We start from the raw sequence: 227,268 nt of genomic DNA on the forward strand, positions 1-227,268 counted from the left end.
GGTGGGTTATAGTGATGTATCGACCGACGTTGGGGTCATTTGAGGTCACCAAAGTTCATCGTGTAAATGTGGTTAAAATAACAAACTGGAAGATCATTGTTTGATGTAAAATAATATTTAAATTATCATTATATTCATGATAATATAAAACTACAAGTAGAGTAATGTTTAATGTAAATAATTTAAAGCGAAGCTATATAAAATACCTTTGAAAAATTCACTTCACAAAAACCAAAGAATTTCCGTGAATATTGAACTTATCTGCATGAAATTTTGAAGATCTATATAAAATTGCATGGCCGAGGGCATGATTCTCTCAAAAATTGTTATTAACAAAAAAAATTATTAATAAATTACAGTTTTCTGCAAAATCTACAAAAAAAAGAAATCCAACGATTTTCATTCAAAAATAAATTCTTTTACTCAAAAATTTGCAGAAGTACTCAGAGTAACATAGCCGAGGGCGTGATTCTCTCGAAAATTGAAAATTATAAAAAAAAATTTATTGTTTTTTTTTAATAATTATGACCTTTTTATCATCAATCACCACGTCATTCTTCAAAATTTGTAAAAACTAGATGGCACTAAGAACGTTTTTGCAATTTGGGGGCATTTGGGGGATGAAACTTAGGTTGGAGGGCTGGGGGCCCATGAGCCATTATGGCATTACATGGCATTATGTGAGTTGTGAGTGCTTGACGCTTGTAGAGATTATAATTATAAAAATCAATTACAGTAAAGAATCGATTATTATTAAGAAAAAAGTTTTAAAAAACGATTTTAAGAGTCTATGTTGTGCCAAATAGTAAAAAATCGGATTTTGGTTTTGCTTCGTATGTAAGTAGTTTGAAGAAAATACTAGTTTGTTTACATCCTGTAACATCAAGTTGTCAAAAAAAAAAATTACAACAATTACATATATGTTATGAATTTTGCATAGTGTTTTATATTCAGCATGGTTTTTTATATTCTAGTAGTTCTTAATAGATTTGCATGCAAGTATTCTTAAGCACTGCTGTAATTATAATAATGACAAAATTATAATAATACCAGCAGTGCCAGAAATGTATTATCAAAAACAGATATGTTATGAATTTTGATTTTTGCATGGTGTTTGCGTTTGGTATTAGTTTTATATCCAGTAGGTCCTAATAGATTTACTTGTTGAGATTATATAATCAAAAATATATAATAATAAATTGAAGTAGTGCTAAACCCGTATTATCAAAAAACAGATATGTATGAATTTTGCATGGTTTGTTATATTTAGCATGAACGTCAAATTGACGAAATGATTATAAATAATGTAAAATGAAAGTATTGCATGAGTCAGCTAATTTATATATGATTTATATATATAAATGAAGTATTTGTATTGAATTATTATTATATATTATAATAATGACACATAATAAGTCATAATATTATTCAAGTTTTAAACGTCACTAGAATTCATTATTGTATGCGCGTGTAATTTATTTTGTTTGTTAAATAGAACTACGCTTTATTGCATGATTAAAAAAATAATGTTTTGTTTGGATTCAAAATAAATATGTAAAATACATTTCATAATTTTGAGATCATTATTTTTTTTTTTGCATGCAGTCTGGCAAATAATAATTATATTATTGTATCTATGTATTAAGAAAATTATCAAGACTTATTTCAATATACATGAAAGATAAATATAATATATTAATAATTATTTTAGCACAAGGTTTCAATATTATATTGTTTATAACAAATTAAAGTATATGAAACCTTATTTGTTGTAAAGCATGGTTATATAGCTTTAGGGTAAAAAGTATCCCGGCTATGCCGAAGTATGGGCCCAATGTACTTTGGGACTCATAGATGGGGCGGAAATTCGCCCTATCGCACCCTATCGATAAATATAGGTTAGGGTTCACTTGAAACCAAGGGTATTGCTTCGCCCATGAAGACTAGAGGTCTCTAGTCTTCATTGCTTCGCCTAAAAAAATCACCCCCCTAAAAAAATCACATGAATCAAAAGAGAAAAAACTTGGCTTCATTAATTTATCCATTGATTGATTTTAGATGATAATATTTCAACTTGAACTTTTACTTTATTCAATTGAAAAATATGTAGTACATAATGGTATTTCGTTTTTTTTTTTGATAAATATATATTAATGATGATTATTATTTATAATTTATTTAAATTTTTTAAGGATGATTGGAGCAATGCCAGCAGTGGCTGTACGCCATGAACGTCGTAGACAAGAAAAACGTACAAAAAGACCATCACAACTTTATTTGGGTGGACAATGGATGCCACCACCTTCTGGTTCACCACCAAGTACAAGTCCCCATGGACATACAAGTCATTTTGAACAACTTCCTGAATTGTATCTCTGTGGAAAGGTGATTTTTTTTTCAAACAATTATTTAATTAGTTGGATAAATTTACTCATTTACTCACAAAATAAAAATATAAAATTTAACGTTTTTCTGATGTCTATATTTTATCGACATGTCAATTGAATATTTGCCTCAAATTATGAAATTTAATACCCGAAAAATGTTACAAATTAAACACTAAAAAAAGTGTAAAATTGACATTTAAAAAAAATGATTTTTAACATTTTAAAAAAATAATATTAAATTGTTTTTTTTACATGTGTTAATTTTTTTACTAACAAATTTTTTATTAGTCATTTTTATGTTAAGATTTGTGTTTTACTTTTAAACAAAAAGAAAAAAAAAAAAAGTAAACGAAACATTTAAATTTTAAATTTATAAAAACTATCCAGCGCATTTCGTATATGCAATAAAGTTTTTTAATAAAAAGCTTGACTGAATTGTCTTTTAAAATTGAATGGTTTAAAAAATAAAATTAAATTAACATTTTTTTTATTTCAACAATGTTTTTAGTGTATATAGAAAATAAATTATTGAAATCTCAATTTTTTATTTAGAGAAATTTTTAATTAAATATTTAACGATTTAAATTTTTTATTTTTAACTGTGTACAGTTTATTTTATAATTTCAATAAATTTTATATTTTTTAAATAAACAGATATCTGGACTACATGCAGTTGTTGTTTGTTTGCTACTTGGTGCAGTGATACTAGTAGTTGGATTAGTCCAATTAGCACCAGGAGCAACAACAACTGACCACAGACTACTATTACTCATTGGTGGATCAACTCTTCTTCTCTTTGGTACAAAATTACAATTAAATTACCAAAATTCTATTTTTCTGTTGATAAAATTAACTAATTTCTCTAAAATATTTGATGAAAAAATTATAGGAATGATTCTTGCTGGTATTAGATGTTATGTATTACATTGTATGCCTTTACCAACTGATTCACCACTTCGAACACCCTTACCACCACCAACAACATCAACAACAACGAATCAATCATCAGCATCACGTGGTACACTTGATTTACTTGTTGGGCATTCAAATCCAGTTGATAATAAACGTCAAATGATTCATCAACATCAACAACCACAACAACAACAACAACATCATCATCATCATCGTCATCATGATAATAATCACAGAAAAAAGCGTAGCTCACAATGCTCGGAAAGCGGAGAAGCCTAAATAATTAATATTCCATTTTTAAACTTTGGTTAATTATCAAAGTATAAATATTAATTAAAATATACTTTTGAATTCATTCATTTATATATGCAAGAAAGAAATTAAATTAATTAATAATATTGATAATATGCTTGCATCACTGTGAAGTGAAATTACCAAAATAAAAAATGTCCAACAGAATTTTTAAATTATGCAAAAAAAATAACTAAGTAATCACAATTGATACGTGTATTTAATAATTAATTATTAACAATGAAAATCAATTGAAAAATAATATTATTCTTTGAATAAATTTTCCAATATTATGGTAAAAATGAAAATAATACTTTTATCTTTTATAAACTTTCTATACATCTGTATATTATAAATAAATATTGATAAAAATAATAAAATTTTAATTTAAATTTCTTGCAATTTGATTTTAAATTACTTGCAATTTTATTAAAATAAAAAAAATAATTTTAATTTGTTAATTAATTTCTAATTAATACGACAGTAATGTTGTAACATATTTGTGATTTTGTGTTGACTTAATTATTGACTAAATCATCACAATTATATTGCCAAATTTTTTAAATAATATTTTCAGATATAAATAATTTTAAAATATAAAAAAACTAATATTTATAATATTTTAATGAATCTAACCAGCGTACCATTTTGTGAAATCTATGTGTCTTTCAAATAACTTTTAATCTATTTACACCTGATAATGTTTAACAATAAATAAATGGAAATAAATTATAGTCTTGAGCTAAGTTACAGAGGTCTTGGCTCTTTATTGTTTTTACATAAAATTAGTATCAACGTATCGAAATGAAATAATAAAATATTTAATTAAGAAAACAGCCAGTCAACAGCAAGAAAAGTAAATTATTTTTCAATAAATATATTACTGATAATAAAAATAATAATAATAAAAACTGAGTTGGTCTGTTTGAACAAAAAAAACAAACAAACATAAATAAAATTTTTCGATACGCAGTAACAAGCGATCGACTACGATTGGGGTCCACTTAAACTAACATTAATATCTATTTATTTATAAATAATTAAGATTATAAATAACTACACAAAGCAACTATGTAAAAAATAAATATTATTATATTCAAAAGTGATCTAAAAATAGAATTCAATTTTTTTTTTCTTTGATTATTTCGTGCAGTGATATAAAAATATATTTAAAAAATAAAAAAAATTAAAAAAATATATTGTAATTTATGAATACATATATAGTGTATTTATAAAATTATGATATACACAAAAAATTATATCTAACTAAAGTTTAAAAATGTTTAATCGAAAGAAAAATAAAAAAAAAAAAAAAAAAAGGTAATTGACGTAATTATTGTTATTGCTTGTCACGCCAATAAAAAAAATTTCTAAAAATTATAAAAATCCATTATTTTGTTAATAAATAAAATAATATTAAAAAAAAAAAAAAAAAAACAATAATAATAATAATAATAATAATGATGATAAATATTTTTTAACTTTTCGAAAAGAATAAAAGAAAGAAAAATTTTTTAAAAATAATCCAGACCAACTCAATTTGTTAATTAAACATTAAGTATAAAATTTTTTTTTTAGTATTTCCTGTCTTAAAAAAATTATTAAGATGATGTTGTTTAAAAAAAAAAAAGTAAATAATTATTAGTAACTTTTTAGAGAAAAAAAGATTTTTTTTTTTGCTTGAAAAAAAAAACTTTTCTAATTATTTTTCCTAATTAAGCCTTGTTTATTCTAAGTGTTTTCCAAGTCCTATTTAATTCTTCCATTAATATCCATTAACACTAGGTAATTTTACAAATAAATAAGTATAAATTTGTGTGATTTTTAAATATTTATTATATAAGTAACATTCGTCGTCATAATGTGATTAAGAAAAATAAAAAATTGATATTTTAATGTGAAAGTAGTCAGCCATAAAATTAAAAAAAAAAATTGATAAATAATAATTTAATTTATTAACTGTTGGATGTTGTAAATGTTAGATTTTTAACAAATCTTCTCTATTTTGTGGCTTTAATGGAAAAAAAAAAACATTATTGTATAATTTACAATTTTTTTATTATTGTATATTTATATTTTTTAATAATGTCTCATGATAACAACGATATTATAAAAATATTTTAACTATTAAGACTGGACTGCACAACAATTGAAATTTAATTTTTTTTTTTTCTAAAGGCTAATTTGTGTTTGTTCAAAATGAACACAATTATTGTCAATTGTTTATGATCATTTACATGACTTGATAATTTTTGCAAAGTAAATATATTTTTTAGTATAATTTTTATCTTAAAATCAGTCATAACTTGTCAAGGAATTTTGAAGTATAAAACAGTTGCTTTTGATTGTTATAAATAATTACTAAACAATGTAAACAAATTTAAAAAAAAAAAAACAAAAAAAAAAAACATGCTATAAATGTTTGAAAAATCTTAAAACAAAAAAAATTTATAATAATCTTTCAATTGAAAATGAATTGCAAAGAAATCGAAAAGAATTGAGAATTTTAATTGAAACTGAAAGTCAAATTTTTTTATATGTATACACGAACATAAGTTTTAAAATTAAAAAATAATAAATTGTATTCACTTATTCTTCTGACCAGCAAAAAAATAAATAAATTATAATAAAAATCAACTCAGTTATGATTATTTTAATAATTTTTATCTTTTGATATCGTGTGTCTTATATGCTAAAAATGAAAAATAACAAAAAAATAAATAAAAAAAAAAGGGATGAATATATCACAGCTGAAATTTTTACATAATCTTTATGTATCGTCCAAATATTTTTTATACCACGTTAACAAATGCGATAATAATGTTTGCACACATGCACAGCTAATATTTAAAATAAAAAAAAAAAAAAAAAAAAAAAAAAATGAAACCTGTTATGTGGAAATAATTTATTAAGAGTAAGTCAACTCTTTTCTAAAACAAATGACCTGTTTAGCCTATGAATTAGCCGAAATAAATAAATGAAATATATATCTCATTATATATACAACAATTGTTGTTATAAATATATAAAAATATGTTGTACTTTGTGTATGTAAATCTATAAATAATTTTAAAAAAAATATTAATGAAAATGAAATGACTTTCAAAGTTTAATAAAATGTTTTAATTAACATTAAGCTAAGTGTTATCATTTTATTATTGAATCTTGGATTAATTATTTTTCTCCCATGAAAAAGTTGGAAATATTATTCAAGTGCTTCAATGGATGACAACACTTTTTGGTTCATCTTCAAGTACATGCGTTATTTTTAACAGCTTTGTAATGATTTTATTAGTATTTAATAAATTAATTATTCATCATTTATTCACCTTATTTTAATTGTTGATTAACAAATTTTAAATGACAATTTTTTGTTGTTTTTTAAACAGAAAATAAATGTTAAATTCTTAGTTAATTAAAAATGAACATTGACAAATTTTAAATGAAAATTTTTCGTTGTTATTTAAATACAAAATAAATGTTAAAATCTTAGTTAAAAAAAATTTATCATCAACAGTTTTCTACACTATAAATTTTTTAAAATAAAAAACATTTAAATTTTAAATTTTTATCAACTATCCAGCGCCTCTCTTCTAAAGCTTTCTACTAAAAAGCTCTACTAAATTGTCGATAAAGCAGTTTTTCAATTTTTAAAAAATAAAAAAAATATAATTTAAAAAAAAATCTAAAAAACGTTAAGCAATTAATTGTCTAATAATATTTATTAAAAATTAATTAAAATAAATATCGTCTATTTTTCAAATAACATTTTGAAATTGATTATACAGCTAAATTTAAGTTAAGGGATAAAAAAATAGAGGTCGTTTGTTGAAAAAGCATCAGCTTTCGATAAACGTTATATATATTTTTAGTTATTTATTTTTTTTTTTTTTAAAGGATGATCACATACCGGGTATGATGATTGTATAGCAACCCTCAAGTGGGGAAATTGTATATAGCAACGAAGTAGAGGGTGGTTTATCGAGCGACAAAACCAGTCAGCAAGGCTCAGTATTCGCGGGACCACCACCCCGTTAAAATATCTCTCAATAACGGGATTAAAATTCACTCCTTGATACTGCGCGATAAAATAAAAAAAAAAATAATAATTTTCATTAAGATATTTTAATTTAGAAAGAAAAAAAAAATTTAATTGATCTAATAAACGTGATTTATTGCGAAACTATTAGTTAAAAAATTAAAGGATCTCTTTGACCAAAGTAAGTCCAAAAAATATGAAATTAAAATTATATATATTTTTCTTTTCAATTACCATTAAAACTTATTATTGTTATTTTTTTTTTTAACCCAAATTTATGTTGAAAAAAGATCTATGTATTTATTTTTTTGGACAAGGTTATTTTTTTATATTGTTGTTGTTGTTGTTGTTGTATAAATTTATTTTTTTTTCAATCACACTAATGGAAGATAAAGTTTTTAAAATAATTATTTGTTCTTCTATATCCATGAGATTAGATATGTATATTATTTATTTAATTGAAAAGGAAAAATTCTTCAAGGCCGCACCTGTCTAAAACGAAAAACTTCCACTCTTCAATATTCTAAATATATGTTAACCCACCGATGAAAGTATTCAAGTGAAATTTTTTTTCAAGGACCCTTGCTCATTCACACGTTATATATACTACGTGTTTAAAATTAAATATACAAAAATCATTTATTTTTTTTTTATATAAAAGTACTAAAATTAAAACCTAACAAAAAAAAAAAAAGACATAAACACAAAATAAAAATAACATACTACATGCATTAGCACTGCGCAGTTTAAGATTAATGTTTTTTTTTTTTTTTATAATAAAAATAGTAGGAAAGAAAAAAAAATTATATAATAACACATTTGATGATTACTAAGCTCACAATAATCATCACCTAATGTAATTTTTAAACTCAAAAATAATTCATGTTTATTTTGGTTTATAAAATGTTTGTATATTTTTTGGCAATGTTTAAATAATAATCATTTTTAAAATACATTTTTTAAAATTCAATATGATTACTTTTAGATAAACATTTCAATATTTTTAAATAATTTATATACTTAATTGTAAATGATGATTTTTAAACAAGTAGAAAAGTTTTAATTTAGTCAGACATTTGAGTATATTAAATTTTCATTTTTAAATTTCTTTTCAAATTATAGTTAAAAATTTATTTATTGATGTGTTGTAACAATGTCAAAGAAACGTTAACCCCCTTGTAATATATTTATATAATTATTATTATTATTTTTATTTTGGATTATAGCCAGTGTTGAACAGGTCGACAACATTTGGCACGAAATTCATTTGCAGTCATTGTACCGTAAATGCATTTACATTTTCAAAAATAAAAAAACCTTTTACACATTATTTTTATTCTTTCCTTTATTTATTTGAAATTTGAAATTGGTTAGCTAAAATTGTGTAGATTTACTTTGTCACATAAGAATTATTGTTAACAGTCATTTGAATTATTCAAATATCGACAAAACGATCATAATTTTCATGTATATTAAAAAGTTTTTTATTTTATATTAATGTATTATGCAATTGAACTACTTTTTCTTGACTTTAACGAGTTAACCTACCGAATAATCGTAATGTTTTTTAAACAATTATATTAATCGTTGCGTTGGCTTTGTTTGAAATGAAAAATAAAAAATAAAAATTGGGTCATTAGAAATATATATACACAGTTGAAATGATATTTGGCAAATAAAAATATTTCGTAGTCAGCAATTTTGTATTTTTTTTTTTTACTACTTATATTCATACTCTTGACTTATCACTCAATGGGAATGAGATGTCAAGAGTGAGGACAATTGAAAAACAATTTGTCGACGATTCAAAGTGAAAATGAGGAACAATGTATATCCACTTCAGGACTTTTGATATATCTGTTATTTTCTTTATTTTTTTTCGGCAAAAAAAATTGGCGGGTCGCCAAAAAAATCACTGGAGAGTAGTGTAACTCAGATATAAAAAAATAGTAGAAAAAAAAAATAATAAAAGATTTGTGGAAAAAGTGAATTTTCATGTTATAATATTTTTTACTTTTTTTTTTTTAACATAAATAACTGTGACATCATCGAGGCCACGACTTCATTTCCTTCCGTGGTAATCATATATATTTTTGCAATGTTTTTTTTTTTTTTTAATATAATTGACGAGGATGTATAAAAATAAAAATTTTATATATTTAAATGTTTAAAAATAAATGTTTATTTATTGTTTATTTTTGAATAAATGTATTGAAGATATATGAATGAATTTAAATTTAGAATTTTATAATTTCATTTTAGAGTAAATAAACTTTTTTGTATTACAAAAATTAAAATCATTAATATTTGGATTTATATGAATTTACTTTTAGAAATTATAAAAAAAAATTGTGCTTTTTTTAAATTTAGTAATATTTGGGTGTATTTAATCGGGGTATATTAAAAAAAAGCTAAAAGCACATTCATATATTGCACTGCGGTTGTCAGTTAAAATTTGTTTCATATATTTTTATGGTAGCTTTATCAAATATTTTAAAACATGTAATTTTCAAAAAATATCTTTCATTTTTAGAAATTAAAAATTAATTTATTTTCCATTGAAAATTAAATTAAATTTTAATATTTTTGGAATACTGTAATAATTAGTATTTTTTGAAATTCATTTTTGATTCTTCGAAACTTTAATTGAAATAATTAATGAATTTTTAATGGGGAAAAAAATCCTAGAATTTGTTCATGATTTAATTTACATCAATCAATTGTTCAAATTAATAGTAGAAATGAAAAATTAATTTATTTTCCATTGAAAATAAAATTAAATATCTATATTTTTAATGGGAAAAAATCCTAGAATTTGTCATTCAATAAATTCAAATATTTTTCCAAGTAAAATTTAATTTACATCAATAAATTGTTTAAATTATAATTAAATATTAATTCTTGTTTTTTTGATAACATTTTTTTGTTTTTTCACAAAATTACAAAACCCATAAATTTCTTTAATTATTTAATTTTAATTAAGTCATTTTAAAAATACTTTTCTTTGTCAAACGAAACACTGCCATGAAGCCTTTCAAGTCAGTTCAATAAATGCATTCGCTAGAAATTTAACAAAAAAAAAAAAAACAACAACATAATACTGCAAATTGACGTATTTTAAACAATCGTATATTGCAATAATTTTTTGAACAAAAAATAAATAAAAATAATAAATTATATATAACAATTGATTAATAAAATTATTTAAAAAACTAAAATTTTTAAAATTCATATATTTCTGCAACTCGTTATACTACCAATATTTGTTTATGTGTTAAAATACAATGTACTATTTACATCGTCATGTATACATTTCATTGTGATAAATATTGATTCAATTTATGCAATATAATTCAAACATCCATTGTATTCAATGATAATAACACAGTCAAAAGTAATATATATATTTTAGACACGTGGATTCGTATGATGACAAGTGTTGTCTCGTTGTTTATGCTCGTAAGAGGATTTTTTTTATATTTTTATTCTGTTTGCTCATGCCATCTAGAAGGAGTTAATATATAAAAGTTAAAAAGAGGGGTTGTGGCCTAGATAATACTGATGGGGCTGATGGCCGTATTGCACCACCATTTATCGAACAGTCAGGTGTTCTCAATTGTCTTTATGTATACAAAAACACAATAAAACCATGTGAAAGCACTTTAAAAATATAATATATACATATACGCAGTTAAAAAATGAAATATAAATCTTAAAAATTCTAATTGAATGTTAAATTAACAACTGCCCAAAGTGCTGAGCTAAAAATTTAATATTTATATGATTTTTTTTTTATTTCAGTTTAAAAATTAAGACAAAAAAAAAAAGGTTGTTTAAACTTTTTAACTTTAGCAGAAAATTATTAACATTAAAAATTTGTCAATTCAAAATGTAGCAAAAAAATCGTGTTAATTTTTTGATTTTCAATTCAATTTTTACATCTCAAAAAAATCATAAACCTATTTTTATTTTAGCATTCAAAAAATATTGAATTTTCCATTTTTTTTTTTTTTTTCCAATTGAATATAATTATACATGAAAAGTAAATAGTAATAAAAAATATATTTTTTTATATTTCACAAAGCGTTAATAATAAAAATAAAAAAAAAAAATAAAAAAAGTTAATTAAAACGCAATCAGAAAAATAAATTTCATTTCAACCTTGAATGAATTTATTTAATTTTCAAGAACAGAAAAACTCATTAGAGATAGGATCATCTTTTTTTTTATTTTTATATTTTTTTTTACACTGATATATTCAATCAAAAAATAAATTCTCAAGGTCTGTGACGTTTATTTTTTTATGATTTTACAAATGTGAAAATTCATTCATATCATTTTGACCTTTGATATTATCCAAATATCATGATTTTTATTTAAACAATATTTTTTCTTTCTCTATATTTAGCGTGGGTATTTTAACACATGTAGTAAAATTTATTCGAACAATATATATTTTTGATATCAAATGACACAGATCTTAAATCAATCAAATATGTAATAGACGCATTTATAGATGGATTTATAGTTAGACATTTTGTGACTATACATTTAAATAATCTACTAAAATTCGCCAGCTCGTTTGTTCCACTTTTTTTTCATATAAAATTCATACAAGTATATATCGAGATTCCTTGTTCGCCTTGTTCTTTACATAGACAAGACACTCCCTCAAGTTTTTTTGTTTAAATTTAAAAAATAAAAATTTTATCACGTTCCATAAGATAACACACAATAAGGGTTCTTTTGACAAATTTATACATTATTTTTTTTGCTTTGTTTTGCTCCTTATTCTAGATAAAAAATGATGCTTGTTATTTTATAAAATTTATGGTAAATTATGTATGAAAATACTGAATGATTAATTATATTCAGTTATCTGATCAAAATATAAGTTCTAGGATTTCTTTCCCATTAAAAATTCATTGATTGTTTTAGTTAAAGTTTCAAAGAATCGAAAATGAATTTAAAAAAATACTAATTATTACAGTATTCCAAAAATATAAATATTTGATTTCATTTTCAATGAAAAATAAACAAATTTTAATTTCCAAGATTGAATAATTATTATAAATCTGAAAATTTCTCCAAGTATATCATATTAAATTATAATTCAAATGATTGATTGACATAAACCAAATATTCCACAGAAAAACATCCAAATTATTCGATTTTTTTTCCATTTAAATTCCAATCATAAAGTTAACTATTTCAACCTAACACTAAACTTTTGATAATCTCAAATTTTCATAAAAAAAAAACTTGGATATATTGTTGGCGTTACCCAGGATGCACCACGAGGAGGTCATATATCTCGCATCCCACACATTCACACATATGCATTCATACATGCATTTATACATATATCACATATATTCATTTAGTCCACACATTCACACATATTCACACACATGCATTCATACATATATACATACATTCATTCATACATATAATTATAAGCCCTTTTCGTTAGCCCTTGTAAGCGAGACTTGTTTTTACACAAGCCTTGCCGCCAGACTACGTTCTTTCGAACAAATACAAAACTTTACCGCTCACCTCATCGGTTGTCTCCGAGGATCATTGCGGAACTATTTGTATTTTTAATTTTTTTTTCAAAAAAAAAAAGATAAACTTTTTTTTTTTTTCATATACATCCAGTTTTATATTCCAGACCCACAGAATAATTCTATTCTGTGGCGGTCCAACCACTGGATGTATATGTTTTTTTAATTTTGTAATTTTTTTTTGTTTTTTTTTGTTTTTTTTTTTTTGTGTAAAAATCGAGACGTCATTATGATTTTATATGTAAATTTGATGCTATAATGTGAACAAGCGCGGACCATAACGAGAGCACCAATTCTTTTTTTTTCAATTTTTTTTGACATTTAATGTTAAATTGTTTTATTTATATATTAATAACATTGAAATTATTAATATTTTAATAATAACAATTGCAAATTATTTTTTTTTTCATTTATAATAAAAATCTATAGTTTGGTTGCTTTAATCCCTAGAAAAAAAAATTTCTCCGATATTTCTCCGTCATTTTTTTGCTTTTCTCCGTATATTTTTCGTTTCTCTCCGATATTTCTTTGTTATTCTCCGATATTTGTACGTTTATAACTAATTTTCATGGTTAGTAGTTTGTATTTTATAATTGCAGAATGATAACAGCGTTACCTGTGCCTTCGGTGAAGGTTTTTCATAAAACATATTATCATGAAAAATCACAGAGAGCAGGTAATAGCCAACCTGGAAGTCCACTTAGTGATGCCGCTCTTGGAATCGCAGATAAAAATCAACTAGAATATTATTTTTGTGGCAAAGTAAGTTGTTTTTTTTTTTTTCTTTATAAATGACTTGTCTGTTTATTGGAAAATTTATTTTTACTATTTTTACTTTGATTTTTTTTCAATTTTTAAACAACAAATAAAAAACGTTGTGGCGATGAAAATTTATTGAACAGACTTTTTCTAACACTTGTGCCACTTTACCTCCAATGAAAAATTTATATATTTTTTTAAATATTATTTTTATTTAAACAATTTTTTTATAAATTCAATTTAATAAATATTTTTTACAAAGGCGAGCTTTACATCACCATTAAATACCAACAAAAATCAATTAGTTTTTCTTTTTTTTTGTCTATTAAATTTACTGCTGAATAATAATATTATTATTAATAATTTTTAAGTAGAATTTTATAAATTCAATTATTTCAAAAAATTATAATTCAATTTATATATTGTAATATTTTACTTACACACTGCCCGATTAAATTATTTCCAAAAAGTTATCAAAAAAATTGTGGAGAAAATAAAATTTATAGACATAATTTTTTGCGTTGATGTTATTTTTTTTACTCGATTATTGGACTTGTGATTGAATTGTTATTTATATGGCATAAAAAAATATAATGGTAGAAGTTTTTTTCCAATATTTATCAAACACCTTCGTCATCTAAAAGATAATACTTTTCAAAATATTTATTTATCAAATATAAATAATCCAACAAGTGCTTAGTTTATTTACTAATAAAATGAAATTCCCAGAAATTATTAACTATCAAAATATGCAATAGATAAATCATGAAAATTTTTTCAAGTTCAAAGTGGGCGTTGTTTACGCTTTGGAAAAGGTCGACTGATATTTTCACACGAATATATTTCGTAACGCTATGTCAACAATGAATATACATCAACAAGGCCAGACATAAATGCAAAAAAAAATTAAACTATGCAATTTTAAAAATATCAATAAACAAATTTAATGCAAATTTAAATCAATATATATATTTTTATCATGCTATAAAAATAATAATTTAAAATCGATATTAAAGTTTAGAAAAATCATGCTAATAATTATAGGAAATTTAAGCTATTTATAAAAGTGGAAAAAATTAAAAAACATATCAAATTATAAATAAATTATGGAGCTTTTAAATTGTCAAATAATTTTAAAGAAAATACATATTTCGAAACTTTAAATATTGCTAAATAAATATAAAAAAACTTTAATAATAAAAAAATAAATAAAAAGTTGAATGGATTTATTATTGGAAAAAAAAAAATTGTCGTTGACCATCAGACAACCTGCTGGGATATCGAATCAAGAGTGGTTTAGTGACGTCATTCGAATATACGTAGGCGAGCAATTTAATGCTCCCGCTACCACCTCTATTCTAGACCTTATCACTGTATCCATGTTACAAGTCATGATGAGAATAAAAAAATAAAAAAAATAAAATGACAAGCTCAAGAAAAACTTTTGATAAAATCAAAAAAACTACGTCACAACTTGTAAAATAGCTTAAATTTATTTGTCAAATATTTGAATTATAATTTATTGACTTGATGTTTATTTTAATGTGAATACTACAGAGTATATATACACTTGTTATACTGACAGACTGCCAAATATAGTAGACGAATTATTACGATATTCCGGAAGAACTACCCACGCGAAAATTCCTCATTGATGTACAAAATACCTTTCATCGTGTTTTGTGTCACATAAATTTTCCACAATGTTTAATACTATTAAGCAAAATAATATTATTAATTTTTATTCATGATAATTTTGGTTAATGACAATGACAATTTAATATTGTATTTTTAGCTAAATAAAACATTGAAATTAATTAAAAATAAATTAGTATTTATACTTGAAAAAATAACAAAAAAAGTTTACATGTTGCTGTTGTAAAAAATAATTGAAATTTAATTGAATTTTTAATTTAAAAATATATTGTTTTATTTATTATTTGTATGATAGTAATATATATTAATATTTGTTTTTTTTTTTTGTGACAGATAAATGCTCTTCATGTGGTCGTGTCATCCCCTATGTTGGGTGCAATTTTGCTTGTTGTTGGATTAGTACAATTATCACCACGTGCTGAAGCTGAACAATATGCAACAATATTAATTTGTACTGGTTGTGGACTTATTTTGCTTGGTGCTGTTTTAGCATACTTGAGAGCACTTTGGATAAAACGTAGAAAAGCTAGTGAAAAAGAAAGTGCACATCAACGAAGTGTCTCGAGTATTGACATGTTACTTGCCCAACACAGGTATATTAAAGTTTTTTAATTAACTTAATTATTGTTATTTTTCTTCAAATGAATTTAAAAGTTTTTTTTTTTTTTTTTTATAAAAATTTTAGATTATTAAAAGTTTAGTTGAAATAGTTAACTTTTTTATTGAAATAATCAATGAAATTTAAATGGAAAAAAATCGAAGAATTTGGATGTTTTTCTGTGAAATATTTGGTTTATGTCAATCAATCATTTGAAATATAATTTAATATGATATGTTTGGAGAAATTTTCAGTTTTATAATAATTGTTTAATCTTGGAAATTAAAATTTATTTATTTTCCATTGAAAATGAAATTAAATATTTATATTTAGTGGAATATTGCAATAATTAGTATTTTTTAAAATCCATTTTCGATTCTTCAAACCTTTTAATAGGAAAAAAATCCTAGAATTTATCATTTAATAAATTCATATGTTTTTCCATGTTTTAATTTACATCAATCAATTGTTCAAATAAGTAGTAAAAATTAATTTATTTTCCATTGAAAATAAAATTAAATATTTATATTTTTGATGGAAAGAAAATCCTAGAATTTATCATTCAATAAATTCAAATACTTTTCCACGTAAAATTTAATTTACATCAATAAATTGTTTAAATTATAATTAAATATTAATTCTTGTTTTTTTGATAACATTTTTTTTGTTTTCACAAAATTACAAAACCCATAAATTCTTTTAATTATTTAATTTTAATTAAGTCATTTTAAAAATACTTTTCTTTGTCAAACGAAACACTGCCATGAAGCCTTTCAAGTCAGTTCAATAAATGCATTTGCTAGAAATTTAACAAAAAAAAAAACAACATAATACTGCAAATTGACGTATTTTAAACAATCGTATATTGTAATAAATTTTTGAATAAAATTAAATAAAATTATAATATTACAATTGATAAAATTTTCAAAGCTCAGCTGTTAGAGATAAAACTTTATAATTTAAACAATTAATCAAGCAAAAACAATGAATAAATTTAAACAATAAATAAGAAAAAATGTATCCATAAGAGAAAAAAAAAGTTAATTAATTTTTTTCTGTATTTATCATTTAGAGATTTCACCGTACTCACTCCAGATGAACTTGAAGATTTAGTTGGAAGACAAACACCAGCTAATGACAACAAAATACGTAAACAAGGACATAATACCTAGGTTTTGCCTGCCTCGAAGAGGGTGGCAACATCATCACCATGTCCAACAACACCCTCATCATTGTCCTCATCATCTGCATCACCTGGGACAAGTTCATCAATCTTATACACACATAGAATCAATTCAAAAGAACACAGTCTTGTCTGATATCGTAAATACATTATTATATTATTGTTATTTTGATAATTTTAAATTTTTATCATTTCAAGTTATTTTAATTACATCAAACAATGTCGATTATTATATATTAACTTTTTCACATAAAAAAATGTCTATTTATAAATAGCTTAGAGGTGTCAAAGATATCTAATAGGATTTTTTTTTTTTTTTATCTTTCATCCTCGAGTTTTATTTATATTTTTTTATTATTTATTTATTTTTTATTTTGTAAATTATATTATCATCAAACTCGAGGAATAATATCATTTTTTTATAGCCAAAAAAACGTATCAGTTAATTAAAGTTTTCGAAAGTAATTAAATACTTAAATGTGAAATAATTTTTATGAAAAATGAAAAGATAAAAAAAATAAATAAAATAAGAAATAAAATTATAATAATTACTTTTAAATTATTCTGAGGGGTTGAATATATTATTTATTCAAAAAATTTGGAGGTCTTGTCAGATTAAAAAACATCTTGTCTTGTTTATTGACTTTTTTAATTTGTTTTTTAGCTAATTAACATATAATTAGTTTATTTTTTTTTGGTGTTTCTTTAAATAATTCTTCCAACAAAGTACAACAAACATTCTACCAACACAAACTTTCTATTTATTAATTTTTTAATTTAATTTTTTAAAACCTTAAATTTATTTTAAAAATGCATTTGAATTTGTCATAAATGTGTTCGAAATATATACTTATTGTGACATAATTTATTCATGAAATAAATAAGCCAAGCTGTAATAAGTCTGACTATAAATGATTATATAAAAAAATTGTATAAAATTTTAATCTAAAAAATTAAACAAACAAAAAAAGATTAACGTCATTTATTTAAATAAAAATAAATAAAATAATTATTCTGAAAAAAAGATGTCAAAGACCCAAAAAAACTGTAGATAAATTTCATCTGAATTAATAAATTTTATAAAATTTAGATTCATTTTTTTCCTCCAAATTTTGTAGCTTTAGCAAAATGCCAGATGCAATAAATGCACTTGCACAATGCTATCGATGTTGTGTTTTTGTACAAATAATATATTATAAGATAATATATATATTTTATTGTTAATTGCAGCTAAAACAGCACCGAAATAAAATGAATGAAAAATTATAATTAGCCAAATAATACGTTAGCCAAAAGAGAGAAAAAAAAAATAAAAAATTATAATTAGATTTTAAAAATAATTTAAACAGTCTGATTGAATTATTGTTATATTGTCATTCATTGCAGCTTTAAAATTAATCATTTTTATTATTTAATTGTAGTCAATGAATATATGATTGTATATTTCAATAATAATTCTATTAATTTGCTTGGAATTTTTTTATATAATTGAAATTGAAAATGATAATAAAAATATGATTAATTTTGAAAATTAAATTAATTAAAATTTATATAATCATTGTAATTATGAAAGAGAAAAAAATACTTCAAAACATATCCATTAAATACTAAAATAACTCATATATAAAATTAAAAATTATTTTATTAAAATTTCAATTTTTAGAATTGTTGGATACTCTAAATGGCTGGTTGATAAATTTATAATTAATTAAAATTCATCAATACATTAACTGATTAAAAATTAAAATTGAGAAAATTGTTTGAAGCCACAATAACGTCAATTTATTGAAATATCTGCCTCAAATTTAATTTGTAATTATTTTATAATTTACATGTTATATTTTATTGTAAAAAATATTATTTGACAAGAGTATATAACTGATGAAAAAGAGTTTTATAAAAAATATAATATATTAAAATTGTATGGAAATAGAACAGTGTCATTTTTCCACTCTAATAATCAACAGCCTTATGAAAAATATAAAAATTAGATCAACCAGTCAAAGTTTAATCATTATTATTGTTATTTGCATAATGAATATTTAAAATTAATGAATTTTGAATGTTTGAGTCCGAAAATTTGGGGAGCCAAATTTGAAAAAATCAGTGATAATAATTAATTATGAAAGAATCAAAGAAATTTAAAAAAAATTAAAAACCCTTAAGATAGAATATCAGAGGGAAACATATCTAAGATGTCAAAAAGACAAAAAATATTTTTTCATTGCTAAAATATAAAAGTCCGATCAATTCCAAGTAGCTACGAAAAAAAAACAAATTTAAAAAAAAATTGAAATATCGATTGAAGCTCAGTGATGTAATTTTCAGATAAAAAATTGATAAAAAAAAAAAAGAAAATTTCAGAATAATATAATGCATAATATTCATAATTAAAAAAAAAAAAATTATAAAATACAAACAAATTAATAACGGTTACAATATAATTAAAAAAAAAAAATTATTATTTTCTAAGTTGATTTAATAACAACAAATTGGTATAAATTAAAAATTGATAATAAATTTCTGTGTAAATTAAAGAAAGCAAATGAATTTATGTAATTAAATTATTGCTTTTAATATTTGCAAATTAATTTAACGCATTAATTAATTATAAATCATCAACGCACACTAGAATTAAAAATTTTATAATGGTGCTCTATTTGAAAGTCAGGTAATGCAAGAAAAAAAATGATAGAAAAAAAAAAAAAAAAACATACTATTTAGTTTACATTATAAACTGTTAAATAATTATCAAAATAAAAAAAAAATCATTATTATTTACAAAAAACAAGCACATGTTGAATTATTTTTTTATTTGGAATTGAAATCATAAATCACGAACAAATTATTATAATAATAATTAATTAATACTTGAAACTATCATTTAATTTGTTAAGATCATTGAAAATAATAAGCATAATTTGTTAATGTAAAATTGAAAAAAAAAAAAAACAAGAAAGTCTAAAGCATAGACTAAGCTATTAAATAAACATACCTTAATATTTACTCGTTAAAATTTAAATGATATTTCTATTGATAATCATTAGTATTTATCAAAAAAAAAATTTTGTCAAAAATAAAAAATATTCCTTTTTATTGCTTAAGAATTATTCCTTGTATATTTTGTAAGCAAAAATAAAAAAAAAAATTATTGATTAATATAAATAAATAATTAATTCAATAATTAAACAAAAAAAAAAAAATTTTATTTTTCATTTACACAAAAAACATATGATAATCACAATTTCGTGTCATCAAAAAATGTCAAAATCCATAGTTAATTTATAAAAATAAAATGATTAAAAATTTTTTAAAAAATTAAAACACTTTAAATAATTAAAATTAATAAAATAAATAATCAATGCTTAATATTCAAATTTGTGCTTCACCTGAAGAAGCTGTTTTATTGCTTGTATCATTGTCATCTTGGTTATGTGTTTGTCGATGGATTTTTCAATACAACATGCAAAATTACGAGGTACTAATTTTTAAAATACAACCTTAATTATTATTAATTACAAAATAATAGTAAATATTTTTTTTTAGGTTCGAAACTCATTGGTTATTTATTACGTTATCATAACATTTTTGAATATGATTTTTCTGGGACATTTTAAAATTGGAAATCCTTGTTCAATTGAATAAAAAAAAAAAAAAAACAATTAAAAATAATTTTAATTATTTAAAAAATTACTCAATTTTCCCACTGATTTTATTATTATTTTATAATACAACTGTAAGATGTCTCGTGTGTCGATGATAAAAAAGAGAGAAAAAAAAAAAAAATAATAATAATCGCAGCCATCGTGTGTTGTAGAAAAATTTCGCTCCGGCTTGTTGATTTGTAATAATTAAATAAATTATTAAAATTAAAATAACAACATGATGAACACACTGAGAATGGTTTCCCAGAGGAGGATGCACCAGTTGAGACAATTTCATAATTGGTAAATTAATCTAAAACTTGATTATTAATTCAAAATATTAACAAACTTTGTGTCTTACATAACCTAAAATACAAATTGAAGTTTAATAATTATTAATTTTTATTTTTGTAAATTTTTTAAATATATAAATGTTTTGTTTTAAATTTTAGTATGACATATTGTGAGGCAGCAGTTGCACCAGCAGCTGTAGAAAAATTAAGCATTCCTTTACCGGAAAGTGTTGACAAACCAATTAGTCCAAAAATCGAAAAATTAGCACAAGAAATAACAACTTTAAATCTCATTGAGGTTTCTGAATTGAGTGATCTTTTGAAAAAAAGACTCAATCTTCCTGATGCACCTGTCATGCCAATGGGTGGAATGGTCATGGCTAAAACTGATGTATGTTTATTTAATTTTTATAAATTAATTTGTTTATAAATTAACTTTGATCTCTAGATTGCTAGAATAATAATTTTCGATTATGTCACAACAGGAGGAAGCTGTTCCTGAACGTGTTAAAACATCATTCACAGTTAAATTGACAAAATTCGATGATAAACAAAAAGTTGCACTAATCAAAGAAATTAAAACTCTTATACCAGGAATGAATCTTGTCCAGGTAATTAATCATTAAACATTTTTAAAATAATTCATCATTTAGCAATTTAAATAACATTTTTCATCTTTTGTTTTTCAGGCAAAGAAATTTGTCGAGAGTGCACCAACAGATGTAAAATCAGATGTATCAAAAGAAGAAGCTGAACAACTTAAAGCAGCAATTGTCAAAGTTGGAGGTGAAGTTGAAATTGTATAAATAACTATTAAGAAAAATTAACGACAAAAAAAAAAAGGATTAAACTAAAATCCACTGTTGCTTTCTACATTTTAATAATTCTTTGTTATTTTAAAAAAAATAAACAAGTCAAAAATAATAAATAATCTATATTGTTATTTTATTTTTATTTTGTTACCCAATATTTTCAAATAGAGCTAATAAAAATAACAAATCTTAATGAAGAAAAAAAAGTAGCAAGAAAAAATTCATGTCATTTTTATTTTGTAAAAAAAAAAGAATTGTATTTATTGTATTTAATGATTGATAAAAATTATCAAGTGGTTTATCAATGCACTGGTATGCAATTGAAAAAGAAAAATAATAATTTATTAATCTTACATAAACACCGGTAAATTAAAAGGTTCATGACAACGACAAACATTATTACTACAGACGTCAGCCATTTTGAAATTGTCAGGGCCGTAATGAAAATCGAAAAATAAAATAATCATTAATCCCCTCCAATTTGACAGTATTCTAAAATTAATACTTCTTTTATTATTGTAATGAAATTTCGATTCCGCATATAAAGAGTAATTATGATGAATAAAAATATGTTTTAATAATAAATAGAATTATTTAAGTGATTCAAGTGTTACACTCCTGCGCCACGACTACGAACTACGAAGACGACGACGACGACGACTGTCTGCCACGATGGCCGAGGAGGCTGCTGCTGCTGAATCAAAGGATCCACCAGCAATGGAAAAAAATATACTAGAGGTTTGTTTAAAATAAAAATATATATTAAACATAAAACTCTACATAATTATTTATTCCAGTTAAAAAATTATAATATAGTTTGTTAAAATAAAAAAAAATAAAAATTTGATGTACATTGTTTTTGTGTTTTGACAGATCTGTCAAGACATCCAAGTGTCAAACATAAATGACGTGGATGCCATTGAATTTCAGGCATCAGAAGTTATATCAAGGCTTGAAGAAGCTGTTGAAAAAAATAGTGATAATAATGGTTCTGGTTCAACATGGAATAATCCATCTGGTTTTTTATCAAGTCCAAAAAGTCCAGAAACAATATTGTCATTAATTCAGGTAAATATTATTAAAATTAAATTTTTAAATAACATAAATACATGTGTATTAATTATTGTTGTTTTTCAGGATCTTATAATTCACGAAGATGTATCACAATCATCTGATGAACAAAATCAAGATCATCAAATTCAAATAATAAATTTACCAACATTAACTGAAGCAACAAAATTATCATTAATAACACATTCAGTATCTGCTTATGCATTAGCATTACCACGTAGTCATGCACAACGTCTTGCTGGACGTTTATCTGCTGATACAACAAGATGGTTAAGTCATATATTTCGTTTTGTTGATTGTGCATCATCATTTCATGATGATCCACTTGATGGTCTTGTACGTGTAACACGTTTAGCATTACATCGTAAATATCCACAATATATGGAAGATGGTTTTACAGCATTATCAACAAAACCACCATTAATATATAGTTCATCATCAGCACCATTACGTGTTGTACAATATTTATGTCGTCAATTATCATTACCATTAAAATGTATACGTCCAATACCACAAAATACAATGTTTGGATCAAAACAAACAATGGATGTATCAGCATTAGAACGTAAATTATCTGAAGATACTAAATTAAATAATTCAATACCATTACTTGTTATTGCTGAAGTTGGATCAGTTATAACTGGTCATTGTGATAATGTATTAAGATTACATGAAATATGTGATAAATATAATGTATGGTTACATATACGTGGACATTCATTAGCTGCATTATCATTAACAAATACAACAAAAGATTTATCATCTAAAATTGCTGATAGTATTACATTACCAATTGGTATTTGGCTTGGTATACCAGCACTTCCACATGTTACATTATACAGATTAACTGATACTAAAGGTGGTAGACCAACACAACGTGATACAACATTATCACTTGCATCTGGTTTAATGACTGAATCATTATCAAGACGTTTACCAACATTACCACTTTGGGCTGCATTACAAGTTCTAGGACGTGATGGTATACAAGAAAAATTTAATAGATGTTTTCAAGCAATTGAAGAATTATATTTACAAATTAAAAAATATCAAACCATCAGATTTCTTGTAAGTTAATTTAAATATAACAAAAAAAAGTTGTGATTACTATAATTAAATATTGTTTTGCTTTTTTTTTTTAGAGTCAAATACCAAGTGGTGAACTTGGTACATATACAACAAATGATTTACCATCATCAATAAGTTTAACAAGTCCACAAATATTTGATGCTGTATCAAGTTCAATTGTATTTCAATATGTACCATCAAAATTTTCAAATACAAATGATAATAATAATATTCAAACGACAAATGAACAAATACCAGCATATTTTGATAAATTAAATTCATGGCTTGGTCAAATATTACAACGTGATATTGATAATGTACCAATTGAACTTGTTGATATTGATGATTATGGTATTGCAATACGTATATGTTTTCTTGAAAATATGCCATTATCACCAACTAAAAATGATATTGATAATGTTGTATCATGTCTTGATCAACAAATTGAAATATTAAATGCAACAGTTGAACATAAAGAAACATTTATACGTCTTGTTACAGAAAATGAATCATTACAATTAGTTGATATGCCTGGTTGGGCTGGTTTAGGTGGTGTTAGATATACACCACCAGCATGGATACAATTAATGACAGAACAAACAAAAGATGAATTAAATAAATTAAATATACAACTTGTTGATGTATTAAGAAGTACTGATGCTGCATTTTCATTAGGTGAAGGTAATGATAATTTAGCATGTGTACGTTTTGGTATGGTTACACAAGATACAGATGTTGCTGAATTATTAACACTTGTATTACAAGTTGGACAAGAAGTTGAAGCTAATTCAAAATTACTTGATACAATGTCAGAAGTTGTTAAACGTGGTATTGAAGCAGCACAAACTGATTTAGAACGTGAAAATGCTGAAAAATTATGGAATGATGGTATATTAAGACATGTACCAGTTGTTGGTAGTTTTGTTAATTGGTGGAATCCAGTTGCTAAAGAAACTGGTGTTAGGGGTAGAAGTTTAAATTTACAAGCTGGTGTTGTTGAATCAACTGAAAATATATATAAATATCATATGCAATTACAACCAAATACAACAAATTCAACAAGTTCTGGAGCTAGAACACCACCACAACCACTTGTACAAACACTTGTTGGTGCTGGTAGTCAAAGTCACAGTCGTTCATCAAGTCATTCCAGTTTACAAAGTGGAAAAGGTGTTACACCAAATGCCATTACAAATATTTTAAATACTGTTGCACAAGTTAATGAAGAAACTTCAACAACGTAGTTGGTAAAAATTTTATTTTACCACTTTGTATAATTGTATTATTTTTTTTTTTTTAATCATTTAGCTTTTTTTTGTTGATCTGTTCTTTTTTTTTTCTTTTCTTTTGTTATGGATCTTGATTGTTATTTTATTTATCAAATTATAAATTTAATAACAAGAAATTATGTATATGAAATTATGTTTTTTTTAAAAAAAAAACAATTCGTAAATATTTTTAGTTTAATAATATATTTTTGCCTTTAGATATTGCTCTTAGTAATGTACTTATTCAATAAATATATTGAATTAAATTTAAAAAGAAATAATATTTTTAAACTTTATACTATTCATTGATAATAATTATTGATTTTTTTTTTTCTTCTTTATATCTAATCAGCAATAATAAAATTCTCAATTATAGATTTTAAAAATTCTTAATATTTTTGCAAATACAATGAAAATTCCACCGGCTATTTTTTCAATCCTTATGTTAATTTATTTATTAATTATAAATAAATAAATGGTAAATTAATTTTTAAATTCTTTTTCACAAGCACAAAATTTAAATATTATTTTTTTATAATTATAATTTAATATTTTTACCAAAGACTTTCTGGCTGGTTTGTTCCATAACCAAGCTTGATAAAATAACGATCATTCGAAGGGTATGAAAAAATATAAATTAAACGAATTAAAAAAAAAAAAATAATAACAAATTAATAATCTTGAATTAATAAATTAATAAAAATGAAAAAACCTATTAAAAACGTAAACTTGTACTAGAAAAAAAAAAAAAAAAACAGTTTTTTAAGTACAGTAACATTTAATTGTCAATACACCAATAAACAATATTAAGTTCGATTATATATAGTTATGTACCAAAACGTTGTAATAAAGTATTCCAATTATGAAAAAAAAAATTTGATTTTATCTAATATTGAAAAAAGTTTATATATTGTTTAAAAAATTATTAAAATATTAAAAAATTAATTTTTCAGTTTCGATGCTAGTGTTATGATATTTTGATACATCATTTTCACTTGAGAAACCACTTCTTGGTCATATTTTCTATCACAACAAAGTGTCATTGTAGTATTGAATGCAGAAAAGATGTTCCAGCACGAAAGATCGATTACACTATAGTACTGGAAATTGATGGTATTGAAAAAGTATATATTTTTTAAATTGAAATAAATTATTTAAATTATTACAATCATTATCCATTATGAATACTTTAAAATTTAATTTATTAAACCCTTAATTAAATATTTAATTTTTATTGTTATTTTTTTTTTAGTTAAACAAAGGCAGAAATAAAATTATAAACAGCATAATATAAATTTTAAGAGCTGAATAAATTTATTTTTTAACGCAAAATTATTGTGTCAATAATTTGATATATTTTTAAATATTTTTAATTTTAATATGAGAATGATTATGGATCCATATACACAGTTAAATTTAATGGATAAATTTTTAATGAAATATATCCACCAGATGTACCATCAACTCGTCCTTTGTGAAATAATTCAATTCCAGAAAGTGGTACACTTGGATCAGTAGCAACATCTTGAAGATCAAAAAATGGAATAGTTGTTTGTGATGCATCTTTAACCATATCTGTTCCTTGAATAGAAATAAATTTATTTTCCTCAGAATCATAAGGGTGTCTTTTAAATTTAAGTGGATTATCTGCACTATTTAAAATCAATTCAGTTCTAAAATAAAAAAATTAATTATTAATCTATTATTAATTTTAAGCTTTTAATAAATAGTTTTAAATTTTTTATTACGGTTTTGGTAATTGTTTTGTATAATTTGTGCTTGCAGTAATGTTTCCATATTGATATTCAAAACTGCCATATTTTACATCAAGTGCAATACAAAGTCTTGGTGAGTGATTTTCCAAATAATCAAGATTGAATCTAACCCCTAAAATTTAAATTATCTCAGTATCATTAAAAGTATTTTTATTTGTTTTTAGATAATTTATAATTTTCACACACCACTCAATAACTGGCCTTCATTAAGAATCAATTTTTGTAAACATATTTCATTCATGTAAACTGCTTGTATTGTAGCAAAATCTCTTGATTGTTCCAACGAATATCGCGTTCCATTTGAGTAAATTGCAGTGGCAGGAAAATTATCAACATACTCAAATTTTGGAAGTGGTATCCATCTCTCAGTATTTCTATCAATTTTTCCATAAGGCAAAAGTTTTCCCTCTCGAAGCTGAATGTGAAACATTCGATCTCGTGCAACAAGTCGTGCACCAGTTGCTACCCTATTTTTTTTTTTTTTTTACAAATAATTATGCAACAAGTTATTTTATATTTAAAATAAATTTATAAATTATTTAATATATACTTTAGATTTAAATACTCAACATGTTATAACTCGTTTCAGACCATAGCAAACTGAAAGCACGAATTGTATTGGTTTCAGTGTGAATACGATTATCCAGGCAACCACACATACAAATTTTACAAACATTTGACCAAGGATTAAACCAATGAACTCTATTTGTTTCAATAATTTCATTTGAACTGCACTCACTAGACGTGTTACCATATTCCCAACCTTTGTCGATAATTTTAAACCCACTATGAAGCCTCGAACTTGGTCGATCATTTGGTTTCTGTATTAATTTTATGCTGATTAAACTGATTCAAAATTCAAAGCTTTTTTTTTTTTCTTTGTTTAACATGTTAATATTAACATGCAAGCTTAATATATAAAACTTATTAATCTTTACTTACTTTCCGACAAACTTCGACAGTCTTGGATGGGACATCTAAACAACCATTTGTCCAACCAGGACAAGTATCATCATAATCATGATTATCTACAGAACAATCAGTACCTTGTGATTGACAAAGTCGTATTCTTTGTGGAATATTATTACAGCTAATTTCACATTTCGCATTATTTTTAGGTTCAAAACTTTGCTGATTAACCGAAAAAACGTAGATTAAATCTTCAATTTCTTCATATGTTTCACCTTGAATAAAAACAGTTTTTATTATAAATGTCTGTAGAAATATGAATTTACAAAAATTCCAAGAGCTAAACAATTTAGATTTGTATAAAAAAAAATAAAAAATTTCGATTGTTTTATTACATGAAATTGGTGTATAAATATTACAAAAAAATTGATTTGTACTGATTTATTTTGTCCAATTTATTTCGTGGTGTGATCTTCACTAAGCAAATTATTTGATAAAATTAGAAAATAAAAATAAAGAAAATTCCGTCATTAAAAAATCAATCAAAGAAGACCAGGAACAAATAAAAAAAAATAATTCAATTCAATCAAACAACTTGAGGGACATTAATTAATTAGTATATAAATTTTTAAACCTTTTTCTTGTTTTCCAAGTGGATCACATCGACGAATAAAATTTGTAGCAACTATCATTTTATTTTTAAATAATTTTGTATACTCTATAATTCTTTTTTTTGTTTCATCCATTTCAACTATCATTTCATCAGTATAATCAAAAGAAACATGCATGGATCTCCACGTATATGAAAATGCTAATATTGCAAAAACTTGAATCTCCCGAAAAATAATATCATTGTAAAGTGAATATAAATCATGTTGTTGGGTAATATTCATGTCACACTGAAATACCGTTTCTTCCTGAAATTAAAAATTATAATTACGTCCTCTGCAATTAAATATTTATAACAAAAAAAAAAAATAAATTCAAATATATAAAAAATTATCTTACCTGAAGTGATTGATAATTTTTCTTTAAAAACACTTGATTTATTCTCACAAAAAATATATTGTGCAGCTCTGATGACAATGATCTTGGATACTCAACGTTGTCAGATATTATTTCAATTGTTTGAAGATCGATGTCTAATGATTGATTACGCTTCACTAATCCAGACCATTGTATAGTTATGTCATATAAAAATTGAATTCTAGAGAAAATATTTTCAATTTTTTTTTCGTAAAATATACTTGCGTATTGTTTTTTTGATAAAATATTTTCCAAACGTTTTTTTACTTCATAAGTATTCGATTCAAATTTATCAATTGTATTCCATATTGAATAAAATTTTTGGTATCTCAATGTATCATTTTTATTAGCAATTGTCTTTGATGATATATTGGAAATAATGTTAATCACGTTGATTGCTTCAGTAGCTATTGATGATGAAATTACTATTTTCATCATTGGTAGTAATATTAATACACAAAAAAAATATTTACCAAGCATTTTTATCAATTATATTTACAAAATTTCAATCATTAATGCAAAAAAAATTAATAGCTTATACATGTAACTCAGTATATGCTTGTGAAATAATTTTATTTTGAATATTCTATTGAGACAGTTAATAATTAGAAAAAAAAAAGACGACTGTATTTTTTTTGACACTGTTGGAGTACTTATAGACTAGAAATACGTGTCATTTTATTTAAAAAAAAAAACAGGAACAAATATTTATTTTAGTTGGCATTAATAAAATTTATTACTTTAAGCAATATGTAACTTCTTTTTGTCGTAAATTTGGAAATAATACGAAAACTGACTGTTTATTTAAAACCTCAATAAAATTTATCATCGTTGTTGATAATACCAACGTGTGTTAGCATATTAAAATTGTCTATGTACATAATGCCTAGCGTATATTTTTATCTAATGACTTTATTTGTTTTTTAATCATCAAATTTTTTTTATCATTTTTTAAATTTTCTATATTTATCTTGGTTTTGCGACAGAGGATACAGATTATGTGTACCAATTGTATTCGTCTTTATATAAAAATTATTTAATGATAAATGATAAAGAACAAATTATAATAATAATAATAATTATTAAATTCCTGAAATAAATGGATTTTTTTTTGTTTCAGTTTCTTGCAATTGGTTCACAATTTTATTATTGTAAAAAATAATTATTTATTTTTATAATTTATAATCTGTACATGTGTCAAGATTACATAAGTGATTTTAAAAAATAAATTTGAAAAAACTAATTTTTTAAATGCTGATATTATCTGATGGATAAATATCAGTGATGATATAAAAAAAACCAAATTTATCAACAAGATAACAACTCTCAATGAGATCAACTGTGAGTTTAGCAAATAAAGAACAATTACCATCTAAATTATGTTAACACGTTTGATCAGCTCCAGATGATGATTTTTTTTTTAAAATATTAACTGATGATGCTGTGACATGTGTTTGTATTGTTAGACTTTGGTCACGATGATGATTAATATAATAAGCAAGACCACGAGTTGTAACTCTGGTGCATAAGTCACATATTCAATGGTATGATTTGGTGATTCCAATCCCAGAACAAGTTTATAATCATCAAGAACCTAGAAAAAGTTTTAAAAATATTTAATTGATGCTGTTATAATTATAATTGTGATAAAGATTAATTAATATAAATCAATTGTTACTTGTTGATTGTGACTTAAATTTTTCTAAAGTCAATGCTTCTATAACAAGTGAATTGACATTTGTATTATTTATACAGAGTATCTTGTTACTTCATTTTCAACAGTACACCTTGGTAGAGTTTGACATCTAAAAAAGAGCAAATTAAAAATTAACATTAAAACAGATGTTCAATCATATTTGTCAGGATGATAGAAGGGTTATATACTTACTTGAGTCATTGCACTTCCTGTTGGAAGCATCAGGAAGCTAGTTTTGTATAAATAAATAGCCATGCTGCATCAGACCCAAAAGCAGCACGTTGGTGTTGAAAGTAGATACTTGATCCAGTGCCAGTCAAAGTAACTGAAATAATAATAAAAATTAATAATATTATTTATGCATTATACTGGTTAAAAAATAAAATTGTTTGTTGATATTTTTGGTAGAATAAATATAATATTAACAGGATTACAAGTTGGAAGGTTAACCATTGATGACTCATTAAAACTTACTGAATGGTCTTCAATTATTGTTGATAGTTTGTACTCCAAAATTTTTACTCCAAAAATACAAATGAGTATAAATTTCAATTATTCATACAGCAGCTTGATTTGTTGACTAAGCAGAAGGTACATTTTGTTAAACAGTTTAAGCTTCAGCTAAATTTTTCATTTCACTCTAGCCACTATGCCACGATCATATTTATCACAGGCACATGTTTTTTTTTATTTTTTTTATAACTATTTGATTAACGTCTATTAAATGATGATGACTCATCATTGATGAATTATGAATTATTGTTTTCACATTATTTTTTAGTTGCACTTGCCAAAATCAAAACTGGTACATCCTGACACTTATTTTTATTAAACACTTTTTTCAAGCTTACTACTTAGTTACTAGTATTACCATGCTTCTCGTTGCACAAAACTATTTGACTAAACAACCGTCATAGACTAGACAATCTTCATTGCTTCTTTTATTTATTTTTTTTTTTTTTAACTTTATTGTCATCGAAGGTAACTATTTTTTTATATATGATCCCATCACAAATTTAAGTAACACAAAATTGAGAAATTGAGTAAGTTGATCGTAGTTATAAAAATTTGATGGCCCTGAAAAGGGCCGATTGGTTTATGTTTTGTCGGTTGACCGGTTGTTTACTTGGAGCTAGTGTACTTGGTGACTGCCTTAGTGCCTTCACTGACGGCATGCTTGGCAAGTTCACCAGGAAGAAGAAGACGAACAGCTGTCTGGATTTCCCGGGAGGTGATGGTTGATCTCTTGTTGTAGTGAGCAAGACGGGAAGCTTCAGCAGCAATACGTTCAAAGATATCGTTGACGAAACTGTTCATGATGCTCATGGCCTTGGATGAGACACCAGTGTCTGGATGAACTTGTTTCAAAACCTTGTAGATGTAGATTGCGTAAGATTCCTTCCTCTTCTTTCTCCTCTTGGACTTGTCAGTCTTGGTGATGTTCTTTTGAGCCTTGCCGGCTTTTTTAACAGCTTTACCACTTGCTTTTGGAGGCATGTTGATAGTTTAAAGATCAACTTGGAAATTGTGAGGGTCGGACTTTTTCGGCCGCTTTTAACTATTTTTCGTTGTGAACAGCGCACCAATAGTGTTAGAGAACGAGCAATTGTGAGCAAAGGAGAGTTGTGATTGTTGCGCTGTTTACAATTTTGTTGCTATTCTTTACTAAAAGAGTGACTAAAAGGGTGAAAACGCCACGCGATTGGTGCGCAGTTGCGGCAAAAAAGTCTATAAAAGCCGTTTTTCGAGGCCCAACAGTATCAGTTTTCTCTTATACGCCTTACGAGTCGTGTATTCATTAACTATCAAGTTTACTCCAAAAACTCCAAGTCATCATGTCTGGCCGTGGCAAAGGTGGTAAAGCAAAGGGAAAGTCAAAGACACGTTCAAACCGTGCTGGACTTCAATTCCCAGTTGGACGTATCCATCGTTTACTCCGTAAAGGTAACTACGCTGAACGTGTTGGTGCTGGTGCACCTGTCTACTTGGCTGCCGTTATGGAATATTTGGCTGCTGAAGTTCTCGAATTGGCAGGTAATGCTGCTCGTGACAACAAGAAAACCAGAATCATTCCACGTCATCTTCAATTGGCCATCCGTAACGACGAAGAGTTAAACAAACTTCTCTCTGGTGTAACCATTGCCCAAGGTGGTGTCTTGCCAAACATCCAAGCTGTTCTTTTACCAAAAAAGACTGAAAAAAGCAGTGCTTAAATTCAACAAGCCAATCGGCCCTTTTCAGGGCCATCAATTAATTCATAACGATATGTTATATTCTTTGAATTTTCATTCAATATGATTGAAGAATTTTCTATTTTAGGAAAAAAAAAAAATCTAATTTCCATTCAAATAATTTACTCCAAAATTTTAAATTTATTTTTCTTTGGTCTATAGAACAATAGAAAAAAAGGTACTCATTATCAAATTTTATTTAGAAAAACAAATAAATTCTTACTCGGTAAATTTTGGAGTAATTTATTTGTTTATAGTTTCCTGCACACTAAACACTAAACTATGCACTCGCATGCCTATGTACTTATATTAGTCGTCTGCGCAACGCTCAAGTATTGATTTTCAAGACTCACACAGCGTTGAACACCTGTCGATCTCTATGTGTATGTGTTGGACATACCAACTCCTAAGAATTTATAAAAAAAAAAAAAAAACAAATTCTGGTTTACTCTAAAATTTTAAAATAATTTTTCTGTGGCTTTTAGAACAATAAAAAATATAAATAATTGTTAATAAATATCAATCTTAGAGAAAAAAAAAAGTTCAGTGTTGCTCTGTAAATTTTGGAGTAGTTTTGATTGTTTACATTTCGATGCACACATGTTTAAAATCCCACTCCGAAATTTTGGAGCAAAGTCAAGCTCGCATGCATGTCTGACCCATATAGGTAGTCTGCGCAACGCTAAACCATTGATTATCTTTCTTTCAGACTCACACACAACGTTGAACATCTGTTGGCCTTATGTCTATGTGTGCGTCCATGGTAGAAATATACAGGTATGTCCATGCCTCGGATGAAAATAAAAATCTACTGCGCAGACCATTGGCGGCCATCTTGTTTGCATGTGTGTAAATCTGTGTGTCCGTCATATTATTATTATTGTACTATTAATTATTTATGTATGACATGCTTAAAAGTTACATTAATCATAAATAAAAACTTTAAAAATATTATTTGATAATTCTACGTATTTATAGATGTTGCAAAACAATTAGAAATTGAACTTTTACTTTTTCACAAAAAAACAATTTGAAAAAATAAAAGAAATTTGTACATATTTAGTTAACAAACTAGAAGTTTGGATAAAAAGAACAATATAAATATTGCACTGGATGCAATACAATGTTTGATACATACTTGTACGTACATTTGACTCAAAGTTTTTAATGAGCAAATTATAGAAGATAAAATAAAAAAAAAAAAAGAAAAATTAGTTAAAAAAAATATGTAACAAAGCATGTATTTTATTTTTTATTTTTTATATAATTGATCATGTGTTTATGTATTTTTATTATTTTAATTTTCTATTAAGATCATCTTTAATATGTATTTTAATTTATAATAATAAAGTCGCGCCACTTTAGCCAATATGGCAACCGGTGGTCAGCACTTCTTATTGGCTTAAAAAAACGTATGCGCATGGACCTACCTGTATATTTCTACCATGTGTGCGTCTAAAAAGATATTATTATTATGTAGCGAGATTATTCAACAATTTAATAAATAAATTTACTTTATTTATAACAATGAATCAAAACACTGATACAGAGTAATTTAAACAAAAAGCGTTTCGACACAAATCGGAGCAGAAAGAAATAGAAAAATTATGTTATACTATTTCATCTATAAGATTGGTCAAAATGATGGTATATCAATTGAAATTGAATGAATATTTTCTAGCTTGATTAATTTTATGGCCCTGAAAAGGGCCGATTGTTTTGGTTGGTGATGTGATGCTTTAAGCACGTTCTCCTCGGATACGACGTGCCAATTGAATGTCCTTTGGCATGATGGTGACACGCTTGGCGTGAATTGCACACAAGTTGGTGTCTTCAAAGAGACCAACAAGGTAGGCTTCACTGGCTTCCTGGAGTGCCATAACAGCTGATGACTGGAATCTCAAGTCGGTCTTAAAGTCTTGAGCAATTTCACGAACAAGTCGCTGGAATGGCAACTTGCGGATCAAAAGCTCAGTACTTTTTTGATAACGACGGATTTCACGAAGAGCTACTGTTCCTGGACGATAACGATGTGGCTTCTTGACACCACCGGTCGCTGGTGCACTCTTACGAGCAGCTTTGGTGGCAAGTTGTTTACGTGGAGCCTTGCCTCCAGTTGATTTACGGGCAGTTTGCTTAGTACGTGCCATAGCGATTAGAGAATAACGTGTTACTCGGTAAAAGAGAAGACGTAAAATGTGTTCCGAAAGGTAACACGCGTGTTTTTAAGCATTTTTGAGCAGTGGTTTACTCTATGCTGATTGGCCGATGGCCTATAAAGAGTTAATACACCTTGTTCATTGGCTTTCAGCCAAAATATGGGGATACAACATGCTCTGTGGAGCCTATATAAACAGCGTCTTTAACTCCGAAAATCACATTCAACTGTTAGTTCTCAGTTAAGCAACACTAAATCTATACTCATTCAAAATGACTGGCCGTGGTAAAGGAGGCAAAGGATTGGGAAAAGGAGGAGCAAAACGTCATCGTAAAGTATTGCGTGATAATATCCAAGGTATCACTAAACCAGCCATTCGTCGTTTGGCTCGTCGTGGTGGTGTAAAACGTATCTCTGGATTGATCTACGAAGAGACCCGTGGTGTACTCAAGGTTTTCCTAGAAAACGTCATTCGTGATGCAGTCACATACACCGAACACGCCAAGAGAAAGACAGTCACTGCCATGGATGTTGTCTATGCATTGAAACGTCAAGGACGTACTCTCTACGGTTTCGGAGGTTAAGCTCTACATCAGCAATAAAAAAATCGGCCCTTTTCAGGGCCATCAAATTTATTCAACGTTTACTTATGATTCAATTTTTAACATTATAATAACAGTTCTATAAATATAATATTTTACAGAATTTTATAACCTTCCATGACGTTGATAATAGGTTTAATTCATTTAATTATAGTCGTTGTAAAAACGAGAGACTGTTACTTTTTGTATTATTAATTTTGTTTTTTTGATGATATATTTTTCAAGTGTGTATATGAAATGGAATTCAGATTCATTACTATTATTATTTTTTGAATAATAATGAATTTATTAATTTTTTGCCGACTCCGACCTTAAATCCGACTCTACGTTTTTTTTTTTACATATATTTATTATTATATATGGATTCTAGAATTGACCTGAATATGTGTGAATAAAACATTTTATTTCAATAATAACATAACTAAATGAGCGAACACTAACATTTTGATATCCACAGTATCTACTTGGACCAACTCTATCTCCGTCCTTAAGTCCGACTTCAACCTAGACCTTAAGTCTGACTTCACCTCCGACCTTGAATCTGACATTATTTTTTTTTTTTGGAATATGAATTTTAAGATTGACCTTAATATGTGTAAATAAATACTTTAGATTCGATAAAAACACAACTAAATAAGCAAACACTCATATTTTGATATCTCCAGTATCTATTTGCACCAATTCTGACTCCGACCTTAAGTCTGAACATAAGTCTGACTTCGAGTCTGCTCTTATGCCCGACTTTGACTTTAAGTCCGACTTTGTCTCTGACCTTAACTCCGTCTTCGACCCTGACCTTCAGTCCGACTTCGACCTAACCTTAAGTCTGACTTCGACCCTGTCTTTAAGTCTGACTTTAACCTTAAGTCTATCTTCGAGTCTGATCTTAGGTCCGACTTCTACTTTGACCTTAAGTCCGACTTGGACCCTGTCTTTAAGTCTGACTTCGACTCTGACCTCGAGTCTGACTTCAACCATGACCTTAACTCCGACTTCGACACTGTCCTTAAGTCTGACTTTAACTCTGATCTTAAGTCCGACTTTGACTGTGCCCTCAACTCCGACTTCGACTCTGACCTTAAGTCAAACTTCGACATTGACCTTAAGTCCGACTTTGACTCTGACCTTAAGTCTGACTTCGACTCCGACCTTTAATCCGACTTTTTATTGAAATATGGATTCAAAAATTGACCTAAAATGTGTAAACAAATCCTTTTAACTAAATAATCACCTAACTAAATAAGCAAACACTCACATTTTGATATCTACAGTATCTACTTGCACAAACTCTAACTCTTACTTTGAGTCTGACTTTGACTCTGACTTTTTGTCCGGCTTTACTCTTACCTTAAGTCTCACTTCGAATCTGACCTTAGGTCTGACTTCGACTTTGACCTTAAGTCCGACTCCGACTTTGACCTTAAATCTGACTTTAACCCTGACCTTAAGTCCGTCTTCGACCTTTACCTTAAATCTGACTTCGACCCTGTCTTTAAGACTGGCTTTGACTCTGACCTTAAGTCCGACTTTGACTTTAACCTTGAATCCGACTTTACGTTTTTTTTGAAATATGGATTCGGAAATTGACCTAAATATCTGTACATAAATCCTTTTAATTTAATGATAATCTAACTAAATAAGCAAACACTTACATTTTGATATCAACAGTATCTATTTGCACCAACTCTAACTCTTACTTTAAGTCTGACTTTGACTCTGACTTTTTGTTAGGGCTTCATGCGGTACCGAGACCGAGACCGAGAGTATCGACTGAAAGTCTCGCCGGTATCGCGAGACTTTGAAAGTTTCAGATCGAATTTTTTTTTTTTTTTTTCTCGTAACGAATCGTATTGAAAAGAAAAACTGTTATGCAGTACAATACTGCACAGTAAGACACTGCACAGTAAGACATTGACGCTACAGTCACAACGAGATATCTACAAGCCTTATGTATACCTATGAATATTGTAAAGTTACGCCAATTATATTTTCTTAAACTGATATTTTTCGTATCTCATATTTTAAAAGCAGTATTTCACTTTGTGAAAAGGGAAAAATACATATCAATAAAGAGAAAAAAAGAAAAAAATCTATTATTTGGTTATGAAATTTCTAAAGACTTTTGTCTAACTACTTCATTGATTTTTAAAATTTAAAGTTTCAACTTAAGTTCGAACATTCGAACATTTTTTCTTTTTATATTTTTTCGGAAAAATTATTAAATTATGTTATTATTTTGTATGATTTAATTTATCAATTTTATTGATATAAAATAATATAAATTAAAATAATTCAATATTTATTTTGAAATATTAAATAATATAATATTATAATTGTTTTTATTTTATATAAATTTTTAATAAAATATTTATATATTATTCAATCATTTAAATGATTGAATAATATATAAATAAACCAAGAAATACGGATTCTAATATTGACCTAAATATTTGTAAATAAATCTTTTTAATTTAATAATAGCCTTTTTAAATAAGCAAACTTTCAAATTTCGATATCCACAGTATGTACTTGCACCAACTCTAACTCCGACCTTGAGTCCGACTTTGACTTAGACCTCAAGTTCGATTTTAACTCTGACTTTAAGTCCGACTTCGACCCTAACCTTAAGTCCGACTTCGAGCCTTACCTTAGGTCTGACTGCGACTTTAACCTTCAGTCCAACTTTGACTCTGACCTTAACTCCGTCTTTGACCCTGACCATAAATCTGACTCTGATACCTTACCTTAAATCTGATTTCGACCCTGTCTTTAAGTTTGACTTCGACTCTACCCTTAAATCTGACTTTACTTTTTCTTTTGGAATATGGATCCTGGAATTGACCTAAATATGTGAAAATAAATCATTTTAATTCAATGATAACCTTATACTAAATAAGCGAACACTCACATTTTGATATCTACAGTATCTACTTGCACAAACTCTAACTCTTACCTTAAGTCTGACTCTGACTTTAAGTCCGACTTTGACTTTGATCTTAAGTCAATCTTCGAGTCTGACCTCAGGTCCGACTTCTACTTCGACCAAAAGTCCGACTTCGACCCTGACCTTAAGTCTGACTTAAAGTCTACCCTCAAATCCGACTTTACGTCTTTTTTTGTTGAAATATGGATTCTGAAATTGACTTAGATATGTGTAAATAAATTCTTTTAATTCAAAGATAACCTAACTAAATATAATAACTGAATACTCACTCACATTTTGATATCCACAGTATCTACTTGCACCAACTATAACTCCGACCTTAAGTCTGACTTCGACTCCGACTTTAAGTCCGACTTTGACTGTGACCTTAACTCCGACTCGCACCGCATTCTTAAGTCAGACTTTGACTTTAACCTTAATTCCGACTTTGACTCTCACTTTAAGTCCGACTTTGACTTTAACCTTTAATCCGACTTTACGTTTTTTTTGAAATATGGATTCGGAAATTGACCTTAAAATGTGTAAATAAATCCTTTTAATTTAAGGATAATCTAACTAAATAAGCAAACACTTACATTTTGATATCAACAGTATCTATTTGCACGGACTCTAACTCTTACTTTAAGTCTTACTTCGAGTCCGACCTTAGGTCTGACTTTGACTTTGACCTTAAGTCCGACTTTGACTTTGATCTTAAGTTCGACTTTGACTATGTTAACTCCGTCTTCGACCCTTACCTTAAGTCTGACCTCGACCCTGTCTTCAAGTCTGACTTTGACTCTGACCTTAAGTCCGACTTCAAGTCTGATTTTAAGTCCGATTTCAAGTTTGAACTGAGGTCCGACTTTGACCCTGACCTTAGGTCTGACTTCGACTACGACCTCAAAACTGACTTTACGTTTTTTTGAAATACGGATTTTAATGTTGACCTAAATATTTGTAAATAAATCTTTTCAATTTAATAATAGCCTATTTAAATAAGCAAACTTTCACATTTCGATATCCACAGTATGTACTTGCACCAACTCTAACTCCGACGCTGAGTCCGACTTTGACTTAGACCTCAAGTTCGATTTTAAGTCCGACTTCGACCCTGACCTTATGTCTGACTTCGACTTTGACTTTAAGTCCGATTTGGACTTTGTCCCTATGTCCGACTTCAACTCTGACCTTAAGTCCGACTTCGAGTCTTACCTTAGGTCTGACTGCGACTTTAACCTTCAGTCCAACTTTGACTCTGACCTTAACTCCGTCTCGACCCTGACCTTAAGTCCGACTTCGACCCTTACCTTAAGTATGACTTTGACCTTGTCTTTAAGTCTGACTTCGACTCAGACCTCAAGTCTGACTTCAACTGTGACCTTAACTCCAACTCCGACCCTGTCCTTAAGTCTGACTTTGACTGTGACCTTAACTCCGACTTCAACCCTGTTCTTAAGTCAAACTTTGACCTTAAGTATGTCTTTAACCCTGACCTTAAATCCGACTTCGACACTTACCTTAAGTTTGACTTCGACCCTGTCTTTAAGTTTGACTTCGACTCTACCCTTAAATCCGACTTTACTTTTTCTGTTGGAATATGGATTCCGAAATTGACCTAAATACGTGAAAATAAATCCTTTTAATTCAATGATAACCTCACTAAATAAGCAAACACTCACATTTAGATATCTACAGTATCTACTTGCACCAACTCTAACTCTGACCTTAAGTCTGACATCAACCCTGACCTTAAGTCCGACTTCGACTTTGACGTTAAGTCCGACTTTGACTCTGTCCTTAACTCTGTCTCGACCCTGACCTTAAGTCCGACTTCGACCCTGTCTTTAAGTCTGACTTTGACTCCGACCATTAATCCGACTTTACGTTTTCTTTTGAAATATCGATTTTGAAATAGACCTAAATATGTGTAAATATATCCTTTTAATTCAATGATAACCTTACTAAATAAGCAAACACTCACATTTTAATATCTGCAGTATCTACATGCACAAACTCTAACATTTACCTTAAGTCTGACTCTGACTTTAAGCCCGAGTTCAACCCTGACATTAAGTCTGACTTAGAGTCTCCTCTCAAATCCGACTTTACGTTTTTTTTTTGAAATATGGACTCTGAAATTGACCTTAGACCTAGATATGTGTAAATAAATTCTATTAATTCAATGATAACCTAACTAAATAAGCACTTACTCACATTTTGATATCCACAGTATCTACTTGCACCAACTATAACTCCGACCTTAAGTCTGACTTTGACCCGACTTGAAGTCCGACTTCGACCCTTACTTTAAGTACGACTTCGACCTTGTCTTTAAGTCTGACTTCGACTCAGACCTCAAGTCTGACTTCAACTGTGACCTTAACTCCGACTCCGACCCTGTCCTTAAGTCTGACTTTGACTGTGACCTTAACTCCGACTTCAACCCTGTTCTTAAGTCAAACTTCGACTTTGACCTTAAGTCCGACTTTGAGTCTGACCTTAGGTCTGTTTTCGACTTTGACTTTAAGTCCGACTTCGACTTTGACCTTAAAGAATAAGGCTATCCGCACCATTTTCCGCATAAATAACGCCAACTTAAAGTATAAATAAGGCATAAATAAGGCATTTAGGAAACTGAATATCCCTAGAAAAAAATAAATTCGCACCATATCTAAAATCGTTGGAGCACCACGATTTAATATTTTAACGCAGATATACCGTTCAAATACAGTAGTTTTAACGTTTGAATACCGTACATGTAAATTTCATTTAACACAAAAATAACGTACATATAAGATATATCTAACGCAACAATAACGCACGCATAAAATATATCTAACGCAACAATAACGTACTTATAAGATATATCTAACGCAACAATAACGTACACATAAAGTATATTTAAAGCAACAATAACGTACACACAAAGTATATTTCAAGCAACAATAACATACACATAAAGTATATTTAAAGCAACAATAACGTTTTTGCAGCATAAATAACGCAATGATAAATTACTTGTCATGCTGTCTTCTAGGATAAATAATAAATATAGTCTTGGTTGATGTACCAAGTGGTACAAAAACATTATTTGAAGTTAAAAAATAAATAACAGTAACAAATTCATCTTGTTATATCAGCATAATTTTTATTAACACACAAAACATTTTAATAAACTTTAATTTTTTAATTATTTTACCAGAAAAAAATTATCAATCCATTTATATTTTATTAATGATGATATACTATCCTATATTTTCATTTAATAAACAGATAAAAGATCATCATATGATGCTCATGCTTGTTTCTTTAACTAATGTTTGGCTTCATGATTGCAAGTAAATTTTAATTTTTTTTTTTTTATCACTTATGATTTTTATTTATGTTAATAGTTTTTTTTTTTCTCTTGATAATTGTGCATTTACTTTCTTTAATACCTGCACGACCAATTTTTCTAGTTTGTGGTGGAAGAACGATTTTTTTATATATCATTGTATCATTTTCTATGGATAAGTTTGCAAAACTACTATCTATATTCAGAAATGGTTTTTCTTTATCAACAACAATATTTTTTGTCCACTTCTTTTCAATTGATATTAAAATGTTTTGTGTGTTAATAAAAATTATGCTGATATAACAAGATGAATTTGTTACTGTTATTTATTTTTACGGAGGCTAGGAGCCATAGGCTCAGCCGCAGTATTGGATTTATCAACGAAAAAAAAAAAAAGTCTATAACTTTTGAACCACTGAACTTAGAAAGGTCGTTCGTAGCTCAAAAGAAGCGCCTCGAAAAACTCTTCGAAAACCATCATAAAATTTTTCCCTGTGACTAAAAGTTTTAGAAAAAAAAATGGAAAAATCGATTTTTGGAAAATGTTTGTTCTTTATTCTAAATTAAATGCCATCTAAACTATGAATCTGAGAGCATAAGTTACGAGGGTTGATATGATCTTTAGATATTTCTCTATCATGTTTTATTTCTTAAAAATGGATAAGCATTCAAATAAAAAAAAGACAGACGTGTATACAAAAATTTTTTCAATGGTGCAAAAAATGGCGCCAGCAATAACTTATAAAAAAAATCAAGATAGAGACTTCGATTTAGGCTCAAAAAATGCGTCTACAAAAACTCTAGAGCCCGCATTATGGACTTTTTCCGCCATGAGCGATAGTTTTCGAACCAAAAAAAAAAAACCTTGAAATTAAAAAAAAAAAGACATTTTTTTTTTTTTTCTCAAAAAGTATGCAACATAGAGCAGAAATTTTTTGAGAAGCACTAGATCTTTCGAAGGAGCTACTTTTGAGCCTAATACAAAGTCTCTATGATGATAATAACTCCAAATAAAAAAAAACGAAAAACGGCGCTAACAATAACTCGTAAAAAAATCAAAATAGAGACTTCGTTTTAGGCTCAAAAAATGCGTCTTCAAAAACTCTATCGCCCGCATTGTGGGTTTTTTCTGCTATCTCCAATATTTTTTGAGAAAAAAAAAAATAAACATAAAAATTTATTTTTTAATAATTTTATTATCAATAAACCATAAAATTATTTAAAAACCATAATTCTATTATATCTGAGAAATTAAAATAACTATGGCCCTAGCCGGAGTATTGAAAATTTTTAATTTTCAACGGGTAACGCGGGCAACACGCCCCAACAAACGTTACCAGGTCTTTTTTAACTTCAAATAATGTTTTTGTACCACTTGGTACATCAACAAAGCTTGTTCAAGACTATATTTATTATTTATCCTAGAAGACAGCATGACAAGTAATTTATGATTGCGTTATTTATGCTGCAAAAACGTTATTGTTGCTTTAAATATACTTTATGTGTACGTTATTGTTGCGTTAGATATATCTTATAAGTACGTTATTGTTGCGTTAGATATATTTTATGTGTGCGTTATTGTTGCGTTAGATATATCTTATATGTACGTTATTTTTGTGTTAAATGAAATTTACATGTACGGTATTCAAACGTTAAAACTACTGTATTTGAACGGTATATCTGCGTTAAAATATTAAATCGTGGTGCTCAAACGATTTTAGATATGGTGCGAATTTATTTTTTTCTAGGGATATTCAGTTTCCTAAATGCCTTATTTATGCCTTATTTATACTTTAAGCTGGTGTTATTTATGCGGAAAATGGTGCGGATAGCCTTATTCGACCTTGAATCTGACTTTACGTTTTTTTTTGAAATACGGTTTCTAATATTGACCTAAATATGTTTAAATAAATCTTCTTAATTTAATAATAGCCTATTTAAATAAGCAAACTTTTACATTTCGATGTTCACAGTATGTACTTGCACCAACTCTAACTCCAACCCTGAGTCCGACTATGACCTAGACCTCAAGTTCGATTTCAACTCTGACTTTAAGTCCGACTTCGACCCTGACTTTATGTCTGACTTCGACTTTGACTTTAAGTCCGACTTTGACTCTTACCTCCAGTCTGACTACGACCCTGATTTTAATGATTCCTCTAATCCATTTACAACACAATTAAGTAAGTAAACACTCAAACTTAGTCCACAGATCTACTTGAACAACTCTAACTCCGATCTTAAGTCCGACTTCGACTCTGACCTGTAGTCCGACTTTTACGTTCTTTTCATCTGTTCTGTCAAAGTTTCGTTTAAACTTATTTTTGTTCTTTATAAGCAATTCATTTAAATGATTTATTTTGTAAAATTTTTCTTTTTTTCTTTTTCATCAAATTAATTTTTATAAATACAGAGTTGTGCTAGTATAATAATATTCACAATACAGTATCGTAATGGTATCTATACTGGTATAGCCCCGAGATGAAATAATTGTGACTCCCAAAAAAACCAATAATATATCCACTTATATTCGTAGTTTAATTTACTACTACAATGTATAGTAAGTTTGACTATACTTTTGTCGCTGTCCGTATTTACTATACGTATGGTAATAGAAAATTATACATTTTTTTCTGTGTATAACATCAATAGTGTATTTATATTGTGATATGTAACCTGAATCTAATCAACTCATTAAATTGTCTTAAATATATTAAAGCCTCCATTTACAACATGTGCATGCAAACGGTTGAAGCGTTCAGAACCCCTGCATCGAATAAATCCAATGACAGGGGTCAATCTACCTAAGAACAGGTTTACGTAGATTAATTTATGAATTAAAGATAAATTCATTTTATTTTTTCGCGTAATGTTGATCTACTAAAATTATCAATATTTTTTATCAAATATTTTCTTTTAGGATCAAGTTTTACAATTGTTTTTTGCAGTATATTTTTAGCACCATTGATATCGCGATTGAATGTTATTTTACAATTAGGACAATACTGATATCTATGTGGTGATTTACTGGTAATAAGTATACCACTACATACACTGCATAACATTGTTGTTCTAAATTCATCAGTGATTATAACAACAATCATCGGATGATTATCAAGTTTTTTTTTTAATAATGATAATGGTGATGATACGTATCCTTTTGTGGAACCATTCATTATAAATTGGCCAGCAGCAAACAGGGTTTTTCTTCCATCATTAGATGTATTACATTTTTTACCACTGTAAGTACTATATAGAATGAAATTAACTTGTTGATCAACAGCACGATTAGTACGTATGTATTTATCAAAATCATTCAATCTAACATATCGTCTACTAGTATAAATTGGTATTGATACTCTGAACATTTCAAGACGATATTTAGTTGCCAATATATAATTATCTGATTTATTAATTACAAATAATTCTAATGAATTTTTTTTTCTAACAAATATTTTATTTCTTAATTTATTATTTGAACTTGGATTATCATTAGATTTTTTTTTTTCTTGTTCTTTTTCTTTATCTTGTTCTTGTTCTTGTTCTTTTTCTTGTAATTTTTCTTTTTCTTTTTTTTGTTTTTGTTCCCATTTCCATTTTTGATAATTTTTTACTTTTGTAGGTTGATTTTCATCATCTTTATTTTTATCATTATTATCATCAATAATTTTTGTTGATTTAATTTTAACCTTTTTTTTTCTAACCTCCTTATATTCATCAATTTCAATTCCTTTCTCTTTTAAAAATTTTTCATATTTATCTTCGAAATCTTTTACATATCTATCGTAAATTTCTCTTTTTTCTTTTTCAGGTTCTTTTGTCATATTTTTTCTTATATACATACGTGTATAATAACCAGTATTTGCTAACAATTTTGTACGTGGTAGACAATATCGTATTTCTTTATTTTTATCACCAATATCATCAATTGAATTAACAGTAATTGAAGCATATGCTAATTTTTGACCTGGATGAGCACTAGTAAATTTTTTAAAAGTTTTCTTAGATAAATTATTATTATTTTCTTGACAATTATCATCATCATCATCATCATTTTCATCTTCACTAAAATCATTACAAGTAAATATATTAAAATCATCATAATCATCTTTATCCTGATAATATTCATTATTTTTTTCTTTATTAATATCAACAATTTTTTTAGATTTACGAATTATTTTTTTTTTAGGTTGTTGAATTTCTTTTATTTTATTTTCTCTATTAAGATGAATTGATACTGTTATACCATTTGTTGAAATTGTATTATTAAAATTTTTTTTTCTAAATTTTTTTTTAATATTAAAAAAATAATTCCATATTTTTGGATAAAAATTGGGAACCTTTGTTTGATTATTATATGTACCTTCAAAGTCATCGGGAAATAATTTTCTACCCATTTGCCATAAACTTTGTGTATCATACATTATATGTTTTAATCCAGGTTTCATTATTGGTGATAATGGAAAATTTAATCCATCAATATTTGATAATTTTTTAAAAAAATTTAAAAATAAATACCATTTTTTTTTACATTGACGAAAATCTAAATCATTATCAAAAATATCCATTATTTTATTTTTATCATTTGGTTCTGTTGGTTTTATATTTCTAAAAAATAAATTATCTAATATTTTTTTTCTTGATTTTTTATTATATATTTTTTTAACAACTTTTAAATATTTTCCAACTCTTGGACGTGCATTTCTTGTTAAAGCAGTCACAAAATTAGTTGCCATTTGTCGTAAATTAAATTGTAGCAATTGTGATCTAAAATCAACTTTATAATATGGTCTTGTAAAATTTGCATCATCTCTTATTTTTTGGTATTCTTTAAATACATCATCAAGATATGATTCATCTTTTGTTCTTTTTTTTCTATTTTCTAAAATTGTTAAATAAGCTATATATTTATTAAGAATTAAAGTTTCACTTTTTTGCTTTGATAATTCATCAATTAATTGATTTTTTTCATGATGTAAAAAATAATGAAATAAATATGTAAATTCAGTAAATAATAGTGATAATTCTTCGACATCACTAAGAATTGTTTCTTTAATAAGTTGATTTTTATTATAATTATTATTATCATTATTATTATTATTATTATTATCAACATTTTCATTAGTTTTACTGTCATTATTTTTTTTTCTTTTTGCAACTTTAATAGGTTTTTTATTTTCAGTTGGTAATTTCAATATATTTTTTTTATGTTTTTTAATATTATTATCATTATCATCTCTAATAATTGAATTTAATCCCATTTTAACACAATATGTTGACATAGTTTTAGGTTCATTAGATTTTCTTTTACCTCTTCTTGTTTTTTTAGTATTTTCTTTAATTTTTAAATTATTATTATTATTATTATTATTATTAGATTTTTTTAATTTTTTATTTTTCTTTTGATTTTCTCTTTTTTCTTTAAGTTTTTTTTTAATTTCATCATTAGATTTTTCACGTAAATTTTCTTTATTATTTTTACATTTTTTACTAAATTTTGTATAATGTCCTTTTTCTTTACAATCTCTACATTTAGGTATAATTTTTTTATTTAATTTATTTGTAATTTCTATTGGTTTACTCAACTTGTTATTTGATTTATCTGTAATTTCTGTTGGTTTAATTTTTATATTTTTCATGTTATTTATTTTTTCACGTAAATTATTCTTATTATCCTTATTAAAATCACATTTTTTACTATATACAGTTGTATGACTGGTTTTGTTACATTTTTTACATCGTCGTTTGTTACTATTTTCTTGTCTATTATTATTATTATTAATTTTATTTATTTTTTTAACAATTTTAGTTGATGTATCAGCTATTGGTTTATTTGATTTTTTAAGTAAATTATTTTTATTAAAAGCACATTTTTTACTAATTTCACTTGCATGACTAAATTTTTGACATTTTTTGCATTGATTTTTTGTTCTTTTTCTTTTATATATTTTATTTGTATTAATTTTTAATTCATTTATTTTTGGTGATGCTGAACATTTGGAAAGTTGATTTGTTAATCTATCAATATCTTTTGCACTTGGACTGTTTATTAATTTTGGATTAAATTGATGTATTGGTGATGATGCTATGAAATTTTTTGATTTATTTTTAGGTTTTGGTGAAGGTGAAAATTTGGAAAATTTATCTGATAAATTATCAATATCTTTTACACTTGGACTGTTTATTATTTTTAAACTAGATTGATGAGCTTTTGGTGTAGCTGGACATTTCATAAATTTATCTGATAAATTATCAATATGATCATTTACAATTGGATTATGTGGTATTATTGTTGATGGAATATTTGATTTTTTATAAAATAATAAATATGGTTTTTCTTTGTCATTTGAAACTGATTTTGAATGAAATATTTCAATATCTTTAAATTCTTTTGGAGTTACTTTATCATCATTAAAACAATACCATTTATTTGTATTTTTATTTTTACAGTATGTATAATAATGACCTGAATTTAATGTATTACCTTTATGAATAATTATAGCATATATTTTATAGTTTTGATAAGTTATTGATGTTTGATCAATTCCAACAACTGGTACGTTTATTTCTTCATCAATTTTTAATATTACATTATCAATTAATTTTAATTTCCCATATTGTCTATCATAAACAAAATGATTTAAATTAAATATTAAATAAGGTGGTGAATTTTTAAAAGTTTTCTTTATTTTACAACTATTATTTTGTTTACAATTATTACAATATTCTTGGTTTTCTGCATCATTATTTATTAATTCTTGTACTCGAGTAATTTTTTGTCTTTTTGAATCATTATTTTTTAATTTTTGTACTTGTGTTGTATCAGATGAATCTGTTTGAATATACAAATTATTTATAAAAAATGAATCTCCTCCACCGTGGCTATTATTTTTACAATTTACGCATTCTTTTAATTCAATTGTATTACTATAAAATAAATCATTAATTATTTTTTTGCAATTTTCATTTTTTGAATATTCATCAAATAATTTTAAAAGACATTCGAAACTATCTTGTTGTGTTTTTTTTTCTTCATCATCATATGGTTGTAATTTCCATATTAATTCTTTAAAAGATGACTTTAAAGATGATTTATCAGTTAATAAATGAAATATTTTTTTAAATGTATCAAATTCTTTATAATTTGAATTCATGATTATATTATAAAATTCTTCTGTATTATTTAGAGGATGAATAATAGAATTTATATAACATGTATTGTCAAAGTTTGGAATTCCTATTTCTTCATCATTATTTATTAAATTAATTTTATAAGTAGTAGGTTTTTTATTTAAAATTATATCAGAAATTATTTTGGGTTTTTTAGCTTCTACAGTATTATTATGAATATTTATTTCATTTATACGTTTTATTGGACTAATTGATTTTTCATAAAATTATACATATGGTATTTGATTATTATTATTATTAAGTTTTAGCTTAAGATACTTTTCATATATCCCATCACAAATGTAAGTAACACAAAATTGAGTAAGTTGATCGTAGTTATAAAAATTTGATGGCCCTGAAAAGGGCCGATTGGTTTATATTTTGTCGGTTCGCCAGTTGTTTACTTGGAGCTAGTGTACTTGGTGACTGCCTTAGTGCCTTCACTGACGGCATGCTTGGCAAGTTCACCAGGAAGAAGAAGACGAACAGCTGTCTGGATTTCCCGGGAGGTGATGGTTGATCTCTTGTTGTAGTGAGCAAGACGGGAAGCTTCAGCAGCAATACGTTCAAAGATATCGTTGACGAAACTGTTCATGATGCTCATGGCCTTGGATGAGACACCAGTGTCTGGATGAACTTGTTTCAATACCTTGTAGATGTAGATTGCGTAAGATTCCTTCCTCTTCTTTCTCCTCTTGGACTTGTCAGTCTTGGTGATGTTCTTTTGAGCCTTGCCGGCTTTTTTAACAGCTTTACCACTTGCTTTTGGAGGCATGTTGATAGTTTAAAGATCAACTTGGAAATTGTGAGGGTCGGCCTTTTTCGGCCGCTTTTAACTATTTTTCGTTGTGAACAGCGCACCAATAGCGTTAGAGAATGAGCAGCTGTAAGTAAAGCAAGTGCTATACTCGTTGTGATTGTTGCGCTGTTTACAATTTTGTTGCTACCCCACTCTAAAAGAGCGACTGAACTAGTAAAACGCCACGTGATTGGCGCGCAGTTGCGGCAAAAAAGTCTACAAAAGCCGTGTTTCAGGGGCTAAAAGTATTAGTCGTCTCTCACACGCCTCAAAGGTCGTGTAGTTATTAAGCATCAAGTTTACTTCAAAAACTCCAAGTCATCATGTCTGGCCGTGGCAAAGGTGGTAAAGCAAAGGGAAAGTCAAAGACTCGTTCCAACCGTGCTGGACTCCAATTCCCAGTTGGACGTATCCATCGTTTACTCCGTAAAGGTAACTACGCTGAACGTGTTGGTGCTGGTGCACCTGTCTACTTGGCTGCCGTTATGGAATATTTGGCTGCTGAAGTTCTCGAATTGGCAGGTAATGCTGCTCGTGACAACAAAAAGACCAGAATCATTCCACGTCATCTTCAATTGGCCATCCGTAACGACGAAGAGTTAAACAAACTTCTCTCTGGTGTAACCATTGCCCAAGGTGGTGTCTTGCCAAACATCCAAGCTGTTCTTTTACCAAAAAAGACTGAAAAAAGCAGTGCCTAAATTCAACAAGTCATCAATATCAAACCAATCGGCCCTTTTCAGGGCCATCAAATATTCAAAACGATATGTTATAATCTTTAAATTTTCATTTCATCAAAATTCAAGAAACTAAAATACAAATATTTGATAAGACCCAAAACTACACAGCTGTATGCACTTAAAAAGTAATAAAATGATATTCAAACTAAAGGGACTTTTCCCAAACTATTTTTACCGGATACATAAAATTTTTACGACTTTCTTGGAGCCAGACGCGACAGATTAGATTACATCTACGATAGATCAACGCAATACTCTCGGATAGTGGCACATTTGGGACCAGCCCTTTTGTCTCTTACTCTGAGAAAATACGAGTATAAATACACCCCGAAAAACTAAGACAAATCAGTTGTCGTTAGGGACCGGGAACCGAAACATAGCCATGTAATTATCATCACGTTAGAGTCAGGTCTTCTGAGTTATAATTTTTGTAATCAGACACATTGTAACTTAACAGAACATTCAAACATTTGTAATATCTACTGTCAACTATTGTATCGTCAAATCACATTGTTAAATAAATATAGTTAACCGTTATTATTAAAAAAATATCATCAACAACATATTATTACTTTCTTCTCTTGCCTTCTCCTACTACGCTGTAGACCTGACCTATTGACCGAAAGGTTAGGGTCGAATAACTAATTCACAATGCAATTATTACGAGTACTTCGGACATAACATTGTCAACAAATATCAACTTGAAAAAAACAAGTTCAGTTTTGCTCTGTAAGTTTTGGAGTAGATGGATCAACACATGTTTATTATTTTATTCCGAAATTTTAGAGCAAAGTCAACACACATGGAATCAGTGAGCTCAGTTCTAACTTCTATCGGCCGTCTGCGCAACGCTATTGTATTGATTTTCTCTAAGCCACACACAACTTGGAACATCTGTCGACTATATGTATGCCTCTAAAACGAAGTATCATGTTCGAAACGTGCGTATAAACATTGAGATCAGAACGTAACTCGTAAGGAAATGATTGAAACAAAAAATATTTCGACCTAAATCGGAGCTAAAAAGAAAAGCAAAATTTTGTTATACAATCTTATATATAAGATTCGTTAAAACCAAAATGGTTGTGTATATATATTGGTTAAAATTGAATGAATATTTTCAAGTTGGATTGATTTGATGGCCCTGAAAAGGGCCGATTGTTTTGGTTGTTGTAGATGATGTGATGCTCTAAGCACGTTCTCCTCGGATACGACGTGCTAATTGAATATCCTTTGGCATGATGGTAACACGCTTGGCGTGGATTGCACACAAGTTGGTGTCTTCAAAGAGACCAACAAGGTAGGCTTCACTGGCTTCCTGGAGTGCCATAACAGCTGATGACTGGAATCTCAAGTCGGTCTTAAAGTCTTGAGCAATTTCACGAACAAGTCGCTGGAATGGCAACTTGCGGATCAAAAGCTCAGTACTTTTTTGATAACGACGGATTTCACGAAGAGCTACTGTTCCTGGACGATAACGATGTGGCTTCTTGACACCACCGGTTGCTGGAGCACTCTTACGAGCAGCTTTGGTGGCAAGTTGTTTACGTGGAGCCTTGCCTCCAGTTGATTTACGGGCAGTTTGCTTAGTACGTGCCATAGCGATTAGAGAATAACGTGTTACTCGGTAAAAGAGAAGACGTAAAATGTGTTCCGAAAGGTAACACGCGTGTTTTTAAGCATTTTGGAGCAGTGGTTTACTCTATGCTGATTGGCCGATGGCCTATAAAGAGTTAATACACCTTGTTCATTGGCTTTCAGCCAAAATATGGGGATACAACATGCTCTGTGGAGCCTATATAAACAGCGTCTTTAACTCCGAAAATCACATTCAACTGTTAGTTCTCAGTTAAGTAACACTAAATCTATACTCATTCAAAATGACTGGCCGTGGTAAAGGAGGCAAAGGATTGGGAAAAGGAGGAGCAAAACGTCATCGTAAAGTATTGCGTGATAATATCCAAGGTATCACTAAACCAGCCATTCGTCGTTTGGCTCGTCGTGGTGGTGTAAAACGTATCTCTGGATTGATCTACGAAGAGACCCGTGGTGTACTCAAGGTTTTCCTAGAAAACGTCATTCGTGATGCAGTCACATACACCGAACACGCCAAGAGAAAGACAGTCACTGCCATGGATGTTGTCTATGCATTGAAACGTCAAGGACGTACTCTCTACGGTTTCGGAGGTTAAGCTTTATACACAACGGTTACTCATCAAAAACAAAAAAATCGGCCCTTTTCAGGGCCATCAATTTTTTACAAACAATGATAAACGATTCTTATTTGCATATTACCTAACTTGTACAATTCTTATCGGGTAACATGACAATAAATCCGGACAAAACAAACTTGGAGAAAATAAATCTAAACACAATAAATTTAAAAAGGAAAAATTGTTACGACATGAATGAGGGGGTGACTTTTAAGTCATTAAGGTGGGTTTGGGAGGAGCGAAGCCTTCTTAACTGTCAAAATATCTGCTGATTTTTCTCGGCTCACGAATAACTCAGAAATTATTTCAATTCATCAGTTATTTTTTAATTTTATTTATTTATTTTCATTTATTCCATTAATTTATATCATTCATTTTTCGTATTTATAATTTTAGAAGACAATTTTAATGAATTCTTGATAGAGTTTTTAATTTTATTTATTTATTTTTTAATATTATTTGATTTAATTTTGTCTAGATTTATTTTTTTTCAATTTATTTTGTCGCGATTTATTATGTCGTGATTTATTTTGGACGGATTTATTATAATCAACAATTTTTCCAAACAGTAGTTTATTAAATAAATAAAAAGAACAACTTGAAAATATAATTTTGTGGACCCTATATTCATTAATACCTAAATACAATTAGTTAAAATTACCAAGTTTTACTAGTTAAATAAAAAGACTAATCAAATGTAACTATTTATTTATTAATCATTTATTAAAGACGAGTGTCGGCTTATCAAGGTTATTATCCTTTCACATATTTATATACATATATATATTTAGAGGGAGAGACTGCAATTTCTCTACAAATATGATAATTTTTCTTTCATTAAAACATATTTGAAAAGTTGGCTTATATGTATAAATAAACAGTAATGTCATCTGTCACATTACAACAGCATGATTTTTTTTCATTAACTCGATTGTTTAATAAATAAGGATAAGAATGATGCTTCCAGCCTGGACGATACTAATGTGTTACATCCATTTCATTTTTATAAAGTTAATTCAATTCAAGGCAGTTGCGTATTTTTTTAAAATGTGTAAAAATATAAGATCTAATATAAAACAAAATACATTTATTTAAATATTGATGTAATCATTTAAAAAATAATTTAAAGAATAAATTTATAATGTCTATTGAGTAAAATTGCAAAGAATTTCAGCTTCTGGATGAGTATGGTTTCCTTCACGGTCGGCGCTCAAGTGGATCCCTTACTATTACGCAAGCATTTTTATATCTAATACTCGATATTTTAAGATAAAATTTATCGTCATAACTGTAACATTTTCTACGAAATTTTTTATTATCATGGCTGCCACAACTGCATCACCGTCACCATCACCAACTCCACCTGATGTTATCACATCAGATGACGTTGAAACTGCAATTGAAAAAAAAACAGCATCTCCAAAAGTTTCCAAAGTGAAACAGCCAAAAATATCCAAGGAATCAAGTGCCAAGGCAGCTGCTCATCCAAGTACTGCTGATATGGTCAATTCAGCAATCAAAGCACTTGCTGATCGTAAAGGAAGCTCACTTCAGGCAATTAAAAAATACTTGTCATCTGAATACAAACTTGACACTAAAAAACACGCAATATTCATTCGTAAATATTTAAATAGTGCTGCTAATACTGGTGCTTTGGTACGAACCAAGGGCAATGGTGCTCTGGGATCATTTAAAATTGCTGATGATGAGCCTGTCAAGAAGCCAAAAGCTAAAATTATACAAAAAAAAACAGTAACAAAAAAAAATGATGCTGTTATTAAAAAAACATCAGCTAAAAAAATTACAAATGGTGATAAAAAAATTGATAAATCTCCAACAAAAAAACCTGCAGCTAAAAAATCAACTGATGAAAAAAAAAGTAAACCAAGTCCAAAAGCTAAAAAAGCAACAAAAGGACCATTAGCTAAACCGAAAATTCCAAAAGCTAAAAAAACTGCAGTTACAACAAAAAATACAAAAGAAACTAAAGTTACATCTGAAACAGAGTAATTTAAAAAAAAATAATTCTTCACAAAATGGGAAGATGAAAAAAAATTAAGATCGGCCCTTTTTAGGGCCAACAACTTATTTAAACGTTGAATAATTTTATCAATAAAATTATATAAATATTTACGTAGACTTTAAACTACAATAAATTATTTCATTATTATTTTGGAGATGAAATTAATTTACAATCATTATTATTTTTTAAATAAAAAGACTAAACCTTTCTCAGTTTAGTGGCCAGAGTATTTGTTGGAAATATGATTTTATTTTCTGTAGAATAAACAAGAAGTGATAATGAAACGAAATAGAGATTAAATTTATTTTTGTTTATGAGATTGTGAGTATGGTGTGATCGGATGATGTTGATGTAGGTGTAACCGAAATATTTTTCTGTGAATAAATGACGAATGCTGGAAGTGTGATTAGGACAAAGAAATAAAGAATTAATATTATATTATATTATAATTTTGTTACTCAGTCTAATTGCGACTCTTGTCTGGTACACATAAGCATTGACACGATCTCCCTATACGTAGCTTTTGATTAAAGAAAATAATTAATTAATTTAAAGTCTAGCTCATTTTATATACCTTAAGTAATTCCTCCCATAATATTCCTCATTTAATAAATAAATATTTAAATAAATAATAAAAATATAAGCTACAAATTCTAACAGTATTGAATCTGAAATCAGAAATAATGTCAAGACAATCGATCTGATAATAATTTCGTGAAAAAGATGACTAATAAAGCATCATGATGAATTGAAGTCGGTACCATATCAGCCATGCTATTATGGGCAAAGTTATCAGAACTTAGCATAGCTTTATATCCTTTGATTTAACACAATAAGTATTCTAAAAATTTCCCATGGACTCTATTGATTAAATTAAAATGTTTTTTTGGTACGAAGAGAGTATATAACCAAGCAATATTCTAACCTGGAGTTATAACGTAAGCATATAGACATTTTATAGATTCGAGACTTTTAAAATGTTTAGACAACCCAATTACGAGGCCAAGTGATGTCATAACTGACTTTACTAAATTTTCAATTTGATGACTAAATAACAATTAGTGATTGAACGTCATACCAAGATCACATACAACAGATTTGCGTTCAAGAACATGATCCATAATAGTATTATAATAATAATAATAATAATAATAATAATAATAATAATAATAATAATAATCTTTATTAACCCAGCTGGTTAAAAACCAATTATTGGGCCTGCCACAAAAATAATAAATTACAATAATTCGCTTGTTTTACATATTGCATTACAATTGATTACAATTATTTATTTTTATTCACTACCAAAAAATCAATTAACTGTGACATCGTTACTGAGTGTGCTAACGCAAAGCAGTCAACCGAATCACTATAATCCTTAACCAAACTAGTAATTTGTTTCATTATTTTATACGATAATTTATATTGTTGAAACCTGGACACAGTTACTGATGGATAAAATGGCAAATTTAAATTCCTTCTATTTAAATTTTTTGGTACATTTATACTTAATTCTTGAAGCAGTTCTGGGCAATTTATAAAACCATTTATTAAATTAAATCTCAAAACTGCTGCTGCCAAGAAGACTAGAAATAGTATTTCTAGTCTTCTTGGCTGCTGCTAATTCTCTTCTTTTTTTCGTTGAAATTAAACCTGCCTTTTCACACATCATTTTATAACTGTATCCCTGATCAAGCCACATAGACTCTTTTCTGTATACATAGTATCTAATAAATTTTCTTTGAATCTCTTCTATTAATTTACAAAAATAATTTTTATCCGGAGACCAAATAACTGCAGCATATTCAATTATTGGATATATTAAGCTCTTAAATAATAATTTAATTACAGAAGGATCATTTAAATTTTCACTAGCTCTTATTATTAACCCAAGGACTTTATGTGTTGATGAAACCAACCTAAATATATGTGGTGTAAGCGTTAATCTCGAATCGAAAACTATGCCAAGATCTTTTTTTATTAAAGATCTTTTCAATACACATCCATTTAACATATAACTCCATGATATACCTTTTCTTTTTCTCATAAATGTTATTATTTCACACTTCTGCTCATTTAGCTTTAATTTTTTACTATCACATAACGCTGAAAATTTATCCAAACTGTCCTGCAAGCTCATTGCATCATATGTTGAATTTATTTCTAAAAATATCTTTGCATCATCTGCAAAAAATAAAACCCTCCTATCCATCAGTATAATAAAACCCTCCCATTCATCCAGTATAATTATTTTTTGTAATATTTTTTGATCTATACCAAAAGATATAATACAACATTTAGACACATTTAATTTGGGATAATTCACATCACACCAAGTAACAAATTTATTGATATTAAATTGAAAAAAATTACAATTATCTTTAGATCTAATCTGAATTTAAATATTAATGTTGTTATTTATTTATTTATTTATTTATTTATTTATTTATTTATTAGGTACATGAGCCCAGCAGTAATAAACCAATGTCGAGCTACAGATATTTTATAACGTTTAGTTAAAATTAATAATTAGTAATTAGTATATGGTAATAATAATTCGTATAAACAATTTATACACGATATAATAAGATTGAATAACAGTCAGATTGAATAATAATAACTTAGTAATAATTTTTATATTTTAATAATTTTAATAAATTAATAATTTAGGCCTTCAAGACATTGCATTAACAATTAGATCGTAGGCATTTAATAATAAATTTTGATGATATCGTTTTAAGTTGCATGATATTATTAAACAATGTGGTTTTCTCACATGTTTTATTAGTTATGGTAGCCATATAAGAGATAGGAGATGATGATATTGACTATGATGATGATGGTAATCCAATCGCACCACCTAAAAAAAAAAAAGATATTGATCCATTAACACGAATTGATCATACATATTTAATGATTGCACCTGTTACAAAAGATGACGAAGATTAGAATTATTTGACATAACAGGTCTCATTATTCTCTGGGTATTTGGCTGCTGTCCAGCTATACCAGGATTTTGAAGTCATCCACGTTGTACCTGTTGAGGCTGATAATTAATTTTAAAAAAAAAAATTAAAATAATGCAATTTAGAAAATTTTTTTAAACATTATTGTCTCTCCAGATTATCCCAGTATAATTATAAAATAATAATAATACAAAAATTAAAAAGAAAAATAAAACAATAGCCTTACAGTATATTCCTGGGAGTCACAATGTCCATAGAGTCCATAGAGTTAGACTTGTCTCGTTTAATTATTATTCTATTTACGCTATTAATAATTTTTTTTTTTTTAATTAAAAATATAACTACGTATTTATAAGTATATATTACCATCAAAATTTTTATTTAAACTATAATTGACAAGTTTTTAATAGATCATAAAAAAGTAGAACTTTATTTATGTATTTTATTTCTTACAAACTTGTGTGAATAATATTTCTTATGTCTAGCATTGAATGATTAACTGTAATAGCTAACACCTTAAAAATCTTAAAACATAAAAAAAAACAAAACTAATAAAAAAATAAAATTATTAGTTAATTTTTAAAGTTATACAATAAAAAATAATCAAAGCTTTGTTAATATTTTTCATTGAGTATTGAGGTGTTTTATGCCCATGTGGAGCTGAATTGAATGCTTAAAAAAAATTACTTCAACCATGATAGATGAATTTTTTTTTACATAACATGAAAGTAGATAGATCAATGTTTATTTTACAGTTGTTTAAAATAATATAATTATTAATTATTGTTGTAATAATAAGACAATTGTTAGACATCCAAGATCTTGAAAAAGTCGATGCCTCACTTTCCATTAAATTATAAAGTAATACAATTTTTTTAACGAGTAATGATATTTATAAAATTATTTGTCATTCAATTGAGAAATTAAATATGAAATAATAATACGAAAATTATATATTTATTAATTAATAACAATAAAATATTAAAAATAGTCAATACTCTTTTCAACAATCAGCTAAGGCAGGCATATGTTCAAAGCAGTTATGTCCTCTGCACGGTACGTGCTCTCGAATCAAACTAGTGACTTTACGCTCGTCGTGAAGTTACAGTAAACAGTATAGAAAAACTTGTCTCAATTTGTGTTATTCTACGGCCGGTAAGTAAATATTTTGTAAAATATGGCTGATAAAAGTGCAACACCAGCTCCAGAGGATGTCTCAGCTAAAACTGAGTCAGTTAAAAAAGCAGTTGCTCCAAAAGCAACAAAAGCAAAGACTCCAAAGTCACCAAAAGCTGTGAAAGCTGTAAAGGCACCCAAGGCTCATCCAAGCACTGCTGATATGGTCAAGGCTGCAGTTAAGGCTCTTGCTGAACGCAATGGATCATCACTTCAAGCAATTAAAAAATATATAGCTGCAAATTACAAGCTTGACACTGAAAAACATGCACAATTTATTAAAAAATATCTCAAGTCAGCTGTTATATCTGGTGATCTTGTTCAAACCAAGGGAAAAGGTGCTTCTGGATCATTTAAACTTGCTGTAATTAAAAAAGCAACCAAGGCTGCTGAACCAAAGCCAAAAGTTGTTAAAAAACCAGCATCACCAAAAAAAGCTCCAGTTGCTAAAAAACCAGCAGTTAATAAAAAAACTGAAACTGCCAAGGCTATTGCTAAAAAAGTAACTGTACCTAAGAAAACAGTAGCAGCTGTTAAAAAACCAATTGTTGAGAAAAAAACAAAAACAGCTCCTGCTAAAATTGTTAAACCAAAAGCTCCAAAAAGTCCAAAAGCTAAAAAAGCAACTAAAGCACCAACTGCAAAGCCAAAATCACCAAAACCAAAAAAAGCAGCAGTTGCCAAAACAACTAAGAAATCACCAGCAAAAAAATAAATTTACACATCATCCCTAAGATGAAAAAAAACAAATCGGCCCTTTTCAGGGCCAACAATTTATTCAAACGTTTTATATACTCTTTATTTTTATCATAATATTTTGCATGAAATAATAACACTTATTTATCATGCTAAAATACGTGATCCAGTGTTTATTAGAATTTCTACTTGTGGTGGAATTGGTTATGACGCCATGAAGGTGGTACTGTTGTCGTTACAAATGGTGCATTAAATGGAATTTTAGAGCCTTATCATAAAGAGGTAAATTAATTATTGTAAAATAAAATATATACATCAATAATTTACTTTTTTAATATAATTGATTTTAACTGATTTGATTTTTTTTTTTAATTTAGCCAATTATTGGTAAAATGGTTAAACGACCTGCTATACTTGATGAAAAATTGGCAGAAGAATTACATTCATTGGCAAGCCCTGATGATTGTTATAAAACAGTTGTTGGAAAAACAATGTGTACATCTGATTTTTATGAGGGCCAAGGACGTCTTGATAGAGCATTTTGTGATTACAATGAAGAGGATAAAATTAAATTTCTTTTGAAACTTCAAAAAGCTGGTGTTGTTAATATTGAAATGAAAGCAACAACATTTGCAGCTTTAACTCATTATGCTGGTATAAAAGCTGCAATTGTATGTGTAACTTTTTGGATAGATTAAAAGGAGATCAGGTAAATTATTTAATAATCATTTAATAAATACACTCAATTTTTATTTTTATATATAATGCAAGGTGGTTCCATCAAAAGGACAACTCACTGAATGGCAAAATCGACCTCAAAAGCTTGTATCGAAATACATCACTAAATGTCTATCAAAAAAATAGAAATGTTATTAAGTTTTTTTATTTATTTGTAATAATTTAATACTTATTTTTCAATACAATAAAATCTACATGTTATTGGCGAAATAAATTACAACATTTTATATGTAGTGGAATTTATAATACGTCAAATTTATTTTTTAATCTCTCATTACAATTTTATCATTGTGTGATCAACCAGTACAGAGTGTATTTGTAAAGAAGAGTAAATTTTATTTCTGTTCGTTTTGTTGAATCAGCAGTACGACTGTTGCATATTATAATTCCATATTTATTTTTAAAACCAAACTGGTTAAATTTCAAATGTATCTCAGCTAACCAGTTTCTCGTAATTTTCTCGAAATTTGTTGGAAACAGTTACTGGCCTTGTAATAAGCCATTACCAAAAATTGTTTTTAGTTAATTTCTAGAAATGATTATTAGAAATTTTCTAGAAAACTTTTGGAAACAGTTTTTTGAAATATCTATTAAAAATTTTCTAAAAATTTACTGGAAACAGTTTCTGGTAATAATTATTAATTACTAGAAAATTTCAGGAAAAACCATGCAAATTACAAGCTTGACACTGAAAAACATGTGGTGGGTAATTGCCAGTTGTTTTATAAATTAAGAATTTTAAGAAATTACGATATACTTTGTTAAGCAGTTTGTGCTGTTTTTTGTTACGAAGTGAATTTATAATTAAGCAGTAATCCATCTTGGATTGAACGAAAGAATAATATAGAGTTTTAATTACTTTTGGATTGTCAAAAGATTGAAAAAGTCTGATGACAAGTCCAAGAGCTGACATAGTTGATTTAACAAGTTTATCTATATAATAATCAAATGACAATTTCCTTCACCAAGATCTGTGATATTAACAGGTCGGTTTAAGATGATACTATGTATATGATAATCATTTACAATTTTGTTATTGCCTTTGTGGTATGACATTACAAAGCTGCACTTGTCAGCATTAACATCTAGCTTATTAACGCTACACCATGATACAAATTTACTAATATTAGTTTCAAGAAAATATCTAAAATATATAAAATAGATACGGTTTATGACATAAAAATTTCAATCTATTTTAAATATTTTGATGAGACAAAAAAATTATTTTATGTCAATTCACTCTGATTAAAAGAGAACTGCACATTTTTCCACAATTGTAATCAATTACCTTATATATATTTCTCTGGATTTTTTCCGTAATTATTTAACATTATATGAATTCTTTCGTATTTTTTTTCAATAGAATCAAGTACAAATAACGTTTCGTATATGAGGTACCACAATGCAGTCACCATATATATTTCATAATGAATAATTTTTGTCTTGTAATTGGAGCATGCTATGTTGGGTTCTCGCTCTCTCTTATAAATGAATAAATAAATAAATGTAAAAAGCGTGAAAAAAAAACCTGTACAACGTAATTTTAACCTTGGACCTGTATTGACCTGTTGTTTTAAAAAAAACATGTGTAAAAATTAACATGTTTACATTATAACAGGTATATAAAAACGCAGCTTCATTATTCAATGCACAATTCAAACGTTTCAAACGTTTTCTATACTCTTTACTTTTATCACAATATTTGTAAAACAATTATTTGTTTCTTTTATAAACTCTTTTACAATATAAAATATTATGATTTAAAAAATATTACAGCTAAAAGTTGTAATAAGTAATTTATTTTTATTGAAATACAAAAATCAAATTATGCAAAGTTTATAGAATGTCATGAGATTTTTCTATAAATAAAATTAAAAATAATATTTTTTTCCTTCGAACATTTGTAATAAATAAAGATAATTATGTCAAAATATATGTCAATTCCTAAAGAAACAGAAAAAAAGGATTATCAACAATTTTTATAATTATATTAGAATATTATATTATATATTAGAATTAAATAAGTTGAAAATATATTTAATTTTTACTTTGAAAAAATATCAATTATATTTAGAATATATATATGTAACAATAAGTGCAGTTTTGAACATACAAAATGTAAATTTATTTTAAATTTTTTAATAAAAAAAAAAAAAAATATTTTATGTCCATTTACACTGATAAATAAAGAACTGCACATTATTCCACAATTAAAATCGATTACCTTAAATATTTATTTGGATTTCTTCCGTAATTATTTAACATTTTCTCAATTTTTTCGTATTTTTTTCAATGGACCAGCTTTGAAGTAATAGAGGCAAAAACAAAATAATCCGGAGAAATATTTTCACCATCTACCACGAAAAAAATATATATCCAGTGTAAACCCAGGACATGTATTTTTTCGTGGAAAATGGTTGATATATCAGAAGCCTAGTTATCAAGTATACATATAGAACTTGGAAAAAAAACAAAAGGCATTTCATATAGAAAACGAAAAAAAAAATATATATTTTATATTGAATAAACGTTGTCTTAGATGTTATCTGACCATAATATTTTCATTTAAATATTCAATTAAATTAATGCAGGCGGCTATCTTATCATTTTATCATTATGTAAGCTGTAAAAAAAAACATAAAATATAAATAAATATAAAAAATGCTTTTCTTTTTGAAAATAATAACAACAAGATTTGCGTTTTGAAATAAAAAAACTTACGTAATTAATCACATGTTTATATTAACAGGATTATATAAGAAAATGGTTTTTAATAATTTTTACAGTACGATATTGTTAGTCGTTCATTAATACATAATATTTGAAGAGTTGAAAAAAATTACTCACATTTAACAAGATGTTTAAAGTATCTTTGATCTCAACTTTCGCAATACTTGTTATTGCCATAAGCCTCCTTAGTAAGCCAACACATTAAAATATATTAAATTACTGATATTATAGTTTTCATATAATAAAAAATTCATCACGTTAATTTTTATAGCTCCAAGTAATACTGGTGGTCTTAGTCTTATCAGTATAACAGGTCCGTTATTGGGAAAATAAAAATAAAATAAAATTTGTAAAATTTACAATGAATTAATAAAATTAATGAAAAATATTATTTTATATGCTTGAAAAAATAAAAACATAAATTAAAGTAAATAACTGTTTGTTGATTGACTTATTTTGAAATAAAAATCCAATATAGATGTTACAAAAATTTATCAACTTAAACTTTCTATGATATTTCTGCGAATAAACAAAAGTTCTTGGAAAAGCAAATTTTATTATATCTTTTTCAGAGACGCTATTATTTTTTGAATTTTTGATATTGTTAAAAAACAAAAAACTTTTTTTTCAAATATAAAACAAATAAAAACTTCTGCCACAAATTTTTCCTAATTATTACGCAATTTCTCGAATTTTTTTCGTACTTTTCTGCAATTGGCTCAATCCAAATTTTAAAAAAATATATTAACGTATTTTTATACTAATAAATACATATTTTTTTATTTAATAATATTTATTTATTATGATATTATTATTGAACTTGAATAAATAAATAATATAAATAAATGAATATTATTCAAATAAATATAGTCATTGAAATATTTCATTTGTTCTTATACCGGAAATAATTCAGATAAATATATTTTTACCAGACTTAAAAGATCAGAAGCATAATAATTTGTAAAGATATATTATTAAACCACCTACAAAATCATATTAGTATTTAAGAACCATAATATAAGAAATAAAAACTTAAAATAATGTTAACAAAACAGAATTATTTTATTTCACACATAAAAATAAAAAAGTAAAACCAAAATTGAATTATTTGATGAAAAATTAAAAATCACAAACCAAGCAAAATATTTAGGCCACACACTTGACACAAAATTAGACTATTAATAGTGAATTCACATCATATAATTGCAATTATGAGAAAAACAAACACAGCTGTTAGTATGTTATACCCACTACTTGATAAAAATAATTATGTAATACGAAAAAATAGAATGCTAATATATAAAACATGCATAAGACCAATAATAGTTTATGCAGCCCATCCAAGCACTGCTGATATGGTCAAGGCTGCAGTCAAAGATCTTGCTAAAGGCAATGGATCGTCACTTCAAGCAATTAACAAATATATGTTTGCAAGTTATAAGCTTGACACTGAAAAACATTCACAATTTATTCAAAAACTGTGTCAATTCCTAGACAAACAGAAAAAAGAAAAAAAAAAATTATCAACTATTTTCATGATTTAATTTATTTATTTTAAACAATAAAAATATACCTAATATTGATAACACAACAATGGCTTCAATGGAAATTATTGTTGATAGTTTTTTATTTAATAGCAACAGAGCTGTTAGTGTCCAGTAGCTTAAAAAGATTTTGAAAAAAGACATGCATAACCAAGGATTATTATGAAAAAAAAGAAATTGATTAAACAACTAAATATGTATTTCAATTAACGAAAAAAATACTTACAATTATTGCAGCATAGAGCAAAAGAAATCCAATTATTGTATAGAAAATTAAAAATAATAATATCGTCGAATAAAGAGTCTCGAAAAATTCAAATGATATCATTAGAAATAATCCATCTGCAACATCTATTAATGTTATTTTATTTGTCCAAATTATTACTGCAATAAATGAAGAATTTATATATAAAAAAAAAAAGATAGTCAAGTTCCCCAAGGTGCACCCTAAGTGTTCCGTAGGATTTTTTATTTTTTTTCTTGCTGTTTACAAAAATATTGTAAAAAAACAGCCCGAGTAGAAATTCAGGTCAGGTTCGGATCAAGCCCTGATCAGGCTTGCCTGATTTCAAATCCAATCTGGATCCAGATACTGGATCCGAACCTGATCAGGATGTAACGCTTTTTCGTAAGGTTTGGATCCAGAATGGATCAGGATACCTGATCAGGCTGTAGTAAAGATACATAATCCATAATGGATCCAGATACTGGATCCGAACCTGATCAGGATGTAACGCTTTTTCGTAAGGTTCGGATCCAGAATGGATCAGGATACCTGATCAGGCTGTGGTAAAGATACATGATCCATAATGGATCCAGATTCCGGATCAAAACTGGATCAGGATACATGATTTATTCAAAAAAATAAAAAAAAAAATTGATAATTTCAAATTTATTTTTTTTTTTTAATTTGAAATCTAACGCTTAACAGAATACAGATAAACTTTATTATTACAAACTGACCTAATTGATAATTTACCTAACTAATTATTGCTACGACCGGGGTTCGAACCCTTCGACACGGGATTACAACGCTAGTACTTGACACGCTCGGCCATTGAGGCATTCGATAATTCGTACTAACTTTTTGTCTTCATAGGTTCTACAAATTGCCTGGTCAGGATAGCATCAGGCCATCTCTATTTTATCCTTAATAGGGATAGCCTGATCCATTCTGGAACAAGACTGGATCAAGAAAAAATTATTTGAAAAAAACATAAATTCAATAATTTTTTCTTGATCAAGATTCGATCCAGAATGGATCAGGCTACTCTATTAAGGATAAAATACAGATAGCCTGATGCTATCCTGATCAGGCATTTTGTAAAATTCCAAGACGCAAATTTGATACTTGTTTCTTCATCCATTTTGGATCCAGCTAGTTTATCTATCCTTATAGTAGCCTGATCCATTCTGGAACAAGACTGGATCAAGAAAAAATTATTTGAAAAAAACATAAATTCAATAATTTTTTCTTGATCAAGATTTGATCCAGAATGGATCAGGCTGCTCTATTAAGGATAAATTACAGATAGCCTGATGCTATTCTGATCAGGCAATTTGTAAAATCCAAAGACGCAAATTTGATTTTTTTTGCTTTATCCATTTTGGATCCAGCTAGTATTTATCTTAATAGAGTAGTTTGATCCATTCTGGATCAAATCTTGATCAACAAACAATTATTTGAAAAAAAAATAAATTCAATAATTTTTTCTTGATCAAGATTTGATCCAGAATGGATCAAGCTACTCTATTAAGGATAAAATACAGATAGCCTGATGCTATCCTGATCAGGCAATTTGTAAAATTCAAAGACGCAAATTTGATACTTTTTTCTTTATCCATTTTGGATCCAGCTAGCCTTACTTTATCCTTAATAGAGTAGTTGATCCATTCTGAATAAAGATTGATCAAGAAAAATTATTTGAAAAATAAATTCAATAATTTTTTCTTGATCAAGATTTGATCCAGAATGGATCAAGCTACTCTATTAAGGATAAAATACAGATAGCCTGATGCTATCCTGATCAGGCCATTCCTACTCTATCTTTAATAGGGGTAGCCTGATCCAGTCCGGATCAGGACTTGATCAAGATCAAATTATTTAAAAATTTAATAAATTTAATACTTTTATCTTGATCAAGTCCTGATCCGGACTGGATCAGGCTATCCCGATTAAGGAAAAGATGTAGGTGCCTGATCCAGGCTTGATCAGGATGTGATAGAGTTACCTGAATAGGGATAGCCTTACGATATCCTGATCAGGCCTGGATCAGTGTTCAGGCTATCCTGAACAAGTTTCTACTCGGGATAGTTTACAATGTTCCAATTGGAGAAGATACGATGTATCTTGTTAAGAAGTACTATGTTGCATAGTCAAGTCTAGCGTTCGTTAAATCTACTATGTTGCATGGTGAGATTTACGATGTTTAATAGTACATTTCATTATATTCTATTTGTATTTTCGATAAAAAAAAAACAGAATTATTTGTTTATTTAAAAAATAACTTTAAATTATTTATAATAATTATTATTATGTTTATACATGTTTTTCAACTTGGCTATTTCTTGACCTAACTCGGGATTCGAACCCGGGTTTCTGGATTTGAACTCCGATCGTTTACCCAAATTGCCATTCAGGTATAAAACAGTAGAAGAATCGAAAATGTCTATATATATTTATTCTCTTTTATTCCCTTCTTCTTTCATGCTAGCATAGTGAAACTAACTACAGACCTAATAACTTTTACCATTTTGTATATAGTAACAACTACGAGTTGCATAGCACATTTTAAAGGTTTCCATAGTACGGTTCTTTTTCCAAATGTACCCTCACGGTCATGGTGAATTTAAACACACAACATAATAAAAAGTAACAAGTTTATGGTTGTTCGTATCATTGGTATAGTGAAGACTATCTATTGAACAAGTAAAGTCTACTAAAACCATAATAAAAACCGGTTTTACCTCAGAAGAGTAGTTTTTACTATGTTACTATCGTAAAATTTAAAATGCACATCGTAAAAAAAATTATAAAAAATAATATGTTGAACCATATTTTCGAAAACGTCCTTCAGTACTATATTAACATAGTAAAACTAATTATTTTTTTTTTTACAGAGAAGATATAAATTGACTGAAATACGACATAGTTATGTTAATATAATTTAATATAATTTAAATTTAAAATATATATATGAATTGTAATTAAATGCCGTTTTGGACATATAAAAATTTAAATTTATTTTAAATATTTTGATGAGACAAAAATATTATTTTACGTCGATTTACACTAATTAAAAAAGAACTACACATTTTTCCACAATTGTAAATAAATACCTTAAATATTTCTCTGCATTTTTTCCGCAATTATTTAACTTTTTCTCAATTGTTTTGTATTTTTTTTCAAAATGCCATCTCTGAAGTTATATATTATTTATTTAATACGTGCCCAATAGATTTTGTTGTACAGAACCGTAATTTTTGTGCCCCGGGAACCACAAAAATTGTGGGTCGGTAAAACAAATTTTGATAATGATCACATCATATTTTATTGGACTTACATCTTGGTACTTTTTTGTGGTTCTGTTCAACAATTTTTAAGTATTTTTTTAACAATTTTTGTTGGATATTTCTCTCCGTGTAAAATTGCAATAACAAAATAATCCAGAGAAGTATTTTCACCATGGTTAATCTATCAGGAGCCTTATTATTAAGCACGCAGATAAACAATGTAAGAAAAAACAAATAACGTTTCGTATAAAGAACAAAAAAAAAATATATATTTATATTTCATAATAAATAAACTTTGTTATAATGGTTATCGTACTATATAATATTTTTATTTACATGTATTTAATTAAATTAATGCAGACGGCTATCTTATCAATTTATCATTATATAAGCTGTAAAAAAAAATATTAAATATAAATAAATATAAAAAATGTTTTTCTTTTTGACAATAATAACAACAAGATTTGCGTATTGAAAAATAAACTCACGTAATAAATCACATGTTTACATTAACAGGATTATATAAAAAATGATTATTTAATAATTTTTACAGTACGATATTGTTAGTCGTTCATTAATACATAATATTCAAAGAATTGAAAAAAAATAATTCACACTCAACAAGATGTTCAAATTATCTTTGATCGCATATTTCGCAATGCTTATTATTGCCATGAGCATCATTGGTAAGTTAACATACTAAAATATATAACATTATTAATATTATAGTTTTTAGATATTAAAAAATTTATTATGTGAATTTTTATAGCTATTCAAGCATCTTCAAGAAATGACACTAATGGCACTACCCGAGTAGAAACTTGTTCAGGATAGCCTGAACACTGATCCAGGCCTGATCAGGATATCGTAAGGCTATCCCTATTCAAGTAACTCTATCACATCCTGATCAAGCCTGGATCAGGCACCTACATCTTTATTAGATAGCCTGATCAGTCCGGATCAGGTGATTAAATTAAAATTAATTTTTAAATACCATCTTGATCAAGTCCTGATCCGACTGGATCAGGCTATCTATTAAAGATAAGTAGGAATGGCTGACAGGATAGCATCAGGCTATCTGTATTTATCTTAAAAGAGTAGCCTGATCCATTCTGATCAAATCTTGATCAAGAAAAAATTATTGAATTTATTTTTTTTTCAAATAATTTTTTCTTGATCCAGTCTTGATCCAGAATGGATCAGGCTACTCTGTTAAGGCTAAAGTAAGGACTCCTGGATCCAAACTGGATCAAGAAAACAGTATCAAATTTGCGACTTTGAATTTTACAAATCGCCTGATCAGGATAGCATCAGGCTATCTGTATTTTATCCCATTAGAGTAGCTCTGATCCATTCTGGATCAAATCTTGATCAAGAAAAAATTATTGCATTTATTTTTTTTTCAAATAATTTTTTCTTGATCCAGTCTTGATCCAGAATGGATCAGGCTACTCTATTAATATAGAGTAAGGCTAGCTGATCCAAAATGATAAAGAAAAAGTATCAAATTTGCGTCTTTGAATTTTACAAATTGCCTGATCAGATAGTAATCAGGTTATATCCTATTAGTAGCCTGATCCATTCTGATCAAATCTGATCAAGAAAAATTATTGCATTTATTTTTAATAATTTTTTCTTGATCAGTCTTGATCCAGAATGGATCAGGCTACTCTATAATAAGATAGAGTAAGGCTAGCTGATCCAAAATGGATGAAGAAACAAGTATCAAATTTGCGTCTTTGAATATTACAAATTGCCTGATCAGGATAGCATCAGGCTATCTGTATTTTATCCTATTGTGAGTAGCCTGATCCATTCTGGATCAAATCTTGATCAAGAAAAAATTATTGAATTTATTTTTTTTTCAAATAATTTTTTCTTGATCCAGTCTTGATTTCAGGCTATCCCTATTAAGGATAAAATAGAGATGGCCTGATGCTATCCTGACCAGGCAATTTGTAGAACCTATGAGGACAAAAAGTTAGTACGAATTATCGAATGCCTCAATGGCCGAGCGTGTCAAGTACTAGCGTTGTAATCCTTCAAGGGTTCGAACCCCGGTCAGCAATAATTAGTTAGGTAAATTATCAATTAGGTCAGTTTGTAATAATAAAGTTTATCTGTATTCTATTGAGCGTTAGATTAAATTAAAAAAAATAAATTTGAAATTATTAATTTTTTTGAATAATCATGTATCCTGATCCAGTTTTGATCCGAAGATCCATTATGGATCATGTATCTACCACAGCCTGATCAGGTATCCTGATCCATTCTGATCCGAACCTACGAAAAGCGTTACATCCTGATCAGGTTCGGATCCAGTATCTGGATCCATTATGGATCATGTATCTTTACTACAGCCTGATCAGGTATCCTGATCCATTCTGGATCCAAACCTTACGAAAAAGCGTTACATCCTGATCAGGTTCGGATCCAGTATCTGGATCCAGATTGGATTTGAAATCAGGCAAGCCTGATCAGGGCTTGATCCGAACCTGACCTGAATTTCTACTCGGGTAGTGAAGAGTGTGATGATGGTTACCACCATGGTCGTGGTAGTCTCATCAATGTAGGTCTTACTGTAGGGTAGAAAAACAAAAATAATTTCGTAAAATTTACCAAGAAATAATATAATTAATAAAAAATATTATTTTATAAACTTTAAAAAATAAAAATATAAATGAATATACTTGTTTGTTGATTTGCTTTTTTTTTAAATTAAAATTCAATACATATAAATGCCACAAAAATTTATCAACTCAAACTTGCCATGATATTTTTGCTAATAAACAAAAGTTCTTGGAAAAATAAATTTTATTTAATAACAGGTATATAAAAATGCAGCTCTATTATATAATGCACAATTTATTAAAAAATATCTCAAATCAGCTGTTATATCTGATGATCTTGTTCAAACCAAGGGAAAAGGTGCTTCTGGATTATTTTTTTTTTTTCGTGGGGGATGGTTAATATTTCAGAAGCCTAATTATTAAGTAGATATAAAAATTGTAAAAAAACAAATAGCGTTTCATATAGAGAACGAAAAAATATATATATACCTATATATATTTCATAATAAATAAACTTTGTCTTAATTGTTATCTGACCATAATATTTTCATTTACATGCATTTAATTAAATTAGTGCAGACGGCTATCTTATCAATTTAGCATTATATAAGCTATAAAAAAAAACATAAAATATAAATTATAATATAAAAAATTCTTTTTTTTTTGACAATAATAACAACAACAAAATTTGCGTATTGAAAAAAAAACTTACGTAATAAATCACATGTTTACATTAACAGGATTATATAAAAAAATGGTTTTCCAATAAATTTTATAGTACGATATTGTTAGTCGTTCATTAATACATAATATTCAAAGAATTGAAAAAAAATAATTTACACTTAACAAGATGTTCAAATTATCTTTGATCGCATATTTCGTAATGCTTGTTATTGCCATGAGCATCATTGGTAAGTTTACATATTAAAAAATATATTAAATTATTAATATTATAGTTTTTAAAGATATTAAAAAAAATTTTCATTTGAATTTTTACAGCTATCGAAGCAGTCCCAAGTGGTAGTGCTCTTGGTGGTGGTGGTCGTGGTGGTGGTGGTGGTAGTCTTATCGATATAGAAGCAAATGTAGCCTGAGAAAAAAAGAATACTGTAAAATCTACATTGAAATAATAAAGTTAAATAATATTCTTTTATAAGCTTTAAAAAATATAAATCAAAGTAAACTTGAATTAATATCTAATATATGGCTATATGTCTACCAATTATGATCAACGGTTCATGCGTCACTATCTGCAATCACTTTGAGTTTCATATATTTTGTAGCTCATATCGAGATATATGTCTGTGAATTTTTTCAGATTTTTTCTAACATTATTTTAGTCAATATTATATGGGGTAGTTCACGATTTTGCAAAAAAATTTTATTTTAATCGATTTTATCCAATATTTTTTGCAATAAAAAAATTCAATGATGAATCATTTATAACCATGTAAAAAAAGGTCAGCTCTTCAAAAAGAATATTTTTTTTTTTCCAAAATATTTTTAAACCATTTAAAGTTCACTTTTTTTTCTAAAAAACGATTTTTATGGAAGTGCGCATACATTGATCATTTTGAAAATATTTTTTTCGAAAAGCTTAGCAAATTTTACGTAATATATGTCTTAATGTCAGTGGGATCTCCATAAAAACTCTCGCAATCATCTGAGAACCAAAAAAAATCTAAGAAAAAAATTATTCTAAATCATGATTGTCATGATAAGTTTAATTTAAATATTGCTCATGATAACGAGGCTAGAATCATGTTCACAGATGTTGTTTTATTGCTGAATCTTACGCGCAGAAGCTGATTATACAAGCTAATAAAATTCTACTATTTCTAATAAACGTTAACTTACCGGTTTTTCTACATAAATAAACTGCTTAGAAATCATAGTCTATTAATGACCCGAGTAGAAATTCAGGTCAGGTTCGGATCAAGCCCTGATCAGGCTTGCCTGATTTCAAATCCAATCTAGATCCAGATACTGGATCCGAACCTGATCAGGATGTAACGCTTTTTCGTAAGGTTCGGATTCAGAATGGATCAGGATACCTGATCAGGCTGTGGTAAAGATACATGATCCATAATGGATCCAGATTCCGGATCGAAACTGGATCAGGATACATGATTTATTCAAAAAAAAAAAAAAAATTAATAATTTCAAATTTATTGTTTTTTTTAATTTGAAAACTAACGCTTAAGGCAGTATTTTCTATATAAATATTTTGTTAATAAAACTAAATCAAAAAACTTACTGTTGAATCAAGTTGTTTGTTTTTCTTCTCAAATTATTCTTAATGATCGTATTAATTATAGTATCGATAATAATAATAAACTAAGAACACTAAGTGTGCTCATTCAATATTCTACTTTTTGATATATAAAAATTGGAAAAAATAAACAAAAAATAATTTTTTATCTGACCATAATATTTTCATTTAAATATTCAATTACATTAGTCCAAACGGCTTATCTTATCATTTTATTATTAAATGAGCTATAAAAAAAAACACAAAAATTCTTTTTTTTTTTGAGAATAATAACATCGAGGTTTGTGTATTTGAAAAAAAAACCTGCGTAATAAATTACATGTTTACATTAACAGGCTTATATAAAAAAATGGTTTTTCAATAAATTTTATAGTACGATATTGTTAGTCGTTTATATTAACATATAATATTCAAAAAATTGAAAAAAATTATTTACACTAACAAGATGTTCAAATTATCTTCGATCATAATTTTTGCAATGCTTGTTATTGCCATGAGCATCGTTGGTAAGTTTATACTTACTACAATATATTAAATTATCATTATTATAGTTTTTAGATATATTAAAAAATTTATAATGTGAATTTTTATAGCGATCAAAGCAGTCCCAAATGGTGGTGGCGGTTTTGGGGGTGGTCCTGACGAATAAAGTTCGACATAGCGTGAGAAAAAAAAAAAAAATTGTAAAATTTACAATGTAATAATAAAATTAAATAATATTATTTTATAAGCTTTAAAGAATAAAAATATAAATTAAAGTATAAATATTAGGTTGTTGATTTACTTATTTTTAAATTAAAATCCAATGTAAATGCCACAAAAATTTATCAACTAAAACTTGCCATTATATTTTTGCTGATAAACAAAAGCACTTGGGAAAATAAATTTTATTTATAAATTCCCTGTAATTGGAGCATAGTATGTTGGGCTCTCGCTCTCTCTTATAAATAAATAAATAAATAAATAAATAAATAAATAAATAAATAAATAAATAAATAAATAAATAAATAAATAAATGTAAAAGCGTAAAAAAAAAAAAAAATACAAAACCCACAACTTAAATTCGAAACCAGGACCTATATTGACCTGTATAAGGTTATTGGTAAATAAAATTTACAAAATTTTATAAAAAAAAAAATTAGCCTGCTTGAATTAGTTTGATTGACTTTCAGGGCCAACAATTTATTCAAAGGTTTTATATACTCTTTATATTTTTATCACAATATTTGTAGAACAGTTCTTCGTTTTGTTTATAAATCATTTTACAATATAATATATTATTTAAAAAATATTTCAGCTAGAAGTTGTAATAAGTCATGAATTTTTATTAAATTACAAAAATTAATTTATGCAACGTTTTTACATAGGATATCATGAAATTTTTCAAAAAAAATATTTCGTTAATAAAACAACGTCAAATTACATATTATTGAATGAGGTCATTTGTTTTTTACCTTCAATTTTTTTTACGATCGTATAAATTAGTACTGATAATAATAAAAAAATTAAGGACACTAAGTGTGCTGATTCAATATTCTAATTTTTGATAATTAAAAATTGAAAAAAATAAAAAATAATTTTTGCCATTGTTTGCCTAGATTTTGCTATTTTCTTGTGTATTATGACATATTAATCTTTGTCCCTTTCGAGTTTGATATTGTTTATTCCTTTATTTTCATACTTATTTTTTACAGTCTTTGGCTTTTTTTTTTAAATTTAATTTTTTCTTCAAATTTTCATAAATAAATTATATTTTTATTTCTTTTCATAGTGTTATATCTTATTGAAGAATTTATTTTTTCCTCCTATTTATCCCTCATTCCTTTATGTATAATTTTGGAAAACAAATTTACTCATTTATATTCTGTGTAAATGTCTCTTCTAATTTTATTTTTATTATTTTCAAACTAAGTACCTAGTCGATAGGAAAATCGTCATATCTGTCTCAACGTCGATAATACATTTGGAACAATGTCAGCTTGATTTGATTCTCGAACTCGTTCAAAGTCAGCATCATCAAGAGACTCTCTAGTCTTCATGCTAGTCAGTCTACGTTGGAACGCAGAAATATATAAAATTTGACAATAATTTATCAAACAATAAGGGTAGATTTTTGTTTTTCAATAAAATTAAAAACAATATTTTTTTCCATCAAACATTTGTAATAAATGTAGGTAATTATATAAAAATATGTGTCAATTCCTAGACAAACAGAAAAAAAAAAAAAGGATTATCAACTATTTTTATGATTTAATTTATTTTTTTTTTAACAATAAAAATATACCTAATATTGATAACACAACAATGGCTTCAATGGAAATTATTGTTGATAGTTTTTTTTTTAATAACAACGAAGCTGTTAGTGTCAAGTAGCTTAAAAAAATTTTAAAAAATGACATGCATAACCATGGCATCATAATTAAAGGATTATTCTGAAAAAAAAAAAAATTCATTAACAGATAAATATGGCTTTAAATTAACAAAAAAAATACTTACAATTATTGCAGCATAGAGCAAAAGAAATCCAATTATTGCATAGATAATTAAAAATAACAATAATGTCAAATAAAATATCTCGAAAAATTCAAATGATATCATTGGAAATAATCTATCTGCAACATCTAGTAATGTTATTTTATTTGTCCAAATTAATACAGCAATAAATGAAGAATTTATCTATAAAAAAAAATATATTTATAAATTAAATTAATTTATTAATTATGTATGCATATATTAAGGAAAAATATTTTAAATATTCTTAAAATACTTACCATTGTTAAAATAGCACGAAATATTATTCCAATTCGATATGAAAAACAACAACAAAGTTGTTTGTAAATTGTCAAATTCATTTTTAATACACAAAAATAATAATACACGCACTGAATTTTAATAATATTACAATACGAAGTAATTTATTTTTTTTCTCATACAATTATATGTATAAAATCAAAAACAATATAAGTTTTTTTTCGAGTAAATATAAGATTAATTAAAAAGTGTATAAACAATTGAATACAGTGGTTATTGCTTGATGATGTGTATATATTTTGAAATAATTTTAGCCAAACTAAAGAATGTCGAATTTTAGAAATTTATTAAAGGGCCTGGTAGTTTTATAACAACAAATAAACTGTGAATCATCACTATTATTTTATGCCATTAAAATAATAACAATGCAAAGAGAAAAATATTTGAAAATTCCCGGATAAAGATGGTTGATATAATATTAAATATATATTGTAGAATTTCGTACTTACCAACTACGAATAAATTAGGAGAGAAATATTTAAAAAAAAAAAAAAAATGCAACGATAGCATGTACAGATATGACGCTTTGAACACACAATATTGTTTTATCATATATATTCGTAAAATCTTATCAGTGAGTTATTATACAAAATATTTACAATATTTTAATTAATATATGAATTTTTTCAATAATAACAATTGTAGAAATATATACAGTATATAATTCTGTATTTTTTTTAATTTATCGAAGAATTTAAAATAATATTTACGTCAATTTGTCTCTGATTGATAATAGAAATAGACAATTGAGTAATTTTTGTGTAATTGTTTATTTATTATTTTAATGAGCATTAGGTGTACGAAGAAATATTAATATTTAAAAAACAATAATTAGTTTATTTTTTAAATTTTTTCTTTTCATATATTTTCAAATATTTTATTTTGTTTTTGACCTTATTTTTTAATCTAATGAAAATTTTGTTTTAAAATATTATTCAAAAAAAAATATTGCTGCAAAATTTCAAGTAATTTTTAACTCTCAAGTAAAAAAATATATTGTAGATAGATAAATTAAAAATATATTTAATTGATTACCATGAGAAAATATCAATTATATTAAAGTATTTTTATAAATTGATATTATTTAAATTTGAAATATATGCATATATATAAATTAAATGCAGTTTTGGACATACAAAATCTAAATTTATTTTAAATATTTTTATAAAAAAAAAAAAATAGTATTTACGTCAATTTACACTGTTGAATAAGATACTGCGCATTTTTTTACAACTGAAATCGATTACGTTAAATATTACTCTAGATTTCTTCCGTAGTTATTTAACATTTTCTTAATTTTTTATATTTTTTTTCGATGGACCAACTCTGGAGTAATACAAGCGTAAACAAAATGATCCGGAGAAATATTTTCACCATCCCCAATATATCCAGGATATATATTTTTTCGTGGTGGATAATCAGAAGCCTAATTATCAAGTACGAATAGAAATTGTAAAAAAACAGATAGCGTTTCATATAGGGAACGAAAAAAGGAAATACATATTTTTTATAATAAATAAGCTTTGTCTTAAGGCTGAATGTAAATCCCAAAGTAGGACGACTCTTTGGGTGCAAAAGGGCACCCTTATAACCATAGTTAAAAAAAATAATAAGCGCCCCCTAATGTCTAAAATTTTTATACTTTACTGCCGCGTCTTTAAAAGTATGAGTGTATTTACACACACTAATCTACTTCAGCAGATTTTCAATGCTTCACCCGGTACTTTTTGACTGTTTTTAATATTCTTAAATAATTAATAACTTTCAAAATCCGTGGTAGAAATCGATGATTTTCTTTTTATTATTTTCGTAATTTGAAGAAGTATTAGCTGTAGTAAAATAAAGGTTTTTTGTGAGAGAGTTTTTTCAATAGAAGTGAAAACGTGCCGATGCTTCCTATGCGTGTGTAAAAAGCGTCAACTTTGACCCCAATTATCTCGCTCAAATCGTGGTAGAAAATTACAAAAAAAATTTGATAAAATAGATCTTTATTTCACTTAAAAAATAAGCCTACTTTGATCAAAATCTGTGAGAGGGAATTTTTTTTCTATATTTTGACATTCAGCCTTAATTGTTATGACTGACCATAATATTTTCATTTACATGTATTTAATTAAATTAGTGCAGACGGCTATCTTATCAATTTATCATTATATAAGCTATAAAAAAAAACAAAATATAAATAAATATAAAAAATTCTTTTCTTTTTGACAATAATAACAACAACAAGATTTGCGTATTAAAAAAAAAAACTTACGTAATAATATGTTTACATTAACAGGATTATATAAAAAAATGGTTTTTGAATAAATTTTACAGTACGATATTGTGAGTTGTTCATTATTACATAATATTCAAAGAATTGAAAAAAAATAATTTACACTTAACAAGATGTTCAAATTATCTTTGATCGCATATTTCGTAATGCTTGTTATTGCCATGAGCATCATTGGTAAGTTAACATATTAAAATATATAACATTATTAATATTATAGTTTTTAGATATTAAAAAATTTATCCCGTGAATTTTTATAGCTATTCAAGCAGTTCCGGGAGGTGACAGTAATGAAGGGTGTTATGATTGTGGCAAAGGTGGTGGCAAAGATGGTGGAGGTAGTCTCATCGATGTAGATGTTAATGTAGGGTAAAAAAAAAAAAAATTTCTAAAATTTACAATGGAATAATAAAATTAATAAGAAATATTATTTTATAAACTTTAAGAAATAAAAATATAAATTAGAACGAATGTTTGTTTGTTGATTTACTTATTTTTAAATTAAAATCCAATATAGATGTCACAAAAATTTATCGACTAGAACTTGCCATAATTTTTTTGCCACTAAACAAAAGCTCTTGGAAAAATAAATTTTATTTATAAATTTCCTGTAATTGGAGCATGCTATGTTGGGCTATTGCTCTCTCTTATAGATGATTAAATAAATAAATGTAAAAAGCGAAAAAAAAAAATCTTTAACTTAAATTCGACACTCGGAACTGTATTGACCGTAATTTATTAAAAAATGCCTCAAGTCAGCTGTTATATCTAGTGATCTTGTTCAAACCAAGGAAAAAGATGCTTTTGGATCATTTAAACTTGCTGCAATTAAAAAAGCAACCGAGGCTGCTGAACCAAAGACAAAAAATGTTAAAAAACCAGCATCACCAAAGAAAGCTCCAGTTGATAAAAAACTAGCAATAAATAAAAAAATCAAATCTGCCAAGGCTTTAGATTAATCTCCGGATTTTTTCCGTAATTATTTAAGATTTTCTCAATTTTTTCGTATCTTTTTTCAATTGACCATCTCTGAAGAGCTTTCAAGTAATAGAAGCAAAAACAAAATAGTCCGGAGAAATATATTAACCATCCTCCACAAAAAAATATATATACCTGGAATATTCCAGGATATATATTTTTTCGTGGGGGATGGGGAATATACCAGAAGCCTGATTATCAAGTACATATAGAAATTGTAAAAAAACAAATAGCGTTTCATATATAAGGAACAAAAAAAAAAAAATACCTATATTTTTTATTAAATAAACTTATCTTAATTGTTATCTGACCATAATATTTTCATTTAAATATTTAATTAAATTAGTGCAGACGGCTATCTTATCATTTTATCATTATATAAGCTATAAAAAAAAACATAAAATATAAATTAATATAAAAAATGCTTTTTTTTTTTGATAAAAATAACAACTAGATTTGCGTATTTTTTAAAAAACCTACGTAATAAATTACATGTTTACATTAACAGGCTTATATAAAGAAATGGTTTATCAATAAATTTTACAGTACGATATTGTTAGTTCTTCCATAATACATAATATTCAAAGAATTGAAAAAAAAATAATTTACACTTAACAAGATGTTCAAATTATCTTTGATCGCAATTTTCGCAATGCTTGTTATTGCCATGAGCATCGTTGGTAAGTTTACATATCAAAATATATTAAATTATTAATATTATAGTTTTCAAATATTAAAAAATTTATCATGTGAATTTTTATAGCTATTCAAGCAGCTCCAGGAGGTGGCAGTGATGATGGGTGTGATGATAATAACAAAGGTGGTGGTGGTGGTAGTCTTATCAATGTAGTAGCTGATATTTTATCGTAACGTGAGGCATAATCATCACGTAACCTAAGCAATATGACTGTGAAAAACATAGTAGCTCATAAAAGTAAAAAATTGAGTTGAAAATATAATAAACATAGTAAAAAATTATTTCATGTTAATTGTTGTATTAAATATCATTTAAAATTGAAGAGAAAATAAAGACAACTATCCCCTATGTCGACAATGTATATTTTTTAAAACTTTATACAAAAATCAGCAAAAGGCAGTAAAAGATTATACAGATTACAGATTATAAAAAAATTGAAAATTCTCGGCTGCTGATGAAGAATTTAATAGATAAATTTAATATAGTTTGATTGACTTTTTTATTGAAATGATATAATAATTAATAATATAAAATATTTAAAATCACTACGTGTAAGCTGCACCATGTGAAATTGAGCTAAAAAAAAAAGAACTAACTGCAATTATCCTCTTTTCATGACGAAAATGATTTTTTTTTATTTTATATAATTAATATTTTTTTCATCAAAGTCATTGTGTCTATTTTTTCTGGCTAACTTACTCTTACTCTTGATGATTTTTAATGGCTTTCAATATATTAATTTTTACTGATAAATAATTAAATCAATGAGTTTTATTTTATTTTCAAAGCTTCTCCAAGTGTTGATCTCTTATTTTTCAATGTTAAATTTTTTTTTCCAAATATAAAACGAATAGAAATTTCTGCAATAAGTTTTTACATAATTTTTCAATTTTTTTTTATATTTTTATGCAATTGGCTCAATCAAAATTAAAAAAAATATATGTATATATATAAGTATTTTCAAACTAATAAATACATATTTTTCAATTTATTATATTATTCGTGTTGCTGAACTTGAATAAATAAATAAATAAATATTATTTCAATGAATATAATCATGAAAATATTCCATCTGTTCTTATACTGAAAATAATTCAGATAAATATTTTATCAGAGTTAATAGATCAGAAGCATAATTATCGAATATAGATTGTAAAAAAATTAATAGTATACAAAACAGCAAGAAAATAGATTCCAATATAAACTTTTTTTAAATTTTTATTTGACAATAATATTTTTAATTAAATGTTTTCGACATTTGTACAAACGGCAATCTTATTATTTCGTCATTATAAGAGTTATGAAAAAAAACACAAATTATATTAATTAAAATAAAGCAGTTTTATTTTTTTTTTGTATTTATTTTGAATAAAACATGTGTAAAAATTAACATGTTTACATTATAACAGGTATATAACAGTGATTTTTTTTTTCAAGAAATTATACATTGCGATATTGTTCATTATTAAATAATATTAAAGAAATCGAAATTATTGATTAAATTTAGGAAAATGATTCAATTATCTTTGAACTCAATTTTTGCAATGCTTGTTATAGCCATGAGCATCGTTGGTAAGTTTATACATAAAAATATATTGAATTAATTAATTAGTTTTTACATAAAAAAACATACGATGGGATTTTTAATTATTTGAATTTTATAGCTATTGCAGCAAATCCAGGAGGGGATGGTGGTTGGCGTCGTGGCGGTGGTGACCGTCATAAAGGTAGTCTTCTTAATCTCAAGTTAGACGTTTTATAAAAAAAAATTGTACAATTTATATAATAAAAAAATTTCTATTTATCTTTAAAAAATATATATATAAATAAAATTGAAACGATTATTTTTTTATTAAATTATTTTTAAATTAGTACTCAATACATTTATCATAAAAAAATATTAATTGTAACCCAAACTGTATCATGAATTAAATAACAAAATTTTATTTAAAAAAAAAAAAATTTAAATAAACAAATTGTTTAAAATTTTTTCGAATATAATTTTCGCATAAACAGAAATATATTATCTTTTCCAAGAAAAAAACAAATTCAATAAACACTAGCAATTCACATTTTCATCAATAAAAAACAAAATTTATTCATAGACGTTATAGACGTTACAATATTTAATTAATTTTGTTTCAATCATCTATAATATTCAATAAAAATATAAAAAAACTAAAATACAATATGATTATAAAATTGATTTTAAATTAATAAATTTTTCAATACTAAAAAAAAACGATAGTCAGCACTGTTTATCATTTATGCAATTAAAAAAAAATTTTAAACTTCAGCTGAATATAATCTTTTCATTGTCAAATGTATGTCAATGACATCAGAAGCTTTTCTGAGAAAAAAATATTAAATAAACATAATAAAAATTTGCATACGAGTTGTTCAGTTGTAAAATAAAGAAACAAAAAAAATACCAAGCCACGTATTCAATTATTGCGTATAAACACTGATAGCGTTCAATTTTTTTATTACATTTATGTATAATTATTTTTTAAATTTATTTACCATTTACGTATCAATATTAATAAATAAATTTTTTTTAATTATAATTATTATAAATGCATTTTTATTTGAACTAAAACACTTAATGTTATAGTCATAAATTAATTTCCTTTCAATAAAATTCAGTAGACGATGAACTTAAAAATGAAATATTATTAATTTATTATTCATAGAAAAATAAAAAAATAGAAAATATATTTATCATACTTACTCATTGATAAAAAAAAATATAAAATGAGTAAGTTTACGTGATATTTCAATATCTCATACAAGTGTGGGTGTAGATAACTTGTAGAAAAATCAGCAATACGTTGAGAGAGAATGAAAAATAGTTCAAGGAAATATACGAATAAAAATTACCAACATGTACACATTTTGCAGAGTGAATGAAGAAACATCAGATTGTGCCGAAGCAATCTCCCACTTGTTAAAACTTTAAAAGAACCAAGTGAGAAATTCATTTGATACAAACACACAAGCATTAATACTTGGCTTTCACACACGAGTTTCCAATCGTTGATCAAGTCACTTGAGTTTTTCAGATTGACTTAGTTATTATTATCAGCAAGTCTTTCAATGAAAAGATAAAAAAAATATCAAGGTGTTGTACTAAATAAACAGTGTAAAATTATACTTCACCATTTGGATTTATTGCTAAAAAAAAAAACAGTAATTATATCCAAAAATTAATTATTTATTTGGAGGATTTTTTGTTGTTAAAATGGAAAAAATTAATAAGAAGCTAATTGTTGATAATGATGGTGATAAAGATGAACAAGAAACAGCTCTCAGGTATTTTTTTTATTTATTTTTTGTCATTATTAAATTGTAATTTTGATAACTTGAAATAATTGAGTAAATTAATTTTTTTTAATTTAGATTCAGTGATGGTTCAGTTAGACTTAGAAATAGAAAAATTGAAGCTATGGATCAAGATATACTTTATCATTTGTCACTTGGTAGTGGTTCTCATGATCTTGTAAAAATGTTTGGTGATGTCAAGGTATTTATTTATTTATTTTTCTATTTTATCAAACAACTTTCATCATTAGTTTGTTTGCATGGGAGGTACATCGAAACGAATGGAACTATTTGCAAATTACATAATGAAAGAAATTAATTATGAATTACCATGTGGAACAACATTACTCGATATAAGTCAAAATTCATATAGATATTCAATGTATAAAGTTGGTCCGGTCTTATCAGTCAGTGTGAGTATAATAAAATTTAAAATAAGTAAATTAAATTTTATAATAAAAATTTATTTAGCATGGAATGGGAATTTCTTCACTCAGTATTCTTCTGCATGAAATAATAAAACTTATGTATCATGCTAAAATACGTAATCCAGTATTTATTAGAATTGGTACTTGTGGAGGAATTGGTTATGAAGGTGGTACTGTTGTCGTAACAAATGGTGCATTGAATGGAATTTTAGAGCCTTACCATGAAGAGGTAAATTGCTTATTGTAAAATAAAATATATACATCAATATAATTTACTTTTTTAGAATATTTAATTTTAATTGATTTGATTTTTTTTTTAATTTAGCCAATTATTGGTAAAATGGTTAAACGACCTGCTATACTTGATGAAAAATTGGCAGAAGAATTACATTCATTGGCAAGCCCTGATGATTGTTATAAAACAATTGTTGGAAAAACAATGTGTACATCTGATTTTTATGAAGGCCAAGGACGCCTTGATGGTGCATTTTGTGATTACAATGAAGAGGATAAAATTAAATTTCTTTTAAAACTTCAAAAAGCTGGTGTTGTTAATATTGAAATGGAAGCAACAACATTTGCAGCTTTAACTCATTATGCTGGTATAAAAGCTGCAATTGTATGTGTAACTTTTTTGGATAGATTAAAAGGAGATCAGGTAAATTATTTAATAATCATTTAATAAATACACTCAATTTTTATTTTATATTTTTTATTTTATATTTCAAGGTGGTTCCATCAAAAGAACAACTCACTGAATGGCAAAATCGACCTCAAAAACTTGTATCGAAATACATCACTAAATGTCTATCGAAAAAATAGAAATGTTATTTTATTTTTTTAATTATATTTGTAATAATTTAATACTTATTTTTCAATACAATAAAATCTACATGTTATTCGCAAAATAAATTCCAACATTTTATATGTATTGGAATTTATAACATATCAAATTTATTTTTTAATTTCTCATTACAATTTTATCATTATTTGATATAAAAGAGAATTTTTTTAAATATATATCTTCAACCAGTACAGTGTGTATTTGTAAAGAAAATTGAATTTTATTTCTGTTCTTTTTGTTGAACCAGCAGTACGACTGTTGGATATTATAATTTCATTTTTATTTTTATAAACAAACTGGTTAAATTTCAAATGTATCTCAGCTAACCAGTTTCTCGTAATTTTTTCGAAATTTGTTAGAAACAGTTACTGGCCTTGTAATAAGCCATTACCAAAAATTGTTTTTAGTTAATTCCTAGAAACAATTATTAAAAATTTTCTAGAAAATTTCTGGAAACTGTTTCTGGTAATAATTACTAGAAATTTTCGGGAAACCTTTCTCATTTATATTATCAATTTTAATAAAAAACTTTAGTCAAAATTTCCCTGCTACTAATAGGCTACTATGTTTTACTAACATTTTTTCAATATTTATTTTAATTTTATTCATTTTTCAACTCGTTAAAGAATAATTAATAATTTTTGATAATAAAAAATAAACGTCAATGACTTTTTTTTGTACATGTGCGCAATTATAATTATTTTTATTTATTTTAAATACAATTAGTTATAATAAATATTAGTTAAAAAAAAAAAAATATATTCATATTCTTTATTTTCATTTTATTTACATATCAAATATTTTTAAATTGATACGTAAAACAAAACTGTTTATTTATTGATAAATTAATGTTATTTATTTACAATTCTCCTAATATATATATGGAACAAATTTAAATTAAATTATCAATCAATACTTTGAGTACCATCAAGTAATCTTGAAGAATTCAATCTTAAAAAATATTTTAAAAAATCAAGGCTCCAAAATGACAAAAATTTCAGTAAGAACAATTGTCGCAGTAGTAGTTCTATCTGCAGTATACTTGTTCGGTAATATTCATAACTTATGAATCATAAGTTATCTATTTTTTATTTTCAATTCAACTGTGCTTATTATATCTTACAATTAATTTTTTTTTAATGCATTCGTATATGTTTTTTTTATTGAAATTTAATCTATTTTTATTTTTTTTTATTTTTACAGGTATTGCTCAAGCAGCACCAGCAGCTTCTCCAGCTGTCGCCGTTTTCTAGGTGGTGTTTTCGATAGTCTTATGCGTGAATTCTTCGATAATAACAAATCCTATGAATTAACGGTCAATTAAGAAATAATTAAATCAATGAGCTTTAATTATTAACAACTCACTAAATGGCAAAATCAACGTCAAAAATTTGTATTAAAATACATCACTAAATGTCTATCAAAAAAATAAAAATATAGTATTTTATTTTTTTAATTATTTGTAATTAAAATTACAAATAATTATATCGTATTATAATTAATACGATGTATTTATAAATATAATAAAACTTGTATGTGATTGAAAAAATAAATTCCAACATTTTATATGTATTTAATATTTATTTGAATTTTATAATATGTCAAATTTATTTTTTCATTTCTCATTAAAATTTCATCAGTGTGTGATATAAAAGAGAATTTTTTAAAATGTATATCTTCAACCAGTACAGTGTGTATTTGTAAAGAAGAGTGAATTTTATTTCTGTTCTTTTTGTTGAATCAGCAGTACGACTGTTGAATATTATATAATTTCATTTTTATTTTTAAAAACAAACTGGTTAAATTTCAAATGTATCTCAGTTAACCAGTTTCTCGTAATTTTCTCAAAATTTGTCGGAAACAGTTACTGGCCTTGTAAGAAATATTTATCAAAAATTTTCTAAAAATTTACTGGAAACAGTTTCAGGTAATAATTACTAGAAAATTTCAGAAAAGAGTTCCTTATTTATATTATCAATTATAATAAAAAAATTTAGTCAAAATTTCCCAGTTACTTGTAGTCTACTATGTTTCACTAACATTTTTTCATTATTTATTTTCAAACTCTTCAAAGAATAAAGAATAATTTTTAATAATAAAGAACAAATGTACAATAGAATTTTTATTACATGTGCGCAATTAAAATTATTTTTATTTATTTGAACTACATTTATCAATGATAAATATTAGTTTAAAGAAAATATGTTTTATATATTTTTACTTTTATTTTATATACGTATATAAAATATTCTCAAATTACGTGAAACAAAGCTGTTTATTTATTGATAAATTAATGTTACGTTTATTTACTATTCTCCGAATATATATAGGGAAAAATTTTCATTCAAATTATCAATCAATACTTTGAGTATCATCAAGTAATCTTGAAAAATTAAATCTTAAAAAATATTTTAAAAAACCAAGGCTTCAAAATGACAAAAACTTCAGTAAGAACAATTGTCGCAGTAGTAGTTCTTTCAGTTGTATACTTGTTTGGTAATATTCATAAATTATCTATTTTTTATTTCTAATTCAACTGTGCTTATTATATCTTGCAATGAATTTTTTTTTAATGCATTTTTATATGTTTTTTTCATTGAAATTTAATTTATTTATATTTTTTTTTATTTTTACAGGTATTGCTCAAGCAGCACCAGCAGCTTCTCCAGTTTACGCCGTTCCCGCTAAGTAATGTTTTCGATGGTCTTTTGTCAATAATTCTTCGATGATAACAAACCCTATGAAATAATAAATTATCAGATATTTTTTTTACAAAATTCCATTTGTCTTTAAAGTTTTTTACGTCGACCTTTAATAATTTATATATATACACTAATTTTATTTTTTACCTGAAAACTTTCAACGGTTAATCAATAAATAATTAAATCAATGAGCTTTAATTATTAACAACTCACCAAATGGCAAAATCGACCTCAAAAACTTGTATCAAAATACATCACTAAATGTCTATCAAAAAAATAGAAATGTTATTTTATTTTTTTAATCATATTTGTTATAATTTAATACTTATTTTTCAATACAATAAAATCTACATGTTATTGGCCAAATAAATTCCAACATTTTATATGTATTAAAATTTATAAAATATCAAATTTATTATTCAATTTCTCATTACTATTTTATCATTGTGTGATATAAAAGAGAATTTTTCAAATATATATCTTCAACCAGTACCGTGTGTATTTGTAAAGAAGAGTAAATTTTATTTCTATTCGTTTTGTTGAACCAGCAGTACGACTGTTGAATATTATAATTTCACTTTTATCTTCAAAAACAAACTGGTCAAATTTCAAGTGTATCTCAGCTAATTAGTTTCTCGTAATTTTCTCGAAATTTATTGAAAATAGTTACTGGATTTGTAATAAGCCATCAACAAAAATTTTTTTCAGTTAATTTTTAGAAAATTTCTAGAAACAGTTTCTCATTTTTAGATTATCAATTTTAATAAACTTTACTCCAAGTTTTTTAGAAAATTTTTAGAAACAGTTTCTAGAAATGTTTGTTAAATATTTTTTAGAAAATTTCTGGAAAAAGTTTCACATTTTTATTATCAATTTTAATGAAAAACTTTACTCAAAATTTCCCAGCTACCAGTAGTCTACTATGTAGCTAAAAAAATCAGCAATACGATGAATATTAATACCATTTTTACTTTAAATAACAAACAGGTTAAATTTCAAATGTGAACATTTTTTATGTATTGGAATTTATAACATATCGAACTTATTTTTTAATTTCTCATTACAATTTTATCATTGCGTGATATAAAAGAGAATTTTTTTAAATATATATCTTCAACCAGTACAGTGTGTATTTGTAAAGAAGAGTGAATTTTATTCCTGTTCTTTTTGTTGAATCAGCAGTACGACTGTTGGATATTATGATTTCATTTATATATTTATAAACAAACTGGTTAAATTTCAAATGTATCTCAGCTAACCAGTTTCTCGTAATTTTCTCGAAATTTATTGGAAGCAGTTACTGGATTTGTAATAAGCCATTACCAAAAATTGTTGTCAGTTAATTCCTAGAAACAATTATTAGAAATTTTCTAGAAAATTTCTGGAAACTGTTTCTGGTAATAATTACTAGAAATTTTCAGGAAAAACTTTCTCATTTATATTATCAATTTTAATAAAAAACTTTAGTCAAAATTCCCCTGCTACTAGTAGGCTACTATGTTTTACTAACATTTTTTCAATATTTATTTTAATTTTATTCATTTTTCAACTCGTTAAAGAATAATTAATAATTTTTGATAATAACAAATAAACGTCAATGACTTTTTTTTGTACATGTGCGCAATTAAAATTATTTTTATTTATTACGGTGGCGAAGCTTTACGTATTGAAATCACTGGCAAAAAATAAATAATGTTCATATCTTCTAAACTATTTAAGATAGAGAGTTTGAAATAGGCTTAAATTAAAGGTTTTGAAAAGATCTACAGCCAAGGATATGAAAGAAAAATTTTATGTTACAAGGGCAGTGGGAACAATGTGTGAATTTCCAAAGCGCAAGAGGGGTAGTGCGCTTTTTAGAAATTCACACATTATTACCACTGTCCCTAGTAACATAAAATATGGTTCGTTACATGTGCCCAATCAGAGAGCCCGCTCACAACTCATTTGGAGGGGAAACACTCGCCAAGGCTCGTGCTTGCCCCTCCAAATTCGTTGAGAGCACACTCTCTGAGTGGGCACTTGTAACGAAATATACTAGTATGTGATTGAAATAATAAATTCCAACATTTTATATGTATTTAATATTTATTTGAAATTTATATCATGTCAAATTTATTTTACGTAGGCGGAAGCCTACTAGTATTGTTTTCACTATATGAATTTAGAAAAATGTTCATATCTTCTGAGATAATATAGATAGGATGTTCGTATTAGAATCAAATTGAAGCCTAGAAGAAATACTACAACCAAGAATAGAAAAAAAAAATATTTCCATTGTTAATAAATAGTTATCAACAAAATGTTTTTGCAAAAATTTTAAAATCAAAATATTAAGAAAACTAAAAACAAATCGTGGATGCAATTTTTTGCCTAGACATTTAAAATTGCAAAATCTATATAATTAAGAGGTAGTTTTTTTTTTTTTATTGTTAGAAATTTGTTAATTAACAAAAAAACAAAAATTACGTTTTTTTATACCTCGCATAACTTCTTCAAAAATTAACTTATGTACTTCCATTTGGTCTCAAATTGTTGGGCTTTTAAATACCGAGAGCCACACTGTCTTGATAAAAAACGCTCCGAGCTCGCGTTAATTAGTTATCAACAATTGTTTATAATAATAAGTAGTGTCTGGTATGTTCTAATAAAAAAATAGACATGAAGGATTGCTTTTAACGATTTTTTAGAAGAGAGTGTGGCTCTCAGAAATTTAATCAGGAATTTTTTGGGCTTTACAAATTTTTTTTATGTTTATTTGTTCAAAAGTTATTGAAGGTATAAACAACTAACAATTTAAATTTTAACACTGTTTTTTGACAAAAAAGGGATGCGCGCATGCGTGAAAGTTTCTTTGCTGTGGTTATAATTTGCTTGATCGATAAAATAGTTATTTAAATTATCACGTTATTAAAAAAAAAAAAAAAAATTGCCACGGAAAAATTTTTATAAATAAAAGTATCCCAGTTTAAAAAATCTCATAGAAACCACGAAAAAGCGTCAAATACACATGAAATGCTCATAGAATAATAATAATATCTATGAGCATTTGATGTGTATTTGACCCTTTTTCGCGGTTCCTATGAGATTTTTTTAACTGGGATTAAACAAAATGATTTGAAAAAAAAAATTTGTTCAGTTAAAAAAAAAGTAAATTGAACGATTTATTTTTTTAATATTTGTATTGATTTATTTCTTGAACAAATCTAATAGAATCATTGATATCAATACCTACATGAAGTATAACCTCAAATTTGTTTTATCTGTATTTTGATTTGTGTACATAATTTGACAGCGCACGTCAGGGTAAATAAAAAAAAAAAAAAAATGTAATGAATTTGGAATAATCGAGATAAACCACACGGGCTTTCGCCGGAGTTTTGAAAATTTTCAATTTTCAATAGAACGAATTCGTTACTAAAAATTTTTTTTTTTCATTTCTCATTACAATTTCATCATTGTGCGACATAAAAGAGAATTTTTTTAAATATATATCTTCAACCAGTACAGAGTGTATTTGTAAAGAAGAATGCATTTTATTTCTGTTCGTTTTGTTAAGTCAGCAGTACGACTGTTGGATATTATAATTTCATTTTTATTTTTAGAAACAAACTGGTAAAATTTCAAATGTATCTCAGCTAACCAGTTTCTCGTAATTTTTTCGAAATTTGTTAGAAACAGTTACTGGCCTTGTAATAAGCCATTAGCAAAAATCGTTTTTAGTTAATTTCTAGAAATGATTATTAGAAATTTTCTAGAAAACTTTTGGAAACAGTTTTTAGAAATACTTATCAAAAATTTTCTAAAAATTTACTGGAAACAGTTTCAGGTAATAATTAGTAGAAAACTTCAGGAAAAAATTTCTAATTTATATTATCAATTATAATAAAAAACTTTAGTCAAAATTTTCCAGTTAATAGTAGTCTACCTAGTTTCACTAAAATTTTTTCATTATTTATTTTACTTTTATTTATTTTCTAACTCTTTAAAGAATAAAGAATAATTTTTAATAATAAAGAACAAATGGACAACGGAGTTTTTATTACATGTGCGCAATTAAAATTATTTCTATTTATTTGAACTACATTTATCAATGATAAATATTAGTTTAAAGAAAATATGTGTATATATTTTTACTTTTATTTTATATACGTATATAAAACATTTTCAAATTACGTGAAACGAAAGTGTTTATTTATTGATAAATTAATGTTGTTTATTTACTATTCTCCGAATATATATAAGGGAAAGTTTTCATTTAAATTATCAATCAATACTTTGAGTATCATCAAGTAATGTTAAAGAATTAAATTTTGAAAAATATTTTTAAAAACCAAGGCTTCAAAATGACAAAAATTTCAGTAAAAACAATTGTCGCAGTAGTAGTTGTATTTGCAGTGTACTTGTGTGGTAATATTCATAAATTATATTTATTTTTTATTTTTAATTCTACTGTGCTTATTATATTTTACAATTTAATTTTTTTAAATGCATTTGTATATGTTGTTTTCATTAAAATTTAATTTATTTATATTTTTTTTTATTTTTACAGGTATTGCTCAAGCAGCACCAGCAGCTTCTGCAGCTCAGGTTATCTATAAGTAATGTTTTCGATGGTCTTTTGTGAATAGTTCTTCGATGATAACAAATCCTATGAAATAATAAATTATCAGATATTTTTTCTGCAAAATTTCATTTGTCTTTAAAGTTTTTTTGTCTACCTTTAATAATTTATATATACACTAATTTTATTTTTTATAACTGAAAACTTTCAACGGACAATCAATAAATAATTAAATCAATGAGCTTTAATTATTAACAACTCACTAAATGGCAAAATCGACCTCAAAAACTTGTATCAAAATAAAATCACTAAATGTCTATCAAAAAAATAAAAATAGTATTTTATTTTTTTAATTATATTTGTAATAATTTAGTACTTATTTTTCAATACAATAAAATCTACATGTTATTGGCAAAATAAATTCCAACATTTTATATGTATTAAAATTTATAAAATATCAAATTTATTTTTTAATTTCTCATTACAATTTTATCATTATTTGATATAAAAGAGAATTTTTTTAAATATATATCTTCAACCAGTACATTGTGTATTTGTAAAGAAGAGTGAATTTTATTTCTGTTCTTTTTGTTGAATCAGCAGTACGACAGTTGAATATTATAATTTCATTTTTATTTTTAAAAACAAACTGGTTAAATTTCAAATGTATCCCAGCTAACCAGTTTCTCGTAATTTTTTCAAAATTTATTGGAAACAGTTACTGGACTTGTAATAAGCCATTACTAAAAATTGTTTTTAGTTAATTTCTAGAAATGATTATTAGAAATTTTCTAGAAAACTTTTGAAAACAGTTTCTAGAAATATCTATTAAAAATTTTCTAAAAATTTACTGGAAACAGTAAAAAACTTTAGCCAAAATTTTCCAGTTACTAGTAGTCTACTATGTTTCACTAAAATTTTTTCATTATTTATTTGACTTTTATTTATTTCATTTTTATTTTTATAAACAAACTGGTTAAATTTCAAATGTATCTCAGTTAACCAGTTTCTCGTAATTTTCTCAAAATTTATTGAAAATAATTACTGGATTTGTAATAAGCCATTAACAAAATTTGTTTTCAGTTAATTCTTAGAAACGATTATTAGAAATTTTTTAGAAAATTTCTAGAAACAGTTTATGGAAATGTTTATTAGAAATTTTCTAAAAATCGACTGGAAATAGTTTCTGGTAATAATTACTAGAAATTTTCTAGAAAATTTCTGGAAAAGGTTTGTCTTTTTTATTATCAATTTTAATAAAAAACTTTACTCCAAATTTCTAAACTATGTAGCTAAAAAATTTAGCTAAAAAAATCAGCAATACGATGAATATTAATTCCATTTTTATTTTAAATAACAAACAGGTTAAATTTCAAATATAAACATTTTTTCATTATTTATTTTACTTTATTATTATTTATTTTTTAACTCGAATAAATAATAATTTTTAATAATAAAAAACAAATGTCAATGACTTTTTTTGTACATGTAAGCAATTAAAATTATTTTTATTTATTTTAATTACATTTATGAATTATAATTATTAATTTTAAAAAAAATATATTCATATATTTTTATTTTCATTTTATATAGATATATGATATGTCTTTAAATTGATACAGAAAACAAAGCTATTTATTTATTTATAAATTAATACATTATTTATTTACAGTTCTCCGAATATATATATATGGAAAAATTTTTAATTAAATTGTCAATCAATACTTAAAGTATCATCAAGTAATCTTGAAGAATTCAATCTTAAAAAATAATTTAAAAAACCAAGGCTGCAATATGGCCAAAACTTCAGCAAGAAAAATTGTCGCAGTAGTAGTTCTATCTGCAGTATACTTGTTCGGTAATATTCATAAATTTTTTTTTTTTTATTTTTAATTCAACTGTGCTAATTGTATTTTACAATTTAATTTTTGTAATTGCATTTGTATGTTTTTTTCTTTGAAATTTTATTTTATTTGTATTTTTCTTATTTCTACAGGTATTGCTCAAGCAGCACCAGCAGCTTCTCCAGGTGGTGGTGGTGGTCTTCTAGGACTAGGTATTTTAGGTATTTTGTAAATTATCTTTCGATGATAGCAAATCCTATAAAATAATAAATTATTAGATATTTCTTCTGCAAAATTCCATTTGTCTTTAAATTTATTTTGTCTACCTTTAATGATTACACTAATTTTATCTTTTACCTGAAAACTCTCAACGATAAAAAAAAAATAAAATTTAAAACAATTAATTATTCTAATAATAATTATTAATTAATTTGAAAAAGTAACAATTAATAAGCATACAGATGAAATAGTCAAAAGTGAAGTCAAAAGAAAAAACACATCTAAATTTTTCTATTCAATTAATTATTGATAATTTATTGATAACATTTCGTCATAATAATAATACTTGAAAAAAAAAAAAAAAACATTATTTTCATAAATTTAAAAAAAATGATGTCAGTGTAAATATTATTTCAGCTGAGCTTAAAATATTTCATGCTTAATTGAATAAATGAAAATTGAAGAAAAAAAAAATATCATATTGATACAAGCGTTAAATTTGATGTGAATTTTTTATGTTAAAACAAGGCAAATATAAAATAACAAATATCATAAACAGGTCATAATTAATTAAATTATTTAAAAATTTTTATTCAGATAAATTATAATTATTATTTATATATAAAATATGAAACTTTTAATTGATTGAATTATACTCCTCTTGAATTGCCATTTTCAGCATCAATTACTTCACAGTAATAACTAAACATGACCAAATAAAAATATCCTTCAATTGCTAAAAATAAAAAAAAAATTTGAAAAACAATAAAAATTAATTAATTAAAGTATTAAAAAGTATGAAATATTTACCTAGTGCGACGAGAGTTGACATGAGGTAAACAATAAAACCAACGAAACCTCCATACATCAATGAATTAGCAACAATTGCAAATGACAATGCAATTGAAAATAATAAATTTGAGAAATTAATACATAACCATGGGAACATGTAATACGATCTTTGCTGTAAAATAATTATAAATAAATTACTGGATAATTTAAAATGATTTTATCTTTAATTATTGTACTTACTCTCATAACACCACGTATTAGTAACACACAAAATACAGATAGTAATAATGTATAAACAATTATTCCAACTTCAATTGATTTTAAATTAATAGCATACAATTCGTCATTTGTATTTTTATCAATTGTAAAGAATTCAACAATACATCTTATTATCAAACTAATAAATGCCAGCTGAAAAATATTAAATAAATGTTAATTTGTATAATTTTTCTTTTTCGAAATTAAACTTACCAAATTTAAACCAGCAATTATTAAAGTTCCAGTTCGAAGATCGAAACAACAGCATTTTGTCACTCTCAACTATTAAAAATAATGATGATCAAATTATTATTATCAGTAAAGTAAATAAAAGAGCGAAAAATAAAAAAATCAAATAAAATTTTATCGACTTTATGACGTACTTTGTGATAATGTTTTGGCAATTGATAAGAAAAATTGAATTTTACCGGTCGATATTTATTATAAAGAACAGAAAAAAAAATAATTAAATTTTATTTATATTTTTTTGGTATAATAAATTAATAATTTAAATGAAATTATTGTTTAATTTTTATTTTACTTTACCTCGGTAAATGATGGAATTGCCATTTTTGTTGATTAGATAATTAATAACAATCTTGTTGAAATATCCAGTTAAAAAAATAGATGATATAAATTTCAATTAACTGTTAATTGTTGATAAAAAAAAATCATATAAAATTTTACAATAGCTTAGAGGTAGTTTTTTTGATAATTTTTTTTTAATGTTTTTAGTAAATTTTACAAAGATAAGTAATAGATGTAGAAGCACTTGGTGATTATTTTAGACTGAATGTGATATCATTTATTTGAATGGTGTCAGGTTGACTTGTGAATCACTATTATTACGATAACAATAATCTTTCGTACCATTGGCACACCCAGATATTATATCATACCTGAGACAGATAGCTGACAAGTGTTTCTTTGATAAACAACACTCTATATTTTATTTATTTTGTTCGTAGATTCAATGTATTTTAACAACTATGTATACGAGTTTTTTCTTTACAATTATGTTTCATTATTATTATTATTACTATTGAAAATAAAATTAACTGTTTGAAATATAATTTGAAGAAGATATTTATATTGGTTTTAAAATTAAAAAAAAAAAGATAGTTGAATAAAAGCATCAAGAGTATTTTTAAGTGTGAACCAAATTCAGATAATAATGAAAAATTAAATGTCTGATCAACAAAATAAAAATAATATTTAGGAATAATAATAGTAATAATAATATTACAGAAAATAAATCATTACCAAGAAAAATTAATCGAATAAATATATCAAAAAAATGGCAAGATAGATTACAAATAATTGGGAGATCATTTGAATCAACACTTCAACAAGTTGACTCTAAAAGACAACAAAATAATATTGATAATAATAATGTCAAAATTGAAATAAGTAGATCATGGGTATTAGATGGTATGAGTATTGAACTTGTTAAACCAAATTCAGATGTTGATGAAAAATTAAATAATAATTATGAATATAAAAATCTTAGATTTACGTCTGATAAACAAAATAAAAATATTAAAATAATGACTGATAGTGTATGTCAAACGGATGATAAAAAATTAGATAATGTTAAAAAAAAATTAATAACTGAAAGTGAAGAAATTAAAGCATTAAAAGCATATAATGCAAGAATTATACGCGTTATCAGAACAAATATCAAATCTTTCATGAGTTCATTTATATTATTATACTGGTTAGAAAAATTTATCTAAAATTTATATATTAATATGAAATACAGCACAATGTACATGTTTTATAACAGTGATTCAACTTATCAAATACCTAGGTATTGCTTGAGCATTATTTTTACAAAAAGAATTATTTTTACTATTTTTTCTGGTACTAGGGGACGTTTTCGAAAAAATAATAACATGTGCTATGCACATAGTATAGTTTACAATGTTTCAATTGGAAAAGATATGATGTATCTTGTTAAGAAGTACTATGTTGCATAGTCAAGTCTAGCGTTCGTTAAATCTACTATATGTTGCATGGTGAGATTTACGATGTTCAATAGTACATTTCATTATATTCTTTTTGTATTTTCGATAAAAAAAACAGAATTATTTGTTTATTAAAAAAATAACTTCAAATTATTTATAATAATTATTATTATGTTTATATGCATGTTTCTCAACTTGGCTATTTCTTGAATAAAAATATAATAAATATAATAATTTTACAGAAAAAGCACAGTGCTAATGCAAAAATTGTTAAATTTATCATTGATAATAATTGTAATTGTAATTATTAACAAATGTACTGTAAGTATATTATGAAAATAATTAATAATATAAAATTAATGAGAATTTTTTTTTTTTTGAATAATTATATTTATAAATATTAATATTTAATTAACTTCATTTTACGCTTTTTGTGTGTTAAGTAGATTATTTGTTTAAGTTATAAGTTTAAGTTATAAGTTATAACGTTGAAAAGGCGTATGTTCAGCTTTTTTTGGATTTAGATTTATCAGGATTTTTTGAAGATTGAATAAATTATAAGTATTTTTTTTTAGCACTTACGCCTTTTTGTCATTATGTCTACTATATATATTCCTAATAAAAAATACTCAATAAAGTTATGTATAAATAATAAAAAAAAATTGACAATCAGTTAACAACCTAAAATGTTATTTCTGACGTAAACAATTATTTTTATTATTATTTTTGACATCAAAATTATTATATAATTAAAATTTCATTAAACACATATACATGTTCAACTTACAAAATTTAATACCTATAATACCAACAGCAAAAAATTTGAATGCAAAAATTTTTTTAATACCGTTGTCATTATTTTCAAAAATATTTTGTCATTTTTGGGGTGTCTCATTTCAAACTGATTTATTAATTATGAATTTTTTAGGTGCAGTAAGTACTTTTATTAATTAACAATAATAATTATTTATTATACCTAAATTTTTACATTAAATTATATTAGCTAAACAGTTTTTGGGATTGGAAAAAATTCAACTGGACTCACCAGGTTAACGAAATTTCAAACATTCAATTTCTCAATCAGAATAACAATAACAAAAATGAGCTAATCATTGAAACTGGTAATGTATAAATTAAATAACTTAATTTCAAAGTGTAAATTTAATTAGTTAAATAATAAAATTATTTTTTTTATTATCGTTTTCAATTTAAGTATTAACCTGGATTGTTATTTCACGAATAATTATTGCTCCATTGCATACACTAAGTTATCTACCAAATTTTTATTCAATCTTAACTTGGTGTCGTGGAAAATTTTTAATTCCTTGGCTATTAATAAGTGCATTTAAAAATATTATTATTGAACTTATTGTTATTACAGTTATTTTATTATTATATATTGAAAAAAAAATTACTGGAATTTTAGTATTTTTATTTATCATTGAAAAAATATTAACAACTGGTGAGAAAAAAATTGAATCATCAATTTATTTAAAAATTTATAGAATAATTAAATTTTTATTTATAATTTTGTATTAAAATTTTAGCTCCATCAATTTATAGTTGGTTAACAATGCATGAGTTTTATAAAAAACTTGAAAAAATTCAACAACGAAAATTAACAAGATTAAATCATCTTGAATTTCTTAAGAATGATACGGAATCATCAAATATAATGCTTGGTTTTAAAATGAAAAATATAAAATTACCGGGAAATTATGAATATGTTTATGATGAAAAATATAATTTAAGTAAAACTTTAATAAAGCAAAGTAAACTTTATTCAAGTCTTGATAATATTGTGTTTAATGAACATGATTCATCGATGGATTACAACATTGAATTTATGAACAAATATTCAAGGTCATTAACAGCACTATCCTATGAAAAATTACATTTACAAGCAGTTGGTTATTATGATGATGATAGCGTCATGAGTGATTTAACATTGACACCTGCTGAAACAGCCAAAAAAGTTTTAAATATTGAATTAAAAACACATGTAGAAGATAAATCAAATATTTGTGAGGAAAAAAAATTTATAAATAATAAAGTTGAGTCAGATTGTTGTTGTTCAAGTAATAATGAAAATATGAAAAATAAAAATAACATAAATGTTGATGAAAATAAAAATGATAATGATAAAAGTGACGAATCAGAAAAAAAAAAATTTAATAAAGATAATTTTGAATGTGAAAAAAAAATATCTTGGCCTGATGACAGTTGGATTTTAAAAAGAGAAATGTTTTATAAAAATAAAAATAATATTTTTAATGTTAATAACGATGAATTGACGAGTTGGTACTCTGATGATGAGGATGATGATGATAGTGATGAGACAGATGAAAAATTATCAATAAACAAGGACAAATCATTTGAGAAAAATAATAGTAATAATAATATTACAGAAAATAAATCATTACCGAGAAAAATTAATCGAATGAATATATCAAAAAAATGGCAAGATAGATTGCAAATAATTGGGGGATCATTTGAATCAACACTTCAACAAGTTGACTCTAAAAGACAACAAAATAATACTGATAATAATAATGACAAAATTGAAATAAGTAGATCATGGGTATTAGATGGTATGAGTATTGAACTTGTTAAACCAAATTCAGATGTTGATGAAAAATTAAATAATAATTATGAATATAAAAATCTTAGATTTACGTCTGATAAACAAAATAAAAATATTAAAATAATGACTGACAGTGTATGTCAAACGGATGATAAAAATCTAGATAATGTTAAAAAAAAATTAATAATTGAAAGTGAAGAAATTAAAGCATTAAAAGCATATAATGCAAAAACCCTATACATTGATAAGAAAAAGCTAGAGCATCAAAATTTACAAAAATTATCATCAAGACAAAAACAAAAAATTGAGAATCATCAAAAAGAAAAAATAATGCCTCGAATATTGAATGGCAAAAAAAATTTAATTCCAAAAAAAAATCTTGATATAAATAAAGCTAATAAATTAAATTCATTTGATTCATTATTTCAAAAAAATAATTCATCTATTAATATTAATTCAACAAAAAATTTAAAAAATAAAATTGATTATAAATTTATGGATAATTCTTGTAAAAGCAATTCTTTTTATTCATCAAGTTTAAAAAATAAAATTGCTAATATAAATTGGTCATTGAATTTACAAAGTTATGAAGAAAATCCACAATCAATTGATAAATCATATTTTAAATATAAAAACAATAATGACAATAATGATATGGAATATTATGAGACAATTGATTTGCTTCAAGAAGCATACACCAATGATCATCAAAGAGTAACAATAATTGCAAATCAAAGTTCATCAGAATTATACCCATTATCAGAACAAATACCAAATGTATTCCATGAAATTATTAAAACAGCTAGAATAAGAACTCTAAATCATGCTTGTAATTATCAACAAACACATGATGTCGACTTTGGTGAAGTGTATTTACAAGAAATGATGCACTTGAACGATAATAATGATAATGATAATAATGTTAATAATCAAATTGATAATCGAAATTCGTCTGAAAGTATTTCTACAATACCAGTTGTTAGTGAGTTACCATCACCTGCTAATGATACAAATGAAAGTGAATATTTATTTCCTCAAAACTTGCTGAATGAATTAGTAATCAATCCATTTAATGACATTGATGTATCCATACCTGATTTCAATAAATTAATTGATATAATTGATATAATTAAAAACAAAATTTCAGTATCTTTATCATCAATAACATCAAGTATTTTATTTATTCTTGGATATGAACTACAGACAGCTCCAACAATAGAAACAATAGAAATTGTTGAAATAAATGAAAGAGATTTTCACAGTACAGATAGTAGTTTGACTGATGAGACAAGTTCAATTGATCATCTTCATTCAACAATATCAATTGGAGGACAAAGCAATATGTCTGAATTCATAGAGACTTAATTAACATTTATTATTTTGTCAACATTAAAATCATTATTACCACTTTAAAAGAATAAAAATAAATTAATGCAAATATTTTTAACAAGAAAAAATCATATATTTTCGATTTATAGAATTTTATTTCTAACAAGAACAATAAAATTAATAGTATTTTATTTATTTTTTTTTATGCATCTATATACACATAATTATATATTTTTTATAATACATATTGAAAATAAAATATGAGCACTTAAAATATATATTTAAAACGACTTAAATAATTTTTTAAATATCATTATTATCTGAGGTATTAAAAAATGTGCTGATAATAATTATATATAGATCTATTTTTCCTTATTTTTCACAGACATTGAATAAACATTTATATTTTAAAAATCACTTTGAATAAAAGTGTATATACGTATTTTTAAAAAACAAAAAAAAAAAAAAAAACAAATGTTAAATAGATTAAAAAAGAAAATAAAATTTATTTATTTGTTTGATCATCTGAAGAAGGTGGTGGAATACTTGTAGTAGTTGGTACTTCAACTGTTGGATATGTGTAAACAAGCTTTGGTGATTGTTCAAATTCATTTTTCAAAAGATTATAGTAAAATCCTTTTACAATGATGAAACAGTAAGCTTGAAGATCTGCAAAACAAAGTAATAAAAAATAATGAATATAATGATTAACACCAGCAAACATCCTGGTCTTGATTATCAATAATTAAATGTAATTATAATTTTATTTTATGGTAAATACTTACACAGACAACCAATCATAAATAAAAGTGCAAAAACAGCAACATCAAGTGGTACTGCGAGTAGAAAATATGATGATAAACCAAAGAATACTGCAATACTTGTTACGAATCCACTCAAAGTCAAGCATACAAATGGAAAAACATAATTTGATCGTTTCTGTAAATTAAATAATTATTACAATTATTTTTATATTAAAATAATTTATGTATTTCTATTGGATAAGCAAAAGAAAAAAATATATATTATTGGCTTTGTTCTTTAAGATGATTCGAAATTATTTTATCTGAAATCGAAATAAAATTTCGAAATAAACAATCATATTTATTTCTTTGAGTTAATCTTGATTTACCTGCACGTTTTATTATTATTTCAAATTGATTTTTAAAATAGTCACTATTAAGCCTTATTTGTTTAAAAAAAAATTACAATAAGTTCTCTAAAAGTTACTCCAAATTACAAGCTAATTAATGAACTTGAATAAATATTTTTTCGACAAATCAAAGTTCCAGTTTTAATTATTAACGACTCAATTTAATTATTAGTTTGAAATTTTATTTTTAAGCCTTAAATTGTCTTTTTAATTTTTCTATAAATAGCATTTAATTATTATTTAAATTTTAAATTTATTATCAAGCCTAGAATTCAAGTAAGTAATAAAAATATTTTTAATTTTTTAATTGAATAAAAAATAATTTTATGTAAATTATATAATTCTTTGTTTTACTTATCAAATGATTATTAATAAAATTTATATTATAAAGTTTAAAAATGATATAGCAATATTTTTTAAATACCTTTTGTACACCATAAATTAATCCCAATGATGCTGCCAAGCTCAGCCATAGATAAACACAAGTGCCAATTAATATTGAATATATCATTAAATAATCATAGCTGTAATGATAATATTGATTATCATCAAACGACAGTGTATACACCAAACTTGCAATACCAAGAATCCCATGAATACATGATCCCTAAATAGAAAAAAAAATCAATCAATAAAAGAACAATTATTTTTCACCTGAAATACTTACTGCACTTAAAATTCCAATTATCAATACTGCTGTTTTTGGAGCACAGCAAAAATGTAATCTCTCTGTTTGGATGATCATCTAAATAAAAATTACAAATAATTAATTTTAACTTGAAATAATAATTAAAATAATTTTTTGATATTGTTATTAAGTAATTAAATTATTTACTGTTGATGTTGAGAATATATTTATATATTTTTTATGATGTGAAATATAGAAAGTGAAAAAAAAAAAAAAACACTTGTTTGACATTCACATTGACCAGGGTTCACTTGAATGTGTGTATAGACAATCAATAAACACATTGCATCAAGTTTTAGTAAAAATAATTTATATAAAAATAAAAAATATAAATATAAATCAATTACCAAGGTCATATGGAACAATGAAATATAATTTTCTTGTTAAATTAACAAAATTATTTATGCTTATTGTTGATTTTACTTGTTTTTTTTTTTTAAATAAATTGTGTAATAATTTTTTTGTTGTGTATATTTAAGTTTGTTTACCTTAATTGATGTTGATAATAATTTGTGCGGTATGTGTTAAATATTATTTTCCAGGCAATACTGCAACACAACTGCGGAATATTATTTTTTCATTGCCCTGTACTGTTGTCAACATAAAAACGCATGCGCAAATTTTTAATAGAAGATGTGTATTTACGTTGCTACTAATGTGGTATTGTACTTAAAAATGTCGTGAATCATTTTTTACTGTGTTAAAAACGATAACGACTATCAGAGTTTGACTATAAAATTTTTAAAAATTGATTAAGTAACATAGAAAAAAAAAAACAATCGAATTTGTTTTTTAACAAAAATTTTTTAAAATTATAAATTGATTTTGCTTTTTTTTTCTTATAAATATATTGATTAATTTTATTAGACATTTAAATTTTAATATTAAAAATTTTTTCTTTTTAATAGTAATTTAATTTATATATTTTTAAATTAATTATTTTATGGATAGTTTAATGAATCATAAAAAGAAGAAAAATTATTCCATGATAGAAAATAGATACCGCTTTAAATGTTGAAGCTAAAAATAAGACAGAAACTGCTAAGAATTCCTGGAAATGTGTGTATTTGTAATAAAATAACTATAATATTTATACTTTGTAATAAAATACTGAGCATTCCATTCTGCTGAGTGTAACAAAAGAAAATATTTCACAGAAAAATTCAAAACAATGATATAAATTTTAATTTAATAATAATAAAAAATGTTATTTTTTTTTTCAAGTAAATATTTTTAAAATTGATGCATCATTTAGGTCAACCATAAATTAACCCCCCAAGAGTTTTAAAAATTATAAAAATAAATTTCATCAAGTGAATCAATTTAAAGAAAATTTAAAAACTCAAATTCCGTTTTTTATCGTTATAAATATTTTAAAAAATAATACATACCTAAAAATTTTTATTTTATTTGTTTTTTCTTTGGAATAATAAAACAAAGATTATTATAAATAAAAAACCATAAAATAATAAGAATCTCATTAATAATTACTAAGAATATTTTGTTTTATTTAAAAAAAAAATTTATTTCTAAACAAGTTAATACAAAAAAAAAATATTAAAAACAACTGTTTATGTGTTTGTTAATAAATTAATATTTAACAAAGCAATAACTATACAATAATATAAAAATAAAAATACAAAAAATGATGATTGTTTTTTTGTTTAACAAGTTTCATCAAATCCATTATTATTATTGGACAATGGAACAACATAATTTGGATCACAAACAGTATTTTTAACAGCATCTTGTACATATCCTCTATAAATACGAAAATTAATAACATTTGTATCCCATGGTCCATAAATATACATTGGTAATTTATTTGATATTATCCAAAAACTTTGTTTATCTTCATTATCAATTCTTAAATCATTTGGAAATATTAATGTTTCATTATTAACACCAACAACACCAAAATTTTGTGGTATATATTCTTTTCTAGTATCCCAACACCATATTGAATCACGTGTAACCATATTAAAAAACATAACACCATTTTTATCAATACCAGAACCAGATGAATGTCCATAATCTTTTGCTCTTGGTTTACCAACTGGTACAAAATTTTCTGGATTTGTTTCAGCAGTATTTTTATCAATTAATGTCATTGTTGATACAGCAAATTCACGAAAACTTGACATTGAATGAAAAAATAATGTTTTATCATCATTAATATCAAGTGGACTTAATGATAAACCAAGTACACCATCCATCCATTGAAATTGTAAGCCATGTAACTCATAACGTGATGATAATGGATCAGGTAAAAAAAAATGATGTTGAAAACGAAATGATGTATCATTTGAATAATCATATACTATCATTGCATAACGCCACACATCTGATAAATATGCTTTTGCATTATTGCAATCATTATTACGTATGTCAATAACAATATTTGACCATAATGAATCTTGTTTAACTTGGTCTTCTGGTATTTGATAACGTCTTATTAAACGATCAGTACGTAAATCAAATATAAATATTGCTGGTGGACATATTTGTTTTGGTGTTTCTGTTAAATTTATTGTTCCTGAATCAAGTACCCATAATCTATCACATTCATCAACTTGAATTCTAAATACTGATGTCATTCCTCCACATGAATCTGCAAGAATATCAATAAGATATTTACAAAATGACAAGATAGATTGCAAATAATTGGGGGATTATTTGAATCAACACTTCAACAAGTTGACTCTAAAAGACAACAAAATAATATTGATAATAATAATGACAAAATTGAAATAAGTAGATCATGGGTATTAGATGGTATGAGTATTGAACTTGTTAAACCAAATTCAGATGTTGATGAAAAATTAAATAATAATTATGAATATAAAAATCTTAGATTTACGTCTGATAAACAAAATAAAAATATTAAAATAATGACTGACAGTGTATGTCAAACGGATGATAAAAAATAAGAGAATGTTAAAAAAAAATTAATAACTGAAAGTGAAGAAATTAAAGCATTAAAAGCATATAATGCAAAAACCCTATACATTGATAAGAAAAAGCTAGAGCATCAAAATTTACAAAAATTATTATCAAGACAAAAACAAAAAAATGAGAATCATCAAAAAGAAAAAACAATGCCTCGAATATTGAATGGCAAGAAAAATTTAATTCCAAAAAAAAATCTTGATATAAATAAAGCTCATAAATTAAATTCATTTGATTCATTATTTCAAAAAAATAATTCATCTATTAATATTAATTCAACAAAAAATTTAAAAAACAAAATTGATTATAAATTTATGGATAATTCTTGTAAAAGCAATTCTTTTTATTCATCAAGTTTAAAAAATAAAATTGCTAATATAAATTGGTCATTGAATTTACAAAGTTATGAAGAAAATCCACAATCAATTGATAAATCATATTTCAAATATAAAAACAATAATGACAATAATGATATGGAATATTATGAGACAATTGATTTGCTTCAAGAAGCATACACCAATGATCATCAAAGAGTAACAATAATTGCAAATCAAAATTCATCAGAATTATACCCATTATCAGAACAAATACCAAATGTATTTCATGAAATTATTAAAACAGCTAGAATAAGAACTCTAAATCATGCTTGTAATTATCAACAAACACATGATGTCGACTTTGGTGAGGTGTATTTACAAGAAATGATAAATCATATTTTAAATACAAAAACAATAGGATGGACTCTGTTAATATCAATTCAACATAAACTTTACTTAATTTTTTTATGAATTTACCTTGATGATGCCAACCCCATGATGGATATGGTCGTAATTTTGGTGATTTAGTTGATGTATAACGTGGTACTGTTGTTAATGTTGCTGGTACACCTGTTCTCCATTTTGGTAATGTTATAAATATACGTTCATGCCAATATTCAATACCCAATGGTGAATTATTTTCTGGTATATAAATTCCTTCAGCAATTGCATGTTTCCTTGCTGATTTACTTTCAAACTCAAAATCTAATACTTTCCATGAATGAACCTTAAAAAATACAACAAAAGTGCATACATCAAATACTTGAAAGTTGAAATATTGTAACGTAAATATTTGTAAGGTTTTTTAAATTACAATTTCCATAGCTGGTCCAGGTTTTTCTTCTGTTGGTAAAATATTATTTATTGTCTCAAATGTTGGATTTGGCGAGTTAATTATATCTTGATCTATGTCATTATCATATCCACTTGTTGATTGATAATTTGTCGCAAGTCTACTTGATCTCATTGAATTTAAAATTTCCGGTGTTAAAAAACTATTTGATGACTGAAAGAAGTTACAAAAGAAACAAAACAAATTCATTAATATTAGATTATTTATTTTTTTATTTTTTATATTGAGTAATTTTTGAACTTACGGCTTTGTAATCACCATTTGTAGGTCTTGGCGGTTCAAGTTCTTTTGAAATCAGTGAATCTGGGTCAGATTGAGCAGCAAATTCTTGAAGACCAAGCAGGGTCATAGACACCAACAGTGGCACCACATTCGTCATGCCTGTTTAGCAAAACAATATATTAAAATTTATCAAAATAATTTTTTTAATCATAATTTGTTTTTATAATTAATGTTTTTTTATTATTTTTAAATTCAATTAAATTATTTAACACTTTTACTAATTGTAAAATTGACCTTTTAATTAATTTTTTTGTTTTTAAATTTTATAATTTTATTGTTAAAAATATTTCAAATAAATAAATAAAAAAAAAATATATCACACATTAAAAAAAACAATCACTTTAACTAATTTTCATTTTTTTTTATTTTTAAATTTCGTAATTAACAAAATAAAATCGACAATGACAAAGGATAAATTTTAAATCGAAATGATTATTTAAAAAAAAAACTTTCACACAAAAAAAATAATTAAAATTAAAATAGAAAAAAAAATTTATTAATCACAAATAAATAGATTTTTTTTAATTTTTAAAAAATATTTCGTACCTATAAAAACAAATAATAATACAAATTAAAAAAAAAATACTAATTAACTGTAAGTATTAAAAATCAAAATATCTTATTATTAATATTTTAATGTTTCTAAAATAGCATGTTATTGAAAGTAAGTTTAAATGACGACTATTTTATTTGTTTGCTCATCTTCGAGATTGAATCTCTTTCGAGAGTAAAAGCTGTTTTTATTTATCCAACATTATTATTTCCCCTACTTAATAAATATATCTTCTCTATATCTACGTAAAGAATGAAAAGAAAAAAAAAATCATGTATTTCATTGCCTCATTTCTCTCTCGAGTTACATTGCTAACGTTCGAAATAATTCATGAGAAACTATATGCTACTTAATGCAGTCGAGATCAATAGACTTCCGGTACTTGATAAAATATAATAAAAAAAAAAATTACAGATGACACAAACAAACAAAATATGTACATGCACAAATAATTATTCCTTTCTCTTTTATTTAGCATATATATAAATTTCTTTTTTCCTATTTTTTATTATTCTTTTAGTTTATTATTTTATTTTTCTTAATATTTTTAATTTGTTATATAATTTTATTATATTTTTCTCCTATTTTAAAAAATTAAATTAACAATATTCTATTATAAAAAAGAGACTATTAAATTCGTCGTTCAAATTGATAATTAAAAAAATGATTTTTATTATTATAATTTTTAAAATTTTTAATTATTATTTATTATTTTTATTATTATAATTTTTAAAATATAATAATTTTTTTGACGATAAATTAGTAGTATAATTTTCTCTTGAATTAAATAATTATAAATTATTATAATTATTATTGATTATGAGCATCAAACATGAACTAAAAAAGTTGATTACTCAACGTTACGCTTCTCTCCAGTTGAGTTGGTAAGGCACTCGCATTTCGAGTCTGAGGTTGGCAGTTCGAAACTGTTCGAAACCAAGGAGAGACCTAGCATCGTAATCGAACAGCACTCTGTGCTAGTCTCAAACCTGGACTGGTTCACTTTGAATGTTCGTAGATTAATGTCAACAGACCTATTCGGACACTTGGGAATTAACAACCTACTTGTTCTTATTTCTAATTGAAACAATTTTTTTTATTTTTCGAAAATTATTTAATGCATTCTGCGGTTTTATGACTAAAAAAGTCTTCAAGAAAATATTTCTCTAACAGCGTTTGTTAGTTTAAAAATTTTTACGAGCAACATAATTGTTTATTGGATAATTTAAATGTGTCCACAATTATTACAAGTATATTTACAATAAATTTAATAATTTACTTATTTTTTTATAAATTAAATTAATGAGTTATTGTTATGACTCAATGTTATTATTTTTTTAATTATAATATTCACTTTGAAGTATTGTATAAAATGTTTATTTTTTTCTGACATATATTTAACAAAATTATCGTTATATATATGTCTTGGATAATCCGTAATGAAGTAATTTATTTATAAAAGAGAATATTTGGAATATTTTTAACCAACTTTTTTTTTATTTTCACCAGACATATTTTGATTTGTTATAAAAAAATAAAAAAAATATAGCATTATCGTTTCAAAATAATGTTAAATTTATTTTTCTCAACCACAATCATTTGGAAAATATAACAAGTCATTGTTTGTATATGAATATATATAAAAAATTAAATAAAAAAAATTAACGGAACTTGTTCATTATTTTATATTACATAAACATTGTTAATTGTGCGGAGATAATGGAAAGTTATACCGTCAATTGAATGACTATAACATGTACATGTACTAATACTTTTTTTATCTTTTTATTACATGTATCTATTTTAATAATTATATCTTACTTTGAAAAATCAAACTACATAATTTTATTATATTTATTCAAAACTATATCGTGCATAAAATAAACTGTTTGTATTTTATTTTCATTTATACATAAAAAATTATTTCTTTTGCAGTACCATCATTCCATAAATCTATTTTAATCGGTTCAAAGATTTTAATACGTTTACATTTAGAAATTCAATTTTTTTTTTTTTTATAGAATAATAAAAATAGTAAAATAATCTAATTTTTTTATATTTTTTTTTTATGTTAAAAAAAGTACATCTAAAAATTTATTATCTGTAAAATAACTCAATGTAAAATTATTATATTTAAAGAAAAAAAAAAAACAAATTAAATATTGAATTTTAAATATTTAAAAAAATTAAAAAATCAACTTACGAATTTCATTGTGTCCATTAAAATTAATCTGCGTATGAAAACTGTGTTTTCTAAGAAATTTATCATGGTAATCATATAAAGGTTCATTAAAACTTGAATCATTTTGTTCGTTAAAAAATTCATTACTGTCATCAATCACATAATCATTATGAATATTCGGATAAAATTTTTTCGGAAATATATTCGATGACATTCTGATAATATTTATAACACATGCGTATTTTTTTTTTTCACATTATTTGAATTTTTTATCATTGGCAATAGTAAAAAGAAAATCATTATCCATGATTTAATAAACAATTAATTTTTTTATGAATAACACTTCATTTAATACCGGCATGGAAATGAAAATAAATAAAAAAAAATTAACCACAACACTTGATCGATTCACCAGCAGTCTAAAAAGAAAATAATGTCTTTATAGAAAAAATTTCAGTTTTAAAATTACGAGATTAATTTTAATTTGAAAAAAAAATTTAACACTGTTCACGTGTACGTATCAAAACACCGAATGAAAATCAACATGTTTGAGGATTAAAAAAAAACTATCTCTATGATTTATTAAAGTCATTTTTTTTTTTTTTTTTTTTTTATAAAAGTAATTACCTCTTTTATTTGAAGCACCTACTAACGTCACGAGCTGTAACAATTAGCGCAAGTGATGACCATACACACTCCATAATTAAATAAAAAAAAAAAAAATTTTTAAATAAAAAAAAAACCATAAAAAACGACAGTAATAAAAAAAATCATGAAAGAAATTATATGAAGATTTTTATCGAAAAAAAAAATATTATTTTTTGTAAATTGATAAAATATTGAGATACATTTAAAATACTTTCAATCTTATCTTTGAATTAATATTCATAAATTCAAAATGAGGACAAAATCGTGCAAAAAATTAACGGGGTTAAGCAAGTGTGTAGAATTTCACTTGAAAGAAATTTCTTCGGGCTGTGAGGCATTTAGAACGACGATAAATTTACTCACTATTTTAATAAAATTTATAAACATTTATTAAAAAAAAAGGCATGTGTGTAATTATGGGACATTAATAATATTTTAAATACACAATATTTAACACTATTTCAAGTGTATAATTATATTTAAATTGTTACATTGTTTCACTGATAAAAAATTTTTATTTTCACTAAATAGGACAATTAATATTTAACACTCATTTTTTATATTAAAATAAAAATCATTTAATGCAATTAAAATATTATTTAGATATTTTTTTGTATTTAATTTTCTATTTATTTATGTCGTGATTGATAATTAGCCAATTGACATTTAATTTGATTGACAGTGGCAAATTAATCACGTTGTTTATGTCGAGAAATAAGAAATGAAACTGAAAAAATTATTGGTATTGATCTTCTTGGCTTGATAGCTGTTACATAAATATTCTAATGCGGAAAGAATGATAATAGCAAAATTGATTATGAAAAAAAGAAAATAAAAAGTGGGAAGAAATATTATGAAAAAAATAAAATAGTTTATAGTGTTTGGAGAAAGTGATTACCAAGTTTTATTTTTCTTATGGATGAATTGTCGATTTTAATATATTCGAATCAGTGATCAATAAATAAAAAAACCATGACGTTATGCAAATAGATCCTTTCATTCATTTATTTTTTACTAAAATGTAATTTTTTTTGTACTTTTTTTTTGTGGTCAATCATTGACAAGAAATATTTATGTTTATAAGATAACATGAATATTTTTTTTAAATATAAATATAAATATTTTTACATTGATAATTAGTAATTACCATATTTTTTATTTATTTTCATTTACGTAATTAATTATTAATTAATATTAATTTCCTGTTTCAATTTAAAAAAACAAATTGTGTATTGTTTTTATTTTAAAAAGTGTATTAAATTTTTTTTCACAATTAATCCCTGGTAGAAATAATCTCTCCGGATTTTCTCCGGATCGTCTCTGGATTTTTCCGGATTTTCTGGGTAATTGAGACTTCCGGAGATATTAATCCGGAGTTTTTTCGAATTTTCTCCGGATTTTCTCCGAATTTTTTTGGAAAAAATACCTTTTTTATTTTTTGTATGTAAACTCTTATTTCTGGTTTTTTAAATTAATTTTTCCCATTTTTTTTCATTGGTTTTTTCAAGCGAAAATTCAAGCGAAGATAATATGGAAATAGTCTGGAGATTACTCCGTAAATATTTCCGGAAGTCTCAATTACGTAGAAATCCGGAGAAATCCGAAGTGTAAGTGGCATGTTTATATACTAACAACCAATTGCTTGTTCTTTAGTTATTTAATAATGACAATTTAATTTCTAATATTTAATTACTCACCTTTTGGAACATCAAAATCAAATGGATAAAACCAATATGAATCAAAATCAGTTTGATTTGGAGATAATTTTTCTTCTTCTCCATCTTCAAACACATGTGTTTGCAAATTTAAGATGTTTGCAAATGGAAAATGTTGTTAAAAAATAATTTAAAAAAAATCGAAATATTAACAATAAAAACTTGATGAAAAATTATTTTTTTAGTGATTAATTTAATTTATAAATTACGTGTATTTATAGGTTGATTTAATTTTTAAAAAAATTAAATAATCACGTTTTTAAAAAATTAATTTTTTTATTGTTTTTAAAAAATTAATTTTTCATTATAAATCAGGATATTTATTTCGAGTTTTCATCACGTACAAATTCAATGAACAATAATAAATTTAAAAAGAAATAAAAATATTTATTTATATCATTACAAATTATCAATACTATATATGTAAAACAAAAATTTATATAATTTTAATTTGTTTATATAAAATGAAAAATAATATATTCAATTAAGTTAAGCATTGCAATTTGTATTGACAATTAAATCATCCACTTGAGCTCTTAAAATTCGAAAATTAATTTCATTAAAATTTTGTGTATTTGTTGCTATTTTTTGATATCTATTAGTCGCAATCCATAGCTCTTCTTTTCGACCAGTTATTCTTTCTGGGATAATCTTGACTCCACTTGCAAATTGATATGCATATTCATCCTGATCAAGTATTACCTAAAATTAAAATAAAGAAAATAGTCATTTAAATAATTACATTAATTTAAAAATAATATTTTTTTTTTACTCACAATGTTTTTACGTTTCAAGGGCATTTTAATGTTCCAACATGCAATTGCTATTTCTTTGGTTAAACCAAAAAATAATGTTCCATCTTTTGAAAATGCCATTGCTGCAGCTTGACTTGGTAAAATATTTGTTACAACAGAATAACCAACTGGATGGTCATTGTAAGATTTATCAAGACTATTTATTTCAGTATAAAACATATCACGTGATGCAAGTGGACGAAAAACAAGATAACGATAATTTTTAATTATTGGACTAACAGCCATACCCAAAATTCCATCATTAAGATAAAACGTTTGATCAGCAACTGTTATATTTGTGTATTTTTGTTGTGGTAAAAATACTGTTGAATCAAGTCGCCACATTGATGAACCATCATAAACAATTAATGCATGACCATCAACATCAGCAATATAAACCTGTAAAATTATTATTCATTACCTTCATGTTCTTATTGACAATAAACTACTTTTTGTTATAATTCAGTGAAGCAAAGAATCAAGTATTAATATATATTTCTTTTAAATAATATATATTAATATACTAATTGCACTTGTATAATATTGAGCAAGACTATAAGAGCAATTAATTTTCCCACTCAAAATTATATTTTTTAAAAATAGATTAAATTAAATAGGACAATTTATTTTCTTCATATTGTTATTGAAAGAAAAAAACAGTTCAACTTACACGAGTCTCTTGGCATTGGTTTCCAGATGTTGTTACAATTGGCGTTACCAAAAATCCAAGACCAGTAAATTCATTAACAGATATATGATCATCAATTATAATTCTTTCTATTAATCTGTCATTGTTTAAATTAAAAACTAGCAATTGAGCTGGACAAATTCTTTTTCCATCAACACGTCCAGTATCAAGTACCCAGAGTCTATCACACTCATCTATCTGATTTTTTTTTTTTTTTTTTTTCAAATATAAATATTGTATTATCTTTATAAAATAAGTTTGCTTTATAATATTATTTTTTTTTAATTCAATTTAAATACTTACAGCTACACGCCAAACACTTGTTATTGCTAGACAATTATTTTTTTCAGCCCATGACCAATTTGGATATGGTTTTAAAAGTGGTCCACCATTTCCAATTTCATTTGATATGATGGTAAGACTTGCTGGCACACCTTTTGATCTAATCACTGTTACAAATATCTTTTGATCTACAAAAAGGAAACTATAATAATATTTACAATAATTAAGTAATTTTATCAATGATCCAAATTGACCAATTTTTTTACCTTTCCACACGTCAACATCAAGTATCACTGGTTTTGTATAATTATAATCACCAGATTGAATTGCTTGAATTTTTTGTTCATTACTCTCCCATAAATAATCAACCCAAGACCATTGATATATTGTTTTAATTTTACCAGCTGACATTACTGGTGTAGAAAAAATTATCAACAATATCCAAGAGTAACTCAACATTTTTTAAAATTTTTTTAAGATTTAAAAATTTATTGTCTATAATATCAGATTACAATTTCTGGCATTACATAAATGTAATTATTTTTTTTTCGTCAATTTAATAGTTAATTGTATAATGTAAATAGAATATTTGTAAAATTTAAAAAATTCTGTTTTTATGAAATGTAATTTTCTTTTTATAAAATTTTATTAATGACTTAATTTCAAAATCAAAAAAGTTTTATAATCCTTAATATTAATTTAAAAACTTGTAGAAATTATTGTCTAAAAATTTTTTTAACACTTTTTAGAATTTTGTTTAATAACAATACGTTATTTTTTAAATTTTTTGAAAGTTGATCTATCCAGTTGCACTGTTAACATAAGACTGTAAAATTTAACACTTATTTTGTCATAGTAAAGAAATAATATAGAACTAGTATTACAAATAATTCTTTTGTTTAGAATATTCGTTTGATTGCCTTGTTCTTTTCACCGAACTTTTTTATTAATATTTTTTTTCTTGTAACGAATAAAAAAAAATTCAATTTTTTTTTTTTTATATATATGAATACAAACCACAACAAAAATATCTAAATATAATATTGTTGTTATTATTGAATGATTAAAACTTTCAATCATGCATTTACAATTGTGAAATTATTTATTTATTCATTACGTACTTGAATAATTGTTATTTAAAATAATTACATATTATTATATAATATTATTAAATAAGTGTTATTTAAAATAGTATTTGTTCATTCATTTACTTATCATACACGTTCATAATTAATAATTATTAATCGATAATAAACATTAGAAATATAAAACTCATGCTTCTCCAAACAATTCGAATAATAAAAATTATATTTAAATGATAATCACTCAGCTTATTCAACCTTTATAAAAGTTTTTTTTTTAAATAATAAAAGTTGAATTAAATATATTGTATTAATCATATTTTTATCCTTTATGAAAATTAAAATTTCTTTTTTTTTTTGTAAATTGTCATATTAACAAGTGTTAAAAATGTAAATAAAAAAAAAATTTGATTATAAAAAAAAATAATTATATAAACACTAATAAAATAATGATAATTAAAAAAATTATTATGATAAAAATAATGTGTAAATAAATTATAATTATTTGCTTTTATTTAACAAGTGTATTGTTGTATAAATTATATGTATTATAGTATGGCTGATACTGTATATTTTGTACAATTCTCATAATTCTAATATTAATATCATTTGGATTGACATTTTGTAGAAAAAATTTTTGAAATCTTGATGATAAAATCCACGTGTTACCATTGTCACGATCAATCCATCTAACTTCAGCAACAAATTGCAGAGCAATTGGACTGTATGCAATAATTCTGTGATTAAAAAAAATAAAATAAAATTAATAAATCGATTATATTTATAATAATTATTAAATTATATTTATAGTAATAACCTGTGATGAGCAGTATGAGGATTCCAAGTGGCAATAGCAGTTTCAGTTAATGGTGAAAAAAGAATTGTATCATCACGTGGATCAACAGCAATACCAAGACCTTGACTTGATTTTCTACCGACAAGTTCAACTGGTAATTGTTCATTAAAACCTGGTGGACCTGATTTAAGTGATGATGTTGAAACACTGAATAAACGATCTGTTGCCAATGGTTGATAATAAAGTTTACGTTGACGTGGTGAAAATGCAAGACCAACTATTCCATCAAACAACTCAAATATATCTTGTCCAATCTATATTAAATTTAAAAAAAACAACAACTATAGTAAATTTACTTTTTAAATATATAATAAAATTAAATGTCATACTTGGTAAGTAGCAGCATATGGATCAGGAAGCATTGAAGCATGAAGAAATCTCCAGCTTTTATCATTTCGACCGTCCAATACAACAAGACCTTTTTTAGAAAAAATAATTAAACAAATAAAAAAACCAGTTAGCCACTACTTTAATTATAATTTTTTTAATTAAATTCATCATTCTAAATTAATATAAATATGTGAAAGTATTATTATGATTTATATTCATTATAAAAAAATATAATTAAGTAATGAACATGAAAATTAATGATAGAAATAATATAGAAATACATGAAGCTTATAATAATTATTATTAACCCAGGTGAAAATGATTTTTTCGATTTTTACAAATTGGAGTAGTTCGGAAATAATCGGAGAAAATCAGAGAAAATGCGGATGACAATTGGAAAAAATCAGGACAAGTCGGAGATAATCAGAAAAAATGGTTTTTTGTTTTACTCCGATTTTCATTTAACAGTATGCGGAGAAAATTGGAGTAAAAGGGAGTAAACTGGAGAAATTCGTAGAGAATCGGAGCAATACGGAAAAAATCAGAGTAATGCGGAAAAAATCGGAGAAATATCGGAGAAAAACGGAAAAAAATCGGAGGGAAATGGAAGAATATCGGAGAAAACCGGAGAAAAATCGGAGAAATCATTTTCACCAGGGAAATGTAGATACTTATTTGTTATTTATTTTATATTTAGAATGATGAATCATTCAATAAAATTATTAAGTAATTAAAAATTATTACCGGGTCCAGTTGTATCACTGATATAAACAAAAACATCATCACATGTATTTGCATCTGTTTCATCAATAATTAAATTAGTAAACAATGAATTAAGTCTAACAGCATCTTTTTGAAAATTAATTTGTCTAACTAGCTGATCTGTTTTAAGATCAAATATAAGTATTTTTGGTGGACAAACTGATTGAAAATCATCAATTGATGTATTAATACCACTATCAAGTATCCAAATACGATTACAACTGTCCAGCCTCATTCTGTATACTGATATTAAACCAGTACAGCTAAAATTATTTTTACCAGCTTGATGATAACTCCAATTTGGATATGCTTCAAGTTTTTGTCCATTATTTGATTTTTTATTTCTTGATATAAAACTTATTGTTGATGGTACACCAGACTTTAATCTTGGTGTCGCTATAAATATTTTATTCCATGATACTTCAATACCAGTTGGTACAATATTATTTCGATTATAATTATTCATAAATTCTTCATCATATGGTAAATTAAAATCAAGCAATTTCCATTCAGCAATTGTTTCTAAATTTTCACTTTTTATTGTATTTATTTCGACTATTTTTATTATAAATATCATCAACAATATATTCCTAAATAAATGTATAAAATGTATAATATTTTTTAATAAATATAAAAAGATAAAAGCCAATGAAAAATGATAATTATTTTACCTCATTTTGTATTAATAATCCAATCACTTTGTAAAAGTAAATTAAATAAATAAAATTATTATCAAACTACATATAATAATGTTAAATGCATTCACCACTGAGCACAGTGTTTCACTGACTGAACTCAAAATGTGATATAAAATTAAACAAAAAAAAAATAAGTGGCTAACCAGTTGTATATGGTGTAGGCCAAAATGGTATTAGTTTCTTGGTTGGGGAAATATAATAGCAAAAAAAATAATAATAGTGTATTATAAAAATGATAATATATGATTTTGAATGCAAACATATATCCCCTTCTTTTATTAAATCCCTTTCCACTTGGTATTTAATTTTACTACATACACAATATTACAACAGACATATAAATTATCCACATGTCTTTACCTATCATGACAAAATAAAACCCTTCTCCAATGGTCTCCTACAATATTTAAGAAAGTTTTTATGTATGTAGAAAATGCAAGTGTAATATATGTAACACAATATACACGATCTTTTGTTATTTTTAAATAAAATTTTTTTATTTTTTTAACAGCCGGATCTCAATAGTTGATATTACCTTTCATTTCCTTGCTACATATATTATTTTATTGTCCTTGTAAAACATTTTGATTTTAATCAAATATTAATTTTAACATATTGTTTATTTTTATTTTTACATTGTCATGATATTTTTATCTTATTTGTATTAAAAAATATCGATGTTTTTTAAATTTAAATTTTACAATGTGTTTGTTTTTTTCATAATTTTTTTATACAAATATTTTGTAATATTAATTATAAAACAATTATTATTGTTATTGATCAATTATTGATTATGTTTTTTTGTTTTTTTCGTTGATAATATTTATTTAATAATTTAAAGTATCAAATTTTTAATGTACAAGGGAGCTTGACAATCATTGTTATTGTTTTGTTTTAAATAAATGTTTGTTTTAATATCTTGGTAAATAATAACAATTATGATGATGATGATGATGATGATGATAATAATAAGGACAATAAAATTGCAAAATTGTTAAAGTAAGCGACGTTTGTATTGTACGATCATACAAGTCAGGGTCGAGTGGAAATAATTTAAACGGTGAAAGGAAGAAATTGCATTTGAGTTTCATTGTCATTGATCATCGGAGAAAATAATTTCATTATTTATAAATCTTTGCTTGATATAAATAAATAATTTATCATGATAGTTTTCTTTTCTTTCATAACAGAACAAAAAAAAATAGATTATTTTTTGAAAATATTAATTTAGTCATTCGTTATTTAAATATTTAATACATTTTTTTTAAATAATAATAACAAATATTAATTATTTATAAAAAATGGAAATTTAATTTTTTAATTTTTTTATTTTCATTCAATTTTAAATGAATATTTTTCAGGAAAAAGTCTTTTTTTTCTCTTATTTTTTGAAGGATTTATATCTAATCTGTAAAATTAATTTAATGTTTTTACTTTTTTTAGATTTTTTTGTTTTAGAAAAATGCTTATTGTGAAAATAAAGACAAAAATTTTAATACATTTTGATATAAAAATGCTTCGAGTCATCTTTCGTTTCGTTATTTAATTTATTAATCAATTTTTTACTATTGTTATTTATATTTTTAATTAAACTAGACTTCAATTATGGTCCTTGATAATACATCAACATATTAAAGAAAATTCATTCCAATTTTACCGAAAAAAATAAACAATATATAATCAAAATATTATTTATTTTTTAGATAAATCAATTCTAAAAAAAATGAAATATAATATGTAACAAAATTATGAAATCCATTTTACAAATAACAAGTTTTTAAAAACACGATTTATATACATATTGTAATAAATCAAAGAATCCATTTTCGATATACAATAGTTTTAATAGAAAAAAAAAAAAGAATTATAAAACACACCTACGTGAAGACAAAAAAATAAAAAAATAAAAATTAGCCAAGCCTATATTACAATCTTGAAATAAAAAGGCATTTAAAAAATTTTATTTTGTTAAATTGTATTTATATGTTAATTAATACACTTTCCTGATTATTCAAATAAAGAAAATTGAAGTTTAATTACCAGGTGTATATAATTTTTATAAATGATTGTTTGACACACCTTCAGCAATAGTCTACATACTGCTAAATATCATACAAGTATTTTCTCAATACTATCAAGTATTTTCTGTGGTTACTACATCGATAATACAATTTAGAAATTATTTTTTCATTCACACAACATTAAAATTGAATGCCATCAAAATGTTCACCCTTTTTACACAAGTTTTACGCTTTGTTCTTTTTATATATAAGGATATAAATAATTTGTAAAAGTACTGTAATTTATTATCAAACACAATTTATCTGTCAATAAATGATTCAAGGTGATTTCATATATGATTCAATATTTGACCTCATTATTTTGTAACATTATAAAATTTTAAATACCAACCTATTTTTATTCATTTAATATTTTCACAATGAAAATAATGTTGCAATTTTTTCTTTCAGCTATTTATAATTACATAATAATTAATTACATAGACTTTTTATTGTTTTATTATTAAAAAATAAATATTTGTTTTTCTTTTGGAGATATATTTTATTTTTCGATAAAATAGTTAAATATTTTCATTTAATTTTATTTTTTTATTATTATTGAAAGTATCTGAAAATGATTAATTTGATATTTTATTTATGTAGGCAATGCATTTTTTGTACATTTATTTTTTATACTCTTACTTTGTATCGGATTTAATAACCACATACAATGTATATATTGCTGCTCATTTACAACTTGTCATATATTAATTATATAATTTGTATATGCGTATTTCGAAAGACAAGTAAGTTTTTAAATAAATCAAAAAAAATTGACAAATGATAATCAAGCTTAGTTGAAAATTCTTAATGTATTTTGTGCTGTGGTTCACCTATCAGATTGATTCATTTTAAAACAGGTAGTAATGCAAAATTAAATACCAATATTATACTCAACTTTGAAAAAAAAATATTTCCTCTTTATGCATAAATGTAACTTACATGTAACTTTTACATTTTTAATTTATAAATTATTTTTTTTTAACTAAAGAAAATTATTTCACTTTTCTTTTTTCAATAAGTTTAAGATTTACTTTTTTTTTCTTTTATATATCAAAATTTTATAAATATAAAAGAAATAATAAATAAGGAGAAAATAATTTTTGAAAAATTTTTAATTAATTTTGTTTAATTTCTTTTTACTGTTTGTATATGCAATAATAATAATAATTCATGTGTGAAAATAAAAGAAAATAAATGTTTTATGTTTTATCAATTACCACAATCACCGACTTTTCCGTAATGTTTTTTTTTTTTTTTAAATAAATTAATAACAATTATTGAAAGTTAATGCCATTTTGATATTTTTTTTTTCTTGCATAATTATTATGAATTAATTCATGTTATAATTCACGCACAGTGAAGAAAAGAATCAAGTATTTAAAATAATATACACTAATATACTAATTGCACTTGTATAATATTGAGCAAGACTATAAGAGCAATTAATTTTCCCACTCAAAATTATATTTTTTAAAAATAGATTGAATTAAATAGGACAATTTATTTTCTTCATATTGTTATTGAAAGAAAAAAACAGTTCAACTTACACGAGTCTCTTGGCATTGGTTTCCAGATGTTGTTACAATTGGCGTTACCAAAAATCCAAGACCAGTAAATTCATTAACAGATATATGATCATCAATTATAATTCTTTCTATTAATCTGTCATTGTTTAAATTAAAAACTAGCAATTGAGCTGGACAAATTCTTTTTCCATCAACACGTCCAGTATCAAGTACCCAGAGTCTATCACACTCATCTATCTGATTTTTTTTTTTTTTTTTTTCAAATATAAATATTGTATTATCTTTATAAAATAAGTTTGCTTTATAATATTATTTTTTTTTAATTCAATTTAAATACTTACAGCTACACGCCAAACACTTGTTATTGCTACCAATTTGGTATTTGCTACCAATGTTATGACCAATTTGGATATGGTTTTAAAAGTGGTCCACCATTTTCAGTTTTATTTAATATGATGGTAAGACTTGCTGATGCACCTTTTTAAATTAATTTATATTACAAGACTTTTATTATTTTCTTTAAAAGACAGAGACATATTTCCACTTTGGAAACTGAAAGAATGTATTTAACAAAAAAATAAAATAAAGCAATTAACAGCTTGTACTTTTAAAATTATTTATCAATATATTTAATTTATTTTATTACAATACACATGATTCTCAAGTCAAAATACAATAACTTGAACTCGATTAAATTTACATAACTGATAATGAATGATCAACACCACAACCAACAGTACCTTTTATAAAATCTGGAAAATTAGCTGCTAAAATTCTCATTCCATTAATCTCATAATCAGGAAAAACATGCATTGCAAGTGAGCAACCATATTCATCACCATTTGATACTTTTTGAAAATTTTCACTACAAAATGATGTCAATGCATCCCATCTATATATTTCTGTTTTACCTTCATATCTAAAGAACATTGCACTACCATTATCAGTACCAATTATAATCATTTTACCCGGTTTTTTTCCACGATCTTCAATTTTACCATTAGCACAACCACTTTGCAAATAACTACAAGGTATTGAAAACATTCTTGAACTACCAAAATATGAAAATACAAGTGCTGTTGTAGCATCTGGTAAACGTAACAATACTGGATATAATATATCACGTTTTTGTCCACCAAAAGCCATATCATCTGGTAATGTTACACGATATCCACCACCAAATGATACATCATACACCAATATTGCATTATTTGCTGCATCAGTAACATAAATAAATACACGTCCATCTTGACCATAATCAGCAATGACATATTGTAATCTTGATATATCATCAGCTAAACTTTTTAATTGAACTGTTTTTACCATCTGCAATTGAAAAATAATCATTACATATTAATTAAATAAATCATTACTAATTAAATCTAAATAATAATATTTACCTTTCCAGTTTCAAGATTAATTGCAACAACTTTTGGTGAACATGTACGAACTGGTGACTCAAGTGAATTAACAATACCAGTATCAAGAACCCATAAAATATTATATGGATCAAGAAAAACATCAATGACACTTTGTAATGCATTACAATTTCCTTCTTCTTGAAGTGCCCAACAAGGAAATGGTTCTAGCTTTGATGATCCATCCTTTGGATGTGTTGATACACGTGCAAGTGTTGCTGGTACTCCAGATTTAAATCTAAATAATAATAAAAATATATTATTAATAATATAATACAATTTATATTTGATTTTTTTGTTTACCTTGGTAAAGCAAGATATGCATGTTCTTTGTACATAGCACCTCTTGTTGCAATAATATTTTTTTTATTAAAATTACCACCATTTTTATAAAGTAACTTTGTTGTTTCACATGGCCATTCAAATTGTCCACCTGACCATGTTGGTATAGATGCATCAGATGAACTAAATGATGATGCCAATGATGATAATGAATTTCTACGTTCATTACGATAACTTGCTAATCTATTGGATAAACTACGATGTCTTGATGATGATAAATGAACAATACAAAAACTAACTAATAAAAATTTAAAAATCATTTTAAATTAATTCACAATGTTAATGATGTCTCTTAAAATATTAATCACTATTTAACTGAAATGATGAGTATCAACCACCATTTATATATTCAAGATATTATGAAATTTGATAATAAAATTAATCCTTCAATGAAAATATAATTTTAATTTTAAAAACAAAATAATAAAAATTCTTTCCTGATTAATTTTTTAATTCCTCTGAATTTCCCTGAATAAAACAAGGTAGTTCCTTATTTTTTATTATTTATTATATTTTATTTTTATACATATTGTACTGTCAGCATAAAATTTTTCTTTATTTCAATTAAATATTGCACAATTTAAATTAACGGAAGTTTAAATAATTTTATTAAATTTAATAACAATTATTATATTTAATAAAAATAACATAACACTTTGATTATATATAACCAACATTTTTAAAATTTTATTACAATTCAAAGTGAATATTTAACTGGATACATCATTCAAAAAAAAGCAGCTAAAAAGGTACGTTACTTTTTTTTTGAAAAATTATAAAAATAAAATTAATTATTATTTTTTTTATTTTAGTTAAATAAAGAACAATGAATTATTTAATCATTTTTTTATTGGTTGTATTGATAAATTTTGTTAAATCTGGATATCTACCACCGAGTCCAGAATCACCAATATCATTATCTGGTATTAGTATTAAATTTCCACATGAAAGTACAAAAGAATTAATGACATCAAATGGTCTTTACATACCAAAAAATATAATTCCAACTCGTCTACAAATACTTGATGATAATATATATTTAGCATTACCAAGATTAAAACCTGGTGTACCATTTACACTTGGTAAAGTAACAACTGATAAATATAATGGAAAAAAAGAAATATCACCATTTCCAGATATAAGTTATCAACAAGAAGGTAAAGATGATAATTTACAAAATGTTGTTGATATTGTACTTGATGAACAAAATATTATTTGGGCACTTGATACTGGTGTTGTTAATACAAGAAGTAAACCACCAATACGTAGATCTTCACCAAAAATTTTTGCAATTGATTCAAACTCAGAAAAGGTAAATAATTTTATATAATAATTTATTGAATTTCGATTAAATGTAATTTTTTTATTTTATAGATTGTGAGAAATATTGATTTGGGTAATCTTGCAACATCACACTCATTGTTACAATATCTTGAAGTTGATTATGCAAGTAGTGGTCATCCATATATTTATATATCTGATGCATCAAATCGTGCTATTATTGTTTATGATGTTCTTAATGATCGTGGTACACGTGTTAGTTTACCAAAAGCTGTTAATTTAGGAAGTTCTATAGATGATATGTTATTTATGAATTTAATTCATCAAACAGATGGTAAAGGAACATTGTATTTTACATATTTAAGTTCAAGTAGAATGTTTCGTATTGATGTTGATAAATTAAGAAGTGGTGTATCAAAAAATGCTGTTGAAGATGTTGGACCAAAAAATAATAAAATAGTATTACTAGGAAGAGACCATAAAAATTCAATTTTCTTTAGAAATTCAGGTAATTATTTTGATTAACTTAATTATCATTAATTTTTTTGTTTAATTTTATTTTTTTTATAGGAGAACATGATGTTTATAAATGGAACACTGAGACACCATTTAATTCTGATAATTTTGAGCTTGTACAAAATGGTGATGAGTACCGTTTACCAACTCATGTTACATCTGATGATGGAATCATGTGGTCAATTGATAGTAATTTTATTGATTATGTTAATAATACGGTACCATGTTCTGGTGCATCAATTGCCATTCATCCACTTCTTAAAAATTGTTTGTATTAATTTTAATAATTTAATATTGTATAATAATTTAATAATAAATATCATTTATTTATCATAAATTTTCATTGGTAAATTTATTTTCTTTTAAATTTCTTAATTCATTTAACGTCAATCATAATAATTATATTATTTTAATGATTTGTTGTTTTAAACTGTCGAAAAAATATACACAATGGTTAGTTAATGTATTATTATTTTATTGACCTAAATATTATTATTTTTAAAAGTTACAAAACAATGAAATATAAATAATAATTTATCAAGGTAATGAACGTTTATGTTTCCAAACTTTAATGATTCGTGTTTTTGGTATCCACTCATAATCAATATCATAAATTGATTTATTTATAAATGGATGTCTATAATTAATAAGACCTAAAATATTTTTTTGATTATCCATTTTATAATCAATAATTATTGGAACTTGTTCATTTTGCAAAACAACCGAATGACCTTCAGCCTGTAATAATAAAAAGAAAAAAAGAAACAATAATTAATGCTGCAATAAAATTTATAAAACAACAACAATAATTGTTTTAAAAAAATTTTTTTTTTCTTTCAAAGAAAAATGCAAAATATAGTGTACAAATTCACAAGTAGCTAGTAATTATTTGTCTTGGTCTAACGACTTATTTCCTCTCTCAAACGATAGATGGGAAAAAAAGTATTATAAATGAGTACAGCAAGTTATCGATGAACGTGATCAAAAGTGTTTTGTAATATAAAAAATATTAAAGGGAAATCGAGCAAGTAAATATAAATAGAAAGATTTTAACTCTTACTTTCAACGTTGTTTTCATGTCCCAGCGAACACTGGCATGCTGAGACACCAGGAAATAATGAAGGCCACCATTTACATCACAACAAAGACCAGATGAAGTACCAATTTTTGATCCATGATAAGTCACATTAACATATTGTATAAAACGACTATTTGGCTCATTGTGTCTTGCTGATTCTAATGGGATGCTAAAAATTCCATTTGAAGCTGAACCAGTTAAATATATTTTTGATAATTTTTTTGATATTGCCATGTCTGTTGTGTAAACACGTGGTATTTTTTTATCATGTCGAAGTTTTAATTTCCACCATTTATTTCGTCCACTGAAGCCTGCAATTTTTTTTTATAAATTTTATAATATAAAATTACGTTTTTTTCAATGTTTTTTAGAACTTACCGAGGCTGTAAATTATTATTGAATCATCGCCAGGATCACCAATGAATGCTCTGTAGCCTGAAGCACTTGTTACTTGATCAACAACAAGTGTCTTTAATCCTGATGTTGGAACTTGTGATAAACAGCTTCTAGATATCTAAAAAATATATTTTTTTTTAAATATTATTCTTTTAATTAATTTATTTGTTTATTAAGACAAACCTCTTTATTTTTTTGAAGATCATATATTAATATTTTAGCTGGACAAAAAGTGAATCTTGGTGCATCTAAAATCCAAAGACGTCCACGTAAATCAACATCAAGACCAGTTATTGACATTAAATTATTACAATTTATACTATTTTCATTAATATTTTGATTATAATTTTCAAAATATTTAACTGGATATTTTAGATTAATTATTTCAGCGTCATTGTGCCAAGGAGCTTCTAACAATGTCGGCCAATTTATTTGTCTTTTTTTCCATCTATAAGTTAATCAATTAATTTTTTTTTTTTAATTATTTTAAGTGGAAATTTAAAAGTTACCTTGGAAGAGCAAGAAATACTCGATTTCGCCAGAAAGCAAATCTCCAAATTGGCACGTCGTTTGGTAAATTAACTCCAGAAAAATCCCATTCAATTGAGCAAAAACAAAGTGAAAAAAAAAATTGTAAATAATTTAAAATTAATAATAAATTCATTATTGTTTTTTTTTATTTATGAATAATGAATCTGATGATGAAATATTTACTCAAATTGATATTGATGCTATAGCAGAAGCATACAACTCTAAAAAGTGACTAAATTATTTAATTTTTTTTTTGTTCTTTATTAATCTTTAATAAACTCTATTAGGCGCATCGTCAAATATTATTTGTAAATTAATTTTTTGTCTAATTGAAAATTTCATTTTTTTTTTCGTTTTTTTTTTTTTGTTATTTACACGACATGATGAAAAAAAAGAGGAAGAGAAGAAAAAGAGTAGGTATAGATAGAAAAATCACAAATACAAGAGGAGAAATTTATAATTTTCAAATGATGCTGTAAAAAATAATAATTATAAAAATTAAAAAAGAAAATAAACAATTTATTATAAATAAACAATATTTTATAATAATGATAAATTGACATTTTATATTTTTTAACTATATTAACATGTGTGTATGTTTGTGGCAGATTATGTAATGATCACGTGATTACGTTTCAAAGTATATTTTCAAATGGGTTTTTTTTTTTTTTTGTGTATAGTCAATTGTCTAAATTTTCATTGGTTAGCCGATGATGACCGAATTTTTCCGATTATTTACTTTTCAAGTTTTCTCAGCTAACATTTTCTCTTTTATTGTTTTACCTTGTGAGATATGGTCGTCGACTCTAATTATTGCATATACACTCCGTATAAAATAAAAAAAAAATTGTATCTTTGTTAATCATATTGATAAATTATAAATATTTATATAATTTAAGTGATCAATTATTATCAACAAATAGGTAAGTCAAATAAATAACAATAATTTTATTATTTCATTTTTTTTTTCATTATTTTAACATTTTCTTTGTCTTCAACGCGTGGTGTAATGAATAGCACCATTTTCATTAATATTGTACAATTAATGCATTATTCTTGTTGTTTTTTAATTATAATAATAATATATTATTAGTTTTTCCATATTATTTATTTAAATTTTTTTATTTATAAATCTTTTGATATACTTATTTATTGTATAATTATACAATTTGAATTCTAATTTTCACGTTTTTCATTATTTTAACGTTTTCTTTGTCTCCAACGCGTGGTGTAATAAATAGCATCATTTTCATTTATTGTACAATTGATAATAATAATAATAATATATTATTAGTTTTTTCGTATTATTTATTTGAATTTTTTTATTTGTAATTCGTAATTTATAATTTAATAATTGTATTTTGATAATTTTCGGAGTAGTTTTCGTATAACGTAAGAGGCTAGGTGAAAGAGGAGGAAGAGGAGGAGAGAGGAGTAAATATACGTAAAATAAGATAGCAAGGAAAAAGGGGGGAGGAGGAGTATAGATATACGCGGAAAGAAGTAAGAAATAAGAAGGAAAAAAGAGTTTGTACATGTTTTGTAAATATACTTTTTAGACTTTTTTTTGTTCCCTTTGTCTGTTCTCTCTCTCCCCTTTATATGTTATTATATTTAAAAAAAAATTTTTTTTTCCTTTGTCTGCTTTCTCTCCCCCTTTATATGTTATTATATTTAAGTAATTTTTTTTTTTCTTTTGAATTCTTATTTCGCACTTTCTTCAATAGATGGCATTCATGTCAGTTTGTTTTTTTTTTTTTTTTTTTTTTTTAAGACGCCATGTTGGTAAAAAAATTCAAATGACGTTTTAGGAAAACAAAGTTGTTGCTATGTGCTAAGTGACAACGACATCATTATTTATATACGAATCTTGATTTTATAAGTGAAAATTAGCTTCTACTCTTTTCTTCAAAATAGTATAGCATTTAATTTAAAAAATCTCACACATTTGTATATACATATAAACATTTTAGAGTAAATATATATTTTTTTTTCGTTATTTATAGGGTAAAAATTCAATGTTTGCGTAGAATGAATTAGTACAAAATATTCTGATTATCTAAGATCTAATGATTCCAAGTTGATAAAAAAAATATGAATAATAAAAAAATATTATAGGCGTTTTCTGCGTGTGCATTTAATTTTGAACTTGGTGCTTCATTTTTCAAACTTAGCGCCTCATTTTTTAATTTACTGGAATCTGATTGGTGTATCAGATTAATCACGTGCATGTTGTATAAATTGATATAAGTAGGTGGCGCTAATTGCATATACATATGTGATAATAACAACATTTTATATCTGTCAAAAAATATCAATGCCCATAACCTTCAAATGTTATTAACACCACATGATGATGACATGTCATTGGAATAGGCATATAGCATATAGAAACAACTGAGGCGGCTGCTTGCGGCCGGCGAGGGCGCTAGTGGGTATAAAAAAGAAAGAGCAAGGATTAAGAGGAGGAGGAGGAGGAGGATAGATATAGATAGAAAAATAGCAAGGGAGGAGGAAGAGGAGGAGAAAAAAGCATATAATTGAGTTTTTATTTATTTATTTGACATTTTTCAGACTTTAACGCAGTTTTTGAAGAATCATTTGTTGTAATCGTTCAGCTGCGTTATTGTAAATCTGTTTAACCATCAAGTGTCGTTGATTCAACATCATTATCGTCATCATCAACGCGGGTTTCAACAGATTAATCATCATTCTCTATAATTGAATGGTAAGTTGAATTTTTATTTTTTTATTTTTAACAACTATTTGATATTTAAAATTTCCATTTAAATATCAAATTTATATAAACATAATTTAATGTATAAAATGTATAATGGTATAAAAAAAGAAAGTGCAAGAGATAAGAGGAGGAGGATAAGAGGAAAAGAGCATACAATTGAATTTTTGTGTAATTTTTTTTTTTCCTGATTACAATAAAATAAATAATGTATTTATTTGACTTTTTCCAGATTTCAACGAAGTTATTGAAAAATTGTTTGTTGTCATCATTCAGTTGTTGAAAATCTGTTTAACCCTCAGTGCCGTTGATTCAACACCAACGTCATCAACATCATTATCACCGCGGGTTATAACAGATTAATCATCGTCCTCTCTAATTGAATAGTAAGTTGAATTTTTATTTTTTTATTTTTAACAACTGTTTGATATTTAAAATTTCCATTTAAATATCAAGTTTACATAAACATAATTTAATGTAAAAATTTTTTATTTTACAGATACCCAATAAGAGAGGACAAATATCATCTGAAAATATCTGTAAATATCTGTAAATATCTGTAAATATCTGAAAATATCTGACAAAATATCTGACAAAATATCTGAAAATATCTGAAAATATCTGTGAATATCTGTAAATATCTGAAAATATCTGACAAAATATCTGAAAATATCTGAAAATATCTGACAAAATATCTGTAAAAATATCTATAAAAATATCTGAATAAATATCTGTATAAATATCTGACAAAATATCTGTAAAAATATCTGTAAAAATATCTATAAAAATATCTGTAAAAAAAATATCTTTATAAATATATTTATTTGATCAATTAAAAATATATATATAAAATGATTAAAAGAGTAGGTCTTGAAAATTTAGGTTCTAATTGTTATTTAAATTCAATTATTCAAGTTTTACATGCAATAAAAGATTTTCGTGATGATATAATAAATAAAAATGAACATGATTCTTCTATAATTAAAGAACTAGGTAAATTATTCCAACTATTGTCTACTTCTTTTTCATTTATGTCAAAATCACCAGAAAATTTTATAACAAGTTTAAAACAATCGTCTTTAACTAAAGATTTTGGATATACACAACAAGAAGATTGTTCAGAATTTTTAATTCAATTATTTGCATTATGTAATCAATATGAAGATATAAAAAAAATAATTGAAAAATTTTTTGTAGGAAAATTAAAAATATTCCATAAATGTACAAATTGTAATGAGACAATAATAAATATCGAAATTTTTCATGAATTACAATTATGTTTTCCATTAAAAAAATCAAATAAAAATTTAACAATACAAGATATGTTTAATAATTGTTTAAAATCAGAAACTTTAGAAAATGTAAAATGCGATAATTGCGAAGTAGAACGTGATAAAACAAAAACTACAGAAATAATACAAACACCATTACATTTAATATTATTATTGAAACGATCTAGTATAAAAAATAATATAATTAATAAGATACACGATTATGTAGAGTTGAATGAATCTATAAAAGTAAAAAATGAAAATTATGAGATACATAGTGTTACTGTACATAATGGTGAAAAAATTAGAAGTGGACATTATTATACATATAATAAAGATATATCGGAAAATAAATGGTATATATATGATGATGATAAAGAAGTAAAAGATGTAACATTTAATGAAATTAAAAATTTAAAATCACCACATACACCATATATGGTAATTTATAAAAAAAAAGATGATAATGTTAATTTACCTGAAAAAAATAAACAAGTAAAAAGAAAAAATGATGATGATTATTTAATTAATAAAAAAAAATTTAAACCAAATAAAGATATAAAAAGAAAAATCGACAATAAAAAGAGCGACATTTCTTGTATTGTTGAAAAAAAACAAAAAAATAATAATAATAATAAATTGGAAATAAGTAAAACATCAATATTTCATAGAAATAATATTACATCAGATGATGATGATGATGATGATAATGTTGAAACAAATCAATCAAATAATTTAACACCAATAATAACAAATAATACAACAAATTCATTATGTAATAATATTAATAATATAAATATGAATTCTTTAAATAATACATCAAATTTATTATGTCAAAATATGAAAAATGCAAAAATTTTAGGATCAACTGATACTTTAGATATTGATATTGATGATTTACCAGATGATGGAAAATGGTCTAATAATAAATTAAAAGGAAAATGTATTGATTGTTATAGAATAGGACATGCAAGTAAAAAAAATAAACTTTGTGAATTTAGTGATTATAGACAAAAAATTACATGTACAGATTGTAAAAAAAAAGGACATAAAAGTAAAAGATCATCATGGTGTTTATCTTATAAAAAAAATAAAATTGATGATAATAATACATCAAAAGCAATAAATGTAACAAATTCAATAAATAATTCAAATATAATTATTGAACAAATAAATCCATCAAAAACAACATCATCAATAATATGTAAAGATTGTAATGAAACTGGTCATGCAACAAGAAGAAGTAAAATTTGTAAAGATTATAAATTAACTCCACTTGAACGTAAATTTGGAAAAGATACCAAATTAGAAATGTATTCAGTACAAATGGGTCTAAATAATCTTTGTGATAATGAGTTAATTAAAAATGAAATAATAAATACAGTCAAAGAATTATCAGGACTTTCAATAGAAAAATCTATACAATTTGAATATTTTTTACGACATAAAGACCGTTGGTTATTAAATAAAATTATTACATCAAATACACTTCCTCGATTAGAGCATATTGGTAAATTTTTGCATAAAGATTATAAACCACAATCATCAAATGATGATGCAATTGAAATTGAAAAATTGACTAAAGAATTTCGTAAACTAAATTGTAATAAAAATGAAGAACGACGTCAATATGATTGTACAGGACGTTCACCATTATTTGATGAAGAATACAAAATATTTATAACTAATTTTTCCAATAATGTTAAAATGCATGCTGAATCAAGAGTTAGAAAATTTATATTACGAGAATTAAACAAAAATGAAGAAAATGATGTAAAAAAAGAAAGAATTTCATGGTATAAAGCCAATAGAATGGCTATAAATTTATTTTGTAATGGTAAAATTGATGAAAAATTGGCTAACCATGAATTATTTATTAAACATAAAAATTTAAAATTTCAATCATTTTATGACAAATGGTGGCAATTTTTAGAATTTTTTATGGATCTTCAAAAATATATTAAATTTAAATTAGTACCAATACAATCACCAGGATTAAAATGTCAAACAATAACTACAACTGGTGCATATACTTTATTACGTAAATTATTTAAAGATGAAGGTGCTCAACCTGATCGTACTGGTGCACTTGATGGTGATAAGCCAAAAGAAATGTGGGATAAATTATTGCCAAATTTGAAAAATCATGAACGTATTAATGAAGCTTTTGCATACAGTATATCAACAAATGGAATATATGTATCAATTCATTGTGCTAGACCTATCAATGAGTCTAATGTTAAAAAAGATATATATAAAAAATCAATAAATATTGATGACTATGATGGAGTATATTCATTTGATCCAGGTGGTGTATATCCTTTAGCTGGTATTTTTGTTAAAAATATTAATGATATTGGTGATGAAACAAAAGAAAAAAAAATATTACTAAAAGCAACATCATGGCGTTATAGAACTGGTCAATATCATCGTAAATATAAATTACATAATTTAGGATATGATAAACTTGAAATATATCTTCAAGAATTAATGGAAATGAAACAATTTAAAGATATTGATGTTGATGATCCATCTAATTATATAAATATTACAAAATTTCGTTTAAAATGGTTTGACAGGGCTCAAATATTTTTTCAAAGAAGAAAAATTGCATGGTTATCATGGAATGCAAAAATTAATGATAGACGAGAATTAGCCAGATATGTTAATTATATAAGATATGGCCAAGAGAAATATCATCCAAATAAAAAAGATTTGCCAAAACACAACAAAACAAAATATAAATATTTAAAATATGGACCAAAAACAGAACAACAAACTATAAGAATAAATAAAAAAATTGAAAATGCGAAAATTCTGAAAACAAAAATGGCTGAAAATCGTAAAATTAAAACAGCAGCAAGAATTGAAAGAAGAGACAATATTTTAAAAAAATTAAAAGAAAAAAAAAATAAAAATAAAGCAGTATCAATTAGTCCAGCTACAAATCCAGTTAATGAAGGTAAATTGAAAAAACAAAAAAAAAATAAAAAAAGTAAAAAAGAAAAAGTAAATTTACCAAAAAATAATGGAAAAGTGCTGGTCTTTATTGGAAGAGTTGAAATGCCATCAGGTATCAAAGGACATGTCCAAGCACCATTATGTCGTATAACTCGAGAACTGGCTAAATGTCCAGATATTGATATTGCACTTGTCAATGAATATAATACTACAAAATTATGTTATAAATGTGGAGAAAAATGTTTTGTTAGTATATCACCAGACAGGTATGTATATTGTAAAAATTGTAAAACTGTCTTACATAGAGATATAAATTCTAGCAAAAGCATTATGAATTTAGCTCTTGCTGATTATGGTATAAAACCAACAAGTTTTGTTAAAAATTATTCATCTTATCGACCTAATTATAATAAAGTTGATAATATAAATAATCCATAATCAAAAATAACAAAAAAAAAAAAATTACTTAAATTAAGCGTAAAAAAAATAAGCTGCATGTAGTCTTCAAATTTATTGAAGATTGCATGCAGTTTTTTTTTACGTATGACCGAAAGGTTGCAACTGTTTTTATATTGGCACGTTGTTTGGTAAATTAACTCCAGAAAAATCCCATTCAATTGAGCAAAAACAAAGTGAAAAAAAAAATTGTAAATAATTTAAAATTAATAATAAATTCATTATTGTTTTTTTTTTTTTAATTGGACATATTAAATTATTAACTTGACAGTTTTGAGTTCTACAGCAACTGATGACTACTGTTTATCATCAAGAAAAAAAAATATTGTCAGCAGAATAAAATCTTTTTTTTTTTTTGCAGTTCAAAGGACTCGAAAAATAGTAACCTTAGATGTGTCAGCTTTCTTGACAAATGCTATTGAAACTTTCTTTTTTAAATTCCAGAAATTAAATGTTTAATGATAAATTTATTATTTATTTTTTTTTTTTAAAGTTTGTATAATTATTTATGATAATTTAAAGTAAAAGAAAAAATCATTTAACAATAAAAAAAAACCGTAACTGCATTAAATTACTCTAAAAAAAAAGACATGGTAACGATCGTTGGGGCGTGTGGCCCGCGTTACCTGTTGAAAATTAAAAATTTTTAATACTCCGGCTAAGGCCATTGTTATTTTAAATTATTGCTCAAATATAATTTAATGATTCATTAACAATAACATAATTCCATTCAAGGCTTTTTTGAAGCATTATAAACATTTTAGATTCAACTTTATGATGACATTCTTCGGGCCGTTTTTTTTATTTTTTTTTTTGGCGAGCCATAACTTTTGTTATAATCAAGATAAAGAGTTCGTATTAGGCTCAAATTATGCGTCTCAAAAAAATCTAGTGACATCGGTTGGATGTTTTTTTTCTATCAATAACGGTTTTCGAGAAAAAAAATTAAATATCCGAATTTTTGGACCTAGGTGAATTCAGTTCCGTGGTACCCCATGGTTACCCCCTGGGCCATTGTTTTCCGACCGTTTATATACATTAGAATGTGTACCTGGTCACATCTGGTGGAACTGAATTCACCGTTTCCCGAATTTTTTGTTAAATTTTGAAGTTTTTTTTTATTTTTTCAAAAACTATTGCACGGAAAAAAATTTTTAGCTGCAGTCACGAGGCGTTTGGATAGTTAAAAAAGGATAGTTGATTTAATAATCAAGCCCGATATATTAAAAAGACAATCGGTTAGTTATTCCAGCCGACTGGATAGCTAGCGTGGCTAACCAACTCGTCAGGTTCGACATAATCTCAATGTCAACAGCTGTTGTGTTCATAACCTCTCTTTTTTGACAGATCCACCAAATTATTATTAACAATGACTAAAATAATCCATATAGTTATTAAAAATTTAGCATAAGATTTTGTATTCAAGTTGGCGTTTATTTGGTGCATCAAATTTAGTATAAAATTAATTAGATAATAATTTTAAAAATTAGTAAATGTACATTAATATATTGTTTGTACTTCGTATGTCTATATACTTATAGTTATGCATATACGCAATCCTAAATAGCTACTACAGCGATACCAGCTTGTCAGGCTTTGGATAGCTACCACAGCTATCCAAAGTGTAGCTAATGTAACGAGTAGGCACGCTGTTTTCACAAGAATAGTAACCTGTCAAATGTGGATTGCCAAAATAACAATCCTCTGCTAACTATCCAAAGGTTAGTTAGCCGTGGATAGGAGAGACAGCTATCCAGCTCGTTGCTGCAGCTAAAAATTTTTTTCCGTGTGGAAAGAGAAGAAAAAACCCGCAATGCGGGCGATTGAGTTTTCTAAGGCGCATAATATGAGCCTAATACGAAGTCTCTATCTCTATTTGATGTTGAGTTATCCATTGCGCCGTTTTTATAACTTGTAAAATTTCCACGTAAAAACGTATGTAACATTTTAAGTTACATAAATAATAATTTAAAAATAATGAAATATTAAACCGAAAAGTTTTACAAACAAAAAACTTCTGGTGATAAATACTTTCTGATAAATAGTTTAGACTCCCTAATTTTTTGAGTAAGAAAAAAATTTTTTTCAGAATTAAAATTTTTTTTTTTAAAATCAAAACTATTATCAATAGAACAAAAAACCCATTATGCGGGCGATAGAGTTTTTCAATGCGCTTCTTTTAAGCCTAGTACGAAGGCTTTATGTTACTTAGTTCGTAAGTTATGAGCTTTTTTTTTTTTCGCCGATGAATTCAATACTATGGCTCGGGAAACGGTAAATTCAGATTCTTGGCACCAGCGGTGAGGGTCACGGCTTATCTCAGTTTATGCTATTCTACTGTTCTCAGGTAGATTCAGTTTTAACTTTCTAGTTTTGGCTAGTTTTGCCAAGTCAAATAAAAGTAAAAAAAGGGACTTAGAATAATTTTTACTTTTTAATTAATACTAAGCTAGATTTTTTCCTTAGCTACATCTTTTCTTTAGCTAGATTTTTTACTTAGCTTCAATTATAGCCAAACACACAATGTCTAAAAAATTTTACCAGCTTAATTTTTCCCTCAGCTACATCTTTTCCTTAGCTAGATTCTTTACTTAGCTAGATTTTTTACTTAGCATTAATTATAGCCAAACACACAATATCTACATAATTTTTTCTTTAGCCACATCTTTTTCTTAGCTAGATTTTTTACTTAGCTACATCTTTTACTTAGCTTCAATTATAGCCAAACTCACAATATCTACATAATTTTACCAGCTCAATTTTTCTTTCAGTTGCATCTTTTCCTTAGCTAGATTTTTTACTTAGCTACATCTTTTACCTAGCTTTAATTATAGCCAAACACACAATATCTACATAATTTTACCAGCTCAATTTTTCCTTAGCTAGATTTTTTACTTATCTAGATTTTTTACTTAGCTACATCTTTTACTTAGCTTTAATTATAGCCAAACACACAATATCTACATAATTTTACCAGATCAATTTTTCCTTAGCTAGATTTTTTACTTATCTAGATTTTTTACTTAGCTACATCTTTTACTTAGCTTTAATTATAGCCAAACACACAATATCTACATAATTTTACCAGCTCAATTTTTTCTTCAGCTACATCTTTTACTTAGCTTTAATCATAGCCAAACACACAATATCTACATAATTTTGCCAGCCTTATTTTCTACCTAGCTAGATTTTTTACTTATAGCTGAGCAAAAATAAAACAACTGAGCCCCCCTCAAAATGCCTGACCCGGGATTTTAATAATAAGTACTATTTTTTTATAGTTCTTAAGGATACAAAAATACGTTTTCGTTGTTTTTTGAAAATTTCGATTATTTTAATTGTTATTAATAAATGAATTTTTTGGTAGTGTTAATTGAAAAAAATGATATCTATTGATCTGCTAGAAGGAAATAAATAATTTTTATACAGAATACTGAAAATAAACCGATCTTTTTAAAAAAAATAAAATAATAAATTTAAATAAAAAATTAGCAAAAGTTATTGACAATTTTTTTAAACAAATGGAAATTCTACTACTTTCTCCCTCTTTTTTTACATTTTTTCATTTTACCTTTTTTATTCTCCATTTCATTACGCAACTTTTCACGTTAAAAAAACTCATTAACATTAATATTTAAAAAAGTTATCAATATTTTTCTAGTGCGTCGCGCGACAATTGAGGGTCTGGATGCAATAACACGTTGAGCGCTCGAAGACATGAAAACGCGACGTTGTTTCGGTGAAAAATTAAAATTGAAAAATTAAAAAAAAAAAAAATACAGTGATATATAAAACTAAAAAATATACATTTTCATTCAAATAAATTTTTTTGTATCATAATTGGTTAATGCAATAAAAAATAAAAACAAAATTTTTTTTTTTGAAATAACTCTTTTTTTTTAAACATATAAGTCGTGATAACTTATTTAAAAATTAATAAATTGACTTGAAAATTTAACTGTAGCTTTATTATAGGCTAGCGATGGCAATAGTGATATTAAAAAACTTATTTATTTATATTGTTTAACTTTTTTTATTTATTGTATTGTGCTGATGGAAAATTTAATTTGTCTAACTTTGAATGAAAAAAAAGTCGAAGAAATTTTAAAATCGAGTAACTTGTCAGTGGCAATATTGTTGAGCAGTATATCAAGAAGTTTTATCCAAATTTTTGGGTATTTTTATTAATTATCTATTGAGTTATTAATTTAACAACAAATTGAGAGCCACCGTTAAGGCTTCGCGCGCAGTACTTTTCTTACTAATTGTCGCGCGACGCACTAGAAAAATATTGATAACTTTTTTAAATATTAATGTTAATGAGTTTTTTTAACGTGAAAAGTTGCGTAATGAAATGGAGAATAAAAAAGGTAAAATGAAAAGTAAAAAAAGGAGAAAGTAGTAAATTTCCATTTGTTAAAAAATTGTTAATAACTTTGCTAATTGATTTAAATTTATTATTTTATTTTTTAAAAAGATCGGTTTATTTTCAATATTCTGTATAAAAATTATTTATTTCCTAAGCAGATCAATAGATATCATTTTTTCAATTAACACTAGCAAAAATTCATTTATTTATTTAATAAAAATTTCAAAACACAATAACGTATTCTTATCCAAGAACTATATAAAAATAGTACTTATTAATGAGGTAAACGAGGGGCTCAGTTGTTATTTTTTCAGCTGTATGTATTAGTGTCGATCAATATCTAGCTCATTTTACTATCCAAATTCTTGAATAAATTTTAAATAAGGAAAATATCTAAAATTAATCAGAAGAAAATATAAGAATCAAACTTAAAGAAAAAATAAAAAAAAAATTTTTTTTAAATCCCAAGTCCTGAGGGGGAAGTCACTTCAAAATTTAGTGTACACCGGATTACAGATTACCGGTAATCAATGATTACACAAGATTACTTTTTTTGTAATCACAAAGAATCCCAGTAATTTTTTATGATTACACTTAAAATTCAAAGTTTTCAAAACGATTACACGAGATTATTGAAGATTATTGAAGATTACACCAGATTACAGATTACTTGTAATCATGCAATATTCCTAATGATTACACAAGATTACTTTTTTTTTGGTAATCACAAAGATTCCTTGTAATATTTTATGATTACACTTAAAATTCGAAGAAGAAAAAAAAAATAAATGAAAAACGAATAAAGAAAAAAAAATTAGTATACTATATACGTGTGCATGTATGCACGCGCATGCGCGATCTGAAAACAGAGAAGGGAAGATTACTGAGATTTTCTGTAATCTGTCAAGATTACAAGAAATTTTTGCAGATTACAGATATACGACGTAAGATTACTGGTGATTACATAAAATTTTTAAAGATTACTGATGATTACAAAAGATTACAAGAGTACTTTAGATTACATCGATTACAAGATTTTTCCGTAATCATTTCTGTAAGATTACAAGAGATTATTGAAGATTCTTCTCCCGATGTACACCAGATTACACAAGTGACTTCCCCCTCGTAAATATATAAAAAAAAAAAAATAATAAACTTAGCATCAACATGTTATTATGAAGTTCTCGGGGTATGCGTGTGAATAACAACGACACCAATATGCAACAATCAATTTTTTTATCTTGTTTTTGTATAATGATAATCTTGAATATCAAAAATGTATATAACATTTGACCGGCGAGGTCTATATATTGTGTACTTTACCTTTCCCTTATTTTTAAATCGTTATCGATCGAGTATTATTTATTTAAGTCGACTTGAATAAAGAGTCCATTAAAAATAGAAGAAACGAAAATAATAATATGACCATAAAAAGTTTTTATTATGTTATAATAAATGAGTGAAATTAACATGTAAGACTTAAAAAAATATTGTTAAATAACTTTCAAAAGTAGTTAATTTGATAAAATCTAATTTACATATTACGATAAATTATATGCTAACAAATATAGGCATAAATTCGTATTGTAAATTCGTATATGATGTTATTTATTATGATTATCTCATCAATAATGGAGTGATTGATCAGGACGTACCGGAATTCAGGTACAGGGCACCCTAAGACTGTCCTCAGGGTAATTGTCTTCCGATGTTTCCATTAATTGAATGATTCTTCAATTTATAACATGAAATAAAGTAAATCCTAATAGAATATTCATGTTTTATTACTTTCAATTCGTTGTTTACTTTTTACTTTTTTTTCTGTAATATTACTTTAACAATTCATATTTGTATACTGAGAGAAATTTGAACTAAAAATTAGAATCATGGTTGAATAGAAATTGAGGGTCCGGATACAGTAACACGCTCCGCGCTCGAAGACAAGAAAAAGCGACGTTGTTTAAGTTGAAAATTGAAATTGAAAAATAAAAAAAATAAAAAATACAGTCATCTACAGGGTGTACGGTTAATGGCGCACGTGGGGAACATTACGTTATTGTTGACAATATTTTAAGAAAAATAGTTTTTACAGCTAAGCTCTACGATCCTTTTTGGCCCTGTAATTAGGATTTTAAATTGGCCAATCAGAATCAAGCGTCGGTAACCATTGTTATTATGCCGTCGAAAAACATGTGCTGCATTACGCGCCACAAAATCAATCAATAAGCCCCCCATAATATTTTTGAATTCAAATGTCTTGATAATCATTCTATATATAAAGTATTGTATATAACTAGTACGTGAAGTACTATTCTTGCACGATTTTTAAGGTGTCAATACGAGTCACCAGGAGTTGAGAACAAGCCGAAGCCTGAATTTTCTATTTATCAATTAGTTTTCGAGTTTTGAGCGTGTAAACAGAAAAGAAAAAATGTTGCCGGGAATTGATTGCTATTCTCCGTGAATCTAGCACAAACTGCCAAACTTAGCACAAAAAATGTCCAACTTTTAAATAAGATTTATAATAAAATATAGTAAATTCTAAAACCGGTAGTTGGTGTATTCTCAGTCTGCTAGAAACTTTTAAATAAGATTTATAATAAAATATAGTAAATTCTAAAACCGGTAGTTGGTGTATTCTAAGTCTGCTAGAATTTACTTGTGAATATCGTGAATTTAGTCATTTTTAGTCTTCTGTAGGACACTTATGTTTTCGCTTATCTGTGACTTTTTGTTTCTTCGAGATAAAACGTGAAGTCTTAAATCGAATTAGCTCGTGAGATGTTCATTTTCTTTATTTTTTTTGGCCAAAAGCAATAGTCATGTTTATTTCCAATTTTGGGGCCTTATTAGATTTAATATGCCCATTTTTGGACATGACCCAATTCCAAATATCGACTGATTAATTCCGGCAATGTTTTAATCGACGACGCTTCATCTGTGGACTCTACGATATTTTTTTCAAATTTTTCGGTCGTTTATTTTTTTTTTTATTCAACGATATGTAATGTCACAAACTGTTTTTTACGATATTTTTTGAACCGCTGAACTGAATTAGTCGATGTTAAAACAAATTTAGGTTTTTTTTTTCCGAAAACAGACATGATATTTTTTTTTACTTTTTGGGTTTTATTAGATTTAATATGCCCAGTTTTGGACATGGCCCAATTTTAAATATCGACCGAGCAATTCCGGCAATGTTTCAATCGCTTCATCTGTCGACTCTAAAATATATTTTTTTAATTTTTTAGTCCTTTATTTTTTTTTTAATAAAAGAAAACACAAAGACAGTTTTCTACAATAAAATGGAAAAACAAATCGAACAACAAGAAAAAAAATAAAAAATCCTACGGAACACTTAGGGTGCACCTTGGGGGGCTTGACTATATTATTTTTTTTTAAAAGAGAAATCACAATAAAATTATGTAAATTTTATGGCTTAGTATTGTATACAGTGTCCCATTTCAATTTATCAATGGATTTTTTTCGAAAAATATAGCTTAAATTGTAAAATGTTTCAAGTAAAAGTTGTAGGGTTTGGATGGGGACGAAGAAAAAAAAAAAAAAAAAATTTGAAAAATCCAAAATGGCGGAGTTTCCGGTATAAACATAGTTTTTTTAAATGGATAATGCATTTTTTTTTTTGCACCAAAACGTTTTCTACATCAAAACTAACACTTTTTATTTGAAAAATTTTTCGATAAAATCACTTTTTTTCGGGCCGATTTTATCTGTTTATGCATTTTCCTGAAAAAATATGGCTTTATTTAAAAAAGTTATTTAGAAAAGTTGTAGCACTCAAAAAGACAAAAACAAAAAAAAAAAAAAAAAAAAAATTTTAATTTAAAAATGGCCAAAGTTTTTACTTAACTTTATTGTAAAAATTATTTATTAATATACGAAAAATTTTTATCCCGGGTGATTGAAGGGGTTTCGACGATTTTTTAAAACGAAGAGTGAGACAACATTTTTCCTGTTTTTTTTCTATTTCGCACTCATAGAAATATTGTGTTTCCAAAGGTCATCCGCAAGAGGTCTCTAGTGACTTTTTAATAATTCCTTATATAAATCAATTTTTTCATACCTCAACTATAAATTGTAAAAAAACTAAGCTTCAAACTTCTTTCATTTTTTTTTGATACTATTACGTCTTGGTATAATTTAGAATTAAAAATCAATAATAAATAATAATTTAATAAATTCAACCGATACAATGATGCCGAACAAGCAATAAAAATTTTCTTTTTTTGTAATAAATTATTTTTTTTAATTCACACGGAATAAAAATTTATATTTTGCATTTTTATAAAATAATTTATTTTTATATTTTTTTTATATAAATTTTTGTAAGCAGTTTTCAAAGTCACCTCTGCAACGCGAGATGCCACATCCGTTGAAGTTACTTAATTATTATTTTTTAAATGTTTAAACAATTAGAATAATGCTGACTACTATGGGAACCATTTAATTTGATTGGCTCAAGAAATGGCACCACTTTTCATCCCTACTTTACAATTAATTTTTTATGGGAATAATTTTATTTTTAATTTTAAGGAGCGTCACTCTCGTGATAACTTTTATTCGGCCAACATCTAATAAATTTAAAATCATTCTAATTGAATTAAATACTTAATAAAATTTCATAAATTTATAATAAAAATTATTGATCATTTTAATTGATAAAAAAATATATAACTAAAATAAATTAAATTCTTTTTAATCAAATTTATAACAAATAAATAATATTATTAGTGTATCGGAACTTAAATAATTACTGTGACAATTTATTATTCCTACAAATTTTACCCTTCCTAAATCCTAACATTGACTGTGAATTTCTCCGGGGTGTTGTTTTTCTGTGCTGCAAGTTTTGTGTTACCAATTGGATTATCTTTAATCATCAACATCATCAGGCGACCATCCGGATTGACACGCTCTCTTCAATAAAATTTTGGATAAACCACAACATCAAGGTAGAATCTACATAATCACACATTCCCTCCTAACCCGTTACCCAGTAGGGAATAACAAAACAAGAGGATTATAAAAATTACGTTAAATATCAGGCTCATTAATTTGTATTATTGCTAAATTATTATTCTATTATTTTTGTTGTTTAACATTCTTTCTTTTTTTTTGTTATTTCATAAATAATACAAATTAATTAGCCTGGTACGTAACAATACGTTTTGTTTTGTTTCATTTTGTAACCTGATAGTTTTTTTATTCACGATATCATATTGTCGATTAGAGAGATTGGTATTTTAATGGACTTTTTATTGACAAAAATCGCATTCTCTATAAGAGCCCATGCTAAAAGTTGTCAACTTTGAAAATTAAAAAAAAAATAACGAGCTTCCAAACAATTACCAAAAAATTACATAAAATGTATTAGTATTTCAAGAATCTACTGTATAAATTTCAAAGCATTCTCATATTCGAAAAAAAATCGTCGAAATCCCTTAACTGAATTTCTTAAAAAAAACAGTAAACTTTTCTATTTTTTATTACTGTAATCAAATTTACAGAAATGAAAATTTATTTTATAAATTATTCCTCGGTTTATTTTTCTCCGTGGGCCCTCAAAAAACTCATGTGAAAAATAATAATTTTATTCTGTTATAATAATGAAAAATGAAACATATTCACCACTAGCTTCGGCTCTAAGATTTTTGAAGACCCTTTTTTGATTTTCATGGACATAATCTTTACATCATTTTACTCGCTCAAGGATTTTTTTTTATTCTTCCGATGCATGCAAACAACCTATAAATAGATTATAAACGGAAACCAAACGGACGATAAACTATAATTCTCTGCTGTGATCATGCTGCTGATTGAATTGATTCTTTGAATAAATTATAACTTAGGACTCATGTCAATAAATGACTAGCTTTCTGTTGCATGCACACTGTTAATTATAAACTATAAAATAGAGAGCAGTTTCCATTCTAAGAATCAGTACAGATAATCTATAAGATAATGACAAAAATGATGAGCTCCTCAGCTGGCATATATTTTTTTTTTAGTCTTGTTTAATGACAATAAAACTGAATAATATATATTTTTTTTCAAATATTTGTACTTCAATACGAAGTTTTTTTTAGTATCGAACGACATTCAGTCACGGAATAGAGCCCGAAGACAAAGTTTGTCACCTGCAAAGAGTGTGAAAGTTATTTTAAATTAATGTTCATATATTCTTATGATAAATATGGATTATTTACGGAATAATAAAATTCAGCCATCGATTGAGCAGGGATCTCGACCATTTCGTTCATTCTTTTTGGACAATGCGGATATTGAGCGACAGAGCAAAATGCAAAAAGTACACTAAGAAAAAAATCTCCAACAAACATTGTTAAAGAACTCGAAAAAATTCATCACACTAATTGATCAACAAGAGGCAAATTTTTTCTATTCCTGACTATAATTGACTATATATTCCACTGACCCTATCATAACTGCGAGTCTATGCAACGTAGATTTATTTTTTCCGACTTTTTGCAAAAACGTTGAAGTGCGATTAGAAATCTTAGGAAGTTGATATTTCAATCGACAGAGAATATTTCAGAGTTTTCATAGAATCGAAAAATTAATGAGTGCAGATTTTTCTTTTATTTACTCGATTGAGTTCGATACTGAGTTTTTTTCTTTAATAACCGGATGGTGAACTTTCAATGAAATATTTTCGGGGTAATGAATTAAGGGTCCGGATGCAATAACCGGCCGCACGCTCGAAGCCCAAGAAAACACGACGTTGCTCTGGGTGAAAAATCAAACATGAAAAATTTGAAAAAAAAAAAATACCATCATTTGAGTGTCTGGGTGCAAGAAAGGCACGAGCGCTCGAAGATCCATGAAACGCGACGTTGTTCGCGTTAAATTTATGAAAATTTCAAAATGATTTAAAAAAAAAAAAAAAAATATCTTTATGTGAAGAATTTATTCAATGATTGTAATTGAATATAATTTATTTGAAAGAAAATATGTCATTTTTGATTCTTCACATAAAGATATTTTTAAACACGAAATTTTTCATAAGCTAACTTTGCAATTTGCATCGCATTCTCAGATCTTCGAGCACTGAAAAATCGTTGAATAAAAAAAAAAATAAACGACCGAAAAATTTGAAAAAAATATCGTAGAGTCTACAGATGAAGCGTCGTCGATTAAAACATTGCCGGAGTTGATCGGTCAATATTTGAAATTGGGCCATGTCCAAAAATGGGCATATTAAATTTAATAAGGCCCAATAAGTAAAAAAAAATATCATGTCTGTTTTTGGAAAAAAAAAAAACCTAAATTTGTTTTAACATCGACTAAACCGGTTCAGCGGTTCAAACAATATTGTAAAAAAACAGTTTGTGACACTACATATCGTTGAATAAAAAAAAATAAATAAACGACCGAAAAATTTGAAAAAAATATCGTAGAGTCTACAGATGAAGCGTCGTCGATTAAAACATTGCCGGAATTGATCGGTCAATATTTGGAATTGGACCATGTCCAAAAATAGGCATATTAAATCTAATAAGGCCCCAAAATTGGAAATGAATATGACCATTGCTTTTGGCCAAAAAAAATAAAGAAAATAAACATCTCACAAGCCAATTCGATTTAGGACTTCACGTTTTATCTCGAAGAAACAAAAAGTCACAGAAAAGCGAAAACATAAGTGTCCTACGGAACACTAAAAATTAGTATACTATACATGTGCATGTATACACGCGCATGCGCGATCTGAAATCAGAGAAGAGAAGATTACTGAGATTTTCTGTAATCATATTAAGATTACAAGAAAATTTTCGCAGTTTACAAATATACGACGTAAGATTACTGATGATTACATAAAATTTTTTAAAGATTATTGATGATTATAAAAGATTACAAGAGTACTTTAGATTCGAATTCCATGGAACCGTGGCTAATTAAACTCACAAGTTAATTTGATAAAATTATATAGATCAATTAATTAAAGTTCATTAGAATTTCGTCATTCAAAAGAAGGGATTTCGTTTCCTTTCAGGTCTAAAAGCCGCATTTACTGTCCCATCATTTTGCTATAGTCGTAATTGTAAGAACAGTCGAATTCATACAAACACTAATACAATTTCAACATTATAAGAATTATAGTCATGCAGGGTCATGCACTTTGTTAGATTTTTTCATCTTTGTGCCCGGGATAAAATTTTTCAGTTATTTTCAGCATCGAAAATAACGCTTTACTAATACTGCCACTATTAAAACGAGTCATTCTCCACGCCAAATTTATGACTACTTATATGACTCTGAAAAAATCGGCCAGCATTGAAAAAAACGCTTTAGTTATTATTCAATACTCAGTCATTTCTTTCAAGCCTCAAAATGACTATATCTATCAGTCATTTTGAGGCTTGAAAAAAATGACTGAGTATTAAGTTTCAATGCTCAAGAATGCTCGATAGATTATTTTATGATTAAAAGTGCCTCATAATGACTGAGACCGCCTTAGAATGCCTCAAAATGACTGAAAATTATATCCCGGGTGCATATTCGCTTTTCGAGTCAAATCAATTCGTACAAAGTTACTATTGTCATTATCTATTTCAGGAAAAAGAGAGTTTCTGGAATATAATAAAACCAATCATTGCTGTGTCACAATTTTTTGGAAATTTTCCAATAAGTGGTATTTACAATTCAAAACCAAATGAATATTTTTTTAAATTTCCATCGTTTGTTGCGGGCTATTCAGTGATAATCATTTCACTTATCGGTATTGGTATAGCTGCAACTTTTAATGAAGCGATTCATTCTACAAAAGGTGAAACTTTCACGTTCAGTTCAAATTCTGGATATTTTTGATTGTGAATACGGTCATGGCGTTATTTTTGTTTTTAATTTTTCAGGCGAATTATTTTTGGAGTTTTCATATACTGCTTTTTATGGATACAGTTTTTCAGTGCTGCTTATAATATTTTCCAAAACACGCAGCTGGATTAAATTGCTAATTAATTGGCAACGTGTTGAAGAAAAATTAAACAAGTAAATATTTTTCAAAATGATTTCTATTCGAATAGATCGTTTTTCAAGTTTTTTTTTCATAATAAAAGTGAACATACAACTACAAAGAACAAAAGTTGTGATAATAACTACTTTTTTACATTTTATCAACTAATTTCTAGGGAAAAATTACTGTTAATGTTGATTATAATGTTTCTATATATTCAGCTTTCATCAGACGAAATTTCGTCTACGGTTTAAACTACAGACAATTTCACTAACTTTGTTCTTCTTGGCCTTAATCGAGCATGTATATGTACATATAAAGTCAATATCTCAATCATCAGTTAAAAAATTTATCATTTTTATGGGTGAAAGATATTTATCACTTTTTGCATCCGTGGATGGCTTATCAAACAGTTGAGTGTATTTATGAGAGACGCGCCTTCAACGCATTATTAATTTATTTTCTTTCTAACAATAGATTATAAGCTTTTTGTGGGAACAATTGGTTGCATTATACGAACCATGGGGACATTCACTTGGAACTTCTGTGATCTTTTTATTATTTTGGTACAAAAAAGCCACGAGTCAATCATTTTATAATTTTTAGCATTTAGCATAAAATATTCTTGTCGATCATTGATACTTTTATTTTTCTTTTCCCAGGTATCAATCGGTCTTGCAGAAAGATACAAGAATCTAAACGAAGTTGTACGTTTCAAAGTTTCGAACAATTCAACAGAAAGAATAAATTGGCGCAAAATAAAAAATAAATATGTTATAATGAATGAACTCGTCAAAGAAGCAGACAATATTGTTTCGCCACTGATATTAATATCATGTTGCATGAATGTCTATCAAATTTGCGTATATTCATCAGAAGGAATAAGGTATTAGTGAATCAGCAATACCCTTCCCCCACGAAAAAATATATATCCGGGATATAACCTAAAAATTTCTGGAGAAAATAACGTGCTCTTGTAGCAACACCTGTAACTATTGTGTGCACAAAATCACACAAAATTTAGAGACAGACCATATTAAGGTTTCAGTAAATTATACACCAAGCAAACTGTCACAGATATAGGTTAATCATAAATTATAAATTTACGTTTTATAATGTAACATTGAATAAAAAAAAAATTAATAAATAAATAGAAATATATAATAATAAAGTATTACGTTACAATATTTGAGTTCTCGATATTATTACTACTGTAGACATTTCTTGGTGTGAAAAAGCATTAATGTTGTCGTCCATTTAATATTTAAGATATAATATTTAGAAAAACTGCTACAAGAGCGCGTTACACTTTTATTCTTTTCGGCATTTTTAGAATATATCCAGGATATATATTTTTTCGTGGGGGTTTATATATACCTCTTTATATATTATAGTTGATTATTTCAGATCAGTTACGACTGGAACGAAAATCACAATGTATTATTTTTATACATTTTTTTTTCTAATTGTTCGAACAACGGCAGTTGTGTTATCAGCAGCAAAAATTGATGATGAAAGTAGTTATGCTCTGTCAATATTAACTCGTTGTCATCCATCAGTTTTCATAATTGAGGTTTGTTGTTATTCTTCACATCATATCGCATTCAAGATATAAATACGTCTTTTATATAATCGATCATTATTATTATTGTTTTTATTCAAGGTTTTTTGGATTCAACAACAATTGTCGATCGACAAAGTTTCATTTACAGCATTAAAATTTTTTTCAATTACTCGTAAATTTATATTGACTGTAAGTATGATTTTATATTTCAATAACTATTCATCCTACATTTTTATGACATTAATTTTAGATCGCTGGGACAGTTATTACATATGGAATCGTTTACATGCAGTTTCGAGCGCATTATTAGGATTTTAAACAATCTTTCATGAATAATTATAATATTTATTCGTTTCTGTATTCATTATTGGAACAACAGAAAAGTCGACCATAAAACGAATACATAATAATTGAGTATATTGGAAGTGTTTTATTTAAGAAATTTACGAGTATTTTTCTTATTTTTCGTCAGTGATTTTAACACAGAAGGCAGATCGATCTAATCATTTCCTTCCGCGGAGTATTTCTAAAACGAGGAGCCAAACTTAGGGCATACGGAGACCCATAAACCTGCTCCAGCTGTTACCGTATCAAAATATACAAAAAAATGGTTGTATAGACACTGAGAGAACTTTTAACTAAAAATTAAAATCATGTTTGAATAGAAATTACAATAGTGCTTTGTAATTTTAATTTTATTTCTGTGACTGGCCGCGAGAGATGATATTCTATAATAAAATTATGTAAAATGTCACACAATGTCAAAAAATTGTTATGTTACTTCAAGCCTCTCTACATCGTTATCTATTGCAGATAGACATGGGGTTGAGCTAAGTTTGTGACATGACATTTTTACCCAAGTAAAAACGCACGTACCTGCTCGGACTAAAACCGGATGTCGTCCTTTGACCATAGGACATAATAAAATATTATTTATTGGGGGTTGATTTTCTCCGCTAAAATCAACAAAAGGCCCAATTAAAAGTTCGATCACGACTAGGATTTCTTACTTTACAAAATCAAGAAAAACAATTAAAATACAAGTAACTCCGATGAAATAAATAATTAAAAAGCCCACGAGGACACCTAAGAATCGCTCAGTGTGCTGCAGGTTATGGTATATAGGGCTGGCTAAAGACTCAGAATCCACCGTGAAATTATTACTACTAACTAACCTGAAATTGACCAAATAATACTAAATAATTGACGAAACTGAGAGTATTTTATGCGAAATAAAATATTAAATGTGCTATTTATTTAATTATGAATGTAGTTGCGTGAACTTCATCAGAACTTAATCAAGATGAAATTATTCAAAAATTGAATAAATTTAATACTTTTATCTTGATCAAGTCCTGATCCGGACTTGATTAGGCTATCCCTATTAACGAAAAGATATAGGTGCCTGATCCAGCCTTGATCAGGATGTGATAGAGTTACTTGAATATAGGGATAGCCTTTACGGGTTGCCGACCGTTTTCCCGAATTCCCACTTTCCCGGCGGACAATTTCCCGTATACCAAATTCCCGAATCCAATTTCCCGAATTCTATTTTCCCGAAGGGTATACTTCCCGAAATAAACTTCATTTTTATATAATTTTTTATGTTTATTAAATATTAATTTTAAAGATTAACATTGTATGCAATTGTTCGCAAAAAATCTACTAATTTACTTTCTTCTTTGTATGTTCCGTAATTTAAAGTCTCTTTTTTTTTTAATCATCATCTTCATGCTCGTCTTCAGCTTCGTCCTCGTCAATATCATAGTGGAGGGAATCAAAATTTAAAAAAGTCTCTCCAGAAAGTGTTTTCGGATATTTATCTGGAAGGTCTGTTAATTCAGCTAACGTCGTGGGGTTAAGTGGTAAATACCGACGTCGAGCTCTTCGCATATATTTCTTTAAACTTTCTCTTTCCGGTAATTGACTCAAAACACCTTCAGATAAACCTGCTAGTTCAGTACGCAAAATTTGTGCTGGTGGTTGCTCTGGGTGTTCTTCAGCTTTTTTTTTCAACTTATAAGTTTTTATTTCAGCATAGCATTCTTCATGATTTTCAGAGTGGTCATGCTCTGGCTCTTTTAAAAGAATCGTTTTCATTTGTACTGGATCAAAAATAGTTATAGCTCGTGCAGAACACTCTTTTCCACGTAATTTTCGACAATCCCAGTAAGTTTTTGCTGTTTTAGGTTTGCCAGATCGTAAATAAATTAAGCCATTGGAAATTAATTTAGTTTCACCTAAAAGAATTAACTCAGAATTTTCCAAGATTGAATTAACCAAAATTTAAAATGTTTGTTTATTTATAAAATTATTGATTTGTTTATAAAATAAAAAAAAAGAATGTTCAAAAAAGTTTATAATGAATGTAGGAATAAAATGTTTAGAAATATGAAAAATCAATAAAATTATTGATTTGTTTATGAAATAAAAAAAAAGAATGTTCAAAAAAGTTTATAATGAATATAGAAATAAAATGTTTAGAGATATAAAAAATCAATAATTTTATTTTAATTCGGGAAAAAAGTCATTCGGGAAAAACGATCGGGAATATGGAATTCGGGAAAATGGGAATTCGGGTAAATGGATTCGGGAAAATGACCGTGAATCAGCCTTACGATATCCTGATCAGGCCTGGATCAGTGTTCAGGCTATCCTAAACAAGTTTCTACTCGGGAGCTCAAAAAATTTGATATTAAATTTCTGATAGCCACCCGGCCTTGATAAAAATCGCTAAAATTGCTCCTTTGTAACTATTTTCGGACTGTAACATAAAGAATGATAGTGATTATTATAAACGATTGCTGATATCTATATAATTAACAAGTGATCAGAGCAAGTTTTATCAAGAAAAGGTGGCTCTCGGTATCAAATAGACAATCAATTTGAGACTTAAATGAAGCTTGTAGGTTAAAATTTTAAAGAGTTATGCAAAATATAAAAAAATAGCAATTTTGTTTTTTTGTTTATTAACAATCTTCTAACGACATTCAAGACGATTGTCGACTTTATTATTATAAATTCTGTCATTTCTAATATCGTGGCAAAAAATCGCATTCATGATTTGTTCTTAGTTTTCTTATTATTTGACTTTGAAAATTATACGGGGATCATTTTTTGTTAATAATAAATTAACTAACAATTGAAATTACTTTTAGTAAGTTTTCGGTTTTAGTATTTTCATAGACGAATGATTTTTGTTTTAATACGATCCTTCTAACTTTATTACTTTGCAAGATATGATCATTTTTTAACAAAAAGTCTATAAATTCAATACTATAGGCTTCGCCTACGTAAAAAGCTATATTATTGCATTAATCTAAATAATGTTCAAGTGTACATTTAATGCAATTGTCTCTCTTTGCACAAATACATTCTATTTCTCAATTAAATATGATATTTATTTTTTTTCAAATCCAGTTTATATGTTATCGGTCATCTAAGACACCTAATTATACGTCTGCAGACTGACAAATAATTAAATCACACGTACACGACAATCACCGCTAAATATCAAATAAAATTTATTATTATTAAAACAGTGTACAAAAATTAATCATGCATAAATAGAAACGAAATAGAAAAAAAAAAAAAACAAACCAATTTATCATTTATTTGTTAAACCTTAATTATATATCCTCAATTTATAAAAAAATATTTTTCAAAAACATAAATATCACATTAATTCGTTTAATTTCAAAATTATAAAAAAATAAAAAAATCATTTCTAAGTCTATTGACTAATGGTAAGGTTGATTTCTAACACAGCAACAATCGGCAACGTCACAACTCTTTTTTTCTACAAAAATGGCCGCTGTTTCTTGAACAGCCAATAGGCGTCAGTTCGTCACCGCAATTTTTTTTTTCTTCACATAAATTATTTATAAAAAAATAATACACACATACACTCAAATAATAAATATACTAAAAAGAAGAAGACGAAGGAGAAGAGAGGTGAAATCGTGGAAGTGTACGATCGTTCGAATTGAAAATTCTCCCGTGAGTGGCAAATGGCCGCCGTGTTTGTGCTGATTTGTACTATAACAACTCGTGTTGACTTTAATTTTCTGACATTGTATTAAACAGTGCAATTATAAGCATTAACAATAAACAAAAAATTTACAAATAACAATAAAAATGTAGTGTGTATAAAAATAATTTCGTTTAAAAAAAAAAAAAACATTAAAAAGTGACAAATATATACAAAAATTCCTGGAATGATAAATAAATAAAAATAAATAAATATAAAAATAATTTTGAGAGTATACCTGTGAATTCAGTGTCTCGTTTTTTTTTTATAGAAAAAAAAAAAAACACAAAAAATATAATTGTTGTATGTAATCGAAACACTTGAAATATTAACAACAAATAAGTGTTGAGTGTGATTTTATAAACAAGTGTTTAATTGTTAATAAACAACAGCTAAAAAATTGATAAAATTAATAATAATTTGTTTGTTTTTTTTCAGTATTTTATTATTTATGAATAAATGTTTATCTAAATGACCGGCAATGAGTATTTCGGTAATGAAATCTGTATCAAGTGAATTGGGCGTGGATGAGGTTATAAATGATAACAAAAAAAATATAATAAAAAAAACATTAAAGCTATCAAAAAATTCATTCAACAATATTGGACGTTTTTCAAGAAGACGTTTAAGAAAACGTGATAATAATAATATAATTGATAATAATAAAATTATGGGAAATGAAATTGATAATAGTAATGAAAGAACAAATCGAAATGAAAATTTCTATCAAGATAAAATTGTTTGTAATGGTAGTAAAACATTTCGTAAACCATCATGGAAAAAAATGTTTTCAACAATAATGCAACATGTTAAAAAATCAAATAATAATCAACAAAATATAATTAGTAAAAAATTAAAAAAAGATGATATACAATCATCAAGTATAAATGACATACGTATGCCATTACAAAAACCATCACATATACCAGTTGATAGTGTACCTGGTGTTATTGGTTTGAGAAATCATGGTAACACATGTTTTATAAATGCTGTATTACAATGTTTATCACATACTGATATACTTGCTGAATATTTTGTTCTTGATCAGTATAAAGCTGATTTATCAAGACGTAATAAATTAAATTCTAAAAAATATGGTACTAAAGGTGAAATAACTGAACAACTTGCATTATTATTAAAAGCAATATGGAGCTGTCAATATGATCCTGAAATGAGTACTGCATTTAAGAGTGTTGTTGATAAATATGGTAGTCAATATAGAGGTAATTTACAACATGATGCACAAGAATTTTTATTATGGCTATTAGATAAAGTACATGAAGATTTAAATCAAGCAACTAAAAAAAATTATAAAATAATCAAGGTAAAATAATTTTATTTTTTTGTGTTATTGTTTTTAAAGTTTACATTTTTTTTTTTTTTTTTATATATTGTTTGTGTTAAAAGATCGTTAAAGTTATCGTAATGAGAAATTAATTTTTTTTGACTTTCAAAAGGCACGATAACAAATAACGTCTTTTATTTATTTAAAGGTAAACAAAAATTATTTGTTTCTCGGTCGAGGTCTCAACCTAAATATATTTTATTTCCCTTTTTTTATTGTTTTATTTAATTGTTGTTTTTTTTTTTTTTAACTACTTCATGGTGTGTTTAACACACACAAATAAATATGAGCGTGTTGTATTGTCATTGAAAAACAAAATTTTTTTTTACTCATTTTTATTTAAAAAAATAACAGACCATTAAAATTTATAATTAATTGTTCAAATATAATAATGTTTTATTGTAAAATTGAAGAAATATTTCATCAGATGTTTTTTTATTTTTACAAGGTTTTTTTTTAATTTTTTGTTATTTTTTTTTTTAATAACGGAATGATTTGCCGTTAGATACTGAGACATTTAAGTACATTTTTAAAAAATTTTTTTTCCCGTTCATTTAATCCGTATCACTATATTATGGCCTATTTTTTGCTGAACCAGGTCATTTGTCTGATTTGAGGAAAAAATAAATGTTTAATTATTGATAAACAACATAATTTGATTTTTTTTTTTTATTGTAATTTATACGACACGGTTAATCAATTGATGATGAATAATTTCGAAATTTATTTGTTAAAATTTACATGGAAATTTTATTTGTTTTAGCAAAGTTCAATAGAATTTATATTTATTTATTTTTTTCATTCTGATAAATTATATAGCTTGTGTTTAATTTTCTTGATTAGATTCTGATGATTGTTTTTTTTTGTATCAATATCAAGATGATGATGATGGTTTATTGGATTATTATTTTTTCCATTTTTTTGTGTCTCAGTTTTTATTGTGAGAGAAAATAAAAGGTAGTGTGTGAGAGGTGATAAATACCAGTGATTATTATTACTTTTTTAACTTATATAAAATCGATAATAAATATTTTATTTTTATATAGAACATTGAACCGGTTTTTCATTTGATATCAGACTCATCAGTATCTCGTTAACAAGAAGGGTGATTTAATTCTTGGAATGCGTTCTACTTTAATTATTATTTCAACTAAAAATAGCAATAATAAATTTAAATTATTATAATTTTTTAAATACCAGATAATTTATTTATAATTTTTTAATATTATTTTTATTTATTAAGTATTTTTTATATAAAAAAAAAAAACGAATTACTTAAAAACTACTTTTCTTCAATTTTACCATTTTAAAAATTTTAAAATTTTAAATTAAATTTTTACTTGAATTTTATAAAATTACAAGGATTTTTTAGCTTTTTTTATTATAAAAAGTAAATTTATACATTTATATTTGTTACGTTCTAATAATTTTAATACTTGGTTTACAAAAAAAAAATAAAAAAATTTCATTTTTTTTTTTTATCAATGTTGATTTCACTTAACCTCGTGTGTATTTTTAGTTTATTTTTTTTCAAATCAACATTATCTTAAATAATACAAAATATTATTTATTTATTATCATATGATATATTTTTAACAATTTGATAATTTTATCTCTTATCAATTTATAAAATTTATATGCTAAAAAAATTAATTTTCAAATTATTAATAAAACTTAAAAAATAACATAAAAAATATATTTCGTTTTGTAAATAATACCCAGACATGATAAAAGAAAAAAAAAAAAAAATACTTTTGCACATTTTTATTTAAATAATTATCTGTATATTCGGTGATGTAGAAAAAAATTAAAAATAATTTAAAAAAAAAAAACAGATAATTAATTCATGCATCATCGTCATCATCTGTATTTTATTTTTATAATATAATTCTATTTGCAGTACAAAACTGTTACACGCATGAGATTATTATTTTTTTTTATCGCATCTTTTTTAAATTGACTGATTTTTTAAAAAATTTTATTAAAAAATAGAAGGAATTTTAGCCTTGGAGAACAGACGACGTTCACTTTGAACAATCAACAAGTTCCTCGTGTTGATCTGGTTCTGTCTCGTGTCATGAATCCAATTTGTTTAAAATAAAAAAAAAAAAAACAAATTTATATTATACACTAAAAAACATCATTACTTATTATAAATTTGACATAAAACTAATTTATATATTCCTTCAAAGTTCTTTTCCACTTTCAATATTGGATTTTATTTTTTAAAAATTATCCACTCAAAGAATGATTTCTCTCTCGTCTGTTCATGTTGTAAATTTAACATAAATATAAATAAATAAACATGAACACAATAGATGGGATAAAATAAAAATTTGATATGTTTACAAAAAATGAATAAATAAAATACGTGGGCTCCATGATGAATCATGCTTTAAAAAACAATTGACTCATTTTATTTTTATTTGACTTGTTCTAAAATAAATAATATAAGTTTATAAAATATAAATAAATATTTTTTACATCAAGAATATTTTTTATTGATGTTAATAATAATTAATAACTCATTGATACATTGTATTGATGAATAAATATAATTTATATCATGTATTATTGAATAATAAAATGTAGAATGATTTTAATGAGCTGTGATTCTATCATATCATGCTCGCTATTCATATGCATATCGTGTTTGTTGGCAAAGCAATATGAAACATGTCGTTTCTTATTTCTTTCACTGTGTATATATGATATATATATTATGTACGTAATAATGTACCTACAAATGTGATGGCCTTCATCATGATGGTATGTTGTACACGCGCGATAATCACAACAGTTGAGTGACTGCAGATCAATTAAATTATACACCTTGTGTGTTTTTTTTATTTTCATATATTTTTTGATTTTTATACACTATTAAATACACATAATTGAAATTAATTTATTTTTTAATGTTAATGACATTATTATAATTATTATTAATTAAATGAAAAAATTTTTTTTTTCATTTTTTTTTTTTTCATTTTCAAGCTTATTCTGTTTTTGTTAATAGTAAAATTTTATTTTTATAATTTATATTTATAATAGGAGTGCTCGAGGCACTTTCACCATTGCATATTTACAGTGAAAATATATATTTTTACGGACTATGCACATGGAATCAATTATTGTTGGTCGTGGTAGATTTTTAAAGAAAAAAAAATATTTAAAAAAAAGTGTCAAAAAATATATAAAGAACATTGAAACAAAAAATTAACAATATTATTATTATTAACATGATAAAAGAATGTTAATTTAAATTTTTATTTTAATATTTATTTAAAATACAATGCTCCTGGTTTTTTTATCTTTCAATGACAATTAGCAGTCTGAATACCTCAAAATTTCTGCTTTTTTTTTTCATCAATAAATGATCAATATTTCCATGTCAATGACAAAATAAAAAAAAAATTAAATTGAGTATTGATTATTCAAATAATAATGTTAATTAAATCTGTCAATTAAAAAAGTATGTGTGACACACACACATGCACAATGTTGATTGTACTAATTAGTCAGAATTCAACATTTAAATGGTAATTAACACTCAGTTAAGAAATCCGTTTGTTAAACACACAAAAAAATATGAGAAAAAAATAAAGCCAATCATAAATTCCTTTTTAAATTGAACATATTTATTTGTAATTACAAATTGGTTATAAAATTCTAGTCACTTATTGTTAAGTAAAATAATGATACAAAATTTCGAAAAATAATTATTTATATTATTTTTTTTTCCATTGACAGAGAAAAAGTAATAAAAAAAAAATGTATTTGTCATTTTAGTGGTTCATTTTTCCTTATAATTGAGATTTAATTTTATTTTCCATAGTTGTAGGTCTAAAAAAAACAAAAAAATTATTAAAAATAGTTGTAATAATTAGTAAAGAATAGAAAATAATAAAAATAATTACTCAGTAGTTGGTCCAAGACGTTCAATAGCTTGTCCTTTTTTGTTGATAATAAATTTAGTAAAATTCCATTTGATAAAATCAAAAAGAACACCACCTTGTTTGCTCTTAAGCCATTTATAAAGTGGATGTGCATTATCACCATTAACATCAATTTTTTCAAACATATCAAATCTAACCTTATAACCTTTAACAAAGTCCATAATTTGTTGTGACGTACCAGGTTCTTGTCCATTAAATTGATTACATGGAAATGCTAATATTCTTAAACCATCTTTTTCATATTTATCAAATAATTCAACTAATTGTTTATAATTTCCATCAGTCAAGGTACATTTACTAGCAACATTAACAACAATTAATACATTATCACGATATTTATCAAGTGACACATCATTTCCCATTATATCTTTTGCATGAAATTGATAAATATCTGTTGCTTTTTCCCAATCAGTGTCTTGATTAAATGGATTATCTTTTGACATGCAATTGTCTTTACCATTTTCACATGGTCCAGCTGATGCAAGCACCACAATTGACAATAAAACAATTGTTAATTCTAGAAAAATATACAATTTATATTAATTATATTGTTTATATTAATATTATTTATTATTTAATACTTACTCTGCATTTTTAAATAATTAAATAATGTTATTTTTTTTTTTTAATCTTGTTAAATAAATATCTTATGACTTGTCAAAATTTTAAACACGAATAGTCTTGGTTAGGGTTGTCAATTTACCAGTGTTCTATTTTCTTGGAATACGATGCCTCGTCTTATATCCTCTCAAAAAATCATCTTAAAATCATCTTTTTTAAAATAGATGAAATGACCAGTTTGATATATTTTTTTATTTTTGATGATTTTTAGATACGTCATAGATCATCCGACAATTAAAATAGCATGATCTACTTTTTACCTCCAATCATATTTATTCAAACGATCTTCAATATACTTTGACCTGTCGATATCTTAATCGGTTTGTTTTGACTTTTAATGAAATATATGTCACAAATAACAATAAAAATATTGAAAATAATTTTTCGTTCGAAACATTTTTCATTGTAAAGTTTATGGTTTTTTCTTTGTTGGTGTTTGAAGCCTTGAAAGAGAAAAATTACTGATTACTTTTATTTGTAAATTAGTAAATTTATATTGAATCCCCAAATCTGCTGATGATGATGAAAATTCAAGGTCATTCATGCATAACATTTATGCGTCAAATGGGTGGGTCATGTCATCCGATTAAGGGAAGCCATTAAATATTCATTTTTAATTAAGTAATACTGATGATTAAAAAGAAAAATATATAAATATATAAAATAATAATTAACAAGATGTCTTTAGTTTTTTATTTTTTTAATTATTAATATATGATAGTTTTGTAATAAATATTTATTTATTTTTTAAAATAGATGTCAGTTGATTTTAATAACAAACTAATCAACTTCCTCAAATTATTTCGAGCACCATTGTTATTCAGTCAGTTACGTAATTACAAATTATTGTTATTGTTTTTTTAAATTTAAATTAACGTTTTCTCTGATTATGTTTTTTTTTCTTCCCCACTTGGTGCTATGAATTTTATTTTTCAAGGTCAAATAATCGATTGTAATCATCATCAAACCAACATGAAATATGAGTCTCTTTTTTAAACGGATGTTTTTAATAATAAACTACATGAAAAAATAAAAATACATCGCAATATATATTTATGAAAATAACAAAAAGAAAAATAAACAATTGAGCATATAATATTTGTTTACAAATATACACAAACAAAATTATAATAAATGGTATTTGTAGTACTAGTTACCTGAAAAGAAAAATGAATTCTTAGTAAATTAAAATATTAAATTATTATTTTGTCTCAGTATGTAGCATCAAAATCAATGTTAACATTATCATTAATATATTAATTTGATTGTATTATTTTTCAGAATTCATTTGGAAGACCTGATGAACAAGTTGCTGCTGAAACATTGGAAAATCATGTACGTTGTAATCATTCATTTGTACATGAAGTATTTCAAGCACAATTTCGTTCAAGTTTAACATGTCCAAGATGTAATCGTCAATCAAATACATTTGATCCATTTTTATGTGTATCAGTACCAGTACCACAAAATCAACGTCAAATGAATCTTTTTATAAATGTATTATACACATCACAACAACCAAGACAAGTTAAAATTGGAATAAGTGTTAATCAATCAGCAAATGTTAAAGAACTCAGAGAAACATTAGCAAGTGATACTGGTATTGATGAAAAATTTATGCTTTTAACTGAAGTACACGATGAAGGTTTTCACAGGTAAATAATTATAATAATTAGATAATAATAAATTAATGAAATAAATTAAATTAATAATCATTTGCTGTTTTCAGAACATTTTCTGATTGTCAACCAGTATCAGTTATAACTGAAAATGATCCAATATATTGTATTGAATTACCACAATTAAAAGAACCAACTGAACAAGCATATATATTATTAGTATGGATAAATGTTATAATAAAAGGTGATTTACGTGAACGTTTTGGTAGTCCATATACAATGCAAATATCACGTGAAACATCATATGAAGATTTACAAAAATTATTATTAAAAGAAATGCATACAACACTTGCTGATAATATATTAACAACAAAACAAAATTCTGATTTATTTAATATTAGAGTTGCTGATCCAGCATCAACACCAATACAAGATTTACAACCATGTATTGATTCATGTATTGAACATCCATTATATACTGAACAAATTGAACAAGCACTTGGTTTATGTGCTGATGATTCTGGACCACAACATGTTAAATTAATATTAGAATGGAATGAAGCTAATAAAAATAATATTATAAATGATGATAGTGATCAAATTGAAGAACATGCTAGTGTTAAACAATTAAAAAAAAATTCAGATACAAGTGGTACTGTTACACTTGAAGCATGTTTTGATTTATATACTAAAGAAGAAATATTAAGTGCTGAAGATGCATGGCATTGTCCATATTGTAATAGAAAACAAGAAGTTATTAAAAAATTAGGTTTATGGACATTACCAGATATATTAGTTATACATTTAAAACGTTTTCGTCAACAATCAAGACAACGTTCAACATCAAAATTAACAATACTTGTTGATTTTCCATTATATGGTTTTGATATGACACCACATTTAGCACATGGTAGTGTACAAACAAATCAAACAAATGTCGTTACAATTAGTGGTATTGGATGGACAAAAATATCACCATGGAAAAAACCAAGACAAAAAATTATTCATAATAATAATAATATTAATAACAATAATAATAATAACAATAATAATAGTAATAATAATGATGAAAATGTTTATGATTTATATGCAATATGTAATCATCATGGACAAGATTTACAAGGTGGTCATTATACAGCATATTGTAGAAATCCATATGATACACAATGGTATTGTTTTGATGATACAAGAGTTGAAACAATAAAAGATACAAATTTAATAACAAATTCAGCATATATATTATTTTATCAAAGAAGAACAAATAATTCAGCTGGTAGTTCATCAGCAGCATCAACAAGTTCTGCTGGTTCAGGATTTGATCATTGGGTATCAAAAATGCCACCATTTTATTTTAATAATAATAATACAAATAATAATAAAAATAATATATTAAATATTGGTAATAATAAACAATGTAAATCACAAGAATTATTATATCAAGATAAAATTATTGAAGAAAAAAATTTTAATAATTTTAATCGTGGTTGTAGAAATTATGCAACATTACAACCAAGTAAAAGAAGTAATTCTAATGATATTGATAATGGTGAAATTGATCATTATTCTGATGATGATGCACCAACAAGAGAATGGGTAATTATTTAATTTTAATTTTAATATTGAGTTTATTGTTTAAATTATTTTTTTCTTCTTTGGTTTTGTAGGCATCACCAAAAGCAATGAGAAAAACTTCATCAAATACATTAATATCAAATCAACAATCTCCAGTTATTCATAATTCTACTAGTAATCCTGATACATCATTGATTCATGAGTCAACCTTGTAACATACAATTTGAGCCAGATTTACAAACTCTGATTCTGGCTGGTATCAACATTGACACAATTAAATTTTCATTATTTAATTTATTTAAAAAAAAATTCATTGAGTAAATAATTTATCTAGTTATGATAATTATAATATAAATAGTAATATTAAAAATTGTCATATGAAAAAAAAATGATTGAAAGAAACGAAAAACAATTTTAATTTTGCTCACGATTATTAAGATAATATAAATATAAATTCATAATATATTGTACTAGAAAAAAGATCTCAAAGAATGGATATAAAAACAAATTGTATAATTATTTTATATATTAGAAATAGCTTTATACTTTGATATTCCTTAACTGTCAAAGAAAAATATAAACAAAACGAAAAAAATTGTATTGCACAAAAAAAAAAAATTATTAATAATTAAAATAACTGTAAAATAAATGAAGAAAAAAAAAATTTTACAAATTGAGAAATGATTGTTAACCAATGTAAAACAAGATAGACTTTTTTTTTTTTTTTAAATGAAAAGACATCAAGTTGGTAACTAAATTAGTAACTGCTTTGTATTGTATTTGTAACACCCATTAGTGGCCTTATCTAAATAACAAACTAAAACCAGTGAAAAAAAAAAAATTATTTATTCAAACTTGTTACAATTCAATTGGTATTATTCAAAAAAATTTTAAACAAACAAAACCGTAGTATAAATAAAGAGCGAAAAAAGAATTCTTTTAAAATTTTTATGATAATATTCATAAAATCAGACTGTAAAAAAAATATCTTCCGGTAATAATTAATAAAAATTAAATACCATTATATTTTTTTTTTTTGTTTAGTAATAATAATCTTTTAAATGTTGATAAGAAAAATATTATATATGCCAAATTAATATTAAAAGAATGATAAAATGTAAAAAAATAATTGTGTGAATTGTTGATGATTTTTTGTTTTTTTTTTTTTTTTCATAATATATATTGTTGAATACTGTAGATCATTTTTGTCATTTTAAAAAATCATTCCACAATAAATCTGAGGGTTTTTACAATGTTCATTGATGATGAATAAATAAGGGTATATATGTAAATAAAAAAAATTCATATATAAAAGAAAAGGGAAGAAAAAAAATTAAGACAAATTTAAAAATCATAATTATTAAGTTATTTTTAATGAAACATTTGATGATAACTAGTCACAATGATTGTGGACAATGATAATGCACTTGATATTAAATTTTTAAAAAATATATATTATATATTATATAGTATATTTAAAGATTGAAAAAAAAAATATTAAAAATGCTAAAAAAACACACTGAGTAAGTGTCAAATTGTTTTTAAAAAATAAACAAATTTTTTTCACTATTCTTATAAATAATAATAATATATTAATTATTATTTATATAATATCATATTCTCGTTAAATGACTGAGAAATATTATTACTATGTTATCGTGTGAAAAATTTAATTATTATTTTTAATATTTATAAAAAATTTTCCTTTTTTTTTTTTTCAAATTAAATTTATATATTTTTTTAATAAAAAATATATACCTACTGGCAATAATCTTTGACCAAAGTTTTTTTTTGAATTTGTTTTTTCGTACTTAATAATGACCTTTTTATTTTTTTTTTTTGTTAATATTATAAATGTCTTTAATAAAAATAAATTAAAAAAAAAAAAAACAATAATTTTGTTGGTTTTTTATTCAAAAAATATCAAACAAAAATTATTATTTAATTTGGAAATTTAATTAACAATTAAAAAATTTAAATTTAATTTAAATTTATAGTTTTATATATAAATAATTTTATTGATAATTTAATTCATCAATGAGATAGTTACTACAGCACTGTCATTACAAAATATATATCATATATATTATTCTCTCCTCCCTGCAGCTGCTGCTGCACACACACTGTTTTTATTTTCCGGCGGGTAAAACTGTATTCTCATTGGTTAACAAGTATCTCTCCTCTCACCCATTTCCCCTTATTTTTTATCCCCCCAACAATCCCCAACACCACCATCAACTATCAACCGGCCAGTCGAGCTCCGGGCTCCAAAGTCTTTTTACCTCAAGTGTTTATATTTTTTATTTTACATTTGTGTGTATATTATTAACAAGTAAAGGATTTTTTTATTTTCAACTGAAAATTCAAGGTAAGTCTCAATAACACATAATTACTAAAGAAAAAAAAAAACCGCCCCAATCGAAAAACCCCTAAATTATATCGAAACTTTTCGACATAGAAATTTTCTAAAACAGCGTCTTTTACATCGAATAAAAAACAACAATGACTTATATTTATTATTTTTTTCTTTGTTTATTTACTTGTTGGTGATTAATAAATATTTTATCCAAGGGAGGTAGGGGGTGTATGTATCATGTGTGTTTTTTGATTGTACATATGACAAAGATGAGATTATCCCAGGGGTAATCTCCACAACAAGACACCCACACGTACACAAAAAAATACAAAAATACATATAAAAAAAATCGGAGTAACGCGGCGCTCCCTCGAGAAACAAGAATAAAAAGAGAGAGAGATGTATTTATATTATTAAAAATGGAGTAAATGAGAAAGAACGAACTTTGGTGGCGCTCGTGGTTGGTGTACTGGTATTAGTTGAAAACCAAGGGGATCGATACACATGGTTTACATAGACTCACCCACACATATATACATTTATTTATTTATTTTTTTATTTATTATTATTTATTACATGTATTTTTATACATGTATGTACATTGAGGGATGCAAAAAAACATTTGGGGGGATGAAAATTGGTTTCGATTTGTGAGAGAGTTTTAAAAATTGCGTGAATGTTTTACTCTCCCCCTCCCAGTGTACCAACACCCATTTTTTGAAATGTAAAAATTTTTTTAGATATGTATTATCTGGTTGAATGTAATGTATATATTTTTATTAATTTAAATTTTATAGATATATTTTTAAAAAATTCATTAAAATTGAGTAGAAATCATCTTTAAATTTACTCAGTTTTATTTTAAGATTATAATAATTATAATTTATAATTATTATTTTTATAATATAAATTTTATAAATATTATTTTCAAGTTTTTATTATTATTTATTCATTGAGATTTTTATCAGGGCACTGGTATATAGTGTGGGCCATCTCCAGCTGTTGTGTGTAGAGACTTGAATGTAAATAAATATAATCGACTGGAGAGTACACTGGCCCTGTTTTGCATCCAACAAACTCACTTGAAAGGCCATTACACTCACACATTTTTAAATTAACATACATATTAAATAATAAATATATATGTAATATGTAAATGTTCAAAAGACTTGGAGTTGAATGATATTTTTGTTGCTTCAAAAATGGAAACACACACACACACATTATTAAAACTTCTTTTTAAATTTTGGATACTTGCCAATTTACTTTCTAATTTTTTTTTTTTTCGTTTTTTATTATTGTCTATGTTAAAAGTACTTCCGGGTATCTGAAATTATATTTTAATCAGCCATAAAATATAATAATTATATACTCTTTTTTATTTTGTAAATTTAATTTTCTTTTGTGATTTAAAAAAATTTTTTTCTATTATTTCTCGTTTTGTTGGTTTCATCTGATTTTATTTGAAATTAATTTTTTTTAATTTGAGGTTTTTACAGTGACATAGATATACTTGATTAAATGAATTTTTAATTAAAAAGAAATTTTTGTTTCTATAAAAGAAAATAATATTTCTTGGAAAATTTTGATGAATAAATTTAATCAAAAATGAATTATAATATTTATTGTCCATCGATAAAATAAAATTGATTTTTTTTTTTTGAGTTGTATATGTTTATAATAATGTTGGGGCTTTGTCCCTTTTGCATAACTCGTCAACAGTCAATTTATTTATCGCGTGACGATGTACTATTTTCATGTCGTTCAACATTGTATTTTATTTATTTTTCATAAAAAAAAATTTCTCTATATTTATAACTATTGTTTTTTCTTCAAACGATAATTTGTGAATTTTTTTTTTTTTCTATAATTATATCGAAATATGTCGTTAGAAATTTATAAATATTTAAAAATTATTCCATGGGCTTTAAATTTAAATCCCCGTAGTTTTAAAAAAAGAACTGTTTAATTTTTTTTATTCCAGACGAAAAATCAAAGTTCTAATATTGATTTTTTGTTATTTTTATTTTCGAGATATTGGAGTTTTTTTTTTATACTCGAGTGAACCGAGACAAGTACCAATATAGTATTCAAAAAATGTCACGTATTTTATGCTGAATTATTTTAAACTACATGAGAAAATATACATGTGTATATAATAAATATAAATATAACATGAGTTTTATTTCTTTTTTTTTTTTGTATAATTATTATTTCAGAAAAAAAAAAAAAATTGAGTTATAATGTCGTCAAGCGTGTGCTGAACACACTGAATATTCATGGATTTTTTATAAATTTTGTACATAATTTTTGCACGTAATGAGTTACAATGTTGCTTGACAAAAAAAAATAACCCTTTTATATGAAAAATAATATTTTTTGTTTCATTTTAATTATTGCTTTTTAAATAAAAGTATAAAATTTTTATAATTTTTATACAAAAACCTTAAGAAAATTAATAATTCATTTCAAGTTTTGACCTAATTTTTCAACAAATTTTTTTATCTTTTTATTACTATCATTATTATTCAGAGTACCGGTTTATATAAATATTATTTCTTTTGTCTCTTTAATGATTAATTTGTAAAGATTATTATTTTATTTTTCTAGTTTAAAGATAATTTAAAATTTTTTTTTTTTATCACAGACATGTGCGTGACGTTAACGAGATAAAAAAAGGGTAAATATTACGGTAGATGATGAGGAAGAAAAAAATATAAAAAAAATAAATAAATATAGATAAAATAATCGACAGGATAAAGAGAAAAGAAATAAAAATGTTTAGAACCTTGGATAGTTTATTATGTTCCTAGATCATCTTATATTTCTGATATCTATTTTTTTTTTTTACTTGATTTTATGACAGGATATTTTCTTCTTCGTGTCTCATGTATTTGCTCTCTTGGACTTTTACACAACACTTGAAATTATCTCACGATTCACTTATATTATGACTCGACATTATTATCATTATTATTATTGTTATTATTTTATTATTATTATTATACTCAAACACTAGATACAAACTCAAATAGAAATATAGAGAAAAAATAAAAAAATGGCCAAATAAAAATTCAAAGTAAAAAAAAATTTCTACAGGTTTTTTTTTAATCCAATTATAATAATTATTATCATCAGCTGTTTTTACATGTATTTTGTTGTAAAAAAAAATGTTTTTTTGTTGTTAAAAATAGTATAAAGATCGAGAGTAAAAAAAATATTTTTGCAGTTGACAAATTATTTTCTAAAAATATATATTTCTTTCGTATAAAAAAAATTGTTGGAGATGTTATTAAATATTTGTGAAAATAAATATAAAATAATATTCATTTTGGAGTAAAAAATTTTATATTTTTTCTTTGTCTAGACTTATTTTTAGTTCATTCAAGTTGAAATAAAATTTTGATATAAAAATAGAATGATATTTTTATCATCACTATTTTATTTTTTTTTTTACGTCAAATGTCAATAGATAAAATTGCAAAGATTTTTTTTCAATGTTTTTATACATTACCAACTTTTCAAGTTTTTTTTTTCATTGTTTTATAAAAATATTTTTCGTTATCTACCGAGAAGAATTCGAATAGAAATATTTCCATTATTTATCCATTAGGTTTTTTTTTTCTATCGAAAAAAAAATGAAATTAACAAATCAAAAATAACCCTTGATGTTCAAAAATTATCCAATTAAAATGTCATAATTCCAAGCACTCTTTGATACTCTTTTAATAAAATTTTTAATGAATCCTCTTTCAATAACTTTTATCTCGATTTACTAAAGAGATATTCAACTTCAAAAACAAAGTAAAAGAAAGAAGAAAAAAAAAATTATAAAATTATTAGTTTTTAAATTTTTTTTTAAATGGTAAAATGTCAGTTGAGTATAGTGATATATGTCTGTGTGTGTGATTTATACATTATATAAATTTGAAAAAAAAAAAACGATTAAATTCAAAAATGAGTGTAACAGCAGCTGCGCAGATGTCAATTTTCCTAGTTGAGTTTTATAACTCTGGACCCATCATCAAGCAGACTCATGTCAAGCAAACAAAAAACATAAAAATATCGAATAAATAAATGTGCCAAGCAGATGTGAATAATAACTTTATGGATATTATTTATTTTACATGTATTTTATCCTATGACAATACTAAATTCTTCCTTACAAGCAAAAAAAATAAAACCAATTTTAAAATAACCATGCTGTGTCAACAACAGTTACTTTGATTTACTCTGTTATATATTTTTTGTTCAAATTTTATCTGTTTTTTTTATTTTTTAAGTTTTTTTAATTAACAGATTAAAGTAAAGTTTGTTTATTTAAATCAAAGAAAACATAATAAATCAAAGATTGATTGGAAACAAGTTTAAAGAAATTTTTTAAAATTTTTATCTTACTTTTGATTCGATTCAATTTTCCTTATTTTATTTTAAATTTTACTTTAATTTTATCTCATTTTAGCTGATAAACAATGAATAGCTAAATAAATCTACGAAAAAAAAAAATAAATTAGAGATTAATCCGAATAATTTCGAATAAATAAATAAAAAACAAAAATCGAAATAATATTTTTCGATAAATTTCGTTTAACTTTTCTTCGATTTTCTTTCATTTATTTAAACTCACTCTAGTTTTTTCCGATATACAAAAAACAAAACACAAATAAATCTTAAAAAAATACCAATTAACCAATTTTTTTCTTCCATTTAAACAACAATTATTGACTGTAATAAATCATTTATTTTTTATATCAATTATTTAGCTTTATAACCCATTAATTAACTGGAAAAATTATTTATAAATATATTTTTTTTTTTTACGTTTAATTGCTTCTGAATCATATAATATGAACCAATTTATTATTATTATTATTTACTCGACACATACTTCCTTTGTTGATGATGATACTCATTTAATTTTTATTTATGATACAATGAATATACTATTCACGTACGTTGTTTATGCTGATCAAGATCTTTCATCATTTTATACAATAATAATAATTAATAATAATAATAATAAACAAGCATTCATCCACACACAACAATATACATTTTTATTATTAATTTAAACTTGAAATATTATTGTGAAATCTCATCCTCATAACTCAATTAATATTCACTGGTTTTTTTCTTTTTTTTTGATTGCTTGATTCATTTATTTATTTTTCAAGTGTCATTTATAATTAAACTATTTTTTTTTTGATTTTTTTATTGTCTTTTAAACTCATCTTATTTGACTAATAAAAATTTTATTATTTTAAATTAATCTAAACTTTATTTATTCAATATAATCATAAGTGTATTTTTATTTTTTTCATATTTTTTTTTTAACTTAATATTTCTAGCATAAAACAAATAAATGAAAAAAAATAAAAAAAAAAACTTTAAATCCACTCTGTGATGATTAAACAAACTTTTATTTTTATTATTATTTTTCTCTTTGTTTTTTGTTCCAAGTGAAAATAAATTGGAAAATGAGAAAAGAAAAATATATAGTAATTTTTTCATTTTTCAAATGTGTATTTGTTTTGGCGAGAATTCGGTTTTTACAAATATCATTGTGATGAAAATTTCATAAAAATATAAAATGATAAATTACACAGTAATTGTTTTAAATAGTTAAAATGATAAAAAACAATAAATTAAATAGTTATATAAATTTAACTGAAACTTTGATAAACGATTTTAAAATAATAATAAAAAATTTCTTGGCAAGTATCCCACTTTTCTCAAAGTAAATAATAAATATATTTATAAAATTTTATCCTAAAATTAAAGTCACATTAATTAGCTAAAAAAATCAATAATTAATTTTTTTTTTTTTTACTTTATCTATTTTATAATTCTTTTCTCAAAAAAAAAAAAAAAAAAAAAAAACACTAGATGAATAAAAATAAATTGATTAAAATTTATTTAATCAAAAATTGATAATGAAAATTGAAAAAATGTTTTTCAACCTGGATATTAAATGAACGTTTGAATATTAAAAATAAAAAAAAATTAATTTCTTTGTTCTAAAATTCATTATTAATTGAAAATGGAAAATTTTTTTTTTTTCTATTTTTAATAAATTCAAGTTGACCTTTATTGAGTTTTGTCATTGGCCAGTGTTCGATGCAAATATATATATATAAATTGGTGATTGTTTTGGATATATATATATTGTTATAGGCACAGTGCCAGTATTAGTTCAACACTAGGGTGTGAGACCATTGGCAATGAGGAAGTGAGAGACGAAGCAACAACTTCCGTCGATCGATTTTTGAAGCTCTCTCTGTAGTTGACTCCCTAGGGTTTTCCTTTATGCCACGCCTTCGAATTTAATTTGAATCTTTATATCGTCAAGAAAATTATAAAATAATAATAATTAACAAAAACACCCTATTTTATTAATATTTGAATGATCAAAAAAAAAATAAATTACAACTCATAAATTTAATTATTAAAAATAATTAATTTCTTTTTCAAATATTACTTTAATTAATTCAAAAAAAAAAAAACCTATTATTTATACTTTGATCATTAAAAAAATATTAATTTAATTTATAATAATGATTTAAAAAATTTTTTACATGAGTTTTTAAAAACTCATTCAATGATTTTAAAAATAAAAAGCTCTATTTCATTTAAATTAATTTGAATCGCTTATTAATTTTTTAATAAATAAATAGATTAAAAAATTAATAAATAATATAAATTTTGCATAGATAAAAGATAAATATTTTTCTTTAATTTTTTAAATTTTCTTTGTTAAAATTTGTGAGGGTGTAAAATGTTATTGCATATATTTGAGAAATACAAATACTGGTCATATATTTATTATAATAAAACAAGTTGTGAAGCTCATTGTCTTTGATTTGTTTGAATATCCGGTTGGGGATGTATAGTCGCCTTGTTTGAAACTAAATTTTCTTGGTAGTAATAGTAATATCAATTGGATATATTTTATTCAATTTCTTGGTATGAATTTAAAAATAATCAGCTGTTAACTGATGGGGTATATTTGTCCCAATGACCTGACAAACAAAAGGTCAACCCCAAACTTTTTGATTCAAATAATCCATAAATACATAACAAAGAAAAAATAAAAATTGATAAAATCTTATTCATTTAATACTTGAGATAACACAAAGATGATGGTAATAATAGAAAAAAAAAATCTAAACGCTCTTTAAGTAAATATTTTAAACTTTGTAAGAAAACAAAAATTTTTGTGTTTTTTTTTTTCTATTTATTTGATATTCAACTAAATTTACAAGACTATTTTTGATAATATAACTAAATATATTCGAAAAATATTATCTTTTAAAGATAATCAAATTGTTTAAAAAAAAAAAAATATTGTACTGAATTGTTAGTTAATAATTGTTGATTATTTATTGTTTTTTTTTATTTGAAAATTATCGCACAATTAAGTTGGCATTTTAACAGACTCGTTGCAAAAAAATTCAATCGAAAATTTATTTATTAATTTTCATAAACGTATAGAAACAAATTTCGAATTGAAAAAAAATTTTTTTTTTTATTATCACGATCTGTGATATGACTTTCCATGCAGCGAGTACACTCGACAGACCATGATGACAAAAAAAAATAAATAAAAATTACAAATTCAAAATTCGCTCCAACATTTACAAAGAGACTTTTTTATCCGATTTTTTTTGCATCAGATGAGGCAAAATATCAGCTTATTTTTGTGATAAATTTTAATAACTTTGCTTCAAAAAAAATAACAATAAATAATTAACAATGCAAAAAAAAAAAATAAATAATCCAATGACGTAAATGTATTTTTTTTTATAATTCTTTATTTATATAGTGATTGTTTTTGTGTCACACAAGAACAACTTTGAAATTATCATGAATAATTCATTATATGATTATCTATCATCTTGATATTTTTATAATTTATCAATGATAATAACAACCTTCAATTTTATTTATGAAACAAATAGTTAATCTTTATCAAAAGACTATTTATTAATTTATTCTCTTTAAAAAATTATCATCTCGTCTTTGTTTACAGCTATTTATTCTGATAAATTTAAATACTTTTTTTATAGCATCTTACGATATTGCATAAAATAATAACAATTGTTGTTATTGTCGCTTCAATAAATTCCAATCAGATTTCGAAATTTTTCTACATAGAAATTTCAATTCCAACTAAAATTAAAAACTTAGATTCATTCAATTTTTTTATATATTTAATCTACTTTAATATTTATTACAAAATATGTTAATTTATTTTTTCAAGAATACTTACAAGTATGAAAATTAAATATCAAAAATTTTCATATTAATTTACAAGTGTCTGAAAGATTATCTCAGGTGAAAGTTTTATAAGGAAAATATTTTAATATAATTACTACGTCGTAAATAACACTATATTAATTTTACGTAATAGTTAAAAATAAATGTAGTAATATTAATTATTTGTATCGAATAATTCAAAATTGATTTCGACTCATTTTTATTTTCTTAACAGTATCATATTTCTATGCAATAATTCGGCGTTAAATTGTTTCTATCAATAGTGAAAAAATTATTGAATTTAATCAATTAGAATTTGAGATAAAGTTTAATAAGTAAAACAATAATTTTTCTCGCAAGTGGACATGTAAAGTTTGGTTAGTATATATACGATTTGAAATTTGCAGCATATGTACTTGCTTCGGCAGTACATATACTAAAATTGGAACGATACAGAGAAGATTAGCATGGCCCCTGCGCAAGGATGACACGCAAAATCGTGAAGCGTTCCACATTTTTTTGTTATTATTTATCAGAATTTTCCTTTTTTTTTAAATAAATAATACATAGGAAACCCATGAGATAAATAAAATGAATAAATAAAAGGTAAACTTGTGCCAGAAAATTCACAGTGATTTATCGAGATGAGAATTTTCGTAGAAAAAACACCGATAAGCTTTGGTTGTGCCAGAGGGATTACAACTCGTAAATATCAAGATTGAAGAGAAAATGTTACTCGGAAATATAAAAAAAAATATATAGTAAAATAAATAGAGCATCTCTTCACGACCAAGATTATTTTTTTTATATTTTTTTATTTTTTTATCGTTGAATTTTGTGGTCCACAAATGAATTACTATGAATTTTTTCGTGTAATTTATAAATTTATAAATAAATATATTATTTAATCGAAAAAAAAATTAAATTATTTTTCCAATTTAACGTATTTTTAATTGTAATATTATTTACAATTATTTTTCCGTTTTTAAATTGTAATTAATATATTTTTTAAATTGATTTTTCACAAAAAAATAATACAAGTTTAAATATTTTTTTATTTTAACTCCAATTGACAATTCAATTGGATCAATACTGAATTATTTCAATATAAAAATCGTCTGTTGGAATGATGACAGAGTATGAATCGACGAACGTGATCATCCTGCCAAAGGTTTTTTTTTTTTTTTATAATAGAGCAATCAACTTTTATTCCACGAAGCGAAATACGAGGATCCAAAGTAGCCAAGAACCGCAAAAAAAAAAAATATCCTTTAAAAAACGAAACAAAATCGTAAAATCGATTAGTCGTTTCTCTCGCACGTGGCTGACCACTAGGTCGAATACTCTGAATCCAATATTCATTATAATTACGAATTAAAGTGCACGATATGTAAAAAAAAAATGTATATTCTTTTATCAATATCTCAATCGACGTATAGACTTAAATTTTGATAGACAAATTAATGTTAGGATAAAAAAAAAAAACTAAAAGCAATTACTTTTATTGAGCAGTATTATTTAAAGGGCTGGAAATAATGTAATAAAAATTTATCATCCAATTTACATTGAGTACATTAAATCATATTTTTATCATCATATTTAAATAATATTAATATTCATCAATTTTAATTTATTACTTTATTAATTCTAAAAATAATTATATTATTGTCATATTTTTCATGCATATATGATTTATTTAATCATCTTAATGAAGATTAATATCTGTTTTAAAAATGACGTAAATAAAATGATGAAATAATTTATAAACATATTTTAAAATTATTATTTAATTTTTTATTCAACCAAATGACTCGTGATGTTTTTTCTTTAGTTAATTTTTTTGTTTAAAAAAAAAGTTTTATTTATTTTAAAAATTGTTTTAGTATTTTAAAATTTTAGTCTAGTTGAATACTAAAAGAGTAGTTTTATACAGTAGCAGTGGTATTAATCTCACGATGCATTTTGTGAATAAAAAAAAATAAAAAAAATACTCAAATGTTGATAGTAAATGGAGCAACCACTTTTCAAATATTCATATATGATATTTATATAGGTGTAAATAAATACAAAGCACCCACGCATTCCAACCGGAACTATTGAAAGACTTGAAAAAAAATTTTTTAAAAATGAAAGAAAGAAAAAAAACCACTGAGGTTGTGTTTGCTTGTGGAAAGAGATGAGAGGTTGCTGGTAAAAAACTTGGCTTTTAGATGATCCAAATGGACCCACCATATGTCACGTATACCTAACACTTTTTAAACTATATTTTATGAAAAGTTATCTACTCAAATAAAGTATAACGAAAAATAAAAGAAAAAAATCGAAATAAAATAAATCATCTTGACATGAGTTTATAAAAATTATAATAAATTAAATTTTATTTTTATTTTAATTAATCTAACAGCTTTATAATTAAAAATTAAAAATTATTTTCACATTGCTGGTATTATCATTAACTTTTATTTTCTAATATTTATTTATAGATATTTAAAATGATTGACGAAATAATTGCCATATATTTCTTGATTAAAAAAATTCTATTACTATAATTACAATTTAATATTTAATTATATTTTTTTTGTTTAATTACAGATAGCATGTCTTGACAAGTTAATGAATCTTCAAAACGGAGACACGGAAGTTAAGGGTTTACCAAAATGGCGCGTGATAAGGATCTTCCGCGAAATTACACGGTAACAAATGTTGCTAAAATCTTCCATAATTTTCCACATGTTAATGTGTCTCTACACTCAGTCAACAATACCTTCAATCCTCATTCAGAGATTTATCTCGAGGTAAGTTTAATCATCATTATAAAAAAACAATTTCTAAACCCAAACGAAACGCAAATTAAAACGCATTCTTTTTTATTATTATTTTTAAATAACATGCTCTACTATTTTCATATATATACATATTTTCAAGCTTTGTTTTATCATAAATATAAAAAAGTAAAGAGAAAAAAATACTATGAGGAAATTTTCAGTTGCAATGTAGCTAGGTCATGAGGACACATACACAATCATAAACAAAAATGACAAAAGCAGCAGCAGCACAAAATAAAAAGAAAATAAATAATCACAAAAATAATGATAACAATAAATAAGGGGGATGAAAAATAAAAAAAAATTGCACAGCTGGAGTTAATGTAAACCTGAGAGTGAAACTATCCAGGTCCAAGATGATAGACACAATGCATTGCTCGAGGTAACTCAACACAATGAACAAAAGAGGCAAGCCGCTTGGCATAATGTATACCTCGTGAAAATTTTTAAAATGTGTATATAAAACGTGAGGGTTATATGAATGTTTTTGTGTTGTTGTTGTTGTTGTTGTCATTGTTGTTATTGTTCTTATGCACACATGTGTCTCTGTGTATGATATGGTTTTTTTGATTTTATTTTTCTAGTTAGCTAACGTTGCTGATAATCATGTGTCTTATCACCGTATTATATACGGTTCATGTATCTTGAGATATATATAAAATGAAACTTAAAGAGCTTGGAGTATACACTTAAGACTAGACTCAAGAATCATCCCCCTCGGCGTAACTCTAGGCTCTTTTAAATAACGGATAAGAAAAAAAAAAATGACTGTGTAAAAGACAAGAAAAAAAATAAAGATTTTAACATGAAAAATAAAAAAATAATTAGATGTCGAAGGTATACTTGAGTTTTTTAGGGTCAATGAAGCTATAAATTGATGGACAATGTGATGGCTGTTTTTGAATAGTTTTAAATTATCCACTAGATTAATGAGAAAATTAAAGAAATTATGGTACTAGAAATTTATTGGAGTTTTATATAAAGTTTTGTGTTAACACAGTTGAAAGTAATTTATCTGGGTTTCATTTATTTATTTTTTTTTTCACTGTGTTATCTCAAGTTTTAGTCAGTTTATCGGTGATAAAAATGATTGTTGATAACAAGAGAGAATAGTTTCTAAAAATAGTCTAGGAGATAAAAAATATTATCATTTTAGTAAGTTTAAAAAAAATTCAATAATATTTGCATCAATTGGAATATTGATAAGAAAAAGTAAGCTTTGAATTGAAAATTATAATAATATTTTTTATTTTCTATGCTGATTTATAATTACGTTTTAGTTGTTGTCTTTTTTAATGTAATATTTTGTTTAATTATATTTTTTTGCGTTTAATTTTTAAGGCAATTTATTTGATATGCAAAAAAAGACAAATTTTAAATATCGCTAATGATTTAAATATTTTTTTTTTTTTTTTTTTACATCACAAAAAGAATGAAAGAAAATTTAAAAAAAAAAATGAAAAAATATGAAAATTAATTTGAGCACAAATTCGACGACAACTATTACATTTAATGTGAGAGGGATACCAAAAGACACACACACATTTTTCAATTTCATATAAATTTTAATTTTTCATTATTAAATACAAAATTGCGCAATTTTTTAATGTCAATATAATATTTGTGAATAATAATTTTATAATTATTTTAATTATTCAAAGAATCTCATGAATATTTTAACAACAAAAATAAAATAAATAAAAGTACTACAATTGCAAAATGTTAATTCAATATATAAAAATTTTGTGATGATCCTTGGCTGGAATATGATTTTGCTCTTTCACCGTTATTGATCCAGTATTTTTCCACACCCATCACCAAGATAAATTCAACCTACCTATATTTTACAATGACTAAATATTCAAATAATAATGTTTTTCTATTTCTTTTTGTTTACAGTCTTTGGGTATACTAGCAAGCCTGCCAGCAGTATGGCTAATTTTAACACTTCTGGTACTGTTATTGTATTTGGTAACAAGATGTTGTGATAGAAAACCACGTCCAAGAAGATCAATAACATTATTAAAATGTTTATTAGCAATATTAGCAGTAATATGCTCAGCAGTTATTGCAATTGGTTTATGGGGTAATGATGATGTACACAATGGTATCATAAAATTTCTTGAATCAGCTAAAAATATTGAAACAAGTATAACATCAATTAAAAATCGTACAAATATCATTGAATTAACATTAAAAAAAAATTTAGAACCAGGTATAACATCAATGCGTGATGAATTTGATAATCCAGTTGGAAATAAAACAGCATTAGATTATTTATTAAAAACATGGGAAAATATGTCATACAATACAAGTATTGTACTAAATAAAAGTATGGAAATACGTAAACCATTAAATGGTATTGATTTAAAATATGCAATTAATATTGGTAATAAAATTGAATTTTATAGATATCCATTGACAATGGGTATACTAAGTGGTTTACTAATATTATGTGTAATTCTGCTGGTCGGAGTTGCACGTCATTCAAGATGTGCATTAATAACATTTTCAGTATTTGGTTTATTTGCTGTTATAATATCATGGTTAATGTCATCCATGTATTTATCAATATCAGTTGCACTTGGTGATTTATGTATATCACCAAATAATTATTTAACAAATAATTTACCATCAACATTGTCATCTGAGGTATTAAATTATTATACAAATTGTGAAAATATGAGAAATAATCCATTTACACAACGTTTAAGAGAAGGACAAGCAGCTGCTGTTAATATGAGAACAAGTCTTCTTACTGCTGAACGTATTGCACTTGATTTATTTAAAGATCGTCAACTTGGAACAAAGTTAAATAGTTTAAGAACAGATGTTAATAAAATTAATGTTGATATATCTGGTTTAACAGCATTATTAGATTGTAATCCATTACATATACAATATATACTTGCTGTTAATAATATTTGTGACACTGGATTTTTTGGTTTAACATTAATGTTAATAGCAAGTGTTGGTGCTGGTTTATTATTTACAATTATGGTATGGATTGATTCACATACATGGATTTACATAAGAAAACGGTGAGTTTTATTTAAATATTAATTTTAAAATTGTTTGTTTTATGATAATTAAACATAAACAAAAAAATTTGTTTTAGAAGAGATTATCACCAAGTTGATGAACAGGATCCATATTTACCACCATCAGCAGCATCACAAGCAATTGCAGCAAGGACACTTCGTGGCCAAGGGTCGTACCCGCCTACAGCCCCTCCTCTTAATCAGAATGCTCATGGCACGAATAATACAATTAAGCAGCCTCTTCTGCTAACGCCGCCCCCGCCATCCTACGCAACAGCAACAGCTCGAGCACGCCAGATGCACGAGAGCATGCTAATAAAGTTTGTGCATGATTTTTTTTCATTTTAATTTCATATTATTTTATGATTTTTATTTTTTATTATTTCAAATATTTATCAAATTAATTACTGGCCGCTCTGCTTATCCCAATAAATATATAGATTGTTTTAGTTTGAAAGAAAAAATTGATTTTTAATAATTGTTGTCAATTTAATTGTTAAAAAAATATATTAATATTTATTTTTCTTTAAATATTATTATTTTAGCTTATTATTTATTTTGTTTATATTATTATTTATTAATTTATTATTTATATAGATATATATTTATTTTTTTATCTAACAAAATATATAAGCTATAGCACTAAATATTGTTTTCGGAATGACGCTTTTTTAGTGTGAATAAAAGAAGATAATTAATAGAAAAAAAAAAAAAAAGAAAAAAAGAGTTAATAAATAAATGAATAATAGAGCAGATGAATAAATATTGTGTTTAGGCTAGATAATAAGTCATACTAATTTTTTTTTTATCATCAAAAAAAGATTGATGCATTATTTTATGGTTTTTTGTTGACGTTTACAGAGGTGGGGGGATTAACGGAAATGGAGGAACAATTGATCACAAATCGGCTCAGCATAATCAGCACGCTACGAGTGGACGAGGTGAGCACAGATCTGGACTCGGAGATCAACCTGGTCAGTACGCAACTTTAAGTAAACAGTGCAAAACACTTGAATCCAGTGATTTTTACTGAGGGCACGCCCCCTCGGGACCCGGTGAGATTTAAATAATTTAAAAAAACAAAACACAATAAATTTCATATCATCTTGCATATTAATTTCATTTCGAAACACGTATCAATATTATCATCCAAGCTTTGACCCAGTTTCAATGTCATCAATATTTTAATCCACATTTTCGATTTACTATAAAATAACTGTTAAATTATTTAACGAATGAGAGTGTCTACTTTATTCATGCTTAATTTATTACAAACAATTTATCACTCTTCTTGTTGGAATCATAATTTTTTTATTTGATAAATTTATGAATGATATTGTAAGCTTTTTAATCAAAGTGTACAATTTGTCATAATTTAATTTTTTATCTTCAAGTTATTTTATATAATATAAATTTAGAAAATATTTATGACAAATTGAGCTATTAATTTAACCCTTAATTTATAATGTCGTGTTAAAATTTAAAATTTAATCCTGGTAGTTAATTAAGTGCTTGCTAAAATATTAATCAATCATTATTAGCTAATATTTAGTGTTTGTTGTATGAAAAAAAATTTTAACGTAATATTGTTTGGAATATTTAGGTAGAGAACCACCTTGGACTCCCAGTGTGGCATCATTTACTGGTACGATATCTCATAATTCTCATGGACCGGCACATTTAGCAACATTTCAAGACTCACGTAAAACTCAAACACTTGATCCAAAAAATTTGGCAAATTTAAAACGTGGACCAACACAAGCATGGAATCAAAATCGTCCATTACCACCAAATCCAACAAATCAACCAACATGGGAATTTGAATCACGTTCACAAACAAATATGAATCAATTTCGTTCATTAGTACGTAATAAAACATCAAACATTCGTATACAAGATCAAATGCAAGATCAAGTACGTACATTAGATAGAAATTTTAATCGTGGACAATATAATAATCATAATAATAATAATAACAGTAATAATAATAATATGACAAATGGTAATGGTGTACCAAATATGTATGGTACATATAATCGTTCACATAATCGTCAAGATAAAGCATCAGCTGTGCCAACATTGAGTCAGGTGCAAGGAAGTGATCCAAATCTCTATGCAGTCACGGAATTGTAAAAATAATAACAATACACATACACACACATGAATATTTAATATTTAAAACAACAAAAAAAATAAATATCAAATGAGTTAAAATAATAATAATAATGATTATGAAAAAAAAAAGAATGTTAATACGTAGCCGAAGAATGAAAAACCAAAGCAAGAGAGTAATGAGAAAAAAAAAACAAAATAATAATTAAAGAAACAAAACAAAAAAAAGTTGAAGAAAGATATTTGAGTACTTGAAACTTTTTTAAAAAAAACGAGGGGGCGAAATAAATTGGTTTTATTTTATTTTTCTTTGAATAATTGGGATTGATAAGAAAAAGTAAGCTTTGAATTGAAAATTATAATAATATTTTTTATTTTCTATGCTGATTTATAATTACGTTTTAGTTGTTGTCTTTTTAATTGTAATATTTTGTTTAATTATATTTTTTTGCGTTTGATTTATTTGATATGCAAAAAAAGACAAATTTTAAATATCGCTAATGATTTAAATATTTTTTTTTTTTTTTTTACATCACAAAAAGAATGAAAGAAAATTTAAAAAAAAAATGAAAAAATATGAAAATTAATTTGAGCACAAATTTGACGACAACTATTACATTTAATGTGAGAGGGATACCAAAAGACACACACATTTTTCAATTTCATATAAATTTTAATTTTTCATTATTAAATACAAAATTGCGCAATTTTTTAATGTCAATATAATATTTGTGAATAATAATTTTATAATTATTTTAAATATTCAAAGAATCTCATGAATATTTTAACAACAAAAATAAAATAAAATAAAAGTACTACAATTGCAAAATGTTAATTAAGTAGATTTAAAATAAAGAAAAAAAAAAAAACTGCCATCAAGATTCTTTAGCAAACATGAAAAACCAACAAAATAAATTAAAATGTTTTTAAAAAACATTATCATTTTATATTTTTCTCTTCGTACTTATTGAAATAAATAAATAAACATCACTTGGGATTAATAAAACATCATCAACATAATTTAAAAAAATAAAAACAACGAAGTCATTATGACGAAATGGGTCAATAATCCGAAATATTAAAAATGGCATAATTCTGTACATAAGTAGTTAAAAAATATAAGGTTTATTAATTAGACGGTGTAAAGTGTGATAATATTAATCATCAATGTTCTCTCGAGATGATAGTTTTAAAGAAATAAAAAAAAAAAAATTAATAAAAAAAAAAACAGTGCCATTCCAAGAGCATTTAATTCCAGCTTTTAAAATTTTAGAAAAATTAAGTTAAAAAAACGAAAAAGCAAAATGTCGACAAGCGAGAAATTGGTCTTTTTTTTTTTTTGTTGTCAATTTGGTTATAACAAAAGCAAAAAAAAATTATATATATATATATTAGTTAAAAGATCTCCAAGAGACATTAATAAAATTAGGTCGTAAATTTGATTAAAATGAAAGAACTTTATCAAAGTGACGTTCATCGAATTATTGTCAACGCCATTCTCAAAAAAATAAAAACTATTAAGATAAAAATCCTTCACAACTTGTCAGTCGAAATTCATATTATTTATTTATTTTTAAATAAATATAAATGCTTTAAAAAAAAAATAAATAGATACAAAAATAGCCAGTAATAGCTCACAAAAAAAAAAATATCTATGTATCTAGAAAATTAATTTAGACTGGAATAAGAAGCGTTGTATATATTTGTAATATTTATTATGGAGGAATAATATCCGTAGATGCTTTGTGGCAATTAACTAATTAAAAAAACATAACTTAATTTTATATTATTTGTTTATTTTTAATTTAAAACAAAAGAGGAGTTAAAATACAATATTAAAATTTTAAAAAATCAATAATTAAAATATTACTAATCAAAGATTATATAATACTGTCAAGTTTTTTAATTTTTTAAAAATTTAAATTATCTGAAAAACACATCAGTATTTATTTAATTTGACAATTTTTTAAATAAAAATTATTGTCCGCAGTGTTTTGTGAATAATATTAATGAAAATTTCATTTCTTAATTATTTTTTTTTTACTAAAAAAAAGAACTACATTAACCACCTTTCAATTAATTCATCACAGTTTTAGTATTAACATAAAAATTAAAACTAACAATAAATTTAAATAAATAGGTAAATTTTTTAATTTCTAAAACCATTTTGTTAATTTAAAAATAAAAATATTGACTTTAATAATAAATTTAAAATACACACTGTTCTAGTCAGTAATAAAAGAAAAAAAAAGACTATTATGTCTAAATGAATTTAAAAAAAAAAAATAATAATAACAGTTTGAAATAGAAATGAAAAGTAAAAATAGTAAAAAATTATATATTTCTTGCCAAGTTCGTTGATTGAAAATGGCTCAATTTTATTCATCGATTATTATCGATAACATGTGTTAATCTGTTACAATTTGTATTTATGCTATTGTCACTGTCAAAACTATAATAATCATTTAAAGAAAAATAATAGTTAAAAGTGGAACAACATTATAAAAAAAATCTGTATTTGTAAATTAGCGTAACTCATCGTGTAACTGTTAAGATAAGAAAAAAAAAAAACTAGACAGTTCAATAATTTAACGAAAAAAAAAAAAACAATAATTACTCGACAAGCGAAAAAAAAATGCAATGAAAATAATATTAACTTGGATTTTTTAATAAAAAATATATCGTCTATCTTGAAGACTGCCGTGGAAAATAAAAAATAAATTTAAAACACAAAACGGGATCAATAATTGATGGTGTCTGAGTTGACGGAATTTAATATTGCAATGTTAAAAATATTGAAAACCAGTGTGTTAATTAAAAGTAAAAAAAAAAAATAATGAGCCAAGACAATTTTTGTCGCCATGTTAATTCTGAATCTAAACCAATTTTTCAATTATAAAAAAAAAAAATGTTAACAGTCAACAAATCCTCTTAGATAATTAGGTATTTTGTATTTAAAAAAAAAAAACTTTTTCTACGTAAATTTATCCGCGTTTGTGTTTAATTTTTCTAATAATTTTATACGTAACATACAAGTGTGAATGTTATTCCTATATAGAAGATAATGAGAATGTTTGAAGTTATCTAATAATTTAATTTTTTATTTTATTGTTTACATTAAAAATAAATAAACAAAGGCTCTAAATATAAAATCAACAAATGCACTTATCAAGGCCTATTTTACATTTTAAATAATAAATAACAAATGGCATTTAAAAAATAAAAACATTTAATGTTTTTTGGCTCTGCTCAACCACTGTTTACACAAATTTTTTCTAGTATTTAAGATGACTCTATGAAAAAAGAAACAAGCTACCAAAAAAAATTATTAAAAAAAAAATAAAAACGACAGCGTTGAAATAAATAGCAAACTTAACAAGAAAAATAAATAGAAAAATGAAAAAAAACAATACACCGAATGATTACGACAATTAGAATGAAAAAAAAAAATTCAAAAAATTATCACGCGTAAGTTGTAAGATTGTGAAACTTCATATGCAAGACGTTGTTTTAAAATCCGTAAAAAAAAAAGTATTATTCCAGAGATATAAGAGCAGATAAAACATAAAATGTACATGATTTTCTGTGAATCAATATTGCTATGGCAATTAAATTTTATTCCTCTTATTGTAATGCTAAATGAATATGAAAAAAAAAAATTAATTAAATAAATAATTAAATAAAAAAATGAAAAAAAATATATATAATACGCCGTGAGAACAAAAAAATAAAAAAAATATAAAAATAAATTCAAGTGTTTATTAATTTATTGAATTTTTATATTTATAATTTATAGGTAATGTCATGGTACTTGGCAATCTCGCATTTGTTGTTTCATTTTTGGGTTATGTTTACAAATTTAGTTTTTCATTATAGATGGCAGGACGTTAAAAAACCTGAATTATTATGTTTATTTTATACTCGGAGTATATAACTGTTGATGAAGTATGATAGAGAATTTACCGTCAAATGTCCTCGACGGAGAAAACTCGGAGTTGAGGATTTGAAAACGAATTTTTACCGATCACTAAATTTGTATGATTTGTAAAAAATTTCTCCGTGTTTTTTTTTTTTTGAATAATTAAAAGTTCTATTATTTAAAACTAATTATTTCCATTATTCATTGCTCCGTCATGACTGCAACCTGTAAATTAATTTTTATATACTAGGAATGGAATAGGAAAAGGAATCATAAAACTGAGAGTTCATCATCGTTTGAATTAATTAGTAGCTCTGAAAAGAGCTGATTGTTTTTAACGCAATTCTTACAACTAACGCCTTTCCCACCAGCCATTGAAAAATTGAATTAGATTTTTCTTTTTTTCAATGGAAGATGGGTATTCACCACCAGGTCCAGTTGCTTGATGGTTGGCCTGTTGATGATGGACTTCCTCTTCTTGAATGGAAGCAGGCTTTCTTCCCAGCGTCTCAGCATCTCTCTGACGTAGAGATCCAAGACCGCTGGTGATGCTGACTCCATGATCATCTCTAAGCTGCCACTCATGATTCTGGATGCAGTTGATTTATGATTTTTCTTGATTCTGACATGGCACAGCTTCGAGCGCGGACCGGGAAGAGAGAAAAACACTGATTAAGTTTTCTATAGTTTTCTCGCAGGCAATTGGTCCATGTGATTTAGGATTTCCAAACTCAACGGAATTTAGAAAATAAATTAAAAATAAATATACAAATAAATTATAAATAAAAAAAAAAAAAAATAAATAAACTATCGATAAACATTGAACAAAAAATGAAAATAGAATTTAATCAAAAAATGAATTTTTTTAGACATAAATTTACTTGTAAAAAAAAAAAAAAAAAAGATATTTTTAAATTGAAGAAAATCTAAATATTCATTACAATAATTCAATTTTATTTATTGAATAAAAGTATTGTAAATATTATGATTAAAAAAAATGAAAAAAAAATTACTTAATTTTATAAAATCAAAAAAAAAAAATTCATCGTAATGTTATATCGTGTTTTTTACATTTAAGGGATCCGACGATTTTTTCCGAATATGAGAATGCTTTGAAATTTATACAGTGGAATCTTAGAATACTAATACATTTTATGTAATTTATTGATAATTGTTTAGAAGCTCGTTATTTTTTTATTAGTTTTCAAAGTTGACAACTTTTAACATGGGCTTTTATGGAGAATACGATTTTTGTCAATAAAAATCTATCAAAATACCAATATCTCTAATCGACAATATGACATCGTGAAAAAAAAACTATCGGGTTATAAAATGAGACAAAACAAAACGTATGGAAAAAAAATAAAAGAGGTTTGGAGCTTAGTTTTTTTACAATCAATAATTAAAGTATGAAAAAATTGATTTATATGAGGGATTATTAAAAAAACACTAGAGACCTCTTCCGGATGATTTTTAGAAATACAATATTTCTATGAGTGCGAAAAAGACAAAAAACAAAGAGAAAATGTTGTCTCACTCTTCGTTTTAAAAAATCGTCGGAACCCCTTAAAATATCAACTGAGCACCTTCATTTTAGACCCTTCCATGGCATTCATTATATCGATGTCGGGAATTACTCAGAGAATTCTAGTAACATTCGATACATCGAGTCTTTCGATATTCCTTTTTTGACTTAACAAATATCGATATATTCTATTCAACAAACTAATATTTTCTATGTATTAAAAATTTCCACGCGGTCAAGAGAAATTTAGGAATAGTTATAGTAGGAAATAAATCATATTCTGTAAAGGATAAATAGGTAAATTCATAATTTAGAAGCATTTCATAGTCCTCATCCTTGGCGATTGTTTCATTAACTTGAAAATTCATAAAAATTGAATGCAGTTGCATTTTTTTTGTCGTTTTATTTTTTATTTCACGTCAAGCTACTATGAGGCAGCCATACAGTAATAAAAAATAACACAATAGAAAGTTGAACCGTTTGGTTCTGTAATGTTCTCGGTCAGAAAAAAAAACGTCACAGCTATAGAAAATTCTGTTCTGACTGAAAATAACATTTGACTTTTTGAAGCTGTATAATTTTTTTTATTATTTCATAAAAAAAAGTAGTTGAGGAAAGAGGCATGAATTTATTCCATTATCTTGAAAATAAATTGGCATGTCGGACACATATACACACATGTATGCATACGGTGATCGACAGGTGTTCAATGTTGTGTGAGTCGTTTCATTCGGCGTTGCGCAGAGTACTGATATATGTCAAGCAAAGTTTACTCCAAAATTTCGGAGTAAAATATTAGACATGTGTGCGTGAATTAAACTGCTCCGAAATTAATATAGTAGAAATGTATTCGTTTCTTCTGAATGAAGTTAAATTCTTAACAAGGATTTATTTTATTTTTTAGAGTAGATATATTAAATTTTTATTGAACAAAAATGTGAAGGATATAACATATCGTTATAAATATTTGATGGCCCTGAAAAGGGCCGATTGGTTTGATTGTTGATGTGACTAGAGTTGTGTGTAGAGAGCTTAACCTCCGAAACCGTAGAGTGTACGTCCTTGACGTTTCAATGCATAGACAACATCCATGGCGGTGACTGTCTTTCTCTTGGCGTGTTCGGTGTATGTGACTGCATCACGGATGACGTTTTCTAGGAAAACCTTGAGTACACCACGGGTCTCTTCGTAGATCAATCCAGAGATACGTTTTACACCACCACGACGAGCCAAACGACGGATAGCTGGTTTAGTGATACCTTGGATATTATCACGCAACACTTTACGATGACGTTTAGCTCCTCCTTTTCCAAGTCCTTTGCCTCCTTTACCACGGCCAGTCATGTTGAATGAGTAGAGTTGGTATGTGTTGATAGTACGACGAACAAGTCGAAAATGATGCTTTCGCCGACTGGGACCGCGTTTTTATGGACTTTTTCTGGCACACTTTACCCTCTCTTTTTGGCTCTAAGCCAATGAAAAAAAAATTTTCTCACACTTTTCAGTCAACGACAAATAAAGAAAATGTGCTCTCCCGTTTTTCAACTAACAGCCAATGAGTGTGCAGTACACCGGTGCTTCAAAGTGCATAAAACTGTGACCCCAAACTGCGAAAATCGCATTTCTCTTGTGTTCTTCAACCAAGCAACAACAGTCGACATGGCTCGTACCAAGCAAACAGCCCGTAAATCAACTGGAGGCAAGGCTCCACGTAAACAACTTGCCACTAAAGCTGCTCGTAAGAGTGCTCCAGCAACTGGTGGTGTCAAGAAGCCACATCGTTATCGTCCAGGAACAGTAGCTCTTCGTGAAATCCGTCGTTATCAAAAGAGTACTGAGCTTTTGATCCGCAAGTTGCCATTCCAGCGTCTTGTTCGTGAAATTGCTCAGGACTTCAAGACCGACTTGAGATTCCAGTCATCAGCTGTTATGGCACTCCAGGAAGCCAGTGAAGCCTACCTTGTTGGTCTCTTTGAAGACACCAACTTGTGTGCAATCCACGCCAAGCGTGTCACCATCATGCCAAAGGACATTCAATTGGCACGTCGTATCCGAGGAGAACGTGCTTAGAGCATCACATCACCAACCAAAACAATCGGCCCTTTTCAGGGCCATAAAATTAATCAAGCTAGAAAATATTCATTCAATTTCAATTGATATACCATCATTTTGACCAATCTTATATATAAAACAGTATAACATAATTTTTCTATTCCTTTCTGCTCCGATTTTTGTCGAAACGCTTTTTGTTTAAATTACTCTGTATCAGTGTTTCGATTCATTGTTATAAATAAAGTAAATTTATTTATCAAATGTCTACTTGTTGAATAATCTCGCTACATAATAATAATATCGTTTTAGACGCACACATAGACATAAGGCCAACAGATGTTCAACGTTGTGTGTGAGTCTGAAAGAAAGATAATCAATGGTTTAGCGTTGCGCAGACGACCGATATGGGTCAGACATGCGAGCATGTGTAGACTTTGCTCCAAAATTTCGGAGTGGGATTTTAAACATGTGTGCATCGAAATGTAAACAATCAAAACTACTCCAAAATTTACAGAGCAACACTGAACTTTTTTTTTTCTAAGATTGATATTTATTAACAATTATCTATATTTTTTATTGTTCTAAAAGCCACAGAAAAATTATTTTAAAATTTTTTATAGTAAACCAGAGTAAATATATAGAGTAAACCAGAATTTGTTTATTTTTTATTTATAAATTCTTAGGAGTTGGTATGTCCAACACATACACATAGAGATCGTCAGGTGTTCAACGCTGTGTGAGTCTTGTATGAAAATCAATACTTGAGCGTTGCGCAGACGACTAATATAAGTACATAGGCATGCGAGTGCATAGTTTAGTGTTTAGTGTGCAGGAAAATATAAACAAATAAATTACTCCAAAATTTACCGAGTAAGAATTTATTTGTTTTTCTAAATAAAATTTGATAATGAGTACCTTTTTTTCTATTGTTCTATAGACCAAAGAAAAATAAATTAAAAATTTTGGAGTAAATTATTTGAATGGAAATTAGATTTTTTTTTTTCCTAAAATAGAATATTCTTTAATCATATTGAATGAAAATTCAGAGAATATAACATATCGTTTTAAATATTTGATGGCCCTGAAAAGGGCCGATTGGTTTGATATTGATGACTTGTTGAATTTAAGCGCTGCTTTTTTCAGTCTTTTTTGGTAAAAGAACAGCTTGGATGTTTGGCAAGACACCACCTTGGGCAATGGTTACACCAGAGAGAAGTTTGTTCAACTCTTCGTCGTTACGGATGGCCAATTGAAGATGACGTGGAATGATTCTTGTTTTTTTGTTGTCACGAGCAGCATTACCTGCCAACTCAAGAACTTCAGCAGCCAAATATTCCATAACGGCAGCCAAGTAGACAGGTGCACCAGCACCAACACGTTCAGCGTAGTTACCCTTGCGAAGAAGACGATGGATACGTCCAACTGGGAATTGAAGTCCAGCACGGTTTGAACGTGTCTTTGACTTTCCCTTTGCTTTTCCTCCTTTGCCACGGCCAGACATGATGCGATGTGTATTGAGTAGAGACTTGTAGAAAACGATACACACGACGTGTATGAAGTGTTGAATGAGACTAAAAAAAAACCCCCGAGAAATACGTATTTATGCCCTTTCGAGGGGCGACTGCGCTCAAATCACGTTGCGTCTAAGAAATTTTATCCAATCACACGAGTCAAACAAGCAATGATTATGTTTCCTTGTCTAAGTAAAGGATAGCACTAAATTGTAAAGAGCGCACCATTCACGTGAGAGAACAGAGCATCAATGAGAATTGACGCAACGTGATTGGTGCGCTGTTTACAATTTTCTTGAAGCAAACAAGGAAAAAAAAAAAAAAAACAACTGTCAACAGCGCCACAATCATGATGCGTGTAATCTGTGAACTGTCATATTTGCTCGTTCTGTCACGTTATTGGTGCGCAACCCAACCAAAAAAGTGCATATAACGACTGCTCCAGACGGCAAAACCAAATTTTTATTTTGACTCTCGTCAAGTAAACATCGTTCTCTGTCATCATGCCACCAAAAGCAAGCGGTAAAGCTGTCAAAAAAGCCGGCAAGGCTCAAAAGAACATCACCAAGACTGACAAGTCCAAGAGGAGAAAGAAGAGGAAGGAATCTTACGCAATCTACATCTACAAGGTATTGAAACAAGTCCATCCAGACACTGGTGTCTCATCCAAGGCCATGAGCATCATGAACAGTTTCGTCAACGACATCTTTGAACGTATTGCTGCTGAAGCTTCCCGTCTTGCTCACTACAACAAGAGATCAACCATCACCTCCCGGGAAATCCAGACAGCTGTTCGTCTTCTTCTTCCTGGTGAACTTGCCAAGCATGCTGTCAGTGAAGGCACCAAAGCTGTCACCAAGTACACCAGCTCCAAGTAAACTGTCAACACCACAACATAAACCAATCGGCCCTTTTCAGGGCCAACAAATTTTTATAACTACGATAAACTTATTCAATTTTGTGTTACTCATATTTGTGATGGGATATGTAAAAAAATATCTTTACAACGACAATACATACATGACGGTAGTTTAGTCAAATAGTTTTGTGCAACGAGAAACATGGTACTACTAGTAAACTTAACAAACGTGTTGGAGAAAAATAAATAGGATGTACGAGTGTTATTGTTGACAAGTGCAACAACAAAATAATGTGAAAACAATAATTTATAACCCATCATCATTTAATAGACGTTATCAAATAGTCCTAAAAGAAAAAAAAAATCGTGTGCTTGTGATAAATATGATCATATATGTGATACAATGTAATATTGACTGAAGTGAAATGGAAAATTTAGGTGAAGCTTAAAATGTTTAACAAAATGTACCTTCTGCTTAGTCAACAGATCAAGCTGTTGTATGAATAATTGAAATTTATCCTCATTTATATTTTTGGAGTACAAAGTAACAACAATAATTCAAGACCATTCAGTAAGTTTTAATGAGTCATCAATGGTTAACCTTCCAACTTGTAATTCTGTTAATATTATATTTATTCTACCAAAAATATCAACAAACAATTATATTTTTTAACCAGTATAATGCATAAGTAATATTATTAATTTTTATTATTATTTCAGTTGCTTTGACTGGCACTGGATCAAGTATCTACTTTCAACACCAACGTGCTGCTTTTGGGTCTGATGCAGCATGGCTATTTATTTATACAAAACTAGCTTCCTGATGCTTCCAACAGGAAGTGCAATGACTCAAGTAAGTATATAACCCTTCTATCATCCTGACAAATATAATTGAACATCTGTTTTAATGTTAATTTTTAATAAACTCTTTTTTAGATGTCAAACTCTACCAAGGTGTACTGTTGAAAATGAAGTAACAAGATACTTTGTATAGATAATACAAATGTCAATTCACTTGTTATAGAAGCAATGACTTTAGAAAAATTTAAATCACAATCAACAAGTAACAATTTATATTAATTAATCTTTATCACAAATAAAATGATAATAGCATCAATTAAATATTTTTAAAACTTTTTCTAGGCTCTTGATGATTATAAACTTGTTCTGGGATTGGAATCACCAAATCATACCATTGAATATGTGACTCATGCACCAGAGTTACAACTCGTGGTCTTGCTTATTATATTAATTATCATCTTGACCAAAGTCTAACAATACAAACACATGTCACAGCATCATCAGTTAATAATTTAGAAAAAAAATCGTCATCTGGAGCTGATCAAACGTGTTACCATAACTTAGATGGTAAATATTTTTTATTTGCTTAACTCACAGTTGATCTCATCGAGAGTGGTTATCTTGTTGATGAATCTGCTTTTTAATAGTTACATTATTTTTTTTTCCAATATTATATTTCATTAACGTCAATTAAATTTAATTTTATTAAAATTATTTTCAATCTTTTCTTATTTAGGCTTTTGGGTTCGCATGGACTAAAATATTTCAGCTCCATTTTCATTCACGTTCTCCAACTGGTTCATGTTTGACTTGGTGCTTTATAAATCCATCAACAAATATGAGAAATATATTTCTAGAAGCTAGCAGTGTTATTTGTTGATTTGAGTTAATCAAAATTTAAACAATACACATCTTCATTCCGTTTTTATATCTAAATAAAAAAAAAATTATCACATTGGTACACGTAGTTTTTACCATCCAACGCAAATTTATTTTAGATAACTAAAACATGATGATAACAATTAAAAAATAGATAAACACAATGTATGTCATCGTCAGATAAAACTATAAATTAGCCATAAAATTAATGTACACATTCCCAGTTTTAAAAAAGTCTTATTTTTTATTTGACAAAATGTTGTGATGCTTCAATCTCATCCATGTCAACCAAAATAAATATTTGTTGTTCCTATTTTTTTTTTAAATTAAATGACACGTATTTTCAGTTTATATATACTCCAACAGTGTCAAAAAAAATACAGTCTTTTTTTTTTTTTCTAATTATTAACTGTCTCAATAGAATATTCAAAATAAAATTATTTCACAAAATATACTGAGCTACATGTATAAGCTATTAATTTTTTTGCATTAATGATTGAAATTTTGTAAATATAATTGATAAAAATGCTTGGTAAATATTTTTTTTGTGTATTAATATTACTATCAATGATGAAAATAGTAATTTCATCATCAATAGCTACTGAAGCAATCAACGTGATTAACATTATTTCCAATATATCAGCAAAAGCAATTGCTAATAAAAACGATACATTGAGATACCAACAACTTTATTCAATATGGAATACAATTGATAAATTTGAATCGAACTTTTACAAAAGAAATAACAATATGGAAAATATTCTACAAATAAAACAATACGTAGATACATTACACACAACAAAAATTGAAAGTATTTTTTCCAGAATTCAATTTTTACATGAAATGAGTGAACGATGGTCTAGATTATTGAAAAGTAAAAAAAGATTAGATATTAATCTTCAAACAAGTGAAATAATATCTGATGGTGTCGAGTATCCAAAATCATTAGTAGCACAACTACACAATACTTTTTTTTTGCGATTAAATCAAGGATTTTTAAATAAAAATTATCAATCACTTCAGGTAAGATAATTTTTTATATTTGAATTTATTTTTTTTTTTTGTTATAAATATTTAATTGTAGAGGACGTAATTATAATTTTTAATTTCAGGAAGAGACGGTATTTCAGTGTGACATGAATATTACCCAACAACATGATTTATATTCACTTTACAATGATATTATATTTCGGGAGATTCAAGTTTTTGCAATATTAGCATTTTCATATACGTGGAGATCCATGCATGTTTCTTTTGATTATACTGATGAAATGACAGTTGAAATGGATGAATCAAAAAATAGAATTATAGAATATACAGAATTATTTAAATATCAAATGAAAAGTGCTACAAATATTATTCGTCGATGTGATCCACTTGGAAAACAAGAAAAAGGTCTCCAAATTTATACATTTGATTTTTTCTTGTTTTCATTATTCATAGTATCCTTTATTCTAAATTTTTATTTAAGGTAAAACATATGAGGCATTTGATAAACTTTTCTACGCTTTTGTAGTAAATCAAAAAAATTTAGAACCGCAAGATAATGTAATGTGTGAAACAAGCTGTAATGGATTTAAAAATACTAAACGGTTTTGTGAATTACAAGGTACTGATTGCTCTGTTAACAATCATGATTATGATGATACTTGTCCTGGTTGGATGGCTCATTGTGTATCCACTTTGTCCATGGAAGTTTGTCGAAAAGTAAGATAACACTATTATAAATGATCAGTTGAAAATATATATTTTATTGTATCATGAAATTAAAATAGGATCCAGATGATCGTTCAAGTACAAAGCTTTATCATTGGATTAAAGATACACACCATGGCTTTAATTTCGGCAACACATCTCGTAAATGCTTTTCAAATGAAATACTAGAAGCAAAAAAACTTAATTGGTTTAATCCTTGGTCAAGTGTTTGTGAAATTTGTGTGTGTGGTTGCATGGATAATCGTATTCACGCTAAAACCAATACAATTCGTGCTTTCAGTTTGCTATGGTCTGAAACGAGTTATAACATGTTGAGTATTCAAATCTAAAGTATATATTATATAATTTATAAATTCATTTTAAATATAAAATAACTTGTTGCATAATTATTTGTTAAAAAAAAAAAAAAATAGGGTTGCAACTGGTGCACGACTTGTTGCACGAGATCGAATGTTTCACATTCAGCTTCGAGAGGGAAAACTTTTGCCTTATGGAAAAATTGATAAAAATACTGAGAGATGGATACCACTTCCAAAATTTGAGTACGATGATAATTTTCCTGCCATTGCAATTTACTCAAATGGAACGCGATATTCGTTGGAACGAACAATAGATTTTGCTCCAATACAAACAGCTTACATGGATAAAATATGTTTACAAAAATTGATTCTTAATGAAGGCCAGTTATTGAGTGGTATGTAAAAATTATAAATTATCTAAAAACAAATAAAAATACTTTTAATAATACTTAATTTAAATTTTAGGTGCTAGATTCAATCTTGATTATTTGGAAAATGACTCACCACAACGTTGTGTTGCACTTGATGTAAAATATGGCAGTTTTGAATATCAATATGGAAACATTACTGCAAGCACAAATTATACAAAACAATTACCCCAACCGTAATAAAAATTTAAAACTATTTATTACAAATTTAAATTTAATAATATAATAATAATTAATTTTTGCATTTTAGAACTGAATTGATTTTAAATAGTCCAGATGATCCACTTAAATTTAAAAGACACCCTTATGATTCTGAGGAAAATAAATTTATTTCTATTCAAGAATCAGATATGGTTAAAGATGCATCACAAACAACTATTCCATTTTTTGATCTTCAAAATGTTGCTACTGATCCAAGTGTACCACTTTCTGGAATTGAATTATTTCACAAAGGACAAGTTGATGGTACATCTGGTGGATATATTTCATTAAAAATTTATCCATTAAATTTAACTGTGTATATGGATCCATAATCATTCTCATATTAAAATTAAAAATATTTAAAAATCCATCAAATTATTGACACAATAATTTTGCGTTGAAAAATAAATTTATTCAGCTCTTAAAATTTATAATATTATGGTGTTCACAATTTTATGTCTGCCTTTGTTTAACTAAAAAAAAATAATAAAAAAATTAGATATTCAGATGATAATATCTATTGTTATAAATTATTATTCAATAATTTGGCTTGGTAATTGTATAACTCCAATTTGAATATATGTTATTGCATATGAAGAAACAACAGCAATAAGTACAGGAATATTTTTGTCTTCTCTCTGAATACGATTCAATTCAACTGGCTGTAAAAATTTATTTTTATCCCTAAAATAAAAAAAATTATCATTGTTATTATCATTACTTTACAAATTATAAGTTAAAAAAAATATAAATAAATACCTTGTAATAACAAGATGAAAAATAGGTACTCCAGGATCACTTTTTCTAAATACTTGTGAATATCCATAAACTTTATATGAAATTTCATAATCACATTTTTTTCTTCTAACAGTTTTTTCATGTGCTGATTTGATAATTTGTAATTTATCATAAACATCAGCAAAATTTTTACAATTATTAACATTTATTAATGGTCCAATATTTTGTCCAACAACTTCAATATCACTACAATCCATTTTATCATCGTCATCATCGTTATCTTCATCATCATCATCAATTGTTATTGTTTTTGATTCTGTCATTTTTTCTTTAAGTTCTGACCAAGATTTTGCTGGTATATTAGCAAAAGCCGATTGTTTAATATTTGATTGATCAGATTTAGCAATTTCTTTATTTGTTTGTTTATGATGATTTCGATATGAAGATGATGGTGTAGGCAATGACGTTGACCTTGATGTACTTGGCATTTGTCTAGGAATTGTTAAACCAAAATCACATGTTCCTCTTGGTGGTCTATACATTTGTTGTGCATTATTCAACATGTTGTTATGAAAATTCATTGGACCTCCCATCATTGTAACTCCCATTGTCATTGATGTTCTAACAATATTCATATGATAATGTGATGACCATCTATTGGCCAGATAATTAAAACGTGGAGCTATTGAAAAATTTTGTTGCATACGATATTGTTGATAATTAATATTCATCAGCTGTGCATTATTAACCCCGCTATTATAATAATTATTGTATCCACTTGGAAAATGATTGTTTCTATATTGATTTCTTGAACTATCATTAAAGTTATTAACATTTGGATCTCTTTGACAAACTGGTGTACCAGTTGTATTATTATTATTGGCGTTATTATTCATTGATGAAGATGAATGTTCCCGTTTGCTGTTTTTTAATTTTTTAAAATTTAAAGCATCATAAATTGTTTTTTGAGGCTCAATACCAGATGGTATATAGATACGTGGTGGTATTTTTTCTATCTTTGAATCATCTGATGAAAAATTTGGTAGAAAATTAAGCATTTCTATTCTTGTCAATTTACGTGGAATTTCTTGAATTTCATCATCTGATAAATCAATAACTTCATGTTTTGATTTTTTAGAATTTGATATTTCTAATGGATCATTTGTTTTACGTTTGTCAGTTAATTCATTACTTTTATTGTCAATTGTTTTTGGTAATAATTTTATATTTCTTTTTATTCTTGCACTTGTCCATTTTGGTGTATTATTAATATCACTATCAATAACAGTTGATGATTTAACAAATTCTATTGGTTGTGATAATTTTTCTTCACAAATAATTTCAACTTTTTTTTTGCTTTTAATAACTTTATCATCTTCATTTTTTTCAATGTTACTTATAATATCATCAACAACATCAATAATTACTTTGTCAATATTTAATAATGAATTATCAATTATTGTTTTATCATTTTTACTAATCCAATTACCATTTTCTGGATTAACAATAACTTTTTTTTTATGTTGATCATCATGTTTGTCATTTAATAAATTATAATCATAATTAAAACGTTGTAAATGATATCCAATTCTTGTTAAATGACTAAATACTCTGTACTTGTCTAATGAACAACCTGTTTTTGATGAATCAAGAATAACTTCATATGCTTGTTGAATTGACAATGGTAATTTATTCCATTTTAATTCCAATTGATTCTTTAAAAACAAAACAAAAATAATTATTACATTGTTATTATTAAATATATTAAATATAAATTAATTTTTTACTGTTTCTAAAAGTAGTAGTGCTTCTTCTGGTAATAAATATATTGTTCCATTAACTGTTGTACCATAATTTTGACAACAACCTGTTATTTTTGTTATTTTAGCTTTTCTTTCATACTGCAACCAATCAGCACATGCTAATTGTGATAAACGTGTAACCCTTTCACATTTTATTAAATTTTTTCTACTATTTAAATTAGTATCAATTTGTTGATTTTCCAACAATGATCCAGACGGGTTGCTTAATTTATAACCAGACTTTGGAATAACATATGATGATCTGTCAAAGTCATGACTGGCTTCTGCTTGGATACCTCGAGTTTTTAAAAGTTCACTTGCTCTGTAAATATTAATGATAATTTACTGTTAATTATTTTTTGTTGCCGGTTGATAATTTGTAACCACAACAAACAGGTTATAAATATTTATTGTTTATACACTTTTGACTTACGTTAGAAGTTTTAGTTGTTTTCTATCGGTCTCTTCAGCCATTGTCAAGAAATTTTTATTTCGTTTTATGTATTTTAATTAACTAGTCATTTGATAATTAAAAGATTATTTGTTTTTCACAATACTTTTAGGATCATTGTTAAATTAGAGTGATATTTTTTTATATATATTTTTTTGTTATTTACTTGGTAATCAGCTGACATATCCGGTAGGTAAAACAGGTTTAATATTATGTTGATCTTTTTTTTTTGTGTTATTTGAAATAAATCGATAATTAAAAATTTGAAAATAAAACGAATTAAGTATAAAATGAAAAAATATAAGTAAAAATTAAGTTGCCATTAATAATTAGTCATTGATATTTATTAATAAAATAAAAATATCAAGAATAAAAAATAAATAAATTATAACGATGAATTTAATATTTAAAAACTAATGGCAAGTAAGTATATTATTTTAATTAGCACGATAATATATGTACCAAATGTATACAATTTGTTGAATAAAGAATAATAATAATATATTATTTTAATTAGTAAAAAAATTATTTATCAAATTTTGTATAGTGCAAAAAAAAAAAACAACTGCTAATTATTTATTAAACATTTTTATATTTTTTATGAATACCATACAAAGAAATTATAGATTATAAAAAGAAAAAAAATATCAAGAATCCTATAAACCCGTTAAATCTAAATAATAAATTTTCGAATTAAAAAAAAAAATCCTTTAACCATATAAAAGTTATTAAAATTTTTTTCAATAATTCAAATCATTAAAGATATCTTTTTTTACTCCAACAAAAATTTGACTTGTAATAATTTTAATTGTTTATTTTTTTTTCTGATTATTCAGTGTCTTGTTTTTTTTTTTTTTAAAAAATAATTACTCGTAAGTATCATGGATAGTATGTAGTCGACTATAAAATGCTTTCAGTGATAAATGCAACTCTGATATTTCTCTACAAGGAACAGTGATATATTGATAAAACATGTCATTCATTCTATTCAAATCATCCTTAATTGTTAGTAATTGTTTAGAATCTCCATGGCAGATGAGCTTTTGCCACACTGCTAATCTCATCCTCATAAAGTTCAATTCTTCCTTGATTCTTGTCGGCAGTATCATACTCTTGAAAAAAAAAAAGGATAAAAATAGCTTTAGATATAAATAGCTTCAAGAATTTAATATTTTAAACAAGCAATAAAATACGTACCTTGTAGGATGGGAGAAACGTTACAATTGACCAATTCCCAAGACATGCTGTACATTTACATGGTTGAGGATTATCAGCAGAGCATCCTAATCGTTTATATCGGTCGATTTTTGGAATTAAATGATATGAACCTGTAGCACGAGAAGAACTAATTTGTATCTGAAATGAATTTATAATTACTATCAAAATCTAAAAAGAAAAATACAAGAATAATTATTTAAAGACATCAATAAGTACCGGTTCTCCTTGCTTGATTGGTTTGCAAGCATAATATCCAACATTTGAACCCACGTGAGTAAAATCGACATTAGGATCACAACTATTTTTTAATATCTTATAAAATGGTATTATGGCAGCTGACCACACAACGACACAACCAGGTGCTGTTTCTACAAACTGAAAAATTTATTTACAATGTAATAATTTTCATAAATACTTAATTAATTTATTATCAATAATAAATTAAATAAATACATACCGATTGACTATTACGATATGCAATCATGATATAACGCAAAAATATTTCTCCCGAAATTAATATTTTTTCATTTTTATTTTGAATCAAGTCTTTCGATGGTGTTTTTTTACCTAATATATCTGTTTTTTGATCCAAGAGTTTTACAAACAATACCGCAACTAATGCAACTTCAAAAATACACTCATCTGGTGTTGGTTCATAATAATCAAGAAGATGAAAATTATCAATAGTATTAACGTCAAGAATACCATTGGTAAATATAAATTCTTTGCATAATAAATTTTTTATTGAGTCAATATTATCAATTCTTTTTTTTAATTCAAGTAAACCCCCAGCTGAGTTTAGTATTTTTAAAAAAAAATTTACTACTAGGAAATTTATTCGATTTTTTTCGTAAAGTTCTAAAAGTTGTTCTAATATTAAACATTCAATATTATGGTAACTATCCCATGCTTTTTTTTTACATATGACAGAGCAATATATGGTGTTTGGACAATTATCACATGGAATACCAGCCCAAGTTGGGCGACAACAATGCCAACAATTTGTAAAACGAAATTTATAGCAACCAATTACTGCAAATGGCTCAGAAATGTAAATAAATTCACCAGTTTTGATGTCTCTTGTTGCAACAACATGTTGGTTATTTTCATTTGTTTTTTTCAATTCAATTGCATCAGATGCACCAACTATTATTGTATTATCATTTTTTATTTCTGGTATAAATTTAATAATTTCACGTGGTTCTTTAAGTTCATTAATCATCTTTGGATACTCTTTGATGATGTTGTATTTTGGATTATATTTTTTTAAATTAGGAAGCCATTGTATTGCATTAGCCATTGAAATACCTGGTTCAAGTCCTGAGTTTGGTTTCAGAGCCTTGAAACACAATGATTGACGTAAAAATAATTTTGTTTTTAATTTATCCGGATAGCCTGCTTTTAATGAACGTTCAATGTCAAGAAGACAATCTTCATAGAGTCTTGCTTTGAATAATACAGCTGAACGATTTGCATAAGCCAATGACAATTCACTGGATCCAAGTGGTGCAAAAGCAATACTCTTTGTGTATGCTTCAATGGATTTGCGTAAATAATCTTTATTTTTTGCAGTAGTATATTCTTTGTTACCAATTTCTCTCCAGAGCATTGAGTGGCCGACCGTTTTGTTAAGTTTATCACGATTTATTTCAATATATGGAGCTGAAGAATTCCATGCCACTTCAAATTTATCTTTAAATGTTTTTTTTTTTGCAAGTTGTTTGTTAGCAGTTATTTTAACATCGTCAGAAGGATAATTGATAATCATGACTGCAACAAACAATTTATATTTTTTATTTTCAAAAATAAAAACAAAATAATTATGACTTAAACATGATAAAGTCATTTTTGATTGTTATTATTTTAAACAACTGATAATTAAAAAAAAAAAAATACAGTAATAAATATAACATTGTTACAAACTTACTTGATTTTTTATGGTATTTACATGAACAAAATGAATATCAAGTGTATACAACTTCCTTATTTATTGGTAAATTGTTATCGATGTTCAAATGTGTTACTAAAATCAAATGTTAATTAACTTGTTAGTTTAAATAAAATATATGATAAAAATGAAATGATAATCAGCATAAAAAAAAAAAACACTTGATACCATGACGACGCACAGAACAAGAAGCAATACATACCAAACCTGCAGACGTTATTTTAGATGATTCTCTATAACAATGCTGGTGCCAATAAGTAAATTTATTTTTCTCTCTCTCTCACACTTTCTCTATTTATAGTAATCGAAATTGAAAATCCAATTGATTTATTCAAGAATTTTATCATAGAAAAATAAATGTAAAATTAATTTCAATAACTGATACGTTATAAATCACAATTAAAATAAAATCACTTACTTCGAATGATTGGTAAATGGTAATATGTGATACTGTTCTAGTTCCCAAGACAACGCAATAGAAAAATATTAAATGTATGAAAAATTTATTTGAGTATTTTAATCGCAAAAATAAAATTCGATTAACCAACTTAGTTATTTGCTTTTATTGCTTTTATTCGGAAGAAAAAAAAATTTTTAAAACCACGGAACAAGAGTCAAGCCCAACTACATAGCACGATGAACAGAATGTAACTGAACATTTCGATCGTCAAGTCGACTGCACATAGCCAAGGCCAACGCCTGTTGATAACTTTTACGACTTCGTTTTATGACTACTCATACCGATTTTTTATTTTTTTTAATGTATAATTTCATGTATATTTCAAAGGCCATATAATATTTTAATTGTTTTTCTTGGTAAAAAGCATTTGTTGAATAACAATTGTAACCACGAATTTTTATTTGAAAAGTTCAATATCATATAGACATTATATATTTATTACAAAGAAAAAAAAATATCATGCTAACAAAACAAAAACTAAAAAATATTTGTAAAGAAAGGAATAATAAAAAAGTTGATGGATGTTTTTTTTTTCGTAAATAATCACCATAAAATATTTAATCATTATTAATGAAAATATTTATTTATTTACTTATTCAATGAACAACCCAACTGGATAAACCAAATTGTATAGGATCTTTACTGTAGATATTCAGCTTTTTATATTACATTATATGATAGACAAAAAATGTCTGGACACAAATTAAATATAAATAAAATGAAAATATATAGACATTAATTTAAATTGAGGTATAATAATTGAACACCAATTAACAGATCTATTTAATGATAAATATTGATTTATTGTTTGATTTATTAATTAGAGTTATATGTATTACAACTATATGATTTGAAATTGTCGAATTATTTCTGCTAATATAAAGTCTCTCAATATCTGATAGACTATAATAATATAAATACTTAAATCTTAAAATTAATGATTGAATTTAGATCTTAATCAAGATGATAAAGATTCTAAGAGACCATTAAATATATCTTCTGATAGACTGGCCAATTCGTTTTTGCTGATGTCAAGTTGATAAAGTTGTGATAAACCATTAAAACAACCTGACTCGAGGTGTTATAGTTCGATCAATTTTTGAATTTCGTTTACAGAGCTTTTGTAGATCATAGAATTTATTTTTTGATAAAGTTTTCAGTTTGTTGTTGCTGAGATCGAGTTGCTCAAGTTGTGATAGATCATCGAAACAACCTGACTCGATGTGTTGTAGTTCATTTGATTTTAAATTTAGTATACAGAGCTTTTGTAGATCATAGAATATATCTTTTGATAAAGTTTTCAGTTTGTTGCTGCTGAGATCAAGTTGATTCAGTTCTGATAAACCATTAAAACAACCTGACTCGAGGTTTTGTAGTTCATTCGAATTTAAATTTAATTTACAGAGCTTTTGTAGACCATTAAATATATTTTTTGATAAACTGGTCAATTCGTTTTTGCTAATATCAAGTTCCTGAAGTTGTGATAAATTATTGAAAACACCTGATTCAAGGTATTGTAGTACATTCGAATTTAAATATAGGGAGTCGAGTTTTTCTAAATTATAGAATATATTTTTTGGTAAACTCGTTAATTTGTGATCATCGATGAAAAGACCCGTGTGGTTTGGTAAATTATTAAAACAATCTGGCTCAAAATAACATAGTTTGTTTGAATCTAAATCTAGGAGAAAAAGATTCTTGAGACCATTAAATATGTTTGTTGATAATTTTGTCAGATTGTTTTTGCTGATAAAAAGCTTTTCAAGTTTCGACAAATTACAAAAAACACCTAACTCAAGATTGCTTAATGTGTTTGAACTTAATTCCAACTCTTGAAGATTTTCAAGACCATTGAATACATCTCTAGACAAATTTATCAGACTGTTGTCGCTTATTTCAAGGTCGGTAAGTCGTGATAAACCATTGAAACAACCTGACTCAAGATTTTGTAGATCGTTTGAATTCAAAAACATTGTTTGAAGACTTTCAAGATCATTGAAAATACCTTTGGACAATGTTGTGAGACTGTTTTTGCTCATATCTAGCTTCTCAAGACGCGATAAACCATTGAAACAACCTGATTCGAGATTGGTCAGTTTATTTGAATACAAATTAAGATGACGAAGCTGTGTTAAATTTCTAAATATATTTTTCGATAAAGTTGTGAGATTGTTGTTGCTGAGAGCAAGTTCCTTAAGTTGTAATAAATCATCAAAAATACCCAGCTCAAGACTGCTCAATGTGTTTGAATGTAAATCTAGTTTCTTAAGATTTTCAAGACCTTTGAATACATCTCTAGACAAATTTATCAGACTGTTGTCGCTTATATCAAGGTCGGTAAGTCGTGATAAACCATTGAAACAACCTGCCTCAAGATTGTTCAGTTTGTTCGATTGTAAATATAATATCTGCAGATTTTCGAGACCATTGAATACACCGTTGGACAATATTGTCAGACTGTTTTTCCTGATGTCAAGCTTGTGAAGATTTGATAAACCATAGAAACAACCTACCTGATTGTTCAATTTGTTTGAATATAAAACAAGATAATTAGGCTCTCCTAAACGACTAAATATATCTTTCGATAAAGTTGTGAGATTATTATCACTGATATCAAGATTATTTAAGCTCAATAAATCATGGAAAATACCTGGCTCAAGGTTAGTCAGTCGGTTTGAATCTAAACGTAGCTTGCATAGATCTTGTAGACCATTAAATATATCTTTTGATAAAGTTATCAGTTTGTTTTTGCTAAGATCAAGTTCCTGAAGTTGTAATAACTCATAGAAAATACTCGACTCTAGATATTGTAGTTCGTTGTAATTTATTCGTAACGTACGAAGATCATCAAGAGGATTGAAGATATCTTTTGGCAGTGTTATCTGATTGTAACAGCTGATTTCTAATACCTTAAGTTGAAGATTCTCGAGACCATGGAATAAATCTCTTGGAAGAATTTTCGATCCTCCAATGTAGATTCCATTTTTTACAGCATTATTACTCAGCAACTCACATATTTGTTGATCATAATAAAATGACTCTTTGTTACAAAAGTATTTATTCTGGCTTTTAACTGTTAACGTTGAAATATTTGTATCCATATCTAAAACATAATTAAATACTTGAATTTTACTAACACATAATTAAAATTTCATCGATTGGAAACTTAGTGTCAATTGGTAATCAATATCCGTTAAAAATAAAAAAAGAAAATTTGAAATTTATGAAATAATTTGATTCGTGGTTTCCATGTAATTTTGAATAAATAATAAATAAATTTACTCACTTGAAATTTTGTCAATATATTAATATAGATAAAAATGTCTTAATGATGATCAACTTGTTCAGCTTTAATAGTGGAAATATACTCTTCAACGTTTATTGGGTACTCGTTGATGAAGTTGATGCGCTGATTACACAGTATGACGATATTTGAAAACTTGATAAACAAAAAAAAAATAAATCATCATTATTATTTTTGTAATGTGCAATTAAAAATACATATATTACGTTGTCTAAAATACATTTATGATCGTATATTAAAAAATATTATCGAATAAATAATGGAAAATCAATATATATATATATTTAAATGATTGATGTAAGTGTTATTTTCTTTTTTCGTTTTGATAGGATTTATTGTAACTAATCTATTAACAAAACAACCGTGTCAGCTATTAATGACCAAAATCACTATAATTTGTTTTTATATTAAAATATTGTAAACATAAAAAATTTATCCTTCAAAAATCCACGGGAATATTAAATACTAGTATATAGTATCATCTTCAAGCTATATGCATGTCACATGGTCATTATTGAAACGATATTATTGAGATTGAAAAGCACATGTTCAATTTTGACATTGAACACGTTTTCTTGATAATGACATTGAGATTAACTGTATATAGACAGTTTAATTTTTGTAATTTAATTCACAAATATAATATTGATGTAATTAAAAATTTATACAAATTCAAAATTAAAAGTATTCAATGATTTTTTACTTACTAATGAAGGTAACACGCAATGATGAAAACAATTTTTCTGGATAACAACAGATGATGGAACTTTTTTTTTAAAACCACGTGTGCGACATGAATTAAGAATTATTAGACAGAGCTAATGCAGCTAATACGTATGCATCAATGAATAATTGGTGAGTGACTGGTGTGGCACTGGTGCGGCGTTCGAGAAAACTAGTATTTTCCAGTGTATTTTCTAGTATTAGATACACACTTGCATAACGCATGCGCAGTCTTAAAAATATAGTTTTTTCTTTATATATTTAATACTACTACAGTAGTATTAAATATATGGTTTTTTTACCTGTCGCAATCTAATGAATTTATTTTTTTGCATTAAATATTGTCTGTACGACGTCACTAGTGTTGACTAATAAGTAATAACTATTACTAATTTATCACTGTAAGATAACATTTTATTAGAAAGATTTTGTCAAACTTGACTAAAAAAAAACTTAACTCTTTTGTTCAATAAAAAAAAAAAAAAAGGAGTTATATTTTTTTATCATAATAAAATGCGTTCATTATGTATATGTGTAGCAATATATTTAAAGACAAATGGCAATACTATATTAATTAGCAAAAGCACAACACCTTTCAATTATTTATTAAACCTTTCGTTATTTTTTATAAATACCATACAAAAAAATCATAAATTCAAAAAAGAACAAAAATAACAAGAAACTAATAAGCTCGTTGAATTGAAATAAAAAATTTTTGAATTTTTGACCATCTAATAATTTTAATTGTTTGTTTTTCTTGTGGAGATAAATTATTGAAATAAATTTTATGATATTTACAAATTATACGTGTAAATTTTATATATGGTTAATATGCTCAGATTTACAAAAATCCAACTCAAGTGATGAAAAGTTTTTTTTTTACGTGGAAACTTGAGTAATAATATTTTTATTTGTTTATTTTCTTTGCTGATTATATCGAGAATAAACATCAATGTAAAAAATATATAAATTGAAATTTTGCATTCTTTTTTTTTTTTTTATTAAAACAAAATTACTCGTGAATAACAAGAACAATATGTAGTCGACCGTACATAGACAAAAATGTATATAAGAACAAATTAAATATCAATAAATTAATAATATATAGAAATCAATTCAAATCAAGGTAATAATTGAACACCAATCGTTTTATTCAATGATAAATATTAATTTATTGTTTAATTGATTAATTTAAGTCATATTATGAATATATTTTTTGATAAAATTGTCAATATTTTCTTTGCTGACATAGAGTCTCTCAATATTTGATAGACTATAGGAATATAAATACTTAAATCTTAAAATTAATAATTTAATTCAGATCTTAATCGAGATGATAAGGATTCTGAGAGACCATTAAATATGTCTTCTAATAAACTAGTCAATTCGTTTCTATTGGTATCAAGTTCCACAAGTTGAAATATTCATTGAAAATATCCTGCTCAAGGGATTGTAGTTCATTCGAATTTAAATGTAGGATGTCAAGCTTTTCTGAATCATCAAGTATATCTTCAGGTGAACTTGTCAATTTGTTTTCATCGATATAAAGACCCCGGAGGTTTGGTAAATTATTAAAACAATCTGACTCAATATAATCCAGTTGGTTTGATTGTGAATCTAGGCAAATAAGATTTTCGAGACCATTAGATATGTTAGTTGATAATGTTGTCAAATTGTTATTGCTGATAAAAAGCTTTTCAAGTTTCGACAAATTACAAAAAACACCAGGCTCAAGATTGCTTATTATGTTTGAACTTAAATCTAAGACCTGAAGATTTTCAAGACCATTGAATACATCTTTGACCAGTGTTGTCAGGCTGTTTTTGCTCATATTAAGCCTATGAAGTTGTGATAAACTATTAAAACAACCTGCCTGAAGATTATTCAGTTTATTTGAGTCTAAATGTAATATCCGCAGATTTTCTAGATCATTGAAAACACCTTTGGACAATGTTGTAAGATGGTTCTTGTTCATCAGAAGCTCCTCGAGTTGTGATAAACCATTGAAACAACCTGACTCAAGATTTTTCAGTGCGTTTGAGATTAAATTAAGACAATAAAGCTCTTTTAAATTCCTAAATGTATCTTTCGGTAAAGTGGTAAGATTGTTACCACTGATATCAAGATCATCTAGGCTCAATAAATCATCGAAAATACCTGGCTCAAGGTAAGTCAGTCGGTTTGAATTTAAACTTAGCGTATTCAGATCTACTAGACCATTAAATATATCTTTTGATAAAGTTATCAGTTTGTTGTTGCTAAGATCAAGTCCCTGAAGTTGTAATAAATCATCAAAAATACCCGGCTCAAGACTGCTCAATGTGTTTGACCGTAAATTTAGATCCTGAAGACTTTCAAGACCATTGAATAAATTTCTAGACAAATTTATCAGTCTGTTGTTGCTTATATCAAGGTCGGTAAGTTGTAATAAACTATTGAAACAACCTGCCTCAAGATTGTTTAGTTTGTTTGAATCTAAATATAATGTCTTCAGATTTTCGAGACCACTAAATACACCGTTGGACAATGTTGTCAGACTGTTTTTGTTGATATTAAGCAACTCAAGTTGTGATAAGCCATTGAACGAACCCGATTCGAGATTGGTCAGTTCATTTAAATACAAATTAAGATGACGAAGCTCTTTTAAATTCCTAAATATATCTTTCGGTAAACTTATAAGATTGTTATTACTGATATCAAGATCATTTAGGCTCAATAAATCATCGAAAATACCTGGCTCAAGGTAACTCAGTTGGTTTGAACTTAAACGTAGCGTACATAGATCTTGTAGACCATTAAATATATCTTTTGATAAAGTTATTAGTTTGTTTTTGCTGAGATCAAGTTCCTTAAGTTGTAATAGCTCATAGAAAATACTTGACTTTAGATACTTTAGATCGCTGTAATTCATTCGTAACGTACGAAGATCATCGAGAGGATTGAAGATATCTTTTGGCAGGGTCATCAGATTGTTACAGGTGATATTCAATTCCTCAACTTGAAGATCTTCAAGGCCATGGAATAAATCTCTTGGAAGAATAGTTAATGCTCTCTGAGAAATGTTTATCTCATGTTTTTCACCATTATTACTCAGCAACTCACAAATTTCTTGATTATAATAAGGTGACTCTCGGTTACAAAAGTATTTATTATGGCTTTTAATTGTTGATGTTGAAATATTTGTATCCATAACTAAAACATAATTAAATATTTGAAAATTTTATATTTGAATTTTAATAACACGTAATTATAATTTTATTAATTAAATTTCGAAACTTTCTGTCAATTGGCAATCAATAAATGAAAAAGAGAAAGCTTAAAATTTATGGAATAATTTGATTTGAGGTTTTCATGTAATTTCAAATAAATAATAAATATTTACTCACTTGAAATTTTGTCAATATATCAATATCTATATAAATGTCGTTATGATGATCAACTGGTTCAGCTCTGATAGCCAAAATATACTCCTTGATGTTTATTGAATAATTGTTGATTGCAGCGATACAATGGTTACACAATATGACGATATTTGAAAAACTGTAAAATAAAAAAAAAAAAAAAATGAATCATTATTTTTGTCATCTAATAGAAAATACATATATAACATTGTCTAAAATAAATTGATGATAGTATATTAAGTTTTTGATTGGATTTATTGTAACTAATCTATTGAGTGTCAGCTATTGACGTCCAAATTAACATTATGTTTTTCTACCTGAGTTGATAAAAGAAACTGTCATAATAATTTATTTTCATATTATAATAAAAAATATATTATAATATTTTTTATAGATCTCCGAGAATATTAAATACTACAGTATCAGCTTCAGGCTATAGATGTCACATGGTCATTGGAACGATATTAAGATTGGAGAACACATGTTCAATTTTGACATTGAACACGTTTTCTTGATAATGACATTGCGATTGACTTTATATTGTATACAGTTTTATTTTTGTGATTTAATTCACAAATATACTATTGATGTAATTTAAAATTAAAAGTATTGAATGATTTTTTACTTACCACAGTAATGAAGGTAGTCAAAAAAATTTAGTCAGCTAATTCCGTGACGACGATATATCTCTCTGTCGTAAAAGTAATAAGTGAGTCCAGTCAAGACCTCGTTAATAAGAGGCACTCTTCAGAGCTATATGAAAACAATTTTTTTGGATAGTAACAAGTGATGAGGCTTTATTTTAAAAACCACGTGAGTGACATTAACAATGAACTTTTAGTGATAGCAGAGCTAGTGCGTATGCATCAACCGCATCAACGAATGATTCGTGAGTGACTGGTGCGGTACTGATGCACCGTTCAAGAAAACTAGTATTTTCTAGGATTAGACACACACTTGTATAACGCATGCGCAGTTTCAGAAATCTAGTTTTCTCACCTGTCGCAAATTCGCAATCCAATGAAATTATTTTTCTGCATTAGATATTGTCTATACGACGTCGCTAGTGTTGACAAATAACTATTACTAATTGATCACTGCTAAATAACATTTTATTATTAATTCATTTTAATATATAGATTTGCAAAATTCCATGCCACTTTTTGTAAATGATCATCGAATTATACTTACGACGTTGAATGCCAAGTTGGCGATACAATGTTTTCAAAAAAATGAAGTAAAATGATTTATTTATTAATAATTAGCTTATTACTGATAACTATTACTAATTTATTACTGTAAGATAACATTTTATTAGAAAGATTTTGTCAAACTTGGCTCAAAAAAACTTAACTCTTTTGTTCAAAAAAAAAAAAAAATATGAGTTTTTTTTCCTTTATAAAAAATTGATAAATAACGCTGCTTCCAGTCATTTCATTGGTCGTCATTTACATACTCACACACTCACAAAAAAAAAATTTTTTTATATTTTTACTGTATTAATGAAATCAAAATTTGTACATAATTAACAATAACAAAGTTTTGTAAATTACTAAAATTTCGAAGTAACCAATTTTTTTTTTTCAAATCATTATTGAAGTATGAATCCTGCAATCTGTATTTATTGGTTTAGATTAAGCTCACGACTTTCTTTTCAAAAATGAAAAATAAAATTATTCAGCAATATTTATTAATAAATATTAACAGCTGTTCGAGGTGACATGCGATCATTAATAAACAATTTTTTATATTTTTTTCCCACTCTGCTATTATAAGCCCATGTTTTTTTCTTCAAATATAAAAAAATAATTATTTGTAAAGGATCATTTTTTGGAGGTGTCATGCAATTGTTTATTAACAATTGCTTGGCACCTTGGATGATAAATAATGGTGAATAGTTTTTTTATTTATTCGCGAAAAGAAAGTCGTGAGCCATTTCAATCAATAAAAGCAGGATTCATAATTTAAGATTATTCAAAAAAAAATAGTTTACTCCAGAATTTAAATTTACAATTTGTTATTGTTATTTAGGATCAAATTCTGATTTTAGAAGTAGAAATTAGCCCTCGCCTTTTTTTCAAAAAAATAGAAAAAAAATCGAAAATATTAAATGTAAAAGGCATGCATCTGTATATGATCATTTTTAAGTAATTTTTTTTTTTTTTTTTCGTTTTCCTCGAGTTAAAATTTACTAAGTCTTATACCGGTAACACAAATTATTTTGAATCTTTTTTTTTTGTATAAAAAATTTCATTAATTGTTTTTTGTCATATCATTGACAGTTGATCAACGAAAACGGCTGCTTGCGGCCGTCAACAACACTAGTATCATAATAAAATGCGTTCATTATGTATATGTAACAGCGTAGGACATGAGGGGCTGGATCAGCCATGTTTTAATTTTTATTTTTGGAAAATTATTTGTTCGACGCCACTGTTCTGGCGCATGTGCATGATCATGCGCATGAAAGTGAAAAAAAAAATACACAAAAGAAAGCACCTATTACAGATATTGTCTATGCGACGCGTCGCTAGTGTTGCCAAATAACTATTACTAATTGATCACTGCAAGACAACATTTTATCCGAAAGATTTTGTCAAATTTGGATACACTCATACATTTTATGAAAATATATTTACCTTTATTAAAAAACCACTACAAATAAATAATCCTTTACAAATAATTTTTTTTCGATAGAAAATAATTAAATCTTGGTGATAATAATTACTGACATTTCGTTTGAAAAAGGAACAATATGTGTAGAATATTATATTGATATCATATAAATAAATACTTAAACTGAACTCTTTTGTTTAACAAAAAAATAATAAAATGCGTTCATTATGTATATGTGTATCAATATATTTGAAGACAAATGGCAATATTATTTTATTTAGCAAAAACCCAACAACTTTCAATTATTTATAAAGCCTTTCGTTATTTTTCATGAATACCATACAAAAAAATTATAAAATTACAAAAAGAATGAAAAGCAAGAATCCAATAAGCTCGTTGAATTTAAATAATAAATTTTCGAATTTTTAACCATCTGATAATTTTAGTTATTCATTTTTCTTGTCGAGATAAATTATCGAAATAAATTTTATAATATTTACAAACCATGTGTAAATCTTGGATATGATTTCAAACAGAAAAAATAGTATCCGGTTATATTTATGCAAGCTTGAATAATAGAGAAAGAAACAAAAAAAAAACTTTCAATTATTTACTTTTTATGAATACCAATATTGGAAAATTATAAATTATAAACTAAATAAAAACAATTGATGATATCTAATTAACAAGTGGTCAGAGCAAATTTTATCAAGAGAGGCTGGCTCTCTGTATCAAAAAGACAATCAATTTGAGACTTAAATGAAGCTTGTAGGTTAAAATTTTAAAGAGTTATGCAAAATATAAAAAAATAGCAATTTTGTTTCTTTGTTTATTAACAATCTTCAAACGACATTCAAAACAATTGTCGACTTGATTATTATAAATTCTGTCATTTCTAATATCCTGGCAAAAAATTGCATCCATGATTTGTTCTTAGTTTTCTTATTATTTGACTTTGAAAATTATACGGTGATCATTTTTTGTTAATAATATATTAACTAACAATTGAAATTACTTTTAGTAAGTTTTCGTTTTTAGTATTTTCATAGACGAATAATTTTTGTCTTAATTTAACTTTATTACTTTGCAAGATATAATCATTTTTTAAAAAACGTGTAAACGCTTTGCAGTTCGCCTACGTAATAAATAAATTATATACAGAAATTAATTCAAATTAAGGTAATAATTAAACACCAATAGTTTTATTTAATAATAAATATTAATTTATTGTTTGATTTATTTATTAGAGTTATATTACAACTGTATGATTTGATAAAATTCTCAAATTATTTTTGCTGATATAAAGTCTCGTGATATATTTGATAGATCATAGTATAAATACTTAGATCTCAAGATCGATGAGTTATCTTAGATCTTAATCGCAATGATAGAGATTCTGAGAGACCATTAAATACATCTTCTGATAAACTAGTCAATTTGTTTTTGCTGATATTAAGTACCTCAAGTTGTGATAAACCATTGAAACAACCTGACTCGAGATTTTGTAGTTCATTCGAATTTAAATGTAGGGAGTCGAGCTCTTTCAAATTATCAAATATATCTTTTGGTAAACTTGTCAATTTGTTTCTTTCGATATATAGATACCGGAGTTTTGGTAAATTATTAAAACAACCTGGCTCAAAATAACATAGTTTGTTTGATTCTAAATCTAGGAAAAAAAGATTCTTGAGACCATTAAATATGTTTGTTGATAATTTTGTCAAATTGTTTTTGCTGATGAAAAGCCAATTAAGTTTCGACAAATTACAAAAAACACCTAACTCAAGATTGCTTATTATGTTTGAAATTAAATTTAACTCCTGAAGATTATCAAGACCATTGAATATATCTTTGAACAATATTATCAGACAATTGTTGCACATATCAAGCTTTTCAACTCGCGATAAACCATTGAAACAACCTGATTCAAGATTGGTCAGTTTATTTGAATACAAATTAAGATGACGAAGCTGTGTTAAATTTCTAAATATATTTTTCGATAAAGTTGTGAGATTGTTTTTGCTGAGATCAAGTTCTTCAAGTTGTAATAAATTATCAAAAATACCCAGCTCAAGACTGATCAATGTGTTTGAATGTAAATCTAGTTTCTGAAGACTTTCAAGACCATTGAAAACACCTGTGGACAATGTTGTAAGACTTTTGTTGCTCAAATCAAGGTACTTAAGTCGTGATAAACCATTAAAACAACCTGATTCAAGATTGGTCAGTTTATTTGAATACAAATTAAGATGACAAAGCTGTGTTAAATTTCTAAATATATTTTTCGATAAAGTTGTGAGATTGTTTTTGCTGAGATCAAGTTCTTCAAGTTGTAATAAATTATCAAAAATACCCAGCTCAAGACTGATCAATGTGTTTGAATGTAAATCTAGTTTCTGAAGACTTTCAAGACCATTGAAAACACCTCTAGACAAATTTATCAGACTGTTGTCGCTTATATCAAGGTCGATAAGTCGTGATAAACCATTGAAACAACCTGACTCGAGATTTTGTAGTTTGTTTGAATGCAAATCCAGTTTCTGAAGACTTTCAAGACCATTGAAAACACCTGTGGACAATGTTGTAAGACTTTTGTTGCTCAAATCAAGGTTCTTAAGTCGTGATAAACCATTGAAACAACCTGCCTCAAGATTGTTCAGTTTGTTTGAGCCTAAATGTAATACATACAGTATTTGTAGACCATTGAAAACACCTTTGGACAATGTTGTAAGACTGTTGTTGCTCATATCAAGATAATAAAGTTGTGATGAACCATTGAAACAACCTGACTCAAGATTTTGTAGTTTGTTTGCATCTAACTTTAAAAAGCGAAGCTTCTTTAAATTGCTAAATATATTTTTCGATAAAATTTTGAGATTGTTATAACTGATATTAAGTTCTTCTAGGCTCAATAAATCATCGAAAATACCTGGCTCAAGGTAACTCAGTTGGTTAGAATTCAAGCGTAGGACACGTAGATCTTGTAGACCATTAAATATATCTTTTGATAAAGTTATCAGTTTGTTGTTGCTAAGATTAAGTTCCTTAAGTTGTAATAACTCATAGAAAATACTCGACTCTAGATATTTTAGTTCGTTTGAATTTATTCGTAACCGACGAAGATCATCAAGAGGATTGAATATATCTTTTGGCAGTGTAGTCAGATTGTTATCGTCAATATCTAATTCCTCAACTTGAAGATCTTCAAGGCCATGGAATAAATCTCTTGGAAGAATAGTTAATGCTCTCCGAGAAATGTTTATTTTATATTGTTCAGCATTTTTAGTCAGCAACTTACAAATTTTTGGATCATAATAAGGTGACTCTTTGTTACAAAAGTATTTATTATGGATTTTTATAGTTGACGTTGAAATATTTGTATCCATAACTAAAACATAATCAAATATTTGAATTTTAATAACTCGTAATTAAAATTTTATTAATTAAATTTGAAACTTAGTGTCAATTGGCAAACAATATCCATCATAAATAAAAAAGATAAAACTCAAAATTTATGAAACAATTTGATTCGTGGTTTCCATGTAATTTAGGTTAAATAATAAATAAATTTACTCACTTGAAATTTTGTCAATATCTCAATATAGATATGAATGTCCTAATGATGATCAACTTGTTCAGCTCTGATATCCAAAATATATACTCTTGATGTTAATTGTTGATAGATGCAGTGCTTACACAATATGACGATATTTGAAAACTGGAAAAATAAAAACAAAAATAAATCATCATCATTTTTGTAATCTGATAGAAAATACATATATTACGTTGGCTAAAATAAGTTTATAAAGTAACAAATATTACCAAATAAATAATAAAAAATCAATATATATATAGATTTAATCGATTGATGTAATGAAATTCATCTATGACAATGTTTTTTTTCTTTTCTATATTGAAATAAGCAATCAAAGTTAAAATAATAATATTATTATCTTATTTCGACAAAAATAGATAGAAATTTGTTTTTATTATTTTATTTTTCGTTTTGATAAGATTTATTGTGACTAATCTCTTAAAAAAACAACCGTGTCAGTATTTAAGGTTGAATGTAAATCGCATCGGTGGACGAAGTTTGGGCCCGAGAGGGTGCGCATCTACATATGGTTATAAAAAATATTTTCAGTGCCCCTCTGTCCGAAATATATTCACTATACTGGCAGGTTCTTGGTAGTATGTGTGTATGCAGTCTATCTGGATAGACTCACACATACTACCATAGCCAAAAAACATGAGACAGCACGACGAATAAAAGAAAGAGAATGACCGCTAATGATAGAAAATTTTGATTCTAATAGTTGAATATCTTTTAAAATCCGTTGTAGAAAATGATCATTGAGGGCTTAAAAAATTCGTATTGTAAAGGAGTACAAACTGATAGTAAATTAAGTAAAATCGTATAGAAACTTTTTGAGCTAGATAAGAAAATATGTGTTTAGTCCCTATACCTACGTGTTAAAGTTGTCAACTTTGACATTAATTATCTAAAAAAAAACGTTGTGTAAAATTCTGAAAAAATTCAACAAAATAGATAATTATTCTAGCTTTTATATGGGACCAAAAATTCGAAAATCGTATAGTTAGAAATTCTATTTACATTCAACCTTAATGACCAAAATAACATCGTGATCAGCTTCCAGCTATGGATGTCACGTGGTCATTAAAATGATATTAAGATTGAAGAACACATGTTAAATTTTGACATTGAACACGTTTTCTCGATAATGACATTGAGATTGACCCTATATTATATATACACACTTTTAATTTTGTAATTAATCTCACAAATATATGTATACTATTGATGTAATTTAAAATTTATCCAAATTTTAAATTAAAGGTATTGAATAATTTTCCACTTACCCCAGTTGAAAATAGCCAAAACAAATTTAGCCAGCTTTTTACGTGACGATATATCTCTTAATCGTAAAAGTCTTGAGTCTAGTCAAGACCTCGTTAATAACAGGCACTTATTGAAACTATGGAATCTCTTTTTAAAACCACTTGTGGGGCATTAATTAGTAATTAATAATTTTTGGTGATTACACATGACAAAGCTAATGCGAATGCATGCGTATGTATGTAAATTGTAAAATGTATCAAAAAATAATTCGTGAGTGACTACTAGCATAGTGCGGCACTGGTGTCATTTAAGAAAACTAGTATTTCTAGCATTAACGCATGCGTATTTTTAAAAATAGTTTCGTCAACCTATGCCTACGCTTTAACACACTCTAGAAAGGCAAAGCTTATTTACACTCCTTATTCACCTCCATGTTCGTCAACTAAACTGTCGCAATCAAATAAAATTATTTTCCTTGTATTGGATATTTTCTATTTGACGTGACCAGTGTTGACTAATGACCATTACTAATTGATCACTGCGAGAATGAAGAAGTCCAGCTGTATAGCCATTATTGGCATCATTAGTGCAATCTTAATCGAATTTCCCATCGGGGTGAGTAAATATTATCAAATTGGATATTAATTAATATATCAATACGCGTATAAATAACATATTTTAAAAATTATAAACTAAATAATATTAAACAATGACATATTTTTAACGTGCACAATAATAATTTTATGGAAATTTTTATTTAAATAAATTGTATAGAAAAATTAACTTTTTGTTTTCGCTCCAACAAATAATAATATTTTTTTTTTGTTTAAAATTAATTTTATAAACTTAGAAAAAAAACAAAATTGATAACGATGTTATTGTATTTTTTATGTCAACGTGGCACTACGTGATCATTTTTTTTTTAACTCAGTGCAGTACAATGTATCTTTTTTTTTTCTTTTTTAAATAAAAATAAAAATAGTCTTAAGGTGGAAGGTAAGTCCCATCGGTGGACGAAGTTTGGGTCCCAGAGGGTGCGCATCTACATATGGTTATAAAAAATATTTTCAGTGCCCCTCTGTCTAAAATATATTTACTATACTGGCAGGTTCTTGGTAGTATGTGTGTGTCTATCCAGATAGACTGCATACACACATACTACCTCAGCCAAGAAACATGAGACAGAACGACGAATAAAAGAAAGAGAATGACCGCTAATGATAGAAAATTTTGATCCTAATAATTGAATATCTTCTAAAATCCGAGGTAGAAAATGATCATTGAGGGCTTAAAAAATCCGTATAGGGATCTGACCTATGGGCGGGGTTTGGTCGCTCACGCACACATTTATTGTGTAAAAGCTTATCTGTGAGGCAATATGGCGCATTCCAGACCATTTTACTATAGTATGCTATCGTCAACAAACTATACCATATAAAATTTTTCAATGGTCTGGAAATAGTTCACTGTGCGCCACCAGATGCCATGGCGAATAGGTCAGATCCGTATTGTAAAGAAGTGAAAACTGATAGTAAATTGAAAAAAATCGTATAGAAACTTTTTGAGCTACATAAGAAAATATGTGTTCAGTCCCTATACCTACCTGTTAAAGTTGTCAACTTTGACACTAATTATCTAAAAAAAACCGAGGTACGAAATTCTGAAAAAAATCAACAAAATAGATAACTATTCTGGCTTTTATATGGCACCAAAAATTCGAAAATCGTATAGTTAGAAATTCTATTTACCTTCCACCTTAAATAATAATATTCATGTAAATGATTTTTTGTGAAAAATAACTGTCGACGTATACAATGTTTAATGTTCGATCAAAAATGAAACTAATTTCGTCGTTAGATTATAATAAATTGATATGATAGTAATAGTAAAAATTTACATCAAGTATACTGATACATAAATATTTTTGCAAATTACAAATAATTATATTTCAAGTTTAAAATCATTTAAGAAATTCATTTACATAATATCTTTTAGATGCAAACAATTTTATACTTTTTAATGAATCACAAAAAATAATTTTATCTTATCACTAAAATACATGGCAAACTAGATATAAGTTATTGTTCTCGAAATAAAAGAAAAAAAAACCGGGCTCAATTATTAACACTACGTTTTTTCAAAAACCCATTGAATAACTTTTATTTTTTTTTAAAGAAATGTATGAATTTTTCAACTATTTAGTAAAAAAACAAAATTTATAATGCGATTGATATATCAATTGTATTTTCAATAACAACAGGCACTGATAACGTGAGCAGCCTGCTTTTTCGAATCGTGTTTCACAGTGGAACTCTTAATATTTCTTTTTCTAAATTTCAATAAAAATAATCTCAAATAATATTATTTATTCATGAATAAAATTTTTGTAAATTGCAAATAATAATTTTTTTTTTTTTTAAATATTTTATTTATCATAGAATTTTATAATAATTCTGTACTTTTTAAAAAATTTGATATATATTTTCTTATGTTAATATTTAAATTTATAAAATGAAAAGAAAAAAAGTATATGTGTATATGAAATAATTTATTTCGAAATAAAATTTTAAAGCATTTTTTTTAAAACATAATTATAGGGAGCATCGGAATTGGCACCACTGAGCTCTGCAGATCAATCAAATGACGATGGTTTAAAATCTGGCGACACTGAAGTCCTGATGATATACGACATTCCTAAAGACCCATCAAAACTGAGATGTAAGTTTTTTATTGCAACATAATCAAAAAGAAAATATTTTTTTTTTAAATTTCATATTGTTATTATTAAATGTTTCAGCACCAACATACTTGGAATATTTTTGTAATTCAAGTTCTGTCTTTTACATTAAAAGTCTGTGTGATGATTTTGATACCGAGGAAATTAATCTGGCCAACACAAATTTAACATATCTTCCACGGGAAATATTCAGTGATCTCGAATTGCTAACTTCTTTGAGTTTGAGGTCAAATAAACTGACACATCTTACGCCTACTATTTTCAATCATTTGATCAATCTTAGATATTTAGATCTCAGTGATAACAATTTAGCGTCTCTTCCACCAACAATATTCAACGCATTGAAATCTCTAACTGATTTATATTTAGATTCAAACAAACTGACCAGTCTTAAGCCTACTACTTTCAATAACTTGACAAGTCTTAAATACTTAGATATCAGTAATAATAATTTAACTTTTGTTTCAATGAAATTATTCAATGGATTAAAACGGTTGACACACTTGTATTTACAGTCAAACAAACTAAAATATCTTAAGCTTAATACTTTTAATGACTTGTCTAAACTTGAAGAGTTGGTTATCAGTAATAACAGCTTGAAATCTCTTTCACCAAGGTTATTAAATGGTTTAGAATCTCTAAAATATTTAAATTTGTCATCAAACAAACTGACAAGTATTCAGGGCAATGCTTTTAATAACTTGTCCAATCTTAAAACTTTAGACATCAGTTATAATAACTTAAGTTTTATTTCACAAGGATTATTCAACGGATTAGCAAAATTACGTTATTTAGATTTGTCATCAAATAAATTGACAAGCTTTAAGCCTGGTACTTTTAATAACTTTCCCAAAAAATATTTTCAATGAACTGGAATCTTTAATTTATTTGTTTTTAGATTCAAACAAACTAACTAGTCTTAAAGCTGATATTTTCAAAGACTTGATTAATCTTGAACTTTTAGATATTAGTTATAATAACTTGACACACCTTTCAACTAATATTTTCTATGGAAATCAAAGACTTGTATCCTTATGTTTACAAGCAAACAAGCTTGATGAATTAAAGCCTAAAGTTTTCAACAATTTAATGCAGCTATGCTTGGTCAATGTTGAACATAATGAATTTAGTCTAACTAAGAGCGATAAAGAATTAATTTTGAAAAGTATTAAACAGAAAAACAACGCGTGCAAAACTACGTCTGCTGCATATGATATTATAAGAGATGAACCTTGCTCTCATGAATTCATTTATTAATAGATAATCTGAAACGAAGTAAAGACTTCCAAGACCATTGAAAGCATCTTTGGACAATGTTGTAAGCTGTTGCATTTATATCGCTTTAAGTCATGATAAACCATTGAAATAGCCTGACTCAAAATTTTGTAGTTTGATTGAAGACAAATAGAGTCTCTGAAGACTTTCAAAACCATTAAAAAGACCTTTGGATAATGTTCCTAAGCTGTTTCTGTTTATATGAAGCTTATGGAGTTGTGATAAACCATTGAAACAAAGATTCTTCAGTGCGTTTGAGATTAAATTAAGACAATAAAGCTCTTTTAAATTCCTAAATGTATCTTTCGATAGAGTTGTGAGATCATTATCACTGATATTAAGATCATCTAGGCTCAATAAATCATCGAAAATACCTGGCTCAAGGTAACTCAGTTGGTTAGAATTCAAGCGTAGGACACGTAGATCTTGTAGACCATTAAATATATCTTTTGATAAAGTTATCAGTTTGTTTTTGCTGAGATCAAGTTCCTGAAGTTTTAATAAATCATCGAAAATACCCGGCTCAAGACCGCTCAATGTGTTTGAACGTAAATTTAGTTCCTGAAGACTTTCAAGACCATTGAATACATCTCTAGACAAATTTATCAGTCTGTTGTTGCTTATATCAAGGTCGATAAGTCGTGATAAACCATTAAAACAACCTGCTTCAAGATTGTTTAGTTTGTTTGAATCTAAATATAATGTCTCTAGATTTTCAAGACCACTAAATACACCGTTGGACAATGTTGTCAGACTGTTTTTGTCTATATGAAGCAACTTAAGTTGTGATAAACCATTGAACGAGCCCGATTCGAGATTGGTCAGTTTATTTGAATACAAATCAAGATGACGAAGCTCTTTTAAATTCCTAAATATATCTTTCGGTAAAGTTGTAAGATTGTTATTACTGATATCAAGATTTTTGAGGCTTAATAAATCATCGAAAATACCTGGCTCAAGTTTAGTCAGTCGGTTTGAATCTAAACGTAGCGTGCATAGATCTTGTAGACCATTAAATATATCTTTTGATAAAGTTATCAGTTTGTTTTTGCTGAGATGAAGTGCTTTAAGTTGTAATAATTCATAGAAAGTACTTGACTGTAGATATTTTAGTTCGTTGCGATTCATTCGTAACGTACGAAGATCATCAAGAAGATTAAATATATCTTTTGGCAGTGTAGTCAGATTGTTATCGCCAATATCTAATTTCTGGAGTTGAAGATTTTCGAGGCCATGGAATAAATCTCTTGGAAGAATAGTTAATGCTCTCCGAGAAATGTTTATTCCATATTTTTCAGCATTTTTACTCAGCAACTTACAAATTTTTGGATCATAATAAGGTGACTCTTTGTTACAAAAGTATTTATTATGGATTTTCATTGTTGACGTTGAAATATTTGTATCCATAACTAAAACATAATAAAACATTTGAATTTTACTAACACGTAATGGAGAACACATGTTCAATTTTGACATTGAACACGTTTTTTTGATAATGACCATGGTAGAAATATACAGGTAGGTCCATTTCTACCATGATAATGACATTGAGATTGACTCTATATTATATACAGTTTTATTTTTGTAATTTAATTCACAAATATACTATTGATGTAATTTATACAAATTTAAAATTAAAAGTATTGAATGATTTATCACTTACCACAGTAATGAAGGTAGTCAAAAAAATTTAGCCAGCTAGTTACGTGACGACGATATATCTTTCTATCGTAAAAGTAATAAGTGAGTCTGGTCAAGACCTCATTAATATCAGGCACTCTTTGAAGCTATATGAAAACAACTTTTTTTTAAAAACCACGTGAGTGACATTAATACAAAACTTTTCGTGATAGCAGGGCTAGTGCGTATGCATCAACCGCATCAACGAATAATTCGTAAATGACTGGTGCGACACTGATGCAGCTGGATGCAGCGTTCAAGAAAACTAGTATTTTCTAGGATAAGACACACGCATGCGCAGTTTTAGAAATGTATAGTTTTCTCACTGTCGCAATCCAATGGAATTATTTTTCTGCATTATAGATATTGTCTATGCGACGCGTCGCTAGTGTTGCCAAATAACTATTACTAATTAATATTTTTTATATTTGACAATATCGACAATATTTTATTCGAAAGATTTTGTCAAATTTGGATACACTCATACATTTTATGAAAATATATTTACCTTTATTAAAAAACCACTACAAATAAATTATATCTTATATACACGGAGAGAAATCTGCAGCAAATAATGCTGTAGAGTATCAAACAAATTTTACTGTAGTCTACTGGAAATTGAGAAGTTGCGTGGGGAGGCCACCAGGATCGACTAGAATTTCCTACTACACTACAGTAATTTTAATCAAAACAAAACAAAAAAACGTCACAAAAAATTAAATAAAACCTTATTATTTAAACATCAGAATAAAAATGTAATGTGTTTATTAATTTTAAAAAAATAAACCATTTTATAATTTTCATGTGTTTCACCGTATTTTAATTTAAATTCATGAATAAAATAAAAACAATATACTTTTTTAGAAGAGGTTAGGAACACAATTTGATTTCCACAAATATTCGTGTCATCTGGCGGGAAAACCTGCTGTACACTACAGTAATTTCTGGCATAAAGTATACCATTAACTCGAGACTTCCAAAAATTCCGGTAGACTACAGTAAAAAATTTAGATGAAATATAATAATAATCATTATAATAAGTGGGAATTAGTCGCTTTAATGACGTCAGCTATGATTTTTACGATACCACTACAGTAATATTTGCTGCGGATTTCTCTCCGTATACACAAGAAATATAATTTTGAGAGAAAAAAGAAATCGATCAACAAAATCTGTAGAAATTATTCCACAGTAAAAGAACAACTTGTAGATCATATAAAAATGATACATTCTTATTGTAATATTTGTGGTTAGTCATGGGATAGCAAAGAATCATATGATGATCATTAAAAATTACATGACAATAAAGATTCATTATTGCTATATTTAAATGTCATATTTATTCACTAACATTGGATTGTCAAGAAGCTCTTAAATTACAGCATTTCCAGAATATTCTTGATCATTCATTTTGGAGGGGCAAGTTCTATAAGAACGTTGATTTTTTTTGTTTGAGAAATTAGTAAACTGCAAACTTTCATGCCCACAACACTTGAATAAAAACTTCAAAATATTTGAAGCTTATCTATGTGAAAATATTGAAGACCAATCAAATATTGTTATTGTTAATAATTATTCGAAGGATATACTTACAAAAGAAAATAAAAAGTTGTCTCTTGTATGAATGGAATAATAATTTTTGGAGAATATTAGAGGATTGTTATTTTTCAATCATTTGACAGTTAATATATTCTGTAGAAAAACAGCTGCCTAATGTTACATTAGCTATTTGGAACTGTGGTAGCTATAACTGACAATTGGTATCTGTAGTAGCTATTTATTGTATATGATAACTATAAGTATATAGACATACAAGTTCAAACAATATATTAATGTATTGCTTCTAATTTTTAAAATTATTATCTAATTAATTTTATATCAAATTTGATGCACCAAATAAACACTTGAATAAAAACTATCTAAATTTTTAATACTATTGATTATTTTTAGCATTGAAAAATATGTACTATCAAAAAATATTATGAATACAATACTGTTACATTGAGATTATTCGAACCTGATATTGGTTAATTTAGCTATCCATGATCAATAATAATGATTGTCTTTTAATATATTTGATTATTAAATCAATATCCTTTTAACCAATAAATCGTGACTGTCAAATTTTTTTGAATATGTTATTGTTAATAAATTCTGTTGATAACTACAAAAGAAAATAAAAAAATGTGCTGTCTTTGTATGAGAATGGAATAATTATAAACATATATATATTATATCATTTTTATGAATAAAAGATTTTTTTATATTACAATTAAATTTAATTATCTTGTTTTTTTTAGTACACTGAATAATATTATTTTATCTAATCGAAACAGCCAAAATAATTGTAATATTTTATTTTATTAAAAATATTTTTTTTTTATTGTCGTTGCCGTTTATATTTCTTGTCACAGGATGTGATAATATGCGGTAACGCGATATTTTTTCAAACAACAAAAATACAACGACATTTGTACAATGTCAAAATTACAAACGACAAAACTACAAAATCCAAAATATATAACGACAAAATTACTTCAATATAAATATTTAATTTTTTTTACATCAATTACGCGTTTTTATGGTATATCAAATTCATCGATATCATGAAGTTCCTCTATCGTTTTCAAGTATACTATAATATATATAGTATACAGTCAGTAGCCTTGACTTGATAATTTATTAGAAAAAAAAATATTATTGAGTATCACACGTGGTTCATTTTATAGAAAAAAAAAAAAAAAAGTTGAATATATTTAGCTAAAGCAATCATTATAAATTTTGTAGATGATATAATTTTTTATTTTATTTTATCTAGGTGACATTATAAGTATCGATAACATACATGAACATGCACGTGATTCATTAAAAATTGAGGTTAAAAAAGTCAAGAATATTATTTAAAAAAGAGCTCGTCGTTCAAACGAAAATACAATGAACATTATTGTTGAAGCTGTTGGAGTTGTTGAATCTCTTGTTGCTACCAGGTTGCCTAAAATTGATAGTTTAATACGCGTTCAGTTCAACGAACAAGAGTTTTAAATAATCCTCAATTGATTAAACATCGTGACGATTTACATGTAACACATCGTTTTACATTAATAATTGGAATTAATAAATTATGTAAATATAAATAAATTCTAAAGAATGTTGATGTATGAATTTGTTTTCTTTGTATTTTGTAATTTCGTCGTTACTTATTAAGGATTTTGTAATTTTGTCGTTATTTATTTTGGATTTTGTAATTTTATCATTGTTTTTTTGTCGCTGTTTTTTTGTCCTTTTTTTTCGTCAGGTAGCCTCATATTATGCATGATAATTTATTAATATGCGTGAGCAAGTGGGTAAGTATGAGTACACGATAAAGTTATCGTTCATTTCCGACTATAGTCGGTTGCATTGTGGCGAGTGGGGAGAGAGAGCGTATGTACTCTAGGGATGTGCAATAGTTGAAAAGAGACCGATAATAATATATCGGCGATATATATTTTTCAAAACTATCGATATATCGATAATATCGCCTAAAAAATATTATCGGTATTCGTCATATAATATATTATTGAAATAAAAATAACAATTTCTTTTTTTTTTTTTTAATTAAAATCTTATCATTATTAATTTATTATATTATTATATTAATATAATTGAAATTTGATTTCGAAACTACAAATTCACAGGTGATGCTGTTTATCTTTTCCTTAGCTCTGCTTGTCCTTAGCCATTTATTTATTTAACAAATAAAACACATGTCATTTATTTTTATTAATTTAGAAAACCAAGGACAAACAGTAGCTAAGAAAAAGACGAAGCTAAGGAATTAATGTAGCCCAAAAAATTATGTGGAAATTTTGCCAAATAACAATTTTTAATAAATTAATTTCTCCAGAGAAATTGACATTTGGTAACATCCATTCCTTAGCCCTGCAATTGCCATGAGTTAATTTTTTTTTTTCTAACAAATAAAAGCTATCAACAAATGGGCCAAGGAATGGATGTTGCCAAATGTTAATTTCTTTGGAGAAATTAATATTCTTAAAAAATTAACATTTGACAACATTAACCCATTTGTTGATAACTTATTTGTTTAAAAAAAAAATATTAACTTATGGCAATTGGGCTAAGAAATAGATGTTTTCAAATGTCAATTTCTCTGGAGAAATTAATTTATTAAAAATTATTATTTTGCCAAATAATAATTTTTAATGATTTAATTTCCACATGATTTTTTGGGCTACATTAATTCCTTAGCTTCATCTTTTTCTTAGCTACTACTTGTCCTTGCTTTTCTAATTTATTAAAATAAATTATAATAATTTTATTTGTGAAATAAATAAATAAAAAACCAAGGAAAAGCAGCAGCTAAGGAATTAATGTGAGCAAAGAAATTAAGTGGTAAGCAACATTAATTTCTTCCCAAAATAACTACATCATAATTCTTTAGACATTTATTCATTTAACGAATGTTATTTCCCAGGTAAATACGGCAAACTACAATTATTCTAATTAAAAATATCAAATATGGAATATTCACGATATATTTATATCATATATATCACTTGGCACATTATGTTAGTTGACACATCTTATGTTCTCAGGTTTGACAAGTTAGGTTCCTAGGCTTGACACCGGCTTGCAAAAAATTACAAAAAATATAAATAAACAATTATTATTAATTTATTAATTTGACATTATTATTTTTATGATACAATTTGAATTAACATGATTATATAACAAAATAAATAACATGATCTAGGTTCTACGTGGAATTCAATGTATCAATCGACAACGGGGATTCATAAAAAGTCATCAAAATTTTTTATATGAATGAATTTATTC

General features: G+C 25.6%; 36 protein-coding genes, 4 long non-coding RNA genes and 1 other non-coding gene across 54 annotated transcripts; 23 read left to right on the top strand and 18 right to left on the bottom strand.

Moving 5' to 3' along the window:
* Positions 1-664: 664 nt before the first annotated feature.
* LOC122849601 lies at positions 665-5,027 on the top strand. 2 transcript variants are annotated; one of them, XM_044148368.1, is made up of 5 exons: positions 665-837; positions 2,193-2,385; positions 3,042-3,186; positions 3,277-3,606; positions 3,673-3,794. In XM_044148368.1, the coding sequence occupies exons 1-4, from the start codon at positions 791-793 to the stop codon at positions 3,576-3,578; spliced, it is 687 nt and encodes a 228-aa protein (XP_044004303.1). In that variant the 5' UTR covers positions 665-790; the 3' UTR covers positions 3,579-3,606; positions 3,673-3,794. The 2 variants fall into 2 exon arrangements, with proteins under 2 accessions (XP_044004303.1, XP_044004302.1); XM_044148367.1 differs by having other exon boundaries at positions 666-837; positions 3,277-5,027.
* Positions 5,028-7,602: 2,575 nt separating this feature from the next.
* Positions 7,603-20,108, top strand: LOC122849611. Its single transcript, XM_044148379.1, has 4 exons — positions 7,603-7,810; positions 13,793-13,955; positions 15,942-16,201; positions 17,279-20,108. Exons 2-4 carry the CDS (start codon positions 13,794-13,796, stop codon positions 17,376-17,378), a joined length of 522 nt encoding a protein of 173 aa, XP_044004314.1. The 5' UTR covers positions 7,603-7,810; position 13,793; the 3' UTR covers positions 17,379-20,108.
* Positions 20,109-20,625: 517 nt separating this feature from the next.
* On the top strand, positions 20,626-22,258 carry LOC122849610 (39S ribosomal protein L12, mitochondrial). Its single transcript, XM_044148378.1, has 5 exons — positions 20,626-20,867; positions 20,936-21,336; positions 21,486-21,717; positions 21,812-21,937; positions 22,016-22,258. Exons 2-5 carry the CDS (start codon positions 21,272-21,274, stop codon positions 22,130-22,132), a joined length of 540 nt encoding a protein of 179 aa, XP_044004313.1. The 5' UTR covers positions 20,626-20,867; positions 20,936-21,271; the 3' UTR covers positions 22,133-22,258.
* A 253-nt stretch (positions 22,259-22,511) lies between these two features.
* LOC122849550 (pyridoxal-dependent decarboxylase domain-containing protein 1) lies at positions 22,512-26,725 on the top strand. Of its 3 annotated transcripts, XM_044148288.1 has the most exons (5): positions 22,515-22,876; positions 23,012-23,206; positions 23,276-24,277; positions 24,352-25,524; positions 26,499-26,725. In XM_044148288.1, exons 1-4 carry the CDS (start codon positions 22,811-22,813, stop codon positions 25,519-25,521), a joined length of 2,433 nt encoding a protein of 810 aa, XP_044004223.1. In that variant the 5' UTR covers positions 22,515-22,810; the 3' UTR covers positions 25,522-25,524; positions 26,499-26,725. The 3 variants fall into 3 exon arrangements, with proteins under 3 accessions (XP_044004224.1, XP_044004223.1, XP_044004222.1); XM_044148289.1 differs by lacking the exon at positions 26,499-26,725 and having other exon boundaries at positions 22,512-22,876; positions 23,069-23,206; positions 24,352-26,192; XM_044148287.1 differs by lacking the exon at positions 26,499-26,725 and having other exon boundaries at positions 24,352-26,192.
* A 210-nt stretch (positions 26,726-26,935) lies between these two features.
* Positions 26,936-31,173, bottom strand: LOC122850557. The gene is made up of 9 exons (XM_044149687.1): positions 31,144-31,173; positions 30,773-30,849; positions 29,238-29,436; positions 28,864-29,146; positions 28,263-28,504; positions 27,891-28,141; positions 27,507-27,787; positions 27,294-27,432; positions 26,936-27,218 (listed from the first exon to the last, which is right to left on the bottom strand). The coding sequence occupies exons 1-9, from the start codon at positions 31,171-31,173 to the stop codon at positions 26,936-26,938; spliced, it is 1,785 nt and encodes a 594-aa protein (XP_044005622.1).
* Positions 31,174-31,886: 713 nt separating this feature from the next.
* Positions 31,887-32,463, bottom strand: LOC122849639 (histone H2B). The gene has a single exon (XM_044148409.1). It carries the CDS (start codon positions 32,446-32,448, stop codon positions 32,074-32,076), a length of 375 nt encoding a protein of 124 aa, XP_044004344.1. The 5' UTR covers positions 32,449-32,463; the 3' UTR covers positions 31,887-32,073.
* Positions 32,464-32,784: 321 nt separating this feature from the next.
* Positions 32,785-33,169, top strand: LOC122849629 (histone H2A). The gene has a single exon (XM_044148399.1). The coding sequence runs from the start codon at positions 32,787-32,789 to the stop codon at positions 33,162-33,164; it is 378 nt and encodes a 125-aa protein (XP_044004334.1). The 5' UTR covers positions 32,785-32,786; the 3' UTR covers positions 33,165-33,169.
* A 1,752-nt stretch (positions 33,170-34,921) lies between these two features.
* Positions 34,922-35,338, bottom strand: LOC122849664 (histone H3). Its single transcript, XM_044148439.1, has one exon. The coding sequence runs from the start codon at positions 35,330-35,332 to the stop codon at positions 34,922-34,924; it is 411 nt and encodes a 136-aa protein (XP_044004374.1). The 5' UTR covers positions 35,333-35,338.
* Positions 35,339-35,605: 267 nt separating this feature from the next.
* On the top strand, positions 35,606-36,053 carry LOC122849651 (histone H4). Its single transcript, XM_044148423.1, has one exon. The coding sequence runs from the start codon at positions 35,613-35,615 to the stop codon at positions 35,922-35,924; it is 312 nt and encodes a 103-aa protein (XP_044004358.1). The 5' UTR covers positions 35,606-35,612; the 3' UTR covers positions 35,925-36,053.
* A 13,719-nt stretch (positions 36,054-49,772) lies between these two features.
* Positions 49,773-50,161, bottom strand: LOC122849643 (histone H2B). Its single transcript, XM_044148415.1, has one exon. It carries the CDS (start codon positions 50,145-50,147, stop codon positions 49,773-49,775), a length of 375 nt encoding a protein of 124 aa, XP_044004350.1. The 5' UTR covers positions 50,148-50,161.
* Positions 50,162-50,483: 322 nt separating this feature from the next.
* On the top strand, positions 50,484-51,143 carry LOC122849634 (histone H2A). Its single transcript, XM_044148404.1, has one exon. The coding sequence runs from the start codon at positions 50,495-50,497 to the stop codon at positions 50,870-50,872; it is 378 nt and encodes a 125-aa protein (XP_044004339.1). The 5' UTR covers positions 50,484-50,494; the 3' UTR covers positions 50,873-51,143.
* A 957-nt stretch (positions 51,144-52,100) lies between these two features.
* Positions 52,101-52,523, bottom strand: LOC122849625 (histone H3). Its single transcript, XM_044148394.1, has one exon. The coding sequence runs from the start codon at positions 52,509-52,511 to the stop codon at positions 52,101-52,103; it is 411 nt and encodes a 136-aa protein (XP_044004329.1). The 5' UTR covers positions 52,512-52,523.
* A 237-nt stretch (positions 52,524-52,760) lies between these two features.
* LOC122849652 (histone H4) lies at positions 52,761-53,269 on the top strand. Its single transcript, XM_044148424.1, has one exon. It carries the CDS (start codon positions 52,792-52,794, stop codon positions 53,101-53,103), a length of 312 nt encoding a protein of 103 aa, XP_044004359.1. The 5' UTR covers positions 52,761-52,791; the 3' UTR covers positions 53,104-53,269.
* Positions 53,270-54,401: 1,132 nt separating this feature from the next.
* LOC122850558 (histone H1-like) lies at positions 54,402-55,134 on the top strand. Its single transcript, XM_044149688.1, has one exon. It carries the CDS (start codon positions 54,445-54,447, stop codon positions 55,132-55,134), a length of 690 nt encoding a protein of 229 aa, XP_044005623.1. The 5' UTR covers positions 54,402-54,444.
* A 4,009-nt stretch (positions 55,135-59,143) lies between these two features.
* On the top strand, positions 59,144-60,479 carry LOC122849596 (histone H1-like). The gene is made up of 2 exons (XM_044148363.1): positions 59,144-60,267; positions 60,363-60,479. Exon 1 carries the CDS (start codon positions 59,291-59,293, stop codon positions 60,002-60,004), a length of 714 nt encoding a protein of 237 aa, XP_044004298.1. The 5' UTR covers positions 59,144-59,290; the 3' UTR covers positions 60,005-60,267; positions 60,363-60,479.
* Positions 60,480-79,884: 19,405 nt separating this feature from the next.
* Positions 79,885-80,394, top strand: LOC122849668. The gene is made up of 2 exons (XR_006373585.1): positions 79,885-80,096; positions 80,180-80,394. It is a non-coding gene; the product is annotated as an uncharacterized LOC122849668 (long non-coding RNA).
* Positions 80,395-82,813: 2,419 nt separating this feature from the next.
* Positions 82,814-84,774, top strand: LOC122849587 (uridine phosphorylase 1-like). Its single transcript, XM_044148352.1, has 6 exons — positions 82,814-83,425; positions 83,513-83,636; positions 83,686-83,847; positions 83,906-84,091; positions 84,188-84,520; positions 84,592-84,774. The coding sequence occupies exons 1-6, from the start codon at positions 83,355-83,357 to the stop codon at positions 84,682-84,684; spliced, it is 969 nt and encodes a 322-aa protein (XP_044004287.1). The 5' UTR covers positions 82,814-83,354; the 3' UTR covers positions 84,685-84,774.
* A 6,830-nt stretch (positions 84,775-91,604) lies between these two features.
* Positions 91,605-92,103, top strand: LOC122849669. Its single transcript, XR_006373586.1, has 2 exons — positions 91,605-91,818; positions 91,961-92,103. It is a non-coding gene; the product is annotated as an uncharacterized LOC122849669 (long non-coding RNA).
* Positions 92,104-93,657: 1,554 nt separating this feature from the next.
* Positions 93,658-94,114, top strand: LOC122849670. The gene is made up of 2 exons (XR_006373587.1): positions 93,658-93,830; positions 93,969-94,114. It is a non-coding gene; the product is annotated as an uncharacterized LOC122849670 (long non-coding RNA).
* Positions 94,115-94,599: 485 nt separating this feature from the next.
* On the bottom strand, positions 94,600-95,989 carry LOC122849613. The gene is made up of 5 exons (XM_044148381.1): positions 95,632-95,989; positions 95,299-95,367; positions 95,068-95,238; positions 94,846-94,999; positions 94,600-94,771 (listed from the first exon to the last, which is right to left on the bottom strand). Exons 1-5 carry the CDS (start codon positions 95,653-95,655, stop codon positions 94,686-94,688), a joined length of 504 nt encoding a protein of 167 aa, XP_044004316.1. The 5' UTR covers positions 95,656-95,989; the 3' UTR covers positions 94,600-94,685.
* A 1,763-nt stretch (positions 95,990-97,752) lies between these two features.
* LOC122850559 (MATH and LRR domain-containing protein PFE0570w-like) lies at positions 97,753-101,001 on the top strand. Its single transcript, XM_044149690.1, has 6 exons — positions 97,753-97,985; positions 98,056-98,173; positions 98,266-98,514; positions 98,600-99,985; positions 100,325-100,719; positions 100,840-101,001. Exons 1-6 carry the CDS (start codon positions 97,827-97,829, stop codon positions 100,999-101,001), a joined length of 2,469 nt encoding a protein of 822 aa, XP_044005625.1. The 5' UTR covers positions 97,753-97,826.
* Positions 101,002-101,394: 393 nt separating this feature from the next.
* On the bottom strand, positions 101,395-103,402 carry LOC122849607. The gene is made up of 5 exons (XM_044148374.1): positions 103,295-103,402; positions 102,786-102,863; positions 102,543-102,725; positions 101,751-101,904; positions 101,395-101,634 (listed from the first exon to the last, which is right to left on the bottom strand). Exons 2-5 carry the CDS (start codon positions 102,861-102,863, stop codon positions 101,471-101,473), a joined length of 579 nt encoding a protein of 192 aa, XP_044004309.1. The 5' UTR covers positions 103,295-103,402; the 3' UTR covers positions 101,395-101,470.
* A 1,053-nt stretch (positions 103,403-104,455) lies between these two features.
* LOC122850560 lies at positions 104,456-114,480 on the bottom strand. Its single transcript, XM_044149691.1, has 12 exons — positions 114,336-114,480; positions 114,091-114,257; positions 113,770-113,985; positions 113,082-113,498; positions 112,806-113,007; positions 112,288-112,371; positions 112,233-112,237; positions 109,964-110,186; positions 107,170-107,306; positions 106,887-107,078; positions 106,550-106,799; positions 104,456-105,417 (listed from the first exon to the last, which is right to left on the bottom strand). Exons 1-12 carry the CDS (start codon positions 114,478-114,480, stop codon positions 104,471-104,473), a joined length of 2,985 nt encoding a protein of 994 aa, XP_044005626.1. The 3' UTR covers positions 104,456-104,470.
* Positions 114,481-115,647: 1,167 nt separating this feature from the next.
* On the bottom strand, positions 115,648-123,406 carry LOC122850561. The gene is made up of 8 exons (XM_044149692.1): positions 123,108-123,406; positions 122,787-123,042; positions 122,092-122,712; positions 121,408-121,623; positions 117,082-117,682; positions 116,337-116,425; positions 115,969-116,261; positions 115,648-115,888 (listed from the first exon to the last, which is right to left on the bottom strand). Exons 1-8 carry the CDS (start codon positions 123,404-123,406, stop codon positions 115,663-115,665), a joined length of 2,601 nt encoding a protein of 866 aa, XP_044005627.1. The 3' UTR covers positions 115,648-115,662.
* A 16-nt stretch (positions 123,407-123,422) lies between these two features.
* On the top strand, positions 123,423-125,221 carry LOC122850562 (L-dopachrome tautomerase yellow-f2-like). Its single transcript, XM_044149693.1, has 4 exons — positions 123,423-123,433; positions 124,044-124,458; positions 124,521-124,935; positions 124,998-125,221. Exons 1-4 carry the CDS (start codon positions 123,423-123,425, stop codon positions 125,219-125,221), a joined length of 1,065 nt encoding a protein of 354 aa, XP_044005628.1.
* A 259-nt stretch (positions 125,222-125,480) lies between these two features.
* Positions 125,481-127,021, bottom strand: LOC122850563 (the record flags this gene model as incomplete). Its single annotated transcript, XM_044149694.1, has 5 exons — positions 125,481-125,681; positions 126,004-126,325; positions 126,396-126,535; positions 126,601-126,865; positions 126,927-127,021. Coding segments are annotated over 5 exons (1,023 nt in total), but the record flags the coding sequence as incomplete, so codon positions are not given.
* A 2,580-nt stretch (positions 127,022-129,601) lies between these two features.
* Positions 129,602-130,298, top strand: LOC122849673. The gene is made up of 3 exons (XR_006373589.1): positions 129,602-129,676; positions 129,918-130,071; positions 130,185-130,298. It is a non-coding gene; the product is annotated as an uncharacterized LOC122849673 (long non-coding RNA).
* A 22,946-nt stretch (positions 130,299-153,244) lies between these two features.
* LOC122849545 (ubiquitin carboxyl-terminal hydrolase 31-like) lies at positions 153,245-163,857 on the top strand. 3 transcript variants are annotated; one of them, XM_044148279.1, is made up of 5 exons: positions 153,245-153,669; positions 153,764-154,649; positions 160,529-160,902; positions 160,977-162,459; positions 162,531-163,857. In XM_044148279.1, the coding sequence occupies exons 2-5, from the start codon at positions 153,807-153,809 to the stop codon at positions 162,651-162,653; spliced, it is 2,823 nt and encodes a 940-aa protein (XP_044004214.1). In that variant the 5' UTR covers positions 153,245-153,669; positions 153,764-153,806; the 3' UTR covers positions 162,654-163,857. The 3 variants fall into 3 exon arrangements, with proteins under 3 accessions (XP_044004214.1, XP_044004215.1, XP_044004212.1); XM_044148280.1 differs by having other exon boundaries at positions 153,245-153,628; XM_044148277.1 differs by having other exon boundaries at positions 153,245-154,649.
* Positions 157,951-159,584, bottom strand: LOC122849604 (glutathione peroxidase 1-like). Its single transcript, XM_044148372.1, has 3 exons — positions 159,212-159,584; positions 158,588-159,143; positions 157,951-158,513 (listed from the first exon to the last, which is right to left on the bottom strand). Exons 1-3 carry the CDS (start codon positions 159,216-159,218, stop codon positions 158,474-158,476), a joined length of 603 nt encoding a protein of 200 aa, XP_044004307.1. The 5' UTR covers positions 159,219-159,584; the 3' UTR covers positions 157,951-158,473.
* An 822-nt stretch (positions 163,858-164,679) lies between the features above and the next one.
* On the top strand, positions 164,680-182,267 carry LOC122849572 (protein tweety-like). Of its 5 annotated transcripts, none has more exons than XR_006373581.1 (6): positions 164,680-164,806; positions 175,643-175,845; positions 177,775-178,916; positions 178,994-179,130; positions 179,778-179,971; positions 180,520-182,267. XR_006373581.1 is itself a non-coding variant. In XM_044148329.1 (6 exons), the coding sequence occupies exons 2-5, from the start codon at positions 175,708-175,710 to the stop codon at positions 179,947-179,949; spliced, it is 1,695 nt and encodes a 564-aa protein (XP_044004264.1). In that variant the 5' UTR covers positions 164,680-164,806; positions 175,643-175,707; the 3' UTR covers positions 179,950-179,971; positions 180,520-182,267. The 5 variants fall into 5 exon arrangements, 4 of the variants coding, with proteins under 4 accessions (XP_044004264.1, XP_044004266.1, XP_044004265.1 ...); XM_044148329.1 differs by having other exon boundaries at positions 178,994-179,236; XM_044148331.1 differs by having other exon boundaries at positions 178,994-179,086.
* Positions 173,463-173,569, top strand: LOC122850746. Its single transcript, XR_006373654.1, has one exon. It is a non-coding gene; the product is annotated as a U6 spliceosomal RNA (small nuclear RNA).
* A 5,094-nt stretch (positions 182,268-187,361) lies between the features above and the next one.
* On the bottom strand, positions 187,362-187,845 carry LOC122849655 (histone H4). Its single transcript, XM_044148427.1, has one exon. The coding sequence runs from the start codon at positions 187,814-187,816 to the stop codon at positions 187,505-187,507; it is 312 nt and encodes a 103-aa protein (XP_044004362.1). The 5' UTR covers positions 187,817-187,845; the 3' UTR covers positions 187,362-187,504.
* Positions 187,846-188,125: 280 nt separating this feature from the next.
* Positions 188,126-188,629, top strand: LOC122849662 (histone H3). Its single transcript, XM_044148436.1, has one exon. It carries the CDS (start codon positions 188,132-188,134, stop codon positions 188,540-188,542), a length of 411 nt encoding a protein of 136 aa, XP_044004371.1. The 5' UTR covers positions 188,126-188,131; the 3' UTR covers positions 188,543-188,629.
* Positions 188,630-189,647: 1,018 nt separating this feature from the next.
* Positions 189,648-190,070, bottom strand: LOC122849630 (histone H2A). Its single transcript, XM_044148400.1, has one exon. The coding sequence runs from the start codon at positions 190,023-190,025 to the stop codon at positions 189,648-189,650; it is 378 nt and encodes a 125-aa protein (XP_044004335.1). The 5' UTR covers positions 190,026-190,070.
* Positions 190,071-190,512: 442 nt separating this feature from the next.
* On the top strand, positions 190,513-191,012 carry LOC122849644 (histone H2B). The gene has a single exon (XM_044148416.1). It carries the CDS (start codon positions 190,539-190,541, stop codon positions 190,911-190,913), a length of 375 nt encoding a protein of 124 aa, XP_044004351.1. The 5' UTR covers positions 190,513-190,538; the 3' UTR covers positions 190,914-191,012.
* Positions 191,013-191,097: 85 nt separating this feature from the next.
* On the top strand, positions 191,098-195,674 carry LOC122849558. The gene is made up of 11 exons (XM_044148306.1): positions 191,098-191,465; positions 191,615-191,747; positions 191,831-191,957; positions 192,038-192,262; positions 192,432-193,597; positions 193,687-193,969; positions 194,046-194,281; positions 194,350-194,600; positions 194,704-194,984; positions 195,055-195,193; positions 195,268-195,674. The coding sequence occupies exons 5-11, from the start codon at positions 193,100-193,102 to the stop codon at positions 195,548-195,550; spliced, it is 1,971 nt and encodes a 656-aa protein (XP_044004241.1). The 5' UTR covers positions 191,098-191,465; positions 191,615-191,747; positions 191,831-191,957; positions 192,038-192,262; positions 192,432-193,099; the 3' UTR covers positions 195,551-195,674.
* On the bottom strand, positions 195,614-198,365 carry LOC122849553 (putative uncharacterized protein DDB_G0277255). The gene is made up of 4 exons (XM_044148294.1): positions 198,192-198,365; positions 197,744-198,080; positions 195,978-197,671; positions 195,614-195,902 (listed from the first exon to the last, which is right to left on the bottom strand). The coding sequence occupies exons 1-4, from the start codon at positions 198,230-198,232 to the stop codon at positions 195,752-195,754; spliced, it is 2,223 nt and encodes a 740-aa protein (XP_044004229.1). The 5' UTR covers positions 198,233-198,365; the 3' UTR covers positions 195,614-195,751.
* Positions 198,366-198,532: 167 nt separating this feature from the next.
* On the bottom strand, positions 198,533-202,051 carry LOC122849561 (SET and MYND domain-containing protein 4-like). Of its 5 annotated transcripts, XM_044148310.1 has the most exons (7): positions 201,794-202,051; positions 201,578-201,666; positions 201,355-201,450; positions 199,885-201,197; positions 199,644-199,802; positions 199,407-199,565; positions 198,533-199,321 (listed from the first exon to the last, which is right to left on the bottom strand). In XM_044148310.1, exons 4-7 carry the CDS (start codon positions 201,193-201,195, stop codon positions 199,076-199,078), a joined length of 1,875 nt encoding a protein of 624 aa, XP_044004245.1. In that variant the 5' UTR covers positions 201,196-201,197; positions 201,355-201,450; positions 201,578-201,666; positions 201,794-202,051; the 3' UTR covers positions 198,533-199,075. The 5 variants fall into 5 exon arrangements, with proteins under 5 accessions (XP_044004245.1, XP_044004246.1, XP_044004247.1 ...); XM_044148311.1 differs by having other exon boundaries at positions 201,578-202,028; XM_044148312.1 differs by lacking the exon at positions 201,355-201,450 and having other exon boundaries at positions 199,055-199,321.
* Positions 202,052-202,893: 842 nt separating this feature from the next.
* Positions 202,894-204,936, bottom strand: LOC122850564 (slit homolog 1 protein-like). The gene has a single exon (XM_044149695.1). It carries the CDS (start codon positions 204,934-204,936, stop codon positions 202,894-202,896), a length of 2,043 nt encoding a protein of 680 aa, XP_044005630.1.
* Positions 204,937-213,228: 8,292 nt separating this feature from the next.
* LOC122850565 (protein artichoke-like) lies at positions 213,229-215,265 on the bottom strand. Its single transcript, XM_044149696.1, has one exon. The coding sequence runs from the start codon at positions 215,263-215,265 to the stop codon at positions 213,229-213,231; it is 2,037 nt and encodes a 678-aa protein (XP_044005631.1).
* Positions 215,266-220,824: 5,559 nt separating this feature from the next.
* On the bottom strand, positions 220,825-222,213 carry LOC122850566 (insulin-like growth factor-binding protein complex acid labile subunit). The gene has a single exon (XM_044149698.1). The coding sequence runs from the start codon at positions 222,211-222,213 to the stop codon at positions 220,825-220,827; it is 1,389 nt and encodes a 462-aa protein (XP_044005633.1).
* Between the last annotated feature and the right edge of the window lie 5,055 nt (positions 222,214-227,268).

This window comes from Aphidius gifuensis, linkage group LG2, assembly GCF_014905175.1.
Source record: "Aphidius gifuensis isolate YNYX2018 linkage group LG2, ASM1490517v1, whole genome shotgun sequence".
NCBI lineage: Eukaryota > Metazoa > Arthropoda > Insecta > Hymenoptera > Braconidae > Aphidius > Aphidius gifuensis.

Excerpts from the sequence above, each read along its gene's own strand:
- LOC122849601 (XM_044148368.1), top strand. The coding sequence starts at position 791 with ATGTTGTGCCAAATAGTAAAAAATCGGATTTTGGTTTTGCTTCGTAT. Across the intron at positions 838-2,192 it reads ATTTTGGTTTTGCTTCGTAT|GATGATTGGAGCAATGCCAG; the intron begins GTAAGTAGTTTG and ends AAATTTTTTAAG. Across the intron at positions 3,187-3,276 it reads ATCAACTCTTCTTCTCTTTG|GAATGATTCTTGCTGGTATT; the intron begins GTACAAAATTAC and ends AAAAAATTATAG.
- LOC122849611 (XM_044148379.1), top strand. The coding sequence starts at position 13,794 with ATGATAACAGCGTTACCTGTGCCTTCGGTGAAGGTTTTTCATAAAACA. Across the intron at positions 13,956-15,941 it reads AATATTATTTTTGTGGCAAA|ATAAATGCTCTTCATGTGGT; the intron begins GTAAGTTGTTTT and ends TTTTTGTGACAG. Across the intron at positions 16,202-17,278 it reads ATGTTACTTGCCCAACACAG|AGATTTCACCGTACTCACTC; the intron begins GTATATTAAAGT and ends TTTATCATTTAG.
- LOC122849610 (XM_044148378.1), top strand. The coding sequence starts at position 21,272 with ATGATGAACACACTGAGAATGGTTTCCCAGAGGAGGATGCACCAGTTG. Across the intron at positions 21,718-21,811 it reads TGGTCATGGCTAAAACTGAT|GAGGAAGCTGTTCCTGAACG; the intron begins GTATGTTTATTT and ends ATGTCACAACAG. Across the intron at positions 21,938-22,015 it reads CAGGAATGAATCTTGTCCAG|GCAAAGAAATTTGTCGAGAG; the intron begins GTAATTAATCAT and ends TTTGTTTTTCAG.
- LOC122849550 (XM_044148288.1), top strand. The coding sequence starts at position 22,811 with ATGGCCGAGGAGGCTGCTGCTGCTGAATCAAAGGATCCACCAGCAATG. Across the intron at positions 23,207-23,275 it reads CAATATTGTCATTAATTCAG|GATCTTATAATTCACGAAGA; the intron begins GTAAATATTATT and ends GTTGTTTTTCAG. Across the intron at positions 24,278-24,351 it reads ATCAAACCATCAGATTTCTT|AGTCAAATACCAAGTGGTGA; the intron begins GTAAGTTAATTT and ends TTTTTTTTTTAG.
- LOC122850557 (XM_044149687.1), bottom strand. The coding sequence starts at position 31,173 with ATGCTTCCAACAGGAAGTGCAATGACTCAA. Across the intron at positions 30,850-31,143 it reads CAGGAAGTGCAATGACTCAA|GTTCTTGATGATTATAAACT; the intron begins GTAAGTATATAA and ends AACTTTTTCTAG. Across the intron at positions 29,437-30,772 it reads TATGTGACTTATGCACCAGA|AATTCAATTTTTATATGACA; the intron begins GTTACAACTCGT and ends TATTTTCTCTAG.
- LOC122849639 (XM_044148409.1), bottom strand. The coding sequence starts at position 32,448 with ATGCCTCCAAAAGCAAGTGGTAAAGCTGTTAAAAAAGCCGGCAAGGCT.
- LOC122849629 (XM_044148399.1), top strand. The coding sequence starts at position 32,787 with ATGTCTGGCCGTGGCAAAGGTGGTAAAGCAAAGGGAAAGTCAAAGACA.
- LOC122849664 (XM_044148439.1), bottom strand. The coding sequence starts at position 35,332 with ATGGCACGTACTAAGCAAACTGCCCGTAAATCAACTGGAGGCAAGGCT.
- LOC122849651 (XM_044148423.1), top strand. The coding sequence starts at position 35,613 with ATGACTGGCCGTGGTAAAGGAGGCAAAGGATTGGGAAAAGGAGGAGCA.
- LOC122849643 (XM_044148415.1), bottom strand. The coding sequence starts at position 50,147 with ATGCCTCCAAAAGCAAGTGGTAAAGCTGTTAAAAAAGCCGGCAAGGCT.
- LOC122849634 (XM_044148404.1), top strand. The coding sequence starts at position 50,495 with ATGTCTGGCCGTGGCAAAGGTGGTAAAGCAAAGGGAAAGTCAAAGACT.
- LOC122849625 (XM_044148394.1), bottom strand. The coding sequence starts at position 52,511 with ATGGCACGTACTAAGCAAACTGCCCGTAAATCAACTGGAGGCAAGGCT.
- LOC122849652 (XM_044148424.1), top strand. The coding sequence starts at position 52,792 with ATGACTGGCCGTGGTAAAGGAGGCAAAGGATTGGGAAAAGGAGGAGCA.
- LOC122850558 (XM_044149688.1), top strand. The coding sequence starts at position 54,445 with ATGGCTGCCACAACTGCATCACCGTCACCATCACCAACTCCACCTGAT.
- LOC122849596 (XM_044148363.1), top strand. The coding sequence starts at position 59,291 with ATGGCTGATAAAAGTGCAACACCAGCTCCAGAGGATGTCTCAGCTAAA.
- LOC122849587 (XM_044148352.1), top strand. The coding sequence starts at position 83,355 with ATGGAAAAAATTAATAAGAAGCTAATTGTTGATAATGATGGTGATAAA. Across the intron at positions 83,637-83,685 it reads AAATGTTTGGTGATGTCAAG|TTTGTTTGCATGGGAGGTAC; the intron begins GTATTTATTTAT and ends TTTCATCATTAG. Across the intron at positions 84,521-84,591 it reads ATAGATTAAAAGGAGATCAG|GTGGTTCCATCAAAAGAACA; the intron begins GTAAATTATTTA and ends TTATATTTCAAG.
- LOC122849613 (XM_044148381.1), bottom strand. The coding sequence starts at position 95,655 with ATGGCAATTCCATCATTTACCGAG. Across the intron at positions 95,239-95,298 it reads TAATTGCTGGTTTAAATTTG|CTGGCATTTATTAGTTTGAT; the intron begins GTAAGTTTAATT and ends AATATTTTTCAG. Across the intron at positions 95,000-95,067 it reads TAATACGTGGTGTTATGAGA|CAAAGATCGTATTACATGTT; the intron begins GTAAGTACAATA and ends ATTATTTTACAG.
- LOC122850559 (XM_044149690.1), top strand. The coding sequence starts at position 97,827 with ATGTTCAACTTACAAAATTTAATACCTATAATACCAACAGCAAAAAAT. Across the intron at positions 97,986-98,055 it reads TTATGAATTTTTTAGGTGCA|CTAAACAGTTTTTGGGATTG; the intron begins GTAAGTACTTTT and ends AAATTATATTAG. Across the intron at positions 98,515-98,599 it reads TGAAAAAATATTAACAACTG|CTCCATCAATTTATAGTTGG; the intron begins GTGAGAAAAAAA and ends TTAAAATTTTAG.
- LOC122849607 (XM_044148374.1), bottom strand. The coding sequence starts at position 102,863 with ATGATCATCCAAACAGAGAGATTACATTTTTGCTGTGCTCCAAAAACA. Across the intron at positions 102,726-102,785 it reads TAATTGGAATTTTAAGTGCA|GGATCATGTATTCATGGGAT; the intron begins GTAAGTATTTCA and ends TTTTCTATTTAG. Across the intron at positions 101,635-101,750 it reads ATTTATGATTGGTTGTCTGT|ATCTTCAAGCTTACTGTTTC; the intron begins GTAAGTATTTAC and ends TTTGTTTTGCAG.
- LOC122850560 (XM_044149691.1), bottom strand. The coding sequence starts at position 114,480 with ATGTCAGCTGGTAAAATTAAAACAATATATCAATGGTCTTGGGTTGAT. Across the intron at positions 114,258-114,335 it reads TGATGTTGACGTGTGGAAAG|ATCAAAAGATATTTGTAACA; the intron begins GTAAAAAAATTG and ends TCCTTTTTGTAG. Across the intron at positions 105,418-106,549 it reads ATGGGGTTGGCATCATCAAG|ATTCATGTGGAGGAATGACA; the intron begins GTAAATTCATAA and ends ATATTCTTGCAG.
- LOC122850561 (XM_044149692.1), bottom strand. The coding sequence starts at position 123,406 with ATGATTTTTAAATTTTTATTAGTTAGTTTTTGTATTGTTCATTTATCA. Across the intron at positions 117,683-121,407 it reads ACCAATGCCAAGAGACTCGT|TTGTTGATGATATTTATAAT; the intron begins GTAAGTTGAACT and ends TTTAGGAATATA. Across the intron at positions 115,889-115,968 it reads CCTCATACTGCTCATCACAG|AATTATTGCATACAGTCCAA; the intron begins GTTATTACTATA and ends TTTTAATCACAG.
- LOC122850562 (XM_044149693.1), top strand. Across the intron at positions 124,459-124,520 it reads TTGATTCAAACTCAGAAAAG|ATTGTGAGAAATATTGATTT; the intron begins GTAAATAATTTT and ends TTTATTTTATAG. Across the intron at positions 124,936-124,997 it reads AATTTTCTTTAGAAATTCAG|GAGAACATGATGTTTATAAA; the intron begins GTAATTATTTTG and ends TTTTTTTTATAG.
- LOC122849545 (XM_044148277.1), top strand. The coding sequence starts at position 153,807 with ATGAGTATTTCGGTAATGAAATCTGTATCAAGTGAATTGGGCGTGGAT. Across the intron at positions 154,650-160,528 it reads AAAATTATAAAATAATCAAG|AATTCATTTGGAAGACCTGA; the intron begins GTAAAATAATTT and ends ATTATTTTTCAG. Across the intron at positions 162,460-162,530 it reads ATGCACCAACAAGAGAATGG|GCATCACCAAAAGCAATGAG; the intron begins GTAATTATTTAA and ends TTGGTTTTGTAG.
- LOC122849604 (XM_044148372.1), bottom strand. Across the intron at positions 158,514-158,587 it reads CGTCTTGGACCAACTACTGA|ACCTACAACTATGGAAAATA; the intron begins GTAATTATTTTT and ends TGTTTTTTTTAG.
- LOC122849572 (XM_044148329.1), top strand. The coding sequence starts at position 175,708 with ATGGCGCGTGATAAGGATCTTCCGCGAAATTACACGGTAACAAATGTT. Across the intron at positions 175,846-177,774 it reads ATTCAGAGATTTATCTCGAG|TCTTTGGGTATACTAGCAAG; the intron begins GTAAGTTTAATC and ends TTTTGTTTACAG. Across the intron at positions 178,917-178,993 it reads TGGATTTACATAAGAAAACG|AAGAGATTATCACCAAGTTG; the intron begins GTGAGTTTTATT and ends AATTTGTTTTAG.
- LOC122849655 (XM_044148427.1), bottom strand. The coding sequence starts at position 187,816 with ATGACTGGCCGTGGTAAAGGAGGCAAAGGACTTGGAAAAGGAGGAGCT.
- LOC122849662 (XM_044148436.1), top strand. The coding sequence starts at position 188,132 with ATGGCTCGTACCAAGCAAACAGCCCGTAAATCAACTGGAGGCAAGGCT.
- LOC122849630 (XM_044148400.1), bottom strand. The coding sequence starts at position 190,025 with ATGTCTGGCCGTGGCAAAGGAGGAAAAGCAAAGGGAAAGTCAAAGACA.
- LOC122849644 (XM_044148416.1), top strand. The coding sequence starts at position 190,539 with ATGCCACCAAAAGCAAGCGGTAAAGCTGTCAAAAAAGCCGGCAAGGCT.
- LOC122849558 (XM_044148306.1), top strand. The coding sequence starts at position 193,100 with ATGCTTGGTAAATATTTTTTTTGTGTATTAATATTACTATCAATGATG. Across the intron at positions 194,601-194,703 it reads TCTGAAACGAGTTATAACAT|GGTTGCAACTGGTGCACGAC; the intron begins GTTGAGTATTCA and ends AAAAAAAAATAG. Across the intron at positions 194,985-195,054 it reads TGAAGGCCAGTTATTGAGTG|GTGCTAGATTCAATCTTGAT; the intron begins GTATGTAAAAAT and ends TTTAAATTTTAG.
- LOC122849553 (XM_044148294.1), bottom strand. The coding sequence starts at position 198,232 with ATGGCTGAAGAGACCGATAGAAAACAACTAAAACTTCTAAC. Across the intron at positions 197,672-197,743 it reads CACTACTACTTTTAGAAACA|AATCAATTGGAATTAAAATG; the intron begins GTAAAAAATTAA and ends TTGTTTTTAAAG. Across the intron at positions 195,903-195,977 it reads TTTCATCTTGTTATTACAAG|GGATAAAAATAAATTTTTAC; the intron begins GTATTTATTTAT and ends TTTTTATTTTAG.
- LOC122849561 (XM_044148310.1), bottom strand. The coding sequence starts at position 201,195 with ATGATTATCAATTATCCTTCTGACGATGTTAAAATAACTGCTAACAAA. Across the intron at positions 199,803-199,884 it reads CATATCGTAATAGTCAATCG|TTTGTAGAAACAGCACCTGG; the intron begins GTATGTATTTAT and ends TAAATTTTTCAG. Across the intron at positions 199,566-199,643 it reads CAATCAAGCAAGGAGAACCG|ATACAAATTAGTTCTTCTCG; the intron begins GTACTTATTGAT and ends AATTCATTTCAG.
- LOC122850564 (XM_044149695.1), bottom strand. The coding sequence starts at position 204,936 with ATGGATACAAATATTTCAACGTTAACAGTTAAAAGCCAGAATAAATAC.
- LOC122850565 (XM_044149696.1), bottom strand. The coding sequence starts at position 215,265 with ATGGATACAAATATTTCAACGTCAACTATAAAAATCCATAATAAATAC.
- LOC122850566 (XM_044149698.1), bottom strand. The coding sequence starts at position 222,213 with ATGTGTTCTCCATTACGTGTTAGTAAAATTCAAATGTTTTATTATGTT.